General features: G+C 44.6%; 4 protein-coding genes, 1 long non-coding RNA gene and 1 pseudogene across 6 annotated transcripts; 1 reads left to right on the top strand and 5 right to left on the bottom strand.

Annotated features, from left to right (window-relative positions):
• Positions 1-18,912: 18,912 nt before the first annotated feature.
• LOC129137914 (olfactory receptor 4F3/4F16/4F29) lies at positions 18,913-46,986 on the bottom strand. Its single transcript, XM_054672287.2, has 2 exons — positions 46,726-46,986; positions 18,913-25,800 (listed from the first exon to the last, which is right to left on the bottom strand). Exon 2 carries the CDS (start codon positions 21,654-21,656, stop codon positions 20,718-20,720), a length of 939 nt encoding a protein of 312 aa, XP_054528262.2. The 5' UTR covers positions 21,657-25,800; positions 46,726-46,986; the 3' UTR covers positions 18,913-20,717.
• Positions 46,987-66,725: 19,739 nt separating this feature from the next.
• LOC107969624 (nascent polypeptide-associated complex subunit alpha, muscle-specific form-like) lies at positions 66,726-69,439 on the bottom strand (annotated as a pseudogene).
• Positions 66,852-73,117, bottom strand: LOC112206249 (putative uncharacterized protein FLJ46235). The gene is made up of 3 exons (XM_024350950.3): positions 72,871-73,117; positions 70,749-70,806; positions 66,852-70,655 (listed from the first exon to the last, which is right to left on the bottom strand). Exon 3 carries the CDS (start codon positions 70,577-70,579, stop codon positions 69,956-69,958), a length of 624 nt encoding a protein of 207 aa, XP_024206718.2. The 5' UTR covers positions 70,580-70,655; positions 70,749-70,806; positions 72,871-73,117; the 3' UTR covers positions 66,852-69,955.
• A 14,124-nt stretch (positions 73,118-87,241) lies between these two features.
• PARD6G (par-6 family cell polarity regulator gamma) lies at positions 87,242-184,258 on the top strand. The gene is made up of 3 exons (XM_001145392.6): positions 87,242-87,485; positions 131,903-132,125; positions 180,919-184,258. The coding sequence occupies exons 1-3, from the start codon at positions 87,414-87,416 to the stop codon at positions 181,752-181,754; spliced, it is 1,131 nt and encodes a 376-aa protein (XP_001145392.1). The 5' UTR covers positions 87,242-87,413; the 3' UTR covers positions 181,755-184,258.
• A 16,887-nt stretch (positions 184,259-201,145) lies between these two features.
• ADNP2 (ADNP homeobox 2) lies at positions 201,146-232,970 on the bottom strand. 2 transcript variants are annotated; one of them, XM_512186.7, is made up of 4 exons: positions 232,565-232,970; positions 224,385-224,505; positions 208,287-208,376; positions 201,146-205,867 (listed from the first exon to the last, which is right to left on the bottom strand). In XM_512186.7, the coding sequence occupies exons 2-4, from the start codon at positions 224,490-224,492 to the stop codon at positions 202,688-202,690; spliced, it is 3,378 nt and encodes a 1,125-aa protein (XP_512186.3). In that variant the 5' UTR covers positions 224,493-224,505; positions 232,565-232,970; the 3' UTR covers positions 201,146-202,687. The 2 variants fall into 2 exon arrangements, with proteins under 2 accessions (XP_512186.3, XP_016789465.1); XM_016933976.4 differs by lacking the exons at positions 224,385-224,505; positions 232,565-232,970 and adding an exon at positions 214,508-214,578.
• Positions 232,971-260,819: 27,849 nt separating this feature from the next.
• LOC134808661 (uncharacterized) lies at positions 260,820-271,627 on the bottom strand. Its single transcript, XR_010152087.1, has 3 exons — positions 271,519-271,627; positions 262,314-262,435; positions 260,820-261,342 (listed from the first exon to the last, which is right to left on the bottom strand). It is a non-coding gene; the product is annotated as an uncharacterized LOC134808661 (long non-coding RNA).
• Between the last annotated feature and the right edge of the window lie 16,731 nt (positions 271,628-288,358).

Raw genomic sequence — 288,358 nt, 5'->3', positions numbered from 1 at the left:
ATTTTCTTCATCCACTCATGTGTCGATGGATACTTAAGTTAATTCCACATCTTGGCTGTTGTGAATAATGCTACAATAAATATGGGAGTACAGATAACTCACTGACACACTGATTTGATATCTTTTTAATATATGCCCAGAAATAGCATTACTGGATCGTATGGTAATTCTATTTTTAGAGAATCATTTATACTGTCTCTTACAATGGCTGAAATAATTTACATTCTCAACAATTACAAGGTTTTCCTTTTCTCCACATCCTCCCCAACACTTGGTATCTTCTGCCTTTTCTGTAATAGCCATTCTAACGGATGTGAAATGGCATTTTATTGTAGTTTTAATATGCATTTCTCTGATGATCAGTGATAATTAGCATTTTTATATATCTGTTGGCCATTTGTATGTCTTCTTTTGAGAAATGTCTATTTAGATCCTTTGTCAATTTTTCATTAGGGTTCCTTGTTTTCTTATTATTGAGTTGTTTGAGTTCCTAAGATATTTTGGACATTAGCCTCTTATCAAATGTATAGTTTGCAGATAATTTCTCCCATTTTGTAGGTTATCACTTCACTCTGTTGACTTTCTTTTGCTGTGCAGAAGCTTTTTAGGTTGATGCTATTCCATTTGTGTTTTGTTGCTTTTCTTGCCTGTGCTTTAGAGTCATATCATAAAATATTATTGCCCAGACCAATGTCTTGGAGTTATTCCCCTGTTTTCTTCTAGGAGTTCTATAGTGCTAGGTCTTACATTTAAGTCTAACTTATTTTGAGTTTATATTTTTATATGGTATGAAATAAGGGCCTAATATCAATCTTGTGGACATTCAGTTTTCTCAACACCATTTTTTGAAGAGACTGTTCTTTCCCCATGTGTGTTCCTGGCACCTTTGTTGAAAGTCAATTGACTATAATATGTAGATTTATTTATGGGCTCTTTATTCTGTGTAATTGGTCTATGTGTCTGCGTTTATGCCAGTACCATGGTGTTTCGATTGCTATAGCTATGTAGTATAATTTGAAGTCAGGTAATGTGATATCTCCTGCCTTGCTTTTTTTGATCAAGATTATTTTGGCTTTTCAGAGTTTTTGTGATTCCATACAGATTTGAGAGTTGTTTTTCTATTTCTGTGGGAAAATGTCATAGGAATTTTGATAGAGATTGCATTCAATATGTACATCACTTTGGATAGTATGGACATTTCAAACATATTACTTTTTCCAATCCATGAACATGAGATATCTTTCCATTTATTTGTGCCTTCTTCAATTGCTTTCATCAATGTTTTGTAGTTTTCAGTGTAAAGATCATTCACCTCTTTGTTTAAATTTACATCTAAGTATTTTTTGTTGCTATTATAAATAGGATTGTTTTCTTGATTTCTTTTTTGTATAGTTTGTTGTTGATGTGTAGAAATGCTACTGAATTTTGTATGTTCACATTGTATCCTGCAACTTTACTAAATTCATTTATGAATTCTAAATTTTTTGGCAGAGTTATTGGTGTTTTCTATATATAAGATCATGTCAACTGCAAACAGAAACAATTTAACTTCTTCCTTTCCAATTTTCATGCCTTTTATTTCTTTCTTTTGCCTAATTGCTCTGGCTAGGACATCCAGTACTATGTTGAATAGAAGTTCTGAGAGTGGGCACCCTTGTATGAAGTTTTCCACAACATCTCTTATCTTTTTATTAGCTATATATTAATATGGATGTTTCTTCTTCATCAGGAGTTTGAAAAATATGTCTTTTCTCTATATTGTTCTTAATCAGTCTTCCTAGAAGTATTTCAATTTCAAAAAGTAGCAACAACTGTGGGAGTTCAGTCAGGCCGGTGGGAAAAATTTTAAAGATAGTTATAAGAAATCGACGCAAACCGTCATGGAAGGCTGGGGGTGTTGCATATCTTCAGTAATAGATCTGAATGAAGGCGGCCTAATCCTTCCTTGAGTAAATAGCTTAAAGTAGGTGCAAAGGAATGTAAGGGAGTTTATCTAAATAACTTGTTTACTCATGTGGTCCTGAAGCCAACCTTTGATCATTCACAGGCAGGATGGCTCTCTCTCGGGGGAGGGTGACCAGGTTAATTACCCTCTATTTGTGTTGACTAAAAGCCCCTGTCATTTAATGTTTTTTCAATAAATGCTGGCAGGGCTAGCTAGTCAGGGCTCGTGGCTGCCAGAACTCTTTCTGTGCACGGCCCAGCGCCCTAGTGGCTCTTTCACTGAATAATTGGTGTCTGAGTACATTATTCATCCCTTGTGCAGCTGGGGTCTGCAGGACAGACCCCCACAAACAACAATTTGCAAAAGCAAACTTCCCTGTTTTGTTTTTTTCCCAAGATGATAAATTAGAGGCTTTTAGTGTGCCTCGGCCACTTAGAAATAGCAAGAGAGTGCACAAAGGTCAACTCTGTGAGCTCTAAGTCAAGAAGGAAAATGGGAATCCACCAGAATCATGAAGGACATCATAGATCCCAAGAAGGAGAATGTGGGCAAACAGTCAACATGACAGCAACCAGCTTATAAAAGTGAGCGAAGTCCTAGCATGTGAGAGAGGCAGAGAGCCTCCCTCTGTAACTGACATTTTCACTGTGAATCTGAGCAACCCCAGCCAAGTTGTTGCATTTTGTTTCTCCCAAGGCCTGGAGTCAACATGGGGAGAGGCTTGGAGACGCTGTGAAGCAAAGACACTGGGAACAGCTGCAGACATTTTCCCAGACCAGGAAGTAAGAGCAAGATGCCATTTTCCATCTGGATGCATGCAAAGTCAGCTTTTTTTTTTCTTTTTGTGACCCAGCAGAATGCCTGCACAGGCATTTTAGTCTCAGGCCAAAGATTGGAACAACTGCTTTGGGGCTTGGTAGGGACCTTCACAGCCATATTGTGGAAAACACCTCAGCAGTATGTGCTGGAATTGTGCTTTCCCCCATCGCAGCCTCGGGGCAGCAGAAAAGCTGCTACAGCTGTAATTTCTCCCAGGTGATGAAACTTGCAGCCAGGGCCAGCTTGGAGACCTACAACCAGTCTGCAGATGTCATTGCTGGGTGCCCCAGCCTGTTCCCCTGAGAATGTGATACAGCAGGGCTTTCTCTGCTTCACCCCCAGGCAGAAATTCAGGCATTGGAGCACCTGTCTACCTGGACCAGCATCCTGAGCTACCCCACCGTTTATAAACATAGGTTGTGGTGCAGTGGGGCCCTCTCCATTGTATGGCAAGGCAGATTTCCAGGTATGTGGAGTACCCACTTGACTGGATCAGCAGCCTGAGCTTCCCCAACCTTCCTGTGCTGAGATTATAGTGCAGTGAGGCCCTCTCATCTCCACACATAGGCAGACCTCCAAGCAATTAGAGCACCTGCTCCTATGGAGAACTTAAATTTACAAGAAAAAAAAACCATCAAAAATTGGCCAAAGGACATGAACAGACAATTCTCAAAAGAAGACATGGATGTGGCCAAGAAACATATGAAAAAAAGCTCAAATCACTGATCATTAGAGAAATGCAACTCAAAACCACAATGAGATACTATCTCAAACCAGTCTTAATGGTGATTATCAAAAACTCCAGAAACAACAGTTGCTGGTAAGGCTGTGGAGAAATAGGAATGCTTTTACACTGTTTGTGGGAATGTAAATTAGTTCATTCACTGTGGAAGACAGTGTGACAATTCCTCAAAGATCTAGAACCAGAAATGCCATTTGCCCCAGCAATCCCTTTACTGGGTATATGCCCAAAGGAATATAAATCATTCTATTATAAAGATACATGCACAGGGCTGGGTGCGGTGGCTCACACCTGTAATCCCAGCACTTTGGGAGGCCAAGGCGGGTGGATCACCTGAGGACAGGAGTTTGAGACCAGCCTAGCCAACATGGGGAAACTCCATCTCTACTAAAAATACAAAAATTAGCCAGATATAGTGGTGCACACCTGTAATACCAGCTACTTTGGAGGCTGAGGCAGGAGAATCGCTGGAACCCAGGAGGCAGAGGTCAAAGTGAGCCAAGATCATACCATTGCACTCCAGCCTGGGCAACAAGAGCAAAACTCCATCTCAAAAAAATATATATACACATATACATACATATATACACATATATATACACATATATACATATATTATATATGTAAATGTATATATATGTGTATATATACAGACATATATATACACATATATATACATATATAACTACATATATATACACACACACATACATATACATGCACACATATGTTTATTGCAGCACTATTTATGATAGAAAATACATGGAATCAACCCAAATGCCCATCAATGATATATTGGATAAAGAAAATGTGATATATATTCACCATGGAATACTATGCAGCCGTTAAAATAAATGAGATCATGTTCTTCGCAGGGACATGGATGAAGCTGGAAGCCATCACCCTCAGCAAACTAACACAGGAACAGAAAACCAAACACCACATGTTCTCAGTCGTAAGAGGGAGTTGAACAATGAGAGCAAACACATGGATACATGGAGGTGAACAACACACACCAGGGCCTCTCAGCGGGACAGGGGTAGGAGACCATCAGGACAAACACGTGGATACATGGAGGGGAATAACACACACCAGAGCCTCTCAGGGGGACAGGGGGTAGGAGACCATCAGGACAAATAGTTAATGCATGCAGGGCCTCATACCTAGGTGATGGGTTGATGGGTGCAGCAAACCACCATGGCACACATTTACCTATGTATCAAACCTACACTTTCTGCACGTGTATCCCAGAACATAAAATAAAATTTAAAAAATATATACACTGATTCATGATCCCCTTCCTCTCCTTCTGAAACACTCTTTAAAACTTTTTAGCATTTCCCCCTCTGTCTTCCATGTCTCCTAACTACATGTTTCTTATTTTCCATGTATTTATTCCTGTGTTCATTTTGGATAGCCCCTTCTGACCTATATTACAGTTTAGTAGTTCACTTTTCAACTGCTTCTAACATACTAATATTCTGTTAAAACCATTCATTTGGTTTTAAATTTCAATTATGTTATTCTCTATGGACATTCTATTTGTTTTCTTTTAATCTTCTTGGCCATTCTCTAGAGTTTCCTGTTCCATTATGATATTTTTAATTTTTTGTTTTACTTTAAACATGCTAAATATAGTTATTTTATTTTCTGTATCTGATACTTTCAATAACTGCAGTCTTTGCTAGTCTTTTTTCTGTGCTCTTGCTCATAGTTTTTTTCGTTTGTTTTCATGATTAGAAAAACAGAGAGAGAAGAAGGAGAGTAAAGGGAGGAGGAGGAGGAGGAGAAAAGAAGAAAGCAGAGAAGAAGGGACAGAGAAAAAAAGGAAGTTGGTTCTAACGTTTCTCTAACAACTGGCTTCAGTGAAACACTCCCACCTTGTGGATTTTTAGGTTATTGAAATTAACCAGTCTTCTGGGTGCAGCACACCAACATGGCACATGTATACATATGTAACAAACCTGCACTTTGTGCACATGTACCCTAAAACTTAAAGTATAATTAAAAATAAAATAAAAAGCTACACAAATTTTAAAAAAAAGAAATCAACCTAATTCCTAGATTACCACCTCTTGATTCAAATGCTTTAAATCTAGGCTTTTCATCTGAGTCTTTCTTTTTAGTTATTCTGTTTATCTTCAAAACACTCCTGCTTTGAATCATTCAAAATCTACCTCCCTCCCTCTGTTTGACTACCATCAATTTTTTTGCTCATTCCTAATGCATTAATCTATTAGCTGTGAATATCCAAAAACCCTCATTTCACTGAATCTTTGACAGACCCCTTTGCATCCTCTTGTTCTTCTAATTATTTCCTCAGAAACTTTATGTTCTCTTTTCTTTACAAGCATGTCATAGTTTATATATAATGTGTGTCTTGTTTTTATATATACCTATATATAGCCTCTTTTTTTTTTTTTTTTTTTTTGAGATGGAGTCTCGCTCTGTCGCCCAGAGACTGGAGTGCAGTGGCGGGATATCGGCTCACTGCAAGCTCCGCCTCCCGGGTTCACGCCATTCTCCTGTCTCAGCCTCCCGAGTAGCTGGGACTACAGGCGCCCGCCACCACACCCGGCTATTTTTTTTTTTGTATTTTTACTAGAGACGGGGTTTCACCGTGTTATCCAGGATGGTCTCGATCTCCTGACCTCGTGATCCGCCCGCCTCGGCCTCCCAAAGTGCTGGGATTACAGGCGTGAGCCACCGTGCCCGGCCGATATATAGCCTCTTTTTAAAAGCACTGTACACCATGCTTTGAAATATATTCTAAAATCAGGTAGCATGAAAATGGAAACATAACATACTAAAACATATGGGATGCAACAAAAGCAGTTATAAGAGGGACATTTATAGCAATAAATGCCTACATCAAAAAAGAAAAAAAAGATCTCAAATAAGCAACCTAATATTATGCCTAAAGGAGCGAGAAAATTAGAGAACAATACAAGCCCAAAGATAGCAGAAGGAAACAAATAACAAAGATCAGAGCAGAAATAATATAATAGAAACTGAAAATTTCAATAAAAATAAGAATTGTTTTTTGAAAAGATAGACAAAATTAACAAATTCTTACATAGACTAAGAAAAAAGAAAACAAACTCAGAAGTGAAAGAAGAGACATTACAACTGATACCACAGAAGTTAAAAAATCATAACATACTACTATAAACAATTATTCACCAGCAAATTAGATAACCTAGAAGAAATTGATAAACTCGTACCAAAACTGAATCATGAAGAATTCAAAATTTAGAACAAATCGTGAATAAGGAAATTAAATCACCAATGAAAGGTCTCTCATAAAAGAAAGACCCAGGACTGAATGGCTCGGTGGCTGAATTTAGATAACTAACACCAATCCTTCTCAAACCCTTCCAGAAAAATGAAGAAGAGGAATACTTTCAAATTCATTTTTCAAAACCAGCATTACCCTGATACCAAAACCAGAGAAGGACACTATAATAAAAATAAATTTCAGACCAATACTCCTGATGAACTTAGATGGAAAAACCCTCAGCCAAATATTAGCAAATATTATTTTTAAAAAAACACAGCAAAAAAATTCACCATGCTTAAGTGGGATTCATCCCTGGGAAGCTTATTAGTCTTATTTGATTCGTGTAATCAGAAAATTTCTGTGTCTAGTGAAGAGAAATGAGAGCAACAGAGACTCATAGCACCTCAACAAATTTCCAGGCTTGAGCCAGTTAACAAATACGAGTCCTTCAAATACAAAAAAGACTGTGAAAGAAAATAGAACAGATCAATGAAACTAAGAATTTGTTCTTTGAAAAGATAAACAAAACTGACAAACCATTAGCTAGACTAGAAAAATGAGAGAATACTCAAAGCAATAAAATCAGAAATGAAAGAGGAAATATTGCAACTAATACCACAGAAATACAGAGGATCATAAGAGGCCACTATAAACAATTACAAGCCAACAAATTGGATAACCTAGAAAAAGCAGATAAATTTCTAGAAAAATGCAACTTACCTAGAGAAAGTCAAGAAGAAAGATAAAATCTGAACAGAACAATACTGAGTATGGAGAGTATATCAATAATAAAACATCTCCCATCAAAGAACATCCCAGGACCAGAAAACTTCATTGCTGAATTCTAACATTTTAAAAAATAATAATACAATCCTTCTGAAATTCTTCCAAAAACTTGAAGGAGAAAGAGTATTTCCAAACTCATTTTAAAAGATCAGCATTATTGTTTTTTTTTTAAAGTGATGTTCCCCTTCCTGTGTCCATGTGTTCTCATTGTCCAATTCCCACTTATGAGTGAGAACATGTGGTGTTTGGTTTTTTGTCCTTGTGATAGTTTGCTGAGAATGATGGTTTCCAGCTTCATCCATGTCCCTAAAAAGGACATGAACTCATCATTTTTTATGGCTGCATAGTATTCCATGGTGTATATGTGCCACGTTTTCTTAATCCAGTCTATCATTGTTGGACATTTGGATTGGTTCCAAGTCTTTGCTATTGTGAATAGTGCCACAGTAAACATACGTGTGCATGTGTCTTTATAGCAGCATGATTTATAGTCCTTTGGGTATATACCCAGTAATGGGATGGCTGGGTCAAATGGTATTTCTAGTTCTAGATCCCTGAGGAATCGCCACACTGTCTTCCACAATGGTTGAACTAGTTTACAGTCCCACCAACAGTGTAAAAATGTTCCTATTTCTCCACATCCTCTCCAGCACCTGTTGTTTCCTGACTTTTTAATGATGGCCATTCTAACTGGTGTGAGATGGTATCTCATTGTGGTTTTGATTTGCATTTCTCTGATGGCCAGTGATGATGAGCATTTTTTCATGTGTCTGTTGGCTGCATAAATGTCTTCTTTTGAGAAGTGTCTGTTCATATCCTTTGCCCACTTTTTGATGGGGTTGTTTGTTTTTTTCTTGTAAATTTGTTTGGGTTCATTGTAGATTCCGGATATTAGCACTGGGGCCTGTTGTGGGGTGGGGGGAGGGGGGAGGGATAGCATTAGGAGATATACCTAATGTTAAATGATGAGTTAATAGGTGCAGCACACCAGCATGGCACATGTATACATATGTAACTAACCTGCACGTTGTGCACATGTACCCTAAAACTTAAAGTATAATTTAAAAAATAAATAAATAAAAATAAAAATTAAAAGGCAAACAAGGACACTATAAGAAAAGTATGGGCCAACCAATATCCCTGATGAACACAGATACAAAAGTCCTCAAAAAAAAGTACTAGCAAACAGAATTTAACAACATATTAGGAGAACATTTACCATGATAAAGTGGATTTATCCTCCAGATGTTTCAGCAAACACAAATCAAATGTGATAAACCACATTAACAGAATGAAGGATAAAAAAATAGCTATCTCTATATATGCAGAAAAAGCATTTGACTAAATTCAAAATCCTCTCATGACAAAACCTCTCAACAAATTGGGCGTAGAAGGCATGTACCTTAACACAAAACAGGACATATATAACAAGCTCACAGCTCACATCATACCCAACAATGAAAAAGTGAAATCTTTTCTGCTAAGATCAAGAACAAGACAAGGATATTTATTCTCACTACTTCTATTCAACTTATTTCTGGAAGTCCTAGCCAGAGCAATTAAGCCAAATAAAGAAATAAAAGATATTCAAATTGAAAAGGAAGAAGTAAAATTGTCTCTGTTTGATGACATATTATATATAGGAAACCCTAAAAACTCCACCAAAAAGCTATTAGAAATGATAAATGAATTCAATAAAATTGCAGAATTCAAAATCAATGTACAAAACTCAGTAGTTTCTTTACACTCACAACAAACTATATGACAAAAATAAAGAAATCAATCTCATTCACAGTAGCATCAAAAAAACCATATTTTTTTTGTTTAGGAGCACATTTAGGATTGTACTTAGGAGTACATTTAACCAAGGAGGTGAAAGATCTGTATTCTGAACACTATAAAACATTGATGAAAAATTGTAGATGACACAAATACATGGAAAGATATTTTATGTTCATGGGTAGGAAGAATTAATATTCTTAAAATGTCCTTACTGCCCAAAGCGATTTATGGGTTTAATGCAATATTTATCAAAATTTCAATGTCATTCTTCACAGAACTAGAAAAAACAATTTGAAAATTTATATGGAACCACAAAGGACCCTGAATAACTAAAGGACTCTTGAGCAATAAGAACAAAGCTGAAGGCCTCACAATCTGACTTCAAAACGTATTACAGGAAAAGAACAAAAGAAGGAAGAAGAGGGTAGAGGAGAGGTGCAGCAAGGGTGGAGGGAGGTGCCCGCGCTGGGTCGGAGGAGCAGGAGGAGTATGGAGGGAAGACTCCTGGGTGGCATGGAGCTCTTGCACCTCTAGGCACTGCCCAGCCCTGTGTCAGCCAGGGCTGAACCCCCACAGGATAAGGAAGCCTGTGTGTGTACCAACAATCAAAGCTACATCTGTGACACAACAGGACACTGCTATGGGCGGTCTCAGTGTTGTAACTACTACTATGAACATTGGCGGTTCTGGCTGGCGTGGACCATCAACATCATCCAGAGCTGCTGCTGTGTCTGCCACCACAGCCCAGCCAGCCCTCAAGTCCAGCAGTAGCAACATGAAATCAACCTGACTGCCTATCCAGAAGCCCGCAATTACTCAGTGCTACCATTTTATTTCACCAAACTATTTATTACCTTCTTATGAGGAAGTGGTGAACTAACCTCCACCTGTTTCCCTCCCTGTCTGTCCATTGTGGATGAGCTCTGAGCCCTGTTTTCCTATGAAGATTCTTTGAATTGCGGCCATTCTATTCACATGAACTCTCACATCTGGAGCACAGATGGCCCTCTCAAGGTAATTTATTGTATGCATTGACTGTTTACCAAACAAATGTCTTACTATGTACTCAGGTATATTCAGCAGCATTGTCGACTGCAGTCCCCTATGCTTGCCAGAAGATACTGTATTCAAAGTAGAAGTTTCACAGTGATGAGTAATCACTGCAATTTTCCCATTGCTCCATGGACTCTTGGAGGCCAGTGTTCTGTTCCCTGTAAATAGAGATGTACTCTGAACCTTTCTGCCTCCCTCAGCTGTTCCTAGTCCTTGGTATCAGCCCCTGGAGATGTCCACAACCACTTAGGACAAAAGGCAAAAGTGGAATTTCAGACAAAACTTTGATAGGATCTTCAGTGATAAACTTGGACTAACTGTGGCCCAGGTATCAGCACTCCCAAGAATTGCCAGGAGGAAGCTTTGGCAGACACCACATGTATGGCAAGGCCTATATCCCTCTGCTGAATCCAACAGGGGCAAGCAAGCTGGCGTGTGGCTTGAGGTGACCCGAATATGTCAGCACCCCTCAGATGTCTTTCTTTGCACTTTTTTAAAAAATCTCAGAATTTGCTGGCAACATGGCCAAATAGGAACAGCTCCAGTCTGCAGCTCCCAGTGAGATCAATGCAGAATGCAGGTGATTTCTGCATTTCCAACTGAGGTACCTGGTTCATCTCACTGGGACTGGTTGGACAGTGGGTGCAGCCCACGGAGGGTGAGCCAAAGCAGAATGGGGCGTCGCCTCACCCGGGAAGTGCAAGGGGTTGGGGGAATTCCCTCCCCTAGCCAAGGGAAGCCCCGAGGGACTGTACCATGAGGAACGGTGCACTCCACCCAGAAACTATGCTTTTCTCATGGTCTTCACAATCCACAGACCAGGAGATTCCCTCCAGTGCCTCTGCCACCAAGGCCCTAGGTTTCAAGCACAAAACTAGGCAGCTGTTTGGGCAGACACCGAACTAGCTGCAGGAGTTTTTTTTTTTTTTTTTCATGCCACAGTGGCAACTGGAATGCCAACAAGACAGAACCATTCTCTCTCCTGGAAAGGGGGCTGAAGCCAGGGAGCCAAGTGGTCTGGCTCGGCGGGTCCCACCCCTACAGAGCCCAGCAAGCTAAGATCCACTGGCTTGAAATTCTTGCACAGCAGTCTGAGGTTGACCTAGGACACTCGAGCTTGGTGGGGGGAGGGGCTTCCACATTGCCAAGGCTTGAGTAGGCAGTTTTACCCCCACAGTGTAAACAAAACCACCAGAAAGTTTGAACTGGGTGGAGCCCACCACAACTCAGCAAGGCCACAGCAGCCAGACTGCCTCTCTAGATTTCTCCTCTCTGGGCAAGGCATCTCTGAAAAAAGGGCAGCAGCCCCACTCAGAGACCTATAGATAAAACCCCCATCTCCCTGGAACAGAGCACCTAGGGGAAAGGGCGGCTGTGGGCACAGCTTCAGCAGACTTAAAGCATCTTTGAAAAGCCTGATGGCTCTGAAGAGAGCAGCAGATCTCCCAGCACAGTATTCGAGCTCTGATAAGGGTCAGACTGCCTCCTCAAGTGGGTCCCTGACCCCCGTGTATCCTGACTGGGAGACACCTCCCAGTAGGTGCCAACAGGCACCTCATACAGGAGAGCTCTGGCTGGCATCTGGTGGGTGCCCCTCTGGGACAAAACTTCCAGAGGAAGAAACAGGCAGCAATCTTTGCTGTTCTCCAGCCTCCGCTGGTGATACCCAGGCAAACAGGGTCTAGGGTAGACCTAGGGCAAACCCCAACAGACCTGCAGCAGAGGGGCCTGACTGTTAGAAGAAAAACTAACAAACAAAAAGGAACAGCATCAACATCAACAAAAAGGACAGCCACTCAGTGACCCCATCAGAAGGTCACCAACATCAGAAACCACAGGTAGATAAATCCATGAAGATGGAGAGAAACCAGAGCAAAAAGGCTGAAAATTCCGAAAACCAGAATGCCTCTTCTCCTCCAAAGGATCACAACTCCTCACCAGCAAGGGAACAAAAGAAAACTGGATGGAGAATGAGTTTGACGAATTGAGAGAAGTAGGTTTCAGAAGGTAGGTAATAAACTCCTCCAAGCTAAAGGAGCATGTCCTAACCCAATGTAAGGAAGCTAAGGACCTGGAAAAAAGGCTAGACCAATTGCTAACTAGAATAACCAGTCTAGAGAAGAACATAAATGACCTGATGGAGCTGAAAAACACGCCATGAGAACTTCATGCAGCATGCACAAGGATCAAGCACTGATTCGATCAAGCGGAAGAAAGATATCAGAGACTGAATATCAACTTAATGAAATAAATCAAGAAGACAAGATTAGAGAAAAAAGAATGAAAAGAAATGAACAAAGCCTCCAAGAAATATGGGACTATGTGAAACAACCAAATCTACGTTTGATTGCTGTACCTGAAAGTGATGGGGAGAATGGAACCAAGTTAGAAAACACTCTTCAGGATATTATCCAGGAGAACTTCCCTAACCTAGCAAGGCAGGCCAATATTCAAATTCAGAAATACGGAGAACATCACAAAGACACTCCTCAAGAAAAGCAACCCCAAGACACATAGTCATCAGATTGAGCAAGGTTGAAATGAAGGAAAAAATGTTAAGGGCAGCCAGAGAGAAAGGTCAGGTTACCCACAAAGGGAAGCCCATCAGACTAACAGCAGATCTATCAGCAGAAACTCTACAAGCCAGAAGAGAATGGGGGCCAATATTCAACATTCTTAAAGAAAAGAATTTTCCACCCAGGATTTCATATCCAGCCAAACTAAGCTTCATAAGTGAAGGAGAAATAAAATCCTTTACAGACAAGCAAATGCTGAGAGATTTTGTCACCACCAGGCCTGCCTTAAAGGAGCTCCTGAAGGAAGCACTAAACATGGAAAGGAACAACTGGTATCAGCCATGGCAAAAACATACCAAATTGTAAAGACCATTGACACTATGAAGAAACTGCATTAACTAACAGCAAAATAACCAGCTAGCATCGTAATGACAGGATCAAATTCACACATAACAATATCAACCTTAAATGTAAATGGGCTAAATGCTCCAATTAAAAAACACAGACTGGCAAATTGGCTAAAGAGTCAAGACCCATCAGTGTTCTGTATTCAGGAGACCCATCTCACGTGCAAAGACACAAATAGGCTCAAAATAAAGGGATGGAGGAATACTTACCAAGCAAATGGAAGGCAAAAAAAAGCAGGGGTTGCAATCCTAGCCTCTGATAAAACAGACTTTAAACCAACAAAGATCAAAAGAGACAAATAAGGGCATTGCATAATGGTAAAAGGATCAATGCAACAAGAAGAGCTAATTATCCTAAATATATATGCACCCAATACAGGAGCACCCAGATGCATAAAGTAAGCTCTTAGAGACTTAAAAAGAGACTTAGACCCTCACACAATAATAGTGGGAGACTTTAACATCCCACTGTCAATACTAGACAGATCAACGAAACAGAAAGTTAACAAGGATATCCAGGACTTGAACTCAGCTCTGGACCAAGTGGATCCAATAGACAGCTACAGAACTCTCCACCCCAAATCAACAGAATATACATTCTTCTCAGCACCACATTGCCCTTATTCTAAAATTGACCACATATTTGGAAGTAAAACACTCCTCAGCAAATGCAAAAAAAATGGGAATCATAACAGTCTCTCAGATCGCAGTGCAATTAAATTAGAACTCAGGATTAAGAAACTGACTCAAACCCACACAACTACATGTAAGCTGAACAACCTGCTCCTGAACAACTACTGGGTAAATAAAGATATTAAGGCAGAAATAAATAAGTTATTTGAAACCAATGAGAACAAAGACATAACATACCAGAATCTCTGGTACACAATTATAGCAGTGTGTAGAGGGAAATTTATAGCACTAAATGCCCACAAGAGAAAGCAGGAAAGATCTAAAATTGACACCCTAACATCTCAATTAAAAGAACTCAAGAGGCAGGAGCATACAAAAAGCTAGCAGAGGACAATAAATAACTAAGATCAGAGCAGAACTGAAGGAGATAGAGACACAAAAAAACCTTCAAAAAAAAAATCAATGAATCCAGGAGTTGGTTTTTTGAAAATATCAATAAAATAGATAGACCACTAGCCAGACTCATAAAGAAGAAAACAGAGAAGAATCAAACAGATGCAATAAAAAATGATAAAGGAGATACCACCACTGATCCCACAGAAATACAAACTACTATCAGAGAATACTATAAACACCTCTATACAACTAGAAAATCTAGAAGAAATGGACAAATTCCTGGACACATACACCCTCCCAAGACTAAACCAGGAAGAAGTTGAATCCCTTAATAGACCAATAACAAGGTCTGAAATTGTGGCAGTAATTAATAGCCTACCAACCAAAAAACAGTCCAGGACCAGATGGATTCACAGCCGAATTCTACCAGAGGTACAAAGAGGAGCTGGTACCATTCCTTCTGAAACTATTCCAAACAACAGAAAAAGAGGGAATCCTCCCTAACTCATTTTATGAGGCCAGAATAATTCTGGTACCAAAATTTGGCAGAGACACAACAAAAAAAAAGAAAATTTCAAGCCAATATCCCTGATGAACATCGATGCAAAAATCCTCAATAAAATACTGGCAAACCAAATCCAGCAGCACATCAAAAGCTTGTCCACCACAATCAAGTCGGCTTCATCCCTGGGATACAAGGCTAGTTCAACATACGCAAATCAATAAACATAATTCATCATATAAATAGAACCAATGGCAAAAACCACATGCTTCTCTCAATAGATGCAGAAAAGGCCTTCAACAAAATTCAACAGCCCTTCATGCTAAAAACTCTCAATAAACTAGGTACTGATGGAACATATCTCAAAATAATAATACCTATTTATGAAAAACCCACAGCCAATACTGAATGGTGAAAAACTGGAAGCATTCCCTTTGAAAACCAGCACAAGACAAGGATGCCCTATCTCACCACTCCTATTCAACGTAGTATTGGAAGTTCTGGCCAGGGCAATCAGGCAAGAGAAAGAAATTGTCTCTGCTTGCAGATGACATGATTGTGTATTTAGAAAACCCCATGGTCTCAGCCCAAAATCTTCTTAAGCTAATAAGCAACTTCAGAAAAGTCTCAGGATACAAAATCAATGTGCAAAAATCAAGCATTCCTATATGCAAAAAACAGACAAACAGAGAGCCAAATCATGAGTGAACTCTCCCATTCACAATTGCTACTAAGAGAATAAAATACCTAGGAATCCAACTTACAAGGGATGTGAAGGACCTCTTCAAGGAGAACTACAAACCACTGCTCAAGGAAATAAGAGAGGACACAAACAAATGGAAAAACATTCCATGCTCATGGATAGGAAGAATCAATATCATGAAAATAGACATACTGCCCAAAGTTTTTATAGACTCAATGCTATCCCCATCAAGCTACCACTGACTTTGTTCACAGAATTAGAAAAAACTACTTTAAATTTCATATGAAACCAAAAATGAGCCCGCAGAGCTAGGACAGTCCTAAGCAAGTAGAACAAATCTGGAGGCATCACGCTGTCTGACTTCGAACTATACTACAAGCTTTCAGTAACCAAAACAGCATGGTACTGGTACCAAAACAGATATGTAGACCAATGGAACAGAACAGAGGCCTCAGAAATAACGCCACACATCTACAACTATCTGATCTTTGACAAACCTGACAAAAACAAGCAATGGGGAAACGATTCCCTTTTTAATAAATGGTGTTCGGAAAACTGGCTAGCCATATGCAGAAAACTGAAACTGGATCCCTTCCTTACACCTTACACAAAAATTAACTCACGATGTATTAAAGACTTAAACATAAGATCTAAAACCATAAAAAACCCTAGAAAAAAACCTAGGCAATACCATTCAGTACATAGGCATGGACAAAAACTTCATGACTAAAACACCAAAAGCAATTGCAACAAAAACCAAAATAGACAAATGGGATCTAATTAAACTAAAGAGCTCCTGCACAGCAAAAGAAACTATCATCAGAGTGAACAGGCAACCTACAGAATGGGTGAAAATTTTTGCAATCTATCCATCTGACAAAGGGCTAATATCCAGAATCTACAAAGAACTTAAACAATTTACAAGAAAATAACAAACAAACCCATCAGTGGGTGAAGGATATGAACTGACATTTCTCTAAAGAAGACATTTATGCAGCCAACAAACATATGAAAAAAAGCTCATCATCACTGGTCATCAGAGAAATGCATATCAATACCACAATGAGATACCATCTCATGCCAGATAGAATGGCGATCATTAAAAAGTCAGGAAACAACAGATGCTGGAAAGGATGTGGAGAAATAAGAATGCTTTTACACTGTTGGTGAGAGTGTAAATTAGTTCAACCATTGTGGAAGACAGTGTGGTGATTCCTCAAGGTTCTAGAACTAGAAATATGATTTGACCCAGCAATCGCATTACTGGGTATATATCCAAAGGATTATAAATCATTCTACCATAAAGACACATGCATACATATGTTTATTGTGGCACTGTTCACAATAGCAAAGACTTGGAACCAACCAAAATGCCCATTCAATGATAGACTGCGTAAAGAAAATGTGGCACATATACACCATGGAATACTATGCAGCCATAAAGAAGGATGAGTTCATATCCTTTTCAGGGACATGGATGAAGCTGGAAACCATCATTCTCAGCAAACGAATACAAGAACAGAAAACCAAACACCCAATGTTCTCACTCACAAATGGGAGTTGAACAATGAGAACACATGGACAGAGGGAGGGGAACACAACACACCGGGGCCTGTCTGGGGGTAGGGGCTGGGGGAAGGTTAGCAATTGGGTTAAATACCTAATGTAGATGATGGGTTGATGGGTGCAGCAAACCACCATGGCACGTGTATACCTATGTAACAATCCTGCATGTTCTGCACGTGTACCCCAGAACTTAAAATATAATTTAAAAAAAAATCTCAAACAACTCACTGAAGTGTCTCAAAGCTGAACAAGTTTTACCAAAATGAGTCCTTCTCAGTTAACTGATCAAATGGATGAATCCTGACCCTCTGAAGTCTCTTTCCTGAGTTAGAGCAGGGAACTGCTCTGAGTGTTAACTGTTGGATTCACTGCAGTGTCCTACAATATTTTACAAGAAGATGAAAAGGCAACCTGCAGACCTAGGCTTGATTCCCAAGTCACAGTCTGACCCCTGCTACAGGAGGTTACCCTCCTCAGGAAGAGATAGAAATAGGGAATTTGAAGGAATAGTGAGGGGACCAGGGAGATTTGATTGAGTCTGGTTTCCAGGTGAATTAAAAGGAAGGGTGTCATCCAGGGTTTGTTGCTACAGTCAAAAGAATAAATAAATCAGTGAAGAAATACCTTCATTGTCTGTGGTTTTCATGTCATGGAGGTTGTATCTCTCCAAAAACAGACAAATCCAAGGCTGTGAACGAGCATCCGCATTTGAATTCCATTAAACCAAAATCTATGTTGAACGAAGTGAAGTCTGTACACAGCATTGCAAATGTGAACACATTCCTGTGTGAGGCACATCACCATTTGTCAGTTATTGTGAATATGTGTATTTTTAAGCAATAAGATGCAGCTGGTCAGTTTTCTGGGCAATCTTGGTGATGCATTTCCTGTGCTGTGGTTGTTCTCTAACCACTGTGAGAAACCCAAATAAAAATCGATCCCCCCCCAAAACAAATACGTATCACAAAACCATAGTAATCAAAACAATATGACACTTGCACAAAAACAGACACATTGACCAGGGGAACAGAATAAGGAACCCAGAAATAAACTCATGCATTTATGACCAATAAATTTTTGACAAAGGTGCCCAGAAAACATAATGAAGAATAGACATTTGTTTCAATAAATGGTGTTAAGAAAACTAGATATCCACATGCAGAAGAACATGAATGTGTATGGTGTGTATCCTTATCTCACACCATACACAAAAATCAATTCAAAATGGATTAAAGGTTTAAACATAAAACTGTAAAACTACTAGATGAAAACATAGGGGAAAAGTTCCACAATGTTGGTTTGGTCAAAGATTTCTTGGATATAACCCCCAAAGCACAGGCAACAAAAGCAAAAATATATGGGATTGCATCAAACTAAAAAGCTTCTGCACAGCAAAGGAAACAATATGGTGAAGAGACAACCTACAAGTTGTGAGAAAATATTTGCAGAGCATACATCTGATGAAAGGCTAATCTCCAAATATATAAGGGACTCAACTCAATATCAAGAAAACAAATAACCAAGTCAAAAAATGGGCAAGGTCCTAAATAGACATTTCTCAAAAAAAAAACAAATGACTAACATAAAAAAAGTTTGTCATCCTAATTATCAGGGAAATGCAAATTAAAATGACAGTGAGATGCCACTTCATACCTGTTAGAATGGCTACTATCAAAATGATAAAAGATAACAAGTGTTGAAGAGGATACAGAGAAAAGGGAACCCTCGTACACTGTGGGTGGAAATGTAAATTAATACTATTATGAAAAATAGATAAAAGTTACTCAAAAAACTAAAACTAGAATTACTATATGATCCAGCAATCCCACTTCCTTGTATATATCCAAAGGAATTTAAGTCAATATGCTGAAGAGATATCTCCAGGCTCATGTTCATTGCAGCATTATTCACAATACCCAAATATGAAATCAACACAGGTGTCTATCAACTGACAAATGGATGAAGAAAATGTAGTGTATATATACAATGGAATACTACTCAGCCTTAATAGGAAGGAAAACCTGATATATGTGACAACATGAATTAACCCAGAAGATATCACGCTAAGTGAAATAAGCCAGGCACGAAAAGACAAATATCACATGATCTCACTGATATGTGGAATCTAAAAAAGTTGAATTCATAGAAGTAGAGAATGGAATGGTGATTATCAGAGGCTAGGAGTTGGGGGTAGACATGGAAAAGGTAGATGTTGATAAAAGGGTTCAAAGTTTCAGTTAGACAAAGTTTCAGTGAACTATTGCACAGAATGGTGACTGTAATAAATAACAAGGTATTGTATGTTTCAAAATGACTAACAGAGTAGATTTTAAATGTTTTCACCACAAAAAAGATATGTATGTCAATAAGATAGACCTAATCTTTCCACAATTTAAACATGTATCAAAACATTACATTGTACCCCATAAATAGATACAATTATTATTTGTCAATTTAAAATTTTTCACTAATTTATATTGTTATTGTTGCACCAACTCCTTTCCACCAGGCAGATTCTCATAAAGACTATTTTCTCTCTTACATGAAGCATTTCCTACACACCTCTTAATCACGGTAGCATTGACATCATTCCACCAGATTCTATCTCCAGTGTTAAAATAATCAAGAACCCAGAAATCTCCACCAGGGGGCAACCAATGCATATCAAAGTTTCCCACTTTCCTTTAGATTTACTTATGGGTAACTTATGGGAAAAAATACTTAAGTACTTCCCTTTTTAAAGAAAAAAATTATATGAATTCTACAAAATTATGGCAGAAAATTTAAGAAGAGCAGATGCTTCCCAACTCATTCTAAAGGGCCAGCATTACCCTGATTCTGAAATGAAAAAGCTTTACAAAATCCAAGATCCATTCCTGACTAAAGATAAAAGAAATTTTCAGCAAACTGTGAATACAGAAAACTTTCTCAGCCTGTTAAAGAGTACCTATGAAAAAAATTATAGCTAACATTATACTTAATGATGAAATATTTAATATATTTCATAACAGGAACAAGTCAAAGATGTCTGCTCTAACTAATTCTACTCAGCATTCAACAAAATGAATATAGTGAATTCATACTAGAATTTTAAAAGCAAATGTCTTTATTCACTGACAACATAATCATCTATAAAGAAAATCCTACATAACCTATAAAAAACTGATGGAACTAATAAGTTTTGCAAGTTTACAGGATATAATGTCAAACAAAGATCTATTATGTGCCCATAAGCTAAGAATAAACAATTGTAAATTGAAATAAAAATGTCACTTAAAAGGGCATCAGAAATATAAAACTTAGAGATAAATATAAAGTACATATGCATAAAGTACCTGTTCACCAAAAACTACAAAACATTGCTGAAAGAAATTAAATGGGCATAATATAGATGTAGAGATGTGTTGAATTTATGACTCATTTTGAACAAGGAATATATTCATCATATATTCATCAGATAAGAATTATGTTACTGGTCTAATAACACTCAAATCAATACATAATGTCTCATAGTTCCTGAATCTAAAATCTCAAAGAAAGAAACATAAAGCCATATCATGTTTAATGAGAAGGGCTTATTGTATCATTTATGAGATCTTCTTGTAAATCACTAGCTGTTTGCATACTCTCTTTATTGCTGCCTTCATCTCCTCATTCCTGAATGTATAGACAACTGGATTCAGAAAAGGAGTGAGAACTGCATCAAAAATAGCCAGAAACTTGTCCATCTGTGAATTAGGGTGTGGCCGTGTATACACAAACATGGGTGGACCAAAGAACAAAAGGACCACTGTGCTGTGAGCTGAAAGAGTGGAAAGGGCCTTGGATGAACCACCTGAGGAATGTTTCCAAACAGTAAACAGGATGAAGACGTAGGAGATTAGAAGTATGAAGAAAGTACCCACACAGATAAACCCACTGTTAACAGTGACCATGAACTGCAATCTGTAGGTGTCGGTACAGACTAGTCTGAGAAGCTGAGGAAGGTCACAGTAGAAGCTGTCCAACACATTAGGGCCACAGAAGGGTAAATTAACAAGAAATGCCAGTTGGAACAGGGAGTGACTGACACCAAGGGTCCAGGCAACAGCCAGAAATGAAAGGCACATTCTTGGGCTCATAATGGTCAGATAGTGGAGGGGCTTACATAGGGCCACATATCTGTCAAAGGCCATGGCTATGAGCAGCACCATCTCCACACCACCAATGACGTGGATGAAGAAGATCTGAGCGATGCAGCCTCCAATGGAGATGACTTTGCGCTTTCTGAACAGGTCATAAATCATCTTGGGAGAAGTGACAGAGCAGGCTCCTAAGTCAATGAAGGAGAGACTGGCCAGTAGAAAGTACATGGGGGAGTGTAAGTGAGGGTCAGTGGTCACAGAAAACACAATGAGGATGTTTCCAGTAATGCTTGCCACATAGAGCACAGAGGAAAACACTAGGAGGAGGAGCTGGATCTCCCATGAATGAGTGAGTCCCAGAAACAAAAACTCAGATACCACTGAGTGATTCTCTCCATCCATTGGTCCAGCCAACTGGGCTGTGGCTAAAATTATGAGAACTAAGAAAATGGGGAGGAAATTGTGATTATGAAGATAATAATATGTACTAAAATCATTAATATTGCAATGTCACTATGAATAAATAGTATACAGTTATTCTGTTCCTCACATATTAAAAACAAAAAAGCAACATAATATTATCACAACATGTGAGCTGCAACCTGATTTAAACCCATCATCAATACTTTCAGTGTAATGTCTGATCTAAAATTAACAGATTAGGTAAGAACAAGATTCCTGACTATCCATGAAATTCATCAGGTGTTTAAATGACCTGTGATGTTAACTATTCCTCATTTCCAACATATTCCATTTGTACTTATACATATTCTTATAATTTCCTTCCCTTTCCAGTTTGCACCCACAATTATCTGACAGAAAGTAGACATATGAGGAAAACATGATTAACAGATGGATTATCACTGCAGTAAGAGGTGCCTGGGACGGACTTAGTTGAGGTAGGCTGTGGATTGAGACAGAATATAGAGACTGGGGTATGTGAAATCGGAAAGCCCACAACTGTAGCAGAAGAGAGTAAGTGGACTTTCACAAGAAATAGAATCACCACCATTATCTACCACATTTTCTCATGCTCACTGCTATTTAAGTGCCTCAGTTTCTATACAATCTTTCACAATTACGAAGCCCTAAATGGCTTCCCATCCTGCAATGATTTCATAAGGAGCCTATGCCACCTGTCATGTAAGGCTTTTTCCATGCCTAATAAATATGTTTTGGAGGGATTTCACCAGAGTTTTTGCTAAGATGTATAAAATGGCCACAGAGGTTGTGAGAAATCTCTGCAGTTTCTCTTTGTCTATACACATGAAAGTATTGAAGACCAGCACTTGGATTAGTTAAGATAATGTTTTAATTCATCACTGTCTCCTCCTCCCCTTGGTACCAGCTTTTATGTTCATTGCATTCCCCACCCTTTTAAGTACTCAGTACCTCCTGCATGGTAACCTATTCTGATATTTGATATTATCATGCTTAATTTGACTGAATCCATTTGGATATTTTATCTTTAAGAAATTTGTAGTTTTATACTTTTAATTTATGATAAAATTAGATTAATATCAAACATTAACAAGTGACTTTTAGGAAGGTATATGAGCTTTCTTATTGACTTCAAACTATAAAGTACAAACTGTGACACTAGAAATTTAGTCCTTTAACACATGTTGTATTTATATGTGAAGTGGAGGGTGAGCAGAAAACAGTGTTATATTTCTCTGTGTCCAGATGGATACTCACCTCAATGATTTTCCTATAGTAGAAAGTAGTTCCTGAAAACACTTAATAGAGATTATTTTAGAAGTTGCTGAGGTACAAATAAAACTGCAATGCTGACATCATACTTTTTTGCACCAACAACTCCAGTTCTTCTGACACAAAGGACCATCTTCCTAGTGCCATAATTTATCTTAGACCCTAAAACTCACAGAGGCACACATCATATCTCTAATACTTGCTCACCACCACTGGCATGAGTCTCTCTCTATCCTCTTCTACGCAAAGTGATTATACTGTCACCTCTGGAGCTAACTGTCCACAGTCTCAAGATGCACACTTTTTACAACCAGAAGCCTATGGACTGGGTGAGGGAGCAGAAACAGCCACAGGTACTGCCCATCAGGGTAATGTAAGTCAGCGTGCAAACAACTGATCAGATGAACACGAATAGCAAGGTGCTGAGGCACTGGGAAGAGGGACCGGAAAACTCTATAATTGTTGAAAAAGACTCAAGCCCTTGGCAAGGGAAATGCCTATGAAATTATATAAAGACCATTTTATCCAAGTTGGTCATCATTCAGATGAAAACCATGAGGCCCAGAAAAGTAAACTGAGTTTCCAAAATTCACACAATTGATAGAATAGGAACCAGAATCCAGGCCTCTTGATTCCTATTCCAGAAAGACAAATTGCAATAATAATCAAATAATATGAGCAATCATCCAGTAAAAATAATCTAGTAAAAACAGCAAAACTCAAAAGAGTGATTTTTCCTGGTTAAGACCAAAACTAACCATAGATTGCTATACATAGTATCTATTATAAATACTGAATTATATAGCAGCCTGACAATAAATACATAAAATGTATACACGAAGATTATTGAGCCTGTACAATACAGTAGTAAATAGTAACTTTATATTTGCAAAGTGACTGATCATTACTATCAGAATTTGTTTACCCATTCTTCATATTTTGTTGGTCATATAACCAGTTACTACAACTGCAAAAACAACCTAAGGTCATGTTTCTGTGAAGTCCATCCTTTTGGTCTTTAAATTTTATTATCCTCAAAGGTCAATTATGATCTCAATCTTTTCTTGTAATTTTACTGACAATTCTCCTTCACACTGATTAGTTCTTTCTCTAATTCCTGTAAATGGAAAGAACCAAAAAAAGTTGAAAAAACCTGTATTGTACATATAACAAACAATCATATGTGGTATACAATATATATCAAATGAGTATTAAGATAAACATTCAAAGAGTTTTAAAGAAAAAAGTGTTATAGATATTGGAGGGCAGAAGATACGATTGCCATTAAGAACAGGTGGAGGAGGTTATGCCAAGGACATTGACCTGACCCTTTAGGAATTAGTGAAAATTGAATAGGAGAAGAATGAGGTATACAATGTGTGAAAAACACCTAAATTGATATAACAGGAGGAGACCTTTTCATATCAATTATCATTACTTCTGTGTATATAACCGTATTAGATACCCACATACAAATAGAAAGTGGATAGTTCTTGATTGACAAGTAAGACTAATAATCCCAGATCATAGTAAGGCCTTACCTTCAAGTCAATAATCTTTATTACTTATGGTTCATTCCTCTCCCTCATGTTTTCCAATAATTTTAACGTGCATAATAAAAACAATTCTCATTTAAAAACATAGTAGCCATGACTAATGATCTTCCAGTGGGAAGGTACTAAGACTTTACAACATGTTTCTTGCTGGGGATAAGACAGCCTACAGCCAGCATTCAACTCATTTTTCTAAAGTCTATGGATCAATTTGAAATACAGAAAAAGTAGAACAGAGATAAAGTTAAAAAAAGATTAAAAATATGGGAAGAATGGGAGAAAGGGGAGATTAGAAGATATGAACAATGATTTAAAAATAAAAGAGCCTCAAAGGAGAAGAGAAACTGCTAAGCAAGACTAAGGTAGGATGAAATACAGTAGTCTCTGTTTCTGAGAACACAGGTTAAAAAGAACATAAATAAAATAAATTTATCACCTTTAATACACTCATTCAAGGATGCTACTGACTTTGACTTTGGGAATTTCTCACCTTTAATACACTCATTTGGGGATGCTACGGACTTTGACATTGGGTTGCATTTAAAGGGGGAGAGAAAGGGCAGTTGCTTCTATTATCTGCCCTGTTGGACTCACAGAGTTTCTTTGAAAAGCACAGATGATAATAAATGGAAATATTGCCTTTTATAGTATACAATAATATACACATGCAATTCACTGGAAAAAGTATACTTGTTATTATGATTTGAGGATACTACCATATACTAATCAAGAGAAACACATGTACAGAACGAAGAAGGCACATGAAATTTTTACTAGTGTGTGTTTTCCTTGTGTTCTACCACCCCAGGAGCAGCTTCTGCTACTGAAGGTCACAGTAGAGTTATTTCCAAAAGTTGTGGGTCTGCAGGGTGGACTTATCACATAGCTGTTTGCCAAAATTCAAAAGTCCAGAAACCATTTCCAAATTTTCACCTCTTTTATCTTCAAATCCTAAAACTATGAAAATTCACAAACTTAGCTCCATACATTATGGTAGAAAGGTTAATAATTTGGACTTTGAGGTTGACCAGGCCTGATTTTTGAATAAATTCACAAACTTACCTCCATACATTATGATAGAAAGGTCAATAATCTGGACTTTGAGGTCGACCAGGCCTGATTTTTGGATCCAGGCTGCAACACTCACTTGCTGTGTTAACGTAACAAAGTTCCTAGACCATGCTGAGCTTCAGTTTACTTGTTATTGAATTAGGGATATAGCGTTCGAAGGAAGAAGTTCTAGTATTTGATTGCACAGCAGAGAAATTATAGTTATTGAACTGGGGATATGTAGATAGACATAATAAATTCTAGTATTCAATTGTACAATGGAGAAATCATAGGGAACAATAATTTATTATATATTCTAAAATAGCTAGCAGAGAAAAATTATAATGTTCCCAACACAAAGAAAAGATAAATATTCGAGGTGATGAATATCCAAATTACTCTGATTTGATCCTTACATATTGTATACATGTATCAAAAATATCACACGTACCCCAAAACATGTACAACTATGATACATCAATAAAAAACAACAAAAAAACCAAAAGAATAGAAATCAAAAACAAATACATAAATACATAAAATAGGGATAATAATACCTCCCTTGCTTGCTTGCTCCCTTGCTCCATTTGTAAGAAATAAGTGATATAATATAGGTAAAAATACTTAACCTCATACCTACCACATAGTATAGCACAATAAACGTTATTTATTATAATCTGAGGCCTACCTACATAAGTGACTTTCAAGTATAGAAAATTATTTCTCAAATTTTAAATACTCCCTGATTCTCAGGTATGGTAATTAGACCTGGCTTTAGGTAAAGCTCTCATGTCTACACTTGGATTTAATCACTTAAGTATATTTCCCAGCACCCCCCCACCAAAAAAAAATTGCTCCTAGGTGGACACACTAATCAAAGACTTCCTGAGAAATGCAGGAAGAAGTTTTGTCCTCTGACCACGCTACGCCCTTTCCTTGATGGTAAGCCCCATAATCTAAAGCCATAAGTTTCAATTCCTCACATAAATAGAAAAAAAATGTCTTTTATGACCACTTCAGATAACACTGGATATTTCCCTTGTCATTAGGAATGAGAAATGGGAGGAAGGTAAACTTGTAGACAGGAGAATTGGTAGATGCTTGAAAGGATTTCTGAAAACTGTGCCTATCCAGGTGTACAAATGTGTTGACCAGCCAAGGCAAAGCAGTCAAACCATACAATACCTTATCCTCAGGAAAATGGACTTTTCTCCCAAATTGCCTTTTTCATGAAAAATATAAAATTCTCCAGTTTCAATCTCATGTTAAATTTCACATGTGAAGAAAACAGTCATGCACATCAGAAAATTAAATGGCGAGTCAAGACCAAATTCCTAGTCACAGTTATGTTCTGTTTCCAGTATTACCTTCTCACTTATTCATTTTGTTAAAGTGCAGCCAAAATAGAAGTGGGTGTCACATATCAAGAAAGATTGAAGTCGTACAAAGCCGATCCTTATCCAACGTGCATTAAAATATGCATCAGGCATGTGTGATGCATATAGTAGAAGTGGAACAAATCAGGCCAGGTGCAGTGGCTCACGCCTGTCAGCCCAGCACTTTGGGAGGCCAAAGCAAGCAAATCGCTTGAGATCAGCAGTTCAAGAAGTGTAACAAATCCTCTACAATATAAGTAGAGTGAAAAGAGATAGCTACAGTGATGAGGGAAGGCACTATAGTGATGTGGCATTTGAGTATAGCCATAAAAGAGGATAAATATTACAATACATGAATATAGGGTCTAAAGAAGTCTTTTCAAGTAGATTGTAAAATATTTCAAAAATGGTAAGTTGGTGTATGTTGAAGCATACAGATTGTCTACATCCTAAAAATCATTTTGGTGAAGAAAGGAAAATAAGAAAGGTAGTCAAGATTCATTTGTTGCCTATCATTAGAAACTTCTCAAAGGTATATGAGAATTATTAAATAAATTTAGGGATCCAGTGAAGGTATGGGTCCCGGGAATTGAGGATGAGGTGAGTAATTAGGGAAGATGCCCCATCTATAAGTGCGAGGTATCAAATGGAGGAAAAGAAAAACGGAGGGAAGGAGTTCCCTTAAGAGAAGATTGAAATGGAGCAGACTTGGGGGCCACACAGAGGCACTGGGACTACACAGTTCCAGCTTTAAGGCTATGGAAACAGAAATAGAAATACTGATAAGTAAAAACCCAAAGGATTGGTGACTTATCACAGCTGGAGTGAATACGAAGGAGCATGAACTCAAAGAAAATATCAAGATTTAAGCACGAATAAATAGGACAATGGTAGGTCCATTTTTAGAAATTAGAAAGTTGAACATAAAATATGTCAGGGTGGAGAAAATAATCACGTGTATTTTAAGCAAATAAGAGTATTAGATATTGAGATGCTCAGGTGAAAACATATGACAGGATATATGGGAGAAAAGTACAAATCCAACATGTAATTGTATAGTAATCCATATAAAAACAATAGACGGATGTGTAAGAGTGCATAAGGTCCCTGAAGGAAATAATACACAGGAAAAAAAGATTAAAAAGCAAAGACCCAACTATAGAAACTATCCACATTGATTATGTAAAGTAGGAAAAGGAACCAATAAACTAGACAGAACATCACAGAGGTAGGAGGACAAGTGCTGGCCTCAAGGAGCCAACACAGAAGCAGGTATCAAGAATAAAGGAGGAGAAGAGAGAACAAAGAGAGAGAGAAGAGAACTTCTGTGGCAGAAGATCAAGTGGGATGGTAGAATAAAGGAGAAGAAATACAAGAAAATTGAAATAAAATTTACAGAAATGTTCTACATTGTAAGTGGGCAGTTTTGACCTGGCACATTGTTGGCACGCATTATAAATGTCAAATGTATTAATGAATGAATGAATGGATAATATAATGAATGTGATGGAGTTGTCAAAAGCTGAATTAATTAAAAGTCCCCACAAGAGGTTAGATGACAAAATTTTCAGAAACTTTCCATGCCACTCTGTTGTGACATCAACGGTGCCGGACCCTTGAAATCAAACCAAAAGGATTCCACCATGAGAATGAAAAGGGCTGAGAAGGGGAATGCTGGGTGACACAGAAGGTGACAAAGGGCGAAAGGTTTCTAGGCATTTGATAGACTGATGGACGTCTGAGCTGACCATAAGGCACAGGCCACACAGGAAGGAAAATGAGACCCAACGCGAAAAAAAGTAGGGCTAAACAGTTGGGAAAATGTGGGAAGAAGGATGAATAGTCATACGATCAACTCAGATTCCTCCCTGACATTCTTCTACAGCTTTATTCTCGTCCTTTGGGAGCCGAGATGTTCATTTTCCTACATTCTTAGCTGCCTACACACGGCGACTTTTCTCCACGGTGCCTGATCCCTGCTGCATCCTCCTTCTCTAGTGGCAACAGCAAATGGCCACACAGAAGGCGGACACTGCACCCAACTCAGGAGAATGTAATTCACTCATCGCCAGTCACAGACCTTGGCTCACCGATCTACTAAGTATAGATTTTATTTCTATCCCTCACCTACCTGTTTTGCCAAGGGAACTAAGAAAACAGCATCATCAAAAATTCAGATAGGTATAGTTCTCACAAGATGAACCAGATCCAGTACGGCATCACTGCACACATACACGCAGAGCTGCATAAAACAGGAAGAGAGCTGCTAATCACAGCCCCAGAGGGTAGTGGCCAAAGTGATGCCTTGGAGATCCGAGAATGCCAGACTGAGATCACACGGCCTGGGGAATTACCGCCTATGGTCATTTTGGTTTTCCAGGGGTAGCCAAGCCCAGAGACTGTTAATTGGGTGAAATAAAGCATATTTGATTTTCTTATGACAAAAAAGGCCTTTTGCCATTGTCTACAGATACTTTAAATCTTTATTTTATGACTAAAGGTGAATTCCAGAGCAACATTAAATGTTGTCCCTTTAAATTTTTAATCATTTACATAACGATTACCATAATATTCAATTTAAACATAAAATGTAATTGAAAGTATGAGATTAATATGTGGACATGAAATCATATAATATTCCATGGAAAAAATAGAATGTATAAGGCAAAGAGGTTTAAAGTAACATCAAAACTAACGCTCACTATACAAATTCTATGAAATCCTCATAATTACACTGTGAAGCAGGTGTTGTTAGAGCCACATAATCTCAAACAAATTATTTATTATCTAAAATTACATAGATATTAAAAGGTTAGGCCATATATGAATTTAGGATTCTCTCAAAAATTTTTTCTCTTTCTCCTACGTCAAACTTCCCTAAATTATAGAAAAGTCACAATGTTACCAAACATATTCACAAAACACATATAATCTTGAATCCAAATTTCAGTTACAGCAGAAAAAATAAAACTCTAGATCAATCTCAATCGTGTAAATAAGTTCAGATTTCCAATCTAAGAGTCTCAATTTGAGATACTTCTTTCTCTCTCTTCTTTCAAACCAGGAGAAATATAAATATGAGCCACAACCTTACAAAAGCTAGAAAATATTTACAACTCCACACAACAACACATGAAGAAAACCTTCTGGACATCAAAAGTTTAAACCAGTCAAGACTGAACACCAAGATAAAGTGCATGCCTCTGAAGAGCTTGAGCTAGTCAAGAAGCCCAGAAATGCCTAAAAGAGGTGTGTATACTGAGGACTGAGGATCAAAACCTGTGATCTTTACTTGGAACAGAAATATTGCAGCATGTGAACCCTCCACAGAGTGACAGAGGGAAAGGAGTTTAAAGGGAAACATGCAAATGTATCACCTTTGGAATAATTAGGACACATGTGTGGTGTAATGAAAGAAGGCAAGAAGATGGGGAAGAAGCCAGACAGATGGCAATTTTCATTCTATTATGAAAAGAAAAGGATAAGTCACAAGTCACATGATGAAATTAACAACTATGAATCCACTCTCGGCCATAGTCAATCCTATAGCCTAGGAGTCATTCTAACAGATGAGAGTGTTTTGGAGACAAGATTCCAAAACTCGTCTGCCTTCCATCATACTTACTACCCCAGCTCCTCCTCCACAATATCCTTTCACAGGTATCTAGAATATTCAAAGACTAATAATATTATATAATTATTTATAATAATTGTATTACAAAAATAAAACTTGATGACCTTTATAAAAATACTAGAAGAAAAAGGGAAAATTACATAAGGTACAGAGCATACAAATCATACCATGAAGCAGTAAAAAATAGGATCAAATTTTCTATGTTTTTTAAAAATATGCCTTCTCTAAAATGTTTTCTCTCTGAAATGATATTTAGAAGACATAATTGAAAATAAATACAAAATAAAGTGATAAAAAATAATCTGGCAAAATTCAGGATGTAATGAGTAAAGACAACCATGAAAGAAATGAAGATCAATAAAAGCAGGAAAAAAAGTGGGAAGTGGAGAGAATAATGCTGCTAAAAACACAGATAAGAATATAAATGACAGGCTTAAATATATCCTGAGCAAAACAAAATAGAAAACACAAGAAGGTGAAATGTAACATTAAAGTCAGGTCCAACAAATGAGAAATTAGTGTGAAAGAGCTCACAATATCTGGTTAAAAAATTCAAAGATAAAAGAAAACTTTTCTGAAATGAAGAAAACATTGAATCTAATGGTTAAAGGGCTTATCTTTATCCAGAAAAAATGTGTTATAGTATGACCACATCAAGGCAGATGCAACTGAATTTACCGGACTTCACAAACACAAAATAAACAACCCACAAAAAAAAAAAAAATAGAGTCCCCATGAGGCTTTAATGAAGACAACTATTAGAGGCCAGGCGCAGGGGCTAACACCTACAGTCCCAACACTTTGAAAGGCCAAGGCAGGAGAATCACTTGAGCCCAGGAGTTCAAGATAAGACCAGCCTGGGCAACATAGCAAGACCCCATCTCTATCAGAAAAACTTAAAAAAGAAAACTATCCACTAAAAATGAATAGAGATAACATGATACAAGTGAGCATTCTGAAGCCTAATATCAAAATGTTCTGGGGGTTGCGGTGAAAGAACAGAATGCAAATGTTACAAACCATAACTGTATAAAGACTAATTATATTCATAACAAAAATAAGAAGAGAAAGAGAGTAGAAATATATTCTGGTCCATTCAACTTTCACAGTGGGAGAGAATCAACAAATTATGTTATGGGTGATTAAATATTATTTTAAAAGATAAAGGTCATTATTAGAAAAATTAAAAATAACAAAATCAAATAAAGTTGAATGACGAAGGTGGGAGAGGAAAGTGGGTTAAAAGGGTAAAGTGGAACTATATTAAAAGAGTCCATGGAGAGTACCCTTGGAAATAACACAAAAATTAAAGAACTAAATATAATTTATACAGCACATAACTAAAATAAACTATAAATCTTCAAATTAAAAGAAAATATGTACATACAAAATATCACATAGAGAGAAATATTAATACCATGAAAATATTAAAATAAAAGCATAAAATTAATTCATTTATTTACCCTATTAGTATTTTTTGAACACCTATGTGCCAGGTATTGTGCTGAATGCCAGTAAGATATAGTTCCTGCATCTTGGAGTTTTCGTGGAGGAGACAGAGATTAATCAAACAATCACACAAATGTAAAATTGCAACCATAAAAATTACTCTGAAATACAATGAAAATTACTATAAGAGAGGGATTTGATGTGAGTCAGAGAAGTTTCCCCTAAGAAAGCAACACTGGAGCTGAGATCTAAAGGGTAAACAGCAGTTAACTGAGTGGAGAACAAAGGTTTTCCTGCAGGGGGAACAATCTGCTCCCCAAGGCCAGAGTGGGGCCTTGGGAGTTGTGCCTGAAACCACATTGTGAGGAAGTGAGGGGAAGCATTGTGCAGATAATGCTGAAATAAGTAGTGGAAGATGCTTCCTAAGAGAATGAGAAATCCAAGACTACTAAGCAGAAGAAAGATTTGACCAGATTTCACATTTGTAAATATCACTATGGTTACAATGTATAGAATGGATTTTAAGGAATTCAAATTGGATACAGGTGAGTCAATTAGAAAGCAACATGCTTGCCAAGGCAAGAAATTTGATTACTTAAACTAGATATGGGAGTTTTGGAAATAAGTAGATAAATTTGTCATATATTTGAGATAATAAATCACCAGGACTTGATGGTAGACTTAGTTGGAGATGCCCTCACTAATGCACCATCTAATGCTTCAAGTCTAATAATTATTCAATTCCTCCAGAGCCACCAATCCAATGGTTCTACCATATTTATGCTGTCATTCACTTTACTGATATCCTTCTTACCTTACCTCTTTTCCCACTTTATATTCCATGCTCAATACCTTGCTCCCTCGTAATGATTGTACTCACTTTTCCAAACAACAATCCTGTTAAATCCAACTCTCTGCCTTCTACATCTTGATACCACACAGCTATATGTGGCTAGATAAAACAATCACACTGACAATCATCCTATACTTTCTGAATCCATCACTCTTCTACTTTTTCAGATCTTTTCTTTCTCCCTCATCCTTACCATGTAATGAACTCATTTTGCATGTCAAGGGCTAAAAGTTGAATATTTTAAAAGTTCTCATTTTCCCACTACTATATAAACCAACAAATATCTTTAGTCTGCATTCACAAATAACATAACAAATGAGCTCTTCATATTTCTATCTGTGGTGAATTAAGATGACTAGAAATTTTGTGGCACCATCCCGTTGAAAATGTGGGGACATATTCTTTCTCCTTGAACCTGGGTGGGCTCTTTGACTGCTTTGACCAATAAAATACAGTGAAAGTAAAACTTCCAGTTTTGATGTGCAGATGTTAAAAGCCTTGAAGCTTCCATTTCTACATCTTGGAACCAACGTGTGTGGGGTGCTGAGTCAGTATCGAAGAATTCTGCTTATTCTGCTTGCATTAGTCCATTTTCATGCTGCTGATAAAGACATATCCAAGACCGGGTAATTTATGAATAAAAAGAGTTTCATGGAATCACAGTTCCATGTGGATGGGGAGGCCTCACAATCATGGCAGAAGGTGAAAAGTATGCATTACATGGGAGCAGACAAGAGACAATGAGAGCTGAGTGAAAGGGGAAGCCCCTTGTAAAGACATCAGCTCTCATGAGACTTATTCACGACCATAAGAACAGTATGGGGGAGCCACCCCATCATTCAATTATCTCTCACCAGGTCCCTCCACAACACATGGGAATTATGGGAGCTACAATTCAAGATGAGATTTGGGGAAGGACACAGCCAAACCACCTCATTCTGCCTCTGGCACCTCCCAAATCTCATGTCCTCACATTTCAAAACCAATCATGCCTTTGCAATAGTCCCCAAAAGTCTTAACTCACTTCAGCATTAACTCAAAAGTTGGCAGTCCAAAGTCTCACCTGAGACAGGGCAAGTCTCTTCCGCATATAAACCTGTAAAATCAAAAGCAATTTAGTTATTTTCTAGATACAATAGGAGTACAGGCATTGGGTAAATGCAGCCATTCCAAATGGTAAAATTTACCCAAAACAAAGGGACTAAAGGCTCCAAGCAAGTCCGAAATCCAGTGGGACAGTCAAATCTTAAAGCTCCAAAATGATCTCCTTTGACTCTATGTCTCACATCCAGGTCATACTCATGCAAGTGGTGGGTTCCCATGGTCTCAGGCAGCTCCACCCCTGTGGTTTTGCAGGGGAGAGCCTTCCTCCCGGTTGCTTTCACAGGCTGGCATTGTATGCAGCTCTTCCAGGCACACAGTGCAAGCTGTCGGTGGATCTACCATTCTGGGGTCTGGAGGACAGCAGCCCTCTTCTCACAGCTCCACTAGGCAGTACCCTAGTGGGGACTCTGTGTTGGGGGCTTCAACCCCACATTTCCATTCCCCACTGCCTTAGCAGAGGTTCTCCATGAAGACCTCACCCCTGCAGCAAACTTCTGTCTGGAGATCCAGGCGTTTCCATACATTCTCTGAAATCAAGGTGGAGGTTCCCATACCTCGATTCTGGACTTCCGTGAATCCACAGGCTCAACACCACATGGAAGCTGCCAAAGCTTGAGGCTTGCACCCTCTGAAGCCATGGCCTGAGCTGTACCTTGACCCCTTTTAGCTATGGCTGGAGCAGCTGGGACACAGAGCACCAAGTCCCTAGGCTGTACACAGGCAAACAGCAGAGGGGCCCTGGGCCCAGCCTATGAAACCATTTCTTCCTCCTAGGCCTCTGGGTGTGTGATGGAAGGGGCTGCCACAAAGATCTCTGACATGGCCTGAACACTTAGCGATTAACATTTGGCTCCTTGTTACTTATGCAAATTTCTGCAGCCAGCTTGAATTTCTCCTCAGAAAATGGACTTTTCTTTTCTATCACAGTGTCATGCTACAAATTTTCTGAACGTTTATGCTCTGTTTTCCTGTTAAAACTGAGTGCTTTTAACACACCCAAGTCACTCTTGAATGCTTTGCTGCTTAGAAATTTCTTCTGCCAGATACCCTAACTCATCTCCCTCAAGTTCAACGTTCCACAAATCTCTAGGGCAGGGACAAAATGCTGCCAGTCTCTCTCGATAGCAAGAGACACCTTTACTCCAGTTCCCAGTGAGTTCCTCATCTCCATCTGAGACCATCTCAGCCTGGATTTCATTGTCTATATCATTATTTGACATTTTAGTCAAAGCCATTCAACAAGTCTCTAGGAAGTTCCAAACTTTCCCACATTTTCCTGTCGTTTTCTGAGCCCTCCAAACTGTTTCAACCCCTGCCTGTTACCCAGTTCCAAAGTCGCTTCCACATTTTTGGGTTATCTTTACAACAGCACCCCACTCTACCAGTACCAATGTACTGTATTAGTCTGTTTTCATGCTGCTGATAAAGACATACCTGAGACTGAGTGATTTATGAAGAAAAAGACACTTAATGGACTCACATTTCCAGGTGGATGGGGAGGCCTCACAATCATGGTGGAAGGCAAAAGGCACATCTCTACATGAAGGCAGACAAGACAGAATGAGAGCTAAGTGAAAGGGGAACCCCCTTATAAAATCATCAGCTCTTGTGAGACTTATTCAAGACCACGAGAACAGTATGGGGGAAATACTCCTGTGATTCAGTTATCTCCCGTTGGATCCCTCCCACAAGACACGGAAATTATGGGAGCTACAATTCAAGATGAGATTTGGGTGGGGACACAGCCAAACCATATTGCTGCTGAATAGATCATGTAGACAGGCTCTCAAACTACACGGAGAGCAAGAGAGGCCCACCTTACCACAACATTTCATCCAATCCACTAATAAAACAGGCACATCACTGAAGCCACCTTCAACTCTCCAGACTACCCAGCTGCCAGCTGAATACCACAGATGGCTACAGTTAATACCACATGGAGCAGAATCATGTAGCTAAGCCCTGCTTGCACTAATACAAGTCCACAATTTTTTTTAAGTTTGTTGTTTTAAGCTGCTAAGTTTTGAGGTGGTTTGTGGTACCTGGAATAAGATGTCACTCTAATATAATATAAACTTAAACTATGTGGCATTGGCTTTGGAATCAGACAATGGATAGAAGCCAGAAGGATTTCACAAAGACTGTTAGTGAAAAGTGAACAGACTTCAAGGAAAATGATAGCAAAACCTGTAAAAGCATTCTGGGAACTGACAGTAAACACTGAATGGTCCTTAAGGAGACTGAAAACTTGAAAGAGCTTAAGAAGTCTACTGGAAAGGGCTTTAAGGATAATGAGAAAAAATCATCAGTGGAGGCTGAGGAAAACGCACCAAAGTCATATTCTGATGGGAGAGTTAGAAAACGCTTGCCTGGAATGATATAAAAAATAGGAAAAATACCAAAAAAGTTTGTGGATCTGGCTGGGGAGATTTTTGGTGTCAACTAAAGAAAAAAATTAAGCTTTTAAGAAATTAAAGTTAGATTTATTTAGGGGTCTGAGAACAAGAGACTGAGGATTACAGCCTAGGAGAAGTCTTTCAGAGAGGTTCTGTCAGACTGCTCTGGTGCAGGTCTTTAGCCCACAGTTTATATGCAAGCTGTACATATACACCATGGAATACTATGCCGCCATTAAAAAATGATATCGTGTCTTTTGCTGGAATATGGATGGACCTTCTATTATCCTTAGCAAACTAATGCAGGAACAGAAAACCAAATACAGCATACTCTCAGTTATAAGTGGGAGCTAAATGATGAGAACTAATGAACACAAAGAATAAAACAGACACTGGGGTCTACTTGAGGGTGGAGGGTGAGAAAAGGAAGAGAAGCAGAAAAGATAACTATTGGGTACTAGGTTTAATACCTGGGTGATGAAATAATCTGTACAATAACCCCCTGTGACACCAGTTTACCTATGTAACAAATGCCCCTAAACTTAAAATAAAAGTTAAAAAAAAAAGAAAATTAAAATCTCCTTATCATCTACCTGGTAATATGAAAAACACATATCTTTCATCATTCCTTTCAACTGATGAGGAAACTGAGGCATTGGGAGTTAGTAAAAGTCCACATTGAGATATGAGACCCACCACTGGCTGGACGCAGTGGCTCACACCTGTAATCCCAGCACTTTGGGAGGCCGATGCTGGTGGATCACCTAAGGTCAGGAGTTCAGGACCAGGCTGGCCAACATGGTGAAACCCCCATCTCTACTAAAAATACAAAAATTAGCTGGGTGTGGTGGCAGGCACCTGTAATACCAGCTACTAGGGAGGCTGAGGCAGGAGAATCGCTTGAACCCAGGAGGTGGAGTTTACAGTGAGCCAAAATCACGCCATTGCACTCCAGCCTGGGCAACAAGAGCAAGACTCTGTCGGGGAAAAAACAAAAAACAAAAACACCACCATCATTTTGCAAGTGTTACCACTATTGTGTGTTAATATTGTAGAAGTATTCCTAATTATGATTTCTTTGTATTCCTAATTGTAATAGCTTTGTATTTGAAAAATTATTGATTCATACTCTATATGTTATTATTTTGTATGCGATGACAACAGAATATATTATCATGCTCCTTTTGTGAATCTCATTCATAATATAAAGTATAAATTTGTGATTTTGCTTTAATTTGAAATATTAATTTCAAATATGTTATCACAATTTGATACAAACTATTGACAGTAAATCTGTGGATTAAGTAATGTCTTAGTAGGTATTGGGAAAATTTGAAACTAGTAACATGGAGGACTATTGTCATTGTTTATTTCAAAGCCAGTTAAAATTCTGCAAAGCAGTGTACATAAAAATAATTTCAAGAAATTTATAAAATATGGAGATTATGGTGTATAAACAACTTTAGATTCTTTGTTTAAGAAATTCTGCCAGTTTGTAATATATGCTTCATTCAAAGTAGCTAAGGGCTGTACCTGGCTAATACTAGGCACCTAATATTTGTTGAAAAGGAATACTGAGTAGCTGGGACCTCCTGAGTAGCTGGGACCACACACATTTAACCTGTATTTATAAAATTTCTGTTTAGAGAATAACATTTGATGGAATCATGCTTTTACTTTCTGCTTATGACTCAATTGTTTGTACTGACATTAACATCCCAAATCCTTAGCATGGCCTATAAGGCCCTGAGCAATGTGGCACCTGCTGAAGCCTGCTGCCTCATTTAATAACTCTTTGTCTCTTTCCCAGATCCAGCCACTCTAACATTTTTTAGTTCCTGGACCAAGACAAGCTCTTCCCAGAACCTGACCTTTGTACCTGTTCTTTATTCCTGGAGTATTTTTCCCCTGACAAATTACTTATCATCTATCATAATTCAGGTTAAATGGCACTAACTCAGGGAAGGCTTCCCTAACTGCCTCCCTTCTCCAACCAAATTAGGAATAATTATATGGCCACATAGTATCGAATCAAGTTTATAATTTTAAAATAATTGGGAGATTTTGTTGTTTAACACTTGTTTTCACTATAAGACTGTAATTACATGCAAGTAAGAACCATGCCTGTTTGTTCACTCCTGCCACAGTCAGAATAGTGCCTGGAATATGCAGTAAGGGCTGAACAAACACTAAATAAATGAACAAGTGAATAAATGGATATTGTCTCGTTTTTAGAACAGAGTACTAAATGGATCATGAACACTATCTGGTATGTCACGTAGGTAATTTACAAGGGCTACAATTTCAGCTCAGATTTACCTTTTCCTGGATACAGGTCTTGATAGGTCTCTTGATGTCATTTCACTTCAGATTCTTCTTTAGAAAACTTGGACAATAGCATTTGCTGTCTTGTCCAAATTGTTACTAAGAATCAAGAGAGATATCTGACATGAAATGACATTGGAAAACATTAAACACGATTGAAATAATGCTAGCCAATATGGTTATTATTAGAAACCAATTACATTTTCAACTTAAAAATAGTAATACTTATTGCAGACTCAAATGTGCTTATTCTAAAACAAGTAAATGTTTGCCTATGGTCTGAGATTCTAACCCATGGAGTTCATTCTAATCCACATTCAACACTATCATGTACCAGTGGGCCTCATAACCCACCTAGCCCTGTGATTTTTCAGGTTCACTTTTCTAAACTTGTGAATTAAATATTTATTTTCTTAGTTCAGAAGAGGAAAAAAACTCTTGTAATTGTTGCCCATTTCAGGAGAAATCTTGCATATGAAAACAAGAGATAAATATACACAACTGAGGGCTGTGGTTTAAACAAAATCTTGAGAATGTTTTTTGACCTTATACATTTGTGCTTTAGTATAACAAAATGATATAGACAAAGGTAACTTTTAATAGAACCAGTCACTAAATTTAAAAAATGACAAATTCTTCTGCTTAGCTAAGCAACAGAGAAGGTAAAATACTAATTCAATTCATCAATTTAAGCAATACTCATTAAGAGCCAAGTATGTGCTTACTGAATAAGCTGCTAAGGTTTGGTGGTTACAGAGTGTGCGGTGAAATGATGTCTACATCACAGTCCAACATTCACAGAGTTTAAAAGCCTACCAAGAAACAAGACAGACACAAATACCTAACATAGACATTTGTATGTGATAAGAGAGCCAGAGTACAATTTAGGAGAAGAAATTGTATGGAAGGAAGGTTCATTTCCATTAGACCAGAAAAGACAGCACATTTGAAGGCCTGAATAAGAAATATTCTGGATAAGATATTGTGGCTGCTACCAGAATGGCTCTTGATGATCTCTACCTCTTGGTATTTAAACCCTTATATAATCTCTTTCCTGTAGTATAAGCTGGTCCCAGGTACTTGTTTCTATTGAATAGAATAGGACAAAAGTAATGAGATGCCACTTCTGAGATTAGATTATAAGATACTGTGAATTTCATCTTGTGCCCTCTCCCTCTCTCTCTTTCTCTTGCCCTCTCATTTGAATGAAGCCAACTGGCATGCTGTCAGTGGCCCAGTGTAAGTCCTGTTACAAGAAATTGATGATTACCTGTAGCCAACCCTAAGTGAAGAACTGAGGTCCTCAGTCCTACAAATGGAGAGAAACTGAATCTAGCTAAGAACCATGTGAGTGAGCTGGGAAGAAGATCCACCCTCAGTTGAAATTTAAGATGACATATTGAGCAGACATACTGAGACACACTGAAAGTAAGAGAGCAGGAGGAAACAAAACCAGGGTCATACAAAGAACACAACTGATTTTGAGATTCTCACATAAGTATTACACCTTTAGTGAGCACGTGTACTAGAAATTAAAAAATAAAATAAAATAAACCTTCAAAGAGAGCTAGCAAATAAATTTCCCTATGTTCTCAGCTCTGAGTGGAGAGAGAAAATGTTCCCTGTAGAGTTTATAGCCAGAATCCAGCTCTCAAACAGGTTTCAGCCTGAACTCACACAATCTGTGTGGCTTCCAAATTTGCAAGCTGAGAATTTAATTCAAAGTGGTCTCAGGTTGATAGCAGTCCAAAATGCCAGGTAGGAAAAAAATTCTCTCTGGACAAATAAATCATCAAAGCAAGCTCATAAGAGCAGGTTTCAAAGGTCATGAGCTTCTAACACACACACAAAAATCACACACACACACAAAATGGGGGTAGCAGCAACATGGGTAGCGTATTCAAACTTGAAAAGACTTTAAATATTTGTATTATTAGATGTAGATTATGAAACACATATTTTAATGTGGTTAATTTTTTTAAGGAATCAAAACTATGAGTAAAGACCAAGAAAATTGTGCTGGATGGCCACTTCCACCATGGCTCCCCTCCTATTTAAGTCTGGGTACTGTGTCACCCGAAGTCTTCAGGCACATTGTTCCAGGTTTGGGTTTGCCTATGAAAGAAACTCATGAGAGCTGGAAGTGAGGAGTGAAGGAGGTCTTCACATAAAGCAGGCTTAAGGATTCGACATAGCAGGTGTGACAGATGTGATGGCTTGCAGAATTCTTTATGAGCTCCCACTGTCCATCTGGATAAGATTTACAGACCTTTCAGAAATTCCTATAAGCTTGGGTTCTGTGCCCACACTCTAGACTGTCAGGCTAAGATCTCTGATATAAAACAGACCTCTTCTGATTTTGTCTAGCTGCTTTTCTAATATCTATTCACCAAGCTCTTCCAATAATAGCATAAGGCCCTAATTAATATTAAACTTTTATCATTATAATACATAGGATGTCTTCTGTTTTCCTGATCAAATTCTGACTATTAAAATATAAAGAATTGTCCAGAAATATATAAAAAAAGAATCACACATTGATCTTCTTTAAATGAAAATATAACAATTGTATGGACTAGGATGATTACAGTTGTTCAGTTCTGACTGTTATTTGAAGAAAAAAGCAATAAGAAGCCTCAGCAACTTAACAGAAGGAGCTGCCATTTACTAGGAGAAAAGATTGTGGATGAGAGTGTAGCAAAGGTCAGAATTCTGTGAAGCTTGAGATGTCTATTATAATGAATTATCTTTTATACTCACTACAATTTCCTAACAATTTTGGGGTTTATATTTTTGAAAGAGATATACCTTTAATTTTCCTTCTTTGTACTATTGTTAGGTAACTTTAATGTGCAGATTACACTACAGTGAAAGTTGCCAATGACAAGGCAAAGTCACTTACATCAGACCCAAAGCAAAGTGGAGCCGGGTCATGAAAAAGGGGATCTTGTGTGTGTGTCCACGATAAGCACTATCACAAGGACTTTCTATAAACTCACAAGAAATTTCTGCCCACCCAGCACACTCTGTTTGTCCAGCTCATCCTGTAGGTGTCTCTATAATAGGACCTATCATAAAAAATTCCTCAAGACTGCAGCATTTCAGATAAGCCACCCTCACAAGAACACTTGCCTAGCAATGGCTGTTTCTGCCAGTAAGTTAACACCAGCTCCTGCATCAGGCCCTGTGACCAATGATGTTTGTTTCAAAACAGCTTGCATAGACTTCTTTTTGTCTTTAAATATTTTCCTTACCTCAACCTCTTGGGATGCACCTATGATTGATCATAGCACAAATATCTCAGATTATAATCCTTGTTTATTTCCAAATAAATTTATTTCTTTGGAGATCCACTTTTTCTGTTATTATACATTGACATTGTTATCATGAAATTGGTTGGGTGATGTGTCTTATTTTCTTGTCTCCAGAAGAATTTCTGTAACAGTGCAATTAAACGTTCTTTGCATGTTTGCTAGAACTCACCTGTAAAATTGTCGGAGCAACCAAAGCCTGGTTTTTGTGTTTAGTTTTTCTTTTGTGATTGGGGAGGGGGGTTTATCGTACTGATTCAAGGTGTGAAGGTAACATCATTTTGATTTTATACATCTTCTTCAGTCCATTTAAGCATGTTACATAGCGTTGTTTGTTCTTTTCATGATATTCTTTACAGTAGTCACCTAAATGTTCCCTCTGCTTCTGCCATGAGCCCCTACAATCTATTTCAACTCAGAAGCTATAGAGTTTGTTTAAAACATGTAACATATTATGCCACCTTTCTTACTGTAAAACATCCCATGGTTTCTCGTAGTATTTATAGTAAAAGTGAAATTTTTATGATGGCTTGAGAAACTTTTCCCATTAGATGCCCAAGTGCTGGTCTGGTCTGATCTTCTCATCTTCCCTTGGGTGATTCTGTGGCAGTCACACTAGCGCCCTTGCTGCTCCACAAAAACTCCAGCATGATCCTACTTCAGGATATTTGCCATTGTTACTGCATCTGCCTGGAACCTTTTCTCCCATATAAACATAGAGATTGCTCTTGCCTGTCCTTCAAGTCTATTCTTAAATGTCCCATTCTCTGTGAAGCTTTCCTGCCCACCCTATTTAAATTACAGACTTCACTCCCAATTCCCCATCTACTTTAAGAGTCTTCATTTATCATTCCTTGACAAACTGTAAATATACATGTTCACTTTTTTATCGTCTGTCTCCAAATACTGGAATGTTAAGTTCTGTAATGTCAGATATTTCTGTTTGGTTCACTGGTGTATTCTTAAAGCATGTTACATACTAGGTATACTCAATGAATATTTGTTGAATAAATATCACATTGGGCTTATTCCAGAAATTCAAGCTTGTTTCAATAGTTAGAGCAATCTACAAATGTAATTCATTACATTAACTAATTAAAGGAGCTAAATCACATCACCACCACAATAATGCAGAAAAACACATATGACACAACTCAATATTCATGTCTGCCTAACAAACATCTCATGATACTAGGAAAAGAGTAAGGGATATATTATTTTCATGTATAAAACACTAACCATTGTAGCATGCCAATATACTCAAAATTCAATGAAATTCCTATCAAAATCTTAGCATTCCTCTTAGTCCTCAACAAAGCATTTCTAAAATGTGTATAGAAGACCAAAGGGCCAAAAGAGTCAACTTCTGAAGAAGTGGAAAAAGAAAGTTGAGGAAATCTTAAAACATGTTATTGAGCTTAAAGTTGCAAAAATAAACTCATGTACCATAATTCGTGAGTAGAAAAATAGACTAGTGGAATAACATAAAAATAAAAACAATGCTTACATAAAATGTTGTAACTGATTTGGATGTCATTCGAAATCAGTAAGTAAATAGTTGGACAATGTAATGAAAGATGCTAGGCAAATAATGTGGTAGGGAGAATAATGGCCCTCAAAGATGCCCATGCCTAACCCTGGAACCAGTGAATATGTTACACTGATTGCAATAAAGGCTTATCAGATGTGATTAAGGAGGCAAACCGAGATGGAGAGATCTTCCTGGGTTATCCAGATGGGCCCAGTCTAATCACATGAGTTCTTAAAAATGGAGAACCTTTCTTAGCTGAGTCCAGAGAGAGATGTGACAATGAAAGAATGGTCAGAGAAACGTGACATTGCCAGCTTTAAAAAGAGAGAGGAGAGGCAATGAGAAAAGGAATGCTGATGTTCTCTAGAAGATAGAAAAGGCCAGGATATGGATTCTACCCTAGCCGCCATAAAGAAACATGCCTGTCGACAACTTGATTTTAGTTCACTAAAATTCATGCCTGATTTCTGACTTGTGTACACTGTAAGATGACAAGTTTGTGTTATTTTAGGTCACTTAGTTTGTAGAAATTTGTTACAGCAGTAATAGAACAAGTGGTTATCCATATGAGGCAAATTAGATTGGATACCTATCTCCAATAGAAATCAATTCAAGGTGAATTCCAGGAAAATACTTAAAACATTTAGATTAAAAATAAATGAGAATTTTTGTTACTTTTGGTAGGTCATAGAACCAAGAAAAACAAACATTAAGGAGGAAAAATGAACATATGACTACATCAAAATATAAAGCTTCTCTATTTGGATGATATCATAAGGTGACAAATCATAAACTGTAATATTTGCAACATATATATGAGTGAATAAATATACATTTAGAATATATATGAACTCCCAAAAATCAACAGGAAAAATAAGACATAGAACAAGCAAAATGCATAAACAAAAGAAGGCAAAACAAAAATAATGACTCATAATTATATGAAAAGAAGCTCATCTTCATAGATGAGCAGATAAATGCAAATTAAAACCACCCTGAGATGCTTTTTACATCCATGAGCCTGATAAAAGTTAGAGTCTAAAAGTAATAATTAACAAAGATGGGGAGTAACAGAAAATCTTGTCCATTACTGGTTAAAGTATAAACTGATACAGCTACTTTATAGAATATTACATTATAGAATACAGTTGTGAGTATGTATATGCAGTGACTCAGCATCTTCATTGCTAGTATGTACTCAAGAGAAACTTACAGGAGTGGACTAGGAAGTAAATACGAAACGATTACAACATTGTTTGTTATATCAAAAAATAAAAAAGACACCCAATTTTCCAGCAAAAAAAAATAAGTAGAAATAAATCCTGGTGTATTCTAACAATGGAATAATATATAGCCATTAAAATAAATCAACTATTACTGTACATATGAATGTAAGTATCAGCAAAACATATTGTTTAGTGAAAAAGTAAGAAGCTGAAGAAGAATATATACAATATGGTTACATTTATATGAAGTCCAAAAACTTGCAAAATAAAGAAATGTATTTAGAAATAGATTCACATGTGAGAAAACTAGAAGAAAATTAATGAAAGGATAAAAGGGATAGCAGTAATTCTGAGTAGTTGAGGGGATTTCAATTGGAAAAAAATAGTATCATATTCTTTAAGTCAGGTAGTGGGTATTGGCATTTGTTTTACCATCGTTCTTTATTCTTATAGCTAAACTATATATTTTCAATGTATTTAATGTATTTTTTGCATAATTAAATATTATGCAATAAAAATGAGAAAACAAAAAAGTAGAAAATGATAAATTACAATAAAGAAATGGAGAAAAAATTATAATCTCGTTGTGTAATGGTATATTACATAGCTATTTTCTTAAGTAGATGTATGTACATGATGTATGCACGATTGTACATACATGTTCTTAATTATATATAAATATATGTACATATTTTTAATATAAAATACTAAACAAAGTACACCAAAATATTAGCTCCTATGTTAGTGAGATAATGTTTTGTTTTTTTGTATTTTAAGTTTTACATAGTAGGTGTATTTGTCTGTTTTCATACTGCTATAAAGAACTGCCCAAGACTGGGTAATTTATAAAGGAAAGAAGTTTAATTGGCTCACAGTTCAGCACAGCTTGGGAGGCCTCAGGAAATCTACAATCATGGCGGAAGACAAAGAGGAAGCAAGCCAGCTTCTTCGCAAGACAGCATGAAGAAGTGCCGAGCAAAGGGGAAAGAATCCCTTATAAAACCATCAAATCTCGTGAGAACTCACTATCACAAGAACAGCACAGGGGAAACTGCCCCCATGATTCAATTGCCTCCACCTGGTCTCTCCCTTGACCTGTGGGGATTATGGGGGCTATGGGGATTACAATTCAAGATGAGATTCAGGTGGGGATACAAAGCCTAACCATATCAGTAGGCATGTGTTGAATTTTAAACTCAGAGAAAAATACTAGTGTTTTTATAGGATTCTTACTAAAGAAAAACCAGAAAGTAATAAACCATCTATGCTAAGACATAAAATTCAGTTGTTTAGTTACAAGATAGAATGTGGCCTTGTAAGAAAGCAAATTAACTTCTAACATACAAAGCCTTAGAGAAGATTCAAGTGACTGACGGATCTTAAACAGAGCTATTATTACAACTCAAACTGCAGGAAAATATCCTCAGCAACATAGATGTGTGTGTTTCACTAGTCAGAGCAATACAAATTTAATGAAACTCCATTGGTGGTGTTTTTAATCAGACAATTTCTGAAGATGTCCTGGCTTATTCATAGATGCAAGCCAAATCTCTAGAAGACTACCATAATAAGAAAAAAAAAGAATGCAGGCAATTGAGAGCTGTTCCAAAGTTTAGGGAGTTTTTGTAAGGAATTAATAAATAAAAATGTTCTTGAAAGAGAGAAATTAATATGCAGTTCATACTGCCAGAATTGCAGGCAATTTATCAAACTCCCCTAATCCTCCAAAATCGTTATTTTTTTTTTTGACACACACTTTACAGTACAGAAGAAAATGTCTCTGGCAATAAATCACAAGGTTAAAATTACCTAGTCTACAATTAACTAGACAGTGATGGTAAATCATTTTCTACCAAAAGAAAGAAATGTCTTGTCTATTCAGGTTCTGCTCTACTTAAAAGTTTTCCTTGTTGGCGAGCAAGTGGTTAGAAAATCATATTTTATACGTACATTCAGCTTAACTATCATTCAGCTCAGGAAGATGACTCAGGGCCTTATCCATACCTTCAAGTTTGCTCTTAGCAAGTAATTGTTTCAGTATCTATATCAAAAATGGCTTAAGTCTGCAACATGTTTCTGAATGATTAACAAGGTGATAGTCAGTTCTTCATTGAATCCTGGATGCTTTATTTTTCTTAATAAGAGGAATTCATACGGATCAGCTAGAAAAAAATTAAGAGGAAAATCACATGGAAAGTTATATATTATATATCTATTATATATATAATATTCTAGATCTATAATATTATATATCTATTATATATATAATATTCTAGATCTATAATATTATATATCTATTATATATATAATATTCTAGATCTATATATTATATATCTATTATATATAATATTATAGATCTAGAATATTATATATCTATTATATATAATATTATAGATCTATAATATTATATATCTATTATATATAATATTATAGATCTATAATATTATATATCTATTATATATAATAGATATCTATAATATTATATATCTATTATATATAATATTATATATCTATTATACATAATATTATATATCTATTATATATAATATTATATATCTATTATACATAATATTATATATCTATTATATGTAATATTATATATTGTATATCTATTACATATATTATATAATATATCTATTATATATATATATTATATATTATATATCATTTCCAAATTCCCCAGCGTTCATATTTGTCAGTGCAAGTAAAGAGCCTTAGTGCTGATGAGGTTTGAGGTATGACCATTTGGCCAGAATTTATGAACTCTACATGTCGCTTGATGTGTGCTTCAGGGTACACTTTTTTTTTTTGAGACGGAGTCTTGCTCTGTCACTCAGACTGGAGTGCAGCGGTGCGATCTCAGCTCACCGCAAGCTCTGTCTGCCGGGTTCACGCCATTCTCCTGCCTCAGCCTCCTGAGTAGCTGGGACTACAGGCGCCCGCCACTATGCCCTGCTAATTTTTTGTATTTTTAGTACAGATGCGGTTTCACCGTGTTAGCCAGGATGGTCTCGATCTCCTGACCTCGTGATCCACCCGCCTCGGCCTCCCAAAGTGCTGGAATTACAGGTGTGAGCCACCACGCCCGGCCAGGGTACACTTTTAAGCAGAGACACTACTTTGAAGGTCATCAAAAATATAATAAGAGATAAGGCTAATTTCCTTTAATAATAATAAAATCCTTTAATAAAAATATAAAGGAATAATATAATAATTTTCTTTAATAAAATATAATAAGAGATAAGGCTAATTTCCTTTAATAAAATATAGTAACTACATACCAACAGAATTCCAAAAAAAGAAATGGAGAGGAAGGGAGCATGGGTCATTAATCTTGTCAAAAATATAAAATTATATACGAGGAATTCTTAGAAACTGTTTTCCTTGTCTGCGGCCATTGTGCTCCTGCTACACAACTACCGCAAGCAGCCCTTCACGCCCTCCTCCCAGTACAAAGCTAATTGACTTGTGAGAAATGTTAAGCTTGGAAGAGTCAGCATCGCTGCACTTATTTTTTATTCTACTCTGACATTAGAATAATCCTTGAGTGGGGGAAAGGTTAAAACCACCCCTGGATAAGTGTTACTAATTAATGATGATTGTTTTAAACAATGTTTGGATAATTTTTCCTTGTCCCTTGACATAAACTTGATAAATAACTGAGAAGTGAGAAGGAGATTAGTGGGTTGATTAAATTCCATTCAGGTACTTAAAGTTAGCTCCAAAAATTTAGCTATTTATAAATTGTCATGCATTGTTAATGTATAAGAGATGTAGATTTCATTTATCTTTGGTGGAGCGAGATGAAGCAGTGAATCATTGAAGACTGAAAGAAAGAAAAAGGTCTTTTCTCTTTTCTTTAAGAAGCATCATTAGTTAAAAACATGTTAGTTGATACCAGAGAACTATATTTAAAGGGACAGCAATAAGCAAATTGATTACTCTGGTGATTATTGGAGCGACATTGCCTTTTAGTTGTACTTTCACAAAAATTCACAATATTTGCCAAAGTCAAGTTATCCATTACACTATTAATTTGTCATTCTTTTGTTTATGTAGTCAATATCTCTATCTCAATTGGATCTATCTCAGCTGCTTCTAAACAAGCCACCATAGTCTCTCCCATTTCAACAATCTCTTCCAAGTACCATTTCATTTCTTCTTTTCATATTTTTGACAACTTTTGAAAAACTACCTATTTTCCTCCTCCATTTCTTGTTCATTCCATTCTAGTGGACATGGAATCTGTTCCTCCTCCAAAACGGAATTTGGTAACCCTTAAATTACCAAACCCAAAACAATATGTTGCTTTTATCTTTACCTCTCTGTGGCATTTAATGATAAGACCACTACTATCTTCTCTTTTACCCTTCTTTCTTGAATTCAGTCAAACAACGTACTTACATTTTTCATCTTATTCTCCATCTTAGAAACCACCTCAGCTTTCTCCATTCAGCCATAAAATTCTGCTTTTCCTCAAAGATTAATCTGCCTCTCCTCTCACTCTATACTATCTCTGTTAGCTAATTTTATTAGTGCACATTGCTTATACTGGGCATTAGATACACATATGCATGTGTGTACATGTGCACACACACACTGTATGTGGACATGTTTATATATATGTGTGTGTATATATATAGTATATATATAAATTACAATAACATAAAGGTGGCATTTTAAATTAGTGGAAATTACCCTGATTTGATCACTACACATTCTATACATGTAAAGAAATATCACTCTGTATCCCAAGAATATGTACAATTATGGTTTGCCAAATGAAAAAGTTCATACTTTGAAAAATTTTAGATAAATATCAAACTTTCTCTGAAACTGTAACTGTAAAATGTAAAAAACAGTAATTGCTATATTGCTTATTTCTGAGTAGAAGAATATGAGACATTTCCCTATTCATTATGTGTAATTACAATTACATATATATGTTTATATATTACATACATATATATATGTAATTGTAATTACACATAATGATTAGGGAAATGTCTCATATTCTATATATATAGACAGAAAGAGAGAAAATATATGAGGGAGAGAAAGAATCTTTCCATCTCCTTTGAGTTCCACGGTGCTGAGAGTCAGGACAACTACAATTGCTTCATCATGCCTGCTTGCAATTATAGGGCTTTTGAACCATTTGTTCCCTCCTTAGATATCCTCATTTTTTTCAGATTCTTGCTTAGAAGTCACTCCTCCGTGGACCTCCTCTGACATATTAAACATTGCAGTCCATTATAAGCTGCAAGAGGACAGGGATTTTTGCCTGTTTTATTCCCTACTGTATCACCAGGGGCTACAGCAATATCTGACAAACAGTGGGCATGTAATGAATATGTGTTAAGTGAAGTAATAAATTCAATCAAATCACATCACCTGTTTAAAGCACTTCATTGGCTTCACATTGCACTTAGAATAAAGAGAAATTCTTTTTATACGATATAAGTTCCTGCAGAATGCAGACACTTTCTACTTCTCCAGCCTCTTTTCAACTCCTCTCCTACTAGCTTCTGTATTTAAGCCACATTAGACCTTTCTTCAGTTTTTTATATAGACTTTGTTGCATCACACCTCAGAGATTCTGTACATGTTCTTCCTCCTGCCTAGAAAGGATCGTCCCTCCACTTTCGCCAACTAATCCCTGCTCAACTTTTCATCTCAGCAGGAGGCCCATTCTCTTTGGCAATCCTCTGGCCTCCAGCCCATTTATTATATACTCACATGTCAACATGTACTTCGTACAGCATGTAACACAATTGCACTTTTATATTTTTACAAATTATATTTCCCATATTGAACTGTAAGTCTCCTGAAAGGAGGAATTTTGTTCTTGCTCATCATCAACTTTTTCAACATCCAGTGCACCATTTAGAACTTAGATGTAGTCAATACAGGTTTGTGGAATGAAAGAGGAAAAGAAAGAATTAATATTCCTTTAAATTAGGATGGCAAAGATCGTATATAGAAAATTGGCTAAGTTGTGGTCCATTCATATTTGCTCCCAACTAAGGAGCACAGCTATGAAAAGGAAGGCTTCAAATTAATAACCAAGAGATTTTTTAAAAAAGAAAACTGGCCAGGTACTCTGGCTTATGTCTGTAATATCAGCATGTTGGGAGGCCAAGGCAGGATTACTTGAGCCCAGAAATTCCAGACCAGCCTGAGAATTTGGCAAAACTCTGTCTCTACAAAAAATACAAAAATTAGCCAAGTTTGGTGGCATGTGCCTGTAGTACCAGCTACTTGGGAGGCTGAGGTGGAAGAATAGCTTGAGTCTGGGAGGTCAAGGCTGCAATGAGCTGTGATCGCTCCACTGCACTCAAGCCTGGGTGGTAGAGTAAGACCCTGTCTCAAAAAAAAAAAAAAAAAGAAAAATCACTAAGCAAAATAAGACATGTGAAGGATCATGTCAAAGGTAAGAAAAATTAGGGGAACATTAAAAGCTTTCTTCCCAAGCCACTAAATCAACTTGACTAACAAAATTACCACTTGATTTAGCATTAGAAAATTACATTACATATCAAACATAAACCCATTAATCAAATACTAAAGAAATTTCTGAGTTAAATGGTGTGATGTTAGCTTATGCCAGAGCTGACCTTGAAAGATTGTTCAAATATGGCTCAGTGTGATTGAAAGTTCTGTGTGAATATGTTTTTGGAAAGATCCAACAGCAACACCTTAGTGTATGTTTTTGAAATAAAATGTATCTGAGTAGCAGGAAAGTTATTCTCAAATTTCCATTTTATAGCTGGAGATGTTATACCGTGACATATATGATACGACCCAATATGGATTAATCCCTTTTAGAAGTCAATCAGGAAGAGGGGAGCAGTTAAAACAGTTGCTTGGTTTACAAACATTAGAACAATTTTCTTATTCACACCATCTGATTATTGTATTTTATTTTTTCCCCAACGTTTAGACTACACAATGAGTTAAGAATGATAAAAATAAGCTCACCAATATACTATGTACATATTTACCAAAATCTGTGCATGCTTATACATATAAACACAGCTGATAATTTATTAGTTAGGCTCATTTGTAATTTTTGTCACTATAGACTAGTTTTTTATTTAAATTGAAGATTAGTATACATTTTAAATGATTAGTCAAAATAAAAAATCTAAAATGTGCTCTAAATACCTCTTAGGTCAGAAAAAAAAAGTCAAAAGCTAGAATATAGAGAAATTAAGAAATGCCCTAAATTTCTTTTTTTTTTTTTCTATAGAATACACAAATAGACTTTATTGGGATAGATTTCTGTGGTTGAATGTTTTTAATGCTATAAATATAGAAAAATACCTTATTTTTGAATCTTTATCTTATCTTTTTTTTTCTTTTTTTTTTTTTAATTATACTTTAAGTTTTAGGGTACATGTGCACATTGTGCAGGTTAGTTACATATGTATACATGTGCCATGCTGGTGCGCTGCACCCACTAACTCATCATCTAGCATTAGGTATATCTCCCAATGCTATCCCTGCCCCCCCCCCACCACAGTCCCCAGAGTGTGATATTCCCCTTCCTGTGTCCATGTGATCTCATTGTTCAATTCCCACCTATGAGTGAGAATATGCGGTGTTTGGTTTTTTTGTTCTTGCGATAGTTTACTGAGAATGATGGTTTCCAGTTTCATCCATGTCCCTACAAAGGACGTGAACTCATCATTTTTTATGGCTGCATAGTATTCCATGGTGTATATGTGCCACATTTTCTTAATCCAGTCTATCATTGTTGGACATTTGGGTTGGTTCCAAGTCTTTGCTATTGTGAATAATGCCGCAATAAACATACGTGTGCATGTGTCTTTATAGCAGCATGATTTATAGTCATTTGGGTATATACCCATTAATGGGATGGCTGGGTCAAATGGTATTTCTAGCTCTAGATCCCTGAGGAATCGCCACACTGACTTCCACAATGGTTGAACTAGTTTACAGTCCCACCAACAGTGTAAAAGTGTTCCTATTTCTCCACATCCTCTCCAGCACCTGTTGTTTCCTGACTTTTTAATGATTGCCATTCTAACTGGTGTGAGATGATATCTCATAGTGGTTTTGATTTGCATTTCTCTGATGGCCAGTGATGATGAGCATTTTTTCATGTGTTTTTTGGCTGCATAAATGTCTTCTTTTGAGAAGTGTTTGTTCATGTCCTTTGCCCACTTTTTGATGGGGTTGTTTGTTTTTTTCTTGTAAATTTGTTTGAGTTCATTGTAGATTCTGGATATTAGCCCTTTGTCAGATGAGTAGGTTGCGAAAATTTTCTCCCATGTTGTAGGTTGCCTGTTCACTCTGATGGTAGTTTCTTTTGCTGTGCAGAAGCTCTTTAGTTTAATTAGATCCCATTTGTCAATTTTGGCTTTTGTTGCCATTGCTTTTGGTGTTTTGGACATGAAGTCCTTGCCCATGCCTATGTCCTGAATGGTAATGCCTAGGTTTTCTTCTAGGGTTTTTATGGTTTTAGGTCTAACATTTAAATCTTTAATCCATCTTGCATTGATTTTTGTATAAGGTGTAAGGAAGGGATCCAGTTTCAGCTTTCTACATATGGCTAGCCAGTTTTCCCAGCACCATTTATTAAATAGGGAATCCTTTCCCCATTGCTTGTTTATCTCAGGTTTGTCAAAGATCAGATAGTTGTAGGTAAGTGGCGTTATTTCTGAGGGCTCTGTTCTGTTCCATTGATCTATATCTCTGTTTTGGTACCAGTACCATGCTGTTTTGGTTACTGTAGCCTTGTAGTATAGTTTGAAGTCAGGTAGTGTGATGCCTCCAGCTTTGTTCTTTTGGCTTAGGATTGACTTGGCGATGCGGGCTCTTTTTTGGTTCCATATGAACTTTAAAGTAGTTTTTTCCAATTCTGTGAAGAAAGTCATTGGTAGCTTGATGGGGATGGCATTGAATCTGTAAATTACCTTGGGCAGTATGGCCATTTTCACGATATTGATTCTTCCTACCCATGAGCATGGAATGTTCTTCCATTTGTTTGTATCCTCTTTTATTTCCTTGAGCAGTGGTTTGTAGTTCTCCTTGAAGAGGTCCTTCACATCCCTTGTAAGTTGGATTCCTAGGTATTTTATTCTCTTTGAAGCAATTGTGAATGGGAGTTCACTCATGATTTGGCTCTCTGTTTGTCTGTTGTTGGTGTATAGGAATGCTTGTGATTTTTGTACATTGATTTTGTATCCTGAGACTTTGCTGAAGTTGCTTATCAGCTTAAGGAGATTTTGGGTTGAGACGATGGGGTTTTCTAGATAAACAATCATGTCGTCTGCAAACAGGGACAATTTGACTTCCTCTTTTCCTAACTGAATACCCTTTATTTCCTTCTCCTGCCTGATTGCCCTGGCCAGAACTTCCAACACTATGTTGAATAGGAGTGGTGAGAGAGGGCATCCCTGTCTTGTGCCAGTTTTCAAAGGGAATGCTTCCAGTTTTTGCCCATTCAGTATGATATTGGCTGTGGGTTTGTCATAGATAGCTCTTATTATTTTGAAATACATCCCATCAATACCTAATTTATTGAGAGTTTTTAGCATGAAGGGTTGTTGAATTTTGTCAAAGGCTTTTTCTGCATCTATTGAGATAATCATGTGGTTTTTGTCTTTGGCTCTGTTTATATGCTGGATTACATTTATTGATTTGTGTATATTGAACCAGCCTTGCATCCCAGGGATGAAGCCCACTTGATCATGGTGGATAAGCTTTTTGATGTGCTGCTGGATTCGGTTTGCCAGTATTTTATTGAGGATTTTTGCATCAATGTTCATCAAGGATATTGGTCTAAAATTCTCTTTTTTGGTTGTGTCTCTGCCCGGCTTTGGTATCAGAATGATGCTGGCCTCATAAAATGAGTTAGGGAGGATTCCCTCTTTTTCTATTGATTGGAATAGTTTCAGAAGGAATGGTACCAGCTCCTCCTTGTACCTCTGGTAGAATTCGGCTGTGAATCCATCTGGTCCTGGACTCTTTTTGGTTGGTAAACTATTGATTATTGCCACAATTTCAGCTCCTGTTATTGGTCTATTCAGAGATTCAACTTCTTCCTGGTTTAGTCTTGGGAGAGTGTATGTGTCGAGGAATTTATCCATTTCTTCTAGATTTTCTAGTTTATTTGCATAGAGGTGTTTGTATTATTCTCTGATGGTAGTTTGTATTTCTGTGGGATCGGTGGTGATATCCCCTTTATCATTTTTTATTGTGTCTATTTGATTCTTCTCTCTTTTTTTCTTTATTAGTCTTGCTAGCGGTCTATCAATTTTGTTGATCCTTTCAAAAAACCAGCTCCTGGATTCATTGATTTTTTGAAGGGTTTTTTGTGTCTCTATTTCCTTCAGTTCTGCTCTGATTTTAGTTATTTCTTGCCTTCTGCTAGCTTTTGAATGTGTTTGCTCTTGCTTTTCTAGTTCTTTTAATTGTGATGTTAGGGTGTCAATTTTGGATCTTTCCTGCTTTCTCTTGTGGGCATTTAGTGCTATAAATTTCCCTCTACACACTGCTTTGAATGCATCCCAGAGATTCTGGTATGTTGTGTCTTTGTTCTCGTTGGTTTCAAAGAACATCTTTATTTCTGCCTTCATTTCGTTATGTACCCAGTAGTCATTCAGGAGCAGGTTGTTCAGTTTCCATGTAGTTGAGCGGCTTTGAGTGAGATTCTTAATCCTGAGTTCTAGTTTGATCGCACTGTGGTCTGACAGATAGTTTGTTATAATTTCTGTTCTTTTACATTTGCTGAGGAGAGCTTTACTTCCAAGTATGTGGTCAATTTTGGAATAGGTGTGGTGTGGTGCTGAAAAAAATGTATATTCTGTTGATTTGGGGTGGAGAGTTCTGTAGATGTCTATTAGGTCCGCTTGGTGCAGAGCTGAGTTCAATTCCTGGGTATCCTTGTTGACTTTCTGTCTCGTTGATCTGTCTAATGTTGACAGTGGGGTGTTAAAGTCTCCCATTATTAATGTGTGGGAGTCTAAGTCTCTTTGTAGGTCACTCAGGACTTGCTTTATGAATCTGGGTGCTCCTGTATTGGGTGCATATATATTTAGGATAGTTAGCTCTTCTTGTTGAATTGCTCCCTTTACCATTATGTAATGGCCTTCTTTGTCTCTTTTGATCTTTGTTGGTTTAAAGTCTGTTTTATCAGAGACTAGGATTGCAACCCCTGCCTTTTTTTGTTTTCCATTTGCTTGGTAGATCTTCCTCCATCCTTTTATTTTGAGCCTATGTGTGTCTCTGCACGTGAGATGGGTTTCCTGAATACAGCACACTGATGGGTCTTGACTCTTTATCCAACTTGCCAGTCTGTGTCTTTTAATTGGAGAATTTAGTCCATTTACATTTAAAGTTAGTATTGTTATGTGTGAATTTGATCGTGTCATTATGATGTTAGCTGGTGATTTTGCTCGTTAGTTGATGCAGTTTCTTCCTAGTCTCGATGGTCTTTACATTTTGGCATGATTTTGCAGCGGCTGGTACCGGTTGTTCCTTTCCATGTTTAGCGCTTCCTTCAGGAGCTCTTTTAGGGCAGGCCTGGTGATGACAAAATCGGTCAGCATTTGCTTGTCTGTAAAGTATTTTATTTCTCCTTCACTTATGAAGCTTAGTTTGGCTGGATATGAAATTCTGGGTTGAAAATTCTTTTCTTTAAGAATGTTGAATATTGGCCCCCACTCTCTTCTGGCTTGCAGGGTTTCTGCCGAGAGATCCGCTGTTAGTCTGATGGGCTTCCCTTTGAGGGTAACCTGACCTTTCTCTCTGGCTGCCCTTAACATTTTTTCCTTCATTTCAACTTTGGTGAATCTGACAATTATGTGTCTTGGAGTTGCTCTTCTCGAGGAGTATCTTTGTGGCGTTCTCTGTATTTCCTGAATCTGAACGTTGGCCTGCCTTGCTAGATTGGGGAAGTTCTCCTGGATAATATCCTGCAGAGTGTTTTCCAACTTGGTTCCATTCTCCGCATCACTTTCAGGTACACCAATCAGACGTAGATTTGGTCTTTTCACATAGTCCCATATTTCTTGGAGGCTTTGCTCATTTCTTTTTATTCTTGTTTCTCTAAACTTCCCTTCTCGCTTCATTTCATTCATTTCATCTTCCATTGCTGATACCCTTTCTTCCAGTTGATCGCATCGGCTCCTGAGGCTTCTGCATTCTTCACGTAGTTCTCGAGCCTTGGTTTTCAGCTCCATCAGCTCCTTTAAGCACTTCTCTGTATTGGTTATTCTAGTTATACTTTCGTCTAGATTTTTTTCAAAGTTTTCAACTTCTTTGCCTTTGGTTTGAATATCCTCCCGTAGCTCAGAGTAATTTGATCGTCTGAAGCCTTCTGCTCTCAGCTCGTCAAAATCATTCTCCATCCAGCTTTGTTCCGTTGCTGGTGAGGAACTGCGTTCCTTTGGAGGAGGAGAGGCGCTCTGCGTTTTAGAGTTTCCAGTTTTTCTGTTCTGTTTTTTCCCCATCTTTGTGGTTTTATCTACTTTTGGTCTTTGATGATGGTGATGTACAGATGGGTTTTCGGTGTGGATGTCCTTTCTGTTTGTTAGTTTTCCTTCTAACAGAGAGGACCCTCAGCTGCAGGTCTGTTGGAATACCCTGCCGTGTAAGGTGTCAGTGTGCCCCTGCTGGGGGGTGCCTCCCAGTTAGGCTGCTCGGGTGTCAGGGGTCAGGGACCCACTTGAGGAGGCAGTCTGCCCATTCTCAGATCTCCAGCTGCGTGCTGGGAGAACCACTGCTCTCTTCAAAGCTCAGATGGAAATGCAGAAATCACCCGTCTTCTGGGTCGCTCACGCTGGGAGCTGTAGACCGGAGCTGTTCCTATTCGGCCATCTTGGCTCCTCCCCCGAAATGCCCTAAATTTCTAATCTGACAAAAATTCATACGAGATTGAAATATTTTAATGGAAAATAGAACAGAACTAATCATTGAAGAAATTATAGAAAGGAAACAAAATAAACAGATTATATGGAGTATTTTTAGAAGATAAGTAAATAAATTAATATACTAGGAAAAAACAAGGGAAATATAATTGATAAATAAATACAGGTAAGAGTTCTTTTGAAATAATGATAAAATAGAAAATCTCTGTCAAAACTAAAAGGAAAGATGCATAAATATATAAATAAATGATAAAACGATGTTGCATACATATACGACTTTTTCAGAATCAAAAAATTTAAATTTCTGTAATAAAATTTAAATGTTTATAAATTTAAAAAACTAGAAGAAAGAATGTTGACCTTTCACAATACAAATAAATGACAAATATTTGAGGTGATGGATATGCTAATTATCCTTATTTGATCATTGGACATTGTATACATGTATCAAAATATCACTCTGTATCCCATGAATATGTACAATTATTTGTCTCAAAAACAAACAAACAAAAGATAATGGGAGAATGTTGAAAACTCAGAGAGAAGAGCAACTCTCACAGATAGGGATCCAGATAACATTAGCAGCTGATTTCTCAGCAGAAACCTTGAAGGCCAGTAGGCAGTGGATTATATATTTAAAATAATGAAGAAACCTGTCAATTGAGAAATCTATAGCTGGAAAACTTATCCTTCAAAAATGAGGGAGAAATTAAGAGATTTCCGGATTTTTTTTAAAAACTGAAAAAAAATCCATTTATCCCTGAATTTGCCATTCAAGAAGTGTTAAGTCCTTCAGGTTGAAATAAATGAACTCTAGGCAATAACTATATAAGTAAATAAGCAAGCTGTATGAATATACAAAGCTCTCTCGTAAAGGTAAATACATAAACAAACATAAAAACAGTCCTATTGTAATTTTGGTTTCTAACTCTGCTTTTTATTTTCTACATAATTAAAAAGGCAAATGCATAAAATGTAACTGTAAATCTGTTAGCTGGTATACAATGAATAAAGATATAATCTGTTACATCAATAACATAAAAAGAGTAGGCTATATGTATAGCAGTAGAATTTTGGTATGTGATTGAACTTAAGTTGAAATAAATTCAAATTAAAATGTTATAACTCTAGGATGTTATATGTAATTCTCATAGTAACCAAAAAACGAAATATACATAGAATATAAACAAAAGGAAATGAGACTAGAAACAAAATGTGTCACTACAAAAAAATCAACTAAAGATAAAAAAGAAATAATTGAGAAAATGGCAAAAATCAGTAACTCTGACGTATTAAAACTTTCCATGCTACATAAATCTGAAAACTCTATTTCACATAAAACTGGAGCTGAAAGAGACAAATATTTACCTATAAAGTTAAAAGTTATATAGGGAACAAACACTAATTTTTTTTAGAAAAAATTATAAAAAGAGTAAAAATATGCCTTATACTACCCCAATTTCATGTTTTACAGCTCTGGGAAAATAGAAAATAAAATGTTCTGTTAGCATGAATCCCTCTGTGCCCCCAAAAAACCCTATGGATTGCATCATTATTACCTAAAAAGTCTATTGTCAAATGCAGCAGAGTGATATTTTTTACAAAGTAGATATTAATTTTAGATATGGAATAATATTGGTGATTTCAATTTTATAACACTGGGTTAAGATGAAAGAATGAGAAGATAAAGTTCCCTCAGCAATATAACTCACAAACATGTTCAGAAGCAGTAAGAAGTTACATTAATTATCTTTTGAAAGTCAATAATCTACATCTTTAATGTATGCATATAGCATAGCTAATGTACTATCGCTGGGTCCATTTATTCAATGAATAATTGCCGCTATGTGTCAGACATTTTTCTAGGCCTAGGAATGGATACATAAGTGAACAAAGCAAAGATTCTGGTTCTTGTAGAGTTTCCATTAAAAGACCATTTAGTAAAACTTTTCTTCCCCCAAATTATAAAATCTGTAAGATGATTTAACAACATGTGTAAAAGTCATTGTGGGCCAGGCACGGTGGCTCATACCAGGTGTGGTGACTCATAGCACTCTGTCACCCAGGCTGGAGTGCAGTGGCACAATCTCTGCTCACTGCAACCTCTGCCTCCTGGGTACAAGCGATTCTCCTGCCTCAGCTTTCTGAGTAGCAAGGACTACAGGTGCACACCATCATGCCTGGCTAATTTTTGTACTATTAGTACAGATGGGGTTTCACCATGTTGGCCAGGCTGGTCTCGAACTCCTGACCTCAAATGATCCGTCTACCTCGGCCTCCCAAAGTGCTGGAATTACAGATGTGAGCCACAATGCCCGGCCTTATTTTCTACAACTTTGGTAACTTTAGCATATACCCCAAATCTGTAAGACATAATATTATAATTCAAATGCAACTCATGGCTTCTCATTGTACTCTTTCTCTAGCTTTTGAATTATTTATTCTAATACCAGTTTTAATTCTGACACAAAAGCATGGGAGTTCTAATCAAAATCCAACCTTTTATCATAAAAACTATGAAGAAATTATGAGTAGAACTTAAAAAGGAAAATAGGCCTATTAATTAGATTTGTCTTTGTAGCATTTAACTCTATAATAAATAACATAATATTTTATGCCTATGAGTACCCAACAAAGCCTCCAGCTTCTATTTAGATATAAAATGTAAAAGTCACTACTGGATACACAAGCAAGACTATGGTAAAGAAATTTCTCCACCTAACCAGCTTCTTTTACATGATGTTACATGTTTCTTTTGTTTTTTCATTTTGGCAAATATTGATTGTCATCTTCGTGTTTGTCTATGTCCTAAGTGCTGGGATACAGAATCTGAAAAGATGGACACAGGACCTGCCTTCAAGTTCACCCTTTTTTTTTTTTTTTTTTTTTTTGAGATGGAGTTTTGCTCTTGTCGCCCAGGCTGGAGTGTAATGGTGAGATCTCGGCTCACTGCAACCTCCACCTCCAGGGTTCAAGTGATTCTCCTGCCTCATCCTCCCAAGTAGCTGGGATTACAGGTCCCAGCCACCATGCCTAGCTAATTTTTGTATTTTTAGTAGAGATAGCGTTTCATCATGTTGGTCAGGCTGGTCTCGAACTCCTGACCTCAGGTAGTCGACCCACCTCGGCCTCCCACAGTGTTGAAATTACAGGCATGAGCCACCACGCCCTGCTAGGAGTTCACGCTTTAGTTGGGGAAAATATACAATAAGCAAGCCAATTTTTAAAAAGAGAACTGCAATTAGAGTTAAATGCTACAAAGACAATCTCACAGGAAGATGGGATGTAGAATGATAAGGCTCTCAGAATAGTAAGAGAAACTATTGCTTCTTACGATGTTTGTCTTTCTTTGTATCAGTGCTCAGCTGAGTCTGCAGTGCTTCAGAGGCAGCTTTCATTTTATAAAAATCTATGATTTCTCCTTCCAGTTGTTTTTTCTCTTCCTCGAGCTTCCTTATCTCCTCCTGTTGAATCATTTTAAGATGCTCAAATTTGTCCTGCAGCTGTGAAACCAATGTGCAGTTGTGACATCAAAGCAGTGTGGCTGAACACCCAAAAGAATATGCTTTTTTCTGATTATCAAACAAACCCAAATCATCACAGTAGAGCACGATCTTAATAACAATCTCAAAAACTCAGGAGTAAACACTCAGATATGGAATTTTTCTTTTCTTTCTTTTTTCCTTTTATAAGATGGAGTCCTCACTCTGTTGCCCAGGCTGGAGTGCACTGGTGCGATCTCAGCTCACTGCAACCTCCATCTCCCAGTTCAAATGATTCTCCTGCCTCAGCCTCTTGAGTAGCTGGGACTACAGGCATGCACCACCACTACAGGCGTGTGCCACCACACCTGGCTAATTTTTGTATTTTTAGTAGAGATGGGGTTTTGCCATGTTGGCCAGGCTGGTCTCGAACTCCTGACCTCAGGTGATCCTCCCGCTTTGGCCTCCCAAAGACTTTTTTTTTTTTTAATATAGAGACAAGTTCTCAGTACATTGCCCAGGCTGGTCTCAAACTCCTGAGCTCAAGTGATCCTCCCACCTCAGCTTCCCAAAGTGCTGGGACTGACTGGATGCAGTGGCTCATGCTTGTAAACTCAGCACTTTGGGAGGCCAAGGTGGGAGGATCTCTTGAGCCCAGGAGTTCAAGACCAGACTGGGTGATATAACACAATAGTAAACTTCAACAGGAGAGAGAATCTGTAAACTTGAATATAGATCTTCTGAAATTATCCAGTCAGAGGACAAAGAAAAAAAGAATAAAAAAGAGAAAAGAAGGCTGGGTGTGGTGGCTCAAGCCTGTAATCCCAACACTTTGGGAGGCTGAGGCAGGCAGATTAAGAGGTCAGGAGTTCAAGACCAGCCTGTCCGACATGACAAAGCCCCATCTCTACTAAAAATACAAAAATTAGCCGGGTGTGGTGGCACACATCTGTAGTCCCAGCTACTTGGGAGGCTGAGGCAGGAGAATCGCTTGAACCCAGGAGGCGGAGGTTGGAGTGCAATGTGAGCCGAGACCACACATTACACTCCAGCCTGGGTGACAGAGCATGACTCTGTCTCAAAAAAAAAGAAAAAAAAAGAGACAGAGAAAAGAAAGCCAACAAGACACCATTAGGCAAACCATTGTCAGGTTATGGGAGTTTGAGAAGGAAAGTAGAGAAAGGAGAAGAAAGCTTATTTAAAGAATGGCTGAAAACTGCCTAAATCATGGGAAAGATTTAGACATCTAAATCCATGAAGCTTAAAGATTCCTAAAGAGGTTCAAACCAAATAGATACTCACCAAGTCACAATATAATCAAATAGTCAAAAGTTAAAGAAACTTTGCAGGTCAGGACAGAATCGAATAATACATTCAAAGTGCTGAAAGAAAAAAACTGCCAGCAACTAATACTATGTCTGACAAAGCTGTCCTTCAGAAAGAAAAAAGAAATAACGTGCTTCCTCGACAAACAAAGCTGAGGGCATTCAGGACCACTAGGTCTACCTTAAAAAAATGCTTAACGGAGTTTTTCAAGTAAAAATGAATGAAGTTGGGAGCGGTGGCTCATGCCTGTAATCCCATTTTGGGAGGCTGAGGTGGGTGGATCACCTGAGGTCGGGAGGTCAAGACCAGCCTGGCCAACATGGCAAAACCCCACCTCCAGTAAAAATACAAAAAATTAGCCAGGTATGAAGGCCACTGAGATCGTGCCACTGCACTCCAGCCTGGGTGACAAGAGTCAAACTACATTTCAAAAACAAACAAAAAAAACAAAACTTGAGGCCTGGCCTTCTGCTCCTCTCCAACCCCCTCTTCTCTGGGCCCAAGCCACCTTGGCTGAGGAGGGGGTGAGGAGGTGTGAACCCCTGCCAGGAACCCCCTGCCCGGACCAAGTACTCGGCCCCCAGGCCTGCGTTCAGTGAGGCCTCCCGTGGCATCAGCATGTTTGTGTGGAGGAATGTGGAAGGTCACTCTGCGGCCGTGTTCCCCTGGTACTCCATCCCCTTCCTCACCCCTCCCTGCAGCCACACGAGGCCCAGCAACCTGCCAGTCACTCAGTGGCCTCCAACCAGAGAAAACAACCTGCCAAGTTGGCAGCTGTTGCTCATGAGTGTCCACCAGGTGGGACAGGGAGTGTTGTCCCTGGGCGGCCCCCTGGAGCCACCTGCCCTGAAAGCCCAGGGCCCGCAACCCCACACACTTTGGGGGTGGTGGAACCTGGTAAAAGCTCACCTCCCACCATGGAGGAGGAGCCCTGGGCCCCTCAGGGGAGTCCCTGCTGGACAGTGAGACAGAGAATGACCATGATGATGCTTTCCTATCCATCATGTCTCCTGACACCAAGTTGCCTCTACCACTCAGATGATGTCAGGCCCAGTCCCTCAGTGCCCTGCGCAAGGAACAGGACTCATCTTCTGAGAAGGATGGATGCAGCCCCAACAAATGGGACAAGGACCACATCCGGTGGCCCATGAGTGGCGGTCATGATCTTCAGCAAGCGGCACCAGGCCCTGGCGGGGCGCACCAGGATCACCCCAACCAGGATAACCAGACCGTCAGCCAGATGCTGAGCAAGCGGTGGTACACCCTGGGGCCCAATGAGATGCAGAAATACGACCTGGCCTTCCAGGTGAAGGTGGCCCACTTGCAACAAGGACCGAAAGAAGTCCAGCTCAGAGGCCAAGCCCACAAGCCAGGGGCTAGCAGAAGTGTAACAAGGGCTCGTGGGAGTGGAGCATATCAGAGACGGGCACTGTCACTGCCACTGCCCCTGGGGTGTCCTCTGAACTCCTGTCAGTTGCAGCCCAAACACTCCAGAGCTTGGACACCAAGAAGCAGCTTCTGTGGGGCAGAACGGCTGCACACAGTCAGGGAACCTGGCTCAGCCTGGCCCAAGCCTTCTCCCACAGCGGGGTACACAGCCTGGACGGCAGGGAAATAGACCGTCAGGCACTACGGGAACTGACACAGGTGGTGTCTGGCACTGCATCATACTCTGGCCCAAAGCCTTCTACTCAGTATGGAGCTCCAGGCCACTTTGCAGCCCCTGGTGAGGGAGGTGACCAGTGGGCAGCCCTGCTGCTGCCCACCTGAGCTGCTCATTCCCAGCACATGGCCAGTGAGGACATAGTGAGTGACGAGGAGCACACGGTCATCCATGAGGAGGAAGGGGTGATGATGTCATTGCTGATGATGGCTTTAGCACCACTGACACCGATCTCAAGTTCAAGGAGTGGGTGACCGACTGAGAGGGGGGACAACTCTGGGGAGGAGCCAGAGGGCAACAAGGGCTTTGGTGGGAAGGTATTTGCACCTGTCATTCCTTCCTCCTTTACTCCTGCCGCCCCTTGCTGGATCCTGAGCCCCCAGGGTCCCCCGATCCACCTGCAGCTTTTGGCAAAGTCTATGGTCCCACCCTGTCCTCCTCCTACACATACTCGGATGCTTCCTCCTCAACCTTGGCACCCACCTCCTTCTTACTGGGCCCAGGAGCCTTCAAAGCCCAGGAGTCTGGTCAAGGCAGCAGAGTGGGCCCTCTACGGCCCCTACCCCTGGGGATGGGGGCCCAGGGATGCCTTCCAAGGTGACCTGTTTCCTCCCAATGGATCCTGCCACCTTCTGGTGCAAGAGACCTGAAAGTGTGGGCGACCTGGAGCTACCAGGCTCCTCAGTCATCAGGGTCCCTCCCAACACTAAGGCTTTCCTAGGCAGGAGCTGAGCTGAGCCACCTGGGGGGCAGAGTCTGAAGAGAAACTGACTGGGCTTTCGGGGTCGGGGCAGAGGGAACCCCACGGACATGGATCCCACACTGGAGGACCCCACCACGCCCAAATGCAAGATGAGAAGATGCTCCAGCTGCAGTCCAAAGCCCGACACCCCCAACTGTGCCATGTGTGATGGGGACAGCTTCCCCTTTGCCTGTACAGGTGGAGAAGCCGAGGACAGGCTCAGGGAACCGGAGACCGAGAAGGCGCTGTCCTCTTCACTGCACGTGCCCTGGACCAGTGCCGGCCCTGATCAAGCAGCTCTTCCAGGCCCACTGCTTCTTCCTGTCCACTAGGCCACAGCCGCCCTCCAGGCCCACTATGCACACATCTTCCCCTCCAAGGTTTGTTCTGCCCCTGCCCTGACTCCCAGCCCTGTGGGGGTCCTGACCGCACCTCACCTGGCTCAGACTCTTGACGCTGCCCTGGCTGCCCCACCACTGCCTCTGCCCGAGAGTCACGTGAGGCTGAGAGTAGGGGCAGGGGCAGCAGTGGTGCCAGTTGGGGGGCGGTCCAGTGGGAGGAGCCTCAGCCTCGCGGGCTGTTCCGTGGGACTGATGACTGCATGATCTCCTGGGCACCTCATGGATCTTCAGCTGCAGGTGAAACGGATGCTGGTGGTGGGTGCAGGGCCGCTGGGAGCTGCTGCATGGTTCCCAGAGGCTGGACTAGGGCAGGTGCCAAGTGAAGCTGCTGGGGCAGCATGGGCAGGATGTTCTGCACACAAACCTTGGAGAAGAAGATGTGTGCATAGCGGGTCCACTGCTGCTGCCCCTGCCCTGACTCCCAGCCCTGCCTGACCCCACCTCAACCTGCTCAGGCTCTGGCGCAACCCTGGCTGCCCTGCCACTGCCTCTGCCCCAGAGTTGGGGCCTTGACAGCCTGGTTGGAAGGGGACACCCCAGCCCTGCCTCAACACCTGGGGGTCTCCATAACTACCACAGGCAGGTGGGCAACCCCAAAGATCCCAGGACTCACAGTACCCCCTGAGAACATGGAAAGTATGTGGGGGTAGCAATGGAGGGCAGGATGGTTATCTTCTCCCAGGTAAAGCCATTTAATCCTTTCAGTTTGGGACGGAGTAAGGCCTGCCTCTTTTTTTTTTTTTTTTTTTTTTTTTTTTTGAGACCGAGTCTTGCTCTGTCACCCAGGCTGGAGTGCAGTGGTGCGATCTTGGCTCACTGCAACCTCTTCCCGCCGGGTTCACGCCATTCTCCTGCCTCAGCCTTCCGGGTAGCTAGGATTACAGGTGCATGCTACCACGTCCGGCTAATTTTTGTATTTTTAGTACAGACGGGGCTTCATCATCTTGGCCAGGCTGATTTTGATCTCCTGACATCGTGATCTGCCTGCCTCCCCCTCCCAAAGTGCTGGGATTACAGGCGTGAGCCACCACGCCTGGCCAAGGCCTGCTCCTCTTATCTATACCCCCTACCCCTGCAGCTGTGCCGGGGGAAAGCTGGGCAGTTTCCCCCCTCCAAGCCCCTGTACATCCCATGAATTGTGGGACCTTCAGAGCTTTTCACTTTTCGGAAAATAGCTCCTGCTGGGGCTACAAGATGGAGTGTGAAGAGGGCCTTGGGCCACAGGGAGGCGCCTGTGGACTAGGGGGAGTTCATGCGCCCCTTCTTTCCCCAGAGGGGCTGGACTCAGGTGAGTATGGGGGTGGGGGCTCCTGCACTTCGACACAGGCAGCGGGAGGGTTTTCTCCCCATTCCCTCTGCACTCCCAACTTGAGCTATACTTTTTAAGAAAGTGATTCACCCTGCCTTTGCCCCCTTCCCCAGAACAGAACACGTTGATCATGGGCGATATTTTTCATTGTGCCAAAAAGTTGCCATGACCGTCATTAAACCTGTTTAACACCAAATAATAAGGAAAATAAAATAAAAAATTCGGGCATGGTGCAGAAACTCACTCCAAATAAATTACCTACCAAAATATATAATGGTGGAAATATTCCAAAATTCAATATTTTGGGATTTATACACAAAAGATAAACAAATTAGAGGCCAAGAGGCTGCCGGAAGGGAAAAACGGGGCCTGGAAAGGCCGTTGTGAGGAATGAGCTGGGCCTAAAGAGGCCACTGGCAGGCAGTAGCTGAACCTGCCGAAGTGGCCGAAAGGCAGGAGCTTTGGACTGGGGAGGCCGCAGTGAGGTGAGAGCTAGCTGGGCGTGGAGAGTCCGCTGTGAGGCCAAGGCCGAGGCCGGGCCCGTGCAGGCCTTCGAGAGGCAGGAGGCCGGGCCTGCAAAGGCCGACTGGAGATCAAGTTCTGCGCCTGAAGAGGCTGCCAAAAGTCAAAAGCGGAGCCTGGGAAGGCCGCCGAGAGCCATGAGCTGGGCTGGGCCGAAAGAGGCCACTGGGAGTCAGGAGGAGCTGGGCCTGGAGAGGCTGACTCGAGGAAGTTTTCCACCTGGAGAGGCCGCCGAGAGGACGGAGATGGGCCCGGGGAGGCTGACTTGCTGCTCTTCCAGGCCCACTTCCAGGCCGACTTGAGGACGACTTGGGCCTGCAGAGGCCGCCAGGAGGCCCAAGCTGGGCCTAGAGGAGCCCACCGACCGGAGGCCGTTTGGGGCCTGCAGATGCCATCGGAGGGCAGGAGCTGAGCCTGGAGAGGCCACCGTGAGGCCTGAGCTGGGCCTGGGGAGCTTGGCTTAGGGAAGTTGTGGGCCTACCAGGGCCGCTGGGAGCTGGGCAGGAGCTGAGTCCAAAGACGTTGTTGGGACCTGGAGTCGGCCCAGAGTCCGGCCCAGAGATGCAGCCGGGAGGAAGAGCTGGGCCCGGAGAGGATGCCGGGAGGCTGCAAGTGGGTCTGAGAGGCCAACTTGAGGAGGCCTGGCCTCCGCCTCCCGCATGGCCCAGCTGTTCCTCCTGGCTGCATCTCCCGCCTCCCAGCAAACAAGCTCTTTTAGCTCAGCTCCCGCCTGCGTTTGTAGACCCCGAAGTTTCTGCAACCAAGCTCTTCAGACCCACATCCCTTCTCCCAGTGACTGAACAGTCCCAGCTCCGGCTGGAGACGGGCGTCTGCAGACCCCGCTGTTGCCTCCCAGGGGAGTCTCCAGGCCCAGCTCTCGCCCCACCGCGACCTCCCGGGCCCAAGTCCCTGCCTACCTCCCAGCAGCCCGCGTGCGACCCTGCTACTCCCTCACGGTGGCCTGTTGAGGCAGGGGCTCAGGCTGACCTCTCTCAGCGTGGGAGGGGCCCGTGCGAGGCAAGGGGCTCACACTGACCTCTGTCCGCGTGGGAGGGGCTGGTGTGAGGCAAGGGCTCACGCTGACCTCTCTCAGCGTGGCAGGAGCCAGTGTGAGGCAGGGGCTCACGCCTCTGGGCAGGGTGCCAGAGGCATGAGTTGGGCATCAACAGGCCACCGTGAGGGAGGAGCTGGGCCGCACGTGGGCTGCTGGGAGGCAGGCAGGGACTTGGCCCCAGGAGGCCGCCGTGGCGGCAAGAGCTGGGCCTGGAGAGGCCCCTGGGAGGCAAGGGCGGGGCCTGCAGAGGCTGTTCTCCAACCAGTGCTGGGCCTGTACAGGCCACCAGGAGGCAGGAGGTGGGCCCTCAGAGCTTGGCTGGAGAAAGTTCGGGGCCTACAAAGGCGGTTGGGAGCTGGGCAGGAGTTGAGCCAAAAGAGCTTGCTTACTTGCTGGGAGGCAGGGCCAGGAGAGGCCGACTTCAGGACAACTTGGGCCTGCAGCGGTCGCCGGGAGGCCCGAGCTTGGCGTGGAGGAGCCCACCGACCAGAGACCATTTGGGGCCTGGAGATGCCATCGGAGGACAGGAGCTCATCCTGGAGAGGCCACCGTGAGGCCTGACCTGGGCCTGGGGCGCTTGGCTTGAGGAAGCTGTGGGCTGACCAAGGCCGCCAGGAGATGGGTAGGCACTGAGTCCAAAGAGGTTGTTGAGAGGCAGGAGTCGGGCCTGGAGACGCAACGAGGAAGAAGAGCTGGGCCTGGAGAGGACGCCCGGAGGGTGCAAGTGGGTCTGGAGACGCCGACTTGAGGAGGTTCTGGGCCCGGAGAGGCCGCCGGAAGGGAAAAACTGGGCCTGGAAAGGCCGTTGTGAGGAATGAGCCCCATGGGCCTGAAGAGGCCACTGGCAGGCAGGAGCTGGGCCTGCCGAAGCGGCCGAGAGGCAGGAGCTTTGGACTCGGGAGGCCGCAGTGAGGCGACAGCTAGCTGGGCGTGGAGAGTCCGCTGTGAGGCAGAGGCTGGGCCTGTGCAGGCCTTCGGGAGGCAGGAGGCTGGGCCTTGTCGAGGCCTGCAGAGGCCACCGAAAGTCAAAAGCGGGGCTTGGGAAGGCCGCCAGGAGGCATGAGCTGGGCTGGGCCGAAAGAGGCCAATGGGAGGCAGGAGGAGCTGGACCTGGAGAGGCTGCCGAAAGGCAGGAGCTTCGCCTGAGGATGCCACAGTGAGACACCATCTGGGTCTGGAGGGTCCACTGTGAGGCAGAGGCTGGCCTGTAGAGTCCGACAGTAGACAGAAGTTGGGCAAAAGGCTGATTTGAGGAAGTTTTGGGCTTCAAGAGTCAGCCACGAGGCAGGCACTAGGCCTGGAAATGGCCCGACCGTCATGAGTTGGGCCTAAATGGGCCACTGTGAGGGAGGAGCTGTGCCTGTTGAGGCTGCTGGCAGGCAGGCAGAAATTTGGCCTGGGGCAGCTGCCATGAGGCAAGAGCTGGGCCTGGAAAAAGCCCCTGGGAGGCAAGAGCAGGGCCTGCAGAGGCTGTTCTCAAGTCAAAGCTGGGCCTGTTCATGCCACCGGGAAGCAGAAGGTGGGCCTGGAGAGTTTGACTTGAGGAAGTTTTGGGCCTACATTGGCTGCCATGAGCTGGACAGGAACTGGGCCAAAAAAGGCTGTTGTGAGGCAGCAGTTGTGCCTGTAGACCAAGCCAAGAGGAAGAGGTGGGCCTGGAGAAGCCCCCATGAGGCAGAGGTTGAGCCTGTAGACACTAACAGGAGGCAGGAGCTGGGCCTGGAGAGGTCAACTTGAGGAGATTTTGGGCCTTCATAGGCCACCAGGAGGCAGCAGTTGGGACTAGAGAGTCTGACTTGAGTAAGTTTTGGGCCCGGAGATGACGTCCTGGGACAGGAGTTGGGCCTGGAGAGGCCACCGTGAGGCATAAGCTGGATGTAGAGAGGCCAGTGTGAGGCAAGACCTGGGCCTGTCTAGGCTGCTGGGAGACAGGCAGGAATCTGGCCAGGGAAGGTTGCCATGAGACAAAAGTTGGGCCTGGAAAGGCCCTTGTGAAGCATGAGCTTGGCCTAAAGAGGCCACTGGGTGGCAGGAGCTGGGTGTGTAGAAGCTGCTGAAAGGTTGGGAGCTTGGCTTGGGGGGTCCACAGTGAGGCAGATGCTGGGCGTGAAGAATCTGCTGTGAGGCAGATGTTGGGACTGTAGAGGCCGACGGGAGGCAGAGGCTGGGCCTGGAGGGGCCACCAAGATGCAGAAGCTGGGCCTGGAGAGGCTGCAAAGAAGCATGAGCTGGGCCTGGTGAGGTCGACTTGAGAAAGCTCAGGGCCTGGAGAGAAGGCTGGGAGGCAGGAGCTGGGTCTAAAGAGGCCATTGTAACGATGGAGCTGTGCCTGTGGAGGCTGTTGTGAGGCAGTAGCCTCATCTGCGGAGACTGCCGTGAGGTAGGGTATGGGCCTAAATAGGCCATTGTGAGTCATGAGCTTGGTCTGTAGAGGCTGACTGGAGAAAGTTCTGGGCCTGGAGAGGCTGCCGGGAGGTAGGAGCTGGGCCAAAAGATGTAAGCACATTTGCATTTATTAGACACTTTATTTCCATTATTACACTGTAATATATTATAAAATAATTATAGAACTCACCATAATGTAGAATCAGTGGGCGTGTTAAGCTTGTTTTCCTGCAACTGGATGGTCCCACCTGAGCGTGATGGGAGAAAGTGACAGATCAATAGGTATTAGATTCTCATAAGGACAGCGCAACCTAGATCCCTCACATGCACGGTTCACAACAGGGTGCGTTCTCCTATGAGAATCTAATGCTGCTGCTCATCTGAGAAGGTGGAGCTCAGGCGGGAATGTGAGCAAAGGGGAGTGGCTGTAAATACAGACGAAGCTTCCCTCACTCCCTCACTCGACACCGCTCACCTCCTGCTGTGTGGCTCCTTGCGGCTCCATGGCTCAGGGGTTGGGGACCCCTGTTCAAGTGCATCCAAAGCGACCCTTCCCACACCAGTCTTCACAGTGGTCAAGGGCAGCAACCACTTAGCTCCCAAGGCAATGTGCCTCAGCTGGCATTTCGTCACAATCAACAGTAAGTGGTAGCTTGAGTCACTGTGAGGTCACCTACTGCAAATCACCAGCATCCCATTTCCCACTGGCAAAGAGCTCAGCACTGCCCCCTGGGAAACCAAACCTATGCCCAAATCCCATCTGTGTGGGTTTATCTCCTGGGACCCTTCCTAACATATTAGTCAGAGTCCAATCAGGAAGCATAAACCACTCAAAAGTTTAAAGTGGTAAAATTTAATACAGAGAATTATTCATTATAACAGGTGAACAGCATAATGAGAGATTGGCTAGCACAAAGTAAAGAGAACTCTAGAGAATACAGGACAAGCCCAGGCCAGGCATGGTGGCTCATGGCTGAAATTCCAGTAATTTGAGAAGCTAATGCAGGAGGATTGCTTAAGGCCAGGAGCTAGAGACCGGTCTGGACAACACAGTGAGACCCTGTCTCTATCCAAAAAAAGAAAAAGGTTAGCTGGGAGTGGTGGTGCACACTTGTAGTCCCAGCTACTCGGAATGCTGAAGTTTGAGCCTAGGAGGTCAAGGCTGCAGTGAGGCATGATTATGCCACTACAGTCCAGCCTGGTGACAGAGCAAGACCCTGTCTCAAAGAACAAAACAACAACAACAACCATTTACAGACAGAAAAGAAATAGAGCCAATAAGCTGAGGAAAGATGTTGAAATGTGACAAGTAAAGTAACATGAGGTCTTTTGTCTATTTAAAATAATCAAACAAAAAATGACTTACTAAATTATAATACCCTGTGCTGGCAAAGGTGCAGTGAAATGGGCACTTTCTTATACTATGAGGGGTGTTTAAATTGTGTATAAGCCTTCCAGGGTAAAGCCTGTCAATTTTTTAAAATAATGGAGACAGGGTCTCACCATACTGCCATACTGCCTCCTCCAACTCTTGGCCTCAAGCAATCCTCCTCTCTTAGCCTCCCAAAGTGCTGAGATTATAGCTGGGAGGCACCCAAAACCCTGTCAATTTACATCAAGGGTAATGAGAATGTCCATTCACCATGACTCACAGTAATCTTACTTCTGGGGAGACAATTCAATCTAAACAAAAGGTCATCTGTACACACACAGTAAAAATCTGGGAGTAACTGAAGACAGAGTTGGTAAGTGAAATAAGAAACAGTTATAAGAAATTAAACTATGGTATCAATAGGCACCTGGTATAAAAGGTCAGTTGATGTTAGCTGCTACTTTTTTGTTGTTTTGAGACAGGGTCTCACTCTGTCACCCAGGCTGGAGTGCAGAGGCCTGATCATGACTCACTGCAGTCTCAGCCTCCCTGGGCTCAAGTGATCCTCCCACCTCAGCCTCCCAAGTAGCTGGGACTACAGGAACATGCCACCACACTAGGCTAATTCATGTATTTTTCCGTAGGGATGGTGACTCCCCCTTTGTTTCCAAGGCCTGTCGCAAACTCTTGGCCTCAAGCCATCCTCCTGCCTCAGCCTCCCAAAGTGTTGCGATTACCAGTGTGAGCCACCACACCTGGCCAGCTGCTACTTTTATCATTATTATTATTCCACTCAATTAAAAATTATCATTTTCAAGGCTATGCAACAGTATGTATCCTACAGCGTAATTGTAAAAACATATACAGTCGTTGTCTCTCAGTATACAGAATTAGTTCCAGCCCCCCATCTCTGCATATACCAAAATCCATGCTTACTCACGTTTCGCTGTCACCCCTCTGGAATCCACGTATACGAAAATTCCAAATATTAGTTGGGCATAGTGGCAAGCACCTGTAGTCTCAGCCACGTGGGAGGTTGAGGTGGGAGGATCGTTTCAGCCTGGAAGGTTGAGGCTGCAGTCAGCTGCGATAGCACTACTACACTCCAGCCTTGGACAACAGAGGGAGACCCTGTCTCAGAAAAAAAACAAAATAAAACAGGTTAGAAATTGTAATCTAACCCTAACCCTAACCCTAATGCTAACCCTAACCCTAACCCCACCCCTAACCCCTAACCCTCACCCTCACCCTCACCCAAACCCTCACCCTCACCCTCACCCTCACCCTAACCCTAACCCTAACTTGAAAGCACCCACGTGGTCATCTCCTGTTCTTGCTGCACTTACATAAATAATCAAGCAAAATCTAACAAAACTAGACTTATTTTTAAAACGAGAATAGTCTTACTTTGATTATGATCAAAAATGATGGTTACTACAGAGATAAATTTTACATTTCAATGGAAAACTATAACATGGCCGGGCATGGTGGCACACACCTTTAATTCCAGCACTTTGGGAGGCCAGCAGTTCAAGACCAGCCGGGGCAACATGGTGAAACCCCGTCTCTACCAAAAATACAAAAATTAGATGGGCATGATGGCGTGTGCCTGTAGTCCTAGCTAATCAGGAGGCTGAGGAGGGAGGATCGCTTGCACCCAGGAGGTAGAGGTTGCAGTGAGCTGAGATTGCACCTTTGCACTCCAGCCTGGGGGACAGAGCCAGACCCTGTCTCAAAAAAAATTTTTTTAAAGGAAAACTATAGCCATTGTGGGTTATCAGATTCTAGTCTTCTTTCTTGTTTCTGGGCTATTTTTACCTCTTTGTAAACTGGATCCTGCCATCTGCTGAATTTTGTCCCACAATGATACTTGTGGAACAAGAAGCCATGTATTGTCTCTTCTACTAATGTATTTATTGTCGGTTAATTTGAAGGTCTCCAACCCTGGAACAAAGTTAGAAGAGGAAGGTTTTGCTCCCCAAAATGTATAACCAAATTGTGGCACATTCATGTAATGGAATGCTATTTAGTCATAGAAAGGAACAAGCTATCAACTCACACAAAGACATGAATGAATCTTGCATGCACCTTGCTAAGTGGAAGAAAACAGTCTGAGGAGAATACACACAGTGTATTCTACATGGTGTGTATTCTACACGGTGTGTAGGCAAACTACACGGATGGGAAGCCATTGGCTCCATGGGGTGGGGGTTTGAAGTATTCCATATGATACTTTAATAGTGGGATACCTGCTACAATGCATTTGTCAAAATATGCAGAATTTTACAGCCAAATGGTTAATCAAACTCTATTCAAACTAAATAAAATAACTCAGGATATGGACTATCCCAGGATAGAATACGTCACATGAAAAAGAATTTATGTTATAAATTACTATGGTTTGGATGCAGTGTGTCCCTGCAAAAACTCATGTTGAAATTTGACCCCCAGTGTGGCAGTGTTGGGTGATGGGGCCTTGTGGAAGGTGTTTGGGGACGGATCCCTCATGAATAGATTAATGTCCTCCGTGGGGGTGAGTGAGTTCTGCTCTCACAGGAATGGATAATTCCTGCAGGAGGAGGTAGTTAAAAAGAGTCTGGCTTCCTTGGCTTCCCTCTTGCTTTCAATTTTGCTACGTGATCTCTGGTGCACCCCTTGCTCCCCTTCCACTTTCCACCATGAGGTGAAAAAGACTGAGGCCCCACCAGATGCAACTGCCCAATCTCAGACATTCCAGTCACCAGTATTGTGAGCCAAATGAAACTTTTTTACTTCTAAATTACCCAGCCTCAGTATTCTGTTACAGAAGCACAAAATGGACTAAGACAAAAATGTAGGTAACAACTCAGTGAAGGTGTAGGGAAAATGGTGTTGACCTAAGTCACTTTGAAAATGAATAGAATCTGTAGGCTGAAGGCAAATGAACTATACTTCATCACTGGATTCCATTTTATAAAGTTCTTTCCAACATAAAGAAGCAGTTGTTAACAATTGTAAAACCACATGTCTGTATCTGGAATAAAACAATGACTTACATAAGTCACAGATGGTAGGAACCAGGTCTCTCACTGTTGAAGTGGGAGGTTACAAATTAGCAAGGTGAGAAGGCTAGAATGCTTCATGTGATAATAGATCAGAGGTGGAGACATTAACGTTGTAGGGAAAAGAAAGAGAGATGAGACTGTTACTGTGTCTATGTAGAAAGGGAAGACATAAGAAATTCCATTTTGACCTGTACCATGAACAATTGCCTTGCTGAGATGCCGTTAATTTGTAACTTTGCCCCAGCCACTTTGCCCCAACTTTGAGCTCACAAAAACATGTGTTGTATGGAATCAAGGTTTAAGGGATCTAGAGCTGTGCAGGATGTGCCTTGCTAAAAAAATGTTTACAAGCAGATGCTTGGTAAAAGTCATCACCATTCTCTAGTCTCGCTAAACCAGGGGCACAATGGAAAAGCCTCAGAGACCTCTGCCCTGGAAAGCTGGGTATTGTCCAAGGTTTCTCCCATGTGATAGTCTGAAATATGGCCTCGTGGGATGAGAAAGACCTGACCGTGCCCCAGCGCGACACCCATAAAGGGTCTGTGCTGACATGGGTTAATAAAAGAGGAAAGCTTCTTGCAGTTGAGATAGAGGAAGGCCACTGTCTCCTGCCTGTCCCTGTGAACTGAATGTCTCGGTATAAAACCTGATTGTACATTTGTTCAATTCTGAGATAGGGGAGGTGAGACATGTTGGCAGCAATGATGCCTTGTTATTATTTACTCCAATGAGATGTTTGGGCAGAGAGAAACATAAATCTGGCCTACATGCACATCCAGGCATAGTACCACCCCTTGAACTGAATTATGACATAGATTCTTTTGCTCACGTTTTATTGCTGACCTTCTCCTTATTAACACCCTGCTCTCCTTCCCCATTCCTCCTGCTGAGATAATGAAACCCTAACCCTAATCCTAACCCTAAGCCTAACCCTAAGCCTAACCCTAACCCTAATCCTAACCCTAAGCCTAACCCTCACCCCTACCCCTAAACTTACCCCTACCCCTAACCGTAACCCTACCCCTAACCCTAACCCTAACCCTACCACAGCACTACCCCTAACCCTAACCCTACCCATACCCCTAACCCTACCCCTACCCCTACCCCTAACCCTAACCCTAACCCTACCCCACCACTACCCCTAACCCCTAACCCTACCCCTACCCCTAACCCTACCCCACCCCTACCCCTACCCCTAACCCTAAACCCTAAACCCTAACCCGAACCCAAACCCGAACCCCACCCCGAACCCTAACCCTAACCCGAACCCTGACCCTAACCTGAACCCTAACCCCAACCCCTAACCCTAACCCTGACCCAAACCCGAACCCTAACCCTAATCTAATCTTTGCCAAGGCAAGAGACTGAGGACACGAGCTGTTCCACTCCAATAAAATATAAAACAAGAATAGTTATACCAGATATAGATCTTAGATATGATTATATATGAATATCATTAATCATTAGTTGATAGCAATTACTCTTTATTCCAATATTATAATAATCCTCCCTCTATAATCATAACCTAGGAAAAGCCAGGCCATTCAGAGATAGGGGCTGAGGGGACATAGTGAGAAGTGAACAGAAGACAAGAGTGCGAGCCTTCTGTCATGCCCGGACAGGGCCACCAGAGGGCTCCTTGGTCTAGCGGTGACATCAGCCTCTGGGAAGATGCCCATTGCCAAGCGGACCGTGGTCTAGCGGTAGGCTCAGTGTCAAGGAAAAACATCCGCTACTTAGTAGACTGGGAAAGGGAGTCTCCCTTTCCCCAGAGGAGTTTAGAGAAGACTCTACTCCTCCACCTCTTGTGGATGTCAGGCCCACCCGCAGTTATCTGGAGGCCTGTCTCCCTGTGATGCTGTACTTCAGTGGTCATGCTCCTAGTCTGCCTTCATGTTCTGTCTTGTACACCTGGCTCTGCCATTTAGATAGCAGTAGCAAATTAGTGAAAGTACTAAAAGTCTCTGATAAGCAGAAATAATAAAGTAAGCTGTTTCTCTCCTTCTCTCTCTCTCTGCCTCGGCTGCCAGGCAGGGAAGGGACCCCTGTCCAGTGGACACATGACCCATGTGGCCTTACCTATCATTGGAGATGGCTCACACTCCTTATCCCGCCCCTTTGTCTTGTATCCAATAAATATCAGCAAAGCCTGGCATTCAGTCTCTGCGTCTCTGTGTCTTGGTGGTAGTGGTCCCCCGGGCCCAGCTGTCTTTTCTTTCATCTCTTTGTCTTATATCTTTATTTCTACACTCTCTCATCTCCGCACACAGGGAGAAACCCACCGACCCTGTGGGGCTGGACCCTACAATTAATATTTTCCCAAACCCAGTTGGGAATCCAAACTCTACCATTTAACTCCTATTTTTAACACCTATCAGCTGAGACCTAAGCATCATCCCTGCCCTGACTCTTACCCTAACTGTAACTTCTAAGAATTTTTACCTGAACCCAGTCTGGAACCGGAGCCCTCACTCCAACCATGGAACGAAAGGACGCAGTCACCTGAAAAGCACCAACCACCATTTCACCCTGGGTGTGACACAGGCTGCAGCCATGCTGTCTGCAGAGGAGCAGGAAGACAGGACTAACAGGGCTCCAAGGGAGCATCCACAGCTGTGACATCCACTGTCATTGCAATGGGAAATCAGGACAAGAAAAGAAAATCATGGCTGGGCACAGAGGCTCACACCTTTAACCCCAGCACCTTGGGAGGCTGAAGCAGGTGGATCAGTTGAGGTCAGGAGTTTGAGACCAGCCTGGTCAACAGGGTGTAACCTCGTCTCTACTAAAAATACAACAATGAGCTGGGCATGGTGGCACATGCCTGTAATCTCAGCTACTGGAGAAGCTGAGGTAGAAGAATTGCTTGAACCAGGGAGGCAGAGGGTGCGGTGAGCCAAGATTGCGCCATTGCACTCCAGTTTGGGTCAAGAAGTGAGGATCTGTCTCAAAAAAAAGAAAAAAGAAAGAGAAAGAAAGAAAGAAGGAGAGAGAAAGAAAAGAAAGAAAATCATAGTTGTGAAGATTATAAATTATATCCCTTTGTATGTTGGACTTAAGTACTCAAAACACAACCAAAGTGTTAAAGTCTTTTGTGGGTTTCTCCAAAGCCTCTTTATTGACTGATTGATTGACTGATTGATGATTTGAGACAGGATCTCACTCTCTTGCCCAGGATGGAGCATCACGGTACCATCACAGCTCACTGCAGGTTGGACGTTCTGTGCTCAGGCGATCCTCCCACTTCTGTTTCTTGAGTAGCTGGGACTAAATGCACATGCCACCATGCTCTGCTATTTTTTTTAAAAAAATTATATTATTATTATTTTTTCTGCAGAGACAGGGTCTCTCTATGTTGCCAAGGCTGGTCCGAAACTTCTGGGCTCAAGTGATCCTCCCACCCTGGCCTCTCAAAGTGCTGGGATCCAGGACCCCTCTTAAGGAGGCCTGACCCTAGCCACCATCCCTCCTTGGCAGAGCCTTCACAGGACATGAGATCACTCAGGCCAGCACACTTGCATGAGACCAGCTTCAGTTGGGAACTAGGTTTGGTCAGAAAGTCAAAGCGTTTGGTTCCTTTGTTGCTTTTAGCTCAAGTAGTCCCTGGGCTATTTGCTCACTGTCACTACCTCTGCCTGCCACACATTAAGGACCCCAGTGCCACACTGATGAATAAGTTGAGAGTGTGTTTTGTGGTGGACGATGGGGTATTTGCTTTGTCAGAAACTGTTCCCAGTTTTTCCCTGCCCATTATGGGCACACTGAAATAAATCCTGGGGATCCCTAAGGGCCCCAGCAATGGAAAATGCTCTGCTGAACCATGGTACCTGGGCAGTTTATTAACATCTTCCACCCAAGAGCCCTCTAAATGAATGCACTACTGCCCCGTATACTTCATGGGGTTTCTGTGTATGTATCAGATGAAGTTTTGCATATGAGTGCACGTCGTGACCTTAAAGCTCTTAGAGAAATGGAAGAAGTTATGACCCTAACTCCCCTCCTTTTCTATTCTAGGGGAAAAAGGCTGTGTCACAATACCCTCACGCCAGTCCCACTTTAATCTCCATCAGCCCTTCAGGCACACAAACCCAAATAAATACAATTAAGCAACTGCAATGTGCTTGCTGCATAAATGCAGTCTTAATACACATCCCACCTAATTACCACCGAATACCTGTGCTATCTAGAACTTGAGTCATTACAGTCTTTGCTGCCCTGCACATTGAAGTTCCACAGCCTCCAATCTGTCCTCCGTAAATCTTTTCATTCCAGAGGCATACCCATGGGGAACTTGAGAACACATGTGGCTTCAGTTACTAGTTTTGGATACAGCACAGCTAACATGAAGCAGCTGAAAGCTCCAAACACACTCACTGTCCAGGTGGAAAGAATTCTCCTGGGCTGACAAGGCCACTCTGCTATCCCTAACCCACAGCTTCCAGCCCAGGGCCAAAGATCCACTGCTTGCCAATCCTAGGCCAACAGGCAGTGGCAAGGTGGGTGGCAGGTAATGGGTAGATCATTTCGACTTAGGTTCATTGGCCAGAGCTTGTTTGGGTGGTAACATCTAGCTGCAAGGGAGGCTGTGAGATGGACCTTGCTAAAATTGAGGAAGATGGAGATACTCCATTTCTAAAAAGGGGAGAAATGGATATCGGGGGGAATCACAGTATCCAACATACCACTCTAATCAGGAAAGTTCTATTTGCAGGTGTCTCTGAACACTGCCTCCCTCAAGGTCTTGAGACAGGCCCAGGAGATCTGGACCCAGATCAATCCCTATCCTGCATCTCACAGTGAGTGGCATAGAGAAGCCTTCGATAGACTTGGTGAATGCCTCCTACAGGTAAAGGGCCTTTATCCACAGAGGTCCCCACTACCCACATCTGCTGACCCTATCTCACACCAGGGGCCAACCAGCCAGAGGAAGTTCCTGCTTTCCTACTCATGTCTCACTAATTTCAAAGGGGACCAGGTCCAATGCCCACTCCCCACCCTCCACCCCCCTGCCCTGCACTCACATGACCTCCTTCAAAAGACCCCAACCCCCTTCAAAAGACCCTCAGACCTGGTTACCCCAGGCAGTGAGCCTATCCTTCCAACAACCTCACATATGTGAAGGCATGTGGGGCAAACATCACCCAGCCGTCAAATACACTCACAGAGCCCTCCTGTCCAGGGCACAGCTGGGGCTCATGCTGCCTGCCAACCCCCATGCCTCTCCCTTCAGCTCCCACTCACGTTCCTCCCTCAGAGCATCACTCTCCTGAGACGGCTCAGTGACCTCACTGTGAGAGGCAGTGCCACCACTTCACAGGATGACGGCCAAAGAAGGAGACAGGGCTTTAACAGCTGAGTGAGTAGTCGGCCAGCAAGTTTCTCCATACTTTGCCAAGCAGGACAGCAGGGCACAAGGAACACCTGGGGTGGAGGCAGACCATGCCCACAGGGAGGCCACACCCACAGTGGACAGGCCACACCCACAGGGAGGCCACACCCATAGAGGAGAGGCCACGCCCACAGTGGACAGGCCACACCCACAGAGAGGCCACACCCATCTCCATCCCCATCCCCACCGCATCCCACTTGGGGCTATCAGAGTCACATCAAGAAGGGGTGCCTGGGATCCCCCATTCCTGCTAGTGGGAGTACAGCTTAGAACAATGTTTTTGAAGGCAATTCAGTGGTACATTTCAGAAATCAATGTGCCTTCTTTGTGATCCACCAATGCCACTTATAGGGGTTTATTCTACAGAAACAAAGAGGGACGGCTATAAAGATTATGAGAAATACAAAAGTAAGAAACCTGGACGAGTGTCCCTTGAAAAGAAAAATCAGACATAACAGAGATTAAATGCTAAACCTACGTCCTCAAGTTGCCATCCGATGAAGAAGACAAAAAGTAAGCAAGTCCCCCTCCCGAGAGTGAGAATGCAATGATAGAGCCATGCACAGAGGAGCAGTCCTTGGACGGAAGCCCCAGGCCTGCAGGAGGAGGAGGAGTTAGCTAGGCAGAAAAGGGGACCAGAGGTCCAGCCAAAGAGGCTGCCTGCTCAAAGACAGGCCCTTGAGACCACCACACACAGAAAGGCCCCCGGGTCACTGGGAGGATCGGGGCCAGGCTGCAGATAGGAAAAGGGAACTGGTGGGCTTCACAGACCGCAGGGGACCAGCAGCCCTGACACATGCCTGGAGGAGAGGGTCCACTCGAGGGACTGAGTGACCCCTGAGCTGCCTGAGATGGGGCTGGGAGACAGGCAGTCCGGCAGGAAGAGAGTCCAGAATGACCTTTCCTGGAGTAGGTGACTGAGCGATGATGTTTATGAAGGTGGAGACAGACGCCTCCTGAGAAGTTTGGGGAGAGAGGAGCAAGGCCAGAAGCGATGAGCTCTGTCTGTGTTGCACACGTTGAGTCTCGGTGACCAGTGACCCAAAAGAGTGCTTGAGACCATGTCCGAGAATCTGTGGATATGTGTAGGCAGGAAAGAGAGGAAGAGGACCTGGAATTCTAGGACTTTCTCACCCCTGGAGGTCACAGGGATGTTAGTGCTTAGCAGGGAGTGAAAGTCCAGGCACTCACTCTTGGCAGTAAAATTGGGAGATCGAGATCAACAAGAAGAAGATATCAGAAGGGCATGCAGAGGTACAGAGACTGGGACATGAACCAGGAGACTGAGAGACTGGATCAAGGTCATCTGAGGGAGCCCAGAGGGTTTCCCAGTATGTCCTTGGGCCTGTGGGCATTATCTGGGGTTTCTGTGGGATGCTCTAGAACAATTAAATCAGGCACATATTGAGGACAGAGGGGACTACATATCAAGCTGGGTACGGTCTGAATCCAAGCCCGTCTTCCTTTGGGGCTAAGGATGGCTCCAGGAAATTGCTTGTTCACTGCCTTCTGTGTGATGCTGTTGGTTTTACAACTTGAGTGAGCAAGCAGCATCTTCCGGGAAGATTTCCCCACATATCTAAGAATAAGGAGTTGATGCATATCCATTTAGAGTGAATGAACTCTTCACACCTAGCTTCAGGATTCTTGCTTTGGCTAAGACCTCAAGGCCAGAAGACATGAGTGCTTCCTTAATGTTTGTATTGCCAGGGCCCAGTACAGGCCGGCACCATGGCAGAATTTGATGAATCAGAGACATTATCTTGGAGATGGCCGTAAACTGGACCACCAAGAAACCATGCTGAAATAGACAAGAGGAAAAGCATGCGGTTTCATCTAATAGGAAATCAGTAGGGCCTGCAACTACTTTGAACCTCTGAAATGCTTTGGGAGTGTGCACGAGGAGATGAATCATGCTGATGAATGGATGCTGTGTGACTGAAAACTGACCATGCTTTTCTGCCATAAAATCACATTCTGATACATTCACCAAGTCAGTGAAAAGCTTTACGGACTGACTCTTTTTAAAACAGATCCTGAGACTCTAATCCATGCTTAGTGTAATACTTGGAACAAAGACTGTGCTTCATGTTCTAGGTGCTTTTATTTGTATTTTGTAAAAGTGTCCCAGAGTTTTAATGCAAAGTCAGAGACAGCTGCGTAAGGTTTACCACCTGCCTTTTGTCTTCCACCTGGGGGTGGACATGCAGGTCACACCGCAAGCTGGTTGAGGAGAGAGCCCTTTGCACCAATCTAGGGGATGCAACCAGGGCCACTTTGTAGGATGTGGGCAGATGGCTCTGGAATGCAGGGAATTCATTCTATTCTGGCCAACGGTGCCATCTGCTGAAAGAGCTACTGGTAAGTCAGTTTGGGCATGAAGCTTCCATTGAGAGTCAAGATATTACTGCATCAAAAAGGCAGAAGAGGCTAGACACAGTGACTCACACCTGTAATCCCAGCACTTTGGGAGGCCGAGGCGAGTGGATCACCTGAGGTCAGGAATTCGAGATCAGCATGGACAACATGGTGAAACCCTGTCTCTACTAAAAATGCAAAATTAGCCGGGCGTCATGGCACATGACTATAGTCCTAGCTGTTTGGGAGGCTGAGGCAGGAGAATCGCTTGAACTCGGAAGGCGGAGGTTTCAGTGGGCCAAGATCGCGCCATTGCACCCCAGCCTGGGCAACAAGAATGAAACTCCATCTCAAAAATGAAAATTTTAAAAAAAAGGCAGAAGAGGCCTCTTTGAGCAGGGGAAGAGAAAAGGGTAAAAAGAAGGGATGCCTTTATATGAGAATCAGGTGATAATGAGGCATAACTACTCTGCCATTTCCTTATTTCAATCGAATATCAGTTCTTTGCCTGCCTCCGAAAATATATTAGAATGCATTGCAAATGCAACAGCCTGCTGGTTCAAATATTACAGCGATGCTTTCCTATTACCCAACCAAATTATCTTAGAGAATGTTTTCTTAGAACATATACATCAGCAACAAATGTTCAATCATAAAAGAGCCTGCTCTCATCATAAAAGAACCTGCTATCATCTTTTTTTCAACAGGGTCTCGCTCTGCTATGCCCTGGAGTGCAGTGGCACGATCACAGCTCACCACACACTCGACCTTCCAGTCTCAAGAAATCCTCCCACCTCAGCCTCCCCAGTCTCAAACAATCTGCCCCTCTTGGCCTTCCAAAGTGCTAGGATTATAGGCATGAGCCACTGCAGAGGGGCCTTCCAAAGTGCTAGGATTACAGGCGTGAGCCACTGCAGAGGGGCCTTCCAAAGTGCTAGGATTACAGGCGTGAGCCACTGCAGAGGGGCCTTCCAAAGTGCTAGGATTACAGGCGTGAGCCACTGCAAAGGGGCCTTCCAAAGTGCTAGGATTACAGGCGTGAGCCACTGCAGAGGGGCCTTCCAAAGTGCTAGGATTACAGGCGTGAGCCACTGCGGAGGGTCCTTCCAAAGTGCTAGGATTACAGGCGTGAGCCACTGCGGAGGGGCCTTCCAAAGTGCTAGGATTACAGGCTTGAGCTACTGCACCCAGTCAAGGAATACATTTTACTGGGTCCACAACATACTTCCTTTTTGCTCCTGATGGTTCAGTTATTAGATGGGTTCCTAGAAGCCGTGATTTGAGGAAGATTTAACCCCTACCCATTCCTATTTTCTCTCTCATTTTCTGTCTGAAACAAGTCAGCCTCTCAGAGGCTCCCATGACCCCCGGTTGTGTGAAAAGGCAGGCTATCAGGCCAGGATCTGAGGAGTCTTTTCTCTCTCTCCTTTCTTTTCTCTTTCTTTCTTCTTTTCCTTTTCCTCCCCCACTCCCTTCTTTTTGCTTAGATGAGGTCTCTCTCTGTCACCCAGGCTGGAGTACAGTGGCACAATCATAGCCCACTGCAGCCTCGACCTCCTGGGCTCAAGCAATTCTCCCACCTTGGCCTCCTGAGTAGCTGGGACTATAGGTGTGTCCCACCATGCCCAGCTAATTTTTTTTTATTTTTTGGAGAGACAGGGTTTCACCATGTTGCCTAGGCTAGTCTCAAACTCCTGGCCTCAAGCAATCCTCCAGCCTCAGCCTCCCAGTGTGTTGGGATTACAGGTGTGAGCCATTGTGTCTGGTAGGAGAGGGCTTTTGTTTTTTCCAATCTGGCTGCTGTACTGTGTAAAAGCCTTTCCAGCTGAAGGCTCAGTTAATTTTTTTTTGGTCTATACCCGCCTGAACCTAGAGCTCAAAGCCCTAGCAAATCCAGTTCAAGTCTCAGCTGGAAACTCAAGCTCCACACGCAACAGCAAGCTTTCCCAGCCTTTCCTCCTGCTTTTGCCTGCAGATCATGCCAATCAAGAGCTGTGGAGCAACAGATGATTAAGATAAAGGAGCAGCACCTCTCAAACTTCAGTGTGGACATGAATCACCTGGGGATCTTGTTCAAGTGCGGCTTCTGATTCAGTGGGTCTGGGTGGGGTGTTGCTAACAAGTGCCAGGTGGAGCAGATTTTGGGCCTTACACCACACTCTGAGCCACAGGCATTGACAAAATGATCTCACTCTCATCAACCTGGTCCAGAAGCCAAGTCTAGGGCTACTTGAAATTCCGTAGCCTTCCAGCCTTTCCTTTAAAAGGCGTCTTCCCACTCCAAAGCCCCGAGCTTACTGGGTGCACCGCACTCCCACCTTCATTGCCTACAGTGCTGTTCATTCCTCCACATACTCCTTTGTCCCTGCATTTCTTAAAATGTGACAGTTGGAGCTCCTCCCTCAGGATATTACTGAGCCTCTTCTAACCACAAAACAATGTTGCCCACTGTAATGGGCAACTTGCAGTCAGCATTGAGCCTGTGACTTTTCTCAAATCCAAAGATTTGCATTCAGTTTAGGAAATTTCCCTTGAAAGAATGGCAGCACCTCTGTCCACAGTCTGCTTGCCAAGTGTGTGTCTCTTGGCATTTTTTGTTTGCTTGCTTACTTACTGCGCACGTGCCTTGTTTTGGAACTCTGTTTACATATCCGGTCCTCTGGCCAGCCTAGCATTTCTCTAAAGGGCAGTGATTATAACTCAGTGGCTTTGTAATGGTACTCCCTGGCACTAAGTCCCAGCATATAACAGGGTAAATACTTAGCAAAAATAAAGGAAAATCAGATTTCTATGAAAGTAATTTGTGTTAAAGGCTTTAGAGGTGTGTAGTTTGTGGCCTAGTAGTTCTAATTTTAGAAGTCCATTTAAAACATTGAATATAAGCAAATTTTTAAAACAGTATGATATAAAAGCTTAACAGTGGAAACATCTTAAATATCCAACAATAATGAAATGATTATAAATTATGCCTATATTCATATAAGCACCTTTTAGAAAACATCTTCTCTAAGAACATTTAATAAAACCGTTCTGGCCGAGTGTAGTGGCTCACATCTGGGAGGCAGAGGTGGAAGCATTGCTTGAGGCCAGGAGTTTGAGACAAGCCTGGACAACATAAAGAGACCCCCATCTTTACAAAAAACAAAAATAAAAATAAAATTAGTCTGTGTGGTGGCACAAATCTGTGGTCCTCAAGAGGCTGAGGTGGAAGGATTGCTTGAGCCAAGGAGTTTGAGGCTGCAGTGAGCTGTGATTATGGCATTGCACTACAACATGGGCAACATAGCAAGATCCTGTTTTTAGAAGAAGAAAAAGTTCATTATATAGCACAAGGTGAAAAGTGCAAGTTGTAAAACGAGATAAACAGCATGGTCACAACTTTGTAAAATATACAAATATATATGCAGAAAAATAAGTGAAAATAAAATACACCAAAGGTTAATACAGTTGATTGCTGAGTAGCATGACTACAGGTAATTTTTACAGGTTTTTTCACTTCTTTATATTCTGCAGGTTTCTTTTGCAATGAATGTATGGTGAGATTTATAATTATATGGCTTGTAGATTACAATTCATAGTATACTTCACAATGATTTTTTAAAAACTGTCTTGTCTTCTGAACTTCATCACAAATTCCTCAAGGGCAAGGATTGTATCTTTGGTTTCAGCAAGCCCGTTTCAGAGGCCTCTTGATTGGTAAATATTCATTGATGCTGCTAGTAATTGATTCTTTGTCTTAACAGGTTCTCTTTTTCTAGCTGCCTTAGAAAAAGTCTCCTTTCGCATCAGGCAGGTGCTTCTGATCCTCTCCCTAGAGATAGGCTATCTAATAAAGCCCTCTAAGCCTTTATTTTTATTTTTTTATTTTTTGAGACGGAGTCTCGCTCTGCCTCCCAGGCTGGAGTACAGTGATGCGATCTCGGCTCACTGCAGCCTCCGCCTCCCGGGTTCAAGCGATTCTCCTGTCTCAGCCTCCCCATTAGCTGGGATTACAGGCACCCCCCACCACACCCGGCTAATTTTGTATTTTTAGTAGAGATAGTGTTTCACCGTATTGGCCAGGCTGCTCTAAGCCTATTTGATAAAACCCTTCTCCCAGGCCATCAGCAACTTGACAATTAGTACTGACAGGTGATGCCTTTTGGGATCAGGTCTCCAGTGGTTCTCGTTAGCATTCTTCACTTGAATATTGCCCAAAACAATGGCAAAAATCAACCCCTATCCTAGGTTGCTCGGTGGAGGCAATCAAAACGAGACGCCTTGGGCTGGCCGCGATGCTCCTTTCCCCAGGCTCTGGGATTGTGGACGAGAGGGCGCGCGCCCACTGGCGATCCCACGCGGAGCTGCAGCGTGGGGGCGTGGTGTGGCGGGTCCTCCGGAGCGCGGGGCGGGGCTGTGGGCGGGGATATGGGCGGGTCCTCCGGGGCCCGGGGGCGGGGCGCGGGCGCGGGCGCCGGGAGGTGGGGCGGCGCGCGCCGGCGTCCCCCGCGCTCCTCCCGCGCGCGGCCCCTGGAGTCCCTGAGGCGCGCGGCCAGCCCAGCTCGGGCCCGCAGCACCGGGAGCAGCCCGCCGGCCAAGCGAGCGCGGGCCGGGGCCGGGGCCGGGGCCTGGGCCTGGGGGCGCCGCCCCCGGGAGTCTTTCTGCGGCCCCTGAGGAGCGAGGGCCACGGCGAGGCTGACCGGGGCCGAAACCATGAACCGGAGTTTTCACAAGTCTCAGACCTTGCGATTCTACGATTGCAGCGCAGTGGAAGTCAAGAGCAAGGTAAGCCCCCCGCCCGCCCCGGCGACCCTGCGCCCAGTCTCCTGGCTAATGAATGGGGCGCCCCGCGGAGGGGGACTGGGGCGGCGTGGAGGCGACAGGCGCCGGCGACAACTTTCCAGTTCGGGCGCCGCGCGCCGCTCCGCGGGACGCGCACTGGGGACCCCGGCCGTCCTTCCCGCCCCCCGCGCGGACACAAAGCCCGGCAGCCGCGGCGCTCAGAGGGCCGAGGGCCATCGGACAGTCCGTGCAGCTCTGGACCCGCTCCGCGGGAGCTGCTCTTTTGTTCCACGAGTGAGAGGCGATCCGGGCGCGCCACACATTGGAGGGGAGGGCGGCCTTTCCGGGGCGAGTTGAGGGCCAGGGGCTGCTCGGATTCGGGGCCGTGGGGGGGGGGGCTCTGGGGGCCCGGGCCCTGGCCAAGGCGCCTTCAAGGCTGCAAAGGAGGCTTGTTACCTGCCAGTAGGAGACTTGCCGCCGACTCCGAGCCCGGCGTCCCCCACCCGCTCGGTACCAAACATCTAGGCACCAGGCGCGCTCCCCGGCGCAGACCCAGAGCACGCACCCGGCTCTCCCCCGGCCCAGACCCAGACCACGCCTCCCCGGGCGCGTCCCCGGGCCAGACACCCCACCCCACCCCCACGGCGCGCCCCCACCCCAGACTCCCCCACCTCCGGACGCGCCCCGGCCCCAGACCCAGCCCACTCCCCCGGGCGCGACCCCGGCTCAGACCCAGACCCCTCCCGAGCGCGCCCCCGGATCAGACCCGTACCCAGACCACCCCCACGGGCGTGCCCGGCCCCTCCCGCTGCCTGCGCCCGGGCGGAGCGTGCCCGAACTTGCGGGTCGCGATGCGCGTCTGGGTAATTGGCTGGTAGGATCTGGCGCTTCTGCCCTTTGCGGGGGTGGTTCCTTCGCCGCAGATGCTATTGTTTGTGAGGGTCTCCTTGGTGGACCCCGCGGGCTGAGGAGGTGCTGCAGTTGTTCGGGGTCCTGCGGGAGGGGGCCCCTCGAGTCTTTCGCTGGCTACTCTCTGGGAGTTGAGCGGCCCTTTCGCCCTTTCTTTCTTCGCACCCCGGTTCTCAGAGTTGTGGGAAAGGCTCCTAACGGCGGAGTGGGAGCCCGCACCCCTAACTGTGTGCCTATCTTGGGCGCAGGGCGGGTGTTCCCTCCCCTGTCTCTGGGGAGGCAAGTCTAACAGCCCCCTCTCGCTGTGCTGCTCTGACCTTTGGAGTGGGATTTCCAGGGTGTCTGCAGAGGATTGAGGCGGGGAGGTGTCCCAGCAACAGCATGGCCGCCTCTCCAGCCTGCTACAGTGAGTTGCAGGATCCTTCTCTACTTAGGGGTACACGGTCTTTTAATGAATCCCTCATTTATCGTAAGATCCTGTCCTTACCCTTGCCCCATGACCTCGGCCCCACACCCATCCTCTCTGGAGCACAGAAGTGCCCCCAGCTCCCCCAAATCAAGTGTGCCAGCTGTGGGTTAGGTGAGGGGAAGAGCCCACAAGCATGGGCGGGAGGTTTCTTTAGCTCAGTGGGAACACAGCTCTCTGGAGCTGCACTATCTAGTACAGTAGACAATAAGCACGTGTGGTATGTAATCTTATTTAACTTTTTATTTTGAGATTATTGTACATTCACAAGTAGCTGTGAGAGAATATAGAGGTCTGTGTTCTCAGCCTCTGAGCCTTTGCTCAGCCTCCCTGATGGTGGCATCTCGTGTGACTAGCACACTGTCCTATGCTGGACACAGACCTTAGCGGGTCTCAGCAGCGTAACACACTCATTCGTGTACGCCTAGGTCTGTGCGGTGGTGTGACCACCAACACAATCAAGGTGCAGAGCAGTTTCCCCCTTTCATCCTAGGATCCTTCCTGCTGCCCTTCACAGCAGCTGTTTAACCAGGGAGGACTGGTTGGTTAACATGAGCGTTAAAGACTCACTTCTGTGCTCATTTGCCCTCTGCAGAGGGTGGCTGCCTCCTCACACACATAGCTCCGGAGAATCAGAGGCCTCAACCAGGCACAGGGTAGGTCTGGAGGACATGCCCTCACCAGGCCTCATCCTGCAGTCCTGGGCTGCTGGCACTACAGAGGCTGCCTCTGCCTTCCCTGGGGTGCCAGCCTGCCTGCTTCTGCCAGCTCCATTTGGCAAAGAAGGGGTGCTGCCTTACACCCCAAGCATGGATTCAAGTTCAGATGCAGCAGATGCTTGTCTGGAGGTGAGTGGCAGCGCCAGAGTTTTGGTTGAACTGGGGCGTCCTTGGAAGGGCCACACTGACCTGGGCCTTACTGGACTTGCTGTTGTGCCCTCCCCACCATGATGGGGCTGAACTTACTGCTTGTCCAGAGGGTCCGTGTGGCTCTTCCTTCTGTGCACAGCTTCCCACTTACCCACTTTATGGTTAATATTTGTTACTGTGGCATCTATCTCCATAGGGAGCCGCTGTTGTCAAAATAACAGCAAAGCCTTATGACAACCTCAGTGTAGCACCATAACACCATGGTTTGGTTTGTGGGGAAAATGGCGTCTGGGGAGCTGAGTCCAGCCTGGGTTCTGCCACCTACTGCATTTGTGAGCTTTTGGGCAAGTCATTTAACTTTTCCAAGCATCGGTTATTTCATCTGTAAAATGGGCATGATACCTTTTCTGCTTACCTATCAAGATGAAATGCATTGAATACAAGAGCGCTTTGAGTTAAATACTGCAGGTCAGAATTCTTTGGCATTTTAAGATATTGGGTTGGAAAACGGCCTTAGGTTCTCTCAGAATTTTTGTCATTCACCATTTGCCACAGATGGTCAGTCCCCAGTGCTTAGGGACAGGACCCTGGTGTGTGTGCGCAGGGGGCCATATGATCTTGATCTTGACCTGGTGGCTTTTCCTCATTTTGCAGCCCCTTATACTTCTCCAAACATTTTTACCTTAATTCCAGTGATTCATCTGTTCCTCACCAAACCAGCAGCAGTATGTACTTCCAATTCCCTAATTCTGTTCATGGGACCACCCTTTTCCCACTTAGCTTTGACTTTGGCCTCTCCTTCCACAGGACCTGCCGTGGGGAGGGAGGAGCTATGCAGAGGGTTAGGGTGTTTCACGTGGAGGAGAGCAAGAGTCCTTGGCCACCTTAGAATGCAGCAGAAAAGCCAGTGCTGGGATCGGAAGGGGTTTACAGGGGGCGGTAAATGGAGATGAATTTTCATATGAGGAGAAGACAGCAAGCAACACGGTGCCACTATGAACTTAGCAACGCCTTTACCTACGTCAGTATTTCGTCAATTCCACTGTCGTCCGCATAAGCTTGAAAAATCCAGAGAAACACAGCTTATCCCCCCTCCCAGCAGTGTGCTCAGCCCAGAGCCCTGAGTTCCTTCAGACTTGAGCGTAGATGGCCCACTGCTCATGCCCTCGGCCCATGCTTTCTTTGGCCTGTGTGTCCCTAGTTTGTGGCTTCCCCTACCTGAAATGCTTTCTCTGAGAATCTGCCCTATCCTGAGGACCTTCTTAGACAGCTCCCTCTTCTACAAAGTCATTCTGGATGCCTGTGCCAGAACAAACTTTCTCTGTCCGACCCCTTCTTGGTGTTTCTGGTCATCTTATTGGCACTTGTCATGATGCTGGTGCCACAGTTATGTTCGGCACAGATTGTCTGTCGTGTTAATTATATCTGAGGGAGAAGATTTTCATCCCATTTGTGCTTCCTGATTAAATAATGTTGGGGCTTTTTTGGATTCTAAGCTAACACAGTGTCATCGTAGGAAATTTAGAAACCACAGCCAAGCACAAAGAAGGGCCAACACCATTGGTAGCTCTCCTGTCCAAAGGTGAGCCACTGTTAAATGTTGCCTCTGGCCTTCCGGTCTTTTGTGTGCCTGTATGATGCACGCATTCTTGTGTTACAGAATTTGGGTCAAATAGGCATGTCATGGTGTAGCCGGCTTCCCCTCTAACTTATCATATATTGCGAGTGTTTTTTCATGTCAGTAATATTTTTAGACAACAGAAAAGACTGCATCATATTCCTGCTCATGTCTAAACCATGACTAACCAGTATCTTAAGTTAACCCCAATTTTTTCCACAGTAAACAGTGCTGTAAATAATATCTTTAAGTCTTTATATAAAGATTATATATAGAATATACACATATAAAATATGTAAAGATTATTGATTATATTAAACCAGTGCAAAATTCTTACTGATCTTTAGAACAAATTCCTGGAAGTGACATCACCTGGGAAAGGCACGTACTTTTACAGGCTTTGAGTGCGTATTTCTACTTTTCTTCTGGAAAGTTTATTTTACCAATTTATAGATGCTGTTTCATATCTATTCATTCATCTGTTTCTTTCTCCCCATCCCTTTCTTCTTTCCTCCTTCTAGCACTGGGCATTTTCTCATTCTTTCCCAATTAGATGAGTGAAATGGTATCCCATTGTTTTAATTTGTATCTCTTAAGTTATTAGAGAGTTGAAATTTTCGTATTTATTGGCTACTTGTGTATTTATTTTCAACTGCCTGGTTTTGTCCTGAATCCTTTTTCTCTGTTAGTTTTCTTGGGAGTTAATAAGTTATGGGAGCTTCTTGTTCGCAATGTTTCCAATCAGTGCAGATGGTGCTGAGGGTGACTGGCTCTGAGAGTGTTGTGACCTTGTCCCCAGGCATTAAACTTGGGCCCTCCAGGATGACAAGGGTATGAGGAGCCTGTTCGTGGGCTGGCTGATGCACTGGCTGGCCAGGTTCTCCTGGGGACAGCCAGGTGTGCAGTGTTTTGTGTTAGCATATCTCCTCTGGTCCCCAAGATCTTACTGCTGGCTGAGGCCGTTGACTGCCATGGTGCTGCAGGAACATGCCCTTCCAGCTGTGTGATGTGCGACAGCCGGTGGGATGGAGCTGAGGCCAGGCCTCCCCATTGGGTGGCTGACACTTGCCTCCTGTGGGCCAGTTAAGAATTGCCTGGACATGGTTTGACTCACCTTTGTGTGTCAGCTACACCCTTTTAAGACTTTAGTTTTGTTGTATTTGTGCATGTCTGTGCTTAAACAGGTTCAGTGACTTGATTTGGGAAGTCACATCTTAGGGAGACTTACCAGGGACCCAAGTGCAGAGTCAGCCTGGGGGGCACTGATGGCGTCACTGCCCCTGGAGGCTGCCAATTTCTTGTAGGTCTGTGGCCTGGGAGACTCTGATGGCCTTCCAGGTGGGCACCTCAGCTAGCCAGGGGGTAGAGCCCTTTCCTAGGACCCATGGCATTTCAGATAGAAGGCCCTAATTTTAGGGAAGTGAAGGAATATCAGGGATTGGGAGATGCAGCCATTCAAGGTCTCAGAAGCTCTGGCGTTTGTGAATCACGTCCAGAATTAGTACAAAGGGGAGAGGCATCCTGATCTTTTCCCATAAAGGGGTCTCCATGACCTTTAGAGGCAGCAAGAAGGGAGCCTGGCATGACAGCAGCAGAACCTCCCAGGTGGTTAGATGTGTTCACCTGGCTGCTTACATGTCAAATCCACTTCCTCTGGGCAAATTTCTACTGCACCATGACCCTGGGGATCCATGGGAGGTACATGCTCCTGTGTAGCCCCCAGCCTCTTCCCAACACACACCCTGCGGCCCTGCCCCGAGTCCCCCAGGCTGGACGTTGCCTGCTGTGCAGAGAGGTTGTGTTCTGAAGTATTAATAACATTTACTTAATGCCCCTCCAATATATGTGCATATATGTGCCAGGGACCATCCTAAATACATTGCAATTGCAGATAGTTCACTAATGCCCATCACAATACTGTAACGTGGGTTCGTTTATCACACCCACTATACAGATGAAGAGGAAACTGAGTCACAGGGTGCTTCACTGACCTGCCGAAGGTCATAAAGCTCATAAGTGGGGTTGGAACCCAGATAGTCTAGCTCCAAAGTCTAGAGTGGGAACCACCAGTTGTCCGTGGCTGCTGGAAGAGGGCTCACGCCCCTCAGGATCCAATAAGCCATGAAATACAAACCAGGACACAGGTGCACACATTCCCAGCTCACCGTGCATAGGGTGAGAGACTCCCTCAGCTGTCTGAATCTGGAGCTTGCAAGAAACAGCTGGGAGGGTTAGTCTTGTGTTTTGTGGGGAGAAGTTCTATCTTTCTTGCATCACTGTAGAAGGTTCTTGCTGCATGGCCTCACAGGAAGTCCTCTATTCAGTAGCTATTCTTTCAGAGTCTGATCTTATCCATACATTTGTTTACTCATTTACTGAGCAACTACTTTGTGGCAGGCATAGGGCATGTGCTGGGGTAAAACGTACAACATCCCTGCCTTAAAAACACCAGTGAAGGTTCAGTCAGGTAAGTGGGCAGATTTGGGTGAGGTGGAATGTCCTTTGTCTTGATAATCAAGCTATCACCAGATCCACAGCCTCACGTCTCCTTGAAATCGGAGGTTTCCGGTGCAGCCCAGTCATCCCACCACCCAGCAAGACCAGTCAATGTGCTGAGTCTCCCCTGAAATTGCTCTGATAGTCTCTGCATCGGCAACAGTGATGCCTGTGTGAGGTGGTTTGAGATTCTAGGCCAGGTCTCCATAGCTCCCAGAAGCAGGTAGGGTCCAGTCCCCACTTGTCCTTATTTGGGGCTCTTTAATCCTCCCCACATGTTTTCAGAGGCCAGTTCAGAACCCTAGCTGCGTTTCTCAATGGCGTGCTGTGTAAGGAAGAGCTCAGCATTGGAGGTGGGAAGAGCAGTGCCTTGTTTATATTAGGGACACAATCAGTGTTCCTTGGGTCGAATTCAGATGAAAAACAAGTGGGTTTTCCTGACAGCTACTGGTTCAGAAATGGTCCGTTAAGCAAATTTAGAAAATTACTTTTTGAGGAAAGGGACAACTACTTGCACTTTTGAGCTGATGCTGGAACAAGTTAGGACTTTTGGGAACTATTGAGAAGGGATGATTATATTTTGCAGTGTAATAAGGACATGAGATTTGTGGGAACAGGGAGAATGTTATAGCTTAGATATTTGACCATCGAAACCTCATGTTGAAATTTGGTCCCCGATGTTGGAGGTACAGCCTAAACGGAAGTGTTTGGGTCATGGAGGTGGATCCCTCGTGAATGGCTTGGTGCCATCCTCATGGTAATGAGTGAGTTCTTGCTCTATGAGTTCTAGCAAGAGCTGGTTGTTAACAAGAGCCTGGCTCCTCCCCCGTTGCCTCCTCTCTTGCCACATGATCTCTGCACATGCCGGCTCTCCTTCCACCTTCCACTGTGAGTAGAAGCAGCCAGAAGCCCTCCCCAGAAACAGATACTACCACCATGCCTCTTGTACAGTCTGCAGAACTGTGAGCCAAATAAGCTTCTTTTCTTTACCAATTAAAATGTATTGATACATTGATTTGCCAGTTGGCTCATTGCCGGGACATCCCTGAGAGGCGTCAGTGGCCTTGCCCTCTGTATCCTGTGAAGGTAAGTGGCACTAGTGCTGTAGGTGAGGGGAGAAGGTGAGGTACTTTGGAAATTAAAAGCCCACATAGCTATTTCTGTTGCTGCTGGCACCTCCTGAGTTTCTCAGTGCTCAGAGATAGGCCAGGAACCTGCTTGTTGCCAGCTCAGCAGCTCCAGGGGTGCTTGTGCCCCTTCCTTGTAGACCAAGCTTGTCCAATCCATGGCCTATGGGCCACATGTGGAACAGGATGGCTTTGAATAACGTGGCCCAACACAAACTCATAAACTTTCCTAAAACTTTATGAGATTTTTTTTTTGGTAATTTTTTTTTGTTTGCTCATCAGCTGTCATTAGTGCATTTTATGTGTGGCCCAAGATGATGATTCTTCTTCCTGTGTGGCCCAGGGTACCCCTGTTGTAGACCATCAGCCCTACACACTTCCTCTTGCAGAGTTGCCTGGGCACACTCAGGTGCTCCAAGGACCAGCCCACTGGGAATGGGGTGGCTGGACCAGAGCACTTCTGGTACAGCTGTGTCATCAGGTACCTTCGACCCCCTCTTCTCCCTGCTGCTCCCATGTTCCTGGGGTCTAAGGACGAGCTCTCCTGCACCCTGGCCCCTGCCCCACCTCTCCCTTATTCTCCCTTCACATCAGTCACTCATCCCATACTTCATAGACAGTGGCAGAGGAGTCTAAGAGGGGAGGGCTCCACTCCCCAGCCCCAACCAGAGCAGATCTGCTTGGTTTTGAGATACATGTGTAGCATTTTACTTGGGGGAAGAAAAGGCTTTCACTGATTAAAAAGTTTGAAAACCACTGTAGTGCAGGATGCTTTCAGCCTGGGCACCGAGGCCCTCCCACGTGGCCTACGTGAAACTACTAGTCTATCTGTCACCTCCCACTTCCCCCACCCGCCCCCCGATTCTGTGACCTCCCAGCAAGCCGATCCTTTCCTACTCTTGCCAGTGGAAGTTCAGCCTTGCCTTCCTGCCTCAGGGCTCAAATCACTGCCTGTTCAGGAAGCTGTCCCAGACCCCCTTAGCCCAACGACAGTGTCTGCTGTGTTCAGTGAGTGTATTACAGTGAAATACACTCATCTTAAGTGTACGGCTTGGTGGTCAAGATGCAGAACATTCCAGCGTCCAGGAAGGTTCCTTCATGCCCTTTTCTAGTGAGTACCTACCCCCGAGGTAACCACTATTAGGGTCTCTATCGCCAGACCAGTTTTTTGTTTTTATTTTTATTTTTTTTACTTTTGGTTAAAAAAATAGTTTTGTTTTTTTTTTGTTATACTTTAAGTTTTAGGGTACTTGTGCACAACATGCAGGTTTGTTACATAGGTATACATGTGCCATGTTGGTGTGCTGCACCCATTAACTCATCATTTAACATTAGGTATATCTCCTAATGCTATCCCTACTCCCTCCCCACACCCCACAACAGGCCCCAGTATGTGATGTTCCCCTTCCTGTGTCCATGTGTTCTCATTGTTCAATTCCCACCTATGAGTGAGAACATGCAGTGTTTGGTTTTTTGTCCTTTCGATAGTTTGCTGACAATGATGGTTTCCAGCTTCATCCATGTCCCTACAAAGGACACGAACTCATCATTTTTTATGGCTGCATAGTATTCCATGGTGTATATGTGCCACATTTTCCAGTCTATCATTGTTGGACATTTGGGTTGGTTCCAAGTCTTTGCTATTGTGAACAGTGCTGCAATAAACGTATGTGTGCATGTGTCTTTATAGCAGCATGATTTATAATCCTTTGGGTATATACCCGTAATGGGATGGCTGGGTCAAATGGTATTTCTAGTTCTAGATCCCTGAGGAATCGCCACACTGACTTCCACAATGGTTGAACTAGTTTACAGTCCCACCAACAGTGTAAAAGTGTTCCTATTTCTCCACATCCTCTCCAGCACCTGTTGTTTCCTGACTTTTTAATGATCGCCATTCTAACTGGTGTGAGATGGTATCTCATTGTGGTTTTGATTTGCATTTCTCTGATGGCCAGTGATGATGAACATTTTTTCATGTGTCTTTTGGCTGCATAAATGTCTTCTTTTGAGAAGTGTCTGTTCATATCCTTCACCCACTTGTTGATGGGGTTGTTTTTTTCTTGTAAATTTGTTTGTGTTCTTTGTAGATTCTGGATATTAGCCCTTTGTCAGATGAGTAGGTTGTGAAAATTTTCTCCCATTCTGTAGGTTGCCTGTTCACTCTGATGGTGTTTCTTTTGCTGTGCAGAAGTTCTTTAGTTTAATTAGATCCCATTTGCGAATTTTGGCTTTTGTTGCTATTGCTTTTGGTGTTTTAGACATGAAGTCCTTGCCCATGCCTATGTCCTGAATGGTATTGCCTAGGTTTTCTTCCAGGGTTTCTTTGGTTTTAGGTCTAACATTTAAGTCTTTAATCCATCTTGAATTAATTTTTGTATAAGGTGTAAGGAAGGGATCCAGTTTCAGCTTTCTACATATGGCTAGCCAGTTTTCCCAGCACCATTTATTAAATAGGGAATCCTTTCCCCATTGCTTGTTTTTGTCAGGTTTGTCAAAGATCAGATAGTTGTAGATATGTGGCATTATTTCTGAGGGCTCTGTTCTGTTCCATTGATCTATATCTCTGTTTTGGTACCAGTACCATGCTGTTTTGGTTACTGTAGCCTTGTAGTGTAGTTTGAAGTCAGGTAGCGTGATGCCTCCAGCTTTGTTCTTTTGGCTTAGGATTGACTTGGTGATGCGGGCTCTTTTTTGGTTCCATATGAACTTTAAAGTAGTTTTTTCCAATTCTGTGAAGAAAGTCATTGGTAGCTTGATGGGGATGGCATTGAATCTGTAAATTACCTTGGGCAATATGGCCATTTTCACAATATTGATTCTTCCTACCCATGAGCATGGAATGTTCTTCCATTTGTTTGTATCCTCTTTTATTTCGTTGAGCAGTGGTTTGTAGTTCTCCTTGAAAAAGTTCCTTCACATCCCTTGTAAGTTGGTTTCCTAGGTGTTTTATTGTCTTTGAAGCAATTGTGAATGGGAGTTCACTTATGATTTGGTTCTCTGTTTGTTATTGGTGTATAAGAATGCTTGTGATTTTTGCACATTGATTTTGTACCCTGAGACTTTGCTGAAGTTGCTTATCAGCTTAAGGAGATTTTGGGCTGAGACGATGGGGTTTTCTAGATATACAATCATGTCATCTGCAAACGGGGACAATTTGACTTCCTCTTTTCCTAATTGAATACCCTTTATTTCTTTCTCCTGCCTGATTGTCCTGGCCAGAACTTCCAACACTATGTTGAATAGGAGTGGTGAGGGAGGGCATCCCTGTCTTGTGCCAGTTTTCAAAGGGAATGCTTCCAGGTTTTGCCCATTCAAGATGATATTGGCTGTGGGTTTGTCATAGATAGCTCTTATTATTTTGAGATACGTCCCATCAATACCTAATTTATTGAGAGTTTTTAGCATGAAGCATTGTTGAATTTTGTCAAAGGCCTTTTCTGCATCTGTTGAGATAATCATGTGGTTTTTGTCGTTGGTTCTGTTTATATGCTGGATTACGTTTATTGATTTGCGCTTGTTGAACCAGCCTGGCATCCCAGGGATGAAGCCCAGTTGATCGTGGTGGATAAGCTTTTTGATGTGCTGCTGGATTCGGTTTGCCAGTATTTTATTGAGGGTTTTTGCATTGATGCTCATCAGCAATATTGGTCTAAAATTCTCTTTTTTTGTTATGTCTCTGCCAGGCTTTGGTATCAGGATGATGCTGGCCTCATAAAATGAGTTAGGGAGGATTCCCTCTTTTTCTATTGATTGGAATAGTTTCAGAAGGAATGGTACCAGCTCCTCCTTGTACCTCTGGTAGAATTCGGCTGTGAATCCATCTGGTCCTGGACTTTTTTTGGTTGCTAAGCTATTAATTATTGCCTCAATTTCACAGCCTGTTATTGGTCTATTCAGAGATTCAACTTCTTCCTGGTTTAGTCTTGGGAGGGTGTATGTGTCAAGGAATTTATCCATTTCTTCTAGATTTTCTAGTTTGTGTAGAGGTGTTTATAGTATTCTCTGATGGTAGTTTGTATTTCTGTGGGATCGGTGGCAATATTCCCTTTATCATTTTTTATTGCTTCTATTTGATTATTCTCTCTTCTTTATTAGTCTTGCTAGCGGTCTATCAATTTTGTTGATCTTTTCAAAAAACCAGCTCCTGGATTCATTGATTTTTTTGAAGGGTTTTTTGTGTCTCTATCTCCTTCAGTTCTGCTCTGATCTTAGTTCTTTCTTGCCTTCTGCTAGCTTTTGAATGTGTTTGCTTTTGCTTCTCTAGTTCTTTTAATTGTGATGTTAGGGTATCAATTTTAGATCTTTCCTGCTTTCTCCTGTGGGCATTTAGTGCTATAAATTTCCCTCTACACACTGCTTTGAATGTGTCCCAGAGATTCTGGTATGTTGTGTCTTTGTTCTCGTTGGTTTCAAAGAACATCTTTATTTCTGCCTTCAATTTTTTATGTACCCAGTAGTCATTCAGGAGCAGGTTGTTCAGTTTCCATGTAGTTGAGTGGTTTTGAGTGAGTTTCTTAATCCTGAGTTCTAGTTTGATTGCACTGTGGTCTGAGAGACAGTTTGTTATAATTTCTGTTCTTTTACATTTGCTGAGGAGTGCTTTACTTCCAACTATGTGGTCAATTTTGGAATAGGTGTGGTGTGGTGGTGAGAAGAATGTATATTCTGTTGATTTGGGGTGGAGAGTTCTGTAGATGTCTATTAGGTCTGCTTGGTGCAGAGCTGAGTTCAATTCCTGGATATCCTTGTTAATTTTCTGTCTCGTTGATCTGTCTAATGTTGACAGTGGGGTGTTAAAGTCTCCCATTATTATTGTGTGGGAGTCTAAGTCTCTTTATAGGTCTCTAAGGACTTGCTTTATGAATCTGGGTGCTCCTGTATTGGGTGCATATATATTTAGGATAGTTAGCTCTTCTTGTTGAATTGATCCCTTTACCATTATGTAATGGCCTTCTTTGTCATTACAGTCACCTTGACTTGGTGACTGGTGAGTCTCACCAGTCACTCACCTGGGCTTGAGTGATCCTCCTGTCTCAGCCTCCCTCCCGAGTAGCTGGGACTACAGGTGCACACCACCATGCCCCACTAATACTGGCTTTCAGTGATGCAAGTCTGCCCTATGGGGGTGATGTCGGTCATTGATCTTACCTATGACTCAGCATTGGGATTGTTCCTGGCTCTGGTGTACACAGAGACTGTGACCCCTGTCTGGATTTGGGGTGAGGCAGTTGTAGGTCCTGGAGGCCTTGAACCACAACTTATTAGCTATTTGTTGATTAATCAAAATCAGAAAAGATCCTTTATCTTACAGAATTTAAGGTCCCTACTGCTGATGTGTGAAGGGCTTTCACAACCCTTCTTCGGATTCTGTAGTTTGATTGGCTGTTCTTATGCATTTCCTGGCTTTCCTTGAGTTCACACCAGCTGATCAATCTCTGGGGTCCCTCTGGTGGGCTGGATGTTGTGGGAGAAGCTGGGACCTGAGATGAGAACAGGCCTGACACTGTGCCAGAGGTCCAGGGCATCGCTGTGCTGGGGCCCTTTGTGTACAATGAAAGTTGGACAATCTTTCTTGGAAAACGTGCCTGAACTTGACATGTGGAATGAAGACCTCACAGCAGCTTCACTCATGGTGAGCTGTGGACACCCGCAGGGCCAAGAGCTTCCACTCCACCTTCAGCCTGGGAGGTGTGCCTGGGTTGCCTGGTTGGCAGCTCATCCCTTCTACACTCAGGGGAGGGTGTTCGTGAAGCCTTTGTGTCTCGAGGGCCGTCAGAGCACTGTGTGAATCTCTCCGCTCCTCCTAAAAGCCTGCCTGCTGAGTGGGTGCATTTATTTTCTGTCTTATCACATCAGTACGCTTGTCAAAAGCTGGGTTATAAATCAGTCAGTTCTAAGGTGTGAGATCTCTCTTTTTGCCTTTGCTTCTGAGACAGGATGGACAGTATGCCTGTGCATAAGCCCTCAAGAGGCCCCTTTCTGGGGACCTGGGTGCGGGTGTGAGGCCCCTGAGGTTCCTGGTTAAGGCTGTGAAAGAGGAGTTTGGGGCTGTTACAGCTGTCATTTTTAGGTGGTCAGCTGTTCTAGAGGATTTGGAAACAAAAGCAATGTTAGCACCTGTGTCCTGTGGCTCAGGGGCCTCCCTGACTGGCTTTCCACCCACAGTCCTGACCTCATGCCTTGCTGGTGTCTGCAATAATAAGGGGGTGTTTCCTTGGGACAAAATAAACTTCTCTGGCTTCAAAGTGGTCCTTCATGAGGGAGAGGAAGTGGCACTGACCCCCATGGCCTGCAGTCACCTTGGGCCCATCAGCACCTGTACTGGTGCAGGGATGAGAGGGAGTGCAGGCCCAGCTGTGGGGACAGGCCTCCTGGGTCCTGTGTGAGACCCGCCGGTTCCAGTCACCGGCTATGCGGTGGCACATGAGTGATTGATGCTGAATGTTAAATCCTGTACCTCCTCAGGTGGCTTTGTTTTGTTTAAAAACTTTGCATGAATGTTCTCCTTTGTCAGAGGTAGGATAGTTTGCCTGGAAGGTGACACTGTGTGTCTGCATGGACAGGAGCAGCAGACATCAGAGAGATGCAATTGAAATAAATGGTATGTTGACGAAGCCCCACTCCACTCCTCAGGAGATGAGCAGCTGGGGTCCCTGCGTGTGTGGAGCTCTATCCCTTGAGGGTCTCACTGTTGACGAAGCCCCACTCCACTCCTCAGGAGATGAGCAGCTGGGGACTCTGCTCGCGTGGAGGTCTGTCCCTTGAGGGTCTCACTGTTGAGGAGGCCCCACTCCACTCCTCAGGAGATGAGCAGCCCCAGGTCCCTGTGTGCAAGGAGGTCTGTCCCTCAGGAGGGTTTACCTGTGAGCCCACACTCACCTGTCCTGCACCATGAGCTGGTAGCAGTTCCCCAGGGATGTGGCCCCGTGGGTTATAGGAAGGACACCACTCAGGGATGGGCTGCTTCCTAAATGCCCTCATGCATCTTAGACCCTCTCCTCAGCTGCCTGAGCCTCTGATCCTGCCCATGAATGCTGGTGTGGGCGTGTCTGGCCTTGTGTCCAGTCTGTCTGGTGGAGATGGGGCAGGTGTAGTGATATGGCTTGGCTGTGTCCTCACCCAAATCTCATCTTGAATTGTACTCTCATAACTCCCACGTGTTGTGGGAGGGACCTGGTGGGAGATAATTTGAATCATGGGGGCAGTTTCCCCCACATTGTTCTCGTGGTAGTGAATAAGTCTCATGAGATCTGATGGTTTTATCAGGGGTTTCCACTTTCATATCTTCCTCATTTTTTTCTTGCTGCCACCATGTAAGAAGTGCTTTTCACCTCCCACCATGATTCTGAGGCCTCCCCAGCCATGTGGAACTGTAAGTCCAATTAAACCTCTTTTTCTTCCCAGTCTCGGGTATGTCTTTATCAGCAGCGTGAAAACGGACTAATACATGCAGGGAGCACAGGCCCAGGACTGCAGGCCTGGCCACCTCATCCACTTGCTTCAGCAGCCCCGCAGTAGGCTTTCTGCAGTGGAAGTCAGAGTACCCCTGGTGACCCATCCCACCCACCCAGTCCCTGGTGTGGACACCACCTAGCAGAGGCCTGTTGAATTGTGTGGCTTGGGGGGCGGGGGCAGAACCTACCACTCTTTATCTCCACCCAGAGCTGCTGGCTCTGGTCACACTCATGAGCACAGCTTTTCACTCATGGAATTACTAAAAGGTTATTTCATTTTTTAAAAATGCCCTGAAAAACAGCTACCTGCCAGCAGTGAAGGGACAAGTGTAGGAACGCAGTGGCTTCTACTCAGAGATTAGGGCTTGTGGTTCAGCTGCAGGAAGGCTGAATCTGCCAGCAGCTCAGGCCCCCACAGTGTGAGCCCAAAACAGGCTTACTATTCTGTGCTATTATAATTCCATACATGCAAGAGGTCTGCCTTTACTGTGCTTGCAACTTTGGGTTTTTGAGAAGGGCTCGGCAGCCATCCCTGTGGATGCCTGTGAGATGCCGAACCCGTCTCTAGGCCTGGGGGAGAACAAACAGCTTGGTGAGCAAGTTGAGCGAGTGAATTGCTCCCATTGGCTGGAGTCTCACTCGCTCACCAGGGCCTATATTGAGCACAGGACATGTGTTCATATTAGAGTCTCATCACAACCCTGGGATGAATGTTTTTATCTATTTTATGAAGGAGGAACAGGATCAGAGAAGTTTAATAAATTATCCAGAGTTACACAGCCAGTACAGGTGAGGATTGGAACCCAGGTGTGTCCACTCAGAGCCTGGCTCTTTGCAGCTTTGCTATGTTGTCTGTCTGTATTTGTACAACTCCAGTGACCCAGCCTGCATCCCCTCAGCCGCTCCCAGTGGGCAGCACAGCTCGGATGCAGAACTGCCTAATTCCTCCATGTATCATGAGCTCACATCGCAATGGGACCCCACTTTCTTCCACGGGCTGGAGTTCGAGGCTTCTGCCTAAGTGAATTTACCTTTCAGGAAAGTCTTATGAAGGCAGGGACAGATGCGCAGCCTGTGCTCACGCCTCACACACTTGGGCCCAGGCCAACCCCCAGCACCTTTCCCCTGGCCCTACCTCTCAGCACTAGAGTCTCCTGAGCCCTTAGTTGCTTCTGGAGTAACCCTGGCCCGTTCATCCCACTCCCTTGCTGATGGGCCATCCTTGTCCATTCCCTCCATGAGGGGCATCCCCTCCCACCTGGGGTGTTCCTTCTCACAAAGGGCACCCCTTGTCCCTGACCTTCCATTTGGAATTCTCTCTCCCATCATTGTAGCTCTTTAGGTCTTTTCCAAATTCCCTTTTTGAATTCAGCCTCAGGTCCTTCATTTACTAGCCTTGTGACTATGGGCAGGTTATTGAACCCCTCTAGGTTTCAGTCTCCTGGTTTGTAAAGTGGGAACAGTGACACCTCCCTAGGGTTGCCATCAGGATTACAGAGAGCATGCACACAAAGCCTGGCAGAGACTCTGACTTCTCTCCTGTATGGTAAATCCCTTCTGGACGGAGACCATGTTCATAGACCTCTGTGTCCTCCACTGCTACCCCTCCCTCACTGCTACCCCTCCCCCCCTCACTCCTACATTTAGCAGTGCTGGGTGAGTTGGTCCAGAACACATGCATGAACCAGAATGGCAGGCCCTCTGCAGGGACTGTCTGTGCTCAGAGGGGCCACAGGGTACAGTGGGTTTAGCCGTCACCCTGCACAGTCTGGCATGATGCTCGTCTGGGCAGTTCTGCGAGTGCCAACGGCTGCACCATCATCACTCTGGATCTTGGGTGGACAGCACCTAGGCAGGCGCCAGGCTCCACCTCATCTGACTCATAGGTGTGTGGCCCGATTTTAAACCGTCCCAACATGTCAGCCCAAGAAGTCATTCTATAGCAAACTACTGCTGAGTCCCACGCTCCAACAGGTTCCTCATTAGGATGACCGCCTGTATTTCTTTAAGACCTGTTGCACTCTCTTTTCCTACATGGAGTTCTTTCTGTGTTTCTTAGTTTCCTACAGGGCACAGATGTGCACAGGTGCTCCCCGGCTTGAAGGTCTGAGGCGGCTCATGTTTGCCATGCACACGCGTGAGATTCTTTACAGCTGGAATGCGTCTGGGCTTGGATGGTAGGCCAGCATCGCCATCCCCTCCCAACAGACCCTGCTGTAGGCCAGGGGCTCTGACAGTCTAAGGCGAGTCTCAGCCCCTGCCAGTGAATGGTTTAGAGCTGGGCATGTGACCCCACCCTGACAGTGAGACTTGAGGATCTTCTTCCTCTGAAATGGTGACACTGTGACCCTATGACCCACCTGGATGCGTGGGGGAATGTGGGAGACACCTGAAGGCCCCCAGCACGTCCTGGAGCCAACTCCCTGTGTCAACACGTCCCTGGAGCATCTCAGACACACACAGTCCTGTTTGCCTGGCCGCCCACACTGCCCTCCTCATTTCCTGGGGCTGTCCAGGCTCCTTTGGTTGTGCCATGGGATGAAATGCTCTCTGTCCTCACACTTCACCCAGTTATTTCCACTCCTTATTCACTGAGTTTAAATTAGGGCCTGTGTTTTACAGTCTTCATTTGCATCTCTCAGAGTTTGCAATTACATATTTGCATGTGTGAATTACTGTCTAACTTCTGGCTCGAGCAAACCATCAGCTACACGAAGACAGGTCAGTTGTGCAACCTTTAATGTGCACATGAGCCCTGACTCTCGTGAGAGTGCAGATTTGGACTCCGGGTCTGGGGTAGAGCATTTCCAGCTGGCTCCAGGGAATGCTTCTGGTTCAAGGAACATCCTCAAGGAGCAGGAGCTAGAACTTTATGAAATGACCTTGCCTGGGCCCAGCCCAGAGGTCCTGACTTCCTTGGCCTGAGGGGGCTCCTGGCTCAGACAGGATTCCCAGCCCAGGGGCCTTGCCCATCTGCTCTGTTTTGTGCCAAGGTAATTTCTGACCTAACTGGGACCTCGCTGCAGATTCGGTGTTGTGTTTTTGTGTGTGTGTTTTTAAATTTACTATATTGTAAAGGCTTCCTTGAGCCCTTAAATCCTTTTCAAATACCACTTCTGGCCAAGTGTGGTGGCTCACACCTGTAATCCCAGCACTTTGGGAGACCGAGGTGGGTGGGTCACAAGGTCAGGAGTGCAAGACCAGCCTGGCCAACATGGTGAAACCCCATCTCTACTAAAAATACAAAAAATTAGCTGGGTGTGGTGGCATGCACCTGTAGTCCCAGCTACTCGGGAGGCTGAGGCAGGAGAATCGCTTGAACCCAGGAGGTGGAGGTTATGGTGAGCCAAGATCATGCCACTGCACTCCAGCCTGGGCGACAGAGTGAGACTCCGTCTTCTAAAATAAAATAAAATAAAATAAGTCCCACTTCTGTTAGCTTCATCATATCTCCACCTGGAAATGTGCTTTCATGTGTTTGATGCACTTACTGTTTCCATTTGTCACACTTATAAGTATGTTGATGAGCATTTCCTGTGGGAATCCGTCTCTGTTTCTGATCACCTGCAGTTGTTCACTGTTGTCACCTGTAGGCCTGGGGTGGGGGCCTTAGATGGGAGGCAGGCCCCTGGGGGTGTGAGGCAGGTCTTTGGTGGAGAAGGTCCTTAGGTGGGAGGCGCAGTCTGTGGGCAGGGGATGGGGCCTCAGTGGGCAGGGCCTTAGGTGGGAGGCGCAGTCTGTGGATGGGGGTGGGGCTTCAGGGCTGCATCTTAGGAGATGCAGTCTGTGGGCCTGGGGGCCAAGACCCTGTGGTGTCTGGAACCTTAGACGAGAGACAGTCTGCGTACCTTGGGGCAAGCCTGGGGTGGGCGGGCCTTGTGGGGGTGGGGACCCCTTGCAGACAACGTGAGCTGTAGGGGCACTTGGTGCCTGCGACTCACCCAGCAGAGCTGGTTGAGGAGGCTGGGGGTCAATGTAGAGGGGCCTGGGTGGCCTTGTGCATGTGGCCTGTGTTCTCCAGGACCGTGTGTCCGGGAGCTCCCCTCCCCTGGCCTCCCCTCCGCTCACCTCCCCTCACCTCCCCACGGCGGCTTCCGCAGTTTTCACTTGGGGTCTCTCTGCTCGCTGCCGTCTCCCCCGTGGGATGCGACTTCCTGAGCACCAGGTCGGGCCCTTTTCCAGCTGTGCTCAGAGGCCTTGAAACCACTCCTCAGATGAACAAAGGTGGGGCCTGCCTCACGCTGGTCACCTGTCGTTTAGTAAATGTTTTTAGTATCTACTGTATACTGAGCTCTCTTGGGAATAAAATGGAGACCATATTTTTCTTTCACCGTTCAGCCCAGCACAGGAAAATACGGGTTCAATGAGTAAGTTTCTACCTGGCTCAAAGAAGTGAGTTCAAATTGAGACATGGCCACTCAAGATAACACTTCTGTGAACCTCCTGGCCTTTCTGAAGCCCTGGTGGCCTGGTGGTTCCCGGGGTTGCCGTCTCGTGAATGGGGTTTCTCAAACCTCCTGGACTTTCTGAAGCCCTGGTGGCCTGGTGGTTCCCGGGGTTGCCCTCTCGTGAATGGTCTGGAACCCTGGTGGTCTGGTGGTTCCCGGGGTTGCCCTCTCGTGAATGGGGTTTCTCAAACCTCCTGGCCTTTCTGAAGCCCTGGTGGCCTGGTGGTTCCCGGGGTTGCCCTCTCGTGAATGGGGTTTCTCAAACCTCCTGGCCTTTCTGAAGCCCTGGTGGTTCCCGGGGTTGCCCTCTCGTGAATGGGGTTTCTCAGATGCTCTTCTCTTTCTGGGGTCTGTTCTGCTGAAGGGAAGGATGTGGGGTGGGGAGTGAGTGGGAATTCCTCAGACTCTCAGGAGAATCCACTGGCCTGCAACAGACGCAGTGCCTGCCTTGCAGTCGCCAGTGTGGAACACTACCCGGTGTGTGTGACCCAGTGGCTGCCACTCAAGTTTGACCAGAAGAAGGGAGCTGGTCAGAGCAATTCAGTGCTTCCTTCTTGAGTCATTTGGAAGCAAAGCCTTTTGCAAGAAAACACAGCCTTGCCTCTTGTCACCCGTGTGCAAGTATTTGAAACATTGCCTCCCTGTTTTTGTTGCTTGAAAATATCTTCACCTGCATGCTGACATTTGGCTCCAGATGGGGGAAGATTATGGCAAATGCAATGTCCACAGGGCCGGACTGGTGGGACTCATTGCTCTATAAGGGACATGGAACACATTTCATGACTTTGTGCTCAAACCTTGTCCTGTCTTTCTGTTTTGTGACATTGTCAGCCAATGTCAGTTTAATAAAATTCTAGAGTTTTATTTTAAAACTGGTCAAGCCAGGCCATGCCTGTCATCCCAGCAATTTGGGAGGCTGAGGCAGGAGGATCACTGGACCCCAGGAATTCAAGACTAGCCCTAGCTACATGGTGAGACTGTCTCTACAAATACATATATATTTTTTAATTAGCTGGGTGTGGTGGTTGTGAGCTTACAGTTCTAGCTACTGGAGAGGCTGCGGTGGGAGGATTGCTAGAGCCTGGGAGGTTGAGACTGCAGCGAGCCACACTGCACTGCAGCCTGGGCAACAGAATAAGACCCTGTCTCCAAAAAGCAAATAAACAAAAACTCTGGTCAACAGGTTTAATTCATTAATTCAGTGAAGATTCAAGTGCCTGCTATGTGATTGTAGTCAGTGGTAAGCCGCAGCAGTTTCCTGCCACTCGTAATATGGCAATTAAAAATTTTAAATTTGTGGCTGCTTGGGGTCTGGGAGGTGACCTGCTCCTCAGCAAATTTTGACTGATAAATTAATGCCTGGGTCTTCAGCCTGGTTCTTTGCTGGCCAGTGTGACAACAGTCTGTCACGTCTCTGGGGGCACATTATAATTAACAGATGTAATCTTTCTCCGGTTCAGGGTCATCTGTGAATCAGGGGTACTGCCCCAGTAGAACTAGGAACATCCAGCAAAAGACTGTTTTCAAAATATACCAATTAAGTGAAAAAAGCATGAAGTAGACCGGTGTTGGTAGTGTGCTGCCATTGTTTAGAAAAGAGGGAAGATAGAGACAATTCACATTTGTTTGCTTTCGTATGCATAAGATATCTCTAGAAGGGCACATTAAAAGCTAAGTCTCAAGCCTGTAATCCCAGCCCTTTGGGAGGCCAAGGCAGGCGGATCACCTGAGGTCGGGAGTTCGAGACCAGCCTGACCAACATGGAGGAACCCCCGTCTCTACTAAAAATGCAAAATTAGCTGGGCGTGGTGGTACATGCCTGTAATCCCAGCTACTCGGGAGGCTGAGGCAGGAGAATCGCCTGAACCCAGGAGGCGGAGGTTGCGGTGAGCCAAGATCACACTATTGCACTCCAGCCTGTGCAACAAAGAGAGAAACTCCGTCTAAAAAAAAAAAAAAAAAAAAAAAACTGAAGTCATTGGTTACCTGTGGGGAGGGGGCTGGGTAGCTGGAGATTTCACTAAATACCTTTTGAATGTTGAGCTATGTGGTTATATAGCCCTATTCAAACCATAAAGAAAAATATAACAGTGTATGATCCTAATTTTTAAAAACCATACATGTTAAAGAAGCCTGGAAGAATGTCTTCCTACACATTACAGTGGTTTTCTTTGTGGTGGGGTGATGTGCAGAGTTAGACATCCGTGTGTGGGGCCCTCGTGAGCCGGCCCAGAGATGACTAGGTGTGCTCTGATCTCCTTGTCCTCTGGCAGCACCTTGGGTGTCACAGTAGACCTGGACTTTCCTCTTTGTATGTGTTGTACATGTGGGAGGGGGCATCTACATTGAAACTTGCTGGTTTCCCCAGGATGGCTACTTTCCCAAGCTTCTCCAACTACTTCAGGCAACACTGTCTTGATTTGGGTGCAAAAGAGAAAAAGAATGCTTTTAAAAAACAGCAAGAGTATTTTGAGGAAATGACAAAGGACAATAGAAATGCAGTGTCAGAAACATTTGCCCTTCAAGTTTAATTTTGCTTTTTTGTGAAAACCAGCCTGAAGGGGGAGGTGAGCTGGGAGGGAATCGAGCCGGCACCGTGGCAGAGAGTGAGCAGGATAACTGTGAAGGGGACATTCAGTTGTCTGCCTCTATAAAGGGGATGCTACATCTCCCAAGTGGCTTAAAGATTAAAAATCATGTATGTGCATCTCATGCCCCAAACAGCTATGAGAACTTTAACATGGCAATGGGCCTTTGCATGAGTGATGGAAATGGCCAGGAGCTTCCCTCCTTGGTTTGTTGAAGAACAGCACGTGGGTCCAGGCCCTAAGGGTCCTCCCTAGTGTGAAAGGACCTAGGTGACAAGAAAATACTGTTAAAATTCTCCTCTTCATTATTTTGGACCCTTTGTAAAGGAAAAGCAGACATGAGTCCAACATGCGGGTGATGGCTGCTTCGTGCGTAGACTGAGAAACGGTGCCGCAGTTCCTTGGGGATGGTTCTGAGCCAGAGCTGCACCTTGATCAGCAAAAGCGTGACACCCTAAAGTTTTTTAGTCACTAGTAGCTGACTGAGTTTAAGATGAAACCAGCAGGGGACTATGTTTTCAGTGGTAAGAAGAATGCCTACACAGTTGGAGCAGTGGGCCAGAGTCAGGAAATAAGGGTCTTAGTTCCAGCCTGGAATCAAGTTTCTCTGTAGCTTTTGGGCAAGTCTTTCACCCTCTCTGAGCCTTCAGTGCAGGGGCTTGGACCGTCACTTTCTTTTTTTTTTGAAACGGAGTCTCACTCTGTCGCCCAGGCTGGAGTGCAGTGGCGCGATCTTGGCTCACTGCAACCTCCACCTCCCGGGTTCACGCCATTCTCCTGCCTCAGCCTCCCAAGTAGCTGGGACTACAGGTGCCCGCCACCACGCCCGGCTAATTTTTTGTATTTTTAGTAGAGATGGGGTTTCACCGTGTTAGCCAGGTTGGTCTTGATCTGCTGACCTTGTGATCCGCCCGCCTCGGCCTCTCAAAGTGCTGGGATTACAGGCGTGAGCCACCGCACCCGGCCTTGGACGGTCACTTTCAATTGGGAAGCTTATGATTTAATTCAGGGCATGAAGACAGATATCCAGCTTTGAAGTACACACCAAACATGAGCCCTGTTTGTGCCGACAGTGAGAGAACCTCACATGATGAGGAGGTTTGTCCAGAACATACTGAATCAGGGCCCAGGCAGTCAGGCAGGCCAAAAGGATTTTGGATTTCTGTTTTAGACAGAAAAAGAGTTTTATACCTTCTAGAGTCATCCATGCTCTGATTTGTTTAAACGTATGGTAAATTTAGATAGACCTCTTAAGTATCAAGAAAATTTTATGTTTGTAATATCTTTTAACCTGGAAGGTAAGACATAATCGTGTTAATGGTGATGAGTTATCCTTCAGTATAGAAGTTGAATAATGAGAATAGGTTTATATTGCCAGAGCCCTGTGACTCCAGAAATATCATTCATATACAGTTTTGGTTTCTGAATTAGAGAAGGAGGACTGAGGACTTTTGTAGTTTGGGGTCAGGGTGGAGACAGGCATGTGAGGGAAGGCAAGTTCTACCCTGTTGGGAGTGCCTGCCCTCTGTCCTCCTTACCCAGCCAACACTGTTGGGTCCATTTTAACTGGAAAAGCCAGCCCTGCCAGCTGGGTTGGACCAAACCTCATATCCTGTGCCTCCTCTGTAAGGCCCAGCAGTGATGAGGCATGAGCCTTCCCTGAGTTCTTAACTCTTCATCTTCTAAATGGGTTGTGTGCTTACAGCAGATGCTGGCCTCCCTTGGTCCCTTGGAACATCCTGTTTGCCTGAAGCAAAAGCAGAGTCTCCACTGAGTGCCTGCTGGTGCCGTCCTCGGGGTTGAGTGCCTGCTGGTGCCGTCCTCGGGGTTGTCATGTTTCTGAACATGGCTTCTAGTTAGCCTTCAATTTCTGGGTCACATGGTAACTCAACATTTTGAAGAACTCCCAGACTGTTTACAAAATCATTTGCACCATTTTACATTCCTAACAAAAATGTGTGAGGGTTCAGATTCCCACACGTTCTTATCAGCATGTTATCTTTTTTATTACAGCCAACCTGGTGAGTCCGAGGTAGTGACTCCTATGCTTTTGATTTTTTGGTCATCTGGGTATCTTTTTTGGAGAATGTCTCTTCAAGTTATTTGACCATTTTTAATGGGGTTGTCTTTTATTATAGAGTTTTAAGAGTTTTCTTTTAATATGCCTTATCAGAGGCACAAGTCCCTTATCAGAGATCTGATTTGCAAATATTTTCTGTCATTCTATAGATTACCTTTTCACTTTCTTCATGATGTTCCTTGAAGCACAAAGGTTTTTAAGTTTAATGAAGTCCAGTTTATCTTTTTTTTTTCTTTTGTGGTTTCTGCTTTTGGCATCATATTTAAGAAATTATTGCCTAACTCCAGTAATGAAAATTTAATTCTATGTATTTGTCTAATAGTTTTATAATTTTAGCTCACATTTAGTCTGTAATCCAATTTGAGTTACTTTTTATATATGGCATGAGGTAGAGGTCCAGCTTTATTGTTTTGCATGTGGATATGCAGTTGTCCCAGCACCATTTGTTGAAAAGACTGTTTTTTCCTCATTGAATTGTCTTAACATTCTTGTCAAAAATAAATTGATTACCAGCTGCAGTAGCCCATGCCTGTAATCCCAGCACTTTGGGAGGCTGAGGCAGGTGGATTGCTTGAGTCCAGGAGCTCGAGACCAGCCTGGGCAATATGGTGAAACACTGTCTCTACAAAAAAAATACAAAAATTAGCCAGATGTGGTGGCGTGCGCCTGTAGTCCCAGCTACTTGGGAGGCTAAGGTGAGAGGATTGCTTGAGCCCAGGAGATGGACGTTTTAGTGAGCCAAGATCATGCCACTGCACTCTAGCCTAGGTGACAGAGCAAGACCCTGTCTTAAAAAATGAATAAATAAATAAATTGATGACAAATGTAAGGTTTTTTTCTGTACTCTCAATTCTGTTCCCCTGGTCATTTATACATCTCTATGTTAGTACTATGTGTAAGTTTTGAAATTGGGAAGTGTGAGTTCTTCAACTATGTTTTTCGTTTTCAAGATTCTTCTGGATATAGTGAGACCTTTGAATTTAGGATCAGCTTGCTGACTACTACAGAAGATACAGCTAAGATTCTGATGGGGTTGTATTGAATCTGTAGATCAATTTGGGGAGTATTGCTGTCTTAACAATATTAAGTCTTCCGGCTGGGTGCCATGGCTCATGCTTATAGTCCCAACACTTTGGGAGGCCAAGGCAGGAGGATCACTTGAGCCTAGGAGTTCGAGACCAGCCTGGGTAACATAGGAATGACTCCATCTCTACAAAATTAAAAAAAAAAATTAGCCAGGTGTGGCAGCGCATGCCTGTAGTTCCAGCTACTTGGCAGGCTGATGCAGGAAGATCACTTGAGCCCAGGAGGTTGAGGCTGCAGTGAGCTGTGATTGCACCACTGCACTCCAGCCTGGGTGACAGAGCAAGACTTCATTTAAAAAAAAAAGAAAAAAAAAAATTAAGTTTTCTAATCCATGAGCATGAAATGTCTTTCCGTTAATTTAGATCTTCTTTATTTTTTCAACAATATTCTGTAGTTTTCAGTGTATAAATCTTTCACTTATTTTGTTTATTCCTGTTTTATCCTTTGTAATGCTATTGTTAATGGAATTTTCTTACTTTTTAGATTGTTCATTGCTACTGCTTAGAAATACAGTTTATTTTTGTATGTGGGTATTGTATACTAAAATCATGCTGAATTCATTTATTAACTCTAATAAGGTTTTGTTTATGGATTCCTTAGGATTTTCTATATACAAATGCATATCATCTGTGAATAGAGATATTTTAACTTCTTCCATTCCAATCTGATGTCTTTTATTTTCTTGCCTTTCCTGGGTCGAAACTACAGTACAGTGTTAAATAGATGATGTGAAAGTAGACATTCTTGTTTTGTTGTTGATCTCGGGGAAAATCATTTTCTTTTAACCATTAAGTATGATGTTAGCTGTGAGTTTTCATAGATATTCTCTATGTAGGATGAAGAAGTCTCTTTCTATTCCTAGTTTGTTGAGTGTTTTTAATCATAAAAGGGTGTTAGATTTTGTCAAATGCTCTTTTTGTATCTATTGACATGATCATATGGCTTTTGTCCCTTTAATATTGTTTATTACATTGACTGATTTTGGAATGTTAAACCAACCTTGCATTCATGTGATAAATCTCACAGGTCATGGTGTGTGGTCCTTTTTATATGTTGCTAGATATGGTTTGCTAGTATTCTCTTGAGGATTTTTGTGTCTCTATTCATAACAGATATTGGACTGTAGTTTTCTTTTCCTGTAATGTCTTTTTCTGGTTTTGATATCAGGTGAAAGCTGACCTCATAGCATAAATTGGCATCCCTCTTATTTTTTGGAAGAATTTGTGAAGGTTTGATTTTGATTTTGTGAACACTTTGTATAAGTGGCCAGTGAAACCATCTGGGTCTGGACTAAGAAAAGTCCAGACCCAGATAATTCAATTAAACAAGAGATAATTCAATGTCTTGTTATAAATTTATTCAGATTTTCTGCTTTTTGAGTCAGTTTTGGTAGTTTATGTCTTTTTCTAGGAATCAGTCCATTTCATCTAGGTTATCCAATTTGTTGGCATACAGTTACTCGTAGTATTCCTCTATGATCCCTTTTTACAATAAAATTTTATTTTAGAAAAGTTTTAGGAGGCTGAGACAGGCAGATCACTGAAGGTCAGGAGTTCAAGACCAGCCTGGAGCCTGGACAACATGGTGAAACTCCATCTCTACTAAAAATACAAAAATTAGCCAGGCATGGTTGTGTGCACCTGTAATGCCAGCTACTTGGGAGGCTGAGGCATGAGAATCACTGCAACCTGGGAGGTGGAGGTTGCAGTGAACCAAGATTATGCCACTGCACTCCAGCCTAGGTGACACAGAGAGATTTTGTCTCAAAAATAAAAAATTAAAAAAAAACAAAGATTGCAGAGAGTTCCCATATACACCATACCCAGTTTCCTTTATTATTAACAACTAACATTAATATAGTATATTTGTTAAAATTAATATACAATACTGATATATTATTATTAACTGAAGTTCATACTTTATTCAGATTTCCTTAGTTTCACCTAATGTCCCTTTTAACTTAATGATCCAAGATCCCATCCAGGATGACACATTGCATTTAATTTTGATGTCTCCTGATATGGTTTGGCTGTGTCCCCACCCAAGTTTCATCTTGAGTTGTAGTCCCCATAATCCCCATGTGTTGTGGGAGAGACCCAGTGGGAGGTAATTGAATCATGGGGGCAGTTACCTCTATGCTGTTTTTGTGATAGTGAGTGAGTTCTCACACGAGCTGATGGTTTTATAAGGGGGCTTTCCCCCAACTTTGCTATGCTCTTCTCCTTGATGCTGCCATGTGAGGAAGGACATGTTTGCTTCCCCTTCCACCATGAATTGTAAGTTTCCTAAGGCCTCCCCAGCCTTGCAGAACTGTGAGTCAATCAAACCTTTTTCCTTTATAAATTACTCAGTCTTGGGCATGTCCTTATAGCAGTGTGAGAACAGACTAATACAGTAAATTGGTACCACAGAGAGTGAGGTGCTACTATAAGGATACCCCAAAATGTGGAAGTGACTTTGGAACTGGGTAACAGGCAGAGGTTGGAACACTTTGGAGGGCTCAGAAGAAGATAGGGAAATGTGGGAAAGTTGGGAAATGTGGGAAAGTTGGGAAATGTGGGAAAGTTTGGAACTTTCTAGAGACTTGAGCTCAGAAGACAGGAAGATGTGGGAAAATTTGGAACTTCCTAGAGACTTGTTGAATGGCTTTAACCAAAATGCTCATAGTGATATGGACAATAAAGTCAGGCTGGTCTCAGATGGAGATTAGGAACTTGTTGGGAACTGGAGTAAAGGTCACTCTTGCTATGCAAAGAGACTGGCGGCATTTTGTCCCTGCCCTAGAAATCTGTGGAACTTTGAACTTGAGAGATGATTTAGGGTGGTATCTGGTAGAAATTCCTAAGTAACAAAGCATTCAAGAGGAACCAGAGCATAAAAGTTTGGAAAATTTGCAGCCTGATGATGTGATAAAAAGAAACCCCGGCCGGGCGCAGTGGCTCACGCCTGTAATCCCAGCACTTTGGGAGGCTGAGGCAGGTGGATCACCTGAGGTCAGGAATTCGAGACCAGCCTAGCCAACATGGTGAAACCGCATCTCTACTAAAAAATACAAAAATTAGCTGGGCATGGTGGCAGGCACCTGTAATCCTAGCTACTCAGGTGGCTGAGGCAGGAGAATCCCTTGAACCCGGGAGGCAGAGGTTGCAGTGAGCTGAGATCACGTCACTGCACTCCAGTCTGGGACAAGAGCAAGACTTCATCTCAAACAAACAAACAAACAAACCCTATTTTCTGGGGAGAAATTCAAGCCTACTGCAGAAATTTGCATAAGCAACAAGGAGCCGAATGTTAATCACCAAGACAATGGGGAAAATGTCTCCAGTGCATGTCAGAGGTCTTCACGGCAGCCCCCTCTCATCACAGGCCTGGAGGCCTAGGAGAGAAAAGTGGTTTCCTGGGCCAGGTCCAGGGCTACCCTGCTGTCTGCAGCCTTGGCACTTGGTGCCCTGTGTCTCAGCCACTCCAGCCGCGGCTAAAAGGGGCCAACATACAGCTCAGGTGGTTGCTTCAGATGGTGCAGTCCCCAAGCCTTGGCAGCTTCCATGTGGTATTGGTCCTGAGGGTGTGCAGAAGTCAATAATTGAGGTTTGGGAACCTCCGCCTAGATTTCAGAGGATGTGTGGAAAGGCCTGGATGTTCAGGCAGAAGTCTGCTGGAGGGGCAGAGACCTCATAGAGAACCTCTGCTACAGCAGTGCAGAAGGGAAATGTGAGATCACAGCCCCCACATACAGTCCCCACTGGAGCATTGCCTAGTGGAGCTGTGATAAGAGGGCCACTATCCTCCAGACCCCAGAATGGTAGATGCACCGACAGCTTGCACTGTGCGCCTGGAAAAGCCACAGACACTCAATACCAGCCCATGAAAGCAACCAGGAGGGGAGCCGTACCTGACAAAGCCACAGGGGCAGAGCTGCCCAAGGCCATGGGAGCCTACCTCTTGCATCAGTGTGACCTAAATGTGAGACATGGAGTCAAAGGAGATCGTTTTGGAACTTTAAGTTTAGTGACTGCCCTGTCAGATTTCAGACTTGCATGGGGCCTGTAGCCCTTTTGTTTTGGCCAATTTCTCCCATTTGGAATGGGTGTATTTACCCAATGCCTGTACCTCCATTGTATCTAGGATGTAACTAACTTACTTTTGATTTTACAGGCTCATAGGCAGAAAGGACTTGGCTTGTCTCACATGAGACTTTGGCCTTGGACTTTTGAGTTAATGCTGGAATGAGTTAAGACTTTGGGGGACTGTTGGAAGGGTATGATTGTGTTTAGAAATGTGAGGACGTGAGATTTTGGAGGGGCCAGGGTGGAATGATATGGTGTGGCTGTGTCCCCACCCAAATCTCATCTTGAATTGTAGTTCCTATAATCCCCATGTGTCATGAGAGGGATCTGGTGGGAGGTAATTGAATCATGGGAGCAGTTACCGCCATGCTGTTCTTGTGATAGTGAGTGAATTCTCATGAGTTTGATGGTTTTGTAAGGGGCTCTCCCCCCCTTCACTCTGCACTTCTCCTTGCTGCCACCATGTGAAGAAGGATGTGTTTGCTTCCCCTTCCACCATGATTGTAAGTTTCCTGAGGCCTCCCAGCCCTGCAGAACTGTGAGTCAGTAAAACCTCTTTCCTTTTATAAATTACCCAGTCTCAGGTATGTCCTTATAGCAGCATGAGAACAGACTAATACATCTCCTTAGGCTCCTTTTAGCTGTGATAATTTCTCAGACTTTTCTTGTTTTTGGTGACCTTGATAGTTTTGAGGAGTACTCTTCAGACATTTTGTAGAATGTCCCTCAATTGAGATTTGTCTGTTATGTTTCTCATCATTATACTGGGATTATGGGTTTGGGGGAAGAAGAAGACAGTGGTAAAGTGGTATCTTGATCACATCATATCAAGATACATGCTATCAACATTACTTATTACTGTGGATGTTGATCTTGGTTACCTGGCTGAGAGTGTTTGCCCGGTTTCTCCCCTGTAGAGTTACTCTTTCTTCCCCCTTTTTATACTGTAGGTTTTGGAATGAACACATTCCATGTGCCTTACACATAAGAGGTGGGAAGTTATGCTCTACATCCTTGAGGGTGGTGTATCTATTTGGTAATAAATTATTTGGTATTCTTCTGTATGGTAGACCTGTCTACTCTCCCTCATTTATGTACTCAGTCATTTACATCATTGTGGAGTCATGGATTTTATTTGTACTTTGAATTATAATCTAATACTACTTGCTCAAATTGTTCCAGCTTCAGTCACTGGGAGCTTTTTCTGTTGGTTTCTATTTCCCTTTGACATACCCACATGATTATGGGCTTTGTTTTTGGGCACTTCTTTACTTTCTGGTATTATAAAATACCCAAGGCACATCATGTATATTTCCTGTACCAGCCCTTCAATCAGTGATTTCTCCAAGGAGTCTTGGTTCCTTGCATGCTAGGTGTGATCATTGCTACTAGAAAGTTTATAAACCTTGATTCCTTAAGGCCCATAGCAATGTCCCCTTCACCATTACTGATTTTAGTAGTTTGAATCTTCTCTCATTATTTTCTTGGTTAGTTTACCTAAAGATTTGTCAATATTGTTAGTATTTTCAAATAACCAACTTTTGATTTTGTCACTTTCTCTGTTTTTTGAGTCTTCCGTTTATTTCCACCCTAACCGCTATTATTTTCTACTTTCTGCTTGCTTTAGATTAAGTTTGCATTTCCTTTTTCATTTCTAATGGTGGAAGTTTCTATTATTGAATTGAAATCTTTCTTTTTAAATATAGGTGTTTACAGCTGTACATTTCCTTTTCAACACTGCCTTAGCTGCATCCCATAAATTTTGGTGTGGTGTGTTTTCATTTTCATTAATCTCTACATATTTTCTAATTTCCCCTGTGATTTCTTTTTAATTCCATAGGTTATTTAGGGGTATGTTTAATTAGCACTTATTTGTGAATTTCTCACATTTTCTTCTTTTATTGATTTCTAATTTCATTTTATTGTGGTTGGAAGACATACTTTGTATGATTTCAGTCCTTTTAAGCTTATTGAGACTTGTTTTAGGGCCTAAGTATGGTCTATCCTAGAGAATGTTTCATGTGTACTTGAAGAATATTTATTGTGCAGTTGTTGGGTGCAGTATTATACAGATGTCTGCCAGGTCTAGTTGGTTCATAGTGTTGTTTAAGTCTTCTATTTTTTGTTGATCTTCTGCCTAGTTTTATTCATTATAAAAAATGGGATATTAAAGTCTCCAACATTTATTGTTGAACTGTTCATGTATTGTTGAACTATTTATTTCTCTTTTTAAGTTAGTGTTTGCTTCATTTATTTTGGAGCTCCGTTGTCACATGTATATATGTTTATAATTGTTATGTCTTCCTGATAGATTTACCCTTGTATTATAAAATATCTTTTTCTCTTGCATTAAAGTCTATTTTGTCTGCTGTTTATATAGCCACTTCAGCTGTCTTTTAGGTACTGTTTGCATGCTATATTTATTTCCATCCCCTTTCTTTCAACCTATTTGTTTCCCTGAATGTAAAGCATGTCTCCTCATATAATTGGAGAATGATTGTTGTTTCTATTTGTGTTTTGTGTTTTAATCCATTTTGCCAATCTCTGCCTTTTTCTATTAGAATATTGAATTCATTTACATTTAATTACTGACATAGTAGGATTTGTGCCTGTCATTTTGCTGTTTATTTTCTGTCTCATCATTTTGCTCTCCATTATTGCTTTCTTTTCTGTTAAATATTTTTACGTACAGTTTTATTTCTTTGTTGTTTCTTTTACTGTATTTTCTTAGTGATGGCTTTTCAATTAACATTTAATTTCAGTTAACATCTTAATTTAAAACAATCTAGCTCAGATTGATACCAACTTAATTTCAATTATATACAAAAATTTTGCTCCGATATAACTCTATTCCCATCCCTATTATTTGTGGTATTGTCATCATACAAATTACATTTTCATATAACATTGTCAAAACATTTTTATAGTTATTGTTTTCTGCAGTTGTCCTTTTAAATCAGAAGAATGAGTTACAAGCAAACAAAGATACATTTATACTATCATTTTTATATACCTATCTAGTTACTTTTAACAGTGCTCTTTATTTCTTCTTGTAGATCCAAGTTATGTGTAATGTTCTTTTATTTCAGCCTGAAAGAGGAGGCCCTTTAGTATTTCTTATAGGGCCCTTTAGTATTTCTAATAACAGATTATCTCAGTGTTATTTGTTTATTATTAATTTGGGAATATCTCATGTTTCCTTCACTTTTTGTTTTCCTTCTCCTTCATTTTTGGAAGGATAGCTTAGCCGGATATAGAATTATCCCCACTGCCTTCCCCAAACTTGAAGTATGTCATTCCACAGCATTTTGGTCTCCATGGATTTTTTTTTTTAACAAGAAGCCAGCTGTTAATCTTACTCTGATGATCTCTTATACAAGAGGAATGGTTTTTCTCTTGCTGCTTTCAGGATTCTCTCTCTCTTTTTTTTGGCAGTTTGCATGTGATGTGTCTAGGTATGGACCTCTTTAACAAACTGCAAGTAGGATACACTTAAACTTTTTAAAATATATAGATTAATTTTTCATCAAATGAAAAGTTTAATGGAAAATTTTGGCTATTATTTTTCCAAATAGCCTTTCTGCCTTTTTTTCCTCTTTCTCTCCTCTGGGACCTCCAGATTTGTTTGATGGTATCCCACAGACCTCTGAGGCTCTGTTCATTTTTCTTTATTCTTTTTTCTTTCTGCTCCTCTGATTGGATAATCTCAATGTACCTATCAAATTTGCTGATTCTTTCTTTTGCCATCTCTAATCTGCTGTTGAGTGCCTCTACTGAATTTTGTATTTTGGTTTTGTAATTTTCAACTCTAGCATTTCTACTTGGGTCTACTTTTATAATTGTTATCTCTTCATTGGTATTCTCTATTTGGTGAGATATCATTCTTTTTTTTTTTTTTTTTTTTTTTGAAATGTAGTCTCGCTCTGTTGCCCAGGCTGAAGTACAGTAGTGTGATCTCAGCTCACTGCAAGATCCGCCTCCCGGGTTCATGCCATTCTCCCGCCTCAGCCTCCAGAGTAGCTGAGACTACAGGCGCCCACCCCCACAACTGGCTAATTTTTTGTCTTTATGTTTTTAGTAGAGACAGGGTTTCACCATGTTGGCCAGGCTGGTCATGAACTCCTGACATCTCGTGATCCACTTGCCTTGGCCTCCCAAAGTGCTGGGATTACAGGCGTGAGCCACTGCGCCTGTCCGGTATCATTCTTATACATTCCCTTAGTTCTTTAGAAATGGTTTCCTTTAGTTCTTTGAAAATATTTATAATAGCTAATTTAAAATCTTTGCCTAGGAAGTACAACATCTCGGCCCCCTCATGGACAGTTTCTACTGACTGCTTTATTTTCCTCTGCATGGGCTTTTTATTTCAGTTTCTTTGTGTATCTCTTAGTTTTGCTCAAAACTGAACTTTTTTTTTTTTTTTTTTGAGATGGAGTCTCACTCTCGGAGTGCAGTGGCGCGATCTCGGCTCATTGCAAGCTCTGCCTTCCGGATTCATGCCATTCTCCTGCCTCAGCCTCCCGAGTAGCTGGGACTACAGACACCCGCCACCACGCCTGGTTAATTTTTCGTATTTTTAGTAGAGGCGGGGTTTCATCGTGTTAGCCAGGATGGTCTCGATCTCCTGACCTCATGATCCGCCTGCCTCTGCCTCCCAAAGTGCTGGGATTACAGGCGTGAGCCACCGCCCCCGGCCAAAACTGAACATTTTAAAGAGTAGGACCTTTTTCCTTCTCAAGGGTTTTGTTGTTGTTGCTGTTGGATTTTTTAGTGACTTTCCTGGACTAATTCTATGAAGTCTGTATTCTTTGTCATGTGTGACTTTCAATCTTTGCTTAGTGTGCTGAGTGTTCAGCTAATGATTAGATAGAGATTTCCTTAAATGCCTTGAAGCTATAAGTCTCCCAGCCTTTGTAGAGTGGCTCTATATCTGTTGGGACACAGCTTCAACATTCTGGTAGTCCAAGTCTGCTTTAGCTTTCACTTTCTGATTGCACAGAACCCCAGAGTCAGATGTAAAAGATCACAGGTGCCTCAGGTCTTTCATGGCCATGCACAAAGCCCTGCCCCTGTGTAGCTGTCTAGATCTCTGGAATGTATCAGAGCTTTTCAAAGCCTTCTTTGAACAGCTCACTCCCCAGGATTTCTGTTTTTCGTTTTTAAAAATTGTGGTAAAATAGACGTAAACTTCATCGTCTTAACCATTTTTATGTGTACACTTCAGTAGTATTAAGTCCAGTAAGTCCTCACTTATCATCGATAGGTTCTTGGAAACTGTGACTTTAAGCAAAACCACTGGTAATAAAACCAATTTACTATGGGCTGATTGATATAAACAAGAGTTAAGTTCCTGCAACATATTTCTCGTCACAAAAACATCACCAAACTTCTAAATAAAGACCCCAAATATTTATTATATTAAACATTTGAAATAAATGTGAGCTATACATTTAAGAAAGATTGATAAAAACAAGATAATTTTTTTTTTTTGAGATGGGGTCTCGCTCTGTTGCTCAGGCTGGAGTGCAGTGGCACAATCTCGGCTCACTGCAACCTCTGCCTCCTGGGTTCAAGTGATTCTCCTGTCTCAGCCTCCTGAGTAGCTGGGATTACAGGCGTGCACCACCACACCCGGCCAATTTTTGTATTTTTTAGTAGAGATGGGGTTTCACCATGTTGGTCAGGCTAGTCTCGATCTCCTGACCTCATCATCCGCCCGCCTTGGCCTCCCAAAGTGCTGGGATTACAGGCTTGAGCCACCACACCCAGCCAAAACAAGATAATTATTTACCCAATTTTTGGTGAATCAGTGACTGACAGCGGTTGTAGCGGTGGTGGATTAAATCAAGGAATAACTGTTTGCAAAGTGAAAATTGTCATGAGCACCTCCCACCACCATGCAGTTCAAAAGCAAACAATAACAAATATGGCCGGCACTTTCATACTGCAGCATTTATCGCAGTCATTTCTTGCCACGTATTTGTGTGATTACAGATTTTTATTTTACAATAATTTGTATGTATTCATTCACTTATTTTCCAACCTGTTTATTCCAGTTCATGGTTATGAGTGACTAGGACCTATCCCAGCAGCTCAGGGAACAAGGCAGGAACCAACCATGGGCAGGACACCATTCCATCACAGGTTACACTCACATACACACCCACAAGGACTTGGACAATTTAGACTCATCAGTTAACCTAATGTGCACATCTTTGGGATGTGGGAGGAAACTGGAGTAACTGGAGAATATGTAAATGTGAGGAGAACATGCAGACTCCACACAGACAGTGTGGCCCTGGCTGGGAATCGATTTTTTTTTATCAGTATTGTAGTGAAATAACGTTGAATGAAACATTATTTGAGGACCTGCTGTATATTCATATTGTTATGCAGCCATCACCCATTTCCAGAACTCTTTTCATCTTGTAAAACTCAAACTCTGCATTCAAACTCCTCATTCCTCCTCCCTCAAGCCCCTGGCACCCACCATACTACTTTCTGTCTCTGTGATAAAATTTCGAGTACTCTATTTACCTCATATAAGTGGAATCATACAGTATTTGTCCTTCTGTGACCAGCTTATTTCACTCAGCATAATGTCCTCAAGGTTCGTCCATGTTGTAGCACATCAGAATTTCCTTCCTTTTGAAGATGGAATAATATTCCATTGTATGTATGTGTCACCTTTTGCCTATTCATCCATTGATGGATACTTAGGTTTTTACATTCTAGCTATTGTGAATGATGCTGCTATGGACATGGATATACAAATATCTCCTCCAGATTCCGCCTTCGGTTATTTTAGTTATATACCCAGAGGTAGAATGCTGGATCATATGGTAATTCTATTTGTAATGTTTTTAAGGAACTGCCATATTGTTATTCACAGCAGCTGCACTGCTTTACGTTATCACCAGTCGTGCACAAGGATTCCAATTTCTCCACATCTTTGCCAACACTTACTATTTTGGTTTTTCGATAGTAGCCATCCTAATGGGTATGCATCCCAGCATTGTCTTTTAAACGTGTTTGTCCAATTCCTGTTTGCCCCAATGGTAACTATTCCTCAGGCACTTTCACAGTGATCTCTATACCATAGTGCAGCAATCTTCAAGTATCACATATCCTCTAAAAGAATTTTAAGAACAAGTATAAAGGAGATAATATATTTTTAAATTGGCATCTAATTTTTATCATAAGAAATATAAATAGCTGCAGAGGATCTAATTTCAAGCATGTTGTAAAATTTTCACTTAAAAGCAAACCTAAAAATACAGATGGCTTTTCAAAAAAAAAAGAAAAAAATGCTACTGGGTCCCTTTCACAAAGGACCTTTTACTAAGTGACTAAGAAACTCAATCAACTAGTTTGAACTAAATGTGAATAGTTCCATTTGTCTGTCAGCAGATCATATTTTAACAGAGGCCTTCAATGTATCGACTCAAAGGAATGACTAGTGACGTGTGTTTGGGGATGGGGGGTGGGGAGGTTTTGCCAGTCATATCACATAAGCAGCTGCTTTGAAAATATCCCCACTTTCCGTGGTTTTAGGCAAGTAACTCGTTGTAAGTTCATTAAAGTAAATGCTTTGTATCTGGCAAGAGATGTAAAATTGGCAGGGAGTATGCAATAATTATTTGTTTATAATTAGTTGTTCCCTTTGTAGATAACCTATTTTGGTCCTACTAACAAAATAAACTTGGCCCATGGAAAAAAACTTTTTTTTAAACTTTGATCATATTAGCTTTAAATATTAAACAGCTGATGCTGATTGTTTTCAGCAAATGCCCTGGGGACAAGGCTTTTCCCACTGAACTTGACCCTATGAGTAGGGCTTTTCCTGGAGCTGCAAGACAGGTCTGACGATGACAGTCCTGAGTGTGGGCTTTGGGGAACTTCCAGACTGGTTCTGCTCCCTCCCAGGCTGTGAGGCTGCTGGATTTCACAGTTGAGGAGAGGTGGATAGGAAGTGAAAGCACCGCAAAGCTTGCTGCTCTTACTGAGATTCAGCTGCTTTTCTAGAATAAACACTCCTTGCATTGTTGCAAGCCATTGATTAATTTCCACGGTTCTCTGAAACTTGGTTTTGACAGTTTTTCCCAGTATTCTGTCTTTAATGGATAAGCAGAGATTTGCAGGTCCTAGTCTTCCATTCTGGAAGTGCTTGGAGATTAACTTAAAACAGCACTGTCCTGTCATCTTTCCTGTCGTGCTTCCCAGGCTCCTAGCTGTCTTGGGTTTCCATCATCTTTTTGTCTCCTTGCTTATTGACCAAGAGCTGTATGGAACATTACTTTTATTGCAACTGGCTCCAAGGTATTATTCATTCAACAAGCACTTCTCGAGCTCTATCCCTTCTTCTGGAAGGAAAAGGGTCAAAATTATGATAAGAAGTTAGAGTTGGGGGAATAGATAGATATGATTAATAGAGATTGATATGATATAGGTGATAGATGGACATTTCTTATTTTCTATTTATAGTATAATGATGTTATCATTGAATACATTTTAAAGAAAATAAAAATGATTTGCATTTAGAAGCTTTTGATACACTTTGTATTTTTTGAGACAGGGTCTTACTCTGTCATCTAGGCTGGAGTGCAATGGTGCAGTCTCAGTTCACTGCAGACTCCACATTCCAGGTTCAAATGATCCTCCTGCCTCTGCCTGCCAAGTGATTGAGACTACAGGCGTGTGCCACCACGCCTGGCTAATTTTTGTACTTTTCTGTAGAGACATGGTTTCCCCATGTTGCCCAGGCTGGTATCAAACTCCTAGAGTCAAACGATCCACCTGCCTTGGCCTCCCAAAGTCCTGGGATTACAGGTGTGAGCCACCACACCTAGCCAGACGCTGATACGCTTTTGCTTATTGATCTTGGTATTTTGTATTTGAGATAATTTTTAATAATTTTAAAAGATGAAATCTCCCCCAACCCCGTTTTTTACTATCCTGTTGTAGGAATAATAGTTGGGGTCAACTACAAAATAGAATAATCATTATCTAAATAATGAATGAGGGTTCATTTAGCTAGAAGCATTGAAGAATAAGAATTTGCACACCTGTGTATTTCCCAATAACAAATAATCTTATTCTTTAAAAATAAACATGGGATTCATAGGCTTACACACATTTCTTGCCATATACCTGGAATCAGCCATTTTGCCTCGGAACCATGGGTCCTTTTAAGGGAAAATGATACAGCTCATAGTGTCAGGGTACTGGTGAGGGAAAGGTGTGTTTTTTTTGTTTGTTTGTTTTCTTTTTTCGAGATGGAGTCTCACTCTGTTACTCAAGCTGGAGTGCAGTGGTGCAATCTTGGCTCACTGCACCCTCTGCCTCCTATGTTCAAGCAATTCTCCTGGAGCACCCTCCCAAGTAGCTGGGACTACAAGCGTGTGCCACCACACCTGCCTAAGTTTTTCTGTATTTTTAGTAGAGATGGGGTTTCACTATGTTGGCCAGACTGGTCTCGGACTCTCCCTTAGCCCCCCAAAGTGCTGAGATTACAGGCATCAGCCATCGCTGGCCAATGTGGACTTTTTGATGGGGTTATCTATTAACTTGCTACTAACCTAGGCCAGGCACAGCGATGCAATCTTTTTTAGGAAATTTGATTTTTTTTTTTAACATAAACAAGGTCTTGCTATGTTGCCCAGGCTGACCTGGAACTCCTGGGCTCAAGTGATCCTCCTGCCTCAGCCTCCAAGTAGCTGGGACTACAGGTGTATACCACCATGCCTGGCTTGAGTATTGATCTTTCATTGAAATTGGTCACTGGTTTGGAGTGAGGAGATGACCTCCCGGGATAGGATGGCGCCCTTTGAGGCATTTTATGTGCGGGATAGTAGGTGAATGAATGAAGCCTAGCAGATGTTGAAGCAGCCGTCCTGTTGTAAGTCCTGCTATACGAACAAACACCCACATGAAAAACAATGAAAATATTAGGGAGTGCCAAGTCTCCTGCTAACCTTTAATGGTGGTTTAGGCATTTTCATAGTGATCCCTGAACTCTGATGTAGTGGTCCTCAAATGTCACATGAAGCCTGAAAGAATTTTGAAAAACTACCACTATAAAAGGGGATGATATATTTTTAAGTTGGTACCTGAATTTTTTTTAGTAAATATAAATGGTTTGCAAAGGATGTAATTTACAGCATGCTGTAAATATTCCATTACAAATAAAGCTTTTGGTGCATGATCTTCTAAATACAGCCAGTGAAATCTAAATGCTGCAGTGATTTGATACCACTATCATGCATTTTAAAATAGGATAAACAGACTCTTATTTTTGCCACTTTTCTGACTCTGAAGAGCTCTTTTCTAATCAGAAATTATACATGGTTTCTTTTTCTCTTTGATTTCTTCTTCCCATTACTCCCTCAAGAGATTTTTGTCCTAATATTTTATTCTAATAACTTATGCTTCGTTACCCCTGTTACTCTTCTCTGCAACAAAAAATATGTATAAATTGAAGTTCAAATATTTTTCTCTTGTGGTCCTGGGGCTCTATTTGTTAAAAATATTTTTAAGTTGTTTACTAGTATAGGGTTCTAGCTTGCAAGATGAAAAGCAATCTAGAGAGTGGGTGCATAACAGTGTGAATGTACACTCCTGAACTGTACACTTAAAAAGAGCTAATATGGTAAATTTTATGTGTGTTTTACCACAATTATAAATGAAATAGATTGTTATAGCAAATTTCTAGATTGAGTTATTAACAAGTATTATCAAATGGTGATTGGAACATAGTTGTGCAATTTGATAATCACTAGCCATCCAAGTAAACATCTGAAGAATCTTTCGTTTACTGTTAAGTATTTATTGATAATCACTAACCATCCAAATAAACACCGGAATAATCTTTCATTTACTGTTAAGTATTTATTGATAATCACTAGCCATCCAAATAAACATTGGAAGAATCTTTCATTTACTGTTAAGTATTTATTGATAATCACTAGCCATCCAAATAAACATCTGAAGAATCTTTCATTTACTGTTAAGTATTTATTGATAATCACTAGCCATCCAAGTAAACATCTGAAGAATCTTTCATTTACGTTAAGTATTTATTGATAATCACTAGCCATCCAAGTAAACATCTGAAGAATCTTTCATTTACTGTTAAGTATTTATTGATAATCACTAGCCATCCAAGTAAACATCTGAAGAATCTTTCATTTACGTTAAGTATTTATTGATAATCACTAGCCATCCAAATAAGCATCTGAAGAATCTTTCATTTACTGTTAAGTATTTATGGATAATCACTAGCCATCCAAATAAACATTTGAAGAATCTTTCATTTACTGTTAAGTATTTATTGATAAATGAGGTAGGCTGGCACTAATTGTTTTGCAATTTTTATTGTTGGGTGTCAACACTGTGAAGCTTCATTTGCACACTCAGGTAGATGAGAGTGAAGGCCCCTAAGCACAGCTCAGTTCTTTGAACTCTCAACAGGTTGTGTGACAAAAATAATAGGGTGGTCTCTCAAAATTATTTTGATAATTAGCTGACAGTTCAGTTAGGACAACTTTATATTTTGTTAAAAGCAAGTAATTGGAAACTACTTGACTTGCAAGGTTTATTGCCTGGTCATTAGAGCCATTCACTGTTTCAGTTTCTGGTAAGTATACTGAAAGGACTTTACCAAGAAGTATGTGACAATGAATTATACCTGCTAATTCCTTCATTTAGAGGACTCTTGTTTAATCTGATATGATGGGGAAATAAAAATATTTAGTACCCAATACCAATATGATTTTTAAATACAATGCTTTTGTCATGTCACATTTCACATCTCTTTTTGTCAAAACTTTGGAGCTCATTCAACATATGAAGCATGTTTACCATATAGCTGGGTTGGCAAAGTCAGCCTCATCATTAAACACAAATCAACCTTGTTTTCTCTCAGGAAACAGTCTGAATTTATTTTTCATTTCAAGTTAACATGCTAAGACATATTTTGAGAAAATTATTGAATGTACTGAGAAACTGAGATGTGTTTTAGGTTAGTTGCTAAATAAAGTTAAGACTGAAACATTGTAGAACTAACATTTAGCCTATGCTGTTTCAGGGAGGCCTGGCGTTCCTGAGGTGAAAGTGAGCTGTATCCCTTTGCGGGGATACTGAAGTGAGAATTATATAAAATTCAAAAACACTCTTACTAGTTGCATTAGACATGATTAAATTATCTTATGTATTCAGTTAGACGAAAGCCATATAGTGATACAAGGAAATTGCTTTGGAAGTTGGTATATGTATTAGTCCATTCTCACATAGCTGTAAAGAAAGAATGGAGACTGGGTGGTTTATAAAGAAAAGAGACTTAATTGGCTCACAGTTCCACAGGCTGCACAGGAAGCATGGTGACCATCTGCTCCTGGGACGGCCTCAGGGAGCTTTTACTCATGGCAGAAGGCAAGATGGGAGTAGGCATCCTACATGGCAGGAGCAGGACTAAAAGAGGGGGAAGGTGCTACACACTTTTAAAACAACCAGATCTCGTGATCACTCACTCACTCACCATCACAAGAACAGCACCTGGAGTTGGGCTTAACCATTCATAAGAGCTCCGCCCTCATGATCCAGTCACCTCCCACCAGGCCCCTCCTCCAACACTGGGGATTACAATTCACCATGAGACCTGGGTGGGGACACAGATGCAAACCGTATGAGTATATATGAGATTACAGTTCAACATGAGACCTGGGTGGGGACACAGATGCAAACCGTGTGAGTATATATGAGCTATGTGAGATGGGAAAGACAAGGATTGATGTTAGTGAAATAAATGCTTTGTGATCTGAAAGATACTGCATAAAACTGATGTTGTAGGCTTTACATGTGTGTCTTAAAGTTTTGGAGCCCCTGTGTGTGAAAGAATCTGCATCGCCTACATGCTGTGCCAGCGTCATCCTTGGGTGAACGTTTCCCCTTGAATAACGGGGAGGGATTTCAAGGGTTTGCTCTGCTCTGCACTTCTGACAATAGCAGGAGATAGAGGAGAGCCCTTTCCTCTGCCCCTTCCAGGGTGCAGCCGTGTTCAGAGCATGTAACTGTCCAAATACCAAGTTCTGGGGTCCCACTTCTTCCCTTACTGAGTATGTAGACCGTAGGTTAGAGGGGCTTTGATTAGTCATTGAAAGTGGCTTTTCCCAAACTATTGTTATTATTATTATTAAGACTGAGTCTCACTCTTTTGCCCAGGCTGGAGTGCGGTGGCATGATCTTGGCTCACTGCAACCTCCACCTCCCAGGTTCAAGCGATTCTCCTGCCTCAGACTCCTGAGATGCTGGGATTACTGGTGTGTGCCACCATGCCTGGCTCATTTTTTGGTACTTTTAGTAGAGATGGGGTTTCACCATGTTGGCCAGGCTGGTCTTGAACTCCTGACCTCAAGTAATCTGCCCGCCTTGGTCTCCCAAACTGCTGGGATTACAGGCGTGAGCCACCATGCCTGCCCCAAGCCAGTATTTTGAATTGTCCCATTGTTGTAGGCCCTGGAGATTTTTTTTTTTTTAATTGCTGAGGGCAGTGCACAATGGATGAGAGGTTTGTTTTGCTCTTGGTAACCTGGGGGAAGTGCTTTTTGAAAGCGAGGTAGAAAAGGAGATTTGTTCTTGAGCAATTCAGTTTCACAAAGAATCTGTGGAGGTTAAGGTCTAGTGGCCGATTCCCATAAAACCTGTGGTTCTCTGTGTGTGGTCCCCAGATCAATAGCATCAGCTCTTTCAGGAACTTGTTAAAATGCAGATTCTTAGGCTGTACCTCGGCACAGTCAAACCCAGAACTCTGGGGGGCCTCCAGGTGATCCTGGCGCAAACACGTCTGATCTTAGATGACCTTCCCTGACTCATTCATACAATGTCTGGATGATAGAACGACTAGTTTTCCATAAACATTACTTTATTTGTATATATTTTGGAACCAATCTAATTAGTTTTCAACTGTATATGTACCACCTGATGAACAAAGATCCCGAATTGCCGAGTGAGGAATGACAGGAGCCAGAACCCTTGGGCATGACCCTAACCTCATGTCCCCCTGGGGTCCTCTCTTGGAGGGTACCCTGGAGCTCTGCGGGCAGCTCATGGGCATCTGAGCCAGGGTTAGGGTCTGCTGGAAAAGAGGTTAGTCCCTAGATGTTTCCCAAACCTGGACCACCTAATGACAGCTCCTGAGGGGGGTGTACATGCCGCCTTTAGGAAAAAGACCAGACCATCATCCTGTCTCCCTTGGACTTGTATGATTTTAACCAGGTTCCTTTATTCTTGCAATTTCATGTCTACTTCTGATCCTTTTGAAATGTAACCATTACTAAAGTACAAATCAAATGAAGACACTTCCTAGCTTAAAATTAAGACCCGTAAGGTCTTCATGGTCTTTTGCCTTTGGAAACAGTCCCGAGGTTTCATCCGGCCTTGCGTCCTCTCCTGCCTCTGAGTTTCCTAAGCCCTGCCCCAAGCTGTGCAGATGCCCCCTCAGCAACCACAGATGAGGCAAGGGACCCTGCTGAGGAAGGATTCTCCTTTCATGCCACCCAAAAAATTAACATTAATTTTGACGTTGCTTTTTCCTACAACATGAGCTACACAGCCCGTCCTATCCTGTCCTCAGGATATTCATCTGTGTTGATGACTGAGCTGTCCCTCGGTCGGTGTGGACGAGAGGGCCGTCCTGGGTCTCTGTGGATGAGCGAGCTGCTGCCTGAGTCACTACTGCTTTTAATTGTTTAGGGTCCCTCTTCCTGTATTATAATTTCTTATTTAGTCACTGTGAGCTCTGTGAGAACTGAGCTGTTTGTCACTATCTCCCCAGGCCCTTGTGGAGAATTAATAAATACTTGTCCTTTTATTTTCTTAATACAACATTTTAAATTCATCAGCCTCTGTAGCGAACAGTATGAGATATCTCAGAGAACTGAAAATAGAGTTACCATTGGATCCAGCAGTCTTACTATTGTGTTTCTACCCAAAGGAAGAGAAATCGTATTAAAAGCATTTGTAGCTTCATTCCAGCACTATTCATAATAGCAAAGATGAAATCAACTTATGTGTCTATCAGTGGATGATTGATTAAAGAAAATGTGGAATATAAATACTTGTTTGTTAAGTACACTAACCACACCTTATTTCTGGATATTTCTCTGGTATTTATTAATGCCCCCCCCCACCCCACCCCGTCTCTTGCATTGTAGTTTGGGGCGGAATTCCGAAGGTTCTCTCTGGACCGTCATAAGCCTGGGAAGTTTGAAGATTTCTACAAGCTGGTTGTGCACACCCACCATATCTCCAACAGTGATGTAACTATTGGCTATGCAGATGTGCACGGAGACCTGCTGCCCATCAACAATGATGACAACTTCTGCAAGGCGGTTTCTAGTGCAAATCCCCTGCTCAGGGTCTTCATCCAGAAACGAGGTACTGAAGTGGTTGAGTGGCTGGCTGGTCTTGTTGAGCAATCATTTTTAAAATACAGTTTTCAATTTTTTCTGTCATTACAGGACTATGTGGTTCGTTTTCTAACCTGTAGTAGGAGATGAAAGAAATTAAAAATTGTTTCATCAGCATTAATAGACAAAATACTAAACTGTGTTTTCTACTTTAAATGATATTGACTTCTGACTTTTAAATACTGAAGAAAGAATAACAGTGATACTTCCAGTCATTTAACTAGAAGCGAAATGACTCAGTGATAAGGAGGCTTGAGTCAGTGGCCTCAGAATGAAACTTGGGGTTACGGTGCATGCCCTCCATCATCTTGTTAGGAGGAGGGAGCATGTTAGCTTTCGATGATAACTTTGGTTAACTTTTAGCTCTGAGGCCCAGTTTCGCTATAAGTAATAATATCATTTTATGTGAAAATAAATTACTAACATAGGTTAATGGCTGAAAGGGAAGGGGTGCCCTGCTGCTGACTTATTGTGGGACCTCATACTGCTCACGTCTCTGGACTGCATTTAGATTTTTTTTCCATCTCCAAACTTCGGAGAACCTTGTTGTTTCAAAATAATATGCTGAAAGAAAGAAGCACCTGCAGGTGAGGCTTCATATTGGGGAAATGGCATTTTCATAACTGACTGCCTCTCCTTTGGGCGGCCCCACGGTGCAGGTGGTGAACACTGACCACCTCAAGGAACCAAGCAGCCAGTGGTGACACTTGCAAAGTGAGGTTGCAGTGTGCCCTATCTGCCCTCATGGATCTGCTGCCAGAGTCTCTGGGACAGCTAGGAGAGGTTTCCCGGAGGAAAGGCTGAGCTGAGCCTAGAGGAAGCAGCAGCAGGGTGCTGGGTGGGAGGCGGGCTGGGCGAGTTCTCAGACGAGGCCCTCCGCCTTCTTCACCCCAGCGTCCTGCTTTGCAAAACGAGGGTCCTCATAGTAACCCCCATCCAGTTTCTGTGAGGGTGATGCTGAGCAGTGTGCTGCCAGCTCCTCGTCCCTGCTCTGTAAATACTAGCTATGGCTGTTATTCCCATTTGCGGTGATGAAGGGAACGGCAGGAGACTCGTTGACCTCACTTCAGACAGATTCTCTGGCACAAGATCAGAACACTCTGCATCTGCAGTTCTCACTGGGCCTGGGTATCCTGCTGACGGTGCTGAGAAGTCAACACAGCTGTCACTTCCTCACAGTGGCCTGGGGGACGGGCTGAGCTTCAGCTTCCACATCAGTCCTTCGGGGTTGCTGGGGGCAAGGACCCTCGCTGTCTCTGCATGGCTCTGCACAGCCTCCAGCGTGCCACACCTCGGTCCTCTGTATGCTGCCCTCTGCAGTGGCTACTTGCTGTTTGGCTGGTCCTGGAATGGAGGCCTGTGCCCCCTGCCCCCTGCCCTGGAACTCTCTACCCGTTCACATTGCCTGGGTGTCTGTATCTGTTCACAGGCCGCCTTCTCAGGAAGGCCTGGTCTCAGCTGCTTGATCTGATGAGCCCGTGTTCCCCTCTGCCTGTCGCCCTCTGTCCTCTTACTCGGCTTCCTCTGGGCTCTGTCCATTGCTCCCAGAGCTGGTTTGCCGTCTGTCTCCACCCGACCAGGAGCGTAGGGTGGGGGTGTGTTCCTGGCTGTGCCCCTGCCATCCCAGGTCACAGCATTTGCTCACATGGTGTGGGGTGAGCAATGGTGTGAAGAAGGTGTGTAAACTGCAGATGTGCGCACAGGCTTTGTTGCCCATCGTGCAGGAAACAAGTCTTTTAGTCCCGCTGACTGTGGAGCTGGGGTGAAGGCCAGCAGAAGGCACTGTGCCCTTTGGAGGTGGGCCCCAGGCGTCTTGGCAGCCTCTACTGGGGATGCATCAAAGCTGGGCCGGGACCAGAAAGTGGGCTTGTGTGTTGCCCATGGGAACGTGCTAACCTCCAGCAGCGGCTCGGACACTCTGCCTCTTTCCAGCTTGCTGGCTGGGGCCCTGTGTTCAGTCTTCATCATTTATTTTTCCTTCTTCCTCTGCCCTCAGAGTAGTAGCCCAGTTTAACTAGCTGGCTCAGGGTTTCTAAGTCTCTCGTGGTTATAGCGTGAGCGTGTCGCCAGCAGCCCCTGCCTTTCTCTGTCATGTTACAGTGTGGAGCTAGGGAGACCTGAGCTCAGACCCCACCTTCTCCCTGGCTTTGTGACACAAACACATGCCTCATCCCGCAGAGCTCTACTGTCCTCATCTGTGGCACGGGTGGCAGTGCCTGTCTCTGGGGTTGTTGTCAGAGCTTAATAGCGACATCTGCTGATGACAAGCCCTTCACTGGCCCCTCGGTCCTGTCTTTGGGAAAATCAGAGCTGCCTCTTGCTGTCCTCAGTGGATTTGACTGTAAAGATGACGACGTTCCAGGTGGCAGTCGGGGCAGTTGTTTCCGGTGCACAGTCAGGCACCCTCCCTGCATAGTAATCTGTGCTGATGTTTCATAATCTGTGTGTTTGCGTTTGGGGCAGAGCTGAGGCCCCTGAGAGGCGACACTCAATCCCACAGCCTTTTTACTGCAGCAGGGGTGTCGAGGGGTCAGTCACGGCCATGCTATTTTCAAGATTCTACTGCAGCCGTACCCACTCTGTCATTTACTTAATAACTTTCTGTACACGGACGTATTTTATTTAAATATATGTTAAGAGGGAATTTACTATCACAGAGGAAAAGTCAGCATTCTCCTAATACATGTTGGAATAAACCCACAATTATGTTTTAAAAAATTAATCTGTTGCTCAGCCAGGCATGGTGGCTCACGCCTGTAATCCCAGCACTTTGGGAGGCCGAGGCGGGTGGATCACTTGAGGTCAGGAGTTCGAGACAAGCCTGGCCAACATGGTGAAACCCTATCTCTACTAAAAAATATATAAATCATCCAGGTGTAGTGGCATGTGCCTGTAGTCCCAGCTACTCGTGAGGCTGAGGCAGGAGAAATCGCTTGAACCCAGGAGGCAGAGGTTGCAGTGAGCCAAGATTGCACCACTGCCCTCCAGCCTGGGTGACAGAGCGAAACTCCGTCTCAGAAAAAAAGAAAAATTAATCTGTTGCTTAAAATAATCTCTTCCTCCAAACCATACAAAGACACAGTGATAAACTACAGAACAGCATTCCTTTATGAATGTAGATGTAAAAACCCTTCAGCAAAATACTAGCACATGGAAAAATGCACCCACACAAAAAGTACACGAATGTTCATAGTAACATTATTCACAATATCCATAAGGCGAGAACAGCCCACGCGTCCATCAGCTGATAAATGGATAAAAAAGTGCGCGCATGTGCGTGTGTGTCTAGTCATGCAGTGGAATGTTATCGAGCCATGAAAAATGATGCGCTGACACATGCTACAGATGGATGAACCTCAGAAACCGTATGTTTAAGAGTGAGAGAAGCCGGACATAAAAGTTCCCATATTGTATGATGACTTTGGAAGTTGATTCTCATTATTCAAGGACTGTGTATTGATGAAATGTTGTGACCAGAGGCTAACAGGAACCTAACCCTGTGTCCCCCGGAAGCAATGGTTCTATGCTCAGTAATTCAGTGACCATGTCAATTTTAGACAACAAACTACTACACGTGACAAGAATCCTCTGTAATGTGAAAAGTCCAGAATGGGCAAATCCATAGACTCATGGTTGCCAGGGGCTGAGAGGTAGGGAGAATTGGGAGGGAGGGGTTTCTTTCTGGAGTGATAGAAATGTTCTAGAACTAGAGATTTGCATAAATACCAACAACCATTGAATTCTACACTTTAAATGGGTGAAGTTTATGTGAATTATTTCGGAATAAAGCTGTTAAAAATAGAAAGGACTGTCCACCTTACCAGGGCGGACAGGCTGATGAGCAGACCCCTGGATCTGAGCCATGGCCCTGGGTAAGGTTTTCTGGGTTTATCTCCAGCCTTTATTTCCAAAATTCAGCCATTCTCCATATGTGAATACTTTGACTTTTTAATAAACATATTTGTTCAAAACTTTTAAAAAAATCCTCTCTTCCCCTGGTAATAGGAAACTTCCTGTGCTTCTCTGAGAGGGCTCCAAGCCTGGTGAGTGCCCCAGGTGGGCACAGGAGTGTGGCATCCCCAGCTGTCTCCCTGTCCTCACTGGGAAGGCACACAGCACAGCCCAGTGGGACTAGCTGGGCCTGTCACTTTGTTACCAATAGAAATGAGATATTTTCATATCCTGTGGTAGTTGCATTCCAGTATCCTAAATATCATTTACAGTAATCATTATTTAAAAACAACGGTACATATTGTTATTTAATGCATGAATAAGAAAAGTAATCTGCCACACATTTGTTTTACTATTCTGATAATTGTCTTCAAAATAATTTCCTCTATAATCCCCTGTGCTTTATTTTATGCCTTTAGGAACGTTATTTTGAGAAAGGTGTTCCCTAGCATCATCAGATTGCTAAAGGGCTCTCGGCTTATACCAGGTTAAGAGCCCCACTTGCAGAGAGGCTGCATTTGGGGCTCAGACGACAGGCCAGGAATGACTTGGTTTTCATTCTCATGGGATGACCCGGACTTTCTCTCCGGATGTTCTCTCAACGACTACATGGCATTTGGGGGCAAAAGGACCCAGCCTTAGGCCTTCACTGCCTTTCTTCTTTATTTGCTAGGCTTCTGCTGCATCTGGCCAGGAACTGTGAAAAGCCGTGGGCTTTTCCCTTGGACACATAACAGCTGTCTTTGCCCTTCTCTGTATTGCTGTGCCCATTTAAGTGAGAAGAACAGCAGTTACCAGAATGGATTGGCCACGATGAGAGGGTCTGGACTTGAGTCTGCGTATTTAGGTTGTAAATACAGAATGTGTTAAGTGTTAAGGACCCGCTTCTCTGTTCCCCTGCCTCCCCAAGGGTGCAGGAATGTTTTGGGAAGCTGGCCCTTGCCAGAGAATGCACAACCAAGTTGATACTTGGAGCATCTCTTTCTATTTTTAGCAGGATAAACAGGAAGTGCAAACAGTAACTTTTCCCTGCTTATCCATCAAATAAACTCTGCAAATGCTAGCATACCCTGCAGTGTGGTTACTCACCTCCAGGCACAGCCGAGGACTTGGTAGGGTGTCTCAGTAGCTCCTCCTCAGGAATATGAAGACTTAATTACACCGAAAGATGTTCAGCACAGAGCACTCTGAACTCCTTACTTTTAAAGCTAACATCAGTATTGCCCATTTGCATATGCCTGTTCACTGTTCTTGGCATTCTGGGCATTCTTTTGGGTTCCTAGAATGAGGAGAACACAGTTGTAAACTATTTGATTTATCAGAATTTGCCCGATGGGGTGTATTTTGCTCTGATTTCACTTAAGTGAGTTACTAGAAAAAGGAAGGGGTATGGAATGATTGAGAATCTTGTTATGGACACTGGCAGGATTTTCAAGTATCAAGCATAGAAATCCTGCTTATAATTGTTTTTCTTGGATTCTTAGGGAAATAGCTAGAGGTATGTTTGGTTTTTAAATTGAGGGTTCACTGCTCATCAGGAAGCCCTCAGTTAAGCCGTCAGAATTCAATTTCTGCATTCCATGCCCCATTGTAGTCTCTTTCCTCGGACACCGCCTAGGGGCTTGAGGTTTTGTGTCTTGGGGGCAGGGAAGAGGTATATTTTTGCTGAATTAGCCTCACTGTGTCCATGTGCTTATGGGAACAGACAGAACGTGGGCTTTGCCCTCTGGGGTAGGAGGTTTTCCATGAGACATGTTTGCTGCTTTAATTGCCACAGATTCCTGGAAGTTTGTGTGTTTGGAGGATTTTCTTTTTTTTTTTTTTTAATAAAAGAAAAAAGTCTCCCACTCCACCGTGGGAATGTGGAGAAGATGACATTCCTGCAGCTGCGTTCACGCTAGAGTAGGAGTGTGTTGAGGGAGGAGAAAATGTGCTGATGTAGCTTGTCAAAAAGAAACAGAGCCAGAGGCCCCCCCTCCAGAAGAATCCAGGGTTGTCCTCCAGGGCGCCCACATGAAGCCGAGCCCTGCAGGCGCTGTGAGCAGCCGCCCTGCTCTCTGCCTTGATTCTCTTCCAATTGAGCCAATGGGAACAGAGAGGGAAACAGATGACTAACTTGTCTCCTGTAGTCCCAGCAAAACACCTTGTATGTAAATGGTGAGAGTTTATGTTGCTTGGAGTCTGTGATTTTCTTACTTTTCTTACATTTAAACCCATAATGTATTTATAATTTGGATTATCTTTAAAGACCTAACATATCATAAGCATATCCATCATTAAATTCTTCATAAAACTTTGTTGTTTTTAAAAAAGCTCTTCTGTTTAAAACATATTTGTAAAACAAGATTCGGATGACATGGAAGCAATGCCACCACCCCGAGGCAATGACTTTTGCATTTTGGCAAAATCATTCCAGGCCTCTCACTGTAGACGTGGTTAGTTGGACGTAGTTTTACACAAACAGGGTCATAATATACATGGCATAGCAATTATTTTAACCTACCACCATATTTTTTGTCTTTTTGTAGATGTATGTAGACATACATCAATGGTGGACATATCAGTTACACAGCTCTAACAAAGTATAACCAAGTCCTTATTAATTGTTATTTAAATTGTTACAATTTTATTATGAACTATGTTGTATATTTTAAAATACTTGTCAGGTTCTGTCTTTAAGGGAAACTGGTAGAAATGTTCTTGCTGGGTTAAAAGGTATGGGTATTTTGAACTAAAATATATATATTGCCAGGGGACCACTCTTTTGCAAGGCTCTAGAGTAATGTTTGAATTGGTTCTTTTTTACTTTAAAAAAAAAAAAGTTTACTTTTTTTTTTTCTTGAGATGGAGTCTCGCTCTGTTGCCCAGGCTGGAGTGCACTGGTGCCATCTCAGCTCACTGACACGGCCACCTCCCAGGTTCAAGCGATTCTCCTGCCTCAGCCTCCTGAGTAGCTGAGACTACAGGCACGCGCCACCACGCCTGGCTGATTTCTTTGTATTTTTAGTAGAGACAGGGTTTCACCATTTTGGCCAGTCTGGAACTCCTGACCTCAGGTGATCCGTCCACCTCAGCCTCCCAAAGTGCTGAGATTATGGAGCCATCGCACCTGGCCAGAAAAAAAAAAGAAAAAAAATGTGTGTGTATATATATATATATATCTTTGAAGACTCTTATTGTGTGGGACAGGAACTCCTGATCTTTGAATTTTCCCTCTTGAATGCTGCAGTGAAGGCCGGCAAGGGTCTGGCCTGAGGTGCAGGGGGAGGCTGCTTTCCTGCCGGAATAGCACCGAGGGGGGCCAGGTACATGGCTGCCCGCCCTGGGAACAGGGATTCCCGCCTGCTCCAAGCACCTGGCATTTTGTATTCATGGACGCTCCTGTCAGCCTGGCCTCGGTGGATGAGGAGCTGCAGGTCTGCAGAGTTCAAGTCTAGCAAAAAGGATGCTGCCCGTGAGCAGATTGTACCTGTCAGTTGGCCAGAGTGTTGTGTGGTAAAAATGGCCATGTCATTGTTTCTGTCATGTCAGAGTGGCTTGTGTGATGATTAACACATTTGTGTGGGTGCAGTTTGATGGAAATGAGGCCAAGCGTGGAGACACACGTTGGGGCTTTCTTTTCATATTAGGCCAATGATCATCTCGAGCTCAAGTGATTCGTAGTCCAAGGTGGGACTCTGGCTGGCAGAGCTGGTTTCCTGTCCCCTCCTCCTCCTGCCGTTTTATTCCCCAGCCACACAGTGAGACGCAACAGTGGCGCCGCTGTTCTCTAGCAGTCGGCCCAGGAGGGTTGTCTCTAGTCATATCTCTGCTGCAGCACAGCCATCCCCTCGGAGGGGCTCACTTGAGCCCCTGGTCTCCTCATGCTGACACCTCACACGCAGGTTTCTCTGTTCCCATGGGTATCATTTCCCCCCTCAGTTATGTCCATCTCTTTTCTAGTTCACATCCTTTACTTCCTAAAATTCACCTCTGTTACCATTGTTACTTCAGGAACCCTTAGAAATAATTCCCCACATGGCCTAGGATCCTCCTGCACTAGTATTTTGGAGCCAGGATTATGAAATATGCAAAGTCCAGAGCTCACCCCTACCCCACGGAACTAAGATCTCGGGGGGGTGAATGTCCATAGCTCATGCACATTGACGTTTATGAACCTCTGCCTGAGAACATTTAGAATGTTCTCAGAAACACGTAATGTTTTACTGCTAACCAAGGATTTCTAAAATTATCGTGTGACTCTCACAATAAACCAAGTTGTATAAGTTTCCTCCTTTTATACATGATGACACTGAGGCTTCAAGAAAGGTCAAACATTGTGAATAAGTTCTCAGCTAAAGTTTGAAATTTAGTTCATGTATCCATGAGTTAGAGCCCATTTGGCACCTTTATTTACGTAGAGGATGCAGAGGTAGCGACAGGCACGCACCTCACACTAATGAATTCACATTTCGCTTGCTTGTGCTCAGCACCGAGGATGGATTGAGTGGCGCTGTCACATTAAGGCCGTGTTGTTTTCTGTGGCCAGGAGGATCCCTGTTCAATATACACTAATGAAAAGTAGCTCGTTGTAGAAATTGTATACCTATATTAGTTTGGAGTCCAGAGACATAAAAATTTCCACTGTGAACTTTTTTCTTTTCCAGAAACGTAAGCAAGATTTGGATTTCCTCTTGCACAGCAGTTTCTTTTCCTGTTTTTGCCCCATATCTCTGTACTTTCCATCCACTCCTGTTGGAAAATGATTCAGCCTGGAGGTCAGCATGTGCAGCACATCCCACCTGTACTCAGGCTTCCAGAAATCCCGACTGTTTTTGTGGCACTTGACACACACAGGCAGAGTTGGGGTGAGAGGTGCCGTTGGAGTTGGAGCCGTTTACTCCTCATGATGGTGTGTGGCAGGGATGCTGGGCATTCCCGCCTTCCTGCCGGCACTTCCTGCCAGCACTCCTCAGCAGTTCCACTCGGAGCCACATGCTGGGTGGAGCAAAGTGTCAACACCAAGACATTAACCAGTATCAAAGATTAATGACTTACTTTTTATACTGGTAAAATATATGTAATGTAGAATGTTCTATTTTGACAATCTTTAGGTATATAGTTTAGGGGCATTAAGTACATTAGGTACATTGTACAAACATCGCCATCATCTGTCTCCAGAATGTTTTAATGTTCCCAAACTGAAACTCTGTACCCATTAAAGCATTTTGTATGTTTGTTGCATTGAAGCCAGACTCCAAAAAACAGCTCTGTACCTAAAAGTATAAATTTCTACAAAATGTCCTTGGGGCATGTTTATAACTGATATATCTATGGTCTTGCTAGAAATTTCAAATCAAAGGGTGAGGGATTACACTTTTTCAGAAAGCATGAAAGAATTTTCCCTTGCTGATGGAGTTTGTTGAGTCTCTGGGGAGCTCCTGGACCCTTCCCCAGGCCATGCGTGAGGCCGACCCTCCTCCCCTGGCTGCTTCTCCCAGCGCCTGTGTACTGACCACACCCCAGGCCACAGGCTCCTAGGACCTGGAGTGGGGAGGACGTGGGGGTCAGGAGCGAGCCTTCTGTGATACTGGCATCAGTGCTGAGGAGGGGCTGTGCCTCTTGGGCTTCAGGTGGGTCTCCGAGTTAAATTACCCTAGGAAAGAGTACAGCTCAGAGACCTAAGCCACCATCTGCTTGGGGCCTTTCTGAACTAGGAAGCAAGTTCTGTCTCGAGATGTCAGTCTTCTGTGATGTGTTGACATGTTGGCAGCAGGGGCCAGGAGGACTTGGACACATTGGTGCTTCATCCACCAGAAGTTGCTGCCAAGCAGCTCCCCTGCAGACACCTCTCCTCCGCCCTCCACACAGGAGTGAGGGGAGGACTGACAGCCCAGCTCCCACGGCCGGCGAGCCAGGAGGGTCCCTGCCCACAATGTGGGGACTGTGAGGAGGAGATAATGAACAGTGGAGATTTGGGACTGGTTGACCCTCATCTCCAGGCCAGGTGTGCTTTTCTTTCAGTCTTATCATTCTTCCCTCCTTGTCTTTGGTGTTCTGGACCACTGTGAGGTTCAGAAAGTACAGTGTACCCTTCAATGTGTCATGACAGCCCCACACAGGTCCCTGGGGCTGCCTTGGCAATTGTGGAGCTTCAGGCTCCTGCCGTGGCACCTGCTCTCCCCCATCCCCTGGGCTCCCGCCGTGGCACCTGCTCTCCCCCGTCCCCTGGGCTCCCGCCATGGCACCTGCTCTCCCCCGTCCCCTGGGCTCCCGCCGTGGCACCTGCTCTCCCCCGTCCCCTGGGCTCCCACTGAGCAGTGGCTTCAGTTAGGGTTGGCATTCAGTTGAGGCCTCACCTAAGGGCTCCAAAACAGATCTGCTCCCAAGTGGCAGCTAAACAAGACCCCCTTGAGCTGGAGCTGAGGCCAGAAGGCCCCTCTGCCTGCACTGCACCCCACCTCAGGGACGACTCAGAGACCACCAAAGGAGAGTGTTCACTGATGTTCTTGCTTCTCAGGAATGAACGAAGGGGCCACTGTCATATCGTGTCTCGTAGAGACTGCGCAGTCTGGTCTTGTGACCCCAACACCTTCTAGGGTTTTTAGTGACTCCTTAATGATCAAATGGAAACTTCTTGTGGTTAACGCTGACCTTCTTGTACATTGAAAACATGAAAGTACACGTTTTTGATGTTCAGAATCATCAAGGTGGAGTTGGACACCTTTGACCAATTTTAGATTTGGCTTTGGAGGCTGGTTTGTCAGCGTTAGGAAATAAATCCCTATCTTGGAACAAGTCTTTTCTAACCTAAACAGTTTTCCCAACACATGATTCTTTCTGGCTACCCTCATTATCACACGTATACATCTAAGCACATTTAGTTAATAAACATTGAGTCTCCTGCTGTATCAAAATCATAGGAATTTGAAATTGAAGGAGTTTTAAAGGTCCTCCAATCTAGCTTTCTTCTTTACAGTTGAGGAACCAAAAACCCAGCTGGGCCAAGTCCAAGGCTCCCACTTAGGTGTCTGACAAATATATTTAAATTGTGGCATAGGCCCTTGTAGACTTGGTTTTCTTATAGACCAAAACCTAAATGATTTAAACATTTTTCAAGAAAATTTCTTGTGAGCAGATAAAAGAACCAGTAGAATTTCATATGTCTGAGCTGCCTGCAATCTATCATCTGTGGCAGAAAATTTATGTCTCTCCATCTCATTGCCCAGGGACACACATGGGGGCTCCTGGTGGTGAGCTGTGGTCGGCACTCAGAGTGTTTTGAGTAATGACTCCATCCCAATCTGAGTGGCGTTTTCCTCTAGGTTGATAAAGCCCAAAGAACCATACAGAGCAGAGGAAAAAAAGAAAGAAGAGAATTTTACAAAGGCATCGCCTCATGTAGCTCTGCCAGGCCTGGGCTGTGGCCACGCATCTGGGCAGCTGCTGCCCCGACATTTTCTTCTGCAGGTCCTGGGGAGGTGGCCGGTTTGAGGTTAACAGGTGATCAGCTCTGGATCTTCTAGTTACCTGGAATATGCTGCTGAAACCCTTGAATAAGCCTTCACTGACCTTCCTGCCTATTGCCAGGCACTTCTGAAATTAAAATAACTTCTGCTTTACCCTTTGTTACTGTTAAAATACTCATCCACCTGGTGTTACGGAGCCAGTGAATTCTCACACCCTGGCACTGCCACAGTTGTTTTACCGTTGGATGAGAGGAGTCTAATGGAGCCTCCAGAATGTCTGGCCCCTGGTGGGTCGTTCCCAGGGCTACAGGTGGAGGGAGATGCAGAAACCCTGCACATTTCACAGAGAATTTGGGCAAATACGTTCTGGATCTGTTGTTTCAGGCTGGGATTTAATGAGCTCTGTTTCCTGCTCATGGATGGTGATTTTGTTGATTGCCTGGAGACCAAGAAAGAGTTCCAGGGGCTGCAGGGCCTCACAGAGGAGTCAGAGGCGTTGTCTCTGTAGGCCTCCTAAGCCCCCAACAGCTGCCCGCCTGCCCTCCACTCCTCAAAGCCATGGTCTCCAATACCTCCTCTCAGAGGTAGGGGTGGCTGCCTTTTTTATATAGGACAGAACTGAATCCTGGAGAAGCCGTGTGACTTTTCAGAGCCACATGGCCATCAGGTGACAGACCAGGATCCGTGTCTGGGCCTGCTTCCGTGCCTCCTCCCCACAGCTGGACTTACAGGTGGAGAAGCAGCTGTGTGCTCAGGCGCTCATGGGTGGAATCATGGGCCTGTGCACACCAGGCCCATTATACAGGTCAGAGGCCTAAAGGGACACCTCCTTGGACTGCAGAGTGCCCACTGGGAACAGACTCTGGACGAGAGGCAGTGTACACAGAAGCCCTCTCAGGCCTGCCAGAGTTTGCCCATCCCAGGAGGCTTTGCCCTCAGGACCCTCCTCTGGCCTCTGGTGGGTTCATCCACCTGAGCCCGGATTGTTGCCGGTGCACAGGACAGCTTCTTAGAAATGGCCAGAAGGTGGCTTGGGTCGTTTCTTTTTTAAAATCCAAGCTCTTGACGATATTAAGCAGAAAACATGGGGTAGAATGGTGTATATGATACATGACCCTTATAATAAAAGGAGAGATTAAGAATCTGTGCTCACTTTTGCTTGTAAGTTGTACGAATAGACCCTGGAGTAATCTGTGAACCTATTGAAAGTCATATCCTTGGGATGGGGAGTGACTAATGGGTTTGGGGTTTCTTTTTGGGGTGATGAAATGTTCCAGAATTAGGCGGTGGTGGTGGTTGCACAACCCTGAATATACTAAAAAACACTGAATTGTACACTTTAAGAGAATGAGCTCTTTGGTAGATAAATCATATCCTACATGGTATTTCAAACCAGCTGTTTAAAAATTCTTCTGACAGCAGTATTTCATTTGCCTTTGAGCCTCTATCTAGGTGTTTAAAAACTGATCGAGTTCTGCTCGGTGCTTGACCTTCTCTCTGGAAGGAGAGGTCTGGTCTCATCTGGGAGATGAAAGAACAGCCTCAACGACGGACGGGGGACTCCCAGGGGACGCGCTTGAAGCTGTTTTTGTCCAGAGGGTCTGTGCGCCAGGCAGGGAGGACTGTGGGGCCAGGGTGACCTGCCTGGCCTGGTGGGCTCCTGACGTGGTGTCAGTTAGCAGGTAAGAGAAGACATCTGGAGTTAGCTGTCCTCGTGGTAGACTCAGAGGAAAAAGGTGTTTTGCCCATTGGTATTTCATGCTGGCCCCTTGAGGAGCCCCAGGAGCAACTGCCTAGCATCGTCTGCTAGAAAGGCTTACTGTTGTGTGTGTGTTGGACTCAGTTTATCATCCAGAGATACGGTCCCACAGCTGGGGTGGCGCAGTGGCCCTTGGTTGAGTTAGGAAGGAACCATTGGCCAGTCCGATGAGGACCACGTTGACATGCCCCAGGCCTCTCTGTTGGGCTTCTGTGATCTCCTTTAAAAAGAAAGAAGAAAACGGTTGGTTTGATGTGTTGGCAAACTTTGGCCTTGAATGCTGGCCATGGGAATTGCTGAGGGAGGTCTGCTCTAAATGTGGGCTTTTCTGCCAACGGTTATTTCTGGTTGTTTCAATTACAGTTGTGCTCTCTGGTAACTGCTGTAGTGTTGTATAAATACAGGGTGAATCACAACCAGGCCATGAAGCCAGATCTGGGGTGGAAGTGACACGTGGGCAGCCCCTAGAACTGGGTTCTCTGCCCCAGAGAGTGTCAGGCAACCCCGGGCTGGGCAACGCCTACCTTGCTGCCTCTGCTGGGATGAGCACTACTCTTCCCATGTCTGCATTCACCCCCCAGGTCACTCTTGTGTTCAGATGCCCCAGCAAGGCCACACCTCCCTCACGAACGTGGGGAAACGCTAGGGATTGCACCCGCCTGACTTCCCCGCAAGCCCATCTCGTGGGCTTGTCTCTCCCACATGCCTGTCACTTGCTGTACCCCGGCCATCCCAGGCCAGGGTGACTGGCCGAGAGCTGCCCATCTTCTGAGATGCAGACCCCTGAGAAGCCGTGTGAACTCTGCCCTGCATCTGTGTGGGAAATTAGGGGCCCATGTTTCGTTTCTTTTTCCTTCATCATAAAAACTCAAGAGCAATAGGTGGGGAAACAGAGAGACCCTTCCTCTGGCGAACTGGGCATCTGAGGAGGGCTGGGATGGTTGTGCTGGCACAGTTGGGTCGAGGCGCCTGTACTGGGAGGGTCCTGCCGGGTTTGGGGCTGTCAGAACTTGGGGCAGGGCAACTTCTGCTGCCCAGGACGGGAATTGCAGGTGGGAGGCACCATGAGGAGGTGCCTAGGTCCTTGGAACTGCATCTGTGCTCCTCAAGAGAGTATTCTTGTTGGAAGAGACACCAGCACTGGATTCCAAGTCTCTGTTCCCCAAGACACCCATGTAGGTTCAGTCTTTGAATCTGAGTCCCTGACGCAGGCAGTGAGATCAGGCCACCTCCAGGCCCTTAGGGAGAGGCCAGGTGGGGCCAGCCATGGGACCCAAGAAGGGTCACATAATTAAACAAAATTGTATCTAATTAACTGTAGCAGAGACTGAGGAGGGATAGAAATACTGTAAAATGAGAGGGATATTACTGTGTCCAAGGCATCTTACTTCTAATATTGAGCAGAGTCACGCACCACGTAACGTCTGCTATTGGGCACAGTCACGCACCACGTAACACCTCCCGTTGGGCATGGTCGCGCGCCACGTAACGTCTGCTATTGGGCACAGTCACGCACCACTTAGCATTTCAGTCAGTGATGGAGCACGTATGCAGCAGTCCCGTAAGATTTTATTTTTTCTGCACCTTATCTATGTTTAGAAGTATTTAGATACACAGATACTCACCATTGTGTCACAGTTGCCTAGTGTATTCAGCACAGTAACACGTTGTACGGGTGTGTAGCCCCAGAGCAATGGGCTACTCCACGTAGCCTGGGCATCCAGTGAGCTACACCCTCCAGGTTGTGTGAGTGCGCTCAAGGATGTTTGCATGATGACCAGTCGCCAAATGATGCGTTTCTCAGAACCATGGCAATCTCTCCGAACGGGGCCTGACCCTGCAAAGCATCAGGTCAGCAGTGGTCATCCCTGGGCCAGGGTGGAGCCCACAAGTGAACACAGGTGCTGCTCCCATAGTAGGTGCTGTGGGTACCACACAGGGGACCCAGGAGGTGAATGGGGGGGCCCGTTCACATCAAGAGGGAAGGGGCTAGGGTGTCCTTTGTTCCTCGTGACCCTCCCACAATGCCTGAATTGCGATGATTCACAACTAAATCTAACCGGAACAGCCCAGCCGCACTGAGGGCTGCTTTGAGGATGCTGCGTTGTCCCCCTTGCTGAAGCTCGTGGTTACATGTGTCCACAGTGGGTAGAATCCTTCTCACACACACGCCTCATGTGTAGCCTGAGGGACACAGCCCTGTCTACTCTGAAGCAAAATGTGAGAAACAGTTAAGCCCAGTGTTCCAAGTACATTTCTCACTAGGAGGGAGTCAGCTGTGCAGAGCCTGACAGCACCCACCCACGCGTGCCATCCCCTCAGCCAGGCAGAGCAGGACACTGACCTTCCAGGGCCAGAGAACAGGTTAGAGCAGGCAGCCCCATGTCCTTAGGAGCAGCCCCACTGGTGTCAGACCATTAGAGTAACCCTTAGTGGATTCTTCCTTGATTTCTCTTTTTTTTTTTTTTCTTGAGACAGAGTCTTACTCTGTCCGCCAGGCTGGAGTGCAGTGGCGCAATCGGCTCACTGCAAGCTCCACCTCCCGGGTTCACGCCATTCTCCTGCCTCAGCCTCCTGAGTAGCTGGGACTACAGGTGCCCGCCACCACGCCCAGCTAATTTCTTTGTATTTTTAGTAGAGACGGGGTTTCACCCTGTTAGCCAGGATGGTCTTGATCTCCCGACCTCAAGATCCGCCTGCCTCGGCCTCCCAAAGTGCTGGGATTACAGGCGTGAGCCACCCCGCCCAGCCCTTCCTTGATTTGTTAAGGTGGTTCTGAAGACCAGAAAAGATGAGAAGATACTGATTAGCAGGGAGATTTGGGGGCCGAGGGTAAAATTTTATGTTACTTTTAAAACTGGAGGAGTAGCAGCTACAGACGAAATGCTGATTAGCACTTGCTTGCGTATCACGTGTGATTATATGTAGCCCTCAGTTATCCCATCGAGAGCAGCAGCTATGAGTGCACGTGTGCACAGGGATGTGTGTGTGCATCTTTTGGGGGTGTGTGCAAGGGCTGTGTGTGCATGTGTGAGGGTGTGCGCGTGTGAGGATGCATGCATGTGTGAGGGTGTGCGAGCATGTGTGAGGGTGCATGTGAGGGTGTGCGAGCCTTGAGGGTGTGTGCGTGTGTGGGTGTGCAAGCATATGTGAGGGCATATGCGTGTGTGAGGGTGCATGCATGTGTGAGGGTGTGTGAGCATGTGTGAGGGTGCATGCACATGTGAGGGTGTGCAAGCATGTGTGAGGATGCATGTGTGCATGACGGTGTGTGAGCCTTGTGAGGGTGTATGCATGTGTGGGTGCATGTGTGTGAGGATGCATGCATGTGTGAGGGTGTGCAAGCATATGTGAGGGTATATGCGTGTGTGAGGGTGCATGTGTGTGTGGGTGTGGGAGCATGTGCGTGTCCCTTGTGTTCCAGGGCTGCTGGTCATGTGCCTAGAATAATTTCATCTAGGTCGTGTGACATTCAGGTAATGTTGGCTCCAAATTTAACTAGATGAGAAAGGCAACAAAAGTTAATTTCATTAATATTTTAAAATTACTTCTTAATACATTAAAAATTAGATGGGTGTGGTGGTGCATGCCTGTAGTCCCAGCTACTCAGAAGGCTGAGGCAGGAGGATGGCTTGAGCCCAGGAGTTCACATCTAGCCTGGGCAACAGAGCAAGACTTCGCCTCTTAAAAAAAAATAAATCACCTTCTGAGGATACGTGAGAGACCCTGTGAGTGTGTCACCTGTATGCTCGAGGGAATGACCCACTCCTCCCAGCGAGGCACATCACACCAGATTCTACTATCCAAGGATAGAGCAAGGGGTGTGCTGGTAACTCCCCTTAGATTGTATGGGAAAGGTACAAACTTTCAGATTGTAATTCATTAACGTCGATTTTAGTCCAATTTGGTGAAGGAGAGTAGATTAAAAGCAGGGAAAAGATTAGGCTCTCTCACAAATCTCTCTCTTAAAAGACATTCAAGGTTGCAACACCTAGGAGGGTAAGTTCATGGGACTAGCGGTTAGGTTCCCGCAAAGCTGGAAGGAGCCACCTTATTTTTTAGCTTTATTGAGACCTAAGTCAGCATCCGACCATTTAAGTTGTCCAAGCCAATGTTTTTAGTGTGTTCACAGAGCTGTGCAGCCATAGTCCGTTTAGAACATTTTCACCACCCCAAAAACAAGTCTCTGCCTGTTAAGTAGTCTCTCCCCATTCCCCCAACCCCCAGCCCCTGGAACCTCTAACCTGCTTTCTGTCGCTCTGGATTTCCCTGTTCTGGAAATTTCACGTGAAAGGAATCATACAGTGCATGGTCTGGGTGCCTGGCTTCTGTCACTCAGCATGATGGTGCTTTGGTGGCGTGTCCGTGGGGTCATCCATGGTGTGGCTCGTCCGTGTCATGGCCTGTTTCCGCGCCTCGCTCCCGCTGCGGGTTTCCGCGCCTCGCTCTCGCTGGGGGTTTCACGGCCTTGCTCCCTCTGTGGCTGAGACCCCACTGTATGGACAGGTCACCCTGTGTTCATCGGTTGGTTCATCAGTTGATGGACATCGGGGTTGTTTCCACCTCCTGGCCACTGTGAATGATGCCGCTGCGAATGCTCACATACAAGTTTCTGTGAGGTCACCTGGATTCACTGCAGCCCGGCAGTTCCTCAGAGGCGTCAACATAGAGTTGCCCTAGGACCATCAGTGCCGAGGCTGAAAGGAATAAGAGCGGACACCCTCGTCTTGTTCCTGACCTTAGGGGGAGGTGCCCAGTGTTCCGCATTGAATGTGACTTTAGCTGTGGGTTTTCCTAAATGCCCCTCATCTGGTTGAAGCCCTAGTGTTTCTTTCTCACATCAGAGGCAAATGCATTGGGGTGGGTCTGGTTTGGACAATAAATTTCCTCTGGTTTGGACCAAGAAAAACAGAGTTCTTTGACCGCTAACATATATGTAAAAAGAAAGTTTGTAAAAACAAGAGTTAAAATGCTTCTAACAGTGTGGTCATCACTGCACAGGACACTGGAATTGGCATTCGGGGTTGTGTCTGTCCATGTGGTTTCGTTGTATGTCATGTGCTCTCAGCTCAGACAGAGACATCCAATTGACTTCTGACTTGGGGCATTTAAACTTCATACCACAGCTTTATTTAGAGGACTTATTTATTGTATTTTCCACTGTTTTTATTTAAAAGTTGTATAAAAATTGTTAGGGCTGGTTTTGATATAGAAAAATCATTATGACTGGTTTTGCTAAGTCCATACACCTTTGTGGTCTGGGGAGCGGTGAGTGCTGAAGCAAAGGAATGTCTGCAGAAACAAACAAGGGTGTTCTCTCAGCTTCAGAGACTGATGAAGCAGGATGAAGTGGGCTCCCGGGCAGAGAGTACTTGGAGAGAGAGTGGCCGCACAGTGCTCGAGCTGGGGCTGTGTGTACGACCGGCAGGATCACGTGCTGAGCCTTGGGGGACTCAGCTGGGACCATTAGAAGCTCTGGGGCCTGCTCCACCCATTCTGACTGGTGCTGCCCTCAGGAAACCATCTCTGCCTGAAACCCATTAGGGCCAGGGAGAGTTGTCTGGCTGGAAAGGAAGAAGACGGATGCTGGTGGTTGTCTTTCGCTTGTTGTTTTAGAGCCACTGAGAAGGTCAGCGTACTTTTCCACTATGCCTGTATGCGGCTTTGCTCTTCTCCATGCCCATCTGCAGCTTGTTTTGCAGAAGTCTCTCTGGCTTTCTCTCTCCCACCCTTTCACATTGCAAGGCCCTCCACTTCTTCACTAATTTTCCTGCAGATGACGGAGCCCTGCGACCAGGAACCTGACTCTTCAGCTCAAATCTTGGTTTGAAAGGGGGACTTCTCTGTGACCCTGTTGTCGGCATGCCATGGTAGAGAATGGACGGCCCACGCAGCTGGCCCCTCATGAGACCCCAGCCATCTCATTCCACTGGGAGCCACGTCAGGAGGAAGGAGGACTGGGAGGGGCGTCTGGCTGCGTGGTGTGGGGCCTGCAGTGTTGTGGCACACGCAGCTTCAGCCAAACATCTAGCCCTGTACCTAGAACTAAGAAATAAAACTATAACATCAGATTTAAAAGTTCTCTGGGAACATTTGTCCTGCCCAAAATAGTAAGTTGTCATTTTTAAAAGAATAAAACAGAGCTTTGATAAGCCCCGTGGATGCACCTGACACGAGAGAATCAATGGTGCAGGTGGATTTGGGCTCAAGGTGGTTTTCAACACCCAGGTGATGTCTAGGTGACTGGAAAGGGTGTCTGTTGGACTTGCACCTTTTTTCCCTGTGGAAGCTATTTTTATGCAGTTTTGTATTTGTTCTCAGAACAAATTGGCCAAAAACACTACCTTAAAGTGTGACTTGATTTTTAGTGTACATTTTCAGATGTTATGGGAAATGCATTCACAGTTGAGGTGTCAAAGCAGGGGAAGATGGCTTCCTTGGCAATAACAAGCAAAGGCAAACATGTTTATTTTTGTATCTGTAAAAGCTGGTCGCTCTTTAAGTGTAGTTCCAGCATCTAAAGTGGACACAGAACCTGTTCTTCAGGGCCTGTCACACCCTCACTGTCCATGTGAGAGTTTGTCCCTCCTTGTGGATACTGGGGGCAGGAGCTGCCTTCAGGCACACAGGCATCAGCTGCCACCCTTCAGGGAGGGCTGGGGGCCAGTGGGCAAGTGGCTGCTGTTCCTCAGAGCAGCTCATCAAAGGCAGCCCAGTTGGTCACAGGCATTTTGGGAGGAGGAGACAGAAGTTCAGGGTCAAAGACAAGGTCGCAGTTGTGGAAGTGGGAGGGGCCCAGAGCACTGTGGGTGAGCAGCTGGGGAGCTTGGGGTGAGACTCTGCTGGGCCCTACCCAGCTGTGTTGCTTCCCTGCTTTCTGCCTCAGTTTCTTGCATAACAAAAGCAGGTGGCAAGACGAGGAGTTGAACACGAGGCCTGCGAGAGCTCTGAACTCTGCAAAGGGCTTCTCCACTGGAAACGTGTTGTGTGCTGCAGCCCTGGGTCTGTTTGAAATGCAGGTTCTATCAGCGGGGCTGGGCTGCTTCCCTCCCAGGGACAGGTCTACCGGGCAGCCTTGGGCAGTGGATCTCTGAGGTGCTTCATCCAGCTGCCTGTCCCCACACATGCTCTGCACAGGGGGAGAGGACGTGAGGAATGTGGAGCCGACGCCCATCAGGAAGGCCAGGAGCTGAAAGCAGCTTCTAGCCAGGAAGGAGGGAAGGGCCAGGCTCCAGGTTGGCAGCAGAGAGAAGCTCTTCCCCAAGCAGGAGGCAGGGGCACAGTCGCTGATGAGGGAGGATGGGGAGGAGACCCTCCTTGTTGGGAGAGGGGAGGTAGATCCGATCTGCTGAGTTTAGGGGAAGGGCACACCTACCGGACTTTGGAAGCAGAGATGTAGGGTTGCTCCCTCCCTTTGAGACCTGTCACCAGCTGGCCGCAGCGCTGTATGGAGATGAGGCCTTCTTGAGGGCTCACAGCGGCATGTCACCGTGTCCCTGGTGACCTGGGTGTGCAATGCACCCAAGCACGCAGGGTCCCCCGGCGCCCAGAGCGTGATGCCTGCCTTGGCGTGTGTGGCATCGGGACCACAGCTTCCGCAGACATCCCAGCTGGGGACATCGGCTGACTTGGCTGAGGGACCAGGGGACAGACACCACCTCTCCTATCCCCCAGGGGCGTGTGACCTGGGGTCCCTGGCATGCTTGGTGCACACACCAGTCTACGGTCAGGGTACGCAGGGCTTGTCTGTGAGTGTCGTTGCCACACAGACTGAGCCTTCAGGGTGGCGCCCCTTCCTGGCCCACCCCCGCAGGCTGCTTCTCCGGTCACAGCCCATGTTCTAATGTCGAGATCGCGCGTGAGGTTCAGACCTTTGAACAGCCTGACTGTAGGAGCCACCTTCCAGCCCACTGGAAACGTGCGTGTGAGGCCGGGTTCTTACCCTCAGCACTGCTGACGTTCTGCGCTGGACATTTCTTTGCTGTGGGGCGTCTGCATGTGGAGAGCTATCGGTGCCCCGGCCTCTGCTGTCTAGATACCAGGAGCTTCCCCCCAACTTGTGCCAACTAGAATGTCTCCAGACATCACCACATGTCTGCTGGGGGCAGAACCACGGGGCTAAGTTGTGGCTGTCCCCTGTGGTGGGCTCTCTGTTGTGATGAGGAAGGGCTGGGCCTGCAGGTGGACGTCCGGCCCCCTGACAAAGCTTGTATGAGGGGACCCAAGAGCCTGTGGTGCCTCTGCCAAGCTCACTGGCGAGAACTGGGGGTCAGGCTCACTTCCTCCAGGGAGTGGGGAGCAGCCCTGCCATTTGCGGTGCCATAGAGACAGTTAAGCTTGAGAATGTGATTGCCGTTCTGAAAACACCCAGAGGCCGCAGTGTGCCCGGCAGAGAGCAAGGACCCCTGACCACCGGCTGGGTTGGTCCTGGGAGGGCCCCCGTGATACCTGGGGTGTGTACACCATGGAGCAGAGCCTCCTCCAGTGTAGCCTGGGAGCCTCTGTGAGGCCACAGCCCCCAGGAAGAGCACAGTGCTGCATTCCCAGGTGCTGCCGGCTGCACCCCTCCCAACTACGTGTCCTCACCTGCCGGCCCCAGCTGTCGCTGCCCACGCCCTGCCTGCCTCTCCTGACAGGAACTTCCCAAGCAGAGGCCTCAGGTAGCAGGCGCTCCTTGTCCCCTCTGCCACCTGGGCTGCAGAGGGTGTATCACCAGGAGTGAGCTCAGGACCTGGACACCCAAGCCCAGGTGAGCAGCTGACACACCAATGGCCATTCCCGTCCCGGGCCCTGGTTCACCCAGCCAGGCCTCTGTGCCACTTTTCCACGGGACATTCAGCTTCCCCTTTCCTCTCCTCTCTGCAGACCACTGAACTTTCATTCTGAGGCACAATGGGGCGTTCCCGTCAGGCTCTGCCCCCCTAGACAGAGGCGAGACCAGCTGCGGCACAGCTCTTGGCAGCTGGGTGCCCCCTGAGATGGGCCAGGCAGCACGCTCATGGCACCTTCATGTGGCTTCAATTCTCTAGCCATTGCATTCCTAACCAAAATATAAACTTCAGGATCGTTTTGGATTTTGCATTACCCAAACCATTTGCTTTTGATAATAACAGTGTCTTGGCAGAGTTCTTGCTCTTGGACTCCGTGTGGTGATGGTGACCGCCATGCACGGAACCCATGGCATGGGCATCCGCCACTGTGCTTGTTAACTGAGGAGGAGGTGCAGTCGCTGCCCGGAAGGCACAGGCAGTGGCCAGGGGCAGCAGTGAGACCACACCGTTGTGAAACCCATGCTCCTAACAACTCGCCTGCACCTCTCCTCTTGGCTCTGCAAGTCTTTGCATGGAACAGCTGATTTAACGTGGGCCCAGGGCAGCAGGGGAACCTAAAGCAAGCCTCCTGGGTAGGGGGAGGCAGTGGCATGTCACTGGGACTCCCCTGTCCTGTTGGCCTTCTGTGGTGGATTTGGGGGCCAGTGGCCCGCTGAGGGCAGGACACACCCTGGCAAGGGAGCAGGCGTGGGCGGGAGGGCATGTTGCTGCAGTCTGGGGCATGTGAGCTTGGCCTCCAGAGATGAGCTCATCCTCCCTGGGCCTTGCTGAGCGTCTGAGGCTTCTTCACCGAGGCTCACCTGAGTGACTTCAGCGCTGGGGGTTTACCAAGGAAAAACGTTCCCCTCCAGTTTGAAAAAAAAAAAAATGACTGCAGCCAACCCTCAGGCCCTTCCTGTGAAGGTGCTGTGGGCCACACCACGTGGGCTTGGCTGTGGGCACTGGGCCGGCTTCTGGTGCTCACCAGCTGATGCGTCAGGAGGTGTCGGGGGCAGTGAGTTCCCACTGGTGCTTTGTGACAGGCTCCTCCTCTTCGTGGCCTCGGAAAAAATATATGAAATGGGAAACTGTCAGTGGTGGTTAGTGCTCTCCCTGGGCTCTGGCGTGTCCTTCTCTGTCTCCCTGCAGGTCGCCACCCGCCCAGTGAGTTCTTCTGCCTGTCTCCTGCTCTTCCTTCCTCACTCCCTCCCCAGAAGAGGAGCCACTGGCTTGACACCTTCACGCTGTTTTGGGTGGACCTGCTCCTACACATGGGAGGAAGTGATGGGGCAGGGCAAAGGAGGGGACCTTGCCATGCTGTCGGCATGTGTCCATCTGCCCAGATTTGTGGACATCTGTTTTCTGCCTCATGTGTTCTGTAAAGACACTTGTGCCATGTGAAGGTGGCACTCCTTCAAACTCTGTGAGCTCCACCCTCCCATCCTGGCAGGAACCATCTGGGGTGAGAGTCGGCGTTGCTAGGGAGACCGGGGGCTGGGACATGGTTTTACCAGAGTGCCATGGTCGGAGGCCTTCCTAAAGCAAAAATGATCAGAAAGCCAGGCTGGACACTGGAAATGCGCTTGAGGGAAGATGGCTGCAAGCTGGGATTCTCCAGGGATGCTCCTCTCTATGGGTTCTCAGCATGCAGGCACAGAAGGCTGGAGGATTCTCCCTTTCTTGAGAGGAGACACTGTTGGAAGGGCAGGTGCAGCCAGGAGCAGGAGTCGGTGGTGAAGGAGTGGGGTTCCCCTCAGCCCAGCAGCAGCGGACACTGAGCTTGGAGGAATCTGGCTGGAAGGCCCAAGTTTACAAAGCCTGGACCAGAGGCATCTCCTTGAGGAGTCAGACCCATTCTCCTCTTAGAGTGCAGCGCTGAACCTACCGGGAGCGGGTGGTTGAGATTTTTATAGAGATCACTGCAGCTTTTCCAATGATATCTCCACTGGGACAGACATGGGGATGCAATCCAGGTCTCCCCATCTCACGTGTGCTGGGTGGGTCTTAGGAGCAAACCACACCTGTATCTGCAAGAATCAAGCACAGAAAAGAAAGTTTCTTGTCTAAGACAATATGTGGTCTTGCTGGACCATGATTATCCCATGCCTCTGTGTGTGTGTGTGTGTATGTGTGTGTGTATGCACACGCTTCCCATTTGGACTCTGATTATCTTGTGCATGTGTGTGTGTGAGCTTCCCATTTGGACTGCGATTTATTTCATGCATGTGTGGTGGTTGTGTGTGCACATGTGTGTGCTTCCCGTTTGGACTGCGATTTTTCCTGTGTGTGTTTGCATGTATGTATGTGTGTGTGTGCTTCCCATTTGGGCATTGATTTATCTCATGGGTGCGTGTGCTTCCCATTTGGACTGTGATTTATCCTGTGTGCGTGTTTGCGTGTATATGTGTGTATGCTTCCCATTTCGGCTATTTATCCTGTGTGTGTGTGCATGCATGCATGTGTGTGCTTCCCATTTGGACTTGATTTATTCTGTGTGTGTGTGTGTGTGTGTGTGTATGCATGTGTGTGTGCGCTTTCCATTTGGGCTGTGATTTATCCTGTGTGTGTGTGCCCGCGTGCATGTGTGTGCACGTATGCATGTGCTTCCCATTTGGATTATTTATCCCCTGTGCATGTGTGTGTGTGCTTCCCATTTGGACTGTGATTTATCCTGTGTGTGCGTGTTTGCGTGTATGTGTGTGTATGCTTCCCATTTGGGCTATTTATCCTGTGTGTGTGTGTGTACATGTGTATGTGTGTGTATGTGTGTGTGTGTGCACTTCCCATTTGGGCTGTGATTTATCCCGTGTGTGTGTGCGTGTGTGTGTGTGCTTCCCATTTGGGCTGTGATTTATACTGTGTGTGTGTGTGTGTGTGTGCTTCCCATTTAGGCTGTGATTTATACTGTGGTGTGTGTGTGTGTGTGCTTCCCATTTGGGCTGTGATTTATCCCGTGTGTGTGTGTGTGTGCACGCTTCCCATTTGGGCTGTGATTTATACTGTGGTGTGTGTGTGTGTGTGTGTGCTTCCCATTTGGGCTGTGATTTATCCCGTGTGTGTGTGTGCTTTCCATTTGGGCTGTGATTTATACTGTGGTGTGTGTGTGTGTGTGTGCGCGCGCACGCGCTTCTCTTTTGGGCTGTGATTTATCCTGTGTGTGTGTGCACATGCCTGTGTGTGTGTGCATGCATGCTTCCCATCTGGACTGTGATTTATCCTGTGTGTGTATGTGTGTGTGCATGCTTCCCATCTGGACTGTGACTTATCCCGTGCATGTGTGTGTATCCTGTTTGTTTTCTAAGGATCGTGAAGGGCTGTTTACATAGATCATGTTTTGCCTGTGGCCGCCGCGGCACCAGGGAGGAGCATTTTTCCACTTTAGTGAGCTGTTTGCCCTGTCGGGAGCTCGGCCTTCTCCACAGCAGGCAACGAGGGGGGAGGCTTTCTTCAAGGCTGACTTGTACTTTTATTCTTTCCCATATTTCCCTTCCAGTCCCGCACAGAAATGTTTGCCTGCACCCCCTTCCATAGCAAGCTGCAGCCCTTCTCCCCACCCTGGCCAACATTAACTGTTGCCTGCCTTTCTCTTGAGGCTGAGACCTGAGTGGGAGCTGAGACTCAGGACCAGCTGCTGTGTGGTGGCTCTCGGGCCTTTGTTCTGTTTTTAATGTTGAAGGGAGTAGGAAGTATACATTGTAAGTTGGCATTTACTTGGGCATTAGGTCTGGAGTTGAAATAAAGAGGTACTGGCTTTGAAAAACAGGTATATGTTCTGAGTGTAAAGTAAACGTGGGATGTATCCATCAGTCTTTTCTTAGTGGGTTGAGTTCTTTCAGGTAGAGACACAAGGAAAAACTTGATTAAAAGCACATGTGTGTACTTTAAACCTGATCAAGTTATCTGCTCCAATTCCTACTTTATAATGTTGTTCCCTCTTCTTTAATGTGCTTCTCTATACCACGGATAGTTTCCAGGAAAAAATGTGAATTTGTGTTTCAAGACGTATCAGTTGCCCCCCACCCCCGCTTTTCTGTCTTCATCCTGGCTCTAGGAGCTCTCTCCTCCTCCACCTCTGGGTCACCTCCCACAGACCCTCCGGGTACAGCCAGCCTCTTCTCCCTTTTGGAAGCCACCTCCTCAGGAAGCCCCTTAGAACTTGCCACACTCTTACCAGCATGACATCCCAGCAGGCACTCACCTCCAATGTGACTGGAGCTGGTGGACATTTGGAGTTTTTGGATTTAGAGGTACCACCTGCAGAATTTCAGAGAAACAAGCCTGAGGGTGTCTCTCAGAAAACATAACAGAAAACACAGCAGTTGTGCATCCAGGAAGTGGCCACCCCAGATGCTCAGCGGCGGGTCTGTGTGGTTGTTCGCTGTGGTGTTTTTTTGTGATGGTGAACATTTGGCAAAAGCCCGAACACCTAACGTCCCTGCAGTGGTGGAACGAGGGTTGTGCCCTGACAGAGAACGTGACTCAGATACACTCAGCAAGAGAACAATTACGGAACAGTGTGCGTAGTGCACTGAATCGATACGTCACCCCAGGTTCTGATGTCGAAGTCCTAGCCCTCAGTCTGACTGTATCTGGAGACAGCGTCTTTAGGGGGTGATGAAGGTTAAATAAGATCGTAAGGACGAAGCCCTGACCTAATCAGATTGTGTCATAAGCAGAGGAGGAGGCACCAGAGATCTCGGTCTCCCTGCCACGTGGGGATACAGGAAGAAGGCAGCTGTCTGTAAGCCGGGAAAAGAGCCCTCCCCAGAAACTGTTACAAGCCGGACCTTGATATGGGACTTTCCAGCCTCCAGAACTGTGAGAAATAAATGTGCATAGTTTAAGCTGCACCATCTGTGGTATTTTGTTATGGCCGCTGGAGCTAAGACACACATTATGTTCACACTTCTGCAGCAAAACAATTATTAAAGTGTTATGTGTTTCCCATCTAGCATGTGTTAGTTGCACTAAATAGTCTGGGGAAGTGTGTACTAGACTGTTAGGAAGAAGGATTATGGGGCATTTTCTTTCTGCTTTGTTTAATCCATTTTCTCCAGTCTGTTTAGTCTTCTGATCCGAGCCTGGCCTCTGTTGGGTGCTCTCCCTGAGCATTGGTTAGGAATGAACAGACAAATGCATGAGAGATCATGTTTTTTTACAATGAACTTTTTTTTTTTTTTTTTTTTGAGACGGAGTCTGGCTCTGTCGCCCAGGCTGGAGTGCAGTGGTACAGTCTCGGCTCACTCTCCACCTCCCGGGTTCACGCCATTCTCCTGTCTCAGCCTCCCAAGTAGCTGGGACTACAGGCGCCTGCCACCAAGCCCGGCTAATTTTTTGTATTTTTAGTAGAGATGGGATTTCACCGTGTTAGCCAGGATGGTCTCGATCTCCTGACCTCATGATCCGCCCACCTCGGCCTCCCAAAGTGCTGGGATTACAGGCGTGAGCCACCGCACCCGGCCTACAGTGAACATTTTTTACTTTGGCAAAGGGGCATGGGTTTTGGGAGGTTATCCTCCTGCATCACCCAGGGCTGGAGTCGGAGCACCTGGATAATGCTGTTACCCCTGAGTGTGAACTAAATGTGGGCTGCATCCATCAGTCTTTTCTCAGTGCACTGAGTTCTTCCAGGTGGACATAGTGGAAAACGTGATTAAAAGCACTTGTGGGCAGGTGCGGTGGTTCATGCCTGTAATCCCAGCACTTTGGGAGGCTGAGGTGAGAGGATTGCTTGAGCCCAGGAGTTGTCGATCACCCTGCTGTCACCTAGCGGCCTCCAGCCTCAGTTCCCCTCTCTGTCAAAGGAAGTCGTCATTGGCCTCAAGGTCTGGGAAGACCAAGGAGGAAATAGGTGGGAAGGTTTTATGGAGCCTCTGGGACTTTCCTGAGGAGGTGGGAGTTCAGCCTCCACGTCAGCCCTTGGTTCGTGGACCTGGAGGGGATACAGGGCCTGGAAAGAACAGGCTTGGCTGTGAACTTGCTGCAGCACAAAAGGTGAGGGCTCTAGGCACAGCCTTGGGGTTTTACAGGAGCCCTGTGGAGTGAGGGTGGTACATCCCATTTTATAGATTTCAACACTGGGCTCAGCACTGGTCCAGGCAGTGGGCGGTGGCTCTGGGATAGGGCAAAGCTTCCCTAACTCTACAGACTGAATGCCTTTCCCTGTATCCTGAAGCCACAAAGCCAAGGAAATTCGGGCATTAGTGACCTGTTGTGACCTGGAAACTGCCCCAGGACTAATAACTCAGTGGCTTCTGTGAGGCAGTAGCCATGCGCTTTGAAGGAGGCTGAGCAGACTTGCTGGGGAGCAGCTCCAGAGCCACCTCCAGCTGAGACACCATTTCCTTTTGGCAGAGAAAAGTGTGTCTGGGTTCGCTTTATTTTTACTTTGAGGGGTTTTTAGGAAAGAGCCATTGTTTGAAGAAATTCATTTAACAGAAAAAAGCCAGCATCAGTGTTTGCCTTCTTCCCCTTCCCAGGTGGGGTCTCCCCAGGGTTTTCCCCCTTTTTTTTTTTTAGATGAAGTCTTGCTCTGACACCCAGATTGGAGTGCAGTGGCACAATCTTGGCTCACTGCAACCTCCACCTCCTGGGTTCAAGCGATTTTCCTCCCTCAGCCTCCCGAGTAGCTGGGATTACAGGTGCGCGCCACCATGCCTGGCTAATTTTTGCATTTTTAGTAGAGATGAGGTCTCACCATGTTGGCTGAGCTGCTCTCAAACGCCTGACCTCAAATGATCCACTCACTTCGGCCTCCCAAAGTTCTGGGATTACAGACGTGAGCCACCGCGCACGGCCGCGTTTGCCCCTTTCCAAGCAGGTTGGGTTGGTATCCAGCTGTGACCCCTGCCCTTGTAGTTCTGAGTCTTGTCTTTGTCCTCCACGACAAACTTTTTCCATAGCCCCAAGCAACGTGCTTCCTAGTGTGCATCACACGCTCATGATGTTGGGAACCTAGTGGCTGAACATGGTGGTACTTAATTTCTTAATAAGGACTTTCTACATTGGGTAGTTGGTTTGTTCATTTTTACATCATGCTGGTTCCAGACAACTAATAATGCCTGATATTCAGGGCTCACTTCTCCAAGGCCGATGGAAATGTTCTCATAAGCCTGGGTCCAAGCATATGGTGACATTTATGTTTCTGGTTTTTTGTGTGCTTGTTTTTACCAGAGCAACAGATAATGTTATTTGCTACTTTACTTAGAATGGCACAGGGATGTGACTTCGCATTAGGCAATGATTTCTTAAATATAACAACAAAAGCACAAGCAAAAAAGAAAAATTAGATAAATTGGACTTCATCAAAATTAAAACCTGCTGTACGTCAATGGACGCTATTGAGAAAACAGAACCCCTCACAAAATGGACAAAAGCATTTGTAAGTCATGTTTCTTAGAAGAGACTCTTATTCGGAATATGTAAAGAATACTCGCGTCAATAGAAAAGACAACCCAGCTGGGCATGGTGGTGCATGTCTGTAATCCCAGCACTTTGGGAGAACGAGGCAGGCAGATCACTTGAGGTCAGGAGTTCAAGACCAGCCTGGCCAACCTGGCAAAACCGTCTCTACTAAAAATGCAAAAATTAGCCAGGCACGGTAGTGGGCATCTGTAATTCCAACTACTTGGGAGGTTGAGGCACTCAGCCTCAGAAATGGCCTGAGCCTGGGAGGCAGAGGTTGCAGTGAGCTGAGATCACCTCACTGCATTCCAGCTCGGGCAACAGACTGAAACTCTGTCTCAAAAAAAAAAAAAAAGACATACAACCCAACCCAGTTGAAAATGGGCAAAGGATCTGAATAGACATCTCTCCAAAAAAGATATTCAAGTGGCCAATAAGCACATGAAAAGATGCTTAGCATCACCAGTCATCAGGGAAATGCAAACCACAGTGAGACACCGCTTCACACCCACTGTGATGGCTGATAATGACAGACAGAAACAAGTATTGTCAAGAATGTGGAGAAATCGTAACCCTCAGAACTGCTGGGGGGAATAGAAAATGTTTCAACCGCTGTAGAAAACAGTCTGGCAGTTCCTCAAACAGTTAGACATATGAGCAGTAATTCCACCCCTAGGTGTATATGCAGCAGAAGGGAAAACGTGTCCACACAAAAACTTGGTTCTGCATCTCTGGAAAGCCCAGACTGAACATCCAAACCAAAAGAGCAACACGCTATCATTCTTCCCCCTTTTCAAATGAACATTTGATATAACACGTATCAGATGTACATAAGTGTTCACAACAGCATTATTCACAATAGCCCGAAACTAGAAACAACCCAAATTAAATTAATGGATGAATAAATGTGGTATATCAACACAATGGAATACTGAACTCCTTATACAATGTGGATGACCTTGAACACATGATGCTAAGTGAAAGAAAGCCAGACACAGGCCACGTGTTGTAAGATTCCATTTATATGAAGTGTCCAGGGCAGGAAAATCCACAGAGACAGAAAGTAGATTAATGGTTGTGGGGCTGAGGAGAGGAAGGCATTGGGAGAAGCAGACTTTTTTTTTTTAGGGTGATGGAAATGTGCTGTAATTAGCGGTAATGGTTCCACTCTATTGTGAACACGCTAAAGCTACTGAGTTGTACACTTTAAAATGGTTAAAATGGTTACTTTTATGTTATGTAAATTTTCTCAAAAATTTTAAACAAAATGCACAGGGAACGAGCGTGGGCTGGTGATGGCGGCAAGCAGGTGCCTGTTGCTGGACTGCCATGGCGCCCCCTGCTGGCTGCTCGTGAATTCGGGGAGGGATGGGGCCTGGATGCGCCGGTGTCTCCTCCTGCTTTCTGTTCCGGAGACTTCCCAGGAGGGTGGAAACCCCCACCCAGAGTGACTTCCCAAAAGGCAGCACTACCCGACGAGGGACGCCACAGGAGGAGGGCTTGGAGGGAGGGCGGTGGGCACGGTAGAGTCTTCTTTCCTGAGGCGACCCCAGCTTGTTGGACAAGGCATAGCAAATGCTGACTATAGTAATAGAAAAGTGAGTTACGGCTTCAGGGATTTTTTTAATTATTACTTTTACTTCCAGTTTTTCTATAGTGAGTACAGATTACTTGGGGTGGTATTTTTAATAGAGAGAAATAATAGAGAACCAGGACCAACATGAGATGTTTCTTAAATACTTCCAATGAAAATTTAAGCTCAAGTCTGCTCATTCCTTTCCCGTCTCTCCTCCTGGGTCAGGGCCAGGAATAGCCTCCTCTCCTTGCCTCAGCCTTCCCCAGCAAAACTGGGGAAAGGGTGTTGGCAGAACATTCCAGAGGCAAGTGCACAGATTGGACCTGGCTACACTTGAGTCCACTGAGTCCAGAAACAGGACCCTAAAGTAAGTTAATAATTATGCACCATAGGGTTCCTTTTTCCCCACATCTGTGGAAATAAAATGTTGCTTAAAGTTCCAGAAAACACTTCTTAGATGGAAACTAGGACTTTGTGTGTGGTGTTTTCGTTGGTTGAGGCTGCCCTCACTTCAAGGGTGCAGGGCCCACCTGGGCAGCGCTGTGTCTGTTGCTCAGGCCCTGGCCTCTGGCACACGCCCTGCAGGCTGCCTGTTGCAGTGCACACAGGTCCTGGGGCAGGCACCATCACCTCCCTCATCAGAATGTGCTGGTCGCCTCCAACTATCAACCTGGGTGTCCTTGGTGACTGACAGCCGACAGTCCTGGTCTTGGTGGAAAATAGATTTGCTCTGGCAGATGGGGGTAGACGGTGATCTTGAGCTGTTCTGTGCTGGGGATCGTGGCCAGGTAAGCCTGGAAGAATCCCCTGAGGATGCATGCTGTAGACCAAGCCTGTGGAGGATGCCACAAGGAGACAGGTCTTGGGGTTTGAAGACAGAGTTTTCTGGAAAAGATAAAACTGCCAAGGAGTTCTGAGACTAGTCAGTACACAACAGGTTTTGTTTTTCACCTTATGTGGCAGGCTTTTTAAATGTTGACATTTATGTTGTCTTTTAAAATGAAATATTGTTCTGGCATGTGTTTTGACCCAGTGGTGTAGTTCTTCTGCGGTATTTTTGTATGTGTCTACATGCTGTTTAATTATGGGGAAGGAATCTGGTCTTAACCACCCTTGGACAAGCGGGGACCGGACGAGGCCCTAATAGGCCGTGCTCATCTGGCAGCTGAAGTCTCCGACGTGGTGCGTCCTGATGCCGTCATCGAGGGATGGAGACGTGCTCTCCCTTCCGGCTTCTTCCCTCCTTCCTTCCTTTCTTTACTAATTTCTTACCACTTAAGCTGGCAGCTGCTTTGCCCGTGAGCAGGTGAGGCCATGGCGTTTGGCCTGGGCAATTCACCAGGGGACCATGGTGACTCACAGCAGGGTGACTCGCAGCCACTCATCTCCTGAAATCAAGTGTGGCGGATGCGTGAGCTCTGAATCCCCCTCTCCATGGTGACCTAAAACCGAGTCATTGATCCTGAGAGGGAAAGAAAGAAGCTGTATCTCTCACTTTAGGTAATGAGGTTGAATCGGAAGCAGTGAAGCGAGTGGTTTGAGAACAAGGAACACTGTGAGCCAGGAAACTCGGAAGATCAGGAATTGGGGTGGGAGTGGCTGTGAAGAGGACCCCACACTCTGGCGCCTGAGGGCACCATCTCCCGTCCAGGCCAGATGTATCAGATTCTGAAGAAAAAGCAGAGGGGCCGCTGAGGGGGTGTCTGTGTCCTGGTGGAGCGCCTTGAGGCAGAGGGTTCCCCGCAATTCCGAGTCCTTCTGCAGCCCTGTGCTGCCAAGGGAGGCAAAGCAGTGCTGCCGTGCCTAAATTTCAGCATCTGTCTGGTGCTTCCCTTGTTGAGCGCTCGCAGGGATCAAATGCAATGTTGAGCGCGGGCCTGGTGCGTTCTCCAAATGCCCATGAGTTGTCATTACTTCTGCAGCTTCCACCATGAAGACGATTGGGCACCCCAGGCGTCCGGCCAGGCGGGTAGGGAGGTGTGGGCAGAGGGCGTGTCTCGGGACCGTGGCTACCTCCACCCGGGCGCAAGCCCTCAGGCATGCACAGCCACCTTCCTGAGTGACCGGAGCGTGAAGGCGACGCCTTCCTGTTTCTCTCCCTTCCCCAGAGTGCAGTTGGACAGGCTCCATCTGAGAGAAGGACCCTGGAAACCTTTGGAAGAGGCACCTTCAGCAGTTCCCACCCTTCCTCGCCAGAGAGTCAGGATAGTTTTAATAAATCAGGTCAAGCCCTTATGTAACAGAAGGGGTTATTTGTAAGAAAATATTTCTTAGAAAATCTTTAGTTTGAAAACTTGTAACCGTGAGAGCTTCATAGGACCAGACTTCAATTTCCCCTCGTTACGGATACTTCAAAATAGAAATGGAAGAAGAAAATATAATTTAATTTGACGGCTGGGTGTGGTGGTTCACATCTGTAATCCCAGCTACTCAGGAGGCTGAAGCATGAGAATTGCTGGGAGGTGGAGGCTGTAGTGAGCCGAGATTGTGCCATTGCACTCCAGCCTGGGTGACAGAGCGAGACTGTCTCCAAAAAAAAAAAAGTTTATACATATACATACACACACACACACACACACACACACAAACATAATTTGACTGAGAACAGGATATGGGGAGAGAGGGTGGTTAGACAGTTGCCTAAAAAATGTGACTCCTTGAATTGTTTACTTTGTGGAAAATACCAGATTTAACATATTGCTTGAAAAAGAAGCAGTGACAATTTTTTTCTTGTAAAAAGGTATTTTAGAAATCAAAGTTGGAATTTTAGAAATGGGGTATTCTTTAAAACAAATTTTATTTCTAAGAAAGTTGGGAATTTTTCACTAATGAAGTCCATATGCAATGGTTCATATTTAAAGAGATGGAGAAACGGATTGTTGTCTGAAATTCAGTCACCTCATCCCCATGCCACCGCAGCTGCATGCGGGCAGTACTTCCTGCACCTCCCACTGCAGACAGGCTGAGGTTGTGTGTTCTCTCACCTGAGCTGCAGCTCACTGGAAGCAGGCGGGGTGGTTGGCACCAAACGCACCCTGGGCCCTTGGATGCTGGGGAGGGGGTTCAGGGTGCAGACCACGGCCGGCCCATCTCTTCAAGAGTTCAGGAAGAACCAGAGTCGCAGGCACTTGCTGGCCCTCCTCCAAGTGGGGTGTCGGCCCGTTTCCTCCACGGAGCCGCTTGCTCATTTGCCCCCTGCCTACGAACGTGTTCATTTTTCAGCTTACACAGCCATTTGACAGTGGTAGACATTACTTAGCTCATCAACCTCCTGTCATTCAGAATTAGTTTATGAACCCATGGCATCAACCTCACCTGAGTGTCCTCGAGCTGCACCCCAGGCCCAGGGGTTCAGAACCTGCCTTTGTACAGGGTGGTCTGTGTGCCTGCTGCTGAGAGGTGCTGCACCATGAGGGGATACACTCCCTGCTGCTCAGAAATCCCCTGGGCGTTCATCTTAGGCCATGTTCCCATGCTCGTCCTCCCTACATGGCTCAGAGCATCAGAGACGCTGGGGGAGGAAGAGAGGACAGGCCTGGGTACACCTCATGGCCCCAGCTCCACCCTCTGCAGCGCCTCCTCCCAGGACCCCAAGTCTGTCTGGAAACATGGTGAAGCGTTGCTGCTGCCTTGCCTGTCATGGGGGTTACACAAAAGACCTTCCCTGTCCAGGCCATTCGGGGGCCCTGAATCACTGAGCCTGTGTCCCTGTCCCCAGGAGTACCTGCTCCAAGCTTGCTGCCCTGAGTGAGCTGCTGCATGAAGAGCCGTGCCCTGTCCTCAGCACTGCCCATGTGTTATCCTGCACACACGTCCACACGCAACACTGCCCGTGTGTTATCCTGCAACACGTCCACACGCAACACTGCCCATGTGTTATCCTGCAACACGTCCACACGCAACACTGCCCATGTGTTATCCTGCACACACGTCCACACGCAACACTGCCCGTGTGTTATCCTGCAACACGTCCACACGCAACACTGCCCGTGTGTTATCCTGCAACACGTCCACACGCAACACTGCCCATGTGTTATCCTGCACACACGTCCACACGCAACACTGCCCGTGTGTTATCCTGCAACACGTCCACACGCAACACTGCCCACGTGTTATCCTGCAACACGTCCACACGCAACACTGCCCACGTTATCCTGCAACACGTCCACTCAACACTGCCCGTGTGTTATCCTGCAACACGTCCACACGTAACACTGCCCACGTTATCCTGCAACACGTCCACACGCAACACTGCCCGTGTGTTATCCTGCAACACGTCCACACGCAACACTGCCCATGTGTTATCCTGCAACACGTCCACACGCAACACTGCCCATGTGTTATCCTGCAACACGTCCACACGCAACACTGCCCACGTGTTATCCTGCAACACGTCCACACGCAACACTGCCCACGTTATCCTGCAACACGTCCACACGCAACACTGCCCGTGTGTTATCCTGCAACACGTCCACACGCAACACTGCCCGTGTGTTATCCTGCAACACGTCCACACGTAACACTGCCCACGTTATCCTGCAACACGTCCACACGCAACACTGCCCATGTGTTATCCTGCAACACGTCCACACGCAACACTGCCCACGTTATCCTGCAACACGTCCACTCAACACTGCCCGTGTGTTATCCTGCAACACGTCCACACGTAACACTGCCCACGTTATCCTGCAACACGTCCACACGCAACACTGCCCGTGTGTTATCCTGCAACACGTCCACACGCAACACTGCCCATGTGTTATCCTGCAACACGTCCACACGCAACACTGCCCACGTGTTATCCTGCAACACGTCCACACGCAACACTGCCCACGTTATCCTGCAACACGTCCACACGCAACACTGCCCGTGTGTTATCCTGCAACACGTCCACACGCAACACTGCCCGTGTGTTATCCTGCAACACGTCCACACGTAACACTGCCCACGTTATCCTGCAACACGTCCACACGCAACACTGCCCATGTGTTATCCTGCACACAGGTCCACACGCAACACTGCCCACATTATCCTGCAACACGTCCACACGTAACACTGCCCATGTGTTATCCTGCACACACGTCCACACGCAACACTGCCCATGTGTTATCCTGCACACAGGTCTACACGCAACACTGCCCATGTGTTATCCTGCACACACGTCCACACGCAACACTGCCCACATTATCCTGCAACACGTCCACACGTAACACTGCCCATGTGTTATCCTGCACACACGTCCACACGCAACACTGCCCACGTTATCCTGCAACACGTCCAAATGCAACACTGCCCGTGTGTTGTCCTGCAACACGTCCACACGCAACACTGCCCACGTGTTATCCTGCAACACGTCCACACGCAACACTGCCCGTGTGTTATCCTGCAACACGTCCACACGCAACACTGCCCATGTGTTATCCTGCACACATGTCCACACGCAACACTGCCCACGTTATCCTGCAACACGTCCACACGCAACACTGCCCACGTGTTATCCTGCACACAGGTCCACACGCAACACTGCCCATGTGTTATCCTGCAACACGTCCACACGCAACACTGCCCGTGTGTTATCCTGCACACACATCCACACGCAACACTGCCCACGTTATCCTGCAACACATCCACACACAACACTGCCCGTGTGTTATCCTGCAACACGTCCACACGCAACACTGCCCATGTGTTATCCTGCACACACGTCCACATGCAACACTGCCCATGTGTTATCCTGCAACACGTCCACACGCAACACTGCCCATGTGTTATCCTGCAACACGTCCACACACAACACTGCCCGTGTGTTATCCTGCACACACGTCCACACGCAACACTGCCCGTTATCCTGCAACACGTCCACACGCAACACTGCCCGTGTGTTATCCTGCAACACGTCCACACGCAACACTGCCCGTGTGTTATCCTGCACACACGTCCACATGCAACACTGCCCATGTGTTATCCTGCAACACGTCCACACGCAACACTGCCCATGTGTTATCCTGCAACACGTCCACACGCAACACTGCCCGTGTGTTATCCTGCACACACGTCCACACGCAACACTGCCCGTTATCCTGCAACACGTCCACACACAACACTGCCCGCGTGTTATCCTGCACACACGTCCACACGCAACACTGCCCGTGTGTTATCCTGCACACACGTCCACACGCAACACTGCCCACGTGTTATCCTGCACACAGGTCCACACGCAACACTGCCCGTGTGTTATCCTGCAACGCGTCCACACACAACACTGCCCGTGTGTTATCCTGCAACACGTCCACACGCAACACTGCCCGTGTGTTATCCTGCACACAGGTCTACACGCAACACTGCCCATGTGTTATCCTGCAACACGTCCACACGCAACACTGCCCGTGTGTTATCCTGCAACACGTCCACACGCAACACTGCCCGTGTGTTATCCTGCACACACGTCCACACGCAACACTGCCCACGTTATCCTGCAACACGTCCACACGCAACACTGCCCGTGTGTTATCCTGCAACACGTCCACACGCAACACTGCCCGTGTGTTATCCTGCACACACGTCCACACGCAACACTGCCCGTGTGTTATCCTGCAACACGTCCACACGCAACACTGCCCGTGTGTTATCCTGCAACACGTCCACACGCAACACTGCCCGTGTGTTATCCTGCAACACGTCCACACGCAACACTGCCCGTGTGTTATCCTGCACACACGTCCACACGCAACACTGCCCGTGTGTTATCCTGCAACACGTCCACACGCAACACTGCCCGTGTGTTATCCTGCAACACGTCCACACGCAACACTGCCCGTGTGTTATCCTGCAACACGTCCACACGCAACACTGCCCGTGTGTTATCCTGCACACACGTCCACACGCAACACTGCCCGTGTGTTATCCTGCACACAGGTCCACACGCAACACTGCCCGTGTGTTATCCTGCACACACGTCCACACGCAACACTGCCCGTGTGTTATCCTGCAACACGTCCACACGCAACACTGCCCGTGTGTTATCCTGCACACAGGTCCACACGCAACACTGCCCGTGTGTTATCCTGCACACACGTCCACACGCAACACTGCCCGTGTGTTATCCTGCACACACGTCCACACGCAACACTGCCCGTGTGTTATCCTGCAACACGTCCACACGCAACACTGCCCACGTTATCCTGCAACACGTCCACTCAACACTGCCCGTGTGTTATCCTGCAACACGTCCACACGTAACACTGCCCACGTTATCCTGCAACACGTCCACACGCAACACTGCCCGTGTGTTATCCTGCAACACGTCCACACGCAACACTGCCCATGTGTTATCCTGCAACACGTCCACACGCAACACTGCCCACGTGTTATCCTGCAACACGTCCACACGCAACACTGCCCACGTTATCCTGCAACACGTCCACACGCAACACTGCCCGTGTGTTATCCTGCAACACGTCCACACGCAACACTGCCCGTGTGTTATCCTGCAACACGTCCACACGTAACACTGCCCACGTTATCCTGCAACACGTCCACACGCAACACTGCCCATGTGTTATCCTGCACACAGGTCCACACGCAACACTGCCCACATTATCCTGCAACACGTCCACACGTAACACTGCCCATGTGTTATCCTGCACACACGTCCACACGCAACACTGCCCATGTGTTATCCTGCACACAGGTCTACACGCAACACTGCCCATGTGTTATCCTGCACACACGTCCACACGCAACACTGCCCACATTATCCTGCAACACGTCCACACGTAACACTGCCCATGTGTTATCCTGCACACACGTCCACACGCAACACTGCCCACGTTATCCTGCAACACGTCCAAATGCAACACTGCCCGTGTGTTGTCCTGCAACACGTCCACACGCAACACTGCCCACGTGTTATCCTGCAACACGTCCACACGCAACACTGCCCGTGTGTTATCCTGCAACACGTCCACACGCAACACTGCCCATGTGTTATCCTGCACACATGTCCACACGCAACACTGCCCACGTTATCCTGCAACACGTCCACACGCAACACTGCCCACGTGTTATCCTGCACACAGGTCCACACGCAACACTGCCCATGTGTTATCCTGCAACACGTCCACACGCAACACTGCCCGTGTGTTATCCTGCACACACATCCACACGCAACACTGCCCACGTTATCCTGCAACACATCCACACACAACACTGCCCGTGTGTTATCCTGCAACACGTCCACACGCAACACTGCCCATGTGTTATCCTGCACACACGTCCACATGCAACACTGCCCATGTGTTATCCTGCAACACGTCCACACGCAACACTGCCCATGTGTTATCCTGCAACACGTCCACACACAACACTGCCCGTGTGTTATCCTGCACACACGTCCACACGCAACACTGCCCGTTATCCTGCAACACGTCCACACGCAACACTGCCCGTGTGTTATCCTGCAACACGTCCACACGCAACACTGCCCGTGTGTTATCCTGCACACACGTCCACATGCAACACTGCCCATGTGTTATCCTGCAACACGTCCACACGCAACACTGCCCATGTGTTATCCTGCAACACGTCCACACGCAACACTGCCCGTGTGTTATCCTGCACACACGTCCACACGCAACACTGCCCGTTATCCTGCAACACGTCCACACACAACACTGCCCGCGTGTTATCCTGCACACACGTCCACACGCAACACTGCCCGTGTGTTATCCTGCACACACGTCCACACGCAACACTGCCCACGTGTTATCCTGCACACAGGTCCACACGCAACACTGCCCGTGTGTTATCCTGCAACGCGTCCACACACAACACTGCCCGTGTGTTATCCTGCAACGCGTCCACACGCAACACTGCCCGTGTGTTATCCTGCACACAGGTCTACACGCAACACTGCCCATGTGTTATCCTGCAACACGTCCACACGCAACACTGCCCGTGTGTTATCCTGCAACACGTCCACACGCAACACTGCCCGTGTGTTATCCTGCACACACGTCCACACGCAACACTGCCCACGTTATCCTGCAACACGTCCACACGCAACACTGCCCGTGTGTTATCCTGCAACACGTCCACACGCAACACTGCCCGTGTGTTATCCTGCACACACGTCCACACGCAACACTGCCCGTGTGTTATCCTGCAACACGTCCACACGCAACACTGCCCGTGTGTTATCCTGCAACACGTCCACACGCAACACTGCCCGTGTGTTATCCTGCAACACGTCCACACGCAACACTGCCCGTGTGTTATCCTGCACACACGTCCACACGCAACACTGCCCGTGTGTTATCCTGCAACACGTCCACACGCAACACTGCCCGTGTGTTATCCTGCAACACGTCCACACGCAACACTGCCCGTGTGTTATCCTGCAACACGTCCACACGCAACACTGCCCGTGTGTTATCCTGCACACAGGTCCACATGCAACACTGCCCGTGTGTTATCCTGCACACACGTCCACACGCAACACTGCCCGTGTGTTATCCTGCACACAGGTCCACACGCAACACTGCCCGTGTGTTATCCTGCACACACGTCCACACGCAACACTGCCCGTGTGTTATCCTGCAACACGTCCACACGCAACACTGCCCGTGTGTTATCCTGCACACAGGTCCACACGCAACACTGCCCGTGTGTTATCCTGCACACACGTCCACACGCAACACTGCCCGTGTGTTATCCTGCACACACGTCCACACGCAACACTGCCCGTGTGTTATCCTGCAACACGTCCACACGCAACACTGCCCGTGTGTTATCCTGCAACACGTCCACACGCAACACTGCCCGTGTGTTATCCTGCACACACGTCCACACGCAACACTGCCCGTGTTATCCTGCAACACGTCCACACGCAACACTGCCCGTGTGTTATCCTGCAACACGTCCACACGCAACACTGCCCGTGTGTTATCCTGCACACACGTCCACACGCAACACTGCCCGTGTGTTATCCTGCACACCGGTCCACACGCAACACTGCCCGTGTGTTATCCTGCACACACGTCCACACGCAACACTGCCCGTGTGTTATCCTGCACACACGTCCACACGCAACACTGCCCGTGTGTTATCCTGCACACACGTCCACACGCAACACTGCCCATGTGTTATCCTGCAACACGTCCACACGCAACACTGCCCGTGTGTTATCCTGCAACACGTCCACACGCAACACTGCCCGTGTGTTATCCTGCACACACGTCCACACGCAACACTGCCCATGTGTTATCCTGCAACACGTCCACACGCAACACTGCCCGTGTGTTATCCTGCAACACGTCCACACGCAACACTGCCCGTGTGTTATCCTGCACACAGGTCCACACGCAACACTGCCCGTGTGTTATCCTGCACACACGTCCACACGCAACACTGCCCGTGTGTTATCCTGCAACACGTCCACACGCAACACTGCCCGTGTGTTATCCTGCACACAGGTCCACACACAACACTGCCCGTGTGTTATCCTGCACACACGTCCACACGCAACACTGCCCGTGTGTTATCCTGCACACACGTCCACACGCAACACTGCCCGTGTGTTATCCTGCAACACGTCCACACGCAACACTGCCCGTGTGTTATCCTGCACACACGTCCACACGCAACACTGCCCATGTGTTATCCTGCACACAGGTCCACGCACAACACTGCCCGTGTGTTATCCTGCACACACATCCACACGCAACACTGCCCGTGTGTTATCCTGCACACACGTCCACATGCAACACTGCCCATGTGTTATCCTGCAACACGTCCACACGCAACACTGCCCACGTTATCCTGCACACACGTCCACACGCAACACTGCCCGTGTGTTATCCTGCAACACGTCCACACGCAACACTGCCCATGTGTTATCCTGCACACACGTCCACACGCAACACTGCCCACGTTATCCTGCAACACGTCCACACGCAACACTGCCCATATGTTATCCTGCAACACGTCCACACGCAACACTGCCCATGTGTTATCCTGCACACACGTCCACACGCAACACTGCCCATGTGTTATCCTGCACACACGTCCACACGCAACACTGCCCGTGTGTTATCCTGCACACACGTCCACACGCAACACTGCCCATATGTTATCCTGCAACACGTCCACACGCAACACTGCCCATGTGTTATCCTGCACACAGGTCTACACACAACACTGCCCATGTGTTATCCTGCACACAGGTCCACACGCAGCATGATGCTCTCAGGCAGGAACCACAACAGAAGACCCACAGCAGGGATGTGGCCTGTGAGGCCCAATGGGCGTCACTTGTAATTGTGAACTGTCACTGTTTTGATTGGCCATTGTCTTGCCCTGAAAAGTGGTAATTATTCCATACGGTGACACACGGAGCCCTGCACCTTTAGATGCGCTGAAACTCCCTTGGAGCACAGGGCCAAGGCCAGAGGGGTCAGCATGGGATGTTAGGGTCTGGCCAGCACGACTGAGATCAAAGGGGACTCTGGTTTGTTGGATCCTCAAGTGTTTGCAGTTGTGGGGCCCCAAAAGAGGTGGCTGTGGTTTGGAGAAGGGGCCCTGAAGGGACTTCTGTGAGAACAGCCCCCTTATGGTGGGGGGAGGACCAGACCTTCCTGGTCTGCAGGGAGGGCTATGTACTCCCCTGAAGTTCCCCGGGAAGGTGGACATGGGGAGGGAGGACCCTGTGGACTGTCTCGTGCTCTGAGGATGTAAGGAGTCAGGACAGGATGAAAGGGGCACGTACCTCCCCTGCTTGTCTGACGCTCTCTACAGAGGACATTTACCAGAAACTTGAAAATGCTGCTGTAAAAAAGCTGCCACGGAGCTGTTGTGTTTGGGGCAACTAGATCTGACCATGGAGGAGGCTGTAACTGATCGCTTTCAATGAACTTGACGCCTTTAAATTCTAAGGGAGGTGGAGACTTTCCACTGAGACAAGGCGTCCTGATGCCCCCATGACCGAGGGTCATACCAGCAGTGTCTGCCATGGCACACGTGCCCCAGACTGTGTCGCCTGCTTGGCAGAATGCAGTGGGGCTGCCGAGAGAGACACTTGCAGCCCTGCATCTGGGCCTTTGTTCTGCTTGGGGTGCGGCAGAGAGGAGGAACACACTCATGATTGGGGTGGTGTGCTGTGTTGGTGCCGACCTGACCATACGGTGACCATGAGCTGAGGCTGTGTGCCGCTGACATGCCTGCCTTCATCTCAGAAGGAAAAATACAAGGGAACAGTCACATTTTTTACAGGTCCAAATGGTGACAAAGTGGTAGCTGTGTTAGGAAATAAGCGGAAATGATAATTTTTTTTTTTTGAGATGGAGTTTTGCTCTTCTTGCCCAGGCTGGAGTGCAATGGCACGATCTCAGCTCACTGCAACCTCCGCTGTCTGGAAGCGATTCTGCTGCCTCAGTCTCCCTACTAGCTGGGATTACAGGCAGATGCCACAACACCCAGCTAATTTTTGTATTTTTAATAGAGACAGGGTTTCACCATGTTGGTCAGGCTGGTTTTGAACTCCTGACCTCAGGTGATCTACCCAGCTTGGCCTTCCAAAGTGCTGGGATTACAGGTGTGAGCCAGCGCACCCAGTGGAAATGATAAATTATGTTTTCTGGCAACTTCCTGGAGGTTATCAGTTCAACACCATGTTTTTTCAAAACAAACCTTTACTAAAATTTTAGAGGCAAAGACATATCCATTGCGGGAAGTCAGGGACCCTGAATGGAGGGACTGGCTGGAGCCACAGCAGAGGAACATAAATTGTGAAGATTTCATGGACATTTATCAGTTCCCAAATAATACTTTTATAATTTCTTATGCCTGTCTTTACTTTAATCTCTTAATCCTGTTATCTTCGTAAGCTGAGGATATACATCACCTCAGGACCACTGTGATAATTGTGTTAACTGTACAAATTGTAAAACATGTGTTTGAACAATATGAAATCAGTGCACCTTGAAAAAGAACAGAATAACAGTGATTTTTAGGGAACAAAGGAAGACAACCATAAGGTCTGTCTGCAGGGTCAGGCAAAAAGAGCCATATTTTTCTTCTTGCAGAGAGCCTATAAATGGACATGGAAGTAGGAGAGAGATCACTAAATTCTTTTCTTAGCAAGGAATATTAATATTAATACCCTGGGAAAGGAATGCATTCCTAGGGGAGGTCTATAAATGGCCACTCTGGGAATGTCTGTCTTATGTGATTGAGATAAGGACTGAGATACGCCCTGGTCTCCTGCAGAACCTTCAGGCTTACTAGGGTGGGGAAAAACTCTGCCCTGGTAAATTTGTGGTCAGACTGGTTCTCTGCTCTCGAACCCTGTTTTCTGTTGTTGAAGATGTTTATCAAGACAATATGTGCACTGCTGAACATAGACCCTTATCAGTGGTTCTGCTTTTGCCCTTTGCCTTGTGTTTGTTGGATGCTTATCAGTGGTTCCGCTTTTTCCTTTTGTCCTGTTCCCTCAGAAGCATGTGATCTTTGTTATACCCTTATTAGTACGTCTGCTTTTTGCCTTTTGAAGCATGTGATCTTTGTACCCACTCCCTGTTTTACACCCCCTCCCGTTTTGACACCTGTAATAAAAAACCTGCTGGTTTGAGGCTCAGGTGGGCATCACGGTCCTACCGATAGGTGATGTCATCCCTGGTGGCCCAGCTGTAAAATTCCTCTCTTTGTACTCTTTCTCTTTCTCAGCTGGCCGACATTTATGGAAAATAGAACCTACGTTGAAATATTGGGGGCAGGTTCCCCCATTACATATCTTCAAAAGGTTTAATTTGAGGTTGGCTAGGATTATATTTTACATTATTGTTAGGTGGGTAAACAAGGCTCCCCTCTGCTCAAGTCCTTGAAGGCCCAGGACCCCCCAGTTTCATCCTCTTACTATGGGCATGACATTCAGTTGTGATGTGAAGAGCAGTGTGGACCCAGTGGAAACACCCAACCATGAAAGTTAAAAGCTGGAGCCTTTTAGACACATGGAGAGCACATCACAGAGGCAACGCCCCTCACAGGTTGGAGGGTTTGGAGTGCAGGGGAGGGATTTGCAGTAGTTGGGACTTGGCCAGGAGGAGGGGCTGTTAGGATGGCCCCTAAGTGTTTTGAGGGAGGAGAGGCCCACTCAAGACTGTGGGGCCCATGGACAAAAGACAAAGGCCAGGTCCTCACTCCCTGCTTAGTCTCTCTAGCACCAGAGCCGGGGGCTGTTGGGCACCCATTCTAGCCTTGAGGAGGTGAGGGTCCAGGCTGTGTGTGTGGGGTGCAGCAGGTGGGGTAGTTATTGTCCACACGTGTTCCGTCCTTTTAGGCTGCCTCTTTCTGATCTTTGTACAGACAGAGCAGACTTTTGATGGGGCTTTTTGGTCTATGCCTGTTGGTGCATCCAGGTTGCTGGTGCCTTCAGCTCCAAGTCTGGGATGACAAGGCTAAAAGAAAACCCAAGGAGCTGCTGCCATGTTGCTTCTCCGGTCCTGAGGCCCCAGCTAGTGCGACTTCTCTCCTGCGTCATCTTATATTTGTTGTTTTGTATGTAACATCCAGGGTTTTTGTTGAACTTAGGAGGGATGGGAAGAACTACATGACTTCTGGGAAGCAGAGGTCCACACACTTGCTTTTATTGGTGCAGGGAACCCTGGTCTACCTAAGTGATTTATAAGCCCCTTACAAGGAGGGGCCCGGCCTGTTGTGCCCTTCTCTGTATCCTACAGTTCTGGGCTTGAGCCTCAATCCAGTCCACCGTGCACCACGGCCAGAGCACTTGCTGCCCTGTGGGGATGGCCGAGATGCTTCCGCCTGGCCCTTGTGACGCAGACAGGTTTGTGGTTTTGGTGGAAGGGAATGCACCATGCGGAACAGGGGTGGGGCTCCCGGGATGGGTGGCCGTGAACTGGGACTTGAAGACAAGCGGCTCTCAGAGGGAGGTGAAATTGAACCTGAAACTCTGTGAGTCAGTGGTAGAGAGAAAGAGGATGCTTGGAACAGTAGGTGTCACCTCTCCTGGGCCAAGCCTCACTGTACTCTACCCGTGTGTGGGACAGGCGGCCAGGCTGTTTCACACGTGGACGCACACCATTTCTTACTCCCCTACCCTCAGCATCTCAGGCCTCACCTGCCCTGCATAAAACTAGTTTCTTCTCCTGGGCCCTGCTGCTCGTGGCTCTGAGCACAGGGCCTGAGCATAGGGCCTGTCCTCAAGGAGGAGCATGTGGATGGCCACCTGCACCACAATGTTCTTGCAGGCATGAGTTTGCCAGAGGGGTTGCCTTCTTGAAAGTGCATAGATTTGTCATCCAAGGAGACCCCTTGGGAAGAGCCCATATCATGGAAAGCAGGCAGAGCACTGTGCCTTGGACACTGCCACACTTCCATCTGCGGCCCCATGGATCCACAGTCCCTCCCACTTAGAATGAGCAATCATGAGGCAGATGCCTTCAGTGAGGTTTAGCTTTTAGTCCAGGGAGAGCCCACTCTGTCCCAGGCCCTTGGTTAGTCCAAACCTGCGGCAGCAGCCAGACCAGATGGACTCTACAGGTAGTCTCTCCTCATCACAGGAAGAGGAGCTCTGTGCCACTCACCCTCCGGCGTCTTCTCTTGAACTTTGTGTTGTTGATCCCCACACCCCGGGCAGCATAACTGCCACCTCCCCAGATGCCCCCGCACTGTTCCTATCATATCCTGTGCACATCCAGTCTCACGGTGTTCTCCATGTAGCTGTATGTAAAATTCAGTCTGTATCTCTCCCACTCGCTTCATGGCTACTTCAGGGCAGGGACTTTATCCACTCACCTGTATCCCTGAAGTCACTGAGTAAGGATTTGCAGCGTCTGTGAGGTGCAGAGAGGCCGGATGCTGGCCAGGAACCAAGATCCCATTTCTATAAAACAAGCACAACCATAGCCACATGTACGTGTGAGTGTGCAAGAAAGGACTTGACAGACATGCACACCCAGCCCCGGTGGTCACAGCTGGGAAGAAGTATTACAAGTGTCATTTTATTTTTTTATTTTTGTGGGTACATATTAGGTATATATATTTATGGGTTACATGAGATTTTGATACAGGCATACAATGCATAATAATCACGTCAGGGTAAACAGGGTTTACAGGTATAGTTTTTAAAAGTCATCTTATTTCAAAAGTCCTTCCAGACCTTACTGTGTCAGTGGGTAATAAATTATGCTGATAACTGATGACAGATGGGTTCCGTCACTGAGCAGCATGTGTTGAGTGCTGGCCAGGATGCCAGCTCCCAGGAAGACAGTCCTCATGCTGGGGCATCCCAGCTCCAGGGTGCATTAACCCTGCTGCCTGGAGCATGTGCCAGAGCCTGTGCTAGGGCCTTCTCGTTGTCTAGGCAGCCATGGGCTCTGCTGGGTTGAGAGATGTGATGCCTGAGCATTGGCCTCCTCTCCAAGCTGCCTGAATGTTGCCTCCATGGTGGAAGTAATTTGTCTTCGAGTCCTTTCCAGAACTGTCAACCAGCATTCCCCATCATCTCCAAAGCAAGTCATAATGGGCCCTGCCTGCTCACTGAAATGCAGAAGCCAGACTGACCCCTGGAGCCTGAAGGTCTCTGCTCTGAGGAGCGCCTGTTTATGGCATTGCTTCTGCCTGGGCTCCCGGTCCTCCTGGCTTTCACTGGCAAAGCAAAGATGTGAGCCTCCCCAGCCCAAACAGCAGGCTGCTGTGGATGCCACCAACTCCACAGGACCAAGCCTCACAGAGCAAGCCCTTCCCTCTGCTCCCCGAGACGCCTGTCTTACAGAGTCTTGTGTGTCAAGAACAAGAGGTTTCATATAAAAATTAATGAAACAAGATTTTTTTTCTGACATGAGGAAAATGCATTATTCAGAGTTTCCAAATGCCACCAGTCTCTTCACTTAAAATTTTTACTTTAGACTAAGCTCCTTACGTTTCTGCTTGATTAATTCAGTGGACTTTCATTTTATTTTGCAGTAGCCCAACTTTAGGGTAAAGTTTACACACTGCCACAAATGTGTCATGCCACAGGCTGGCAGGTGTGACCAGGCGGATCCCACAGGGTCCCTGGGAGACCTGAGGAAGAGAGCTGCACAGCCCCCATGTGAGGCTGGGCATATTGGTAAGCCTTGAGGCTCCATGTGCCTACAAATAGCACTGACTCTGCGGGACCTCACAGAAGGGAAGCAGCCATCCTCTGATCCCACTCCTTCCTCTACTCATCTCCCCTCATCAGCTGCTAACCAAAAACGCAGGGAAATGCTCACACGCCCGACTGAGTGACACATTCAGGGGCCTTGAATGCTGGCTAGAAGACACTGTGGTGGGGCTTGCGCATAGAAAAGAAGAAAGCAGGAAAGGTCTCTCTTAGTTGTAATTAACCTTAGAAAAAAACGAGCCTCCGTCTTACAGTTGAGAGAAGGAAATATGGGAGAATGGGCAAAGCTTAAGAAGTCCCCAGTCCAGCCTGCTGCCTCCCAGAAGGCTGAGGCACTCGCCAGCCCTCCAAGCCCTAAACCCTCCACTGCCATTGATTCTCTCTGCTGCAGCTGCCTGCTAGCACCTTTTAATCTCTGAGTTCTTTTTGGTTTGGTGCCTGTGGAGCTGTAAGGAGAGCGCTAGAGAGTTAATTTTAGGGGACTGCACTTGAGCTTGCCTGATTTCAGCTCAGCCTGCAGGTCTGGAATGCTCCTGTGCACCCTGGGTGCTTCGGCGTCACGCAGATGGAACAGCAGTGCCAGGTGTATGACGGCCGAGGGCTCAGGCGGGGCTCGGTTGTGTGTCCCCTCTAACTGTCCCCTCTCCCGCAGAGGAGGCCGAGCGTGGCAGCCTCGGCGCGGGCTCGCTGTGCAGGCGGAGGCGGGCGCTGGGCGCGCTGCGTGATGAAGGACCCCGGCGGCGTGCACACCTGGACATCGGCCTCCCGCGCGACTTCCGCCCCGTATCGTCCATCATCGATGTGGACCTGGTCCCCGAGACGCACCGGCGAGTGCGGCTGCACCGGCACGGCTGCGAGAAGCCGCTGGGCTTCTACATCCGCGATGGCGCCAGCGTGCGCGTGACCCCGCACGGGCTGGAGAAGGTGCCCGGCATCTTCATCTCGCGCATGGTACCCGGGGGCCTGGCGGAGAGCACCGGGCTGCTGGCTGTGAATGACGAGGTCCTGGAGGTGAACGGCATTGAGGTGGCCGGGAAGACGCTGGACCAGGTCACGGACATGATGATCGCCAACAGCCACAACCTCATCGTCACCGTCAAGCCCGCCAACCAGCGCAACAACGTGGTGCGCGGCGGCCGCGCGTTGGGCAGCTCGGGACCGCCCTCGGACGGCACCGCGGGCTTCGTGGGTGCCCCCGCCCCGCGCGTCCTGCAGAACTTCCACCCCGACGAGGCGGAGAGCGATGAGGACAACGACGTCGTCATCGAGGGCACACTGGAGCCTGCACGTCCCCCCCAGACCCCGGGCGCGCCCGCAGGCAGCCTCTCCCGGGTCAATGGCGCGGGCCTGGCGCAGCGGCTGCAGCGGGACCTGGCCCTGGACGGCGGCCTCCAGCGGCTGCTTAGCTCCCTGCGGGCCGACCCACGTCACAGCCTGGCGCTGCCGCCAGGCGGCGTGGAGGAGCACGGGCCCGCGGTCACGCTCTAGACTCCCGAGAGGCCCCCAAATCCTAGCTCCAGTTCCCCGGTAAGGACAGGGACAGGACCTGCAGACTGCATCCGCTCATTTTTTGTTGTTTTTGTGACCACAAAAACAACCCTGCTCTTTGTTTCAACATCCGGATATAAAAACACAAGTATTGCCTATTTTTATAGAATTTCGCCACAGAACTTAAAATGAACGCCTGTAGACACACTCCATACCAGGCCTGAGTGCGGGTCTTGGCGCCTTTGCAAAGTAATAGAAAAGATCTGACCAAGTGCAAAAAAATGCTTTTTAAAATTTTTACAAATACTTTGTTTTTAAAGTGAAGCTTTAAAATTACTTTTTTAAAATAGTCAAATTCATGTTTTTAAGTTGGCCCATGCAACATGTCTCAGCATTCTTGCTGTGCTCTCTGCTGACTTGCAGGCGAGGCCGACTGTGCTGATGTACGTGACAAGAGGCTGGTTTTTAATAACGAATGCAGCCAGGTGCAGTGGCTCACGTCTGTAATCCCAGCACTTTGGGAGGCCTACGTGGGCTGATCACGAGGTCAGGAGGTCGAGACCAGCATGGCCAACATGGTGAAACCCCGTCTCTACTAAAAATATAAAAATTAGCCAGGTGTGGTGGCAGGCGCCTGTAATCCCAGCTACCTTGGGAGGCTGAGGCAGGAGAATCGCTTGAACCCAGGAGGCAGAGGTTGCAGTGAGCTGAGATCGCACCACTGCACTCCAGCCTGGGTGACAGAGCAAGACTCTGTCTCGGGAAAAAAAAAAAGAAAGAAAAGAAATACACCCAAACCTGTCCATGTACAACCATGGAGATGAATTCCAGATTTTCACACTGTTCATAGTCATAATTCGGTTGGGACAGGAGAGCTCCCACCAGCACACTTATGGCACCCGCAGCTGTGGAATTGTTCCGGGGCTTTTTTTTGTTTGTTTTGAGACATAGTGTCTTGTTCTGTCATCCAGGCTGGAGGGATCTCAGCTCACTGCAACCTCCGCCTCCTGGGTTCAAGCAATTCTCCTGCCTCAGCCTCCCAAGGAGCTGGGACAGGCACATGCCACCATACCCAGCTAATTTTTGTATTTTTAGTAGAGATGGGATTTCACCACGTTGGTCAGGCTGGTCTTGAACTCCTGACCTCAGGTGATACGTCCCCCCTCAGCCTCCAAAAATGCTAGGATTATAGATGTGAGCCACAGCACCGGACCAGGGGCTATTTTTGTGACCCACATAGGTGGCCCATTCAGCCTCAAGGGGAAATCCAGGGTAGGAAGCAGCAGCTCTGCTGGACTGGGCTCAGCAGTCCCATTTGGGATGTAAGCCTCTATTGCCTCTAAGATGACCCTTTTCCTGTGGGTTGACTGACTCTGAGGGCGATTTCGGAAATGTTTTCAGCAGAAATGAAGGATAAGCATCACACATGTCCAGCAATGGCTTTGAGAATGCAGTCATTTGCACGTGAGTTCTCATCTTTGTTTTCTGAAACAGACGTTTCTTTTAGTAAGTCACAATACATGCTAATTTTCATTTCTAGAATGGTCACTGGCAGTTCTCACTTTTAACTATAAGAAGTCATGTGGAACTTAGTGATTTTTAACAAATACTAAATTCATCCTCACTTTATGTTGATCTTCCAGCAACATTTATATATTTAGTAATTTTAAAAATTCCTATTTGATACAATTAAATTTTATATAATGTGTTTTGCTTGAATAAAATGTTACATTTATACTTTGAGAACTCTGACCAAATCTTTCATACAGATACAGGTAAAGAAATATTTTTCTAGGTTGTCGGAGCTGCGTACCTCCCGCTGCTTCTCCTTGTGGTCCAGCACCACCTGCTGGTCAGTGGCAGAACTGTCCTGACTTCGTGAACATGGAACTGCTAAGAGGGAAAACTGCATCTCAGCATTTTCATTTTTTCTGAATATTAAGTGAAAAGCAAGTTCTATTTGTAAGAAATAGCTTTTGCTGAGGAGTTGTGAATTCCTGCACCTGTGTTTGATGTTATTTGTATGCAATGGATTGCTGGCCCTTTGTTCCTAAGCAAGAGAAGACCAAAGATGCTTCCCCATGACCTCTCCGGTGAGGATCCGCAGCCCCCCGACTTGCTCTCTGATGAAGGGCATGTCGTTCAGTGCCCCAGCAGTCAGAAGCAGTTTTTGTGGAACTAAAACTAATAATGTTACCCTCACAAAGGAAATGTTCTTTTACTAAGTTATTGCTGATTCTTGAATGTCTGTTATATAACTGGGTCGGCTATCAAGAAGGAAGGTTAAATTTCTTATCACATTTTAAGTTGTTAAGCAAATGTGAGTTTTTTTTTAAGAAATGAGGCTTTCACTGAGATTTGTGTGCTATTCATAATTTTAGGAATTACTGCTTAGAACAGCTGCTTGAGTGTATTTTTCTACACAGGTCTGTACTTCTGCCACTTTCTCCTTTTAAAAAAACAAAACTATGCATATTATGTATTAAAGTTTTCTTGGTTTTATATATCAGAGAATAAAAACTTGACTTTTGAGTAAACAAAATGCATGAATATTTCATCTGTGTTCTAAGTGGAAGAGAATACCAGAGATAAAGTAATCCCTCAAAAAGAGAATGACAGCTTTATCAAGTGCCTATCATGTGCCATCTTTCACTGAATCTGCACACATTCTCTGAGGAACGTAGATGAGAAAATGGGCCCAAGCTCATCAGATAGACAGATGACAGTCCAGAACCCTCTCTCGAAGTCTTTTTGAAAAAGCTTTTCTGAATATTTATACAGCACACAGCCCTTCCTAAATATGCCCTGGTTGGCGCGGTTTTCATTAACACTGTCGTTCTGGCAGCCATCAAGATTCAAATTACAATTACAAATTCAGTTACTCAGCAAATGACAGATGTGATCACATTGAGCACCAGCATCCTGGAAGCAGCACAGGTACCCTACTAGGAGCTTCACAAGTACTCGCCACCTGCTGAGTCCCCACAGCAACTCTGGACTGTCGGCAGCTGGACAGTTGACCCCCACAGTCTGATGAGGCAGGAGTCAAGTGCCAACACTGGGTACACTCTCCAAAACTAATGTCCGGTTTCAGCAGGATGAGATACGAGGCTTAAGTGTGAGCAGAGGCCACATGTGCCCCTGGCTGCCAGCCGGGTGTGGCCTCAGGCTTGGGTTTCCCTGACCTGATAGTCTACATCATATGGCAAATTTATTCACAATTTGGTGAGGGTATTTAATATTTTATGGTTTCACATAAAATGATCACAGCGAGTGAGAGTTTTGTGGCAAGGTGCAAAAGTATCTAAAAAAATGCCATGATTGTTGTGAAATCTATATTAGCGAAAATCTAAATTTTCCAACAGAAGGACATGTAAGTTACCTGCACCTCTGTGGAATGTTTTTAAAGGATGCAAGTATGAACTAAGTGTGGTAGGGTCAACTTTTGATCCTTGCATTTTAAAAGTTGGCACTAGTATGAAGTTTTTTATGGCAGCACTAAAACTCACACGGTCTGAATAGTTTATTAAAATGGTGTAAGGCTGCACTAATGGCCAGTTCCCAAATGCACTAAGATACTTAATGTGTACCATTCCTACTGAAAGTATGAACCTACTTAGCTGATTTCCAGCTTGCCCATTTCTGGAAAGGTAAGCTGCTCAGCGTGAGCTCAAGGACCTCCTGTTTCAAACAAACTGGAGGGTGAACCCTCGTCCCCTCGAACAGCTTGTTTAAAGAGCACCTGCTGGTCAGGCACAGTGGTGCATACCTGTATTCCCAGCACTTTGGGAGGCCAAGGCGGGCAGATTGCCTGAAGTCAGGAGTTCGAGACCAGCCTGGCCAAGATGGCGAAACGCCGGCTCTACTAAAAATACAAAAAAATAGCCGGGCGTGGTGGCTTGCACCTGTAATCCCAGCTACTCTGGAGGCTGGGGCAGGTGAATCGCTTGAACCCGGGAGGCTGAAGTTGCAGTTAGCCAAGATCACACCACTGCACTCCAGCCTGGGCAGCAGAGCAAACTCCATCTCAAAAAAACAAAACAAATAAAAGAGTGCCTGGATTACCCCAGAGGCTCTGATTTAAGGAACTTGGGTGGAGTTTGAGAATTTTCATTTCTAACAAGTTCCCAGTAGATGCTGATGCTGCTGGTGCAGGAATCACATTTGAGAACCATTGGCTAATCCCCCAAGCTTACAGGACTTGCCTATAAACTTGGACTTGATGACCAAGACCCTATCCAACAAGCACATAGGATTTCCCTCTAGGATGTTATGTGCTGGTATCAATATTGTAATTTCACATCAGGTAACCTGCAGAAGTATTTCCTAAGTGCACAAATACTATTTTTTGAATTATCTCCCACCACCACCATTCTGGTGCCAGATCTATACACCTAGTCTTCTTAACGTTCTCCTTTATGCTTTGAACATCTCCTATTTATTCCTGAAGACACTCCAAATCAATATACAAATTCTTTTTTCCCTCTTACCTTTCCTCATTTATCTTGTGTTTTATTCTCCTTTATCCTCATGGGGAAAAAAAAAACAACTTGAGGGTATTGAGAATGTTTTCAATACTGAGCCATGTTCCCAAGGAGAGACATAACTCTATAACAGTAATAAAAAGCAAACATGATTCATCATTGATCTTGCAACCCAGAAAATGAGTGCCATTTTCCAAATTTGCTTTCCCAGGGAGCTTTGAAGATAAACACATTATTTCTTGACTTGAGTCCCCTTGCTCTCAAGACAAAGTGCCAGGCAAGAGCTCTTTTACAAGAATTGTACTTCCAGTAGACTGTCAGGTGAGCTATTAAGCAACATGGCCGTGATGACAGAAAAGTCTGTCTTACCACTTCAGAGCCAAATTACACACCCTATATGAAACCCATCTGAGGCCAGACTGCAGAGATCCAAACGTATAGATGAGAGGATCAGAGTATGGAACCTCCTTTCTCATAATAAGACTGCAGCATAAGAAGGGCACAGTGCCATGTGATGGGACTGCAGAATGCCAGATGTATGACAGGATCAGAATCCAAAATCGACTTCCACAAAGCCAGACCACAGGGAGCACCACACACGAATGAGGATAATATCCAAAATCAACTTCGAATTAATTAGACTCCAAAGACCAGCACACACTGATGAGAGAATCAGAGATGGAAAACCACCTCCACAGAACTGGGCCACAGAGATTACCAGTCATAAAAAGAGAACTGCACAGAACCAGACTGCAGAAGGCACCACATACATGGATGACAGGATCTGAGCCCCAAATCTACTTTCAGTAACTGGGCTGCAGATCCAGAACCAGGCCGCAGAGGGCACCACACAAACTAATAAGAGTACCTGAGTCCCAAATCTACTTCTGTGTAATGGGTGGTAACAGGCAACAGGCGAAACACTGAAACCCCGACTTCATGCCCTCTGCTTGCCACGACGGTTTTGCATTTGTTTCCCATGCCAGCATACGCTCTTTATTCAGAGGCTGTCATATTCTCTCTGATGTTCAGTTACTAACGATTACTAACGATCCTACTTAGTGTGGATGAGTAAACCAATGTTTGCTTGGAGTTTATGCTTCAGAAACAGGCAACAAACAAAAGATAACACATAATTCATTTATCAATAAATGACAAGAAAAACAGCGCCAGAAGGAGGATATTGTAAGTTTTTACCATTTACCATTACTTTTCAGATGAGAAAATGAAGGCACACTAATATTTCTAATATCACACAAATACTTTTCAGAGCCATAATTTGCACCTGTATGTTCTGGCTTAACTGTTTTTCTCACCCCATCTATCAGTTTGTAGAAATGCAGGCTGGGTGCAGTGGTTCATGCCTGTAATCTTATCACTTTGGGAGGCCAAGGTGGATCTCTTGAGCTCAGGGGTTCAAGACCAGCCTGGGCAACACAGATCTTGTCTCTACAAAAAAATGTTTTTATAATTAGCCAAGTACATTCTCTTTGCCTAAAATAAAAAAAGTAGTCCCAGCTACTCAGGTGGCTGAGGTGGGAAGATCGCTTGATCCTAGGAGGTCAAGGCTGCAGTGAGTTATGACTGCACCACTGCACTCCAGCCTGGGTGACAGAGTGAGACCCTGTCTCAAAAAAATAAATAAATAAAAATGCAATGTTTATCCACACAGTCTGGCTAAGGAAAGACACCATCTACCACCTTTGATTTATTCAGGAATGCACCTTCACTGTCTATTCTAGCCAGCAATAGGCAGACTCTGCCATCCAGTGTAAGTGACTTCATTCCTCGGTCAAACATTGGAATTAGGCCAGGCGCGGTGGCTTATGCCTGTAATCCCAGCACTTTGGGAGGCTGAGGCAGCTGGATCACCTGAGGTTGAGAGTTCGAGACCAGCCTGACCAACATGGAGAAACCCCATCTCTACTAAAAATACAAAACTAGCCGGGTGTGGTGGCACATGCCTGTAATCCCAGCACTTTGGGAGGCCAAGGCGGGCGGATCACAAGGTCTGGAGATCGAGACCATCCTGGCTAACACAGTGAAACCCTGTCTCTACTAAAAATACAAAAAAAATTAGCTGGGCATGGTGGTGTGCGCCTGTAGTCCCAGCTACTCGGGAGGCTGAGGCAGGAGAATGGCATGAACCTGGGAGGTGGAGCTTGCAGTGAGCTGAGATCGCACCACTGCACTCCAGCCTGGGCAACAGAGCGACACTCCGTCTCAAAAAAACAAACAAAAATTTGGAATTAAAAGTCTTCTTATATGTAAAGGGTCACTCAAGTTGCTGTTGAAAATATGGAAGGGAATATTCCCTGCTCAGCACCACTGACCCATAGAAAGACAATCAGTGAGAAACGGGAAATCCTTTCTCTGAGCATCCTGTTTCTTCACTTTCTTGGAATCATGATTTTTGTATTTGAAAGTATTTTGGACAAAGAATGTCTTAGGTGAATGCTACTACAATAGTAATCTAAGCAGAAATCTTACAGTCATCCTTACTAGTAACCATTTTTTTATTTGTATAAATCCGTGGGGTACTAGTTTTGGATACCCTATTCAGCATGCATACACTAACGATAGCTGATGATCTTTAAAAAAAAAAAAAGGTCCATGCATAATTGGATATATGCACACAACGTGTGCTGGTCAAGTGAGGGCTTTTAGGGTATCATCACCCAAATAATATACATTGTACTCCTTAAGTTCTCATCATCCACCCACCTCCTACCCTCTCACCCTTCCAAGTCTCCAATGTCTGTCATTCCACTCTCTACATCCATGTGCACACATTTTTTAGCTACCACTCATGAGTGAGAACACATGATCTTTGTCTTGGGATCTGACCTGTTTAAGATACCGACCTCCAATCTATGCATGTTGTCACTAAAGACATTTTTATTCTTTCTTAGGACTGGATAGTATTCCACTGTGTATATATATATCCCACATTTTCTTTATCCAGTCATCCCCTGATGGACACTCAGGCTAATTTCTCTATCTTTGCTATTGTGAATAGTACTGCAATAAACATAAGAGTGCATGTATCTTTTTGATATATTGATTTCTTTTCCTTTAGGTAGATACACAGTAGGAAGATTGCTGGATCAAATGGTAGTTCTATTTTTAGTTCTTTGAGAAATCTCCACAGTTTTCCATAGAGGTTGTACTAATTTACATTCCCACAGTGTATAAGAGTTCCCTTTTCTCTGCATCCTTGCCGACATCTGTTTTGGGACTTTTTAAATAACAGCCATTCTAACTAGGGTAGGATGAGATATCTTGTGGTTTAATTTGCATTTCTCTGATGATTAGTGATGTCGAGCATTTTCACATATACCTGTTGGCCATATGTATGTCTTCTTTGGAAAAATGTCTATTCATGTCCTTTGCCCACTTTTTAATAAGATTATCATGAAAATTATGCATGGACTTTTTTTTTTTTTTTTTTTAGCTCATCAGCTATTATTAGTGTTAGTGTATTTTATGTGTGGCCCAAGACAATTCTTCTTCCACTGTGGCCCAGAGAAGCCAAAAAAGTTGGACACTGTAGCATGAGTGTTTTGCACACTTAGAAACATGCATCACCTGCACCCTTTTGTCCAGACAATTTCTGGACAATTCGTACAAATGATGTGACTTACAATGAACCCCCGATTTTCTTCTGGGGTTCTGTAGCCTCCTGTGTGCCTATGGGACCAATCCCCCAAACCACACGCAGGACTCAGGCTCAGGCAAGCATCCTGGTGGACAGCACCTCACACATCATCACAGCTCACCGCTGGAGGAGTCAGCAACATCCCTCCTGACTGCCCTAGGAGAGGGTGCTCACAACTCACACAGGCTTCCTGCAGCCTTTGCCTTGTGCCTTTTCCCCTTACAGTGTCCCCTTAGGAAGACTGTAGCCATGAGCAGAATGACTTCTGAGGCCTGTGAGTTCTTTCTGAAACTCACTAAACCTGAGGGTGGTCTTGGAGATGATCTTTCTCTCTCTCTCACATACAAACATACATGTGCACACATGCATTTACATCTCTATTGATTCTTCCTTTCCCTGTTTGTAAGAAACCTGCTCCCATTATCCTTAATATACTCATGTGCTGATCAGTCCCCTGAATGTAACCACCAACCTCCCGTCACCACCACCACCCTCTTCCCCACACAGGTGCCCTCCCCCATCTCCAGGCCCGATGCCCCTTCACAGCTACCTCTCAGCCTCCCAGCCCCACTCACACTGACAGGGGCCATTCTCACCTTCCCCAGGGGACCCTTCCTCACCACCCTGCTTGGCTCCACAGCCAACTCCAAGCCCCACCAGTTCTTCCTCTGCCAGTTGGAGCCCTCTTCGCTCTGCCTCAGTTTAGGGCTGAGAGGGAAGGAAGAGGATGAGGAGAGGAGAAAGGACGGCTTCTGAAGCTTCTGCACCTGTACTGCTGCACTGTCTTACCACATTTATTTATTTACTAGAATTATTTCAAGAACCTTTAAACTTACCAGACTCTGATCCCAGGTCCTGAACTTAACCCTGAAGTCCAATTCTGTGCCCCTAAACTCTTCAATGCTCCTCAAACGAGCTGTGCCTCTCATATGTCTATGTCTCAAAGGTATTTTGTGCTGTTGCTTGGCCTGAAAGGGACTGCTCTGCACTTCCCCTACAGCTTCCCTTCACACTTGAGGTCGGCTGTGCTGCCTCCCTCTGTGAAGCCTTCTCTGCTCCTCCCGGAACATCTGCCTTCCCCCTTGCTCCTGTGTATTGATGAAGCACAGGATCATGGCTTTAGAGCTGGGAGCTCTTTGAGGGGTAACTCCATTTCATTCATGTTTTGTCCCCAGCATTGGGCAGGATCTGATGGACATATAGAAACTAAGCCACTGATGGTATCAGAACTAGTTTCAGGAAAGAAGAAGGAGAAATGATGGCTCACCATCCCATCTCTGCAGGCATAATGGCGGTCACTGGTCAGCCATGGGACCAAGGTAATCAAAGAACTCTATTAAAACTTGCTACGTGTGGTGTTAAGGCTTTTTTCTTCAACAATTATTAAATATGAGTCTACACACAGGAAAAATAATACTTGTTTGCTCTCTCCTGGCCCCTTGCCTGCCCCAAAGCAGTCTCCTCACCTCAGGGTGCTGGTGCAGGGCAGCATCACCTCAGTGAACCACTCCTGTGGAGTACACACCCCAACACTTTCTGCTTAGCAAATGCAAGTGGTAGAGAAGAAAAAGCAAACTTCAAGAACATTGTTATGAGGCCAGGGGGGAGGAGTTGTCCCTGTCCCACACACTTTTTGTTAATTCCTTGCCCTTATGTTTCAAAAGTAACAAAAACATTAACTGCCTAGAACTTTGCTGTTGCAGTGATCAACAACCAATCAGATGACCCACTTTTTTTGAACTTTGATACTTGCACAATCTAGCAGCACCTAATTTCAACAATGACAGCAACAACTTTATATACAATAAATTGGGTAAATAGGGTTAATCACTTTTTCCAACTGGTAGCACTGTTAAATGGGACACCACTTATATTTTTAGAGGACTAAATGCACATTCATTTTAGAAAATTTTTAAAATATAAAAACACAACAAAATCACTCCTAGTCTCACCACCCACATAAATACTTCATACTTGGGTCCTCCTGGCACCCCATTCACTCCAAATATTAATTAAAAGCAAATCAGTACTCACTTCTGGGTGTAAGCACTCTAGAAATATATTTTGGGCTCTTAGTTGACCTGTTTACCGAGATTTCTGGGCACAATCATTCTTTTGCACACACACACTGTCCTGTTTACCTATGATTTGAAAACGCCTTATGACCAGAATATGTGTAACAATAAATCATTTTGGAGGTCTGTGTTTGAATGGACCTTAAAAGATTGCATGGTTTGATACCGTCTGCTGACCACACCCAGGGAGCATTAATTTCTCACCATGAATGAGACTGGTTTACAGTTGAAAACAGAAATGACTAGAGTGTTCCAATGGGAGGGAGAGGGCAATAAGGTCTGAGTGACAAGCAAGCGTGGATATGAAATTTAATATCCAAAAGAAAAGCACAGAATAAAAAGTCCCAGGCACAAGGCAACAAGCCTTTCCAGGTAAGACGAGACCTGTGCTGATGGGACCTCAGAAGGGCTTAAAGAACGAGACTGACACTGCGCCTGGAGACAAACGGAGCTGGTGCAGCGGGAGCAGAAGTCTCAGCTCTCACCTGGCACCTCAGGAGAGGCACAGCAGCCATCACGGGGTCCCGGCAACCCTGAGCCAGGAGGGGCTGGCTCTTCTGTCCTCTGTCCTGGGGGCCCAGAGGCCTTGAGCTGGGGGAGGGAGAGGTTCGTGCTGCCATGGCTTGGATGGGCTTAGAGATGTAAACTTGGAGTGAGTCTGAAATAATGTACTTGTGAACGCAGGCATGGCTGAACCACTGGCGTCCTCTTACCCGAAATTCAGTCCCCACCCTTTCCGACCTCTTTCAGCAGCAGTTCCCCATTCCGGGGCCACCGCGCGATTCTGAAATCACTTCTGCAGCAGCTTTCAAACTGGATCTTGTCATTCATTTGGGCTTCAAGACTGCATCTACTTTGAAATGATCTCATTTTTTAACTCTCCTTGCCTTTCTTTAATTTTCTACCCTTCCCAGATTGAAGAACATTGCTGGAGAATGTGAAAGTCAAATACGAGTTGAATCACTGCCTGGTTTCTGTCACCTGTGGAAATCACAGCCACGTTTCACCCCCGGAGTGAGGGCAGCGCCAGCGCAGCTCAGCTTCTCCCATCTGGGATCGCTGGGGAGTTCTGTGGGGAGCACCGAGTCTCCTCAGGGGCATCCCCTTTCCTTTCTAGGAGAGTTGTTATCACCCGGTTAAACATTTTAGAGCATGTTCGTCTCCGTCCTGAGGTAGCAGATGCTAGGAACGGAGTCCGGATCCCCAGCCTAATCTGCCTCTCCCAGCAATGGCCTCGCGTCCTAAGAAAAGCCCTTTACCCTGACGCCACAAGTACTCACCCTGAGGAGACGCAGCCTGATGCAGTCCAGTACAGGACTCGGAACGATGCAAGGCAGGTGAGCCCCTCAACTGGAGCTCAGCCTCGGAGGGCTCATGGCTTTGCCCAGATTTCTTCCCCGCTGCCCGTGGGCGGCAGCTTCTAGTCCCGCTGAAGCACAGGAGCAACCACAGTGACCCGCAAGGCAGTGCGCCCAGGGCAGCAGCTGAGGACAGGACAGGGCTGCACTCACATTTATACCCACTGTTAATTATATGCAAACTGACAGATTATGCAGAGATTTCTGGAATAAGGGTAGTAACTTTCGGCCATCAGGGTGTTGCCATGGAAACGGGGCGGCAACTTCCGGGTGTTGCCATGGCAATGGTAAACTGACAGGGCAAGAGCGGGCGGGCCTTACTGAAAGCTGCTTCCCCCGTCCCGCCTCTACCTCAATAGCGGACTCAAAAGATGAGCACCCCCTCAAGTGCCAAACATGCAAGATACATAATCTTAGAAACAATATTCTGTTGAAACATCAAAAGCATCGCGCATTTCTCACTGAAACTCGCCTTGCTGAAAGAAGCCTCATCCGCCGTCCAGCCACAGCGCAGTCCTGGCCGCTCTCCTCCCTCGGCCGCCTCGTCCTAGGGAGGCAGAGATGCGTTCGGAGGCGGCGGCCCCTGCCCAGGGCGGACGTCCGGGGGCCCGGGCCGAGCTGCGGCCGTGAGCTCGGGGGTGGCCAAGGCCGCGTGGCTGCTGGCTGCGCTGCCATTGTAGACGTTTCCAGCACGCTTTAAAACGCACGCACACAGGCACCACAGCGCGGGGCTCCTCTTCCTGTCGGGCTTCACAAATGACACGAACGAAACACAAAACCCACCAGGTTTATCGAGTTGAATTAATGATTACTTAGCAACTTATACCAACTAAGAAACAAGCCTTCTATAGGATACTGTTTTGCTACTGAAATTATCAAGTTGGCCAGGCACAGTGCCTCACGCGTGTAGTCCCAGCACTTTGAAAGGCCGAGCCCGGAGGAGCGCTTGAGCCCGAGAGGCGGAGGCTACGGTGAGCTGAGATCACACACACCACTGCACTCCAGCCTGGGCGACAGAGTGGGACCCTGTCTCAAGAAAAAAATTTAATGAAATTATCAAGTTAATAACCAATGCTATCCTTTGCAGAGTTCTTAAAAACTGTTAAAGATTCTATTCATAAATGCACAAACTTAGTTAATCCTATTTATTACAAATCAAAGCTTTAGACAGGAGTCTTGAAGACTTTCTAACTAGAATTAGAATTGATGAGTTTTGGGGGATGTTAGATAAGGTATGTTTGGTTTATATCTCTAATACTGCTGTAATTTAAACGCTAAGATGTAGCAATGAAGTTGCCAAGATACTTGGATTTTTAATTGGTCTATTCAAATATCCAGATGCCAACTGAATTCACAGCAGAAAAAAAAGCTATTTGATTTACTATATTCTCATTTTGGGTTATGATTGTGTCCATTAGCGCCTGGCAAGTAAATATTAGAATTTAAATATCTAGGGCAGTTCAGGCTTTTGGTCAATAGCAATGTAACACCAACTCATAGGGGCTGTAGAGAAAATGGACAAAATCAACAGAAAGGGCTTGGAAGCCATCTAAACAGACTCAAGCCAGCCACACCCCCAAGAGCCCACAGTGATGACAGATTAATCCACCTGAACTCTTCTGGTCCAGCGTTAATGACTGATTTCAACAAATTTTAGAAACCAGTATATATGAAAGTAGTAATGAAGATCACATTTTACCCAAAATGATGTAGAGTCAGAGTAACATGCTTTAATCTCACCCTTTATTCTTAGGTTTTAGATCTGTGGTACTCCCCTAATCTCGTAAACGAAAGGGTACTGCACACCTCTGCTAAGGCCACTGAAACAAAGCAGACACACAGGGTCAACTTGAAAGATTCAAATGAACTCAATACAAATAAAATCACAAGGGACATAACCAGCTCAGCAGTTACTTCACTGTGTTCAACAGCTGAAGCACCTCATCGTGTAATTTTATCAGACTGCAAGTTGCCCTTTATATTTCGTTAGCATCTTTCAACTACTGGAAATGTTATCTAAAGTCAATATAAACTTTAATAGGAGATAAATGTATGTGGTAATATAACCAGGGAAATTTGGTCCAAGATACTTTACTGCTTTAGGAAGAAAGGTCTGCAGTATTAGCCCTATGGTAAAATATTTATACTACTGCTCATGGAGTAGGTATACTCTATAATCTTAAATTATATGCACAAACATTTTAACAGTGAGAAAACACTGTTAGAAGCATATAACATTGCCAAATGTAGGTGGCAGCTTAACCTTTAAGTTAATGGATGGTAGATTTTAAATAAAAGCAATCATTCTGGCACGTTCTTCCTGGTGATCTCTTCTGCACATCACTTCTCCGGAGGGCTACCACAGGCCGAAAGACCTTGTTACAGAGAGACGTAAAGAGAGCAAACTTACCAAGACAGTTATGCTAATCTCCGAAGTCTGACTTCAAATGATCTGGACTTTGTATTAGAAAGCAAAAAGACATCTAGTCCCACTCAGGAATACGCTGTTTTCTGAACTCTGAATCTGCCTGTTCAGTCTTTGCCTGCAGCCACCATGACAACCCTTCAGGAGAGCAGGGTGTGGCATCAATGAATTTGCAGATCACTGCAGGTAAGCAGCTTGCTAATTAACTGTTCAGGAAATGGCAAAGATCCAGTCCCCACTTCTAGCACATGGAAAATAAACATGATTATACTGAAAACACCTTTAAGAAACACAGAAGGAATCATCCTACTGCTCCCACCCCCACTTTTTGTAAACAGAAAAGCAGGCCAAGGGAGCAAGAACTTGGCATGGGTTCTCAGATGTAGAAGCTTATGTAGTCATAGTCAGAACTTCTTTAGTGTTGAGAAATTAGATTCAGGATATTGTTAAATTATACCAAGTCCTTCAGACATTATGGATAAGTATTTTGACCCTGGAAACTAGAAGTTTAATTTAGACAAAACCATGTGCATTCTAAAAATGTTTTTAAGGATTTCTAAGTAGGACTCAAATAGGTAAGAACTGATAGACATGGTGATGTCCCTAGACAGTCTAACTTTATTACTAAACAGATTTCATACTGAACTTTGTTTTTCATAAGATACTGAACTGAAACCATGTTTAGCATTTTAGTAGCAACACATCTATTTTTAGTATCTCAACTTTTACCCTAATTTATCAAACCAGTTAAACACGGAATATTATATCAAAGCAAAAAACAAAAACAAAAAACCGATGCTATAAATAGCTAGGAAATGGCTAGAAAATGTACAGCACTGGGAGTTGATACAGATGTATTCTGCTCACTTCTCAATTAGGAGCTTATTAGACAAAGATGATCACTACTATCACCTATGAATAAAAAATGAAGTCAGAAGTGAAGTCGTTTGTGACTAGGAAATGGGGGTACAGAGAACCACTGTAAATACAATGTGCAGTTCTGGGATGAGGTTATCAATTTTCTAACAACATGTGAGACATAACCAGAAGAGTGCCAGCCTTAGAACCAACACAATTAGACACCCAAGCTGCTTCATCCCAAAGGGGTCGTGGGGCTGGAAATGGGAGCAGGGGACAGAGCAGGGCAACAGAGCAGGGCTGAACTTGGAATTCCCAAGTGCATTCCAAAAATCCTTGCCCTCCCCTTCAATTCTGTCCTCTCCTTTCGTGTAGTCTTATTGATATATTTAATCATTTGAAAGCACATATAAAACCTAGAAAAATGTTTTAATAGCCAAAAATGACCTTCCCTAAAAAATCCCTAATCTCTTTAAAATGACCTCTTATAAATTCCCAGTTATTTTCATAAGTTGTTTTCCACAATATAATAACAAACGGTGGATGAATCTCCCATCCTTTTTAGGACCAAAGATCACTTTCCTGTTGTAATGAGACGTCCAATCTGGGCCCACACAGGGACTCTTTCAAGCATTTGTAGCTTATAAGAGTCCAAATTTGGGATCCTAATTATATGTATGTGATGCTTGGAGTTTGAATTGTTTTTATTTTCAGCAAACTGTCTTGTGTGGTTTTTCCATATATTCAGTCTTCCCATTCTAAACAAGCTGCTTGGTAGGAGGCCAGGAAGTCCAACGAGTGAATGTATCTGTGACTCTCACAGGATGTTTTTATGAATTTTATGACTCTTTCGAGATACACATACATCTAACACAGAAAGATTACTGTCAGAAGAACCACTGAACCACTAAAGCCTTATGATTCATTGCTAATGTTCTATTTTTTCTAGTGCACTTTTAGGTGAATGACAAATTATTTAACATTAAATTTTCCATATCATGGGTTCAAAACTGTAGGAAACTACACAATTTCTGGAAAAAAAATACATTGATTCATTGCAATTAATTCTGTATTTGTATTTGAAAGTATGACCTCACAGCTTAGTCTGCATACAGCAAACATGTCTATGTGGCTGCCAAAGTTTAGTTTACACTTTAAATATCTTAAATTCTTATCAGAAAGTTCCCTTCTGAAAAGGACTTTATGTATTTTCTTTTTTAAAAGAAATAATGTTTAGTTCAGAGATAAGCATGCAAAAAAAAAGAAATCATGTTGCTGGTGATGAGCAAAATGAAGATAAGTGGGTCTGGAGCACCCTCTTTAAAAGGCCATGAAGAACAACACTAGCTACTGTTTAGCAACCTTCCATATATTTTTCCTCTCAAAATGCACAGCTGAATCATTTGCGTGAATGACTGGTATTAGTATTTGTTTTGAACTGGACACCATGATGGGCCTCAAGATCCCTTTCAGACACCACAGGCTCTGGCGTTTCATCTACTTTATAAGGCGGTCTCCTAGACAGCAGCCCCCATATAAGCATAGGTCCTTGAGGTTGGTAGTTAAGTACATTCTCATTTTAACTCTCTATTATGAAAAATCTGATAATATTCTAGACTTTAACACTTTTCCAACCTTCTAGGTCACATATTTACACTTTTTACCCAAGGGAGTTCATGGATCATAAATTAAGAAACTCCTGAGTTTAGGATCTGAAGAAAGTGAAGTGCTGGGTACTGTTCTAAGTAATGTATTTTTAGGCACATTCACAAAATATGAAAACGGCTTCCCTACGTAACCTCTATATTGCTAAAATGACATTTAAACTTGTAGTTAATATTAAAGACTTAGTACTTAGGACAAATGATCAAAAATCAGAATTCTAAAGCTGTGGTGTAGCATCTGCACAACAGAAAGCCGAACTTGCAGAAGCCTGAGTTAGCAGGTGTGCTACCAAGTAAGCCCTCATCATCAGAAACATTTCACACTTACTTTCACCACCTATGAAAAGAAATTAGCTTGAAGAAACTGGACACTTAATAACCATAAGAGAAATTTCCAGCAGTACTTCATAGATGGCAATTTTGTTCCTTAGTTCATGAAAATTCAGCAGAGAATCTAAACAGCAAAACTGCATGCATTTTTTTTATCGTTGTTTTCACTAACTCAGGACTATCATTCTTCGTCACTAATATATTGTCACTATCAAATTTAACATGCAAAATGTTTAGAATGGCACCTGGCACATAGGAACTGCTCTGGTAACCATCTCTATGTTGTTATTGTTGACAGCACCACCAGAAAAAGGATGTCTAGGATCAGAATGCCCTATTCACCCTCATACCCAAAGGGCAATGTACAGGTCTAATGATAATATTGTACCACTGAGAAGCAACATGTCTTCCTGGGCAAACTGAAATTTGAGTGGAGTAACGAGCTTGTCCCTCTGCCTAAGAGGTTCCTTTTTAGCACTGAAGTCTAGAGAAATCACTCAAGTTCTTAGCAAACTGGAACAGCTAGCCAACTCTGCCTCTGAGCTTGTTTCTTCCTCTGGAAAACACAGACAACTTAATACCTATAGGGTTATTGTGAGATTTAAATGGGATAATACATGTTAGAAGCCACTCAGCTATCACTCTAGCACTGTCCACCCTCGCAGGCCTCCACCTCAGGCAAGTCATTTACCTCCATGCCTCAATTTCCTCAGGTGTGAGAGGGGAGACTACCACTCACTCGGTAGGACTCAACGTGAGAACGCATGCTGATGGCCATGCCACAGGCACAGGAGGCAGCAAGGATGACTATCAAGTATGCAGCCCCTTTCCTAGCAATATCAAGCAGTTAGTACATGTGTGCTATTTTCTAAAAAGACCTTGAAAATTAGGACAGTTCTGGGGCTAAGTTTTCTTAATTAGTGCTTAATTAACTGCTTTGTTTAGTGAATCTAAGAAACTGCACACAACAGTCATCAGACTACAATAGCTGCTAAAAAAGGGTAACAGAGGCCCAGCCTGGTGGCTCATGCCTGTAATCCCAGCACTTTGGGAGGCTGAGGGGTGGCAGCATGGCTTGAGGCCAAGAGTTCAAGCCCAGCCTGGGCAACACAGCAAAACTCCATCACTACAAAAACTGTTTAAAATAATCTGGGCATGATGGGTAGGCACCTCAGCTACTTAGAAGGCTGAGGCAGGAGGACAGCTTGAGCCCAGGAGTTCGAGACTGCAGTGAGCTATGATCACACCACTGTATCCCAGCATGGGCACCAGTGCAAGATTCTGTTTACAATAAAAAATTTTAGGCCAGGCATGGTGGCTCATGCCTGTAATCCCAACACTTTGGGAGGCCTAGGCGGGCACATCACCTGAGGTCAGGAGTTAAAGACCAGCCTGGCCAACATGGTGAAACCCCATCTACAATAATTAGCCAGGCATGGTGGCATGCACCTATAATCCCAGCTACTCAGGAGGCTGAGGTGGAAGAATCACTTGAACCCAGGAGGCAGAGGTTGCAGTGAACCAAGATTGTGCCACTGCACTCCAGCCTGGGAAAAAGAGCGAGACTCCGTCTCAAAAAAAAAAAGAAGAGCAACAAAATTCAGTGAAGCTAAAATAGTATGCTATATTTAAATGTGTTTTAACTGAATAGATTTCAAGTGTGTAGTATTTTTAAAGCTGCTGCTACATAGGTAGATTAAATATTTTAAAGTACACAATTTTTTGTATTTAAAAAACTCCTTCCTTCTAAATTTAATAAGTTTAAACTTTGTTCACAACTATTAATGTTACTCATTCATTTTCAAATAATAAATTTCTTACATTTGCAAGAACTCCCACATGTGCTTTTTGAAGCTCAGCTTCTATCAAATCTTAATCTCTAATCCTAAAAAACTAGTAACCAGCAACTAGCATAACATTAAAGACAGCATGAACAGTTCTACCACAGCTAAACTGCACCAAGAAATCAGCTCTTTTACCAGGGTTCTGACAAGATTCTGCCCCCCAGGGACCACCTGGTAATGACATTTTTGGTGGCCACAATGGGGAGAGAGTAGGGACATGCGTGCTACTAGTGTCTAACGACACTGCTCAACATCCTACAGTGACAGAATAGCCACCCACCACAGAGAATTACCTGACCCAAAATGTCAGCAGTGCTGAGGCTGGGAAACCCTAACGTACACAACAAAAGGAAGGTGAGGACTCAACCACGCCAGACGGCAGCTGCCTCCTCATCAGCACCTCCTCCACACTCACCCTGAACACAGCCACAGTGAAGGAAACTTCACAGCACCGACACCCCAGTTACATACCTTCTTTGGCACTTTGGGGGCTACCAGTATAGAATCATCAGGAATCTGTAGTTACACCTATTTTGTGACCCCAGTAATTAGACCTTTTGGGTTATGTTCTTATTTTCACACAAATGACAGGTAAGGTTTTTTTAGAAAATAAATGTGGTATCTATTCCCATATAGAGGTTATCCCTATGATTCACAATAATGTTTTAACTTTTAAAAGAATTAAACAGTTCTAATTGCAGCGGTGTAACAAATTTTAATTCAAAATAGACACTCTGAAAACAATAGGTAAAAAAAAAAATAATGTTCAACAAGCTCTCTCTGAATTTACAAGAGTACACCAACAATCACAAACCAGTTTCACAACTGCCTCAAATATGAACATTATAGCAATTACATGCAAGTATTATATTTTTTAAAATCCACATAGTAACATTATGTTTCTCAGAGGCTGTCACATCCTCCAAATATTTCTACCTAAAGATAGAGTGAAGGGGTTCCTCTGCCGTGCACCACCAGAAATATGACTTACCATCTAAACTGGCTGGTCTCCATGACTGGTTCTGGTGCTTTAAGTTTTAATATCGTGTGGGAAAAAAATGAGGTTTAACATCCACAGGACAGTGACGACAATGGAGATTCTTTAACAATATGCCATCCCATCCACCCGGACACAGCTTCCAGCCTAAACCAGCTAAAGAAAAGCCCGTTTCTCCACTAAACATGACCTTCAGAAAATGTGGTCAAAGACTTACTGTACCAACCATGGAGACTGAGATCTCAGTCTGTAAACTTCGCCATGTCCCCTGAAACCCTATGCTGAAATTTAAGTTAGTTTCCACACTCAGGGGCAATAATCTTATTCCTGAGTATCATAGACCTTCCCTTTCACTAGTTTATGAGTAGTTAAGTTAGGAGAAGAGTTTTGGGGTGTATTCTTTCAATGTTTATTCTAAAGGCACTAAAAATTTATTGTTTTACCTCTGAACGGAGAAATGACTTAGCATATCAAAAGAAAGGGAAAATCTACACTGAAAAATATTTCTGCATCTACAGAATAAATTTATTTGTAAAATAACTCTTGATGTATGAGCTACATACCAGCATACCAGATGTCAAATTCAGTCTACTTTTAACAAATAAAAACATTTGATTTTCTATGAGTTATGGTTAAAAAAAAAAAAACAGCTATTAGGATAAACCTAAAAAAATACAGATCTAAATTATAATCTATAAGCAAAGATCTTACAAAGAAGTCAGCGTAAGTTAATGCAGTGCATCCTCAGGGAGCCTTATACATACATCACAGGGTTTGTACCCACGTCTCTGAACACTCACTGTACCATCTGCTGCTACAGGGAAAGCTGAAGGAGATCGATGCTTCCACTCGCAGTTAAATCAAGTATTCTGAAAAAGGCTGAAATGTCCTTAATGAAAAAGCAAATTATTTATAGATTTCAGTTTCCTATCATACGATACTGACACTAGTGGGAAAACAAGGCGTGCATGAAATATCAAAAGATTTCATTTACATGACAGAGAAAAAAACCTGAAAACAACTCTTCTGTTACAAATCAAACTGCAGGAAACAATAGATGTGAAATAACTACTGGCTTCCTGGTAACAGGGGTCTCTCCAGCACCTGAAGTAACTCTGCAGAGCAGCACAGTGACCACTGAGGTTGATTCCCCAACACAGTGAGGACAACACTGTGAAATTTCAACTGAAAAAAATCTACCTACTACTTTAGAGTTACTTTTTTTTTTTTTTTGCAAGTTTTATGGTTCATATTCAAAGTTCAATCTATGTTTCACATTTTTAAGTTCAGACATATCAAAGCCTAAAAGTACAGAAGGCTTGTGATTTTTTATTGCTTTCATGCAAATATACCTTCTTTTTCCAAAAAATGAAGCCACATCAATTTTCCACACCCAAAAGAGTGAGGACAACAGTTCTATTTCCTTTTTACTAGGATATGGTTTCTTATGGAAATAATCTTTAAGAAACTGCTTCTTTTCTTCATAAGAACGGCCTTCATATTTTTTAGGATCTAATGCTAAAATCTGAAGAGCCTCATCCTTGACAATAGGTCCCTCTGTTCTGCTTTCATTCCTTTGTCTTTTAAAAGGCACAACACTCGTCACCTTTTCTGGACCCGGGGCTGCATCGGCATTTAGGATGGGAGGCTGCTCCTCCCCATGCCGCTGGTCTTCGGCCCCTAAGTGGCCGTCAGGCAGCTTTCTCTTAACAGAAAAACTGGAATCATGCATCACTTCACCACTGACTAAAAGCAGTTCACTGTTGTGAATAAAACCCGGCTGGGCCTGCAGGTCTGAGCTGCTGTCCTTGGGAGCACTTCTGCAGCGCACCAAATGGACGGCGATGGCAGCCAGGGTCATATTTCCCGTGTAGACCCCACAGCAGTGGATGCACTTGAAGGCGGGAGACTTCAGGACCGTGTGGACTGTGGGCATGATGTGGTGCCTCTCCTTCAAATGCAGCTCATAGGCCTCAGTTGTCACAAAGGGGCCAAAGCAAAAGGGGCAGGTGGACACTCGCTTGCCGGTGCTCCCGGGGGTGCCCTCAGCCTGAGGCCTCACCTTCACATACACAGGCACCAGTGACTTGGAGTGTATCCCAGCCAGGATTGCCAAGTAGACTTCCCGCTCCCCAAGCTTCTCCTTTGGCAATATGGTGATGAAATCAAGGTGGGGAAAGAGCAGGTTGCCATTGGCATCGACATCTAATTGAAAACCTCTGTTGCTATAATCCATAGGCAACTTCTTCTTCCCCAGGTGCCTATTCCTGCTGTGCTCTGAAAGACCTTTGATATCATGGAAGGTGCATGGACAGAACAAGCACCCCAAGCCATGCATCAGCAAGTGGTGTATAAGCTCTTCCTCAGAGACCAAGCACTTACAAGACAGACATCGCACCGTTTTCTCTCTCATCCACTTTAGAAATGGTGCACACGCTGCCAGTTTTTCAGGCTCAAGTTTCTCACCAGACTTGGACTCGCTGTGCTTATGCGCTACCTCCATGTGGACCTGGTAGACGTTGGACGGAAAGAGCTCGTTGCAGACAGGGCAGGTCTTCCACTGCTTGGCCTGTCTGAGCACCTGGTTTGTGTCTGCTGCAGAGGAGGAGGCCTGAACAAACACGCTCTGAGCAGCATTCACCAGCACTGGAGGAGAGGGCATGCCAGGCATGGAACCGGCCATTGGTGCAGCTGCACCTGACGGCAGGAGCTGGATGGGCATCTGGGGCGGAGCGACAGTCGCCAGGCCTCCAGGGGGAACCGGCAGAGTGACAGACACGGGGGCCAGCGTGTAGGTTGGAATCCCATTCACTTGTTTCCCTGTAGGGATGAGCTGTCTGAGAATAGAGCCTGATGTCAGGAAGGTGGTGTTCTGCGAAGCACCAGGTCTCACTGGCTGATTCACAGGCAGAATGTTGGTGCCCACAGTCTGGTTGAGTTGCAAGACCCCAGGCCTCACTGGCTGGCCCACAGGAAGAACTCCCGACACAACAGGCTGACTAAGCTGCAGAACACCAGAATTCACACCCTGGTTTACAGGCACAACAGCTGAGGAGGAGACTGTCTGGTTGGGAGAAAGAAGCCCAGACGGGACCACCTGGCCTGCAGAGATAACCCTCAATGGGGCTGTCTGGCCTGGGGGAAGAACCCGTGACGGAGCTGTCTGGCCCACAGGGAGAACTCCTGACTGGACCATCTGGCCAGTAGGAAGAACCCCAGAAGTTGCTGTTTGCCCAGGGATAACCCCTGCAGGAGTCATCTGGCCTGCAGGAAGGACTCCAGACGGGACCGCCCGACTCACAGAAAGCACCCCTGGCGAGACAGCCTGCAGGACCCCAGGGGTGACAGAGGGGCTCACAGGAAGAACACCAGGCCCAACAGGTCTGTTTATGGGTCCCACAGGCTGGGTGAGGGGTAAAACCCCAGGGCGAACAGTCTGATTTATGGGGAGGACACTAGTTCCAACAGACTTATTGACAGGTCCGACTGGCTGACTCAAGGGCAACACAGGAGGATTCACAGACTGATGAAGTGGAACCCCGTGAGAAAGAAAGACGGGCTGAGGTGCTGGGGGCTGCAGGGTGAGGCTGTTCTGGCCCACAGGCAGAGGGCTGGAGACCAGAGTCATGTGGGATTGGCCAGCAGCAGGTGGGGAATGAGTGAGGCTTCCAGGGGCACCCTGGGCCACAGTCACTGGCTGTCCTGCGGCTGGGCTTGGACTGTTCTGTGGCAAAGCAAGATGGAAGCAAGGAGGCTGTGCTGGAGCGCTTGGAGCACTGCCATTTGCTGGTGCAGCCAAATGTGCTGCTGGTTTTGGAGCAATGTGCGTTTGCTTCAAGAGTCCAGTCCTCTTAATATGTTCTGAAATCACAGATCTAAGCTTATTCTCCAAATCTCTGTGTATGTCTGATGTCAAAATGTGATACATTAACGCATCCTGGCTGCTGGCATTGGCGTTGCACTTTTTACAGTAATATTTGTCAGGTGGTGGGATCTTCTCTATAGAAACAGTATCGTTAGTTTTCGGTTGCTCACCCATTTCCTCAGTTCTTAAGCCAAAGTAGGAGTTAATTAAGTAGTGAAAATGGGCTACCAGCACATGCTTCTTCATGCTGTAGTACAAAGTGTTTGAAAAGTTACATTTTAGACATGTGAAACTTATCACATCGCTCCTAGATGATTTAGTTTCACCTAAAATATTCACTGTGTAGTTCTGGACTTTCCGGACAGGCGCATGGAACATTCTGAAGTGCCTTCCCACAACTTTGGGCTGAGATGCAAATACACAGTTTGGGCAAGGGATCACCAGCTCTTGGTCAATTTCATCTTCATGGTAACGATGTAAATGATTCTTGAATGAAGTAAGCACCTTTGTAGAGTATTTACAGAGGCCACAACAGTATGGCTTTGTTCGATATCTCTGTTAAAAGAAAAGAAAGCCTTAAGCATAATTGAATAAACTGTCAGATGCTAACCTTCCACAGTCCCTGAGGACTTGATCCCTTTTCTTCTAATGTGCTAGGCATTTAACCTGACTTAATGTTTTCTAACCCAGGGGTTGGCAAACTTTTTCTGTGAAAGGCCAAAGAATGATTATGTTAGGACTGTGGGCCATACAGTACAGTCTCTGTGGCAACTACTCAGCACTGCCATTGTTGTACAAAAGTCCCCAAAATAATTTGTAATTTATATTCCAATAAAACTTTATTTACAAACACCAATTTGAATTTCATATACTTTCCACATGTCACAAAATAGTATTGTCATTTTTTTCTTAAACATTTAAAAGCCTAACAACTACTCCTAGCTCATGGCTCACGGGCTAATTCATACAAATATAGGATTTGGCTCACAACTCATAGTTTGCTGACCCCTGTTCTAAGTCATCCACTAAAACCACAAATACAATTACTTAGTCCTGTATTCTGAATTATTAATAACAGCATCAATTTTAAAAGCTTCATTAATTTTCTACAAAAGAAAGTTATTTTCTCCCCCTCATCCCATTTCTCTTAATTCCAATGTTGTTTTTGCTCCAAATTCTAAAACCTCTGGAATTTATCCATAACTAACCTAGCTTTCAAAATGTTAAACCCATCATTACTATCTTTCTACTTCCTCTATTTCTAGAGAAGGTAGGAGCCAAATGGACAGTGTTTGGCCCATGCAGGTACCCAATAAACTATCTGATAAACAGTAAAGAAAGTGAGACTAAGCCTAAACTCACACTATGGATGACCCTAAGATAAGGGTAAGGCCACAGAACACAACACTGACCATATGGGATTTCTATTTAAAGCACATTTTGGGAAATTTAACAAGTTCGGGGCCTAAAAGCATATTCATACAACAGGATGCAATCTGTTCTAACATCTAGTAAGACTTGCTGGTTTGCAATAACTTGAGAGCACAGTGAAATCTTTGGTCTCATGACAGAGTCTTGAGAACCCAGAGCTGGTGAAACACAAAAACACCTGCTCCCCAGTTCCACAAACAAGGAAGCTAAGACCTAGCTTCATCTAAAGCCCCAGAGCTGGCTGTGGTACTACCACAGTGATCAAGGGTTAATTCTCATCCTTTCCTAAATCTGTGTGCTCATTATCACTCACACACACACACACACACACACACACACACACACACACACTCTTCCATTCTTGTTTTTTGTTTTTTTTGACAGAGTCTCACTCTGTTACTGAGGCTGGAGTGCAGTGGCGTGATCTCAGCTCACTGCAACCTACGCCATCCCGGTTCAAGCGATTCTCCTGCCTCAGCCTCCTGAGTAACTGGAGTTACATTACGAGATATTTTAAGAATTCGGATGAGAAAAATCAATGGGGCTTTCTATTCATGAAGTCAAGATCTGCTAAATGAGGCATCCTGTAGTAGCCACAAGCTGTGCTCAGGTGGAGGAGAACTAAATCACAGTGGTTTCAAGGAACCGTGCATCTCATGGTAGAGAGGAGAGTGTCAGGTCAGAGACTGAAAAATGGGTCTCAACAAACCTCTACAAAAAATAAAAATAAAAATGCTTATCTGGGCATGGTGGCATGCACCTGTAGTCTCAGCTACTCAGGAGGCTGAAGTGGAAAGACACTTTGAACCCAGGAGGTCAAGGCTGCAGTGAGCTAAGACTACACCACTGGACTCCAGCCCAGGCAACACTGAGACCCTGTCCCCTCAAAAAAAAAAAAAAATTCTGACGACGACTAATTACTGAAATACCTTAAAGCCCAAATTCCCAAGGCCAGCATGACTTTGACCACAGAAGCTGGTGAGAGGGGACAGCCAAGTCAAGTCTGGGATGAGCTGAGTCTGATACCGAGGAAGGTGCTAACAACTGGTGGCAGAAAAGGTGTCCCAGAAAACACTTTAATGAGAATTCAGCAGTATGGCTCATGTTTCAGCCTGAATTTGCTTAAAAGTTTGAGGTTTCTAATTACTTAAAATGTTCCTTGATTCAGAGGTCTACATTTTTATTTCAGTTTCTGAAACCAGGATGTACATTCACTGTATGCACTTAATGTAGTGGCATTTTGTTTTACTCAGAACAATTATTAAATCAAACGTCCTTCTTACAGCAATGATATCTTATAATCAAGGACAAACAACAGTTTCACTGCATCACTGTATCAACTCTGCACACAGAACAGAGCATCAGTAACCCTGCCTGACCACATACTATACTTGGTTTCTTGCTACTTCTCTGAAAGGTTGCATTATTCCTCCTCCCCATTCACTCACCAGCAACCCCAATACATGTGATGTTCTTTAGACCACATTTACATTCACTGCTCACTTTTGAGGAAACATGAAAAACAAATGCAAAAAATACATACCACTTTCTTTCCAGAAGGTTCCCAGAGAGAAACATCTCCCCATGATGTGTTATGAAAGTATTTATCTCCTGGATCAAAGCCTTTAAGGTCCTTTTAAAAAGGGAGAAAAAAAAGATTATGTAAATTCAGAAGATAAAGAAATATTTAATTAAAACCTGATGAGATTATAAGGCCGGGCATAGTGGTTCATGCTTGTAATCCCAGCACTTTGGGAGGTTGAGGGTGGATCACTTGAGGCCAGGAGGTCGAGACCAGCCTGGCCAACATGGCGAAACTCCATCTCTACCAAAAAATACAAAAATTAGCTGGGCATGGTGGCACATGCCTGTACTCCAAGCTACTCGGGAGGCTGAGGCAGGAGAACTGCTTGAACCCGGGAGGTGGAGGTTGCAGTGAGCTGCACTCAAGCCTGGGAGACAGAGTAGGACACCATCGAAAAAGAAAAGAAGAAAGAAAGACAGAGAGAGACAGAAAGAGGGAGAGGGGAGAGGGGAGGAGAGAAGAGAGGGGAGAGAGGAGAGAGTGAGAGAGAGAAAAAAGAGAGAAAGAGAGAAAAAAGAAAGAGAAAGAGAAAAGAGAGGAAGGAAGGAAGGAAAAAGAATGAACCTGATAACATTACTTGGTACCTAAGAAATCTACAGGGGAAAAGAGAAATGAAAGTATAGTCATCCCTCGGTATCCATAGGGGACTGGTTCCAGAACCACCTGGAGGCACCAAATCCAAGACTGCTCAAGTCTCTTATGTTAAATCGTGCAGTTACTTGCATGTAACCTATGCACATCTTCCTACTTACCTTGTTTAGAGAACAATGACAAGAAAACAAGTCTGTACATGTTCAGTACAGATGCAACCATGCATTTTCTCTCCCAAATATTTTCAACAGACAGTTGGTTTAATCAACAGATGCAGAACCCCTGGATAACAGAGGACAGACTATAAAGCTCTCAGCAAGTTTTGATGGAGTACCCTTTAAGTATGAAATCTGAGGAAAAGGTTGAAATAATCCAAGTCAAAATTACAGATTCATAAGAAATAAACAGAGGAGACCTCCCAACAAATAACTATCTACATCCTTTATGTGTACGCAAAGCCTAAACGTAAGGATTCTAAAACCCATGTAGCTTCATGAGTACATATAAAGAAACAAAAAAGTACTTCAAAGTAAAAGAATCTTCATCTGGGTTGGTTCCAAGTCTTTGCTATTGTGAATAGTGCTGCAATAAACATACGTGTGCATGTATCTTCATAGTAGCATGATTTATAACTCGTCATTTACATTAGGTATTTCTCCTAATGCTATCCCTCCCCCTGCCCCCCACCCCATGACAGGCCCGAGTGTGTGATGTTCCCTGCCCTGTGTCCAAGTGTTCTCACTGTTCAATTCCCATCTGTGAGTGAGAACATGCAGTGTTTGGTTTTCTGTCCTTGCAACAGTTTGCTCAGAATGATGGTTTCCAGCTTCATCCATGTCCCTGCAAAGGACATGAACTCATCCTTTTTTATGGCTGTATAGTATTGGTACATGTATACATATGCAACAAACCTGCACGTTGTGCACATGTACCCTAGAACTTAAAGTATAATTAAAAAAAAAAAAAAAAAAGAATCTTCATCTTGAACACCATCTTTTTAAACTACACCTTACCGCTATTGTTCAATCCATTTGTCTTAGGGAATGAAAGAAAAGTGTATTTTTTTTCTTACTCTTTAAATACCTTTCAAAGCAGTTAAACAAAGATCTAGAATGTATAGAGGGTTTTTTTCTCAGATGGAATCAGTCATTTTTCACTCAAAAAGTTACACTTGCTAGAGTGAGAAAATTATGCAAAAGACCTATAGGGTAGACATGGGTGTCAGGAAAACCTCACAATCAGCTGAAAGAGGCAGTAGTGTGAGAAACACACTGCGTATTGGTAACTCTCAGGGGCAGGTGAACATGGAGAGAAGAGGAGCACGCAGGTCCCAGAAAGGGGTCCAGAGGCCAGAAATGCATGAGCCGAGACCTCCCACAGCAGCAGCATCCTCAGAGCAGGGGTTCAACGGCTGACTTCCAAAGCCTGCTGGCAGCAGGTAGGGAAGGGAGGAAAGGTAGAAGGCAGGCCTCCACCTTACATGCAGGTAAAATGGCCTAAGACAAAATAATTACAAGCTCCACAGAACAGTAATCTACCTCATCCTTTTTTAATCATCACTAATTCAATCCTCAAATATTTCCTTTTGGACTCTGGGAACCCAACCATGAATAAGACAGATGGGATCCCAACCTCACAGAGTTTCACAATTGAGAAACACAGATATTTTGTAAAATTTTTTTTCACAAGAAACTACTGTCTTTCATGGGTGGTAGGTGCTATGAATAATGACTGTGAAGTGGTAAAGGAGTATAAAGCAGAGAGCTCCAACTGTGTCTGCCTGACCTGACGTGGGCGGGGGGGGCAGGGGCTGGGGTGGCTAACATGACAGGGAGGGAACAGGAGAGAGAGAAACAACAAGGCCTGGGGCAGAATCCTGATTAAGTGCAGGGCAGCAGAGGGTTTTAAATAAAACTGTATCAAAAAGTGAAAATCAGACACTAAGTGAGAAGGTGTACAAGAAAAACATTTTCCATTTCTAAAATTTTAAAGTCCATGTGGCCCAAGATTACTTTTCTTCTTTTTCTCTGAGTTGAAAGAAGTAAAAATCTACTCCTGTTTTGCTCTCAGCTACTTCCCAAAGCGTGTAGAAAGTGTAGTCATACAAAACACTTTCTTTACCTGTGCAGCATAGCTCACTTATTTAAAAGTGCAGACTGTATTAAGAAGTGAGCATAAATACGTATCAAGTCCATAATCGCGTGGTATGGACAGTCCTGTGAGGTAACAGTGCATTCAGAATTAGCTCACGAAGCCAACTTCAGAACCTACAGAAAAGTATAAGTACAAATGCTCAAAGACAAATGAGACAAATGCTCAAAGAATGGGCCCATCCTCACAGGCCCTTTAGGGGAGGGGTCATGACAAAAGCACCAGGAGCACCTGGATGTTGTAACATTTGAGCATCAGAAAGACAAATGGCTGTAGAGACCCAAACACACAAAGTCACAGGAGATCCACAGAAGTGCTCAAGAAAGTCAGAAAAAAAGGCATTTCACGAATCACCATTGGGAAAGGTTAACTAACTACTCACTTTGAAAAGTCACAGCTCAAAGGAAAGGATAAAACTATCCTGCCTTTCCCAGAGGCACTATATTTCAGAGAAACCAAACAGTCCCAACTGCTGAGTAAAACAAGAGTTTACAGAAGAATGTCTGCTAACAATCTACATGTGACAGAATCAGAAACACCTCATTCACAGCAAGCCCCCCAATAAAACTACCATCTAGGACCAGGATCATCAACAGGTGTTAAATGCATTGCATTCCAGTCCACAGAAAGAACGTAATGCACACAAAGACCAGACTGCCATCTATTGTATTGAAGCAACAAAATATGACTGGGGTCCCTGAAGTGACACAAGAAGCATAGAACAGGCCGGGCGTGGTGGCTCACGCCTGTAATCCCAGCACTTTGGAAGGCCGAGGCGGGCGGATCACGAGGTCAGGAGATCGAGACCATCCTGGCTAACACGGTGAAACCCCGTCTCTACTAAAAATACAAAAAATTAGCCGGGCGTGGTAGCGGGCGCCTGTAGTCCCAGCTACTCGGGAGGCTGAGGCAGGAGAATGGCGTGAACCGGGGAGGCGGAGCTTGCAGTGAGCCGAGATCGCGCCACTGCACTCCAGCCTGGGCGACAGAGCGAGACTCCGTCTCAAAAAAAAAAAAAAGCAGCATAGAACATCATATATATTCTAGCCCAAAATGTTTAACTTGAATCAACTGGGCCTTTCAGTAGAACTTCTCATTTAAAAGAAGCTCAGGGGACAGGGGACTAAGCTGAAACAACACTACAATGAAGTACCAGACACATCTGGAAGGAGGGGCATCTCTGCAGGACAAGAGGCTGGTCTGGCCAACAGTCCGGGAAAGCACTGCAAACCCAACCACTAGATGTAACAGGGTCCACAACAAATCCTGGCTTACATAAACCGAGTGTAAAAAATGTTCTGGGGGTCGGGTGTGGTGGCTCACACTTGTAATCCCAGCACTTTGGGAGGCTGAGGTGGCTGGATCATCTGAGGTCTGGAGTTTGAGACCAGCCTGGCCACATGGTGAAACCCCGTCTCTACTAAAAATACAAAAACTAGCTGGGCGTGGTGGCGGGTGCTCGTAATCCCAGCTACATGGGAGGCTGAGGCAGGAGAATTGCTTGAACCAGGGAGGCAGAGCTTGCAGTGAGCCAAGATCTCACCACTGCACTGCAGCCTGGAAGACAGAGCGAGACCCCATCTCAAAAAAAAAAAAAAACAAAAAAAAAGTTCTGGGTAAAACTGAAGAAATCTGAGTATGGACTGCATATTAAATAAGGTGAATATGTAATACATGACAAGACAGAACAGAGAAAAGTGAAAAAAGCAAGTGGTAAAATAGCTAATCAATACAATCTCATGGTAAGAACAATAGACACACAGAAACAGCTAACAATACGATGTTAATGGTGGCAACTTCTGAATGACAGAAATGTGGCATTTTACATTTCATTTTCTAATTAGAAACGGTTACCTGCATTTTCAAACATTCATAGATTACAGTATTATTTTTATAACAATGATTACTTTTTTAAAAAGCTACAGAAAAATAGTTAATACAAATACCTTTAACTCTACGCTAGTATGTAGCTTACCAAGTCAATTCAGAACTAACAAGAAAAAGACAAGTTATTACGAATATTTCTTTATTTTTATTTATTTATTTCTTTTTTTGAGACGGAGTCTTGCTCTGTCGCCCAGGCTGGAGTGCAGTGGTGCAATCTCGGCTCACTGCCGCCTCCACCTCCCGTGTTCAACCAATTCTCCTGCCTAAGCCTCCCCACTAGCTGGGACTACAGGCACATGCCACCACATCGGGCTAATTTTTGTATTTTTAGTAGAGACGGGGTTTCACCATGTTGGCCAGGCTGGTCTCGATCTCCTGACCTCGTGATCCATCCACCTCGGCCTCCCAAAGTGCTGGGGTTACAGGTATGAGCCACCGCACCTGGCCAAGTTATTACAAAGATTTCTACTGAAAATTAGGTTATTTTCAGAACTATCTTAAAAGATAAAGTATACAACACGCAGGTCCTTTATTCTGATTCCAACAAAGAGGAAACATATCTGAAACAAACAGAAATAAGCATAAACACTAGGAAAACACAAAGGAACTGTCAGTACATCTTCAAAACCAGCACACACAAGAATCTAAGCCCAATTAAAAGATGCTGCTAGAGCAGCAGAAATGAATAAAGAAGGCTGGAATTAACAAGAGCCCCACAGTAATTATGAAATCATTATCACCTGATAGAAAGCAAGAATTCACTATTTCAAAATAGACAAAAGAAGTAAGCTACTATTAAAAAGGGGCATCCTGCCATATTGACCTTGTGATAAATTTGCACAGGGTCTCCTGAAGACTTTTTCTGAGCACTGAGGCTCTCATGTGTGAGAAAACCAGTGGGACTTTTCCACTGGCTCACTAGTGGGAACTAGTGAAAGGAGAAGGTAAAACAACTATCAAAATGCCAGAGTCCACCGGGAGAGGGGAATGACCCCTTAATACAGTGACATGAGTCAAGCCTTCACAGCAAGGTCTGTCTCCACAGTCCCAGGCTCTCCAGACCCACTCTAGCAATGCTTAAAAATTCCAAGTGTCTTAAACATGTTCTAGAACAAAGCCCAAATATATTTAAAGGAACAACAAACTCTAGCACCCATAAACACAATGTCCAGTGTGTAGTCAAAAACTGCCAGTCAAAAAACAAAAAACAAAAACTTCCAGTCATACAAAGCAGCAGAAAAATATGATCCCAAACCAGGAGAACAACATGAACGCAGCGAGAGAAGTGAAAGAAAGTGAAAGATGGATGGTAAATTGCACTTCCATGAATGAAAAATGCACTAACATGAAAAATATACTGCATGGGATTAAGAGCAGATTAGATGCTGCCGAAGAAAAGACTGGTAAATCTGAAGATAAAGCAAGAGAAATACACAAAATGAAAGAGGGAATGGTTAAAAAAAAAAAAAAAACTGAAAAAACCCCAACAATGGCATCAATGAGCTATGGGACAGTATCAAGGAGCCTCATATACAGGAGTCCCCCCTTACCTGCAAAGGACATGTTCCAAGACGCCAGTGGATGCTGACACTGTGGACAGTGACAAACGCTACATATACTACGTTTTTTCCTATACAGACATACCTACAATAAAATACAACTTATAAATTAGATTTGGTACAGGAAGTTGGTACACGAAGATATTAACAACAATAATAAACTAGAACAACTGTAACAATATACAGTAATAAAAGTTTTGTGAATGTGGTCTCTCAAAGTATCTTACATCCTGTGCTCACCCTTCTTGTGGTGGCATGCGATGACACGATGCCTGTGTGGCGCCTCACGTGACAAGATGAAGACGACTCAGAATGCCATGGAACTTAAAACAGATGAATTGTTTATTTCTGGAATTTTCCATATAATATTTTCAAACCATGGTTGACTGTGGAAAGCAAAACTGAGGATACAGGGGAACTACTGTATGTGTAATTGAGTATCAGGGACAAAGGGGTGAGGGGAAGAAAAACTAGTTGAAGAAATGATGCCACAAAATTTTCCAAATCTGATGAAAACTATAAACCCACAAAATCAAGAAGCTCACCAGACTCTAAGCAAAAGAAACACAAAGAAAACCAAACCAAGGCACATTATAGTCAAAGTATTAAAAATACAGAGAGGAACAAAAATGACAGAAAACATATGGTTGGAAAAAATGCCAGCCAGAAGACAAGAGTGAAATCTTTAAAATATAAAAAGGGAAAAAAAATAGCATTCCACACCTAGCAAAAATCTCTTCCTTCCTAAAAGACAACTTTTTTTTAGAGAGAAAGTATAGTGAGTTAATTAAGCACATCAGCACTACAAAATATAAAGTCCTTCAGGAGGCAGAGGAAATGACTCGAGATGGAAATACACATCTACGCAAAGGGATGAAGAGTATCATCAATGACATGTAGATCAATGTAATTTTTTTCTTTTTTACAGTTTAAAATAAAAGTAACAACATATTGTAAGATTTCTAACATGTGGAAGAAAAAATGTATAACAACAACAGAACAAAGGCTGGAAGAAGAAATTAAAGCATACTACTCTAAGGTTCTTATACTATAGAAGAAGTAGTAGTATATTAAGAAAGTCAGAGAAAGATGTATAGCTAATAAGCCAATAATAGAGATAAAATGGAATAAAAATATTCAATCCAAAAGAGAGCAGAAAAAGAGTTAAATAAAGAACAGATGAGACAAGTAAAAAAACAAACACCGAGATGGGAGATTTAAAACCAACCATATCAATAATCACATTAAATAAAAAGGACTGGCAAACTTCTTCTGTAAAGGACAGGTTAATAAACAGTTTAGGCTTTGCTGCCTGTAGAGTCTCTCATACAACTACTCAATCCTGCCACACCGTGCACAAAAGCAGCCTTGGACAATATATTAAATTAATGGGAATAGCTATTTCAATAAACTTCTTTTAATTAAAAAAAATTTTTTTGAGACAGGGTCTCACTTTGTCACCCAAGCTGGAGTGCAGTGGTGTAATCATGGCTCATTGCAGCCTTGAACTCCTGGGCTCAAGGGATCCTCCCACCTCAGCCTCCCGAGTACCTGACACTACCAGCGCACACCACCACACCTGGCTATTTTTTTTTATTATTTTTTTTTGAGACGGAGTCTCGCTCTGTCGCCCAGGCTGGAGTGCAGTGGCACATTCTAGGCTCACTGCAAGCTCCACCTCCCAGGTTCACGCCATTCTCCTGCCTCAGCCTCCTGAGTAGCTGGGACTACAGGCACCCGCCACCAAGCCTGGCTAATTTTTTGTATTTTTAGTAGAGATGGGGTTGCACCATGTTAGCCAGAATGGTCTCGATCTCCTGACCTCGTGATCCGCCCACCTCGGCCTCCCAAAGTGCTGGGATTACAGGCGTGAGCCACTGCCCCCGGCCTATTTATTATTTTAAAGACAGAGTCTTGCTATGTTGTCCCGGCTGGTCTAAAACTCCTGGCCTCAAGCAATACTCCCACTTCAGCCTCCCAAAGTGCTGGGATTACCATTGCACCTGGCGCCAATAAACTGTATTTACAATAACAGCAAGCCCAACTTGACCCATGGGCTATAGTTTGCCAACCCCTGGGTCCAGATACTCAAAAGGCATAGGCTAACAGGTTGGGTAACAAAGCAAGACCAATTACATGCTGGATTAAAGGTTTAAAAATAGAAAAATATATGCCATGTATGATACTCTGAAATATACATTTGGTCTTCATCCCTATTTCCTGACATACAACTCCTAAAACCCTTGGAATCTCCCAAGTCAGATTAACTTGTAGTTGGGCCTATATATTATGAAATTTTTGAAAATTCAAGCAATATAGAAGCTTTTATAGAAAAATTAGAAAATAGACACAGAAACAAGAAAATAAGACTCACGCATACACCATTACCCTGAAATATCTAGAATTAAGAGTTATGTTAATTTTTGTCTTTTTGTGTGCTAATGAGATGACTGGTGGTTGGCAGCCCCTAGGTAGCTTCAGGATGGGGGCTTATCACCAAGGCAAGTTTAGAGGGTGGGGGACTTTCAGCTAACTTCCAGGGAAGGGAGCAGGGCTGAAGGCTAAGATGATTTAATCAATCATGCCTGCGTAAGGAAGCCACCACAAAAACCCAACAGGATTGGGTTTGGTGGTCTTCTGGATAGATGGACTCATGGAGGTTCCTGGAGGGTTGAATACCCGCGGAGGGCCTGGAAGCTCTAGTCCCTTCCCCTATACCTTGCCCTATGTATCTCTTTCACTGTGATTCTTTATAACATCCTTTCTTTGTCATAAACCAGTAAATATAAGTAAGTATTTCCTTGAGTTTGGTAAGCCACTCTGACAAAGTAATCAAATCCAAGGAGGGAGTTGTGGGAACACCAGTTTATAGCCAGTCAGTCAGAAACACAGGTAAAACAACCTGGGGCTAGAGCTGCCATAAAGAATGATTCATTCCATCTCAGGAAAAATGAGACAGAGAGAGAGACAGATTATTAGGAACAACTGTATGTGAACAAACAAAATTAACTTGATGAAATGGACAAATTCCTAGAAAGACACTAATTACCTAAAACTGATTCATACTCATGAAGAAATAGAAAAATTTCAAATTTCTGTAACAAGAGACTGAATTCATCAAAAATTTCCTAACAGAAAAGTCCAGGTACAGGTGGCTTCACTGGTGAATCCTAAAAAATACTTAAAAGGCTGAGCGTGCTGGCTCATGCCTGTAATCCCAGCTCTTTGGGACGCCGAGGTGGGTAAATCATTTGAGGTCAGGAGTCTGAGACCAGCCTGGCCAACATGGTGAAACCCCACCTCTACTAAAAATACAAAAATTAGCTGGGCATGGTGATGCACGCCTGTAATCCCAGCTACTCGGGAGGCTGAGGCAGGAGAATTGCTTGAACCTGGGAGGTGGAGGTTGCAGTGAGCTGAGATCATGCCACTGCACTCCAGCCTGGGCGACAGAGCGAGACTCTGTCTCCAAAAAAAGAAAAAAAAAATTAAAGAAAGAACTAACATCAATTTTTCTCAAACTCGCCACAGAAAAATAGAAGAGGAGGGGCCAGGCACGGTGGCTCAGGCCTGTAATCCCAGCACTTTGGGAGGCCGAGGCGGGCAGATCACCTGAGGTCGGGAGTTCGAGACCAGCCTGACCAACAAGGAAAAACCCGTCTCTACTAAAAATAGAAAAATTAGCTGGGTGTGGTGGCGCATGCCTGAATCTCAGCTACTCGAGAGGCTGAGGCAGGATAATCGCTTGGCCTGTGAGACGGAGGTTGCGGTGAGCCAAGATTGCACCACTGCACTCCAGCCTGGGCAATAAGAACGCAACTCCCTCTCAAAAAACAAAAAACAGGCCGGGCGCGGTGGCTCACGCCTGTAATCCCAGCACTTTGGGAGGCCGAGGCGGGCGGATCACGAGGTCAGGAGATCGAGACCATCCTGGCTAACACGGTGAAACCCCGTCTCTACTAAAAATACAAAAAATTAGCCGGGCGTGGTGGCGGGCGCCTGTAGTCCCAGCTACTCGGGAGGCTGAGGCAGGAGAATGGCGTGAACCCGGGAGGCGGAGCTTGCAGTGAGCCGAGATCGCGCCACTGCACTCCAGCCTGGGCGACAGAGCGAGACTCCGTCTCAAAAAAAAAAAAAAAAAAAAAAAAAAAAACAAAAACAAAAAAAAAAAAGAGGAGGGAACAACTTCTAACTCATTCTTGAAGCCAGCATTTCCCTGATACGAGGGCCAAATAAAAACATTACAAGAAAATTAAAAACCAATATTCCTTATGAACACAGATGAAAAATCCTTAACAACATACTAGCAAACCAAATTCAACAGTGTATTAAAACAATTATACACCACGACCAAGTGAGTGCATTCCATCCCAAGAATGCAAGGGGGCTTCAACATAAGAAAATATATCAATGTAATTCACCACATTAGTAGAATGAAGCACAGGGGAAAAAATCACATGGTTATCACAATTGGCACAAAGAAGGGATCTGATAAAATCCAACACGTTTTCATGATTAAAAAAAAAAAAATCACTCAGAAAAGTAGGAATTGAAGGGACTCTCCTCAACAAGATAAAGGGCATTTCTGAGAAACCCATTAACATCATATTCAATGGTAAAAGACCAAAAACTCTCCTCCTAATATCAGGAACAAGACAAGGACCCCCACTTTCATTGCTGCCACAAAATATTATACTGGACGTTCTAAACAGAACAATGAGGCAAAAAATAAAAGGCATCGTAACTGAAAAATAGAAGTAAAGCCTTATTTGCAGAATGCACGATTCTACATATAGAAAATCCCAAAGAATCTACAAGAAACTACCAGAGCTAATGACAAATTCAGCAAAGTTGCATGATTCAAGATCAAGACACAAAAATCAGTTGTTTCTATACATCTGCACTGAAAAATCTGAACAGGAAATTATGAACACAATTCCACTTATAACAAAATACCTATGAGTTTATTGTATGAATTTAACCAAAGAAGTGAAAGCCTTACACAATGAAAACTACAAAGCTCTGTCGAAAGAAATTAAAGGCCTAAAGAAACAGAGTATGTTCACAAATAGGAAGACAATGTTCTTAAGATGTCAATAATCCCCAAAGTAATGTCAAACACAATCCTCATCAAAGTTCTAACAGTCTTCTTTGCAGAAATGGAAAAGTCTATCCTCATGTTCATATGAAATTACAAGGGGCCCCAAAAAGCCAGAACAATACTGAAATAAAGAATACAGTTGGAAGACTCACACTTCCCAATTTCAAAACTTACTATAAAACTTACCATTTGTTTAAATCAAAACAGTACAGGTGCCGGGCACAGTGGCTCACATCTGTAATCCCAGCACTTCGGGAGGCTGAGGTGGGTGGATCACTTGAGGTTGGGAGTTCAAGATCAGCCTGGCCAACATCACAAAACCCCGTCTCTACTAAAAATACAAAAATTAGCCAGACATGGTGGTAGGCACCTGTAATCTCAGCTACTCGAGAGGCTGAGGCAAGAGAATCACTTCTTGAACCCAGGAGGCAGAGGTTGCAGTGAGCCAAGATCATGTCACTGCACTCCAACCTGGGTGACAGAGCAAGACTCAGTCTCAAAAAAAAAAACCAGTATAGGATTGTTATAAGGATAGATATATAGATCAATGGAATAGAACTGAGAGTACAGAAATAAACCCATATATCCAGGACCAACTGATTTTCAATATGGGTGCCAAGTCCATTCAATAGGGAACAAACAGTCTCTAGAAGAAACGGTGCTGAAACGACTGAATTTCTATCTACATGTAAGAGAATGAAACCGGACTCCTACTTATACAATATATAAGAATTAACTCAAAATAGATCAGCGACTTAACATGAGAACTACAACCATAAAACTCTTAGGAAAAACATAGGAGAAAATTTTCATGACCTTGGACTTGGCAATGGATTCTTAAGATATGAAATAAAAAACACCAACAATAGAAAAAATAGATAAATTGGACTTCATCAAAATTAACAACTTTTGTGCAACAAGATGTTATCAAGAAAGTAAAGACAACCTGTAGAGAGGAGAAAATATACGCAAATCACGTATTTGATAACGGTTTAATACCCAGAATAAGGAAATTACTGTATTTCAACAACATAAAGACAAACAACCCAATTAAAAAACAGGCAAAGAACCTGCCAACAGGCATTTTTCCAAAGAAGATATACAAATGGCTTATAAGCACATGAAAAGATGCTGAAACTCATTTGTCTACGGAAATGCAAATCAAAACCACCATGAGATTCCACTTTACACTATTAGGATGGCAAGTGAGGGAGGGAGAAAGGAAAAGGAAGAGGGACAGAGGGAAGGAAGCAGAGAGGGAGAAAGGAAGGGAAGGGAGGAAGGAGAAAAAAGTAAGTGTTGGTAATGATGTGAACAGATTTAATTCTTGTACACTTCTGGTAGGAATGTAAAATGGTGCACTTTCACTGTGAAAAGTTTGGCAGTTCTTTGAAAAAGTAAACAGAATAACTATATGACCCAAAAATTCCACTCCTAGGTATATACACCCAAAATAACTGAAAACAGTGACTCAAACAAATACTTGTGCACCAATGTTCATTGCAGCATTATTCACAAGAGCCAAAAGGTGAAATCAATCCAAGTGTCCACCAACAGATCGAGACCATCCTGGCCCCATCTCTACTAAAAATACAAAAATTAGTTGGACTTGGTGGTACGTGCCTGTAATCCCAGCTACTCATGAGGCGGAGGCAGGAGAATCACTTGAACCAGGGAGTCGGAGGTTGCAGTGAGTCAGAGATCGCAGCACTGCACTCCAGCCTGGCGACAGAGTGACTCCATCTCAAAAAAAAAATAAACGAATAAAAGAAAATACCAGTCATGGGCCAGGTGTAGTGGCTGACACATATAATCCCAGCACTCTGGGAGGCCAAGGTAAGTGGATCACTTGAGCCCAGGAGTTCAAGACCAGCCTGAGCAACATGGTGAAACCTCGACTCAATAAAAAATACAAAAAAAAATTACCCAGGTGTGGTGGTATGCACCTATAGTGCCAGCTACTCAGAAAGCTGAGTTAGGAGGATCATCTGAGACCAAGAAATCAAGGCTGCAGGGAGCCATGATTGTACCACTGCACTCCAGCCTGGGTAAAAGAGCGAGACCCTGTCTCAAAAAAAAAAAAAAAGAGAATATACCAGTCAGGGCCAGCTCCATGGGCATGCAACTAGCACAGCTGCACAAAGCCTGTGCTCAAGGGATTTAATGCTCAGTGGTAACCATCGTGAATTCTTAACAATCTATCTTTGAATTTGTGTTTTATATTATAAAAGTGAACTCTGATGGGACATGGAGCATATGCCAAGGGCTTGGAGCCTCAGCTCACACATGGTCTGCCTCCTTTACCCTTTCCAGGGCCAGGTCTGATACTGCTCTCTGCCTTGCCCTCACCCCAAAGCCCACTTGGCCTCAGCCTTCCTCCCAGTCCCCAACCCTATAACCACTCTCTCACTCACATCTTCCACCTGGGACCGTACCAAGTTGTCAAGAGGTCCACATTCCACTGTAGTCCCAAGTTGGGGACTGGCACAGATTGGGGGTTGGGGGGGAGGTGGTTGAATACACTTGCTGTGGCATCTCAGTGTGCAGCAAGGTGGCAACCATTCCTGTCCTGCACTGGCAGCACCAAGGTATGTTTGGCAGGCAACTTGACAAGGGTCCCTCGCCCATCCCAGATCCAATGTTAATTTCTGATCAGATGTTAATTTTTATAAAAAACAACTCCTAAAGAGTTTCTACGTGTAGCAGGGTTTAGATATAGTTTAGAAAATATTAGATTCGTGGAAGAGTCTACCTTTCCTAGGGCTTACTTTTCTCAGCCAGTCTACTGACAAGAACAGCCTCCTATTGGAGGTGTTAACTCTTGCTAAGATTGAAGTCACATGTGCTGTGTAAATCTTACAAGAAGGCAGAGCGACATACCACTCTGAAATCTGAAATACAGAGCAAGGCAGCAGTGAGGACGATGGACAGGTAGTTCCCTTGGTTCTTTCTCTGTACAGGGTTGGTTCTCCAGTCAGCTTGGATTTTTTTTTTTTTTTTTTTTTGAGACGGAGTCTGTCACTCTGTCACCCAGGCTGGAATGCAGTGGCGCCATCTCAGCTCACTGCAAGCTCCACCTCCTGGGTACATGCCATTCTCCTGCCTAAGCCCCCCGAGAGGCTTCCAATAAATCTCCTTTTGTGTAAATTGGTCAGATTGGTTTCTGCTGCTTGAAAACAAAGAACTCTAATTGCTGTGGTGGATTAAGAATAAATGCACTTCACATGGAAAAAGGTTCTTACTATGCGGTTCAGTGAAAAAGAAACAACAGCTGGTACAGTATCTTATACAATTTGATTATATCCTTTTAAGAAAAAAATGTGAATATATCCCGTTTTTAAAAATCTATAGATATATAACAACATTAATTCTGGATATTTCAGGGTAATGGTTTACGCGTGAGTCTTACTGTCTTGTTTCTGTGTCTGTTTTCTAATTTTTCTATAAAAAACTTCTGTATTACTTGAATTTTCAAAAATTTCATTATAGGCCCAATTACAAATAAAATTTTCTCCCCAAAATAGTTTTACTAATTCAACAGTTAATCTAATTAACAGTTTAAGCCATTCAAATCTCTTAATTTTCCCTTGTGAAGTACCATATCTCTGCATCAGTAAAGTCTTGGGAAAAAAAAGTAAACAGTCGTGAAGAAATTCAGAAGAGTAAACACATTCTCAGGCTAAGGAAGCAAAAGTTCATGAGCAATGTTCAGTTCCAGTCAAGTCAAAAACAAAGGACTCCAGGATGAAAAACTTTCGTTGTTACTGACATGTTACTTAAAAATAAAACAAATTTCCTAACAGAATTCCACCTTAAAAGATTGAATTGACCTCAAAAGGAGACTAAAGAGACATGACAACCAAATACATACCTGATCCTAGACTACATTTATTAATGAAGGGGAAAGCAAGGCTATAAATGATTAGACGAGACAAAAATGTCATTACCAATGACTACAAGGATATATAAGAACTTTTTTTTTTTTGAGACAGAGTCTCACTCACTCTGTCACCCAGGCTGGAGTGCAGTGGTGCTATCTCGGCTCACTGCAACTTCTGCCACCCAGGTTCAAGCAATTCTTGTGTCTCAGCCTCCTGAGTAGCTGCAACTACAGGCGCCCGCCACCACACCCAGCTAATTTTTGTATTTTCAGTAGAGACAGGGTTTCACCATGTTGTTGGCCAGGCTGGTCTCGAACTCCTGACCTAAAGTGATCCATCCACCTCAGCCTCCCAAAGTGCTGAGATTACAGGCATGAGCCACCATGCCCGGCCAGGATATACAACAACTTTTATTTAACATTGTTTAAAACTATATATGCCAACTATGTATTCTCAATGTTATAAGGACAGACAAAATTTTAGGAAAACTTTTCTGAGATCACATATACAACTACACAAATCAGGATTAAAAAAAAACCCTATCATTTCATTTATGCATGCCCATTTGTTGATTGCTCTAACAATACTGGGAAATTAAGTTAGTTTTCTTTTGCTAAAATAACAAATCACATTTCCCTCAAACATCAAAAACAATTTTTTAATAACTAATGACTAGAAAAATCCCCTCCTTAAAGTAGCTTAAAAACCTGAACAGCTTAAATAGCTCACTTTATGTCATAAAGACATAAATAAGTACTAATGAGGCTTTCACACAGCCATCTGAAGTATAACAGCAATTTCCATTTTGAGGAATCTTACCCACTCTTCAAAAACCCGAGTTCAAATCTCACCTCCAGATTCCAGTTGGCTACTTATGTCCTCTTACCTTCAGTAACTCCTTGCAGCTGTCAAGCCCAATATCCACAAGAATACCTTTCACCTTTTTTCGCACCTTTCTGATGTTGTCAAGATTTTCCACAGGAATTTGAAACATTTTTGAAATTTTCCTTAAAAGGAAAGAAAACAAAACTGTAATAAGTACATGTATATAATACACAAAAATACATTTTTTGACAGGGTTGGTAAAACACTAGGAATAGAGTATAATTTTCAACAAATTGTTGTAGAACGAGTGAACATTCATATGCAAATGAATGAGGTTGACCTCTTCCTTACACCATATACAAAAATTAACTCAAAAGCGGATCACACACCTATATGTAAGACCTAAAACTATAAAACTCTTATAAGAAAACGTAAGCATAAACATTGATGACCTTAGATTCGGCAAGGAATTCCTAGATAGGACACCAAAAAGCACCAGTAATGAAAGAAAAAATAGGTATGGACTTTACCAAAATTAAAAATTTTTATGCTTCAAAGGACACCATCAAAAAAGCAAAAAACCCACAAAACGGGAGAAAATATTTGCAAACCATTATTCCTTTCTAATAAGGAACTTATATGCAGAATACAGATAACTCTTGTATCTCAATAATTAAAACACAGATAACCCAGTTTACAAATGGGCAAAGGATCACAGACACTTCTCCAAAGAAAAATGTCCACTAAGGTACATGAAAAGATGCTCAGGCAGGGAACAGTGGCTCACGCCTGTAATTCCAGCAGCTCAGGAGGCTGAGGTACACAGATCAGGCAGACTGTTTGAGCTCAGGAGTTGAAGACCAGCCAGGGCAACATGGTGAAACCCTGCCTCTACAAAAAATACAAAAATTAGCCGGGCATCCTGGTGCGCACCTGTAGTCCCAGCTATCCAGGAGGCTGAGGTGAGGGGATCACCCGAGCCCAGGAGGTCAAGGCTGCAGTGAGTCTGATCACGCCACTATATTCCAGCCTGAGCAACAGAGTGAGATCCTGTCTTAAAACAAAACAAAAAAAAAATGCTCAACATCATTAGCCATTTGGAGAAATGCAAATCAAAACCACAAAGAGATACTGTGCCCACCAGGATATCTATAAAGGAAAAAAAAAGGAAACGTGTTGGCAAGGACGTGGAGAAATTGGAACTCTCATACATTCCTAATAGTAATGTAAACCAGTGCAGCCAGTCTTCATGTGTGCCTGAAAACAGTCTGGCTGTCCCACAAAAGATTAAAAATATAGGTAACATATGAACCAGCAATTCCACTCAAGAGAAAAGCATACATCCACCCAAAAACTTATATAAGGATGTTCATGACAACACTATTCAGTCACCAAAATGTGTAAACAAACCAAATGCCCCTGCATTGGGGCATTTGATAAATAAACTGATGACTGGATAAATAAAATATGACATATCCATACAATAGATTATTTGGCCATAAAAAAAATGAAATACATACATGCTACAATATGGACAAACTTTGGAAATATGCTAAGTAAAAGAAGCCAGACACAAGGACCACATATTGTATGACTCTATTTATGTGAAGTGTCCAGAACAGGCAAATCCATAGAAAGCACAACAGTGGGCCGAGTGCAGTGGCTCACACCTGTAATCCCAGCACTTTGGGAGGCCAAGGTGGGTGGATCACCTGAAGTCAGGAGTTCAAGACCAGCCTGGCCAACATGGTGAAGCCCCGTCTCTACTAAAAATACAAAAAATTAGCTGGGCGCCTGTAATCTCGGCTACTCGGGAGGCTGAGGCAGGAGAATCGCTTGACCCTGGGAGACAGAGGTTGCAGTGAGCCGAGGTCGCGCCACTGCACTCCACCCTGACCAGTAAGAGCAAAACTCCGTCCCCAGAAAAAAAAAGCACAACAGTGGCTGCCAGGGCTGGGAGAACTGGGAAGTGATGGAAGCAGGGCTTCTTCGTTCTGAACTCAACTGTGGTGATGTATACGCAATGTGAATGAGCCCACAGCCATTCACTGTACACTTCAAATTGGTGAATTGTATGGTACATAAATTATATCTCAAGCTGTTTAAAACAATATCTAAAAAGGCATAAAATTAAAATAAACCCTGTAGTACTTGACCAGACAAGGGGTCACTGAAGTGAACTCATTGTTTTCAACACACAGATAGAAGAATAGAGATAGTTTGAGAGTGTGTGTCCACATACACACATACATTCATAGCTCTGCCCACTGAGAGTGCCTGGATGCAGTTATACACCCCAGTAGCAGTGGGCACAACTAGGGCTCAAACCTGAATTCCTAAATACCGCTTTCCTTTAAAAAGAACCCTAGGAAAAATGGCTGGAGTATGGTAAAGACAAGATGAGCCTAGAACATCCTGTGCCGGAATATAAAGCAGTTGCTCAATGAGGCATGTCAACAGAACACAAAAGTAACCAGCTTGAAAGGGCTCCCATAGGCCAGATACGAGACAATGTGGGCATATATCAAGTAACAGATACAACCTGTGGCAAAGTGAATTTTCCAAACACACAATACCTTCCAACCCACATGCTCTTACAATACGGCCCTAACACTCCTCCCAAAAGTGGCAGCATCTATGCCCCCTCCTGACCTTTGGGCAGAACTTTGTGGCTGCCTTGACCAATCAAGTATGGAGGAAATAATGCCATGAGAATTCCAAGACTAGATCATAAAAATGCCACATACCTCTCTCAGGATGATCATGTCCAGAATCTAGATACCACATGTGTAGAAAGTGCCAACTAGCCCACAGAGACACCAGGTAGAGGTGTTCCACATCAACTACCAGCATGGGAGCGAAGATGCCTCTTGAGGATTCCAGCCCTAGCTGTCAAGTCACCCCCTGCCTTTGAGTCTTCCCAGATGAGGCCCCAGACACTGTGGACCAGAAACAAACCATCTCCCTTCCCTGTCTGAATAGAACTGACCCAGAGAACTGATGCGCTTCTTAAATAAAATGTCTTACTCCAGTAAGTTTGGGGTGGTTCGGTATACAGTGATAATCTATATAGTTATATAGACTATAACCCGCTCGAATGTAGTGATTTCCTGATTTTGATGGTTTTGTTATGGATATGTAGGAGAATGTTCTTGTTTGTAGTATTTAGGGTAATGTGGCAACTTTTTTGGCAACTTATTCTCAAGTGATTCAGGGAAAAAAGTTATTGGTACTATAACTGTAACTTTGCTAAAAATCTGCCAACTATTCCAAAATTTAAATGTGTAGGCTATAAAAGCTAAAATATGTATCAGTCAAACTCAAGTGGCAAATATTTGGTTATTCAACTTCATTAATAATAAAGAAATGCCATTTAAAATGTCAAATTTTTATTATCAAAACAGTAACTATTAAGATTACTAACATCTGGTGGTAGTAAAAGTAGAAAAATTTTAATTTTTATGCTTTTACAGGGTAATTTGGCAATACCTCTCAAGATCTTTTTTTTCTTTTTTTTTTTTTTTTGAGACAGGGTCTTGCTCTTTCACCCAGGCTGGAGTATAGTGGCTTGATTACAGCTCACTGCAGCCTCAACCTCCCAGCCTCAAGCAATCCTCCTGCCTCAACCTCATGAGTAGCTTGGACTACCGATGTATGCCACCACACCTGGCTAACTTTTTTTTATTTTTTGGTAGAGACAGGGTCTCCCCTATGTTACCCAGGCTGGTCTTGAACTCCTGAGCTCAAGCAATCCTCCCCGTCAGCCTCTCAAAGTACGGGGATTACAGGCATGAACCACCATGCCCAGCTCTCTCATGATTTTTAAGGACAATTTCTGAGTAAGCAATTCTACTTCTACATTCCTCTCTTGTATCCACCACCCAAGGACAGGCTTAGTGATCCCTCCTAGGACTTAGTACCATAACCACATACCACTCCACTGCACTCGACTCACCATGTTGCAATTATCTACTTATATATCCATTTCTCCTATTGGGCTGAACTACTCCAGGGCAGAAATCATGTTATATTTGCTTGAGAGGGTCCCATCACAGAGCACAGTATGTAGCAAATGTTCATTAAATGAACAAAAGATATAAAATAAAACAGGATAAGAACCGTAAGATATGCAGAAAGTGCTAGGAGGTTCTAAAGAGGACATTGCTATGGAAAGCTGGTGCCCAAGACATACAAGGTGAATAAATTAGCATCAAAAAATTATTGAGGTAAAGGAGGAAAAGTCTGAATTTATTTGGCAAAAGTAAAACCAAAAAGGTGGACTGGAATCAAACTGGGAGAGGAGTGGGAGGCAGAAAGGGTTAACATATAATAGGGAGAAATTTTTGGTGGGTAACAAGCAAACACCAAGTTTTTGAGAAGCTGTTTTGAAGCGGATAAATTTCTTTTCAAAGTTATCTATGTGAAAAATGTATCCTGGTCTCAGCAAAAGGAGAGATTTAAGGATCATTAGCATTGTAGAACTGGGAGGATAAAAATTTAAAATTTTTCTTTATAAAATTTTAAGTTTAAAAATTTTCTTTAATAAAATGCACTGATTTGGGTTCTAGCCTTCAAAAGCTTACACTCCCACACAAGAGCTGCCATAACCTCATTATGCATTTCTAAACACTAAGCTCAAGGTCACTTTCTGGCCTAGTCCAGCTTCTTTGGTCAGAGCAAAACTCAACGAAAATTTTGTTAGCTGCTTTCCACGGACTCTATCAGACTTGATTTCATTTCCTCCTTAAAGTTCCACTATCCTCTCTATCCTCTGGGGTTCTTCTCCAAAAGCTGGCTGACAAACAGTATTGTCTAAAGTAGGGACCATCATCCATATGTATCTGAAACAGGGAAGCTAAATTTACTGCTTCCAAGAAAATCTCAACTCACACAGCCAGAGCTGATCTTATCACAGAGTTTTGAGAAGCCTGGGATACAAAGACTGGTGGACTTTTAAAAGCAGAGTGATTGGGGATTGGCTGATTCACGTAAGCATGGTTGTACATACATGAACCTCAGAAAGGGGTTACTAAAATGAGGCTCTCAGAGATTGGGCAGGGGTCTGTGGTTACTTGTTCAAGGCTTGGGACTAGGGCCAAGGAGTTGTCACTTTTTTATTTTTTTCCCTTGAATTTGAAAAATAGGAACTTTTTATTCTCAAATGAAAGTGCTTCCATTCCTTCATCGTTATTGTGGCCCTTCTAAACAAAACAAAACACAAGCACACAAATACCTTTTCATTTAAAAAAAGGAGGGGGAAAAGTTCCCCCCCCCCTTTTTTTTTTTTTAGCAGTTTCCTAACTGCTTTAGGGAAACCAACAAAGGATAAAAAATAAAATGCAAGTAAATTACAGGTTTCATAACTGTTGCCAACCACTTTGGGGATGGGAAGCTGACTTTTACCCATAATTTATCCATTCTAAGCTACCACAATTTATTCATTCTTAGATCCATTCTTATAGCATAATTTATCAATCCTAAGATAAAATATTCCATATAAAATGCCCAGTGGATGAATTAACTATGAAATAGTTCAATGTTTTCATATTTATAGATCCTCTATAGATACTGTTCTCCATAGATTCTTAGAGCTCAGTAAAATCTGTATTTTCACCATTAGAAAACAGCAGGCTAACCGGGGCGGCCAACTGTTTCCACATCATGCACCAACCTATCAATTTCAATTCAAAATAAATCTCAATTCCTAATGTTTGCGGTAGGCATGGAACTACCATAAAATTCCACTGATATGCACAAGAAAATATTATTTCCCAAAAGGGTACATAAAGGACTTCTCTGGGGATTTTTTAGTATAATGATCTCGTAAGGATATTCTATTATAGAAAAAAAATACATTCTAAAAGAAAATGTTGGCCGGGTGCAACGGCTCACACTTGTAATCCCAGCACTTTGGAAGGCTAAGGCGGGCAGATCACCTGAGGTCAGGAGTTGGAGACCAGCCTGACCAATATGGTGAAACCCTGTCTCTACTAAAAATTACAAAAAAATTGGCTGGGTCCTACTCGGGACGCTGAGGCAGGAGAATCGCTTGAACCTGGGAGGCAGAGGTTGCAGTGAGCCGAGATCACACCACTGCACTCCAGCCTGGGAGACAGGGCAAAACTCCGTCTCAAAAAAAAAAAAAAAGTCATTCAGGTAATACAGTAATAAACAATACTTTTTAAGCCACAGAACTTTTTTTTAGTTCCTGTGAAATCGCACAAAACGATGGTCACCAAAAAGGATTCTGGAGTTGTGTGCCCGGGTTTACATCAGCTCCACCATTTATGAGCTGTGTAATCTTCAGGAAATCACTTACTCTCTCCAGGCCTCAGCTGGCTCTTCTGTAAAACAGGGCGAGTATGACCTAATTCACAGAGTAGTTACGAGGATAAATGAGTTAATACATGCAAAACAGCACATAAGCACTGAGTTTGCTATTAATTAACTCCAAAAAACTAAATGAAATGTCCCAACTATTGGAATACAGGACTTTTTAAAAAGCAACTTTAAAAACACAGAATACTTGGATCATATATTCAGCAGATCTGGGTTCAAATCACTGGGAGATACCTGTTTCCACCTATGTAACACATTGCCCTAACAGGTCTAGGATAGCCAGAGGATGAAGGGCAGGGCAGAAACCAAGTTTGCAATATGCTATTGGTGAACTTATGAGGGCAATCATAAATTAACCAACAGCATATTGCAAACTTGGGTTCAAATTAAAAACGTGTCTCCCAAATCCCAGAATCTCTTCAGCTAAAAATCTCAGCATAGCTGTCATCTTCCCCCATAAACAGTGATCAACTCCTTTCAGACATGTCCTAACCCTCACTGTTCCTCCCCTCAACTAGAGGGCCGGTAGGACAACCTCTTGTCTCATCTTCACTCTTGTACTTCCTTTCTTAACACACATCTGTCACTTCATGTTTAAGGACGACGGGCTCAATGCTGTCTTCGCAGTGAAGTCCTAACTCCAACCGAAATTTAACCGAAATATTAATACACACTCATACATGGCCAACTCTCCAAGAACATCTTTAAATAAGTTACACATACATTACCGACTTCCAAATACAGCTGAACATGTACTTTACACAACTCTTTTTACATGTGGTCCTCTCTCCCACTAATGCTCCTCACCCCCAAAAATGGTACCCAGACTCCAAACCCCCTCTTTTGATAAAGGCTCTGCGTGGCAGATGCCCACAGTACTCTACAAATTGCTGCCCCACTTGCCAATCTGCATTGTCAGTTACCTGCTTACCAGTTTCTCCTCCCCCACCCCACTCCTCCACAGCCAGTATATTCCTCAAGATCCCAAGAGGCAGTGATGACCCGTGCAAATAGAGTAAGTTTTAAGCACTCAGGCAAGTCTTCTGTTCAAATAAACTACTTAAAATATCTAATTATTTCTCATTCTGCATCTGTACAGTATTTAAAAGGGCAGTTAAAATTAACATTCCAAAGTCAACTGTAGTTGAAATTTTGTAAACGGAATCTATTTCAAGGCAACCAGCAACGGCAGATGAAAAGTAATGTTAAAGTCAACATCTGCATATCAATTATTGATATTCGCATCAAAAGCTCAACGATGAAGAAACAGGGCCCCGTCATCAGCTGTTCCTCAAACCTTTCTAGGGAAAAAAAAAACCTGGGCAGATTTAGGTGTCACCGTCAGCTCCTGCCCTACATCTGCCGTCACTCAAGGCTCCTCCAGAGAGAAGCTTCCAGGAGAACCCGGTCTCGGGGATGCGGCGGGCGGGCCAGCGGGCGGGGCGTTTCTGGAGTCCTTACAGGGGTCGCCACAGCTCCTTGCCCCCTCTCTTCTTCTCCATCCCCGTTCCCTCTCCCTCTACTCCTCGCTCCCTTCACCAGCCCCCCTCTCTCCCTCGGTCCCCGTCCTCGTCTTTCCCCTATTCCTACTCTCCCCTCAGGTCCCCATCCCCTTCTCCGCCCTCCCGGGGCGGCCCCCGCTCCCACGTGACCGGCGGCGGGCGGGGCGGGCCGCGGGCGCGTCGGGGGTCGACGGGCGCCGTTCGGGCCGCGAACCCGCGCCCTGAGAACGTCCTGGGATTCCCGAGGCGGCCACGGGCGGCGCGAGGGCAGGCGGCGGGCGTGGGTGTGGGCTGGGTACCGGCGGGGGCGGGGCTCGGAGGGGGCCAGACTGGGGCGGGGGCCAGGACCGGGGCAGGGGGCGTCGCCGCGCGGGCCCGCGCCAGGCCGGGCCGTACCTACCGCTTGGCGCCCGAAGAGCACCGCGTCTCCGCTGCTGCCTCTCGCAGGGCTGCCGCGTCTTCCGCCGAGCGCAGCCGCGTCCCGTGGGGCCGCCTGCGCCCGCCCGCGCCTCCGCCCCGCGCGGCGGGACCCCCGCCTCAGCGCGCGCCCACCCCCAGCGCGACTGGTCCCCTCCTCCCGCGCAGCCAGAAAGAGAAAATGGCGCTCGATTGGCCTCAGGAAGTGACGTTGGCCCTCATTTGCATGTAGGCGCAGCCAGCCAATGAGAGCAGAGTGTGCTTGGGGGCCCCTGGCACTTCCCACAGGCCCCCCGGGGCCCCTGGCTAAAGCTGGACTGGAGGCTCTGGGGTGGTAGTGGGGGGCCCCTGTTGGACCCCCTGACTCCCTTCTGTCCCAGGGAACTGCCCTGCCAGCTCCTTTCCACATCTGTGCAAACTCTCGTGAGAGTTTGAGTGGGCAATGACGTCACTAAAGGGGTGGGGAGAGTGTGTCATCAACCATGTGACTAATCACGTGGACTCACCACAGCTTTGACTTCATTTGCATGGAATGGGGTGGAGCTAGTGGCAGCTCCAGGAGTGGTGACCCCGCCCACATCTCAGAGCCAATGGGAGCCCAACTGTGATAATGCTGCCTTGCCATTGGAAGACAAAACTTTGGCTCCCAGAACTGGGACAAGTGTGCCATGATTGGCATATCCTGGTGAACCGACTAGCTGGGGTCTCCTGACTTCATCATTCCTGTGGGAAAGTGATCACACCTTTTCTTGAGAATTCTGATTTTTAGATCTACTACAAGTTGTGTGGGGAGAGGGTTAATTGCATACATTTGTATAAACTCTTAACCTAAAAGTTCATTTTTGCACAGGTGTTTATCAATTGTGTAGCAATAATAATTTATTCCACAAAATTAGTGGAAACATGGCGTAGGGCTTTCAAAATGGCTCTAGGTCTTCGTTCCGTGGAGTCCCCAGGCCTCTGGCGGATGCCCTCGTGCCCCAGAGCACTTGGGAGTAACCACGAGGGCAGCGCAGGCGCCTCCCCCAGTGCCCCTAACCTTAACCCTAATTCTCACCCTGCACCTGAACCTCACCCTAGCACTAACCCTGACTCTGACCCTAACTCCTCTCCAGTGTTCCTTCGCCTAACCCTAACTCAGCCGCGCCCTCAGTGGCTGTTCCAGGCAGTTCCTTCTTGGCGAAGCCCTCTGCAGGACACGTGCCCCTTTCAGCACAAGGCCACGTCTCCTTCCAGAGCGCCGAGCCCCTGCAACCCGCCGCCAGCCTCCAGCCCTGAGGCCCACTCCAGCCACCGCGGGGCAGAGGCCGTGCCCAGGCTGGGCCTTCCGCCCACAGCCCTCTCCAGAGCCTCCTTGTCACCATCCGCTCGTCCATAATTTCAGCTTTTCCCTCTCAATGGGAGCCTTCTGCTCAGTTTAGCCCAGTGACTAAACACATAATAGGCACTAAATTAATGTCCATATTCGTTTTAAAACTGTGTTAAATGGTGGGCCGATATGACCTGACCAAAATTTGCTTTTTTCCTACATGAATACAAGTCATAATTGAAGTAGAGTTTGCCCTTTATGTTTGCTGACAAGTTAAGATTTTATTTTGAGTTACAGTGGTAAATGGGTGTGATGTCCCTATATATCTTCCTTGCAAAATTATGGGTGGGATGAAAAGTGTAGTTAAAGCCTGCAGTCTCCCATTGATCCTCTAGTGACCTCTCATTTTATCACATTTCTCAAAACAGCAGTCCCTGTGTCTGTCTCCTCAGCCCCCTGCACGCCTCTCGCCCCCACCCTCACCACTCTGCAGAAACGCCTTGGTCACCAGCGCCCTCCTAATTGCTGAGCCCAAAACAGATTTTAGGCTTCGTCTTTCTGTATCTATCTAACATTTGTTACTACAGACCAATCCCCCTTTCCTACAGACCTCCCGCAACAAAGCCGCCCCACCACCACTACTCCCCAAACGGGCTCTTTAATCTCCAAACTCGGGAACTGTTTCCTAATCTACAGACCTCCCCCCACAAAGCCGCCCCCCCCCCAACCCACTACTCCCCAGACGGGCTCTTTCATCTCCATATTCACGAACTGTTTCCTCATCTTCGCCTGCATCTCTTCCCGGCCCATCCTTGAACGCGGTGTTCTCTGGGATCCTGCTTTTTCCTTCACGGTGCAGCACATATGCGCCACTCGCTTCCTGTGTGCCAGGCACCGTGCTGGGTATTGGAACTCCCACGCCTTTCATTTTTTTCTGCATTTTCTCCCTTGTTAATTTCGACCACAGATTCAAACCTTGTTATGTCAATTCCAAACCAGTATCTCCATCTCTTTCCTACGTTTCAGTTTTATTTTTCTGGCTGCCAAAGGGGGCAGCTCCACTTCAGAGTCCCACAGGCAACTCAGATTCAAAACGTTCAAATCTGAGCCCATCATTCTCTCCTCAACAGCCTCTCCTACAGCAAGCAGTGTGTTCCCCATCTCCAGTTTTCCAATTTTATATCCCAAATATTCGTCAGATCTCTTCCCTCATCTGCAGCCCCACTATCACTACCTGCATTCAGGTCATCTCCTGCCTGTAACACCTGCACAGGCTCCCACCACCTTACCTCCAGCTTGGTGCCTCAGGTACTTTCCCCAGTCAGCCCTTTTAGAGAGTGAACCTGACTGTCCTTCCCTTCTTGTTGCAATCACTCAAAATCCCCCAGGAATCAAGCCCAGCTGGTCAGCACGACACACAAATTCTCCAAAGCTGACCAGTCAGTCCCCAGCCTGTAAACACCACACGGTGTTTGTTCATGGGACTCCTGTCCCAACCCCTGAGCTAATTTTCATTCCATTGCCATTCAAGGCTGAACTCTACCGGCCTCTCTCCCAGAAAGATCTCCCTGAACACACACACACACACACACACACACACACACACACACGTCAAAATATGGTAGGTACTTCCTGACATTCCCAAAACATTGTGTGTGTCTCCTGCTGCCCTCACCACGTTGTTTACTGTTATCTGCTCACTGCTTGTCTCTCTACGGGGCACCAGTAAGGACCGTGTCTCATTCATCATTGTATCCCTGATGCCTACATTACTTTAATAAATACAATATCAACATTTTCATAAATACAAATTTAATAAATATAAATATAATAAAATTTAAATGTTGAATGATTTTTTCCCCTTGCATTTTGCTATGAAAATGTTGAATGTACTGAAAAGCTGAAATAATTGTTCAGAAAACAACCATCACCTAGCTCTTCCAGTTAACATTTGCTTACTTGCTTTATCGCATATGTATTCAAATATTCATCTCTTGACTGTTTTTTTTTTTAGAAAACATCAGTACACCAACCTTAAACACTTCAGCATGGATATCTGATGAATACAGTTTAAAACCACCATCCACAGCATTGAGATAAAAAGGACTGTCCCTCCCACCACAGAAGGAATGAGCAATGTGACCTGGGGACTTGTCAAGATTATTTTCATAGACTCAGGAAAGTGCACCACACTGAAGTCATCAAACCGAAGACACAGGTTGGACCTCAGGACTTATCTACCAGGCGAGTCACAGCTCATGCAGGTTTATTCTGCACACCTGCTCCTGAATAACAAGAAGACCACAGACTTGGTGGCAGTATGAGTAGATTCCTCGACCCCGGTTGTTCAGCTAGGTTTGAAAGTGAAGATGGCCCATGTGGAAGCTTCCCACTCTCTCATCTAGGTCCCCCTATAACCAGCATCGGCATTTGTAAGATAGTTGTTCAGAACAAAGGGAGCCCCAGAGTTGACTGTGGCAGCCACAGGCACTGTTGTGTGAATTAGAAAAGCAGGGGCCCTCTGGGTGCGTTGCTGTCCTCCGGGACCTGGCTGGTCAAGATGAAGGTGCCTTGATATGTTTTTCAGTATCACTTCCTCTGCCTCTGTGCAGACCCAGCCTCACAGCAGGGCACAGACCTATGTGAACAGAGCGAGCTGGATTTCAGCTCCCACTTCCCGCTCTGCTCACTCTGTGTAAAGACAAGTGTGAACAACTGTAGTCAGCAGCCCGACTGGTCTACGCACAGACGACTGTGCACATGCAAGTGTACAATCCAAGAAACTGCAGAGTTCATCTAAAACCAGTGAGCCACAGGAGAGGAGAGCTTGGAGAACAACTTACATGTACTCTTTCTCTACTTTGTTTTTTGAGGTTTCTTTTTTTCTCTTAGAGACAGGGTCATACTCTTAGAGGCAGGCTGCAGTGATAGGATCATAGCTCATTGCAGCCTCGACCTCCTGGGCTCAAGGGATCCCCCCACCTCTGCCTCTCAAGTAGCTGGGACTACAGGTGTGGACCACCATGACTGGCTAAGTTCTTCGGTTTTGTTAGAGAAAGGATCTCACTATGTTATCCAGACTGGTCTCAAACTCCTGGACTCAAGAAATCCTCCCGCCTCAGTTTCACAAAGTGCTGGAATGAGAGACGTAAACCACTGCGCCAGGTTATTTCTCCCCTTTATTCTGCATACGCTCTGTGTAGGTCCAGCAGGCACCAATAATACAGTGCTGAGCAGACTCCATCCCTGCTCTCCTGGAGCTTAAGCTAATGGAGGAGAAAGGCATCCATGAAATAACTACATGATGAAAATATAATTATAAACCTTGGTCAATGCTCCTGAGAAAGGAAATCTCCATATATGCCTGTGACCCAGAAACCTGAGGTAGACCAGCAGTCTCCAAGAAGCAGGGTCTGGGATCAGAGGATAAGTAGACACTGGCAAAGCAGAGCTGTGAGAGGCGGAGAAGAGAGGTCTGTGAGAGGCCCCAAAGAAGGCCTGCGCCTGAGGGAGCCTGGCACAGCCAGACCAGAGCAGTCAAAGTGCAGGCCACAGGAAGACGAGGATCACAGGGGAGGCCAGGGCCAGGCTAGGAAGCCATTTGGGTCTTATTAAGACCAAGGAGAAGCCAAGGAAGTGGTTTCAGTGACTGGGTTGATAAGATCAGATCTGCATTTGAAACGTACAGCAGGGCTTGTCCTGCGGAGAAAGGAATGTTGATTGAGGAAGGGAAGATGAGGCTTAAGAGGAGGTTGTGGGAGCAGTCCTGGTGAAAAACGATGACAGCTGGGAACTTAAATGAGGGTGATGGCAGTGAAGATGAAAAGAAGTGGCCAGCCTTGAGAGAAACTTCGGAGGGGAGGGAACCTGCAGTTGTTGGCATGGAGAGCTGGAGGCAGGCCCCAGAGGTGGGCGCTTGTTTTTGTGGATTTACTGGCTTTGGAAATATGCTTGGCTTTCTCTAGTTGGTCCTGAATTGGAAGTGGAAACAATAAAAGCATGGAAAACTGGCAGTCATTGACTAAGTCCTGGCCATTCTGGTCTGATTGCTGCAGAGGCATAGGTCAGAGATCGTCTTATACGGTCAGACCATTGTCTGTTGGCACATTCAGTTTGGTCTCCCTTCCCCTTTTGGTCATTCTCTCATTGGAGAGTTTGGACAGCTCAGGGGAGGCTAGAGATCCAGATCTTCACAGCTTGGGAGTTGTCTGGTTGCCTCCATAGGCAATCATTTCATGAGAATTCTTTTCTTTGTGTTGTTGTAGCATCATGGAGATCATCTGATGACAGAGCAGCTGCACAGAAGTATTGCAGACTCTGCAGAGGATGCAACCAACAGCATCATGACCACTGTGACAAAACAAGACTAATAGTTCTCATAAGATGCTTCTGAACTGGGAACACCAGTTTCCCATCCCAGGACAAGAGAACAAATCCCATAAGCCGTGACGATCAGCCTTAAAGAGATAAATAGTTTTTTCCTTATGGCATTGTATAGTCTCTTCCACTTTGCCTGTTCTGTTCATCCAAGTGCAGTGAGAAGTACTAGCAGCAGCACAGATGCCACGACGCCAACAAGAAATCTAGAGCAATGGGCTTGTTCATCACCAAGTATACCAGTGAGTCAAGACTGGCCTGTGTTCCATCCAGGGCACGGGAGGTGGTGTTCACACTTCTGCCAGAGTGAGTAGTAATTTTCTCAAAGTCTCCTCTACTTGTATGATTCCCACCTCTGGGAATACAGCTCTGGTTGTTCGTATAAACAATGAGTCAGTAATTTCTCCAGGAATAGTGCCTGAATGATCAGCCGGATTTCCAGCCTTGGTGATTTCTAAAATTAGAGTCTCTATGTACAGACAAGTCTCAGAATTCTATTCCTAAAGTGCGTGAGAGGCTGGGCAAGGTGGCTCATGCCTGTAATCCCAGCACTTTGGGAAGCCAAGGTGGGCAGATCACCTGAGGTCAGGAGTTCAAGACTAGCCTTGCCAACATGGCAAAATCCCATCTTACTAAAAATACAAAAATTAAAAAAAAATTAAAATTAAAATACAAAAATTAGCCGGGTATGGTGGTTGGTGCCTGTAATCCCAGCTACTGAGGGGGCTGAGGCTGGAGAATCATTTGAACCCAGGAGGCAGAGGTTGCAGTTAGCCAAGATTGCACCACTGCACACCAGCCTGGAAGACAGAGCAAGACTCTGTCTCAATAAATAAATAAATAAATAAATAAAAATAAAAAATAAAGTTCATGAGAGCAATCAGCTCTGGACCCAAAGAAAGTAGTATCCAATAGGGGTGCATGGAGATCCAGGAAAAAAGGGATTTGTCTATGACACTAGGTTGGAACCAAGGTTTTACATTAGCTGGGTTATGCTAACTGGGTCTCTGTTGATATCTTTAAGGTGGCAAATATTGGTCTATCACTCTGTGAAGGTTGTTGAATGTAAATTTAGTTTTAGGTTTTATTGTTCATGTAGGTGCAAGTGGAAACGCTATCAGCTGTGATCCGCTATGTCTCATTTAATAAAACTAGAATTGCCTAGAGGTTTTCATCATTGGAATGTGGTGATTGATGGCATGTCCTGTAGTCAGTAAGATTGAGGGCACTGACTACTGTCTGGGATAATCTGAGAATGGTGTTAGACTATTTTCTGATCTATTATAAAAAGGGAAAAAAAGAGAAAAAAGGGGTCATTATGAATGGACACAACAAGAGGCCTATAGAAAATTAGAAGAATGATCATAGGCAAAAGATGAAAACTAAAACAGGAATCAGAGTCTTGAATGTCTTAAGCAGAAACTTTCCACTGTTTGAGCTTGTTCTAAAGGTCTTGAGTCAGCTTCCTACTTCCTAAGATGGGTTCCTTGTGGGGAATCTCTAAAGCGTGAGGTCCGCTCTTGGAAGAGGCTTCCAATTGTGTGGGATTCTGGATTGCTTCTTTAGCAAGTTGTGAAATGTTACTGGAGTTTCACTGCTGTGGTTGTTGTTAACGTAGATGGTAAGTCCCTTCCAACACAATTTAAGAGCAATTTTCTCAGACATCTCTTCTAACAGACAAAATCTCCAGGTTGAAGATCATGAAGAAGCTATTTAGGAAGATGTTGTAAGAAGGGGGCTGTTGAATATTGAACATCACCAGTATTTTGCTCGTCTGGGTGCAGCAGGGCAGAGGCTAGTATCAGAGATGAAATCCCTAAATGCATTACAAGTTGTCTTAGTCCATTCAGGCTGCTATAACAAAATACCAGACTGGGTGGCTTATAAACAACAGACATCTATTTCTCACAGTTCAGGAGGCTGGGAAGTCCAAGATCAAGGCAGTGATCGGATTCAGTGTCTGGTGAGGTCCTAGGTCATCATCGAAGGCCATCTTCTCACCATCACCTCAAATAGTGGAAGAAGTTATGGGTCTCCCCTGGACCTCTGTTTATAAGGGCACTAACCCCATCTGTGAGGGCTTCACCATCATAACTTACTCACCTCCCAAAGACCCCACTCTTAATAAATCACATTGGTGGTTAGGATTTCAACATACAAGTTTTGGTGAGACATTCAGTCTATAGCACCAGTTCAGAGGGTAATTGATGTCACCCTGAAGGAGGGAACCATATGGCCTGAAGGGGAGTGGGATTACCTTTGGCCAAAGGAGCTCCAGGGTTTCTGAAATTTTTCCTACCTTTAATTTAAGGATGCCATTGGCTCTCTCAATCTATTCAGAATATATGGGTAGTGAAGGCAGTGTGGTTTGGGGGTAGGAGGTAACACTTTATAGGATCCTCTTATAATGGCTCCATAGAGTGTGTGCCTTGGTCACTTGATGTGAAAGCTGAGATGCTCCAGGTTGGAAACATGAAAGCAAGCAGCTTTTTAGGAACTGTAAGGGCTGTGGCTTTTTGGTAAGGAAATATTTTAACCCACCCTGAAAACAGACATGCAATAACAAACATCCTCATCTCTCATGGCGGGCAGAAGCCAGGTAAAATCCACCTGTATTAGTCTGTTTTCACACCGCTGATAAAGACATACATGAGACTGGGCAATTTACAAAAGAAAGAGGTTTATTGGACTTACAGTTCCACGTGACTGGGGAGGCCTCACAATCATGGCAGAAGGCGAAAGGCACGTCTCATGTGCTGGCAGCAAAAGAGAGGAGAGCCAAGTGAAACGGTTTCCCCTTATCAAACCATCAGATCTCGTGAGACTTATTCACTACCATGAGAACAGCATGGGGAAACCGCCCCCATGATTCAATTCTCTCCCACTGGGTTCTTCCCGCAACCCGTGGGAATTATGGAAGTACAATTCAAAATGAGATTTGGGTGGGGACACAGAGCCAAACCATATCACCATCTGAAGATGCTCACGGGGCTCTTGAGATTTTAATCCCTGGCCATGTTCCATCTTTACGGATTTTTCCACGATTATATTGTCGACAGGTCATAACACGTGCCTAAAATAATCTCAACTATCTTTTTAAAGTTCTCCCACCAATATTGATTTAAGATAGTAACCAATTTGTCTGTACCATGAGTAGTAGTTTCATTGAGAAATTTAGCCAATATTCATCTGAAATCATCTAGTACCACCAACAGGCCTTCTTAGAAGTGCCAGAGATTATCTCAGTAACGGTACGACCAGGCTTCTTCCATAGTAGTGGATATCTTATAGTGGCCTCTTTGAATCCCTCCAGGGGTTTATTCTTTAGGGGTTAGATTAGGATCACAGCCTTTGTTAAAACTGTTTGGCATGAGGACCAAGTATTTCCTTTAGTTTCCATGGTGTCTCTTCTTGCCTAGGCCTCAACCTTAATAGAAGGGAAAGGCCTCACCTCTTTAGGAAGTAGGAGTCCAGCTAAAAGCTTCTGAACTTATCCATTTTGGATGGGGGTCCCAGTAGAAGTGAGAAACCTCCTCTGTTTCCAAAGCTTCCCACAGTTGTGTGCTGCTCCCAAAGCCCACCTGCTGCCTCTGTGTGCAGCCACTATGGACTCTGACTGTCTGACAATCTCTAGTAAACACAGTGAGCTTGGCCATCAGGGTTGATTTTACATCAGGAGAGGATGATATCCTTAACAAAGAATAGAAGGTGGTGATAGCACATCCTACCTGACCACCCCCAGCTTCACTTTTGAGCTACAATCCATTCACAAATAGTATTAGGTCAGGGTTCTCCATCGAGGTCTCCAGTGAACCTAAAAAGTTACAGAAGGCTCCCTGGCTGAGGTAGCACTCCCTTGAGGCTCCCTTTCCTTGGCAGGGGCATGACAGCAGGAGGATTCAGGGCATTGCAGCGTGAACAGTAAGCGGAGAGGAACAGAATCTCCTAAAATGCTAATTGGCTGGCTGGGAAGTATGCATTCTCAGACAGCAGCAATGTCTGCATGGAAGCAGGAACAAGGAGGTCAAATGGGGAGACAAGAACTGTGATATGGTTTAGCTCTGTGTCCCCACCCAAATCTCATCTCGAATTGTAATCCTCATGTGTCACGGGAGGAACCTGGTGGGAAGTGATTGGATCATGGGGGTGGTTTCCCATGTCATTCTTCTGATAGTGAGGGAGTTCTCACTATCTGATGGTTTAAAAGTGGCAGTTTCCAGTGAGTTCTCTCTCTCTCTACTGCCACCATATTGGAGGTGCCTTGCTTCTCCTTCATCTTCTGCCATGATTGTAAGCTTCCTGAGACCTCCCCAGCCATGTGGAACTGTGAGTCAATTAAACCTCTTTATAAATCACTAGTCTCAGGTAGTATCTTTATAGCAGTGTGAAAATGGACTAATACACTGGGCGCGGTGACTCACGCCTGTAATCCCAGCACTTTGGGAGGCCAAGGCAGGCAGATCATGAGGTCAGGAGATTGAGACCACGGTGAAACCCCATCTCTACTAAAAATACAAAAAATTAGCCAGGCGCAGTGGCAGGCACCTGTAGTACCAGCTACTTAGGAGGCTGAGGCAGGAGAATGGCATGAACCTGGGAGGCGGATCTTGCAGTGAGCCGAGATCACGCCACTGCACTCCAGCCTGGGCAACAGAGCAAGACTCCATCTCAAAAAAACAAAAAAATAAAAAAAATAAAATGGACTAATACAAACTGGTTCATTAGAAGCCTCAAAAAGTTTTCAGCATCAGCTATTGTCCTAAAACAAGGAGAATAAGCCTCTGCACCCAGATCAAGGGTAAAGCCATAGTGAGTCCAGGGTCTTTGACGGTTCCCAGGAAGTTGAGTAAAAACCCCAAGCACTGGCTGGGCACAGTGGCTTACGCCTGTAATCCCAGCACTTTGGGAGGCTGAGGAGGGCAGATCATGAGGTCAGGAGATTGAGACCATCCTGGCTAACATGGTGAAACCCCGTCTCTACTAAAAATACAAAAAATTAGCCGGGCGTGGTGGTGGGTGCCTGTAGTCCCAGCTACTTGGGAGGCTGAGCAGGAGAATAGTGTGAACCCAGGAGGTGGAGCTTGCAGTGAGTGGAGATCACGCCACTGCACTCCAGGCTGGGCGACAGAGCGAGACTCCATCTCAAAAAAAAAAAAAAAAAAAAAACAAAGGAAAAATCCTCCAAGCAGTTGTGCAGATTACTCCTGCAAAACAGACCATGGGAAGCTTTGCAGTTAGGGATGCTAAGGGAAGGGGCCGTTGAAGAGCCTTCTTCAGGTTCCAGAGGCCTGTGCATGTTTATGCTCCCAAAGCAAACTGAGTCCTTAGTCAATTCACAAAAAAAGTGTAGCAATTTTAGAAAAATTTGGCCCTTATTGCAGTATCCAATTAAACCTAGAAATCCTCTCAATTGTCATTCTGTGAGAGATCTGGAATAAACTTGGGTAGTCTATCAGAAGAGAATGCTTTTTCCTCCTTAGATAGGGCATGTCCTAAATAATAAACTATGTTTTTGCAAAATGGTAATGTGTCTTCTGAAACATTATGTCCCTTTTCTACCAAGGCTGAGAGAAAGTCAGTGGAATCTTTTTCGCAGGCTTCTTTGCTCTCTGAGAAAAGTAGATCATCTATATATAATATCAGAACCAAATCCATAGAAATTCAGATCTTTTATGTTTTGTTTCGTTTTGTTGTTGTTGTTGTTATTTTTGAGACAGGGTCTCACTCTGTCACCCTGAGTATTTCAGGCTGGAATGCAGTGGTGCAGTCATAGCTCACTGCAGCCTCAACCTCCTGGACTCAAGTGATCCTCCCACCTGAGCCTCCCAAAGTGCTGGGATTACAAGCATGAGCCACTACACGTGGCCATCTTTTAAGTCTTGATTGAGGACCTGCAAAAAATAGGAGGGAGCTTCCTTGAGAGTCTAAGGCATAACTGTCCAGGTATACTCTTGTCCTACCCAGGTGAGGATGAAGGGTACTGGATGTCTCTATGCAGGGGCACACTGAAAAAGATGAAGAATCTCTATCATGATGGCAAGTGGTTTCAGGAGGAGTCAATAGCAGGAAGGGGTTTGGGTTAGGAGCCACTGGGAAGCAAGAGATAACAATTTTGTTGATGGCCTTGAGACCTTGAAAAATCGACATCCTCATCCATTTGGTTTCTTTTTTTTTTTTTTTTTTGAGATGGGGTCTCGCTCTGTCGCCCAGGGTGGAGTGCAGTGGCACAATCTCAGCTCACTGCAAGCTCCGCCTCCCAGGTTCATGCCATTCTCCTGCCTCAGCCTCCCGAGTAGCTGGGACTATAGGCACCCACCACCATGCCTGGCTAATTTTTTTGTATTTTTAGTAGAGACGGGGTTTCACCATGTTCACCAGGATGGTCTCGATCTCCTGACCTCGTGATCTGCCCGCCTCAGCCTCCCAAAGTGCTGGGATTACAGGTGTGAGCCACCGTGCCTGGCCCATTTGGTTTCTTTACTGGCAGAACAAGAGTGATAAGGGCTAGTGAAGTGCATGAGAAGGACTTTGGATCCAAGGCCTTCAATGATTGGTGTCAGCCCTTTGTTTCCAGCTTCAAGGAATATGGGGGAAGTTTAGGTTACAGCGTCGTGGGAGAATTGTTGGGAAAAGGTAGGGCGTCTGGATACAGGGGACAGGAGGAAGCAGTTGATGGAGGTGTGGAAGGAGAGAAACAGGAAAGGACGAGGGGGAGGAGGAGGGCTAGACACAGGGGGACATGGAGGGCAGGCGGGTGAGGGGCGGTTTGTCAAGTCAGTCATTAGCATTGGCCAAACAGTCTCTTAGCGAAATACTTTTTTATTCAGAAATTCATTTGGAGGCCTCTGCATTTAGGCCTAGGGAATGTTACTCATTTTCTTCTCTAAAGAATCTCTTAAATGAACAATTTTTCAAGCCAAATGTTCCCAGAGTTGCCACCAAAAACCCAAGTCACCCTTGGTGAAGTTTTGCCAAGTAGAAAGATCAGCATGAGAACTAGGACCATGAGAAGCATAAGTCTTTCCTGGAAGAGCAGAGGATTCAGCCGTGGATGCCCCTGCGAGCTGGTGATGGGCGGCAGACGCATCACGCCAGTGCACAGTGTCTCAGGCCCCCAGCCTACGAGCTGGCCTCCTCCAAACACAGACCCAGCACCCTGCACCAGACCCCCACCCCCGAGCAAAAAACCAGAGAGAATGTTCTAAAAGCCAAGTTCTCAGGACAAAACCCCTGGACGGCAGAACCTCACCCAGTTTCCCTGCTGATCCACAGCCAAGTTCATGGATGTGAACAAGGGTCTGGTAAGAGCTACAGACTCACCTGTCTGTGAGGCTGATCCATGTGCCCCTCATGCTTCTTATTATGACAAACACCACGTTTAGAAAGCACAGCACAAAAGAGTAAAGGAAGGGACTAATTCCCCTGTAACAGAGCAAATGGGAAGCAGGAATGAGGCCCTGGCACCAAACTGAGAAGTCCAGGAATGTGCCAGTGAGGGGCTCAGAACAGGCCTCAGTCACCAGCCGGGTGCCCTGTGGGCTGCAGCATTAAGGCCAGGGTGCCTGGGCAGAGGTGGGGTCTGGACGACAGGCAGTGCAGACAGTGTCCTGGAGGAGCCTTCACGGTAACCGGGGACATCAGCGAGGATGGCAGAGGCTGCTCACTCGAAGCTGTAGCCAAGAAGGCTACACTGTCCCTGCGCGTGGCAGAGCCTTGAAGGTGGGGTGGGGAGGGGAAGCTTCCCATTAGAAGATGGGAAGGCTCTGGTTGGGTATGCCCTGGGTGGAGGCTGTTGTCAGGGGGAAGCTGGGGGTGGGCCACCTGGCAGCGGGCATCCTATGGGGTTGGTTTGGGGAGAATATCTGACTTTCTTAGTTGGAAGCAGAGCTAGAAAATAGGGAAGTTGCAGTCGCTTCCCAGACCTGAGTCCCACCAGAGGCCGCACAGGATGTGCTTTGGCCTCAAGGTTGGAGGTCCAAGTTTTGCCATCATAGACGGTCTGCCCATTGTTCATTTGTATATTCACCCTCTCAGTGGTGATCCACAGCTATTGCTAAAAGCAATTTCACAGACAGACAGGCCTCCTGCACCAGATGGGGCACAGAGAAGACCTTGAGTGGCGTGTGCAGGGGGCTTAGGATATGTCAAACAAAAAGCTGTGTGCAGTCTCATCTGCCTCCCCTGCTCTGCCTCTCCGAGGCCCACAAGCCCAGGGTCCCCTCCTCAGCCACAGTGTGTCCTGCTTGCTCCTGCCCTCCTCTGGCGTCCGGTCTGTGCTCAGGTCAAGATATGTGCATGAGAGTTTCCTCAGGAGATTCAGGGGCTGGCTGGCGATGCTCCTCTTGGAGGACCTGTTCTTTCAAGGGGCTCTGGAGTCTTTCAGGTGCAAGGGAATGAAGTGGTAATGGCGGGCTCATGGGAGGGGCCTAAGGCCTTAGAATTGTGGATAATAATTATCTCCAGATTTTGTATGAAAATGAAACGAGATGTCAGGTGTGCATAGCTGAGCAAAGTGGTGGGACTTGGCCAGCAATGGGGAAACGCGTCTCTCTCCACTTTCAGATGTGCTTCTGTGTCCGCTAAATGCTGCCATAAACGCTATTGCTAGAACAAGAATAGAAACATCAAAGACAAGTTGTAATTGTCCATTAGTGATAGGAAAATAGCAAGAGTCCCAATAATTCACTTTGTTACTGGACCTTACAAGATTGATTATACAGGTAGACAAAGGGAAAATGAGGGAACAAATAGCAATGCATCATGGCAATATTTAGTTATGGCTAATAAATATCAAATTATAATTTTGAGTAAAAATGATTAGATGAAGACAGAGGCTGTGCTATAATCTTTTGAGGTGAAACAGAACATACAAGTTATCATTTTAAAGTGTACAATTCAGTGGCATTCAGCGCATTCAAAGGAGTGTGCAACCACTCCCTCTTCTAGTTTCAAAACCTTTTCATTGTTGCAGAAGAACGCTTCATACCCATGAAGTAATCACTCCCCGTTCCCCTTCCCCCAGTCCCTGAAAACCACAAATCTTTCTGTCAGTACTTGCCTATTCTGGACATTTCATGTAAAAGGGATTATACAATATATGACCTTTTGTGTCTGGCAGCTTACACTTAGCAAAATGTCTTTGAGGTTCATCCAGTTATAACATATATCAGTACTTAAGTCTTTTCTAAGGCTGAATAATATCCCATTGTATGTGTAAGCCACATTTTATTTATCCAGTCATTTATTGATGAACGTATTTCTATGTTGCATTAGGCCATGCTTGCATTGCTATAAAGAAATACCTGAGACTGGGTAATTTATAAAGAGAAGAGGTTTAATTGGCTCATGATCCTGCAGGCTGTACATGAAGCATGGTGCTGGTATTTGCTCAGCTTCTAGGGAGGCCTCAGGAAGCTTACAATCGTGGCAGAAGGCAAAGGGGGAGCAGGCATGTCACATGGCAAAAGCAGAAGCAAGTGGGGGAGGTCCTATACGCTTTTAAATGACCAGATCTCATGAGAACTCACTCACTATTGTGAAAACAGCACCAAGCCATGAAGCATGTGCTTCTATGACCCAAACACTTCCCACCAGTCCCCACATCTAGTATTGAGGATTACAGTTCAACATGGGATTTGGGTGGGAACAAATACCCAAACTGTATCATATATTTTTACTCTTATGAATAATGCTATTTGTTTCTGTAAGGAAATATGTTATTTCATGTGTGTCTGTGTGTCTGTGTGTCTGTGTGTGTGTGTGTGTGTGTGTGTGTGTATGTGTAATTGCTGGATTATATGGTAGTTTTGTGTTTAATTTTTTGAGGAAATACCAAACTGTTTTCCACAGGGTCTACACCATTTTTGAATTTCCACCAGCAATGTATGAGAGTTCCTAATTCCACATCCTGGTGAATCTTTGCTATTTTTTATTATTGTTACTGCTGTCTTAGTATGAACTGGTATCCTACTGTGGTTTCAATTTGCATTCCTTAATGACCAGGAATGCGGAACATCTTTTCATGTATGTATTGGTCATTTATATACCTTCTTTAGAGAAATACCTATTCAGATCCTTTGCCCATTTTTAAATTGGGTTGTTTATCTTTTTGTTGTTGAGTTGTAAGAGTTCTTTTTATATATTTTGGATTCTAAATACTTATCACGATATGATTTGCAAATATTTTCTCCAATTCTGTATGGCATGTCTTTTTTTTTTTTTTTTTTGACAGGGTCTCACTCTGTCACCCAGGCTGGAGTGCCGTGGGACAATAACAACTCACTGCAGCCTTGACCACCTGGGATAAGGTGATCCTCCCACCTCAGCCTTCCAGGTAGCTGGAACTATGTGCATGTGCCAACACGCTTGGCTGATGTTTTGTATTTTTTGTAGAGACTGGGTGTCTCCATGTTGCCCAGGCTCAGTAGAGAGAGCTCAGTGGAAACTGACACTTTTAAATCATCAGATCTTGTGAGAACTCCCTCACTATCATGAACTCCTCGAGCCCAGGAGGTCTCGAACTCCTGGACTCAAGTGATCTGCCCACCTTGGCCTCCCAAAGTGCTGGGATTATAGGCATGAGCCACCATGCCTGGCCCTTGATAATGTTCTTGATGTAAAAAAGTTTTTAATTTAATGAAGGCCAATTTATTTATCTTTTCTTTGTTGCTCATGTTTTAGTGTCAAATCTAAGAATCCATTTCCAAATCCAAAGTCATAGAGTTTACCACTATGTTTTCTTCTAAGAGTTTTTTGGTTTTAGCTCTTATAGTTAAGTGATGGATCCATTTCGAGTTAGTTCCTGTATACTGAGTGATGTAGGAACCAAGTTTATTCTTTTCCATGTGGCTATTCAGTTGTTCCAGCATCATTTGTTGAACAGACAGTTCTTTCTCACATTGAATGGTCCTGGCAATCTTGTCAATTGGCCATAAATGTATGGTTTATTTCTGAACTCTCAATTCTATTCATTGGTCCATATGTCCACACGCCAGTACCACACTGTTTTCATTACTGATGTTTGCAGTGGTTTTGAAATTGAGAAGTATGGATCTTCCAAATCTGTTTTTCTTCTTCAATATTGTTTTGACCATTTGGAGCCCCTTATAATTCTATATGAATTTGAGTATCAGCCTTTCCATTTCTGCAAAAGAGATCATTGGAATTTTAATATGGATTGTATTGAATATGCAGATCACTTGGAGAGTATTGCTCTGAAAAATATTGTCTTTTGGCCATGCACCATGGCTCACACCTGTAATCCCAGAACTTTGGGAGGTTGAGGTGGGTGGATCATGAGGTCAGGAGCTCAAGACGAGTCTGACCAACATGGTGAAACCCCATCTCTACTAAAAATACAAAAAGTAGCAGGGCATGGTGGCACACGCCTGTAATCCCAGCTACTCAGGAGGCTGAGGCAGGAGAATTGCTTGAACCCAGGAGGTGGAGGTTGCAGTGAGCCGAGATCACGCCACTGCACTCCAGCCTGGGTAACAGAGTGAGACTCTGTCTCTCTCTCTCTAAATATATATACGTATATATGTATATGTATATATATACATATATATACGTGTATATATATATATTCTTTCAATTTGGGATATCTTTCCATTTATTTAGGTCTTTATATTATTTCAGCAATATTTTGTTGTTTTCAGGATACAAGTCTTTCCCCTCCTTGGTTAAATTTATTCTTAGGCATCCTTTTTTCTTGGGTACTATTATAAATAGAATTGTTTCTTAATTTTCTTTTTGATTGTTCATTGCTGATGTACAGAAACACAACTGCTTTGTGTACATTAATCTTGTACCTTATAACTTTGCTAAATTTTTTATTAGCTACTGGTTTTTTGTGGGTTCTTTGGAATTTTCTATATGTAGAACCCTCTGCAAACCGAGATAGTTTTACGTCTTTCTTCCCAATTTGGATGGGTTTTATTTCTTTTTCTTGACTAATTGCTCCGGATAGGACTTCCAGTACAATGTTAAACAGAAGTAATGAAACTGAGTATCCTTGCCTTCTTTCTGATTCTTAGGGTAAAGTTTTCAGTCTTTCACCATCGTTGATGATTTTAGTTGTGGGTTTTTCACAAATGTCCTTTATGACGTTAAGGAAGTTGGCTTCTATTTCTAGTTTGCTGAGTGTTTTTTTAATCATGAAAAAGTGTTAAATTTTGCCAAGTGCATTCTCTGCATATATTGAGATAATCATGTGTGGTTTTCTCCCTCCATTTTATTAACAGGATATATTACATTAATTGATTTGGTCTGTAATTTTATTTTTTGTGCTATATTTGTCTGACTTTGGTCTCAAGTGATGGTGGCCTCACAGAATGTGTTAGGAAGTGTTCCTTCCTCTTCTATATTTTGGAAGAGTTTGGTAGAATTTGTGTTAAGTTTTATTTAAATGTTTGTTAGAATTCATCAGCGAAGCTAGCTAGTCTTGGGCTTTTCTTTAGGGGAAGGTTTTTGATAACTGATTCAATCTATACTTGCTATTGGTTGATTGAGATTTTTCCATTTCTTCTTGAGTCAGTATTCTTAATCTGTGAGTTTCTAGGAATTTGTAAATTTCATCTAGGTTATCTAATGTGTTGGCATATAATTGTTCATAGTAGCCTTTTCTAATCCTTTTTATTTCTGATAGGTTGGTAGTAATGTCCTCTCTTTAATTTCTGATTTTATGTATGCCTTCTTTCTTTTTTCTTAGGTAGTCTAGATAAAGGCTTGACAATTTTGTGGATCTTCTCAAAAAATCAACTTTTAATTTTGTATATTCTATTGTTTTTCTGTTCTCTATTTCATTTATTTCTGCTCTAATCTTTATTTTTTTTCTTCCTTCTGTTAGCTTTAGGTTTAGTTTGTTCTCTCGCTAGTTCCCAAGGTATAAAGTTAAGTTGTTGATATGAAATCTCTGTTTTTTGTACTGTACCATTTACAAAAATAAATTCCCTCCTGAGCACTACTTTTACTGCATCCCATACGTTTTGGTATGCTGTGGTTTTTGTTTGAGACCAGTATCTTGCTTTGTCACCCAGGCTGGAGTGCAGTGGCATGATCATGGCTCACTACAGCCTTGACCTCATTGGGCTCAAGCAATCATCCCACCTTAGCCTCCCACTCCTCCTGCCAAGTAGCTGGGACTACAGATGTGCACCATCACATCTGGAAAATTTGTGTATTTTTTGTGGAGACAGGGTTTTGCCACATTGCCCAGGTTGGTCTTGAACTCCTGGACTCAAGCAATCTGCCCATCTCAGCTTCCCAAAGTTCTGGGATTACAGGCATGAACCACTGTGCCCAGCCTGGTTTTGTTTTCATTTATCTCAAAGTATTTTCTAATTTTCTGAGTGATTTTTTTCTTTGACCCATCAGTTGTTTAGCAGTGTTGTTTAATTTTCATGTATTTGTGAATTTTCTGGATTCCCTGTGTTATTCATTTCCAGATTCATTCTACTATTGGAGGAAATACTTTGCATGATTTTAGTCTTTTAAAATTTATTTAAAATTATTTTATGGCTTACCATATGTCCCATTGTTAAAATAGTCTGTACACAGACAACTTTACCCTTCAACAAGAAACATCACCAATTCCTGGGAAAGAGGGAGAATCTGATTTTTTAAATTAGCACATTACAATATTCAAAACTTCCAGTTCTCAACAAAAGTATACAAAGTATACAAAGAAACAAAAAAGTATGGCCCATTCACAGGGGCAATAATCAACAGTAAATATACACAAGGAAGACAAGACACTGGACTTAATAAACAAAGATTTTAAACTAACTGTCTTAACTGTGCTCAAGATGCTGAAGGAAACCATGGACAGAGAACTAAGGGCAGTCAGGAGAATGATGTATGAACTGTAGGGAATATTAATAAATAGATAATAAATATTAATAAATAGTTGTGTGTCAAGCACAAACAACCAAATAAAAGTTCTGAAGCCAAAAAGTACAATCACGGAAATGAAAAATTCAACAGAGAGGCACAGCAGCAGATTTGATTAAGCAGATGAAAGGATCAGCAAACTTGAATATAGGGCAATTGAAATTATCCAGTCAGAGGAGCAAAAAGAAAACAGAATAAAGAAAAATGAGGCCAGGTGCAGTGGCTCATGCCTATAATTCCAGCACTTTAGGAGGCCAAGGTAGGAGGATCATTTGAGGCCTGGAGTTTGAGACTACCCAGAGCAACAGAGTGAGGCCCTATCTCCACAAAAAATTAAAAAGTAAATTAGCTGTGCATGGTGGCATGCAGCTATAGTCCTAGCTATTCAGGAAGCTGAGGTGGGTGGATCACTTGAGCTCAGGAGTTTGAGGTTACAGTGAGCTATGATTGTGCCACTGCACTCCAGCATGGACAACAGAGCAATACCCTGTCTCTACAAAGAAAAGAAAAAAATTGGGGCCAGGCACGGTGGCTCATGCCTGTAATCTCAGCACTTTGGGAGGCTGAGGCGGGCAGATCACAAGGTCAGGAGATCGAGACCATCCTGGCTAACATGGTGAAACCCCATCTCCACTAAAAATACAAAAAATTAGCCAGGCATGGTGGCGGTCGCCTGTAGTCCTAGCTACTCAGGAGGCTGAGGCAGGAGAATGGTGTGAACCCAGGAGGCAGAGCTTGCAGTGAGCCGAGATCACACCACCACACTCCACCCTGGGTGACAGAGCAAGACTCCATCTCAAAAAAGAAAAAGAAAAAGAAAAAGAAAAGGCCAAAAACTTCTCAAATTTGATGAAAGACATGAATCGACATATCCAAGAATCTCAATGAACTCCAAACAGGATTAACTCAAAGAGATTCACAATGAAACACATTATAATCAAAATACCAAAAGCCAAAGATAAGGAGAAAATCTTGAATGCAGCCAGAGAAAAGCAACTTGTAACACACAAGTGATCTTTAATAAGATTAACAGCCAACTTATCACCAGAAGCTATGGAGACCAGAAGCAGTGGGATATGTTTTACATTACTGAAAGAAAAAAAACTGTCAAGTAGCAATTTTATATCTGGCAAAACTATTCTTCAAAAATGAAGAACTCAAGATATTACCAGACAAACAAAAGCTAACAGAATTCATCACTAGTATACTTTAGCTACAAAAAATGTTAAAGGGAACACAAGGTGAAACGAAATCTAGATGGCAATTCAATGTTACACAAAGAAATAAAGATCTCTAGTAAAAGTAAATATGTAAGTAAATATAAAAGCTAGTATTATTGTATTGTTGGATTGGAACTCCAATTTTTGTTTCCTATGTGGTTCAAAGGACAAATGCATAAAACAATTATTATAAATCCATCTATGCTAATGGTCACACACATATAAATATGTAATTAATGGCAGCAACAATGTAAAGTAGGGGATGAAGCTGGATAGGAGTAGAATTAATGTATACTGTTGAAGCTATGTTTGTATCAATTTAAACTAGATTGGTATAAATTTAGGATTTAACTCTAATCCTAATAATAACCACAAAGAAAATAACTATATGGAAAAGAAAAAAGGGGGCATTCAAAATTGTTCAAGCACAAAAGGAGGCAATATTGGAGGAATTAAGGAATACAATTAACGAAATATAGAAAACAAATAGCAAAATGGCAGAAGTAAATTCTTCATTATCAGTAATCACGTTAAATGTAAATGGATTAAATTCACCAATTAAAGGGCAGAGGCCAGCAATATAAATTGAAAAACATGATCCAAGTATATGCTGCCTACAAGAGACTCACTTTAGACCCAAGACAAAAGTTAAAAGTGAAATGATGGAAAAAATTCCACACAAAGAGCAACCAAAAGAGCTGGAATGGCTATACAAATATCATAGCAAATAGATTTAAGTAAAAAATAGTTATGAGAGAAAATAGGACGTTATATATTGATAAAAGGGCCAAGTCATCAATAAAATATAACAATTACAAATATAAGCATATATGCACCAAACAATGGAGCTCCAAAACATATGAAGCAAACATTGACAGAATTGAAGGGAGAAACAGTTCTACAATAATAATTACAAATTTCAATACTTCATTTTCAATAATGAGTGGAATATCTAGACAATCAATTAAAAAATAGAATTTAAACACTATAAACTAATTAGACCTAACACACACATAAAGAATACTCCATCCAACAACAGAACATAAATTATTCTCAAGTACAGATTGATCATTAAATTTTTAATAAATAATGAATATCTATTCTTTAGATCAGTTGGCCACTGGTAAAAAATATATATATAATGATTTATTTGGGCCTTTGAATCTACATGCTGCCTTTATTTCTAATATTTCTAATGTGCTTTGCACTCAGAATTCAGTACAGTGTCAAGCACAAACAAGCATTTCCTTGCATCTACAGTTTCTCCATGTGCATTGAAGTCCATGTAGAATGACTGTCAATAAGGAAAAAATTATATTTAAACTAAAATTATGCTGTTGCTTCCCCACTTGCTAATTTTTTGATGGAGGGAAATACTGCTCATATGAGAGATTGGGAAAGTGAGACTTTGATCAGTCCACTGTTTCTACCAATGCTGGCAAGTTTATTATAGAAATTAAATATGGTAATAGAAAAGAAGCTACATTACTTTTACACTGCTCATAAAATTTTTCTACTCTACAGAGCAAATTCAAATTTTGATATGATTGTCTTTATGCTGAGGCTACATTACTATAAATTAGGTCAGAGTAGGAAAGCAGATTAGAAGATTTAAAATGGAACAAAATAGAAACTTTCTCTTTCCTTTATTTTCTTTTTATCCCCTTTGCAGTAATCCTTGTTTATTAGCTCCTAATAAATTATGTAATCTTTCAGATAGTTTATATCTGAACATCTCATCCAAATAGTAAAGTGAAACAAAAACAATGCCTTTTATGCTGACTTTTTCACCTTTTTGTAATAGAGATTTTGTCACATCTTGTTACGCATTCAACTCACAATTATTGAACATCACTGCTCCTTGTTATAGAGAAGGCAGTCAGTGAGAAGGACAGACGAGAATTCATGCTGACAACAAGCAATAGATGTTTATACTGGATCTTCTAGGAGAAGCAGGATGGGGAGGGGAAAAAAATAGGAAAACTTTTCCTAGAGAAGATGAGACCAGACCTGAATCTTGAAAAAGAAATAGGGTTTTAGACCATCAGACTAGAATAAATGCCTTCAAGGCAAAGGGTTAGCAAACGTAAAGACAGGTATGCTGCTGTCTGCGGCTACACACACACATTCCTTAGATTTGCTGGCAGTTCACTTACATCTCAAAGAAATGTTATTTTTTTCTTCATTTCGTGTGTGCAGAGAAGCTTTGCTGCCTTGTAGTTACACATGAAATGAGTCACCTTTCTCCAGAGCTCTTCGTACTCAATCAGGAAGCACTAGCTAGGCTTAGCTCTGGAATGCTGGATCAGGGATGCTCACCAGAGAACCACTGCAGGCTGGGGCAGGGGAGGTGTCAAATTGGGCATGTGCAGCAGTAGTCCCTTATGAAGCAGAAGTGGTTTATATGAGTTCTGCAAGGATACTAGTGCTCCCTTCATTAATATGTGAGTTAGTCTGTTCTCATATTGCTATAAAGAACTACCTGAAACTGGGTAGTTTATAAAGAAAAAAGGTTTAATTGGCTCACAGTTCCACAGGTTGTACAGGAGGCATGGCTGGGGTTGGGGGCCTCAGGAAAGTTACAATCATGGCAAAAGGTGAAGGGGAAGCAAGCACATCATCACATGACAACAGGAGGAAGAGCAAAGAAGGAAACCCTACACATTTTTAAACAACCAGCTCTCATGAGAACTCACTCACTATCATGAGAACAGCAAGGGGGACATCTGCCCTCATGATCCAGTCACCTCCCACCAGGTCCCTCCCCTAACACTGGGGATTACAATGCAACATGAAATTTGGGTGGGGACACACAGCCAAACCATATCAGTATGTTTCTCCATGCTTTCATAAAGATGGTGCTCAATACTCCCTTAGCAGAACCTAGTGAGAAGATGCTTGAGCAGGACTCACTTGATAAATCAACATCATTTCTATCTCCTTAAGCCTTTAAATTCTTTCCTGTACATTAAATCAAGTGATGGATCTCAACTTCATTTAATGTGGCCACAAACTACTCCAGCTATGTTTTTCTAAAAGAATTCTAATTTGCATGTTTGTAGTCTGTTCTAGAGAGTGAGTGAGGGCCTGACCCATTGCTTTTCCTAAGCAATGGATGGATGGGAACTTCTACTCCCAGGAGGGGTCCTAAGTGCTCACTGCTCTTTAGAAGCAGTGCTGCCAAGAACAAAGGATGCCAGTGCCAGGTGTATTAGTCCTTTCTCACATTGCTCTAAAGAAATACCTGAGACTGGATAATTTATAAAGAAAATAAGTTTAATTGGCTCATGGTTCTGCAGGCTGTACAGGAAGCACAATGCTGGCATTTGCTTGGATTCTGGGGAGGCCTCAGAAAACTTACAATCATGGCGGAAGGTGAAGGGAGAGCAGGAACGTCTTACAGAGCAGGAGCAAGAGAGAGAGCAAGGGGGAGGTGCTATACACTTTTAAACAACAAGATCTCGTGAGTACTCACCATCATGAGTACAGTGCCGAGGGGATGATGCTAACCCGTTCATGAGAAATCCAGCCCCATGATCCAATCACCTCCCACCAGGCCCCACCTCCAACATTTGGGATTAAAATTCAACAAGAGAGTTGGGCAGAAACACAGATCCAAACCACATCTCCAGGCCCATCAACTAACTAAGCAAACAGAGTCTTCCCAACTACTCACACTAACACATGGAGTCCAGAATATCTGCCAAGAACACGTGTATCAATAAATTCAGCCCAATCTAGCAGTTTTCCTCCTTCTCTAATACCAATAAAATTCATTTTTACACACTTTACTCATGTTTCTACTGATAACTAGGAAGAATCATTTTTTTTGTTTTTGTTTTTTGAGATAGGGTCTTGCTCTGTCACCCAGGCTGGAGTGCAGTGGCATGATCATGGCTCACTGCAGCCTCGACCTCCTGGGCTCTGGCAATCCTCCTGCCTCAGCCTCCTGAGTAGCTGGAAGCACAGGTGTGCACCACCACACCTAACTAATTTTTAAATTACATGTAGAGATGGGATCTCCCTTTGTTCCTCTGGCTTGTCTTTAATTTCTGGGCCCAAGCAATCTTCCCCCTCAGCCTTCCAAAGTGCTAGGATTATAGGCATGAGCCAATGCACCTGGCCAGGAAAAAATGTTGTATAAGCCTCTTTCCCCCAGTCAGATTTTGCATTCATCCCCCTTGGTGTGCAGGGATCTGACTGTGGTGATGGGTCTGGAGGCAGCAAGAGGTTTTGGGTTTGCTTTGAGAATGACCTGCTCTTGCAAGCTAATTGCCTCAATGAGAACATTACAAAGTCTTCCACAAGGGGAGGCTGATCCACTCAGGTGGGAAAAGAGCACTGGCTTTCAACAGCAAAAGGAAGATGATGTGGAATTTGAGGTTCCAGTTTCTCATCTGCATCACAATCCACCCAGTGATTCCCGTTCCAATTCTTAGGGCCTGCTCTTTTCCAGTCAGTGTCCTAACTTCCCAGTAAAATGCCTGGAAAGGCTGTGATATCAATTTGTGTTGTTCTTCAACAACCAGAAGGATAAAATTTGGGTCTAGAAGACAGAGAAATGGCTTTCCAGCTTGGGGCCTAGCCTGCTTGCCTTTCACACTAAATCAGAATAGTTTATGAAAGTTCCACTGACCTAGCAGGCATCCTCAGGACTCTGCACGCAGGAAATCCCTGCCTAGGGATTTTCAGCTAAAGGACATTGAGTCATTTCCCCATCAGCACTTCCACGGTTCCAGTCTCTCTAGGGCACTTTTCTAGTTCCATTTTAGGCCCCTTTCCCTGCTCTTATTACTCTCAAGAAAGTTTCTAGCTGGGCATGGTGGCACGCAGTTATAATCCCAGCTACTCAGGAGTCCAAGGTAGGAGGATCGCTTGATCCCAGGAGTTTGAGGCTGCAGTGAGCCATGATCATGCCACTGCACTCCAGCCTGGGTGACAGAGCAAGACCCTGTCTCTTTTAAGAAAAAGAATGTGATCGGGCATGGTGGCTCACACCTGTTATCTCAGCACTTTGGGAGGCTAAGGCAGGTAGATCACGAGGTCAGGAGATCAAGACCATCCTGGCTAACATGGTGAAACCCTGTCTCTACTAAAAATACAAAAATTTAGCTGGGCGTGGTGGTGGGCACATGTAGTCCCAGCTACTCAGGAGGCTGAGGCAGGAGAACGGTGTGAACCTGGGAGGCAGAGCTTGCAGTGAGCTGAGATCGCGCCACTGCACTCCAGCCTAGGCGACAGAGTGAGATTCCATCTCAAAAAAAAAAAAAAAAAGAAAGAAAGAAAAGGAAAAGAATGTTTCTAGCTTTGAGCTCTCCTTTCTGGATCCTTCACCTCATTTATGTTCCCATCACCATTTTCTGTTTCCACTCTATGGGGAGTTATCTGGACAACCCCAAAGGGCCCCTCATCCCTCAGGGGATCTTCATGGGGCTTCTCTTGGAGATTTGCAATAAATGTCCCTTAGAAACTCAGAGAAGTTCTGTAATTTTTTAAAAACACCTTCTAACATGTCAATTCATATTTTGTTTAATGACGTACTTTCTTTTTTTTTTTTTTTTTTTTTTGAGACAGAGTTTTGCTTTGCTTTGTCGCCCAGGCTGGAGTGCAGTGGCACGATCTCGCCTCACTGCAAGCTCCACCCACCGGGTTCATGCCATTCTCCTGCCTCAGCCTCCTGAGTAGCTGGGACTACAGGCGCCCACCACCACGCCCAGCTATTTTGTTTTTTTGTATTTTTTAGTAGAGATGGGGTTTCACCGTGTTAGCCAGGGTGGTCCCGATCTCCTGACCTTGTGATCCACCTGCCATGGCCTCCCAAAGTGCTGGGATTACAGGCGTGAGCCACCGTGCCTGGCTTGATTTAGTACTTTCAAAGCCAGTATAAAGATCTGATCCTTTTTAGAAAGGTAGTAAAATGAAGAGACCCTATGTGAACAAATTAGACATAGAGGGAAAGACATAATTATTGCTGTACTTATCCCTTTCAAAGGGGAAGTACAGTCAGAGAAGAGGGGAAGGAGAACGGTTCCAAAACTGTCTGGTGTTTCAGAAAGCAACACTGATGGCTTAGATGGGAGAAGCTAACTGCAGGCGGGACATTCACAGCCTAGAGACACCAAGGTGGTAATTCACACCTACATCGTGAATAGCAGCTAAGAGTGAACTGCAACGTGTAGAGTAGAAACAGCCTGGGACAGGCTCGAGGTCAAGAGAACAAACAGATTTAGAAAAGCAGAGCTCAGTCAGTGTTGCCCGTGCAGCCTTACCTCAGTGGGAGTGTTTTGCTTGCAAAAGGAGAGTAAAAACAGGTTGTTCTCCAAACAGCTTGTTTCCAGTAAGACAGTGAGCACTCCTCTCCCCTCGACTGCCTGGGCTCCCCAGCCAGCATCTCAGATGCAGCACACGCTCTGGTGCCCAAGAGGATTCATCAAGTCAGTGGTTGTCTGGAAATTTCACACCCTTTGATAATAACAGCTCATCTTTGAGTGTGCCCCACCTGCCAGCACGGTGCCACCCCAGAGTCAGCCACAGGCCATGGGCCTGGCTGAGGTCACACAGGTGACGCCCCACCATTTCATTTCAGCTCATGCCACCAACAAGTGCTCTTTTCACGGCCCACATAGCGCCATATTCTTCACATTTCTGTGATTTTTGTTAGTGATTTTGCTGTTTAAAATGACCCCAAGCCCAGTACTGATGTACTGTCTAGCGTCCTAAGAGCAAGAGGCTGTGATGTGCCTCACAGAGAAATGTGAGATAGCTTTACTCAGGTGTGAGTTCCAGTGCTGTTGGCCATGGACTCAGTGTTAATGGGATCACCAATGTCTACTCAAAAAGGTGTCTTTAAACAGGAACATGCATAAGCAAGGTTATGTACTGATCGGTTAATGAAAATGTGACCAGAAGCTCGCAGGAACCTAGCCCTGTATTTCTCCAGAAGCAAGGGCTCTGTATCCACGAATTCAGTGTTCAGGTGACTTTATAGAACTAACTGTGGCAAATCACGAGAATCAACTGCATCTGCCTCCATTTTGCTCCACAGAGAAGCAAAGTGACAAGGAGGGCCCACAGAAAACAGCCAGCGCCCTCCAGTCCCACACAACCTGGTGTCCAGGGGCAGAGCCGCCTGTGCTATGCCTCATCCCAGCTACACTCAGATTTCCTTCGTGTTTCTGGTGATTCCCTCCTGTTTTCTCTGGTTCTCCAGAATAAAGTCTTCTAAGTTGTTTTAATCAGATTCATTCCCACCTTGATGAAGAACTAGTGAAACATTTGAGATTGCTGACCTCCTAGTGGTCTTTAAATTTTTTTTAAGGTGAATACACCTGTAGGCTCAGCATTTTGGGAGGCCAAGGAAGGGGGATTTCTCGAGTCCAGCAGTTTGAGACCAGCCTGGGCAACATAGCAAGCAAGACGTCACCTCTATCACAAAACAAAACAAAATAAAACATTTTGAGCCAAAAAAAAGTCATTGTTGAAAAAATTGACTCACACATACTATAACCCAGATTCCCAAATTTAAAAAAGACAATTCACATTTCTCATATGAGGTAGAGAAGGGGAATTAGTGTTTCATTCTCACACCGTACAGTCAACTGAACAATTTGCCTCTGTGGGTCCTGTGTGTCCAGGTCTTCAGCTGAGGCCCCTGGCAGCCTGCAAACCTTCCAGTCACCAGGCGCCTGAAGCAGCACAATCCACTGTCTGAGACTCCTGAACACTGCTCCTGTCAGCAACCCTGATGGTGGACGGTGTGATGCCAACACAAAATGGCTGTTTGTGGAAACACATTAGCTGCAATTACCAACTGTCACAGGTCTTTCTTTGAAAGGAATCTTTTTTCACAAAAATCCAACATTAACATCAGCCTCTCCTTGGTCTCCAACATGCTCAGGTTAACCACAGTGATCCCAACTTCTGTTTCGTGTCACCTCTTGGCATACACACCCAAAATGTTGACTCCTGTGGGAACAAACACAAAGCGAAGTGCGAGACCATGGGAGGCGTTCATCGCAAGACGGCGGACTCCAATTTTGGCTGAATGTGTGGTGCAATTTGGAAATGATGCTTCCGATTCCCTTTTACTGCGTATGTCAGAACGATTTCCTGTTAACTAATATGATGTTCTCACTTTAGTTTTAGTATGTTTTAGTACAAATATCTAGGAACAAATTCTTCAGTTGAACAATCTGAGAAACAAATTGCTCAACTGATCCAAGATCTGTCATTGTCTCATTCTACAGATGAGGAAATCGCAGCTCAGAGAGACGAAGGAAATTGGGAGACAGGGGTCTTACCCTATGAGTGCCGCAGCCTTCCAACACCAGACTTCAGCACCAAAACAGGGCCCGGCGTGGCCAGGCATGGCAGAGCAAAAACTGGGCTCCTGACAAACTCTCACACAAACTGGAGGAGGGATTTGGAGGGGCAGTTAAGACCCAAACTCCAATTTCAGCCAGTCTGTATCACAGTTTTACAATCTCATCTTTGACCTTTTTCTTCCTTCATATCTAATTTATCTTCATTTTCTGGGTTTTGTACAAGTTCTCAGCCATCATTAAATCACATTACAACTTCACCTACCACATCTTCTCTCCTTCCTTCCTCCTTTGAGGTACTCTCTTCCCTTCCTGTCATATAGACTTCTGACACCATGAAACTCTTCCCAAGTTGCCCGCTGTGATTAAAATAACTTTTAACTCCTTGGACACCATCTCTCTGCTGCTCACTTTTTGCTGTTCTCTTCCATGAAGTGCTGGTTCCAAGCACCAAAAACAAACTCACATTCAGAAGTAAATTTTGTTCATTAATATACAAGGACACTCTTCCATTTGAGTTTGTTTTCTAAAAGACCACATAAGACTGCTGCTTTCTGAATTGTTTAAGGGGAAAGTTTACAACTGCATTTTAAAATAAAATAAAATGAGGCTCACATTGAGAACTCAGACTCTGAGGCTCCGCTGGGTAGGCGGCTCCCGCACGGCAGGAACGCGTTCAACACACACAGGCCACGCACGGCCACAGCTGCATTTGTGTTCATCGTCCACAGGATGCACTGCCAACGAAGATGAACGTGAAATGAGGGCCGGGAACTTGTGAAGCTAGTAATTCACAAAAATTCAAAGTATATATTTTGCATGGAAAACAAGGCAAAACTGTATAATACCTAATTCAGAACTTGTCCCTTATCATAATTGTCATATTTTTAATAAATTTTACTCCTTTTCCTAAAAAAGCAGAATGCTTGCCATTTTTCAAACATGCACTTAACTTTTAAGATAGAAACGGTTTCCCTGTACCTCTGTCCACCCTCACATATTTTATGCGCAGCCTCGTTTGTGTGATGCAATGTGAGGTTTCTCTTATGTGGACTCTCACTTCTTTTCACTTCCTCAGTGATCTTCTCCTATCCTTCTCTTTGGTTTTACTGTTCTTTAATGCTAAATTATAAAATTAGAAGCAAAAGTGTTGTCTGGCCTTGCCCTGGTACACTGCTAGTGCTCACCAATAAGTATAAACCGACTCTGTTTTGTCCATGTGTGGTTTTGGGTCAGGGCTACTCTTTACCCATTCTGGGATCCGCTGTCCCTTGATAGCTGCCTGAGGGGCTGGGGAACACTCCGAAGGGTGTGGTGCAAAGAGCAGCCCATGGCTGAGAATGAATCCCTATTTCTGTGTCAGCTCTGATACCTGCTGGGCCAGCCGACCACATCAGACCAAAATCATGGGCTTTCTTCCTCTCTCCAGCTAAGTAAATGATAACCGTGCATCCCAGTGTCCACTTAAAAACCCCAGAGCCTTGCTCTCGCTGTTGAAAGAGCTGATTGTGCCCTTGGGCATTAGCTGCCTTCACTCTCAAGGTACAGAGGAAATCGGTGAGGCCAGCCTTGGAAGACCCCCGGTGGGGTGCAGTGTGGGTGCCTTCCTCTCGGCTCAGCCCCTCCTTCCTTCCTTCTCCACTTCACCAACTCTTTCACAGCCAGCAAGGGCCCCTGTACTCAATTTCTTTGTCCTGTCCTAGTAACTCCACTGTTGGACGACTCCATTGTTTTTATTTTCTGGTGTTCTACATCCTGTTTTTACTGTTCTGTGGCAGACCCCCAACGTAGAACATAATTGCAAGTACTCGGTGGTGCCAAAGAGCAGTTAGTGCCTAAGTACAGACGGGAAACACGATTCTTTTGTTTTAAGTAAAAACTTAAACATTGCTCAGGTCCTACAAGCATCCAGACTCTAGGTCTGAGTAGCAGAGTGCCCCTCCCGTGGGCCCACAAGGACCCCTGGGTTCCCGCCCTGTGGTGATCAAGATATGGAACCGAAGCCACAGTTGGATCACGAGACATCCCTTTTCTAGAGCCTTTCCCAGCCCTCTACAGGCAGGATCCACCGGGAAAAAGATGACTGGAATTTCTCGAAGGTCAATGGTCTGCACAGTTGAGGATTCTGTGTGGTTCTCTTGGTTCCCTTGGTGTCTGGAGGAGGCCAGGGCCCTTAGATGACCTTTCAGTTCCTCGCACAGGACCAGCGAGAGGGGCCCCCAGGCCTCCGAGGACGCCGGCCCAGCGCCCTGGAAGAAGGCCTTGTCTCCTCGTCTTTAACGGTCTTTCCCCAACAGCCGAGGGTGCCGTGTACGTGATGTGAGCTGCTCCGAGCCCAGGCTGCACCATCGTCTGCCACACCACGTGGAAGGGGTGGGAGCTGCAGCCACGGTGGTCGTCCATCTCCCACCACGGGCTCTTGGCATCCGGGAGCTCACCCTTGGCTGAATTCTTCATGCTGGGGTCGGCGGCCGGTAGGTGATGGTGTCCTGCATGGAGATGCTGAAGCCCTGGAGGCCCTGGAGCCCGTCGGACTTGGTGACCTTCACCAGGCAGTGTCCCAGGCCTCAGAACTCGGCTCTGTGCCCAACTTCACGACATCGGCTGCCAGGCAGGTCTGGCGAAATCCAGGGGGTACAGGAAGCAAAGGAAGGTGGCACCAGCCGCCAGAGGCCAGGCTGCCCACCAGGTACCTCCAGAGCCGTGTGTGCCTGTCCATGCCCCCCAGGGAACAGCTCACAAGTGAGCCAGTGAAAGAATCCTTGATCCCTAGTAACCAAGAACCAGGGACACCCAGGCCACTCAAAGGAAGCACAAAGCCCCGCGAACACCACACCAGGAAAATCAGGAAAATCTCCCCTCATGACAAAGGAGAAGGTCTGAGGTCGCCAGAAAAAACCATGAAAATCAACGAAAAGCTAAACATTTCAGGCTTTTTGTTTGTTTTTTAGAGACAGGGTTGTTGTCGCCCAGGCCGGAGTACAGTGGCACAATCACAGCTCACTGTTGCCTCGAACTCTGGGACTCAAGCAATTCTCCTGCCTCAGCCTCCCAAATAGCTGGGACTATAGGTCCCTGCCACCAGGCCCAGCTAATTTTTTTTTTTTTTTTTGGAGATTGGGTTTTGCTATGTTGCCTCAGCTGGTGGCCAACTCCTGACCTCAAGCAATCCTCTGCCTCAGCCTCCCAAAGTGCTCGGATTACAGGCATGAGCCACCACACCAGGCCCTTCAGTTTTCTTTAAGAGGCATATTCCAAATAAACATATTAGAATATTTCAAAAGTATTGGTTTGTGTCAAAATCATTTTTCGTTTTTTCAGAACACACTTCTATAAGCAACAAATGCCGCTATGGTCCAAATGTCTCCCCAGATTCATGTGTTGAAATGTGATTAGCAATGTGATAGTATTAAGAGGTGGGGCCCTTAGGGGTGACTGAGTCACAAGGGCAGAGCCTTCAGGAATGGGATTTGTGACTTTATGACAGGGCAGGCGGGAACTAGGCAGGCCCTTTTTCCCTTCCACCTTCCACCACGTGAGGACACAGCGTCCCTTCCCCACAGAGGACACAGCAACAAGGGGCCATCTTGGAGGCAGAGAGCAGCCCTCCCCAGACCTCAGAGCTGCAGGGCCCTGATCTTGGTCTTCCAGCCTCCAGAACTATGAGAAATAAATTGATGTTGTTTATAAGTTATCCAGTCTCAGATATTTTATTATAAAAGCATAAACAGACAGAGACAGAAGCCCAAGTATGATCAACTTAACCTTGGAGTCTTTTCTGTTGACATTCTTATTACCGAGCTTCCACACGTAAAGAGCAGTCACAGTCACATGAAGGCCGGGCTGCAGGACTGAGGAAGACAGGGAGGAACCTCCTGAGCAGCGGGCCCCAGCCTCTTTGGCACCAGAGACGGGTTTTGTGGAGGACAATTTTTTCACCGACAGCAGGGGCAGGGGGACGGTTTTGGGGTGATTCAAGTGCATTACATTTATTGTACACTTTATGTCTTTGTTATTACATTATAATATATAATAAAATAATTATACAACTCACCATTACATAGAATCAGTGGGACCCGTGAATTTGTTTTCCTGAAACTAGATGGTCCCATCTTGGGGTGATGGGAGACAGTGACAGATCATCAGGCATTAGATTCTCATAAGGAGTGTGCAACCTAGATCCTCGCAGGCACAGTTCACGATAGGGTTCGTGCTCCTCTGAGAATCTACTGCACCACAGATATGACAGGAGGCAGAGCTCAGGCAGTATCACCAGCGAAGGGGAGTGGCTGTAAATACAGAGGAAGCTTCGCTCACTCTCCCACTGCTCACCTTCTGCTGTGCAGCCCGGTTCCTAACAGGCCATGGACGGGTAGCAGTCCTCGGTTAGGAACCCCTGCTCTAGAGCATTCCATCAGAAAAGGAGGGAGGCAGCTGCTGCTCGACAAAGCAGAGGAGGAGTGCAGTGCTCTGGGACCCTGTGCTCTGGGACCCTGTGCTCTGGGATTCTGTGCTCTGGGACCCTGTGCTCTGGGACCCTGTGCTCTGGGACTCTCTGCTCTGGGACCCTGTGCTCTGGGACTCTGTGCTCTGGGACCCTGTGCTCTGGGACTCTGTGCTCTGGGACCCTGTGCTCTGGGACCCTGTGCTCTGGGACTCTGTGCTCTGGGACCCTGTGCTCTGGGACTCACTGCTCTGGGACTCTGTGCTCTGGGACCCTGTGCTCTGGGACCCTGTGCTCTGGGACTCTCTGCTCTGGGACCCTGTGCTCTGGGACTCTGTGCTCTGGGACTCTGTGCTCTGGGACCCTGTGCTCTGGGACTCACTGCTCTGGGACCCTGTGCTCTGGGACTCTGTGCTCTGGGACTCACTGCTCTGGGACCCTGTGCTCTGGAACTCTGTGCTCTGGGACTCTGTGCTCTGGAACCCTGTGCTCTGGGACCCTGTGCTCTGGGATTCTGTGCTCTGGGACCCTGTGCTCTGGGACCCTGTGCTCTGGGACTCTCTGCTCTGGGACCCTGTGCTCTGGGACTCTGTGCTCTGGGACCCTGTGCTCTGGGACTCACTGCTCTGGGACCCTGTGCTCTGGGACTCTGTGCTCTGGGACTCACTGCTCTGGGACCCTGTGCTCTGGAACTCTGTGCTCTGGGACTCTGTGCTCTGGGACCCTGTGCTCTGGGACCCTGTGCTCTGGGATTCTGTGCTCTGGGACCCTGTGCTCTGGGACCCTGTGCTCTGGGACTCTCTGCTCTGGGACCCTGTGCTCTGGGACTCTGTGCTCTGGGACCCTGTGCTCTGGGACCCTGTGCTCTGGGACTCACTGCTCTGGGACTCTGTGCTCTGGGACTCTGTGCTCTGGGACCCTGTGCTCTGGGACTCACTGCTCTGGGACCCTGTGCTCTGGGACTCTGTGCTCTGGGACTCACTGCTCTGGGACCCTGTGCTCTGGAACTCTGTGCTCTGGGACTCTGTGCTCTGGGACCCTGTGCTCTGGGACCCTGTGCTCTGGGACTCTGTGCTCTGGGACCCTGTGCTCTGGGACTCACTGCTCTGGGACCCTGTGCTCTGGAACTCTGTGCTCTGGGACTCTGTGCTCTGGGACCCTGTGCTCTGGGACCCTGTGCTCTGGGACTCTGTGCTCTGGGACCCTGTGCTCTGGGACTCACTGCTCTGGGACCCTGTGCTCTGGGACCCTGTGCTCTGGGACTCTGTGCTCTGGGACCCTGTGCTCTGGAACTCTGTGCTCTGGGACCCTGTGCTCTGGGACCCTGTGCTCTGGGACCCTGTGCTCTGGAACTCTGTGCTCTGGGACTCTGTGCTCTGGGACCCTGTGCTCTGGGACCCTGTGCTCTGGGACTCTGTGCTCTGGGACCCTGTGCTCTGGGACCCTGTGCTCTGGGACCCTGTGCTCTGGGACTCTGTGCTCTGGGACCCTGTGCTCTGGGACCCTGTGCTCTGGAACTCTGTGCTCTGGGACTCTGTGCTCTGGGACCCTGTGCTCTGGGACCCTGTGCTCTGGGACTCTGGAATCACACACAGCAGAGCGGACCCAGAACTGAGGACACAGCACAGCACACAGGCCCGACTCACAATGGCCTGACTCACAACGGGTCAACTGTACTAGAGTGTGAAAGCCATCTGCATTCAGTAATGCCCCTCTCACAAGGGGGTCCTGTCAGCGTAGAGGCCATTGCCATCATAAGTGGAGCAGCATCTGTGTAGTTCAAAGATGTTTCCACTCAGGAATGCTAACCAAAAGCCACGGTAGGCTGCAGTGTGTTACTGGGAGATACTCATGACAATGTCCTTGTTTACACAGAGTCTACATCACAAAACGCCTAATTTTAGTGATACTCTCCCCAAACAGTCAGACACAAAACTTCCACACGTACTTACTTCATTCCAGTAATGATCTTAATGAACAAGTTTTCACTGAGAAATATCAGAGCACAGCCCTCACGTAATGCTCACTTGGGAACCCCTAGGCAACGCTCCACATTTGGGACCACTTCAAAATAAAGAACACCTATGTACAAAATCCCCCACACTTCTGTGACAACAGACATCAGCCTCCAATGCCGAGAAAATTACATGAGCTACCATTTCCCCTTCAGTCCATCTTAAAGGAGACAGGAGCAGTGTGTTCCCATCAGCAGCAGCTCCAGGCTGGGCGCCACGGCTCACTCCTGTAGTCCCAGCGCTGTGGGAGGCCAAGGTGGGAGGATCACTTGAGGCCAGGAGTTGGAGACCAGCCTGGGCAACACAGCAAGACCCCATTTCTTAAAAAAAAAAAAAAAAGTTAGCAGGGCATGGTGGTGTGCACCTGTAGTCCCAGCTACTTGGGAGGCTGAGGTGAGAGGACTAATTGAGCCCAGGAGGTCAAAACTGCAGTGAGCCATGATTGCACCACTGCACTTCAATCCAGGTGACAGAGCCAGACTCTGTCTTGAACAACAACAAAAGTACCAGCTCCAATCCCTGTCTTGGGGTTTTTCCCATTTTACTCTGAGAGACTAGCTGGCAGCAACGGTGATCCCACAGCACCCTGGCCATCCCTGCTGGCACCCAGGTCCTCCCGGACAGGTCCACAGGGTCTTTCTTACATGCACAGAGCCTCACTCATGCCAAAGGTGAGGCACACAGGCCCCGGGCTCTCCTTACACTCGGCACTAGCCAGCTTCAGGGCCACTTGGGATTGCTTTCTGTATGAAGAAGGGTGGCTAGGATGTAAGGCTACTCCAAGCCCTGAAAGTTAGTTTCAACTTTGGGGAGGCAGTATTTAATGTGTTCTGAAACCTTAAAGCCAGTCCACAAAAATGTCCAACTGGATCCATAAATGGGACATCTGTCATTGGATCACAAACTTCTCAACAGCCCAGAGTCTGCAGAACATCCCTCGAATCTGTTGGCAAGCAGAACAGCACTCAGGGTAGGTGAGCAGGGTCTTGCTGCTGGGCGCCGGCCTGCAGGCTTGCACAGTGGTGTAGGCAGCACAGCAGCCCAGGCAGCACAGCGAACCCTCCCGGGGGTGACCAGCAGCTATGCACAGCGAGCCCTCCCAGGGGGCGACCAGCAGGTGTGCACAGGGAACCCTCCCGGGGGGTGACCAGCAGGTGTGCACAGGGAACCCTCCCGGGAGGCGACCAGCAGGTGTGCACAGCGAACCCTCCCGGGGGCTACCAACAGGTGTGCACAGCGAACCCTCCCGGAGGCGACCAGCAGGTGTGCACAGCGAACCCTCCCAGGAGGCGACCAGCAGGTGTGCACAGCGAACCCTCCCGGGAGGTGACCAGCAGGTGTGCACAGCGAACCCTCCCAGGGGCCGACCAGCAGGTGTGCACAATGAGCCCTGGTGGGGGGGGGGGCGGGGGGGTGACCAGCAGGTGTGCACAGCGAACCCTCCCGGGGGGTGACCACCAGGTGTGCACAGGGAACCCTCCCGGGGGGTGACCAGCAGGTGTGCACAGGGAACCCTCCCGGGGGCTACCAACAGGTGTGCACAGCGAACCCTCCCGGGAGGCGACCAGCAGGTGTGCACAGCAAGCCCTCCCCGGGGGGCGACCAGCAGCTATGCACAGCAAACCCTCCCGGGGGGTGACCAGCAGGTGTGCACAGGGAACCCTCCTGGGGGGTGACCAGCAGGTGTGCACAGGGAACCCTCCTGGGGGGTGACCAGCAGGTGTGCACAGGGAACCCTCCCGGGAGGCGACCAGCAGGTGTGCACAGCGAACCCTCCCGGGGGCGACCAACAGGTGTGCACAGCGAACCCTCCTGGGGGCGACCAACAGGTTTGCACAGCGAACCCTCCCGGGGGCCGACCAGCAGGTGTGCACAACGAGCCCTGGTGGGGGGGGGCGGGGGGGCGACCAGCAGGTGTGCACAGCAAGCCCTCCCCGGGGGCGACCAGCAGGTGTGCACAGCGAACCCTCCCAGGGGCGACCAACAGGTATGCACAGTGAACCCTCCCGGGGGCCGACCAGCAGGTGTGCACAACGAGCCCTGGGGGGGGGGGCGGGGGGGCGACCAGCAGGTGTGCACAGCGAGCCCTCCCGGGGGGCGACCAGCAAGTGTGCACAGTGGTCCAGGCAGCACCATGCACCCTCCTGGGAGTGACCACCTGAGGCTGGCATGGCAGTGATGAAGGCAAATGCAGGCTTCGTCCATGACTGGCTGCCCCCTCACCTCAAGATCAAAGCTGCAAACCCTGGATCCACCTACAGTGGTGCTGTTGTTGGTGATATATTCAGAGCTTTCAGTCCAGACTTCTTGCTTTTCCATGTAAATGTAAGGCTTTGTATTGTAATACCTTGGGTATCCCAAGGTTTAGTCTTGTGAAATTTTACCTTCTCTAGAGCTGTCCTTTTGAAGTATTTGAGTTATAAAAAAAAGACAACAAAGTTTATATATTTAACACAATAGTGGGTTTAGCACAATGTGATGCCGATAGAGAAACATGATACATTTGTGATAAGGAGCAACTCTCTTTATTCCAATATCTAACGTGAAAAATCTACTTTGCGTCAGCTAATATTCCACAGATATTCTGAGCACAACTACAAAAATAACTTGATTAGAAGTCCATGTCTTGCCAACTAATTTTTCACTGAACACAAAATGGGGGCCTTCCAAAAAGAAAATTTGGTTTCCAAATAGGTCATTTCTTTTTTAAAATTAATTAATTTGTTTATTTTTATTTATTTTTATTTTTTTGAGACAGAGTCTCACTCTGTTACCCAGGCTGGAGTGCAGTGGCATGATCTTGGCTCACTGCAACCTCCGCCTCCTGGGTTCAAACAATTCTCCTGCCTCAGCCTCCTGAGTAGCTGGGATTACAGGCACCCACCACCACAGCTGGCTAATTTTTGTATTTTTAGTAGAGACGGGGTTTCACCATGTTGGTCAGGCTGGTCTCGAACTCCTGACCTCGTGATCTGCCCGCCTCTGCCTCCCACAGTGCTGGGATTTCAGACGTGAGCCACCACGCCCAACCTAAAAATAGGACATTTCTTTAGAGGTTTCAAGAATTTTACGTAATCATGGGTTCATAGAAAAACTATTCCAAATTATCTAATGTACTGCTATATTTTATGATACTCTTGATAATTTTTTAAAAAGTCATCTTAAGATGTTTATTTCTATAGAAGTATTTTGCTCACTTCTAGTTACTATTTATTCCATGTTGAGTTTTATTTTATACAATCATCCATTTTCCTTTATCAAACCATTCCCAAGCAAAATCAAAGAAAAACCCAGTGTAGGCTTAAGTCAAACCAAGCTGTTAAGGCAAAGAGTCGATATACGAACAGTCCAAAGTACTCACTGAAAATTATGCGAAGCCATTCTAAAAATATAATGAGTGCAAATCCCATTGTTATTCACATTCTTGAGAAAAATAACTGGTGAACTTCAATGATCAGGTCTTCATCCACCTTGAAAGAGAAAAAGAGAAAGGAATTTACCATGGTATTTACAAATGCCACCCTAACCTAGCATTCAAAATAAAAGAGACAGTCTGGGTGCGGGGACTCACGCCTGTAATCCCAGCACTTTGAGAGGCTGAGGCGGGTGGATTGCTTAAGGCCAGGAATTGAAGATCAGCCTGGGCAACACAGAGAGACCCTGTCTCTAATAAAAACAATAGTTATAAAAATAAAAATGAAAATAAAAGAGGCATGACCAGAATGCTGTTTGCCCCCCTTACAGATTTTTCATTCCATCTACATTTTGCTTTGCAATTTGAGAATAGAAGGATCTGCCCATTTAAGAAAAACATGCCATTCTGATGTTTAAAAGGCTCTGAAAGAAAGAAATTTCCTGTACTCGGCCTATCTAGCTGAGTGGGACACAACTAAGTCCATATTGGGCACCCAGGGAATTCAGCCCTTACTAGATATTCGCTCTTATTAATATTATTATTCCAGACCTGATTCTCTGAAGTTAGAGTATTCATATTGATTTTAATATTTTAGAATTTTGTTTAAAAGGTTCATCTTCACAATACTGCTCTGGTTACAACCGTGACTTTTCCTCATTCCCATTGTGTTCCCGCAGAGAATAGGGTGCAGGTTAAGTCCCCACAAGGGTATGGCTGGGTCAAAGGGCGAATGTGTTTGGGATTCCAGCAGACACCACGGGCCACTCCCCTAGGGAGGACACCCCACCCGCCAGCAATGCAGAAGGGCATGTCACAACAATGCTGCTTTCAAACATGTTATTTGTCACCTCTCCAATAGCAGAAAAATAACTCCTTTTCCTTTTCTTTCACTGTGTCCCTTTCTGGAGCCCTTGCTAGTTAGGACCACATCCAGTACTTGCACCCTGGGGTTCATGAGCATCCCATCCTAACTGAGCCTCATTCTGAGCTGCCAGCAAGGCTGCCAAAAATTTCAAGCAGAAGAGAGGATTTCAGTTGGTGCAAACAGGAGCGGCTGCTCATTCCACAGATCCAGGGCAGGGCCATCCCAACAGGCAACAGTGAACTCGAAGGGTAAATCTGACTTGGCCAAGGGCATGGGGATTAGAGCCTAATCCAGTAAGACAGTGGCCACTTCTGTGATCAAGAAGCATCAGGGAGAATGATGCTAATAACTAAGAAAATGAAAGAAAAGCAGGGATTAGAAACTATATTTGCCACATGTAACTTTTATAGTGATGATACGTCCACATTTCAACGTCTCACCCTCATTCTACTGGGAGCCGTACTGAGGACAGAGTTCTTGGGAGATAGAATAATATGGTGATATTTTGGAATGGCATATTCTAATGAGGAGGAAAACATTTAAATTTTTGAGTTTTAATTAAATGAATATGTATTTAATAACTAATGCCTAAGGCTGCACACCTGTCAGATCTACTTACTCTCCTCAATATGGAATCCTTTTTTACATTACAAAAACAATAACTTTCTTGAAAAATTCACACTACATAAAAGTATATAAGGCAGCACCTGAACCTCCTCAACCCTACAACCTCCATAATCTCATCCTCAGGGAGGGTTCTGTGCTCCTCCCAGACCTTTGTGTGCAACAAAAACAGCCAAAGCCCAACAGGTACATCTGAGCTGCGCCCTCCAGGCCTGTCCGTTTGCCAACAGGTGCATCTGAGCTGGGCCCTCCAGGCCTGTCCGTTTGCCAACGGGTGCATCTGAGCTGAGGCCCCTCCAGGCCTGTCTGTTTGCCAACGGGTGCATCTGAGCTGGGCCCTCCAGGCCTGTCCATTTGCCAATGGGTGCATCTGAGCTGCGCCCTCCAGGCCTGTCCATTTGCTCTTACCCTTTGGAGACTGCGTTGCCATCCCCAGTTCACAGAGGAATGGACCCCCATCCACCCAGCTTTCACCTCCAGGTAGATTTTGACCCACTTAACTGTAGCATATTTAAGTTGTGCAATAGAAGAAAACAGACAAGCTGTTATATTTCTCTTCCAAGATATCCAGTTTTCTTATTTCCAGATCCTATACTACACTAAGTCAAGAGTTCAAAAAAACAATACAAGGGAAGTATTTCTCATTATAAGATTATGTTTATATAACAGTCTTTAAATGGTCGACTTTCAGAATTGCAGCAAGAGCAGAACTGGACACCCAACAGGTCTTGTTTGTTCCCACACAGTTGCCAAGCTTGAAGGACAGCCCTGGAAGGGGGCTGCCTACCTTGGTGGGCCTCATAATCGGCCTGCAGAATCTTCCAGGCATACTGGTCTGTAGGCCCCTGAGCAGGACCTCTGGGGCCCCCACTCCAGGTCATCGTCTTGCCCTGGCCGCCCTTCTCGGCTCAACTCTCCCCTTCCTGCCATGCTTGCCAGCTCCAGGGGTGGTGTCCTCTGTAGCCCCCAACTCCTCCCATCTCCCCTTTCTCCAGGCCCCAGCCCTTCCACTCCCGGGAACACCTCCTTGTCTTTCACTGGCCACTTTCTGCATGGCGTGGAACCTCTGCAGACGGGCTTCTGCGCCCCACACGCTCACCGTGTGCAGCTTCTCCTGCTCCGAGCCCCCAACTGAGTTCTGGGGCAGGAACGTGTGTGCAGCCAGGCCCCAGCACCTCCTCACCCAGGCCTGGGCAGGTGAGCAGCCCCAACAGGCGTCGTGATCCTCAATCACAGCTGCAGCCTTCAGTGCCTACGCCTCTCTGTCTTCTCTCCATTTTCCAAAGCCATAGAGGACCATCAGAAAACATCCAAAAACAAAATGATCAACTAAAGCTCTCTCCCAACACTTCCCAGCCTTACCTGGGTGCTTTCTTCAAGGCGAAGGTCCTATACCGGCCTCTCCTCCCTCCAACACCTTCCTCTGCCTGCCTGTAGGGCTCTTAGCCTCACACCCTAAATTCACACGCAAAGCTTAGTTCCCTTTGAGCCACCTCGTGTCCTCCCTGCCATCAGCTCTGCATATCTTGACTAATCGCCAGGAGCTGCTGAGATTTGTGAGTTAATTCATTAAGAAGCTAAGTCCCTGTAGCTGCTCCCTATCTCTAAAAACACAGCCTCAGCTCTCATGTCCTTTGGGGAGCAATTTGCCCAGACTACAGCAGGGAAGCATAAACTTCTACAAGCAATGAAGAAACTCTCCCTGCTGAGAAAGCCCAGCTTGAGGGGAGCTTCAGCACCACAGGCAGGACAGGAATCAACAGCAGACCCCTCCTCACCTTGCAAGAGATGGAGCGGGGAGAAAAGAACCCAGACAGCATGCACCCCTCATCTCCTCAGCACCCACGGACACATCCCCAGGGCCCAGGAACCTCCTGTGTGTCCAGGGATGGCCCCACCCCATTCACTCCCGTCTCCAGGACCTTCTTCACCAAGGCTCACAGTTGGATGCTGCCCTGGAGATATGGTTAATTTTAAACACATCACTGTATTAGAAATCTCATCTTGGGTACAGGCGAAACACAGAACTGAATGCCCTGAAAAGAATCAAGTCCTCCAGAAACTTATTTTTCTGCTGACTGAAACTCAGGTCCGAGCTCATCCCTGTACAAGGCCTCACCAGATACAACCAGAGGGGCACACACTGCATGGGCTTCCACGAGCTCACACGGCAAGGCCAAAGGCTGCTGGATATAGCCTCGGAGGCAGAGCTGGCCCTGACCCGGGCCTCCCCATCTTGGTTAGCAGAGCTCTCCACCCTCCCACCCTGTGGGTGCCCTCATCGGGGTCCTGCTGCCCCATGAGATGCATGTGGAGCCCACCCAGGACCCTGCACACTCACTCCCGGGCCCTCCTGACCACTGTCCTGTGGAGCAGACAAGCAGGTGGGAATGTCAAGGGCCAGACTGCGCTCCCTGCTGCCCCCAACTCTTCTTGGCTGGCCCCAGCCCACGACCTCTGATCTCCCTCACTGCAGCCCAGGGACCTCCGAGGCTCTGGTCTGGCCAGGGTGACCTCTGACCTCTGGTCCTGCCAGGGTGACCCTGACGCAGGCCCTGCCAGGCGGCACCCTCGGAAAAACACAGGTTGCAGGGGAGCTGAGGCTCCACCTGGGCTCTGAGACCAGCTGGTCCCACAGCCTTTTTTAGGACAAAGAACAGGATGGGGAGGGTAAAGGCGGATGCAGGAGGTGATGCCACAATATTGCCCAGATCTGATTAGAAAACGCTGGAAGTTTTAAAAAGCATGCATTGGGGAGAAGCCACTCAAGTTGAGAACTGGCTCACTTCCTGCCTGTGTGTGTTTTCATTTCACCAGGGGAGAGTTTCGTGAGTACCAGTGCTCAGAAAGCTTTAAGAAGAAGCCTTCTGGAGAAGCAAAACTCACAGTAATGCCCCCATCAGAGTTCTAGAAGATTAAACCACAAGGAACAGGGAGGGCTCCCAGAGCAGGGAGCAGATGTGTGGCAAACGTGCCTTCCTCATTCCTTTTTTCTGTGCGTGATGGGTGTTTATCCACTGTACTTACCTCAATGCCTAACATGTTAAAAATTAAAATTAAAAAAATTGTATTATTAATTTATTAATGTATTATTTGTAATTTATATTATTTATAATGTATTGTTTATAACTTACTATTAACTTAATTAAAAAATAGCCTGGGCCCAGTGGCTCACACCTGTAATCCCAGCACTTTGGGAGGCTGAGGCAGGCGGATCACGAGGTCAGGGGTTCGAGACCAGCCGGGCCAAGATGGTGAAACTCTGTCTCTAGTGAAAATACAAAAGTTAGCCGGGTGCGGTGGCGGGTGCCTGTAATCCCAGCTACTCGGGAGGCGAGGCAGGAGAATCACTTGAACCCGGGAGGCAGAGGTTGCAGTGAGCCAAGATCGCGCCACTGCACTCTAGCCTGGGTGACAGAGCAAGACTCCGTCTCAAATCAAATTTGTGATGTGTGCTGATCAATAGGGAGAAGAAAAACATGATCCACAGGCAAAGCAGCACCTGCGTGGAGAGAACGCCACCATTTCCCGCTAACATCCTAGTGACGACAGAGACAGGCAACACTCGCCGAGGCCCAGCCAACTCCCACACAGTGCTGTTGAGAAAGCAGACAGCTTTACAGACTTGATGCCAAGGACCCAGGACATTAACTGTGGCGTGACAGTCCCCACAGGCTACTTCAGGGCAGATGTCCACGGCCTAAACCCTGGAGGCCAGGTGGTAAGTCCAGGCCACGGTGCCCAGCAAGAAGCAGGTATCCCTGAGAACCCAGACACCCCTGAGTGGATGTGGGAACCACCATGGAGAGTGGGACTCCCATAAGCCCACTGTTCAAGATGCCCCAGCAAACTGGTCAGTTGTAAACGTTGCTGCAGGTCCCTGAAAAAAAAACGAAACTGGATGAGGTTTCCCTCTTGTCTTGTAGGTCCCTGGGAGCTTGAACTTGTAACCATGTGGTTGTGCTTTCTTTTTTCACAATGGCGGCCCGGGTTTAGGGCCCAATTCCTGTCTTAGGGGATGAGTCCTTCGTCTTCTATTTATATGTGTTGTGTGTGTAATATAAAAGAGTTTTGATTAATTGGTTTAATTACAATAACAGCTTAAGTCAAATATTTTGTCAGAAAAGTAAATAGTGTAATAACTTTTATTTAGCTCATGTGACTTAAGTAACCTTTGGGAAATAAAAAGTTTTAAAGATTATTGGTAAAATAAAGACATTTGGTCTAAATTATGCAGGTAGGATATGAAGTTTACTCAATGCCTTAAGGTCATAAACTGCTTATTTGACTTTTGAAAATTGTCCAATTTACCTAGCTTGGGGACATTAGATTCTAGCTAAGGCCTGGGGACACGTGGAGAGCCACACCCTAGCCATGCGGGAGGGTCCGCCCTCATCTGCACTTCTGTCTGGTGGGTCCCAGGCTAGGCCCCACACCTGGCACATAATGAAAAATCCCTGACTTACCAAGATTTTCACCAAAAGCAAAAGGTGCTAAGAGCTAACACCGTATTTGAGACTACGCAAGAAATAGTTCTACACCCAAGGCGAAAAGGAAAGTAGAATATACTTTTGGTAAAGATTATAAGAAGTCATGGGAATGTGGATGTTTCTGCCTAGATTAAAGGGTTAAAGTATTGTTTTAAGTTAGGATCAAGCTAAAGGTTTGAACAAGTTGTGGAAGGTTTGTAAAAAATTAATTGTAAAAGAAATTCTGTGTATGGACATTGGCTAAAGTTAAAGGGGTATTATTCAGTTTTCCTGTAAATTAAACATTGGAATAAAAACATAACAGGTTTTTCTTAAAGCAAAATCCTGCTTATAATCCACTCTTTAACAAAAAAAAATTGTAAAGGGTTATAAAAGGTATAAGAATCTTACCTTAGGGGCCGGGCATGGTGGCTCATGCCTGTAAGCCCAGCACTTTGGGAGGCCCAGGCAGGTGGATCACCTGAGGTCAGGAGTTCAAGAACAGCCTGGCCAACATGGTGAAACCCTGTCTCTACTAAAAATACAAAGATTAGCTGGGCATGGTGGTGGGCACCTGCAATCCCAGCTATTCAGGAGACTGAGGCAGGAGAATTGCTTGAACCCAGGAGGCAGAGGTTGCAGTGAGCCAAGATTGTGCCACCGCACTCCAGTCTGGGCAACAAGAGCAAAACTCTGTCTCAAAAAAAGAATCTTACCTTATGGTCAAACTGATTAAGATTAAATACATTTGTCTATAAGGTTTTATTAAGATTAGGGTTTAGCATTAATAGTACACTAATGTAAAGGTGAGATTTGGCTTATTTGGTATAAAAATCATACAGGAAGCATTGTCAAATATGAAATAATGTTTGGCTAACTTTGGGCTGTATTTGTATAAATATGTTATTGGTATGTGTTCCAAAATTATAAGAAAGTTCTATAATTCTGATATGACTTAGTGTATGTTATTAATAGTGAAAATTGTTACATAACATTGTTATATGCCACAGAAATAACCAAATTTCATTATCAATTTTGACTTTAATAGTGGCTGTCCTAAGACTTTTGTCATCCACAGACAATTGTCTTGTTTTGGTCCTCTTTAAAAGGTGGTTTTATAATCAACCATAGGACTTTGACAGGTGCGCTTAAATGCAGGTTTCCGACAGCTTTGGAAGTTGTGACATTAGAATAGAGGAAAAAACTTTCAGGACTCATGGAAAGCCAAAATATTCATGAATAGCAAGCAGAACTGGAGTTAACTGCGTGGACTAAACTGAAGTAATCTTTTTAACTTCGCTTAAAATGTTGCCGATCCTTTGTTTTCTTTTTCAGAGTCAAGGAAACTTAAGCTATTTGCAGCTTCTAACAATTGAGTAGGCCAGGCGCGGTGGCTCACGCCTGTAATCCCAGCACTTTGGGAGGCTGAGGCGGGCCAATCATGGGGTCAGGAGATCGAGACCATCCTGGCTAACACAGTGAAACCCTGTCTCTACTAAAAAAAAACAAAAAATACAAAAAATTGGCCAGGTGTGGTGGCGGGTGCCTGTAGTCCCAGCTACTCGGGAGGCTGAGGCAGGAGAATGGCGTGAACCTGGGAGGCAGAGCTTGCAGTGAGCAGAGATCACACCACTGCACTCCAGCCTGGGCGACAGAGCGAGACACTATCTCAAAAAAAAAACAAAAACAAACAAACAAAAACAATTGAGTAAAGCACACTCCTGTGAACAAAATTTTGAGTATATTTGTTTCTCTGTACTTGATTTCTCCAGAATTTGGAAACTATTTGTGAGTATTCTTAATTTATGGCAATACAGTTGTTTGCATAAGTGCAATAAGAATCTGTTTTCATTTGTAACAGGACACAACTGGAGAAACTGGTTATTTTACCAAGGCTTTGACTGGAATAGTGTGTTTTCCTTTAAGGAATCCAACTTGACTTGTAGAGTCAATAAAAGCCCCTCGGGAAAACATACCTTGTCTATATAGTCCCTGGACAGGGGGCCTGACCTGTGGTAAGTGAAAAATGTCACTTTATGACAGGCTCAGGAGCCCCAAGTTATCTTGTGACCTCAAGAGGAGAGGAATTTACCTAACTCATAGGTATTTTAGGGCACAAAGCCATGGCTAGGCTCGGCTTTTAAAAAAAAGTCTCATCCATTTATGCAGCCGACAGACACACAAAAAAATGCTCATCATCACTGGTCATCAGAGAAATGCAAATCAAAACCACAATGAGATACCATCTCACACTAGTTAGAATGGCAATCATTGAAAAGTCAGGAAACAACAGACGCTGGAGAGGATGTGGAGAAACAGGAACACTTTTATGCTGTTGGTGGGACTGTGAACTAGTTCAACCATTGTGGAAGTCAGTGTGGCAATTCCTCAAGGATCTAGAGCTAGAAATACCATTTGACCCAGCGATCCCATTACTGGGTATATACCCAAAGGATTATAAATCATGCTACGATAAAGACACATGCACACGTATGTTTATTGTGGCACTATTCACAATAGCAAAAACTTGAAACCAACCCAAATGTCCACCAATGATAGACTGGATTAAGAAAATGTGGCACATATACACCATGGAATACTATGCAGCCATAAAAAAGGATGAGTTCATGTCCTTTGCAGGGACATGGATGAAGCTGGAAACCATCATTCTGAGCAAACTATCATAAGGACAGAAAAACCAACCACCGCATGTTCTCACTCATAGGTGGGAACTGAACAATGAGAACACTCGGACACAGGAAGGGGAACATCACACACGGGGGCCTGTCATGGGGTGTGGGGCAGGGGGAGGGATAGCATTAGGAGAAATACCTGATGTAAATGACGAGTTAATGGGTGCAGCACACCAACATGGCACATGTATACCTATGTAACAAACCTGCACACTGTGCATATGTATCCTAGAACTTAAAGTATAATAATAAAAAATAATAATAATAAAAGAAAAAAGTCTTATCTGAGATTCCTTCTATGGAACACAGTTTCATCAAAGCCAATTTTAAAAGTCTATGTGAAAAATAATTATTCTTGCTGCACTTTATACAAATAATCAGGCCAAGTATAATAAAGCAAATCAGTCTTACAATGATTTGTCCTTAGTGAAAATGGGGTACTGGAGAGACAGAAATTATGTTTCAAAAACTATGGTACACCTATTTTTAAATTCTAGTCTCATCAGTTATTTTTAAGAATTTTTTCCTGCAATTTAGACTAACCCTGCTTACTCCTGTGAACCAACCAGTGAACTCTGGCTGCTGCTCAGAAGAAACAAGAGGGATGGGAAATGTAAAAATCTGACTCAATATTCTAATTCTAGGCACATTGGAATCAGCTAGCGACCCCCTGTCAGCTTGGTTCCAGCAGTTGCCTAGTTCATGGAAAGCCTTCTGATTTAGTTTACTTGGGGTAATTTTACTTATTTTGCCTTACTGTTGTGGAATATATCACTGTTGTGCTCTGTGTAGGATTGCAGGATAAGCTTACAGAATGTTTCCTCAAATTTCTTAAATTCTTAAATTTGCCAGAACTTGGAGTTATGAACGGCTCTCGCCACACGGGAGCTCCTGTCTAACCTGAATGCGAGAGACCTAACGGTTAGGCAGGAATATCATCACCTCTATTCAGCCTGAAGAAGTTACAGAAGATGGATCTCTGTCCCTCTGCAACCCTTAGGATTAAGGGTTCTCTTGTAAAAGGGAGGGGGAAATGTCAGAGGCATTTGAACCAGAGCATTTACATCTTAAATAGGCGTTTCCATATAGGAAGTTACCCTGTACGGTCTACAAAGGGAAGGCATGAATAATCCACTCCGTTTAGCAAATAATCAAGAAATAACCATAAAAACAGGCAACCAGCAGCCCTTGGGGCTGTTCTGTCTATGGAGTAGCCATTCTTTATTCCTTTACTTTCCTAATAAACTCGCTTTCACTTTACCCTATGGACTCGCCCTGAATTCTTTCTTGCACGAGATCCAAGAACCCTCTCTTAGGGTCTGGATCAGGACCCCTTTCCTATAACACATTCACTTAAAAATAAGACACCGTGTTTGCTGACACTTAGAGTAATGGCTGTATCTATGCTGCCCAATGCTGAGTAAGCACCACAAAACGCAAATAATAAAGATAAATTATAATACTTAACTCTGAAACACATCTCAAGTCACCACCCTCTCTCCTGCCTGCAGCCAGGGGGCCCCCAGCCACCTGCAGAAACAGGGCCCCTCCGCCCCCTCTTCCTGCAGGACACCCTTCATGCAGACCAGACACCCATGAACGTTCATCTCTGGCTGTTTGTCAGAAGCTGCACATTAGAAGCATATTCTTAGAAACACTGCAAAGTGAATAAAAAACATTGCAAATACCACTTGAACCGCTGGCTGAAAGAGAAACCAGACATTCTCACGGTGGGTTCGTTTCTCCCTTTCCCCTTAGGCCACATCTAAGAATTTCTAAAATCCCAGAAAACCCGAATCATCCACGGTCCAGCCCTCAGCACTGTGCGCCTGGGGAAGCTGGGAAGAAGCTGAGCCCCCAAGGGCAGCCCTGAGCCTCCCAGGAAAGGCCCCGAGTGCCTCGGGAGGGTGGGGTGCAGGCCCTGGGAGGATTCCAGGGGGCAAGGTGGCTTTCTTTCTTGTTTTGGTGGTGTCATGCTTTGGGTGTGGATAAAGCTGTGGTTTTGGCAAATGCAAGTGCACTGGAAAAGGTGAAGATGATTTCCTATAAAATGTGGGTCACACACCACAGGGGTCCATGCACAGGGCCGAGGGCTGGGGGTCCGCTCTGCAGAGCCAGGGGGCTGGGCTCAGTGAGCTGCGACCCCCACACTCTGGGATCTGGCACTGAGAACGCTGGAGAGGCTCGTGACCCACCCCACCTCAGGAGGGATGCCCGGTCTTCCTGTCCCCGTCTCTGGGGCCCCACCCATGCACCTGCGGAGAGGCGGTCACGAATACTGTTTTAGAAACACAGGGATGTGTGCAGACACTTGCATTTCCTCCTCACCCACACAACACCCACTCCCCGGCCACGATGGTGTTCCCTCCCGGGAAAGGCAGGGCCTCCTTCCACACTGGTCTCTGTGGGACGAGGGCTCTTGGGCACCTGGCGCTGAAAATACTGGGGTCCTGGTGGTGGTTTCACCACAGGAGGGGCAAGCCAAGAAGACCTCAGGCTACTGCCCGCCCCCCACCCCGAATCCCAACTCCTAGGTGGGTGATGATGGGTGTCACCCAAAAGGAAGCTTGCCAGGGTTCCCTCATCACCACCCACCAAGCTCCAGGGGTTGTGCCTGGAGGGAGCAGGCTATAAAACAGATAACTCCGAATCTCTTCCCAAAGGAGCTGATTTCATTGAAACAAAGTGTGGGGAGGTGCAAGCCTAAGGGTGCTCTCAAAAATAGTGAAGGTGACGGCTGAAGGGAAAGCGCAGATGCAGGCTTGGCTGTAGACATGCTAGTTTGCCCAAGAGAACGTGTAAAAGAGACAGCTCCGAGGAGCCTGCCGAAGTCAGAACAAATCTCAAACACAGGCCTCAGGAACTACCCTTCAAAGGATCCTAAATTTGATTCTTTAGGATGTAGAGTGATTTATGCTCCAGAGTGTTGTTAAAACAATAGAGCGATTAGTGGATTAGACAGCTGGGTATGGCCAGGAAAAGAGAGTCAAAGTGAGCCACGCCCTGATCAAAGGAGCGTTCCTACTAAATCCCAGGGTGACTGTGGACATGGCCAAGGCTGAGTTCCCTGAGGAACAACATTAGATACTTAACACTGGGAGTTTGGGGTTGGGCATACGTAGACTCCAGTAAAATAAGCCAGCCAGTCACTAAACAAATAAACAAGTAAATTACAATAACAAGCCTAGAGAGAAGGGTCCGTGCCCAGAGATGCTACGTACATCATCTAAAACAGCAGTACCCAACCTTTTGGGCACCAGGGACTGGTTTCATGGAAGACAATTTTTTCCCACAGACCGGGAAGGGGTTGGGGGATGCTTTTGGAATGAAACTGTTCCACCTCAGATCATCGGGCATTAGTCTCATAAGAAGCAGGCAACCTAGGTCCCTCCCACGCACAGTTTACAATAGGGTTCGTGCTCCTATGAGAACCTAATGCCTAATGCTGCCACTGATCAGACAGGAGACGGAGCTCAGGCAGTAATGCTCGCTCACCTGCCAATCACCTCCTGCTGTGCTGCCCCGTTCCTAACAGGCCACAGATGGGTACCAGTCCACAACCCAGGGGCTGGGCACCCCTGATCTAAAATGTCGTTTCCAAAAAGATCACAGCACATACAAAGAAACAGGAAAGCATGACCTATAAACCAGAAATAAAGCAGACAGCAGAAACTCTCCGTGAGAGTGACCAGATGTCAGACTTATTAGAAAAAGCCTTCAAAGTAGCCATTACAATTTGTTGAAAGAACTAAAAGAAATCAGGATAAAAGAAGATATGATTATAACACTGAATCAAATACAGAATACCAATAATGACACAGAAATTATAAAACAGGACCAAATGGAAAGTGTGGAGATGGAAATTTTAATAGCCTAAGCAAAACTTCACTTGAACAGTTCAACAATACATTTCACCTGGCCAAGGAAAGAATTAGCAAATTTGGAAATAGATCAGGCCAGGCATGGTGGCTCATGCCTGTAATCCCAACATTTGGGGAGGCAAGGTGGGAGGATCACTTCAGGCCAGGAGTTCAAGACCAGTCTGGGCAACACAGCTGTATTAGTCCATTCTCACACTGCTATAAAGAAATACCCAAGACTGGGTAACTTATAAAGAAAAGAGGTTTAGTTGACTCACAGTTCCACATGGCAGGGTAGGCCTCAGGAAACTTACAATCAAGGCAGAAGGCACCTCTTCGCAGGGCGGCAGGAGAGAGAATGAGAACCGAGCAAAGAAGGAAGCCCCTTATAAAACCATCAGATCTCGTGAGAACTCACTATCACAAGAACAGTATGGGAGAAACCACCCCCATGACTCAATTATCTCCACCTTGTCCTGTCCCTTGACATGTGGGGATTATTACAATTCAAGGTGAGATTTGGGTGGGGACACAGAACCAAACCACATTAATAGCAAAACCCTGTCTCGGCAAAAATTTAAAAAGTTAGTCAGGCATGGTGGTGCATGCCTGTAGTCTCAGCTACTTTGGATACTGAGGCAGGAAGGTCACTTGAGCCCATGAGATTGAGGTTGTGGTAAGCTATGACCATGTCACTGTACTCCAGACTGGGTGACAGAGACCCTGTCTTTAAATAAATACATAAAATAAAAAAGAAAATCGATCAATGGAGATTATGCAATAAGAATAGAAAAATGAATGATGCCTCAGAGAAATGTGGGACATGATTAAATGCACCAGCATACATATGGCGGAAAGGAGAGGAAAGAGAAAGGAGAAGAGAAATATTCAAAGAAACGATGGCCTAAAATTTCCCAAAATTAACAACAAAAACTCAATAATCTACACAAATCTACACACCATGAAAAACTCCAAAGACACATCATAATAAAAATGCCAAAAGGCAAAGACAAGGAGAAAGTCTTGAAAACAGCAAGAGAAAAATAAGGCAGGAACCCTCAACAAGATTAACAGCTGACTTCTCAGCAGAAATAATGGAGGCCAGAAGGCAGTGGGATAACATAGTCAAAGTGCTCAAAAAAAAAAACAACTGTCACTCAAGAATCCTACATTCAGCAAAGCTATCTTTCAAAAACAGAAGTGAAATAAAGACTTTCCTAGATAAACAAAAACTGAAAGATTCACTGCTAGCAGACCTGCCTTACAAAAAATACTACAGGAAGCTCTTCAGGCTAAAAGAGGGCTGGGGGTCCGCCCTAGAGATGAAAATCTGAGACCACATAAAGAGCACCAGTAAAGGTAATCATGTAATTACAAAATACAGTATAAATTCATATTTTCTTCTCTCATTACATAACTGATTTAAAATGCAATTGTACAAAACAATGTTTATAATGTATCATTGAGCCTATAATGTATAGAAATGCAATATACTTGACAATTTAATGGTACAAAGAAAAAGGGTGTGAGCAAAGGTGTACTGGGCTAAGGAAATGATTCCATATGGTAACTCGAAGGACACTCTCTGCTGATATTGAGACTCAGGATATAATGCAAAGTGCAAAGAGCAGCATTCAGAACAATACACACGTGCTGCATTACAAGAAGGAAATACAAACACGTTCACACATTTGCTTATATTTCCAAAAACAACAACACTCACAAACCAAGAAATGCCTGAGGCTACCAGAAGCTGGCAGGAACAAGAAAAAGAGTTTCCTCTAGAGCCTTAGATGAAAATGCAGCCCTGCTGACATCTTGATCTTGGACGTCTGGCCTTCAGAAGTATGAGGCAGCAAACTTCTGTTTTCAGCCACCGAGCTTGTGGCAATTAGCACCTACAGGAAACTAATACAGTTTCTCCTCTGCCAAACTGATGATGATTTAAGCATGAAGATAAATTAACTAGTTGGGCATGGCAGTGTGCACCTGCAGTCCCAGCTACTTGGGAGGCTAAGGTAGGAGGATTGCTTGAGCCCAAGAGTTTGAGACCAGCCTAAGTAACATAGCAAGACCCCCTCTCTAAAAAATTAATTAATTAACATAGTAACAGAATATAACAAATAGGAAACCTTGGCATCAGGCTGATTACACAGTTGAATAAAATGAAAGTTTGATAAGGGACATGACATGTACATAGTCTGTAACTACCTCCACAGAAATACTTAGAAAAATAGATGTAGGGGTACAAGTGCATTTTTGTTACCTGGATATGTCTCAGTGATGAAGTCTGAACTTTTGGTGTAACCATCACCCAAATGGTGTACATCGTACCCAATAGGTAACTTCTCATCTCTCATGCCCTTCCTACCAAACCACCTTTTGGAGTCTCCAATGTCTATTATTCCATTCTCTATGTCCATATGTACACATTGTTTACTTCACACTGATAAGTGAGAACATGGCTTTCTGTTTCTGCCTCCAGTTACATCCATGTTGCTGCAAAAACCATTTCATTCTTATAGTATTCCATGGTATATGTGTGTGTGTATACATATATCCTAAATTTTTTAGTATTTCTATATAAATCACATTTTATTTTTCCAATCATCAGTTGAGGGACACCTAACTTGACCCCATGACTTTGCTATTGTGATAGTGCCACAATAAACACGAGTGCAACTGTCCTTTTAATATAGTGATTTCTTTTCCTTTGGGTAGTAGTGGGATCGCTGGCTTGAATGGTAATTCTATTTTTAGTTCTTTGAGAACTCTCCATACTGTTTTCCACAGAGGTTGTACTAATTTTACATTCCCATCAACAGATTATAAGCATTCCCTTTTCTCCACATCCTCACCAACATCGGTTGCTTCCTGACTTTTTAATAGTAGCCATTCTGACTGGTATAAGATGGCATATCATTGTGGTATTAATTTGCATTTCTCTATTAATTAGTGAGGTTGAGCCTTATTTTCATATTTTGTTGGCTGCTTGTATGTTGAAAAACTTCTGTTCATGTCATTTGTCCACTATTTAATGAGGTTATTTGTTTTTTTCCTTGCTGAGTTCCCTGTAAATTCTGATTAGTCCTTTGTCAGATGCATAGTTTGCAAATATATTCACCCATGCCACAGGTTGTATGTTTACTCCACTGAGTATTTCTTTTGCTGTGCAAAAGCTTTTTAGAGACCATTTGTCCATTTTTGGTTTTGCTGCATTTGCTTTTGAGGTCGTAGTCATAAATTTTTGCCTAGACCAATGACCAGAAGGATTTTTCCTAGGTTTTCTTCTACGATTTTTATAGTTTGAGGCCTTACATTTGTCTTTAATACATCTTGAGTTAATTTTTTTACATGGTGAGAGATAGGGTCCAGTTTCATTCTTCTACACATGACTATCCAATTTTTCCAGGATCATTTATTGAATAGAGTGTCCTTTCCCCAGTATATATTTTTGTCAACTTTGTCAAAGATCAGTTGGTTGTAGGTATGTGACTTTATCTGGGTTCTTTATTCTGTTCCATTGATCTGTGTTTCCATTTTTATACCAGTACCATGCTGTTTTGGTTACTATAGCCTTGTAGTATAATTTGAAGTCAGGTAATGTGATGCCTCCTGCTTTGTTCTTTTTGCTTAGGATGTTTTGGCTATTTGGGCTCTTTTATGGTTCCATATGAATTTTAGGATTTTTTTTTTCTAATTCTGTGAAAAATGACATTGGTAATTTGATAGGAATTGCACTGTATCTGTAGATTGCTTTAGGCAGTATGGTCATTTTAATGATACTGATTTTTCCAAGCCATGGGCATGAGATGTTTTTCCATTTGTTTGTGTCATCTATGATTTCTTTCACCAGTGATTTGAAGTTCTCCTTGTAAAGGTCTTTCACTTCCTTGGTCAAATGTACTCCTAGGATTTTGTTTGTTTGTAGTTATTGTAAATGGAATTGAGTTCTTGATTTGGTTCTCAGCTTGATCATTATCGGTGTACAGAAATACTACTTATTTTTGTTCACTGATTTTCTATCCTGAAACTTTGCTGAAATAATTTATCAAATCTAGGAGTCCTTTGGAAGAGTCTTCAGGATTTTCTAGATATAAGATCGTATCATCAGCAAACAGATAATTTAACTTTCTCTTTTCCCATTTGGATTTTGTGGAGGGTTTTTTTTGTTTTGTTTTGTTTTTTGAGACAAGGTCTTGCTTTGTAATTCAGGCTGGAGTGCCGTAGCACACTCATGGCTCACTGCAGCCTCAACCTCCTGGGCTCAAGTGA

The sequence above is a fragment of the Pan troglodytes genome, chromosome 17 (assembly GCF_028858775.2).
Source record: "Pan troglodytes isolate AG18354 chromosome 17, NHGRI_mPanTro3-v2.0_pri, whole genome shotgun sequence".
Classification (NCBI taxonomy): Eukaryota; Metazoa; Chordata; class Mammalia; order Primates; family Hominidae; genus Pan; species Pan troglodytes.
The sequence above is the reverse complement of the archived record's forward strand: the minus strand, read 5'-3'. Positions and strand labels throughout refer to the sequence as shown.

Bases quoted from the DNA above. Each gene is read 5' to 3' on its own strand.
- LOC129137914 (XM_054672287.2), bottom strand. From the start codon at position 21,656: ATGGATGGAGAGAATCACTCAGTGGTATCTGAGTTTTTGTTTCTGGGA.
- LOC112206249 (XM_024350950.3), bottom strand. From the start codon at position 70,579: ATGGCCTATTTAGGCCCATACCCTACCTCACGGCAGTCTCCGCAGATG.
- PARD6G (XM_001145392.6), top strand. From the start codon at position 87,414: ATGAACCGGAGTTTTCACAAGTCTCAGACCTTGCGATTCTACGATTGC. The intron at 87,486-131,902 runs GTAAGCCCCCCG...CTTGCATTGTAG, and splicing joins CAGTGGAAGTCAAGAGCAAG to TTTGGGGCGGAATTCCGAAG. The intron at 132,126-180,918 runs GTACTGAAGTGG...CCTCTCCCGCAG, and splicing joins GGTCTTCATCCAGAAACGAG to AGGAGGCCGAGCGTGGCAGC.
- ADNP2 (XM_512186.7), bottom strand. From the start codon at position 224,492: ATGTTTCAAATTCCTGTGGAAAATCTTGACAACATCAGAAAGGTGCGA. The intron at 208,377-224,384 runs GTAAGAGGACAT...CCTTTTTAAAAG, and splicing joins GCTGCAAGGAGTTACTGAAG to GACCTTAAAGGCTTTGATCC. The intron at 205,868-208,286 runs GTATGTATTTTT...TTCTTTTAACAG, and splicing joins AACCTTCTGGAAAGAAAGTG to AGATATCGAACAAAGCCATA.